This window comes from Nomascus leucogenys, chromosome 10, assembly GCF_006542625.1.
Source record: "Nomascus leucogenys isolate Asia chromosome 10, Asia_NLE_v1, whole genome shotgun sequence".
Taxonomy (NCBI): Eukaryota; Metazoa; Chordata; class Mammalia; order Primates; family Hylobatidae; genus Nomascus; species Nomascus leucogenys.
The window spans coordinates 78,539,880-78,828,237 of NC_044390.1; the positions used below are offsets into that span (position 1 = coordinate 78,539,880).

Consider the following 288,358-nt stretch of genomic DNA (forward strand, 5'->3'; position numbering starts at 1 on the left):
CACGTGGTGGGCGTGCCTTCGCAAGGCCTCGCCTTTTTCCGGACCCGCGCCAGGAGAGCCCTCAGACCCTGGCAGCCTCGGACTAGCGGGATTGGTGGGCGGGGCCAGTCCGGGCTCCGCCCTCATGGCCCGCCCCTCCCTCCGAATCTCCGACTCGCGCGCGGCCTGGGGTGTGGCTCCTGGTGGCCCCGCCCCTGCCCCGCCCCTGTCGCGGCCGCCCTCCCCCGCCCGGCTCCGCTCGCACGGCCGGTTCCTCTTTACATAACGGCGCGGGGCGGCATGGGCCTGGGCCACCGCCTCCGCCCGGCTGCCCGCCCGGACTGTCGCGGCCCGCGGTTGCGACGGCGGCCGCTGCAAAGTTTCCCCGTCGGCGGCGGCCCGGGGGCGCATCCTCCCGCAACTGTCAAGCGCTGGCGGCGGAAATGATGAGGCGCTGGCCATTTTCCGAGCCCGGGTTTCCTGCCTGAGCCCCGCTCGAGCGAGCCGCGAGCGAGGAGCCGGCGGGCGGGAGAGGACGCGCCCAGGGCGGGGGCCCGCCCGCCCCCTCGGGATTTCGGGGGCCCGGGGGCGCGCGACGCCATGGGCCGGCCGGGCCCAGAGCTCCTGTCTCTCAGGTGAGCCCGCGTTTGCCCGCGCTCCCGTCCTCCGGGGCCGGGAGGGCTTTCGTGGGGAAAGGGGAGGCCCCGTGTCCAGTTCTGCCCGGGCTTTGCGCGTCATCCCCAGCCCAAAATACTGCCCTGCAGCTCAGATGGAGGCGTTCCGGGGTGACGGCTCCCAGCGCCTACGACCCCCCACTCAGCCACTACCCCCACCCACACACGTGTTGGGGAGAGCGTTGGGGTAACTGAGGCCGTGGGATGGGGAGAGGGCATCTCTGACGCCCCCAGCCCACCCTACAGCAGCCTCGCCGGTTGGGGGCGGCCCTCCCCTCAACTTGTGCCTGGGGAGGAGCGGTCGGGGTCACCCATTGCTACCCTGAAAGTGAAAGTAGTCAAACTGAGGCTGTGAGCACAGATGAGCCCTTGGGTGTGGGGGCAGCGGGGGAGGATGCGCCGGCCCCTCCCCACTCCCCATTCCCGGCCATGTGGCTAAGAGGGTAGCGCCCTGATTCAGGAAGCCCCTCTCCCCAGTCCCTGCACTGCCGAGGTGGACCGGGCCAGGCCCCCGCATGCTGCTGAATTGGGCGGTTCACCAGGGCTAGGCGCCCCAGAGACAGGTTTCTGGTATTGATCCTCTCACACCTCTGGCCTGGGGTTCCCTGGGAATCCCCTACCAAAAAACGTCTGGAGTGGGTGTTGGTCTTCTAGATCCGCACGATAGGGAGGGTATTTCAGAGGTCTCTGATGCCTGGTGCAGAAATCCCCTTCCCTCCCCTCCCTTCCCTCCCTCCGGTCAGGGGAGCTTTGTTTTGAGGGAGGGGGGACTGCATTTGAGGAACTGGAGAGGAGGGTCTGCCTGCCTGTCCCGCTTCTTTTTTTCTTCAGTTTCCTCATTCTCCTGTTTCTCTTCCCCATTCCCAGCCACAATGATGTAGGTGAGGAGGTCACTGCCTGCAGCTGGGGGCCTCCAGGGAGGGGCACGGCCAGGCTGGGCTGAGTGGGAGGAAGTGAAATCTGGTGGGGGGGTTCAGAGCAGAGGCCTCGGCAAGGCAATGTCGGCAGGGCCAGCTTTGGTGGCAGGAGGGACCGAGATCTGACCCGCAGCCCCTTGCCGGGGAGATGACAGTTCCCTAACACCGGCCAGCAGCCAGGCCTCAGGGCCCCTGCCAGGGCAGTGGGCCCGTGGGTCTCCAGGGATGCAGGTGCAGGTTGTGTCTGGGTTTCCCATCACTGATCTGGCTGCCTGAGTGGAAACAGCTCTGGAGGCTCCTCGCGACCTGCCCTCGTGGAGGGAGAGCCGTCAGAGGCCACCTGGGCAGGCTGGGCTCGGAGGTTGAGAGCCAGGGCCTACTGGGGGAAGTTGGAAGGGTTTTTAGTGCACTTTTCCTGAGCCTTTTCCCACAACCCCCCTCTGGGAGGGAAAATCCTTCTGAGCCAAAGGGTGAGCATTCCTAGAACTTCTGTGAGTCCCTGTGGGCCACAGAGCGGCCAGCTGGGAAGGGGCTGGCTCGGAGCATCAGCAGCTGGGGGTTCAGGGTCTGCAGGGGCTCAGCAGGAAGTGGAGGAGGATAGTGAGGAGGGTCCTGGAGACTGTGCTTTGCTGCTCCTACTGCCTCCGTTCAGCTGAAGGTGTGGGCAAGTGACTGTTGTGAACCTCAGTTTCCCTCTGTGTAAACTGGGGGAATAACAGGTTTGCAGTGGAGATTTAATGAGCCAGTGTGTAATGAGCACCTGCTGCCTGGCAAAGAGCGGTTCAGTTGCAGGTGGTGGTGGTGGTAGTGGTGATTTTATCATTGCCTTCATTGGTGTTACTGTTATTGGCTGTGAGGTGTTCCTTCAGTAGTCTCCCTTGAGCAGCTCTTGCATACATAGCACTGGAATTTCCTGGGTCTTTGGGAGCAGAATTTTGAAGATCTGGGCACTTCCTTAGCTATGAGGCCTTGCTTAACTGCCCCACCTCAGTTTCCTCATCTGTGAAATGGGTGTGCTAATAGTACCTACTTCTTAGGGTCATGGAAACCATGAATGAGTGAATTCACAGTGTCCAGAGTGGCTTGGTCAGGAGGAAGAGGAGAAGTAGCCTTGGGGCTGGAATGATCTTTTTTGTTGTGGGTGTTAGCTCTGCTGGCTTTCTTTCCTCATCCCCCCCACCCCCATGCCTCTCAAACCTGGGCCTGATCCTCCTTCTCCGATAAATAGAACTTTTGAGTACAAATCAGATCCCACAGGACTTCTGGGCCCTTGATTTCTGGGTTCCGCTGTGCCACCCCTGGACATTCTCCATATCCCGGGTGGAGCAGAGCCAGAGGCACTTGGAGGGACCTCCTTGCTGCCAGTCTCAGTGCCCCCTGTCTCTGGTGAGGGGAGACCGGGTGCCCTCCCCAGCCAGGGTGGGGGAGGGTCAGTGAAGGGGTCTCAGGGACATAGTAGGGAGCTGTCCCACAGTCTGGGCCAATACAGCTCCTTTTGCTGAAAACACCTTTGGGACCCAGTTTACATGACCCCACACCCTTCTGAGGGCTGGTGTTCATGAGGGTCTCCCATTGCTGGGAATCCTTGGGTTGGTCACTTAACCTCTCTGAGGCAACTGAGACAACATCTGTGAAAGGCTTTAACAGCTGTGTACTCGCTGTGACACGGCACATAAGGCACTGAGTGCTGAGCCTGGCACTCAATTAACAATAGTAGATATTATTGCTATTAATAAAATGAGAGGCTTTTCCTGCTAAATTCCCACTTCTCCCTGGTAGCAGTATGGACTTTGTAGCCGAATCTGGGCTCTGCCAGCTTCCAGGTGTGAAGTCCTAGGCAGGTTACCTGGCTTCTCTGATCTGGACCTCGCCTGCCCAATGGAAGCCAAGAGTTCCAGCCTCCCCAGGGTGGGTGTGTGAAGTACAGTGTCAGGACGGGAACTGTGTTGGCTGTACTTGCTCTGGCTGTGTGATCTTGGGCTGGTCCCTTAGCCTCTCTGAGCCACAGGTCTTTTTGTCTATGAAATAGGGGGGTTGCCAACTCCCTGTTAGGGTGGTTTTGAGAAGAGGAGGCATGCACAGTGCCCGGCATGCAATTGGCACTCAATAAGTGCAAGCCATTGCTGTTCATGCCCAATAGGGGCTGGCACCTAATTGCCAGGTTTCCTGGGAAAACGGTCCCCAAGGGCCCACAGGCGTTCAGCATCTTTGACGAGGCAGGGCAGGAAGCCGCTGCTGTCTGGCAGACCGGAGACGCCTGCCTCGGCGAGTCCAGAGGTGCAGTGCTAGCCGCTCATTCCCTGCAAGGCCCCATTCCTCACTACCCACCCTTCCTGAGGAAACTGAGGCGGGCAGGCTGCCCAGGGGAAGTGACTCAGCCAGGGTCACTTGCTGAGTCAGGCCTTATTGGACCCAAGAGTCCTGCACCCCAGCTCCCCAGCTTCCCAGGGCTTGAGATCCCTTGGAGACTGAGCAGGTCCTGAGGCCTGGCAGCAGGACCAGGCCACCATTGGACATCTGCTCAATGGGGCCCTGCCGCCGGGGTGACCGGTGTCCCTCTATCAGGGCTCCAGGGTTCTGCTGGCCACCACTAGCCATCCTTCCTCCCAGCAGGGGCAGAGGACACTTCCCCAGGGGAATAGGTCCTCCTGGTACCCCCCTACTCCCCGCCCCAGCCGGAAACCCGGCAGCTGAGCAGTTGGATAGAAGATTTTTCCTCCCACGCCACCCTCTCAGGGGTCGGCCAGCAGGGCCAGGCCACAGGCTTCCTTGTGAGCCAGGCCTGGAGCCCCTGGGGGCCCACCCGGATGTGGCCGCCCCTCGGCTGGCCGGTGGGGAGCCAGCTGCTGCCCAGGACATGTGTCCCCAGGGAGGCCAGGAGGGAGGAAGTCTATGCCCTCCTCACAGGGGCTGACTCACAGGTGCCCAGTGGGGGGCCCCAGCTGGGAGACTGGGAATGTGATCAATCAGGGAGGTGGACACACAAGGGGACCTCTGACATGGGATCTGCCCTTTCAGAGCTCACACACTGGTGTCATCTCAAGGAGGAGAGGCCCAGAGAGGGCAGCGTATGCTGCGAGAGGCGAGGTAATTGCGGGCTTACGCATGTCCCTCCTGATGTCCCCAAATAGCACGTGGGGAGGAGGTTCACCCAGAGGCTGCCCTCCTAGGGTCTCCCCTGTCTGCTCTCAACCCAGAGGCAGTGAAAGGAAGAAGCCACGGCCTTGGGGTGGGGGGCATGCGGGATTCTGACGGTGCTGCCTCTCCGCAGGGAGATGGTTCCTGGCTTTCCCTACCTCCTGAAACCTAGCTGGGGCGGTGGCTGGGATGTCAGGCTGGCGGTGTGGGCACAGGAAGCCAGAGGACATTTCCTGTTCTGGCAGACTGTGCTGGCCTGATAAATGTCCCCGGGGCACAAGGTGACCCCAGCAAGGGTGCATCAGTGCCCCGCCGGCTGCCCCGTGGCCTGGGGTAGAACCCACCTCTCTGCCTCCCCAGGGCCCCTGCCTTCGCCCCCTGCTTCCCGTGGGCATCTCTGCGTCTGGCAACTTGAATGCTGTGAAAGGGCAGCAGGCCGCCTGCTAGGCAGTGTGTGTCAGAATCCCACAACTCTCTGGGCCTCCTTAGGCCATAGGGTCTGGACTCCTGGAACAGTTGGTGCTAGGCATGAGGAAGATAGAAATGTTCCTTGTGGCCTAGATTCAACCATGAGGCCTCCCTGGAGGAAGTGTCCCCTCTGAAGGTGTGAGACTTCCTGCCTATGTTTGTGAGCTGGGGCAGGGGAGAGTGGAGGCTCTGGACTGGCCCAATTTAACTTCATTTACCACACTTTAAGAAATCTTCCCCAGGCTGGGAGCAGTGGTTCACACTTGTAATCCCAGCACTTTGGAAGGTCAAGGTGGGAGGATCACTTGAGCCCAGGAGTTTGAAACCAGCCTGGGCAACATAGTGAGACCCTATCTCTACAAAAAAAAAAAAAAGCTGGGTATGGTGGCACATGGCTGTGGTCCCAGATACTTGGAAGGATTGCTTAAACCCACAAGGTCGTGGTTGCAGTGAGCTGTGATCATGCCACTACACTCCAGCCTGGGTGACAGTCAGACCTGTCTCAAAGAAAAAAAAAAAAAAATCCTCCCCAAGCCTCGGCAGGGGGAATTCCTACCATGGATAAAGGCTTTGTCTGCATGTGGGCCTGATCATTAAAAGGAAAATTTTAGCCTCCCGAATTATACAATTATCCAGGGTGATTAGATAGAGGAGAGGCTGAGAAGCCCTGATCTGGGGGAGCATGGATTAAGGGGACCCCACAGCTCAGCCAGGTTCCCAGCGATTCAAGGTCCTGCGATTTCTCACCGACTTGGTGGCTCCAGGGTGCCTGGGGCTGGCTGTGCTTCTTGGGGAGCACCGGGCACCGCTGCTGCTTCGAGGCCCTCAATAGCCCTCTGGTAGACCCGGTTGTGTTCTGAGCTTGGGGTCCTGAGATGCAGACACCCCCAGCCCCAGCTGGTGGGCGTGCAGCTAGTTGCCTCCATGTATTTGCTGCAGGGAGGGACTTGGGGGTGAGGGACCAGGATGTACCAGGCTGAGATCTTCCTTCTGCACATCATCCTGCCCCTCACCTGCCTGCAGGATTTGGGGAAACTCTGGAGACCCCCATAGCTGGGAGCTTCCTGCCCCAGAAGGAAGCCTGAGTAGGTGAGGAGGGTCTCCTGAGTGCTAGGGCCCCTCTGTGGGGAAGGTGGTTTATTTCTCTGGCTGGCCAGGCTCCCCCGAAGCTCTGCGCTGGGATAGAAGTGTCCCAAAGACACCCTGCCCCCAACTCATACCCTACAGTTGAAGCCTGAGGGCTCCAGGTCCCCCTGGCGTGATCATCATTGCTTCCTGTCCACAGCTTGTCAACCCCTGATCCCAGGGTTGTCACCATCTGATCAATTGCTTTTTCTCTGCGCCTGGCACGTAGTAAGCACTCAATAAACACCACTGCCTGGGCCAAGGCCAGGGAGGGGTCCACCTTCCTGTGGCCTGGCTGCCCTCCTGGCCAAAAAACCTCCCTGGCGCAGTCCCTTCCATAGCTTGGGCTACAGCTGACTGCTCTGGGCTGGCAACTTCCTGCCCGGAGCAGCCTGAGCAGCCGCCTCTCCCCTGAGAAGGTCTTTTGTTCCAGCTCCCCGTGACGCCCTGAGCCCAGCCCATGAGGCAGGCCCCCCTGTGGCTTCCCATGGCAGGCGAGCCTGACTCCGAGGCTGGAGCTCTTTTCTAACAGTGATAGTAGGAAAATAGCAGCCACTTATGAGCCCCGTGCCAAGCACACTGCAGACATCAGTTCTTTTTTTCTTATAGAGATATGGTCTGCTTCTGTCACTCAGGCTGGAGTGCAATGGTATGATCACAGCTCACTGCAGCCTCGACTTCCTGGGCTCAAGCAGTCTTCCCACCTCAGCCTCCTGAGTAGCTGGGACTACAGGCCCAGCCACTATGCCAGGCTAATTTTTTTGTATTTATAGTAGACATAGGGTTTCTTTTTTTTTTTTTTTTTTTTTTTCGAGACGGAGTCTCGCTCTGTCACCCAGGCTGGAGTGCAGTGGCACGATCTCGGCTCACTGCAAGCTCCGCCTCCTGGGTTCACGCCATTCTCCTGCCTCAGCCTCTCCAAGTAGCTGGGACTACAGGCGCCCGCCACCACGCCCGGCTAATTTTTTGTATTTTTAGTAGAGACGAGGTTTCACCCTGGTCTCGATCTCCTGACCTCGTGATCCGCCTGCCTCGGCCTCCCAAAGTGCTAGGATTACAAGCGTGAGCCACCGCGCCCGGCCTTAGTAAACATAGGGTTTCATCATGTTGCCCCGCTTGGTCTCGAACTCCGGGGCTCAAGCAATCCTCCCGCCTTGGCCTCCCAAGGTATTGAGATTATAGGTGTGAGCCACTGAGCCCAGCCTCTCATTTTTGTTTTCTTCCTTTTGCTCTGTGACTGTTTTCCTGATCATTGGTGGGTTTGGGACCTGGACAGAGCTACTGCCGACTCCTGACTCCAGCTGGAGCTGAATGAGACCTTTATATTCTCTCCTCTGGGACTCCCTCATTCATCCAATAAGCATTCATTGGGAAGTGAGCCCTTCTTGTGTGCATTTAGGCACTGATCAGACATTTTGGGGGTCCCTTCTGTGTGGGGGTCGCTATAATCATTAGCTATGGGGCCGCTCTGTTTCAGTTTCCCCACCTGTAAAATGGAAGTACTTGTTGGACCTACCTCCCAGGGCTGTTAGGAACCTTGGGAGAGGTAATATTTTGTAAAAGTAGTTAGAAAAATGCCTGATATGATCTTGGCATGGTGCCATGAGCCTGTAGTTGCAGCTACTCTGGAGGCTGAGGCAGGAGGATCTCTTGAGCCCAGGAGTTCGAGGCAGCAGTGAGCTATGATTGTGCCACTGCACTCCAGCCTGGAAGACAGAGTGAGACCCTGTCTCTAAAAAGAGAAAGAAAAATGTCTGATGTGTAGCAGACGCTCAGTAAATGCCATTGTTCTTACGAGAGGACTGGTGGAAGGGGCCCAATGAGGGGGGTTCCCAGCCGTTGACTGGACAGTGAGGGACCTGGAGTGGGTGCAGCTGTTCTGAGGAAGGCTTCTGCCAGGGTTTGGCCCTGCAGTTGGGCTTCAAGACTCTGACATACAGGACTGTGCGGAAGGTAGGGTGGCCCAGGGGGCGGGGGAGGTTGGTTCACGCTGGTTGCCACGCATCTGCTGGGAGAGCAAGAGTTTGCAAATCCAACTGATCTCTTGCATGTATATGTTCATTCATTCAAGAGGCATTCATTGAGCTCCTGCTGTATGCTAGGAGCTGGAGATGAAGCAGGGAATGACTCATGGAACTCAGTCTGGTGGAGAGATAGTCACTAATAAAAGCATCCTGTCAAGTGATAATGTGTGACCAGTGTGCTGAAGGTCAAATTCAATTGGGAGCTCAGAAGAAGCTTCTCTTATGTGCAACTGGAAGCAGACAGGGCAGAGGGAATGGCTCATGCCAACACCCACAGGCAGCTGGCGTGACTAGAGGCAGATCGTGTAGGTGGGACAGGAGCCTGAGTCTGGAATCATAGCTCTTTGGGCATCCTCCAAGCCACGAGGGCAGTGCCTGTCTCACCTTGTCAAGGCTGGGTCTGGGGAACAGTGGGACTGACCAAGAACAGGTGCCCTCATGCAGGGGTAAGACCTTCCCCCTTCAGGGACAGGAAGAACATGGCAGCCAAGGGCAGATGTGGCCCCTCCCTCTCCCTTCCCATCTGCCTGACAGCTTTTACTGACTACTTACTGTGTGCAAAGTACCTACTGTGTGCGGATCCCAAGGACCCTGTGATGTACAAAACTGTCGACTATAGCAGGGCATGGTGGCTCATCCCTGTAATCCCAGCACTTTGGGAGGCCAAGGTGGGAGGGCTGCTTGAGCCCAGGAGTTTGAGACCAGCCTAGGCAACGTAGTGAGACCCCATCTCTACAAAAAAATACAAAAATTAACCAGGTGTCGTGGTGTGTGCCTGTAGTCTTAGCACTTGGGGAGGCCAAGACGGGACAACTTGAGCCTGGGAGGTCTAGGCTGCGGTGAGCCATGATTATGCCACTGCACTCCAGCCTGGGTGAGAGAACAAGACCCTGTCTCAAAAAAAAAAAAAAAAAAAAACATTGTCGACTCTGCATGGCCCTCTTCCAGCGAGGGCAGAGGCACCTACTTGTGCTTTTTGGGGTCTCTTGTGGAGATTGGCCGTGGGCGTTCCACCATGGCCTCATGTGGCAGGGGCACCCTTTGTTGCCACTGCCCTGCAGACATGCCCAGCGGGACATGGCCACATGCAGAGACGGTGCCTGTGGAGGGGTGTGTGGCAGAGAGAACCCCATTTGCAGGTTCGCATCTCCACCTTGAGTTCCCTTTCTTGGGTTCCCTACAGACACCTTGCAAGGTGGTTGCCATGCTGCTACCTGGTTGGCAGATGAGGAAATCCAGGTTCAGAGAGATTGAGTCAGGCATCAGGAGCCACACAGCCAATACGTGGCCCCCTTTGTAATGTGAGCCCTGGGAGAGCAGTGTTCATCTGTGCTGTTCACCATGGTATCTTGGGGCCTAGCCTGGTGTCTGGCACACAGTAGGCCCTCAGTAATACCTGAAGAGAGGATGAAGGAGGGAGTGATTGGAGGCAGCAATTGTACCCAGGCCCCTGTGGCTCTGTAGCTTGTGTTGTGCAGCCACTACCCTTGCCCAGGGAGGGAGTCACTGGAGTGGCACTGCTGTTCATTCAGGGTGTGCTGATATCAGGGATCTGGGGCCCAGTTTTGTACCCGAGTAGGGAGAGCATTTCTTTTCCATCTTGAAGAGCGACATGGATATGTGGTCCCCAGCAGGGGCCCAGGCCCAGCCAGGGTCAGGAGGAAGGAAGGATGGTGCCCACAGAGGTCCCAACTGTTCTGCACCGTGGACAGCAGAGGGGTGGGGGGTCTCAGTGCCATTCTGGTGATGTTGTGCCTAAGGAAAGGCCCTCTGGCCATGGGAGGAGAAGGATGCCCTAGTTGAGACGGGCAGGCAAAGGTCTGCCAGTCCTGAGGGTCCCCTGTCAGTGCAGGAAATCCCTCTGGACCCCCTGTGACTTTTGTTAATTTATTCCTTTTTATTTTTTGTTTTATATTTTTGTTTTTGTTTTTGTGTGTGTGATTTTTTTTTTTTCCAGGACAGAGTCTTGCTCTGTCGCCCAGGCTGGAATGCAGTGGCATGATCTCAGCTCACTGCAACCTCTGCCTCCCAGGTTCAAGTGATTCTTCTGCCTCAGCCTCCCGAGTAGCTGGGATTATAGGCACACACCACTACACCCAGCTAATTTTTGTATTTTTAGTAGAGATGAGGTTTCACCATGTTGGCCAGGCTGTTTTCGAATTCCTGACCTCAGGTGATCCGTCCACCTCAGCCTCCCAGAGTGCTGGGATTACAGGTATGAGCCGCTGCCCCCGGCCCATTTTATATTTATTTATTTTGAGACGGAATCTCATTCTGTTGCCCAGGCTGGAGTCCAGTGGCGCCATCTCGGCTCATTGCAAGCTCTGCCTCCTGGGTTCATGCCATTCTCCTGCCTCAGCCTCCCGAGTAGCTGGGACTACAGGCGCCTGCCACCATCCCCTGCTAATTTTTTTGTATTTTTCTAGAGACGAGGTTTCACCGTGTTAGCCAGGATAGTCTTGATCTCTTGACCTCATGATCTGCCCGCCTCGGCCTCCCAAAGTGCTGGGATTACAGAGGTGAACCACTGCGCCCGGCCCTATATTTATTTTTTAGACACCAATAATATACTCTCACTGCAACATGGAAATAACAACAATAGCAGCCAGTCTTTATGAAGCATTTTCTACATTCTAGGGCTCTACATCTATCAATTCATGCTCATAATATGCCTATGAAGTAGGTATGATCATGGTTCCCCTCTTACAGATGAGGAAACTGAGGCAGAGAGTAATCATGTGAGTCACCTAAGGTCCCATAACTAATAAGTTGTTGCTGGGTTTGTTTTTTTTTTGAGACGGGGTCTTGCTCTGTCACCCAGGCTGGAGTGCAGTGGCACCATCTCAGCTCACTGCAACCTCCACCTCCTGGATTCAAGCATTTCTCCTGCCCCAGCCTCCTGAGTAGCTGGGGCTACAGGCGCCCGCCACCACAGCTGGCTAATTGTTGTATTTTTAGTAGAGATGGGGTTTCACCACATTGGCCAAGCTGGTCTCTAACTCCTAACCTCAAGTAATCCACCCGCCTCAGCCTCCCAAAGTGCTGGGATTACAGGCATGAGCCACCGCGCGTGGCTGGTGCTGGGATTTGAACCCACATTCCAGAATCTGTGTTCTTAGCCATCCTTGCTAGAGATAAGCAGTAACAGGCTTCTTGGTTACTTCCCCGCCATCCCCACACCCCAATTCTGATTCCTCCCCAGAGGTACCCACTGTTTCAGGATGGGTTTGCTTCTGCCAGACCTTTTTTTTTTTTTTTTTTGAGACGGAGTCTCGCTCTGTCGCCCAGGCTGGAGTGCAGCGCAATCTCGGCTCACTGCAAGCTCCGCCTCCCGGGTTCACGCCATTCTCCTGCCTCAGCCTCTCCCAGTAGGTGGGACTACAGGCGCCCGCCACCACGCCCGGCTAATTTTTTTTTGTATTTTTAGTAGAGACGGGGTTTCACCGTGGTCTCGATCTCCTGACCTCGTGATCCGCCCGCCTCGGCCTCCCAAAGTGCTGGGATTACAAGCGTGAGCCACCGCGCCCGGCCTGCCAGACCTTTCTTGCCCACCATTTACAAAATGTTTGTGTACACATAAACATTAGTAGTTTGGTTTTATGTATGTTCATGTAAATGGGATTGTCTAGGGTATCTTGTTCTGCCGTTTGCTTTTTCGCTTAGTGAATAGCCCTGGAGCTCTCCCAGAGGTGGTGGAGTGGGTCTTCCTCACCCTTTCCCCCGATGCAGAGTCTTCCAGCCTATAGATGGGCCAGATTCTTTCACCAGTCTCCAGCTGGTGGGCATTTAGGTTGTTTCTAGTTTTTCCCCATTATAAACGTTGCAGCAGGAAATATGTAGTAGGGAGCAAGTATTTCTCTTGAATACTTTTTTTTTTTTTTGAGACGGAGTCTCGCTCTGTCACCCAGGCTGGAGTGCAGTGGCGCAATCTCGGCTCACTGCAAGCTCCGCCTCCCGGGTTCACGCCATTCTCCTGCCTCAGCCTCTCCGAGTAGCTGGGACTACAGGCGCCCACCACCACGCCCGGCTAATTTTTTTGTATTTTTAGTAGAGACGGGGTTTCACCGTGGTCTCGATCTCCTGACCTCGTGATCCGCCTGCCTCGGCCTCCCAAAGTGCTGGGATTACAAGCGTGAGCCACCGCGCCTGGCCTTCTCTTGAATACTTAAAAGTGGGATTCCTAGAGCCTAATTGCTCTGGCTAGGACTGTCAGTACGGTGTTAAATAGGAATGACCAGGTGGGCATTCTTTTCTCATCCCTGGCCTTAAAGGAAAAGTTGTCAACTTTTCACCATTAAGTACAATGTTAGCTGTGTGCTTGTCATATAGGGCCTTTATTTTATTTATTTATTTATTTATTTATTTATTTATTTATTTATTTATTTATTTATTTTTTGAGACAGGGTCATTCTGTTGCCTGGGCTGGCGTTCAATGGCTGATCATGGCTTACTGCAGCCTTGACTTCCTCAGGCTCCCAAGTAGTTAGGACTACAGGTGCGCGTACTGCAACGCCGCAACGCCAGCTCTTTTTTTTTTTTTTTTTTTTGAGACGGAGTCTCGCTGTGTCCCCCAGGTTGGAGTGCAGTGGCGCGATCTCAGCTCACTGCAAGCTCCGCCTCCTGGGTTCACGCCATTCTCCTGCCTCAGCCTCCCGAGTAGCTGGGACTACAGGCGCCCGCCAACACGCCCGGCTAATTTTTTGTATGTTTAGTAGAAACGGGGTTTCACCGTGTTAGCCAAGATGGTCTCGATCTCCTGACCTCGTGATCCGCCTGTCTCGGCCTCCCAAAGTGCTGGGATTACAGGCGTGAGCCACCGCGCCTGGCCCCAACTCATTTTTGTGTTTGTTTTTTTGGAGAGATGGGCTTTCACCATGTTGCCCAGGCTGGTCTCAAACTCTTGGGCTCAAGTGATCCTCCTGCCTCAGCCTCCCAAAGTGCTGGGATTACAGGCCTGAGCCTCCGAGCTCAGCCTTTATATGGGACCTTCAGTGTGTTGAGGTACAACATACCATCTATGCTTAATTTGTTTAAAGTTTTTATCATAAAGATATGTTGAATTTTGTCAAATACTCTCTTTGCATCTATCGAGATGATCATACGGTTTTTGTACTTCAAAAGTAGGATTCCAGAGTCTAGAATCAATTCTGCCAAATTGGCCATGCCCCTTACAGAATGCCACTTGGTAGGGGAGTGCGTGTTTCCCTGCATCTTCACCAGCACTGGGTGTTATGGTCGCGTTGGATTTCTGCTGTGGTGCGCGGTGTGTAACGGGGCCTACACCCGCTTGTGCACCTGCTTACTCCTTGTCGCCCCCCGACCCACGTGTCTTTCAGCCCGGCTGCACCACCTGGGTCTCCGCCATGAATGGGCCCGCCCTGCAGCCCCCCTCGGCCTCCTCCGCGCCCTCGGCCTCCCCGGCGGCGGCCCCGCGGGGCTGGAGCGAGTTCTGTGAGTTGCACGCCGTAGCGGCGGCGCGGGAGCTGGCCCGCCAGTACTGGCTGTTCGCCCGAGAGCATCCGCAGCACGCGCCGCTGCGCGCCGAGCTGGTGTCGCTGCAGTTCACCGACCTCTTCCAGCGCTACTTCTGCCGCGAGGTACGCGACGGCCGCGCGCCGGGCCGCGACTACCGGGATACAGGCCGTGGGCCCCCCGCCAAGGCCGAGGCGTCCCCGGAGCCAGGCCCCGGCCCCGCCACCTCTGGCCTGCCCAAGTCCCGCAGCTCTGAGGAGCTGGCCCCGCCGCGGCCGCCCGGGCCCTGCTCCTTCCAGCACTTTCGCCGCAGCCTCCGCCACATCTTCCGCCGCCGCTCGGCCGGGGAGCTGCCAGCGGCCCACACCGTTGCCGCCCCCGGGACCCCAGGAGAGGCTACTGAGACCCCCGCCCGGCCCGGCCTGGCCAAGAAGCTCCTGCCCTGGAGTCTGGCCCGGGAGCCGCCACCCGAGGTGCTGAAGGAGGCGGTACTGCGCTACAGCCTGGCCGACGAGGCCTCCATGGACAGCGGGGCGCGCTGGCAGCGCGGGAGGCTGGCGCTGCGCCGGGCCCCGGGCCCCGATGGCCCCGACCGCGTGCTGGAGCTCTTCGACCCACCCAAGGTAAGTAAGCCCTGCCCGCGGGGTTGCGCACTGCGCTGCGCCCTTCGCCTTCACCCTGGGGAGAGCGCGGGCTGGGGGGAGGTGTGATGGCTTTCCAGCTGGTGGCCACAGAGTGCCCAGAGGGAACTAAGCCCTCTTAAAAAAGAACTTTTAGGCCGAGTGCAATGGCTCATGCCTGTAATGCACGTTGGGAGGCCGAGGCAGGAGGATCACTTGAGCCCAGGACTTCGAGACCAGCTTGGGCAACTTAACGAGACCCTATCTCTATAAAAAATTAGCCAGATGTGGTGGCGCGTGCCTGTGGTCCCAGCTGCTTGGAGACTGAGAAGGGAGGATGACTTGAGCCCAGGAGGTGGAGGCTGCAGTGAGCCTTGATCATGCCACCACACTCCAAGCCTGGGTCACGGAGTAAGACCCTGTCTCTAAATAAATACAATAAAAAAGAGTTATTTATTTTAGAATTTTAGATTTACAGGCCAGGTGCAGTGGGTCACGCCTGTAACCCCAGCACTTTGGGAGGCCAAGGTGGGCAGATCATTTGAGGCCAGGGGTTCAAGACCAGTCTGGCCAACATAGTGAAACCCTGTCTCTACTAAAAATATAAAAAATTAGCTGGGCACAGTGGCGCACGCCTGTAATCCCAGCTACTTGGGAGGCTGAGGCAGGAGAATCACTTGAACCTGGGATGGAAGGTTACGGTGAACCAAGATTGCACCACTGTATTCCAGCCTTGGTGACAGAGTGAGACTCTGTCTTAAAAAAAAAAAAAAAAAAAAAAAAAAAAAGAATTTTAGACTTACAGGAAAGTTGCAAAGATAGTAGTGTTCCTTTACACATGGTACCCAGCGTCACTGAAGGTTCACATCTTACGCTGCTGTGTACATTGGTTGTAGCTAAGGAACCAGCACGGGTACATCACTATTAGCTAAACAGCACTGTTCCTTTGGCTTTGCCAGTTTTCCTCTAGTGTCCCTTTTCTGTTCCAGCTCGCCCCCCAGGATACCACATGAGGTTTAGTCGTTACATCACCTTAGGCGCCTCTTGGCTGTAACAGTTTCCAACCCTCTATTGTTGATAGCCTTGGCAGTTTTGAGGAGTACCAGTCAAGGATTTTGTACAATGTCCAGGGACACCTTTTTGGCTTCACATTTGGGTGTCATGTGGGCTGGTAGCAGGTCACTCCGAGATCCTTGAAAACTATGACTCGGACTGGCATTGACAGATTGGTGTTTTATTTCCAGAGGGCTCAAAACCATCAGAGAATTTCTCTGCACTTCCTGTGCCTTGGTGATGTTTTGCAAGTTAAAAAGAATTTGTCCTTTGGCGAAACCCCATTGCTACAAAAAATACCAAAATTAGCTGGGCATGATGGTGTACGCCTGTGGTCCCAGCTACTCTGGAGGCTATGGTGGGAAGATCGTTTGAGCCCAGGAGGCCAAGGCTGCAGTGAGCCAAGATCGCGTCACAGCACTACAGCCTGGGCGACAGAGCGAGACCCTGTCTCAAAAAAAAAAAAAAAAAAAGTTCTTTTCCTTCACAGCTGGCTTAATTCCTACTGTGCTGTTGAGGCTGAAAGGTCACTGTGTTCTACTCACCTGACAGGCTCCTTCTTTGACTCAGGTATGCATGACAGGACCATATGGCTTTCATCTAATTGCTCTCTCTTTGGGATCCTGTTATGTGGTAGGGCCTTACTCTAGAGCATGAGCAAAACCGATGTGATACTGGCCCTGAGGGGCTCACGATGGGGGTGGAGAAAACCTATGGTTACTGTTTCATTCATTCGACAGATATTTATGGAGCACCTACTGTGTGTTAGGCACATGCTAGGTTCTGGGGGACCAGGCGATCTAGTGGAGGCTGTTGAGGAAATAAACCCACAAATGAGCATGGAATTAAAAATGGTAAATGGTGTTCTAAAACTGGTAAATTGTGTTCTAAAGGAAAAGCAATGGGGTCTTGGGAGGATAACTGAGGGGTCCCGGTTTGGTGGTTTGGGAGAGTCATCCAAGAATCCTTTGAAGTAACCTTTTCAAACTTGACTGTGGCGTAACATGCAGACCTGGAAGTGTGTGAAGTATGAGACACATCTGAAGCTCTGTGTTCCCGTGTGTGTGCAACGCAAGTGACCAGCACCCCAGAGGGTTCCTTTATGCCTCCGCCAGGCCAGTGGCCTGTACCCCCATACATACCACCTCCTACCACCACAGGTTCGATTTCTCTGTTCTTGAATGTCGTGTGAATGGAATCACACAGTAGGTTGCCTTTGTTTCATTTTATTATTTATTTTGAGACAGGGTCTCACTGTGTCGCCTAGGCTGGAGTGCAGTGGTGTGATCATGGCTCATTGTAGCCTCGACCTCCCAGCCTCAGGTTATCTTCGTGCCTCAGCCTCTCCAGTAGGTGGGATCACAGTCACTTGCCACCACTCCCAGCTAATAGGTTGCCTTTTATGTCTGGCTCCTTTTGCCCAGCATAATGTTTTAGAGATTGATCACATTGATCATACATGTCAGTAGTGTTTGTTTTTTTTTTTTTTTTTTTTTTTTGAGACAAGGTCTCGCTCTGTCACCCAGCTGGAGTGCAGTGGCTCGATCTCAGCTTACTGCATCCTCTGCCTCCTGTCCTCCTTGGCTCAAGCAGTCCTCCCACCTCAGCCTCCCGAGTAACTGGGACCACAGGCACGTGCCACCACACCTGGCTAATTTTTGTATTTTTTGTGGAGATGGGATTTCACCATGTTGTCAAGGCTGGTCTTGAACTCCTAGGCTCAAATGATCCCCCCACTTCGGCCTCCCAAAGTGCTGGGATTACTGGCATGAGCCACCGCGCCCAGCTGGGTTTGTTTCTTTTGAGTACTGAATAGATTCCATTGCACACATGTCTCCATGTCCCACAACTGGTTTATCCCATCCTCTGTTGATGAATATTTGGGTTGTTTCTATTTTGATTTATGAATAAGGCTGTTATGAAGTTTGCATCTAGGTCTAAATATGGACACACATCCTTTCATTTCTCTCAGGTGGATTCCTAGAAGTGGCATTGCTCAGTCATAGAGTAGGTGCGTGTTTACTTTAGAGAAATTGCCAGACTTTTCCCAAAGCAGCTGCACCATTTTGTGTCCCACTGGCAGTGGGCAAGAGTTCCGGGTGGTTCCACTTCCCCACCAACACTTGAGCACTTGGTGGGTTTTTTTGTGTTTTGTTTTGTTTTTGTTTTGAGACGGAGTCTCGCTTTGTTGCCCAGGCTGGAGTGCAGTGGCACAATCTCGGCTCACTGCAACCTCTGTCTCCTGAGTTCAAGCTGATTCTCCTGCCTTGGCCTCCCAAGTACCTGGGATTACAGGCACGTGCCACCACACCCAGCTGATTTTTGTATTTTTAGTAGAAATGGGGTTTCACCATGTTAGCCAGGCACTTGGTGTTGAGAGTCACCGGTGGCTGCATTCCCGGATCTCAAGGTGGCTTTACTTTGCATTTCCCTGATGACTCACGGAGGTTAAGCACCTCTTCATATGTTGATTGGCCATCAAATTTCGTTGTTTGTGAAGTACATGTTTTTATTGTCTGTCTAGCCTTTTTAAAATTTATTTATAAAAGTCGTTATGTATTTTGGACAATTTCTTTACATTTTAAACGTCATTCCTACCTTTATGGGCTGGCTTTTTATGAAAAGCAGTTTTTTGTTTTTTTTTCTAGAGACGGCGTCTCACTCTATTGCCCAGGCTGGAGTGCAGTGGCATAATCTCGGCTCACTGCAAGCTCTGCCTCCTGGGTTCGTGATTCTCCTGCCTCAGCCTCCCGAGTAGCTGGGATTACAGGCGCATGCTACCACGCCTGGCTAATTTTTTGTATTTTTAGTAGAGATGGGTTTTCACCACGTTGGCCAGGCTGGTCTTGAACTCCTGACCTCGTGATCCACCCGCCTCGGCCTCCCAAAGTGCTGGGATTACAGGCATGAGCTACCACGTCCGGCCTCAATTTTTGTATTTTTAGTAGAGATGGGGTTTCACCATGTTGGCCAGGCTGGTCTTGAACTCCTGACCTCGTGATCCACCCGCCTCGGCCACCCAAAGTGCTGGGATTACAGGCATGAGCTACCACGTCCGGCCTCAATTTTTGTATTTTTAGTAGAGATGGGGTTTCACCATGTTGGCCAGGCTGGTCTTGAACTCCTGACCTCAGGTGATCTGTCCGCCTTGGCCTCCCAAAGTGCTGGGATTACAGGTGCGAGCCACCACGCCTGGCCAGGAGGTCACTTACTTTCATTCTAAGTAAATCACTGGGCCTTCCAGGCAGAGGGAACAGCATGGGCAGAGAGACCCTGAGTGGGGAATGTGTTTAGCATGTTTTGAAGAAAGGACAACATGAAGAGGCCGGTGTGGTGGGAACAGAGAGAGGGAGATGGGGAGCGGGGAAGTACATGTGGGTGGAGGACACTGGGAATGGGAGGACTTAAGTGTTTTATTCCAAGCACAATCAGAAGCTGTTGGGAAAACGCAAGTACAGATAAAAAACGGTTTTCTCATCATTTGTTAAAAATCTCGAGGCTGTGACACCATGAAAGACAAATAACGGCCCCAATACATGATCTTATCTGTGCGACACTGTGGGGTGTTTTTTTTTTTTTTTTTTTTGAGACAGAGTCTGTGTCACCCAGGCTGGAGTGCAGTGGCGCGGTGTCAGCTCACTGCCAGTTCCGCCTCCCGGGTTCACGCCATTCTCCTGCCTCAGCCTCCCGGGTAGCTGGGACTACAGGTGCCCGCCACCACACCCGGCTAATTTTTTGTATTTTTAGTAGAGACGGGGTTTCACCGTGTTAGCCAGGATGGTTTTGATCTCCTGACCTCGTTATCTGCCCGCCTCGGCCTCCCAAAGTGCTGGGATTACAGGTGTGAGCCACTGCGCCTGGCCGGGGTTCTTAACTTTGAAAAACAACCTCTGTGGCCGGGTGTGGTGGCTCATGCCATTAATCCCAGCACTTAGGGAGACCAAGGCAGATTACCTGAGATCGGGAGTTCGAGACCAGCGTGGCCAACATGGTGGGTCACAGGGTCAGGAGTTCGAGACCAGCCTGACCAACGTGGTGAAACCCTATCTCTACTGAAAATACAAAATTAGCCCGGTGTGGTGGCGCATGCCTGTAATCCCAGCTACTCAGGAGGCTGAGGCGGGAGAATCATTTGAACCCAGGAGGCGGAGGTTGCAGTGAGCTGAGATCGTGCTACTGCACTCTAGCCTCGGTGACAAGAGCGAAATTCCATCTCAAAAAAATAAGTAAATGTATAAAAAATAAAAATAATCTTGGAAGACCAGGTGTCGGGAGCCAGCTGGCCCTGGGTTTGAATAATGAATAAGCTGCTTTCTCAGCTCCGGGGCAAGTGGTATCACCTTTCTGAGACTCAGTTTCCCCCTCTGTACATTCGGGGGTACTCATAGTTCCTACCCCATAGGGCTGTGTGTCTTGGTGGGGAGAGCGCATGTGCCACGTGCCTGGCGCTGGGAGCACTCCATGAGTGCTGTGTTGCCGTTGCCACGGTTGTCGTGGTTTGTTATGGTTTTGACTTCGGGCGGAAAGCCCAGGTTTATTTCCAGTGCTTGCTGGGCCCTCAGGGGAAGGCATCCCCAAGACTCCTGTTCTCTGGGAGCCCTGATGGTAGGGCCCCATCAGATTCCCTAGGGCTTTTCCCAATCCAGGGAACCAGGGAGGTCCCAGAGGGCTTTGCTGTAGCCCTGGCTGGCTGGGGCTCTGTCACAGGCTTGGTGGTTGCTGTGGGGCCTGGGGTGTTGCCTGCAAAGCAAGCAGCCCTGGGGAGCCTTCTCCTAGCCCCTCGGAGCATCGGGTGGAACAGTCTGGGCGGCTCAGGAGCATCCCCTCAGTGAATCCGTGTCCAGGTGATGGGCCGAGGGTGCTCAGACCACAAGTCTTGCATGTGCCTGCCAGGTGGTCAACTGTGACCCCTGACCTCTGACCCAGGGGTTGGCTCCGGGAACAGTTTTAAACAAAAGGAAAAGAAAGTTCTGACCACCAGTGGGTGGTGGCAAAGGGCTTAAGCTTTGGATCTGCACTTGCGGTCTGTCACTTAAAGGGTGCCCCGCAGGAGAGGGAGCAGATGTAATCCCAGTGCCAGCCTGGTGGAGGCCCTGCTGCACAGGGCTGGAAGAGGCTTTGGAGGGTGAGAGCCAAGAGAAGGCAGCTGCCCAGAAGTCTGAGGCCAGGTGGGCCCAGGCCACAGGTGAGCCTCACCTGCAGTTGGGCCCCAGCTCTGCCCCCGACGTGCTGTGTGACCCTGGGCCTGTGGGGCAGGGTGACCGTGCAGCACCACCAGGGGCACTGTGAGGGCTGCTCTGGGAGAGGGCGCTCTGTGACCGGGGGTGTGCAAGGGGAGGCCACAGCCTGCAGGGGGTGGGGGTGCGGGTGGAGGAGATGTCTGTGTTTTCCAAGGTCAGGAGAAGGGGAGAGAAGTCCCAGCTTTCTCTAGTCTCAGTGACCACTGCAGGTGGGCAGCGTGGGCCCTTGGGAGGTGGGAGGGGGCTGCCTTCCCTGGGGTTGGTCAGCAAAGGCCTCTTGGCAGGAGGTGTCGGTCCTGATAGATCTGGGTGAAGGAGTCCCAGGCTAAGGAATGGCAGGTTCACAAGCCCTGCAGTGAGCGTGAACCAGGCAAGTTTGTGGAATAGTCAGGCAGCCTGGGGTTCGAGGGCGCAGGGAGGGGTGAGACTACAAAGGTAGTGGAGCTGGATTGCAGAGGCCCTTGTGGGCCACAGTGGGGACTTTAGGTTTTACATTAAGAGCAGTGGGAACAATTGGAAGATTTAGGCCTAGAGGGCCTGAGACACTTGATCGGGCCGCCTGGGGGTGGGAGTGGGTGCAAGGGACCCTCCAGGCTACCTGTGGTCTCCCAGCTTAGGCCCGCGATGGGAGAGTATGGCATGATTTCTTCTAGAGACCTCCTTCCCCTGGGCACCGCTGAGCCCTAGGCAGGGCGAGGACAGGGGAGCAGTGTGTTTATGTGGGGGAAAGGTGACATGCCTTTCGTCACCCATCATCGGAGTCACGACCGACACTCTTGCAACAAGACAGGTCAGCAAGAGAAAAGCATCACAAAGTTATTGAATCAAAGTTTTATGTGACATGTAGCCTTCAGGAATGAAGACCGAAAGACCCCAGGAGATGGTCTGTCTGGTGTTTAGGTTTGATGGAGCAGGGATAGCTGCATAAAAATGGGATTGGGACGAAAGGGTGTGATCTACTGAGCTAGACGGAGGCGGGGTCCCAGCAAGGCCTGCTTGCTCCCATTCCTCCTGGCCTCTGCATGGTGTTCCTTCCTCCCGGTATAGGGCAGGACCTCTCCGGAACTTACAACCTGCCTCCCTCAGACAAGGTAGGCTGGAGAATTTCTTTGTGGATGGCTCCTACCCAGGAAGGTAGGGGAAGGTTAGAGTTGTATTTCTAGGTTTTATGGCTGGCTTTCAGGGAGAGGGGTTCTAGATTCTATGACCTACCTTGAGGAAGAATTCTGGTTCCGTTTTTCTTTTTTCTTTCTTTCTTTTTTTGTTGAGAGAGATGGGGATTTGCTGTGTTGCTCAGGCTGGCCTCAAACTCCTGGCCTCAAGTGATCCTGCTGCCTCGGCCTCCCAGTGTTGGGATTACAGGCATGAGCCACTGCACCCAGCCGCCTAGTTTCTATGACTCGCTTCAGGGGAGGAGGGTGAGAGAGACAGGAGGGCAAAAGGAGGTGAGAGAGACTTTGCCTCTGAGGGCCCCTTCTGAGCCCTTCTAGTCTTCTTTAGTTCAAGTACTTAACATGCCACAGCACCTTTCTTTGGGTTGTTGTTTTCTGAGCCCCAACATTCATGGCCCTGAATGTGTGCCTCTGTGTGCCAGGCGTTGCCCTAAATTCTTGGACCTTCCCATGGTTCACTGACCCATTTGACAGATGAGGAAACTGAGGCACTGGGAGAAGCAAAGAGACTTGCTTGGGGTCATGAAGTGAAGGGGATCTGAACCCTGAGACGGGAACCCTTGATCCCAAGGGGCCCCTAACCCCAAGTCCCTGGCCACCTGCTGAACTGGTTCAAACCAGAAAGTATATAACCCAGCTCCAGGCTGGGCTGGGCCTGAGGTGTGCGTCTCACCTGGCAGTTACAAGAAAAGGAAATTGCACTGCTTGCCACATTTACAACCTAAAGCGGAGAGATTTCACAGAATCCAGACTTCTGGTTTCTCTTATGGAATCCGGGGATCTGCTGGGCACGGTGGCTCGTACCTGTAATCCCAGGACTTTGGGAGGCCAAGGCAGATGGATCACTTGAGGTCAGGAGTTCAAGACCAGCCTGGCCAACATAGTGAAACCCAGTCTCTACTAAAAATACAAAAATTAGCTGGGCACAGTGGGTGTGCCTGTAATCCCAGCTAATTGGGAGGCCGAGGCAGGAGAATCACTTGAGCCCAGGAGGCGGAAGTTGCAGTGAGCTGAGATTGCACCATTGCACTCCAGCCTGGGCAACAGAGCAAGACACTGTCTCAGAAAAAAAAAAAAATCAGAGGATCTGGCGGTGTCAGGCTGGCATTGGAAGGGGTCCCAGCCTGGCCTGTGCTGCCACTGATTCAGCGGGAGAGCCTGACGGGGAGGCGACAGCAGTGGGGACCCTGGGGAAGGAGAAAGAGTCCAGAAGCAGCTGCTGGGCTGGAGTAGCTGGCCTTGGGCCCCAGACCTTCCCGGGGAGGTGGGGCTCCCATTTCAAATGGAGCATGCCCAGCCTGCCGGGCCTCAGTTTCCACATATGCCCAGGCATGGATTGGCTGAGATGGTCTTGAAGTCCTGCCAGCCCTGGTGGTTCTGGAGGTTGAGCCTCAGTTTCCCTCATCTGTACAGTGGAGGACATGACGGAGTTCTAGCCGTTGATAAATGCCCTTTAAACCACCATTTATTGGGCTTTCCTTATACAGCAGGCACTTTACTGACCTGGCTTCATTTTGTCTTCACAGCAGCCCTGTGAGGGTAGCTGCGCCATTAGGCCCATTTCACAGATGGGGAGACTAGGTCTGAGAGAGCTTAGGTGGCTTTCCCAAGGTCTCACAGCCTCTGTGGCTGAGAGGGGCTTGGAACCTGGGCAGTTGGCTGCCCCTGTGAGCAGTGAGTCCTTAGAAGGACTTACTGTCAGTATTACCGATGGTGCTGTTAACTAGGGCCCTGCATGGGTGGGGGCACCTGTTTTGGGCTCTCGGACTAGGAAAAGCTCCTGTGACCATGTTATCCAATGCCACCATTTTATAGATGCAGACACTGAGACCTGGAGGGGGCTAGCCAGCGCCCCTCACCTGGCATGGAGGACTCTGCCTGGCATATCCCACCCGTGGCCTCTGATGCCCAGCTTGGAGAAGTGGTAGAAGAGGGGCTGGGGGATGCTTCAGGGGGACTTAGCCCTCAGCCCTGAGCCCCCCGCTGCACCACAGGCCTGAGTGCCCAGGAGGCAGTGATCTGGGTAGGAGTGGCTGCGACTTGGGGGCAAATGTGCTTCAGAGCCATCCTCACTCATCCCCTTTCGAGCCAGGTGTCCCTGGTGAGTGACTTGGCCTTGCTGGGCCTCAGTTTTCTCTTCTGTAAAATGGGAAGTGCCATGGGGGGCAGGCTACGGTAAGCACTGATTGGGCAGGTGAGGGGCAGCCTCGGGCCCACCCTTCTGGCAGGAGACATTTGGGGCACCCAGAAGCCCTGGAACAAGGCCACTCTGACCTTGATTTTGGGAGCACAAAGTCCCCCCAAGAGGTAGCACAGGAGCCCAGGTGTCTGATGAGTGACCCATCCCTTGGGGGCCTCGGTTCCTGGGCGTGCCTGGGTCTGCAGCGGAGGCAGAGGCGCAGGTGGGCAGCTCCCTCTGGGTGGGCCGTGACACTGCCTGGGCACAGGAGGGCTGTGCCCGTCCGTCCTTGCCGTGATTCTTCCAGGCGGCACCGCCCTGAACCTCCTTTACAGAGGAGGAAACTGAGACCCGGGGAGGCCACAGGAGTCGGGCTCTGGGCCCAGAGCCTGGGCGGGGATGCAGGAGCCACCCCCATGCCTCCGGGTGTGGGAAAGAGGAAGCAGAAAGAAAGGGACGTCCGCCGGAGGCCTGGCGGTTTCCTCTCGAGGCAGGAGTGCGAGGAGGAGGAGGAGGAGGAAGAGGAGGAGGAGGAGGAAGAGGAGGAGGAGGAGGGCCGGCAGGAAGCCGCCTCAGGCTCTGACAGGATCGGGCCTGGCCTGCCCCTGCCCTTCTGAGCCTGTGACCCACGGGAAGGCACTTTGCCCTCCCTGTGCCTCAGTTTACTCAAGTTAAAATAGCTGAATGATGGCTCCGGCCCCAGGATCAACTGAGTGCTGTCTGGGAAGCACCTAGAGCTGTGCCCAACACAGCCAGTGTTCGCTGGGGCCTGCAAGGCTTCGCTGCTGCAGGCATCACTGGCGTTGTCATTTTTATTTATTACTTATTTATTTATTTAGAGACAGTCTCGCTCTGTCGCCCAGGTTAGAGCAGAGTGGTGTGATTTCAGCTCACTGCAACTGCCGCCTCCAGGGTTCAAGCAATTCTCCTGCCTCAGCCTCCCGAGTAGCTGGGATTACAGGCGCCCACCACCACACTCCGCTAATTTTTTTGTATTATTAGTAGAGACGCGGTTTCGCCATGTTGGCCAGGCTGGTCTCGAACTCCTGGCCTCCCAAAGTGCTAGGATTACAGGCGTGAGCTACCGCGCCCGGCCCATTTTTATTAATTGGTTTTCATGTGACAGGCAATGTGTCCGCCACATCCCATGGAATCCTTATCACAAACCCCAGAGGTAGGGACAGTGATGAAGCCATCTCACAGCCAAGAAAACTAGGCACAGAGAGGTCCAGAAACTTGCCCGAGGCCCCAGAGCTGGGAGGTGGCCAAGGCAGGAAATGAGAGTCCCTGGTGGGTCTGCCAAGGCCTGGGGGCACCAGGGGCATGGGGTTTGTGTTTAGGCCCCAGAACAGGCAGAGAGAAAGCACCCACCCTCCACCGTCAGAATGAGCCCGTATCCCTGCAAGCAGGGCAGACTAAGCCCTGGTCTTGGCAGGCAGGCAGAGCTCAGGTCTTGGTGGGCACACAGGCTTAAGAAGCCTGTTTTTTCCTGGGCCCACGTCTCCCGGGGGACCAGGGGCAGAGGCTCCTGGGGTAGGAATGGAGGTGCCATCCACACTCTGTCCTGGGCTGCCGTGTGACCCAGGTAGGTCCCAGTCCTCTCTGAGCTATGAAGTGGGTGCCTGCAGTGGCCTTCTGGGAGTGATGGGGAAGGCGGAAGGGGTTAGGCAGGGCTCCTGCGGCCCCAGCCACACACACTGCCGCCCCATCTGCCCCCTTATTGGGGTTCCATGCAAAATCGTTTTTGAAAAAGTGCTTTGCCGCTTAGAAGAAACCCCCGACCGCGCTGAAACCACGGGGGCAGATGGTATCAGGGCGCTTCCTTTCAGCTCAAATTCTGCGAATCCACAGCCTAGAAAGTGCCCTGAATCCAACAAGGGGGGGTAATTAAGTTATTATGGTCCATCCCTGCCCCGTCCTGCTCACCAGGGCTGGCTGCTCTTACTGGCTTCTTGGAAGTTGGTGTGGTATTTTTTTGTTTTGTTTGTTTGAGGGGCTGGTGTTGAGATGAGACCATTGTGGGGTCAGGGCTGTGGGCTTGGAGGTTCAGGGTCAGGGTCCGGGGCAAAGGGTGGATGCTGGAGAAGGGCAGATGGACAGGGTCAGGTTCAGATCTTGGCTTTTGTATCCTTGCTGTGTGGCTCTGGGCCAAGAACTTGGCCTCTCTGAGCCTCAGTGGCTCATTACAGAAAATGGGATGCCAGCACTTGCCTTAGTGGGTTGTTTTGAGCCAATTGCAGGCTCAGGGAGGAGCTGGCATGATGTGTTCCTACCCTGAAGGGCGGAAAAAGGGGAAGGAGGCCACCAGATCCCACAGGTGGGTCCCCAGGGTCCCTCCCCGGGATGGGCAGCAGCCTGGCTGCTCCCCACAGCAACCCCTGGCTGGCCCCGCTGGCGCTGCTGGAAATCCCCCACCCAGTTCTTTGTGAATGGAAAAGGAAACTGAATGCGCTAGAAGAGGTCTCCGAATGCTGGGGCGGGGGGGCTTCCTCTCCCAGTGCAGGAGGGGTCACCTCAGCTTCCTTTCTGGGGCCCCATACCCCCTTTTTCCTATCTCCCCTCTGAGTTGAGGAGGAGGCTGTGGCCCCCGCCCACTGTTTGGCCTCTGGAACCACTGGGTGACAGCGTACATAGGGGCGATTAAGGGCCACCTGGCCTCTGGACTTCCCTCGCTGTGGCTGCTGCCTGGGACCCCCCACCCCATGCCTGACTCGAACCCCAACCTCAGCTCTATACACAGGGGTACCACTGTAGGAGGAGAGAGAAACCGCTCTCTAGGGAACCACCTGGAAGGGGGCCCTGCCCTGTCTTCATCTGGGTACCCCATGTAATCTAGGAAACTGTCTCTAACCTGCCGAGGGCCTCCATGTCTAAGTTCCTAATGTTTTTTATTTTGCCTTTTCAATTAATAAAGCTCATGGCAGAAACTATTTAAAGGAAAAAAAAAAAAAAAAAACAGTACCAGAAAAACCTCCCACAATCTTACTACCCAGAGAGAACCAGCATTTCCATTTTGGTAGATGTAATTATTGTCATTTTTTTTTTGAGACTGGGGGACACTGCTCTGTCCCCCAGACTGGAGAGCAGTGGCGCCATGTCAGCTCATTGCATCCTCAATCTCCTGGGCTCAAGGTGATCTTCCCACCTTAGCCTCCCAAGTAGCTGGGACTATTTAATGCTGCTGTTAGCATAGACATTAGCAGAACACCATGCCCTGCTAATTTTTAAGTTTTTTTGTAGAGACAAAGTCTCACTATGTTGCCTAGGCTGGTCTTAAACTCCTAGGCTCAAGCAATCCTCCCACCTAGGTCTCCCAAAGTTCTGGGATTACAGGCGTGAGCCACCACTGCACCCAGCCTCTTCTCTGTCTTTAACTTTGCCTCCGCCTCCAAATTCCAATTCCTTCAGCAATTGCTGGGAAGGGATTACTTTTTGCACAATTCTGTCTGGAGCCCCTTGCAGGCAAGAGCTTGTGGACAAAAACTTCAGCCTTTGCGGGCCTGGCATTCCTCATACTATTTGGTCACCTGCTTTTTTCACTTTGTGTCCTGAACATTTTTCTGTATTTTTTTTTTTTCCCACCTCCTAGGTTCAAGCGATTCTGGTGCCTCAGCCTCCCGAGTAGCCAGGATTACAGGCATGTGCCACCACACCCGGCTAATTTTTGTATTTTTAGTGGAGATGGGGTTTCACCATGTTGGCCAGGCTGGTCTCAAACTCTTGACCTCAGGTGAGCTGCCTGCCTCAGCCTCCCAAAGTGCTGGGATTACAGCCACTGCGCCCAGCCCATTTCTAACTTTTTTGCTGGTATAAGATGATCCTGGGATGAACACCTTAAGTCAGTCTTGGCGCCCACTTCTGATGATTTTCTTCTGCTCAGTTCTTAGAAGGGGAGTACTGGGTCAAGGCTTTTATGAGCACTTCTGATCCATTCTTGCTCTCAAAGCTTTATTGAGATATAATTTACAAACCATTAAATTTGCTTGTGTAAAGCGTATAATTCATTGGTTTTTAGTATATATACAGAGTTGTGCAACCCTCACCATAATCTAATTTTAGAACATTTTCGTCATCAAAAAAGGAAACCTTGTACCCATGAACAGTCACTCCCCGTACTTCCCTCCCCAGCCCCTGGCAACCACTCATCTCCTTTCTGTCTCCAGGGATTTGCCTATTCTGGACATTTCACATATGTGGAATCAGACTATGCAGCCTTTTGTGTCTGGCTTCCCCTTCACTTAGCATCTTGTTTTCGAGGTTCACCGAGGTTATAGCATGTATTTTGTTCCTTTTTATGACTGAAAAATACTCCATTGTATGGACTTGCCACATTTTGCTTATTTGTTTATCACTTAATAGACATCAGGTTATCTCCATTTTCTGGCTGTTATGAATAATGCTGCTATGAACATTTGTGGACAAGTTTTTGTATGGATCTGTGTTTTCATTTCTCTTGGGATACATCTAGGAGTGGAATTGCTGGGGTGTATAGTAATTCTATGTTTAATTACATTGAGCTGGGCACGGTGGCTAACGCCAGTAATCCCAGCACTTTGAGAGGCTAAGGCAGGTGGATCACTTGATGTCAGGAGTTTGAGACCAGCCTGGCCAACATGGTGAAACCCTGTCTCTACTAAAAATACAAAAATTAGCTGGGCCTGTTGGTGGATGCCTTTAATCCCAGTTACTCAGGAGGCTGAGGCAGAAGAATCACTTGAACCCAGGAGGTGGAGGCTGCAGCGAGCCAAGATCGTGCCATTGCACTCCAGCCTGGGAAGCAGAGACTCTGACTCAAAAAAAAAAAAAAATATGACTATATATAAAATAAATATGACTGCCAACCTGTTTTCTGAAGCAACTGTACCATTTTATATTCCCACCATCATTGCGTGAGAGGACTCCAGTTTCTCCACGTCCTTGCCAATATTTGTTATTGTCTGTCTTCTTGAGTGTAGCCATCCCAGCCATCTTAAAGGGTGTGAAGTAGTTTCTCAGTGTGGTGTTTTTTTGTTTGTTTGTTTGTTTTAAACGGGGTCTTGTTCTGTCATCCAGGCTGGAGTGCAGTGGCAGTATCTCAGCTCACTGCAGCCTCAAACTCCTGGGCTCAAGTGATCCTCCCACCTCAGCCTCTTGAGTAGCTAGGATTACAGGCACACACGACCACACTCAGCTAATTTTTGTTTTTCACCACACTACGTGATGTGGTTTTTTGTTTTGTTTTGTTTTTGTTTTTTGAAGAGCTAGGGTTTCACCATATTTCCCAGGCTGGTCTGGAACACCTGGATTCAAGCAGTCCTCCCACCTCAGCCTCCCAAAATGCTGGGATTACAGGTGTGAGCTACCGGGTTTAGCCTCAGTGTGGTTTTGATTTGCATTTCCCCAGTCGAAAATGGTGTTGAGCATCTTTTCATCTGCCTAATAGCCATTTCTTATTCTTTTGATACATTATTTTTGAGTAGCCTTCCAGAAAGGTCATACCCATATCTCTTCTTGTCACCAGTGGTGCCAGCACTGGGTATTATTTTAAAAACCTTTGCCACATTCTGGATGAAAAGTGGTTATCTATCCTAAGTTTGACCATTTCTCTTTGTCAAAAGTTGAGATATGATTCATATACCATAAAATTCACTTGTTTAAATTGTACAATGCATTGGCTTTTAGTATATTTAAACAACTGTGCAATGATCACCACTATCTAATCCAGAACATTTCTATCACCCTAGAAAAAAACCTTGGAGCAGTCAGTCCCAAAACTCCCTACCTCCAGCCCCTGGCAACCACTGATCTTTCTGTCCCCATGGAGTTCGACTGTTTCTCTTTCTGTTCCTTGGTCATACACATTTCTCGTGATTTATCAGGCTATTTACTCAGCATGTTTGTCTCCCGCACTGCTTGCCTTTTTCTTGATTTGTGAACACTACATGGCACGGATATTAGCTCTGTCCCATGTTGCAAATATTTCCCTAGTTTCCGATTTGACTTTTCAATTTTGTTCCTGCATTCTTGACCTATGGGGGTTTGCAAGTTCCAGGCAGTAAAATCCAGTGATCTTTATGGTTTTATTCTTTGCTTTTTTACCTTAGAAAGGCCTTTCCCCACCCAGGATCAGATAAATAATTACTTAGGTTTTATTCTAGTTCTGTCTTGGTTTCCTTTTTCACTTTTAATTATTTAATCCAGCTGGCTTTTGTTATGTGTGGCTGGTGTGATTTCCTGTTGTTTTGTGATGTCAGTGAGAGACTGTCAAGGCCTGTAACATGGTAAACGTTCAGTAAACAGGAGCTAAAATGTTAGTAATGAGAGTCCATGCCGGGTGGAGCTCAGAAGGACATGGGATTCCCGGTGCTGTGCTGTGGCTGGAGGAGGACCTGGCCTGGCTGTGCCAGTTGGCTGGGAGCCCCTCCGCCCCAGAAGCCCTTGCTCTCACCTCTTCTTCTGAATCATCGTTCTTCGAAGGCAGGCAGTAGCTACCGTTGTCTGGGGCTTTGGGGATCTTGGTGGTGACGAGTCCCCTCTCCTCTGGTGCACTCCCCCGACCCGAGATGGGCGACAGAGGTTTTTTGTTGTTTCTTAACCACATCTTTTTCCACCCACACCCGGTGCAGAGCAGATGCTTGGCCGGGGCTTCCCCGAGCTGGTCCTGGCTTTGTGGCAGGGGGTTGGGCTGTCGGTGCCCCATTCAAGCCTGGGGACCTGGCCCCACTGGCGTGTGCTACGGTAGACCCAGCCCTGGGGCCCCAGGATACCCTCCGTGATCATCACAGATGCAGGGCCTGGCTACAGTCCTCACTGGTGTTTTGTTTGTTTTGTTTTTGAGAGGGCGTCTTGAAGTAGCCCAGGCTGGAGTGCAGTCGATCTCGGCTCACTGCAACCTCCGCCTCCCAGGTTTAGGTGATTCTCGTGCCTCAGCCTCCTGAGTAGCTGGGACTACACGTGCACCACCACGCCTGGCTAATTTTTGTATTTTTAGTAGAGGCAGGGTTTCACCATGTTGGCCAGGCTCATCTCGAACTCCTGACCTCAAGTGATCTGCCCATCTTGACCTCCCAAAGTGCTCATTACAGGCGTGAACAACCCCCACCCACTGCAGGGAGCCGGGCTCACCCCCTCCCTGCCAAGGGAGCTGCTTGCTCTCCCTTCTGTCTGGGAGCACAGCCTGGCACTCATGGTTTGGGGCATCCATGGCCTTGTGGTGGCGAGGAGCAGAAGGCGTCACCTGAAAAAGGTGTGGTCAAGGGCAGGGGTGCTGGGCTTAGCCAGGCTGGCCACAGTGGGGGCAGGAAGGATTCCTATGGGGACAGCTGGGAGCAGGATGTGGTCGTGCGAGGCGTGGGCTGATGGCAGCTGGCATGCAGCAGGGGAGGTGCTGGGACCAGGCCTGGAGTGGGGTCTGGTGGCCCTGCCGTGTATGGAGCTGAGCACTGCCCAGAGATGCCATCTTGTCCTCAGAAGTGGCTCAGGCCTGCTGGGGATAGGGCAGGTGGATGGAAGCTGCTTCATGCCCTGTGCCGTGTGCTGGTCCGCTGGCTGTCACTGCAGCGCAGCTCCCAGTGCCTGACAGTTGTTTGTCCTTATTTGGCACTTGAGAGCCCAGCGGTTTGGCCAGGATGGTGCCCTGTGCGGAGGGCACAGCTTGAGTGAAGGCATGGAGGGAAAAGGCCCTGGGGGTGTGGCTCCCCTCCTTCCATCCTGCTCCTTGCAAGGCCCATCCCAGGACATTCCTCCCAGCCAGGTGGGCTGGATGGGGCCTGGACTTCCTGTCTATGTATTGGGATGAGAGCGCTGGGGAAGGTGCCCACTGTGGGGTAGGGAGCGTAGGGCTTTCCAGGCATCGTCCCTCATAAGCCACTGCCCCCAGGCCTTGCGCATAGCCCCACCATGGCTGACCTGAGAGTGGACGTGTCCCACCATCCTCACAGCAGCTGCATGTCTAACTGGCCCCTCCACCCTTGACCACCTGGTGGAGTTGGCACCCATATCTGAGGAGGGGACCATGTCGCTGCTGGGGACTCTGGGCTGGTCTGGAAGCAGGTGTGGTGGGGGCTGTCTTTCCCTGCGTGAAGGTCTTCCTCTGGGTGTCTGTCGCTGTAGGGAGGCCACTCTAGCATCTGAAAGGGGCTCTGTGACCTTGCCACCATGATTCTATGTTGGGGGGGTGATCGCTGTCTCTTTGAGAGGGGTCTTTGTGTCTGTGTCCCTGTGATTCTCTGACATGCAGGAGGACCATGATGGGAACTGAGGGGAATTCACTCTGGGTGGGGTTTTAGACAGGTCCCCAAGTCCTGTCTGTCCCAGCATCTCTGGCTAATCACTTCCCCTGCCCCCTCCCGCCACACACATACACGGGAAAAGCAGGCTGGTGTGTGTCCTGTTGCCCATACCACACTCAGTCACTCAGTGTGAGCTGGGGTGCCACCTGCCTGGAGGGGGGATCTGACTCTGAACAGGGATTCTATATTTGGGGGTGTCACACTCAGCATGTCTGTCTCTGCCTCCACCATCTGACTGGGAGAATTCCTCTCAGGGTTGGGGTGGGCACCAAGCCTTGCTCCCAGTGGGGGCCCAGCCCTGGGTCGGGCCTAGAGGAGGTGCTTGGACGGTTTGCTGGGTGACGGATGGATGAGCACTTGGGTAGGGGCCTGGGACCTCCAAAGCCCTCAAATGTCTGGAAAGCAGGGAGACGTTTCTGGCTGGGGAGGTTTCTGTTTCTGGCACTGGGGGGCTCTTGCCAGGAAAGGGCTTTTCTGGAAGCCATGTGGCTTTTCTGGAAGCTTCTCTCTTCTCTTTCCTCCTCCCCTGTGGGGAAAGGGCACCTGAGGCAGCAGGGTGCAGACCAAGGGGGGATCTGGCCCATAATGAACAGGGTGGTGGGGGTCTAGGAGCCGCTGCCCTGTGGAATGGGCCCACTGGGCGTTCAGGGCAGCAGGCAGGCTCACTTGCACAAGTCCAAGGAGTGGGTTCCATTATCATCCCCATTTTACAGGTGAGGAAACTGAAGCACAGCGGGCCAAAGTGATTTGCTCGGGGCCTGGCATTTGAAGGGTCTGTGAAGGAGGGGCCGGGCTTGGCACTTGAGAGCCTGGGCTTGGGGTCCTGGTGGGGGGCATAGCAGAGAAGCGCCCTGTGGCCTATAGTTCCCACACTGATTCAGTCGCTGGAACTGGCTCATTGCCTTCAGTTTGCCCCCAAGGAGCTGGGGAAAAGGGGGCTGAGATCACCCATCATACCCCATACCTCCTTCTGCTTCCCAGGCACTTGAGAGCTTGGGGGTCTCAGGTACCTACCCAAGTGCTCATCCATCCATCCACCCGGCAAACCCTCCAAGTACCTCCTCTGGGCCTGCCCCAGGGCTGGGCCTCAGCTGGCAGCAAGGTTTGGTGCCCACCCCAACCCCAAGAGGAACTCTCCCAGTCAGATGGTGGAGGCAGCTGCGTCATCAGGAAACAATGGCCGGTCCGATAAGCTCAGTGCTGAGGGAGAGGCACAGGAATTGCACTAATCATGACTTAGTGGTCAGGGAAGGCTCCCTGGAGGAGAGGAGGTTCTCTCTGCTGGGACATGCAGTTTGGGTCAGGCAGGGCATCACAAATACAGGGGCTGGGTGGCAGGAGAAGGTGTGGGTGGGAAGGCGGCTGGAGGGAGACCAGGTGTTGGGGGTGCTGGGGCTGAGGGTGGGCAGATGAGGATTGGAGCCCTGGCTCCACTTGACTCTTCCTCATGGCTGGGGCACTGCGTGATTTTGCCTCCCAGAGTCTGTAGCATGGGGGCTCCTGATGGTGCCCTTGTGGGGAGGTCAGGGGACTGACACACTTGACCCTGCCTTTCAGCCTGCCCTCTTCCCTGGCCAGCTGGAGGGGCCCTGGGAGGCCCACCCCAGCCCTGAGAGCACTGGCTTGTAGCATCCCTATCACTCATGGTCTTCACTGAGGTGGGGGATGGCAGTAGGGGCCATCCTCCCCTATGCCCCCCGTTACCCAGCACAAAGGATGCTTGGCCAGCAAAAGGCTTATGATGAATGTTGAGCACCCACCACCTAGCAGGCACTGGCTCATGGCCAAGGACACCACGTGAGCAAAGCCAAGTCACGGCAGAGACCTGCATCAAGGAATGCACAAGACCAGCTCATAGGACAACAGGCAGGGAAGGAAGTGAAGGGGCTTCTGCGACTCGGGATTTAGATACTGCGGTCAGGGAGGGCCTCCCTGAGGAGATGACACTTTGAGAAGCAGTCGTATTTGTGAAGCTGTCGGGGCAGCTGCCTCTCTGAGGGCACAGGCCCCGAGCGCACCTGGCACACTGAAGAGTGGAGGCCAGTGTGGCTGGATCAGAGTGAGGGAGGGAGGCCCAAGAGGCTGAGGAGGTAACAGGGGTCTCTCAGGTGGGGACCACAGGGGACTTTTTTTTGTTGTTTTTTTTTTTTGAGACAGTCTTGCTCTGTCGCCCAGGCTGCAGTGCAGTGCAGTGGCACAATCTTGGCTCACTGCAACCTCTGCCTCCCGGGTTCAAGTGATTCTCCTGCCTCAGCCTCCCAAGTAGCTGGGACTACAGGCATCTGCCACCATGCCCGACTAGTTTTTGTATTTTTTTTTTTTTTTGGTGAGATGGAGTTTCGCTTTTGTTGCCCAGGCTGGAGTGCAATGGCACGATCTTGGCTCACCACAACCTCTGCCTCCCGGGTTCAAGCGATTCTCCTGCCTCAGCCTCCCGAGCAGCTGGGATTACAGGCATGTGTCACCACACCTGGCTAATTTTGTATTTTTAGTAGAGACAGAGTTTCTCCATGTTGGTGGGTCTGGTCTCTAACTTCTGACCTCAGGTGATCTGCCTGCCTCGGCCTCCCAACGTGCTGGGATTACAGGTGTGAGCCACCGCACCTGGCCTAATTTTTGTATTTTTAATAGAGACAGGGTTTCACCATATTGGCCAGGCTAGTCTTGAGCTCCTGACCTTGTGATCTGCCTGCCTCGACCTCCCAAAGTGCTGGGATTGCAGGTGTGAGCCACTGCGCCCAGCTGGGAGTTTCTTTTGAGATGGGATTTTGCTCTGTTGTCGAGGCCGGAGTGCAGTGGCGCACCATCATAGTTCACGGCAGCCTTGACCTCCCTGCTTCAGCCTCCTGTAGCTGCAGGAGAATTTTGAGCAGAGGAGGGTAGGCTGGAGCAGCGTGGTGGGGGTGGAAGTAGCTAATTCTGGACAGACTTGGGTATACTCTGATGGGACAGATGGCAGTTTTTGATGCTGCCCAACTCCCAGAAGGCCCAGGTGTCACACTTTTCTAGCCTGGCTCCTCTCTCCTCACTGGGGTCTCCTTGAGAATACCCCCTTTTCCCCCAGCAGTTGTCTGGGACTGGAATCCTGGCTGCTCGGCTCCCAGCATCCACCACTTTCTGCCTTTGAGGGATGGGCCGTGCCTCCTCTCCTGCAAGTCTTCTGTGGCTCCCTAGCATCTGGGAGAAGATGGGGGACAGAGGCCTCCCTGCCCAGCTCTCTTGACCTCCCTCAGACCCCAGCCAGCTCAGACGCCGGTGGGTTTCAGATCCACCCAGGGCCCATGTTAAAATGCAGATTGCAAACTCCCTTCCAGATTTCCTGTGCCAGCAGGTCATAGAAGCACCCTGTGCTGTGTTCACTCCCCCTTGGAGGTCTCTTGAGCCTTCTCATCTGTGAAGTGGGTGAAGGCACAGGAGGGCCACGTGAGGCTCACACATACTGCTCCTTGCACGGAGATGGCCCAGGGCAGGGTGGTGAGTCGTCTCCTTCATAAATCTCACTGTCCATGATGCCCAGGGTTGTCCTTTGCTCTGGAACCATGACCTTCCTACTTGGTTTCGTCGTGTCCTTGACGGTGTGATGCTCATTTCTGTGACTTCCTCTTGGAAAACTTTGAAAAATGTTGCCAGCCTGTGAATTCCACAATCTGGAAACCGCTGGTGGGCCACCCAGGCTCCAATGCCTGGCACACAGCAGATGCTCACTAAAGGGTGGTGTGGGGTCTGTGAGCATCATTTCCAGCCACAGTCAAGCCCCTGTTGTCTTCTAGCCTGGGGCTGTGCCTTCTGCCCTCTGGGTGTTGGCTCTTGCTATTCCCTTGACCTCCAGTGCCTTTTTCTCCATCGCCACTTTGGAGAATATTCAGCAAACACTACTGCCCCTTTCTCTGTGCCTGGCCAAGACCCAAAGATGGAAAAGGAAGAGGGAGGCCTTCTTGAGCCTCTGGTGCATGGGAGCAGGGGAGTGACAACTCAGGAGGGCTGCTCAGGGAGGGGCCTTCTTTGCTCTCAAGTCTCTCTTAAGGCTGAGCTCCTAAGGTCCTGTGCTCCTCCCTACCTTACCATTCCCGAGATCCTTCCATACCCCCTGGGAGCTCTTTTGCACACACTATGCTCATATTCTCAGGGGAGGATAGTGGCATTATTATCCCATCTTAGAAAATGCAGACTCTTGCTTGAGCCCAGAAGGTCAAGGCTGCAGTGAGCTAGTATGTGCCACTATACTCTAGCCTGGGCAACAGAGAAGGACTGCCTCAAAAACAAAACACACACACACACACACACACACCCCCCAGAGAGGGACTCTGCCTCAAAAACAAAATACACACACACACATGCGTGGAGACTCATTTTGGGAGGCCAAGGCAGAAGGATCACTTGAGCCAGGAGTTTGAGACCAGCCTGGACAACATAGCGAGATTCTATCTCTATCTCTACAAAAAAATAATCAGCCACATGTGGTGGCATGTGTCTGTAATCTCAGCTACCTGAGAGGCCAAGGCAGGAGGCTCACTTGAGCCCCCAGGAGTTTGAGGCTGCAGTGAGCCAGCCTGGGCCACAGAGCAAGACCCTATCTCTTTAAAAAAACAAAAACAAAAAACATTGGAAACTGAGGCTAGGAGAGGTGAGTCACTTATCCATGGAAGAGAAGACAGAGTTGGGACTCAAGTGCAGGACTGAGTGTCCCAAACCTCAGGGTGGTGGAGTTGCTGCATGGTTCTGCAGCCCTGAGGGATTTCTGGGCAGGATACTGGGTGGCTTTTAGCAACTAGGCTCAGTCTTGATGCTGCCCACCCCAGCGAATGGCTGAGAGGCACCATGTTTAAGGAGAGTGTGCAAGGTGAGGACCTTCCTCACCTCAATCCCGTATTACCTTGGGATGGTAATAAGGTCTGTGAAAGAGGTCAAAGTCTGGGTAATGCATGGGTTCAATAGGTTTCTCTGCTGCAGGACTTCTCAGAGTCTTTAATGGAGCTAAGCAGCAGCATTCTCTGTCCACAAATGACTGTCCTCTCTCGGAGAATCCTTTGCACTGGCTGCCAGGAAGCTCAGAGACAAATCTGTGGCAAGAGGGACTCTTGTCTGTGTTATAGCAGCTGTCTCCCTCCCAGCTTTTTCTGGGTGTCTCTAACCTGACTAAAATCATTTTTGGAAGGAGGCAAGGAATTTTTTTTTTTTTTTTTTTTTAAGACAGGGTCTCACTCTGTCAACCAGTCTAGAGTACAGTGGTGTGATCTTGGCTCACTGCAACCTCTGCCTCCCAGGTTCAAGTGATTCTCCTGCCTCAGCTTCCCAAGTAGGTTAACTTTTTGATACCAGACAATAAGCTTGGATTAAGTATTTTCCATAATAATGCTCATTCATCCATTCATCCATCCTGGCAGCATGAGGGATTCAGCCATCCAGGACAGGATCTGGAATTTGCTGTGCCTTTTCAGACCCCCCTCCCTCTCCTCCTCCAGTAAGAAGGTCAACAGGACCTGCTTACGGGCCCCCTATTACTGAAAACAAACTGAATCTCCAGTTAATGTCCTGCCCAAGGTTTCAAAGGTAGTAAGTGGTAGAGCTAGGGCTCTTCTAACCACCTGCAGAGCTAGGCCCAGGCCGCCAGATGCCTCTTGGAGGGCATAGGTGTGGCAGAGGCATGGCTGGTGCTGGAGGGTTGACGGAGGCCTGTCCCACTGCTGCTGTACACAGATGAATGTGGGCTCAAAGGCCCTGGGGAAGATAAGACCACCAGGGAGCTAGTGTGGCCTGGGGGGTTCCCAGGGGTGGGCGGTCTCTTCCCAAGGCTGGTCTGGGCCAGGCCCTTGCTGCTGGGGTGTGCCAGATGCTGCCCTGTGTCCTGCCCTCCAGCATCCCAGGAGGAGGGGGACAGCCAGCAGGCCTGCTCCTGTTATGAGCTTCCCCACCTTAGAAAAAGCTCAAGCTGATTCCCACAGCCTTGAAGCCCCATGGTGGCTTCTGGGGGCTGCTGTGGCAGGCTCACCTGTGCCTCTTCCTGCTCTCTCACCAGGGGAGGCCATGCCATCAGCCTTGCTCTCATGTAGGTGTGGTCACGCCACCAGGGCTCTGGCCTTTGACTGGTGTGTCCAGCCCCGCCCTGCCCCCACTTGCCTGTCTCAGCCCTTGCTAACGTGGAAGCTCCATGACAGCCTGGCCAGCCAGTCTGCTGGATGCCTCAGGGCAAAGCCAGTAACAGACCCCACTGAAGGTGGTTGTGAGGACCTGGCAGGGTGGGGTGTGGCCCAGTACCTCGGAAGACTCTAGAAGGACCATCCTGGCCCTATAAACGTTTGTGCCAAGGCAGGTCCCCTGTCCCTCAGCACACAGAAGGGGCAGTAGGTAGCAAGAGTTTCCAGGTGACAGCATGAGGGCAAGTGAGGCCTAGAGAGGAAGGGTCTGTTGCCTCCAGCCCGTCACATTCCCTCCAGGCGGGCTGAACAGCCAGGTGGGAGAAGGAGGGATCCTCAGGTAGGCGGGAGGCAGGGAGAGCTGCATGCCCTCACGAGGCTGGTGTTTCATCCCCACTTCTCAGATGAGGGGACTGTGGCTCAGAGACCTTTGCAGGGGGACTGATCACAGCACAGGGCCATTTGAAGGGAGCCTGGGACTGCATTTCCATGTGGGCCCTGGGTAGATCTGGAACCAGGCTGGCTTTCCTGGCTCCCCGGCCCTTTGGCTCCCTTATGTTCTTGGCCTTCTTTTCACAACAAACTCAGAAGCAGCCGAGTAGTTGGTTGTGTTGTCTGCAGTTGCACTGAAGCACGTTTTATTTCGGCTAAGTGACATTCCTTTGTTGTCCTTGTCTTGTAATTATACGTTAGGGTAGTATGTTGGTTATATTACGTGGAATTTATTGCAGGATGGTAAGGGAGCATGTGACAAAATGGGACAATAGTTCTGTAAGGCTGAGAGAAGCTGGGGGTGTACCCAGTGGCTTGGGCCACTCAGAGGGGACTGTCATGCTGTCAGTACTGTAGTGGGACCCAAGCAGGCTTTACTCACCAGCCTGTTAACAACAGCTGTGCGAGTCAGGCCTTTTGCTTGTGTTAGCTCACCTTGTGAAAAAATGAGCTGACTTACAGATGACAGCTAAGGCATGGAGAGCTGAACCCCTTGTCCGGGGTTGTATAGGAAGTGGCAGGGTCAGGACTGAATCTTAAAACCTAGAGGGTAGGGCCCGGCGTAGTGGCTCATGCCTGAAATCCCAGCACTTTGGGAGGCCAAGGCAGGCGGACCACCTGATGTCAGGAGTTCGAGACCAACCTGGCCAACCAACATGGTGAAACCCCATCTCTACTAAAAATACAAAAATTAGCTGGGTGTGGTGGCAGGCACCTGTAATCCCAGCTACTGTGGAGGCTGAGGCAGGAGAATCGCTTGAACTCAGGAGGTGGAGGTTGCAGTGAGCCGAGATCGTGCCACTGCACTCCAGCATGGGCAACAGAGTGAGACTCTGTCTCAAAAAACAAAAAACCCTAGAAGGTAAAAGAACTATAACATCTGGGATAAAGTTAGCTGTTGAAATAAATACAAGTCCTACTGTTGGGGTAGTGTTGGAGCTGGCCTGCATCTTTGACTTTGAGATTCTTTCTTTGCTCTGGCTGCTAGGAGATTATTCCCACTGGAGCCACAGTGGCCATAACAAACAAAAGCCATCTGTTTAGATGCTGGGAATGGAGAAGACTTGCTCCCCAGAAATAGACGCTGCAGGATGTGGTGGGTGACATTCTCCTGTTCAAACCACAAATACCTGAAATGATTTGGCCACTTTGATCACCCAACCACAGTATAGCCTAAGCTGGGTCCAGGGAGCAGCTGTTGTTGGTCTGGCTTGACTTTTGAGGGAGGTGGAATAGCGGGCACGTGAGAGGAAGGAACCTAAAGCCCCCACAGCTGCTGACACAGCCCCCAGGTTTGAGCTTGTCTCTCCCATCACCCATCCCCCCCATATAGCTTAATCAGATGGGCATCTGGTGGTCCTTCCCTGCAGTGGCCACAGCCTGAGCTGTCCAGGCTGAGGTTTCGGCTGCAGCAGGGGTTATCCTGCCCCCATGTGCCCACACGCTGCAACCTGGCTGGAGCCTCTGGCATAGGACACCCACACCACCGGGTAGCTTAGTGGTGGACCCCGGCTCTGATACTTGGCAGGCTTGGGTTGAGATTGTGGCTCTAGGCCTGGGCAGCTCTCACCGGCTGCCGTGGGGAGTCGGGGAAGAACCCCTGGGTTGTGCTCAGCCAGCAGGCAGGTGGCAGCCAGGCTGGCTGTGGGTGAGGAGGGGAATCCTCTTTTCACCACTGCCTGCCTGCTCAGCAGTTCCTCAGCTGCTGGGGGTGGAGCTGGCTTGCAAAGGCCAGAGTCAGAGTGAAACCGGCGGCTCTGCTGGTTAATCTCAGCACTGACACTGGGGACTAGGCCTGGAGCGGAACTGAAAGGGAGACCAGGCCCGTTCCCCTCCAGGCCTGGCCTACATCCTCCCAGTGATCCTTAAGGCCTGCAGCCAGTGGGGAGGGTTGGGGCCAGGCAGGGCCAACTGGAAAAGTAGCAGAAGGAAGTGGCCACTCGCACCTTACCAATCTTGCAGACAGGAAATCAAGGCTCTGCAGGGCTGGCTGGCTGTGAAAATGGGCAAGAGCGCAGAGGCCCCAATCCCTGCACACTGCACTGTGTCCAGTGCCCGTGTGGATGCCATGCGAGGCCTCACTCTGCCTGCCCTGTCCTGGCTGCTGGACCTCTGGGAGTAGGAGGTGAAAATGCCCTGGCTGGTGCTGGTCACTTCAGGCTGGAATTTTCTAGTCACGCAGCTTTCTAGTGAGAGGCCGCAGTAAGCTGTGGCCAGTGTTGGTCGTTCCTGCAGTCATTACTCTCCCCCAGCCTGTTGTGTCCGCCAACCAGAGCAGGCCCGGGAGCTCCCAGGAGACCTGCTGGAAGGGCCCAGGTGGCCATCCTGCTCCTGCCAGGCTGCCCTCTTACCTCACTGTTCACTGACTCTCCTGCACGTGGGGAAGCGGGGATAAAGGAGGTGGCCAGGCCACTGGGTCATGGTCCTTCCAACAGAGGTACCTGGTACCTCTGTGTCTAAAGCAAGGTTAAGCATCTGGTTTTGGGGGTCAATTCAACAGCACTAGCAGCTCTAGTCCAAGGTATGCCCTTTTGGGCTGAGGTGGAGGTCGGATCACCTGAAGCCACGGTTGCTGGACCATCCTTTGGGCCTGCCTCTGCTTTCCATCCCCCTGCTCCCAGTTTGTTAGGGGCTGTAGTATTTTCCAGGAACACCTGAATGGAGGGGGCCCAGTGGGGCCACTTCTGTCCATTCCTTCTCATCTCTTTCTCCCCTTTTCTTCTTTCGGCCATCTTTTCAGTCTTGTCACAAGAGGAAGGGGAGGGGCAAACCCCCTCCTGAGCAGATTCCCAACCGGAAGCAGCTGGCTCCTTGGCTGCAGAGTGCCCTAGCACAGGAAGCATCTGCAGGGTCAGTTGAGACCTGGGAGCAGAGTTCCTGCCAGCAAAGGAACAGTGGCTAACTCCTATCCACCCTGTAGCCCTATGTGCCGGGTGTCCTGGGAAGGTCCAGGGCCAAGATTTTGTGGTTTTACAGTGGCTTTAACTTGGGCTAGCCATGCTAGGCTCTGCCCCTTTGGGCTTGGTGTGATGAGACGGTCAGCAGCTGCTATCGCCTGGCTGGGCCGGGAGCTCTTTGCTCACCAGTGGGAAGAGAAACGATGTCAGACACATGGCAGAGTGGGAATGTCCCCAGGACCAGGTCCAATGGGCTGGGAGGGCTGGCCTTCTGCCAGCACATGCTTCTTGGGATCTCAGTGTGAATGGTGTTCAGGAGGCTAGGGGAAGGCACTGTGGACCTCACTACAGGCTCAGAGCCTGCACAGCAACACCATGGATACTCTCTCTAAAAGGGGGACTCCTGGGGAGACTATAGACAAACTCAGGCCTGGCTGGAAGAAAGAGCATCAGGAACAAGCCTTGAGTATCCCATCTTGGTCTCATAGAGTTCAAGGCCCAAGCTACAAGCAGCTTGCTCCAGCATCCAGGAGGTCCGGCGGTGCACACGCCTTGAGATGCCTGACAACTTTTACACCTTTGTGCTGAAGGTGAGTGACAAGGCTTTTCACACCCTGGGGCAATAAGAATACATATACATCAGACCCAACCCTGTTGCCTTCCTCCCTGCCAGGTGAAGGACCGGACAGACATCATCTTTGAGGTGGGAGACGAGCAGCAGCTGAATTCATGGATGGCTGAGCTCTCGGAGTGCACAGGCCGAGGGTGAGGTCCTGGGCCCTCGTCCCTGGCACGACCTTTGCTGCTACCACCCCTGACCTGCCCAGATCCTTAACCTCAGCCTCTTCTCCAGCAGGCTGGAGAGTACAGAAGCAGAGATGCATATTCCCTCAGCCCTAGAGCCTAGCACGTCCAGCTCCCCAAGGGGCAGCACAGATTCCCTTAACCAAGGTGAGTAAACCAATGGCTAGGCCATTGTCTTCTGGGTATGCTGGAACCCAGACTCAGCCCAGGACATAAGGTAGCCCCCTGCAACCACCATCACCCATCTTATCTAACAGGTGCTTCTCCTGGGGGGCTGCTGGACCCGGCCTGTCAGAAGACGGACCATTTCCTGTCCTGCTACCCCTGGTTCCACGGCCCCATCTCCAGAGTGAAAGCAGCTCAGCTGGTTCAGCTGCAGGGCCCTGATGCTCATGGAGTGTTCCTGGTGCGGCAGAGTGAGACGCGGCGTGGGGAATACGTGCTCACTTTCAACTTTCAGGGGATAGCCAAGGTATGGGGTGGGGCCGGGCAGGCAGGACCGTGCCACCCCTCTCCACTGGAGTTCAGGGTCCTAGAGGGACAGCCCGAGCCCACCATCCTCTCCTCCCACAGCACCTGCGCCTGTCGCTGACTGAGCGGGGCCAGTGCCGTGTGCAGCACCTCCACTTTCCCTCGGTCGTGGACATGCTCCACCACTTCCAGCGCTCGCCCATCCCACTCGAGTGCGGCGCCGCCTGTGATGTCCGGCTCTCCAGCTACGTGGTAGTCGTCTCTCAACCACCAGGTCTGACTCTACTGCCCTTTGCTGAAGGGGGTGGCTGGCACTGGGTAGAGGCTTGCTGCAGACCCAGGGGTACAGGTATCTTGTTCTGTGTCCTGTCAGCACTTGCCTCAAGACTGATGGTGTGGTCTCTCTTGGTCACTTGTCCTAGGTTCCTGCAACACGGTCCTGTTCCCTTTCTCCCTTCCTCACTGGGATTCAGAGTTGGGCCTTCCCCACCTTAGCTCTTCTGGCTGTCCCCGGGGGCTCAGCCCAGAGGGTCTCCCAGGGCGATCCTCACCCCCTGAGCAGATCTTCCACCTGGTGCCTTCGCCCGAAGAACTGGCCAACAGCCTGCGGCACCTGGAGCATGAGCCTGTGAATCGAGCCCGGGACTCGGACTACGAAATGGACGCATCCTCCCGGAGCCACCTGCGGGCCATAGACAATCAATACACACCTCTCTGACCAGTGAGGAATTCCAGGCCTCAACAGCTGCCCTTGAGGAGCACAGGCAGAAGTGTGAACTTGTGAATGTAATTGATCTTTCCTTCCTTCCAGAGAGAGATTTAAGGGACACTGTTAACTGCTCGTGCCAGTTTGGACGTGACCCTTCTATTAGGCCTGTTGAAGGGCCCTCCTGTAAGTTTCATCTATCACCTGGCTTTTTCCTTATTGTTTACAGATGTAGTTCTTGTTAGAGGATGCCGCTAGCTCCTGCCCGGGGTCCCTATGCCCAGTCCCCGTTACTCTTAGAGAAAGGAGTTGGGGTGAGGGCCAGAGCTGGCAGTGGAAACTTGTTCTCTTTTTCACTGACACTGTCACAGCAGATGACAGACTTTCTACGGGTGGGGGGGGGTCATCAGGAAGCCCAGAACACTAACAAGCGGTTCTCTCATCTACCGTCAGTCCACGTGGCAGGTCTGCTGTGTCCACACCACAGATGACCACATCTAATCCTGCTTCTGCTCTCAGCTTTAGGACAAAAGCTCTGTCAGAGGCACAAGCTGAAGGTCAAAAATGATATAAAACATTTTACCTCAGACTAATTTCTTTAAAGGATTCAGGTTCAAAACTAAACCATTGCTTTATTTCAGTGCACTGTTTCAACTAACACCCATGCTATTTTTGTAGTCAGAAACAGCTATGCAAACCCTACCTGACTAATTCACAGTCTGGGCCAGCATGCTGGCTTGTCTACTGCATCCTCGGGATGGTCACCTGCCACTGAGTGGCCACTGTCCTTCCTAAATGTCAAGAAGTGAAGTGTGTCACCCTTTCAGGGAAATTCAGGCAATTACTGAAATAGGAGGGTGGCAAGGAACAGTTCTATCCTGGTGCCTTATGAATAAAAAACTGGATTCTGGTTTACAGCAGCTTTACAGTGATAGTTAAATTAACTGGGGCTGGGGGAAGAATAAGCAAAAAGGGAAGAAGGACTCCTAGGCCCTTTCTAGTAAATCCTTCAGCAACAAGGCTGGCTCAGTGCCCTCCAAGCATCTAATGGCTTATTAAATTTATCCCACAAGTGGGTTTTAGGCTCCTTTTTTTGAGCCAAAATGGAAGCTGGGAATCTGGTGCCGTAACTAATGAGAAACTCCTTTAATAGCCCACAATCAGTGTTCTGTTCTAGCTGGCTACTGCTTCATTGGATTGAGAATATATCTCCATGCACACATGGGCACACACAATCTCCACCATCCAGGGAGGTCCTGAAGTCAGATCTCTATCTACCTATACAAGTGATACAATTCATAGGGGGCTGGCTCCTCCCAGAACCTGTCTGGAGGCTCAGAAACAAGGGGGCAGTGACAGTGGAGTCAGCTGCTGTTAGGTGCCAGCAGAGCCATTCAGTACAACCCCCAGGCTCACAGCAGTGGCTTCTAGGAAACTGGGAGTTTAGATCAGCTTTACAGATAACATCAATCAGAGGCTAAAATGAAACCTCCGCCTAAAACTCACAGGACTGACTGCCTGGGAGGAGGGTTAGGTCTGTTCCTTCCACTTACTTATACTTAGTCTCTGTATTCCAAGAGGTCAAATTTTTGCTTCTAGAATTTTCTTGGGGTCTTTCAGAGGGTGGGGGAACAAACCCCTCCGCACTTTGTTTTGAGACGGAGTTTCACTCTTGTCAACCGGGCTGGAGTACAGTGGTGCGATCTTGGCTCACTGCAACCTCCACCTTCCTGGTTCAAGTGATTCTGCCTCGACCTCTCAAGTAGCTGGGATTACAAGCACCAGCCACCACGCCTGGCTAATTTTGTATTTTTAGTAGAGACAGGGTTTCACCATGTTGGCCAGGCTGGTCTCGAATGCCTGACCTCAGGTGATCCACCCGCCTCGGCCTCCCAAAGTGCTGGGATTACAGGCGTGAACCACCGCGCCCAGCTTACACCACTTTTAGTACCAACACTCATGGGTGATTTCATGGACTCTAAAGCAGACCTGACACTGATCCAGATTTGCAGTCCATTTTTAAGGACACCTGTCTTTATTTCCTCAAAGTCAAGCAGCTTTCTCTGGAAAATGAATGCTAATTAGCGTGAACCAAAAGAGTTAGTTAATAGTCTGAAGTTTTTTAAAGGAGAAAGCTTATTACGGAAAGTCATTGGTCCTCCCCTCCGCACAGGAAAGGTACCCAGTAGATAATGAACCAAATTAAGTTCCCTCCCTCCAGCCAGAAGTTAAACATCTGGGATATGATGTCTTCACGCCAGGGGCACTCATTTCTTAGCAGCCTCTCTACATACATCTCTCAGGTGGTGCCAAGAGGCACACCAGGTAGAGCAAACTTAGCAGCTCTGACAGGCTGCAAAGTGCAAGTTCAGATTCTGTGGCAGAGATGTGGAAGGCACCCACCTCCAGACTGCTTCCCGTCCAAGTTACCAGGACAGCTCGAATACATGCTGACAGAAAACTCTCATGGCTCTAGGAAGAAGTGACACTAAGCCAACGCCTTTCTTTATGTGGGAGCAGACTCAACTGATGAAGGGGTGGGCAGCAGTGTGGGGCAGGCACCCCACTGGCTGCAGCTAGCCCACCATAGGCACAGCACATCCCAACACTCTCCTTCCAGTCCCGAACAGGCCCCAGCCGGCAACTTCTACCGAGAGCCATGGCTCAGCACCAAACTGGACAATAGACATCATGATCCCTCCAGTTAGCTCTAATTACAGACCCCACCAGTACAGCTTGACAGCTCCCGGCACCATCACTTCCTTCATCTGACTTTATTGAACTTTTACAAACTAACAGTCACCAGCACCAAAGAATTAAGTCAACTAACCTGCCTTGAATTTTAGACCAGCAATCCATATGGCTTTATCTGGTATAAATCTTCTGCCTTTGATCATTTCTGGACCGTAGGAAAAAGGAATAGCAATCATTAAAATCTTGGGCCAGAGAACACTATTTTTACATAACAGTTTCTTAACCTAAATTCAAAGCCTGAGACTCTTCCCTGAGGGTTGCCTGAGATTCCTTCATGCTTTCTATTCAGGACTAAGTCCCTTACTGCAAATGTGTTAGCTCTAACATCTCCCACAAGCTAGAGGAACTTGCGAGTATATTAACAAGGACACATCTGACATCCTGTGTTTGGTTAGAATATACAGCACATTGTGATAACATAAAGTGGATTCATCTTGTATCATTATAGGCAGAAGGTATTTGGCAATTTTTTATGTATTTTATGTACTGTACAAGTAACTTATTCTTGAATAATGCAAATTTTGCTATAATGTACAAATTGCTATATGTGAATTAAAAAGTTTTCAGAATCTTAATTTGCTGTCACAATATTTAAAGGCTCTATTAAGACCATGGTCTCTCTACAAAATCCTTGCCCTGCCCAAATACTTGCTCTTCCCTTTGTCCTCCCCGTTGCAATCTGGGAATATTAACAAATGCTTATGAATCCATCCATGTCAATAAGCAGCTTTGTACATCTGTGTATCTTTTCAGCCTTCATGCCCTCTGGATTTCTTTATTGCAATTTTTTTTCTGAGTGTCTCCTGCCCCCTACTGGTAAAACAGAAAAATGCCCGAATTGGGAACTTCCAGCTCACTCATTTTGGTTCAGGAGATACGAAAAAGGAAGCTTACAGAATCGGTGTCAGCCCGAGGATGTGGAATTTCAGTGCTGCCCAACTCTGGCCAACCTTCCTCCTCCTGAAGCAGATCTCTAATCCACCAAAGAGAATAGCTCAGTCTTGTCTTTTTCTAGAGATACCTTGAACCAGAACTAAAGGTGAAGAAGAAAAATCATTTGACAGCTACCTTCCGGGATATTCAAAACGCACCCTTAGCACACCTGCTTTGATATTAAGTATCCTACAAAGAAGTTGCTTATACAGACACACGCTACTAACTTGATCAGTTTTTAAAACTTTTTTTATTTTTTAATTTTTTTTAAGTTTTTATTTTATATTATCTACAAAGTAAAAGTTTTTCCCTTAACTTAAAAGTTGAACCACTGTAGACAGTGATCACCTCATCAAACTTGATTTATAAATAATAATCCGTCAGTTTGACGGTAAGAATTTACTGAACCTTTGTCAAGTTTAGTAAAAGGGCGTTCCAAGTCTTGATTTTTTTTTTTTTTTTTTTTTTTTTTAGCAGTAATAGCAGCAAGAATCACTCTTGTTACTTCTTTTGCTAGCTGATGTGTTCATGACTTTCAAGGGTTATTAAAAAATAAATAACTTCCAGTTTCGGCAAGCAGAGCTGGGGTACCTGCGGGACTCTGAAACAGCGTATGGAATTATGGAATAGCCCCCAAGTTCCTAAATGCCTCTACTCGGTCCAAGTATCTTCCACTGCAAGTGAACTGTTAGCATTCCTATTGGATGTTACAAGAAATCAACATATGTATTTTAAAAACAAAATAAATGAAATTCTAGTTTTCTGTGCTTCCAGTTGGTAGAAGCAGTAGAAGGGAGGAGGGAATTTGGCCTTTCGGTTCCTCCAGGGCAGCCTTACAACTGCTGTTGGTGGTGGGCTTGTACTGTAAAAAGAAAAGCGAACATTGAAACAGAAAACTGGCAACACCACACATCAGCCTAGTGTCTCTGCAGCACATGATTGTAAACTATCCTCGTGCTAGCTGAACAAAACTCAAAATTGAATTCACTTTTCCCCCCTCCCATCTGCACCAAAGTGGGGAGGGTTGGGTGGGTGGGTAGAAACAAACCAGTCAGACGTAAAACCACTTCAGATAAAACTCCCAGAAGACTTGTTCATGGGGTAGAAAAAAAGGCCTTAACAAACCCCCTCCCCAAATACTAGCCAAGCACCAGTATTGCTTTCAGAATAACAGGTCAGACTGTGAAGTATCGCCATGGCAGCCATCAAGTAGTAGAGCACAATCACAGGGCGCTCTCCCCTGGTCAGGGGCTGGGGCTAACGCTACACTCAAAGCCAGTCCATTCACAGCGCTTTCTCAGCAGTATCTTCTCCAGAGCTACAATCAAACTCTGCCATGGTAAATAACCCCCCACATGTCAGACTTTTGGGACTCAGGAAGGAAAACACTGCCCTGTCCAGCCTATCATAACAAGGAAGGCCAACTGAGTCCTAGGCATGCATCAGCTACACAGAATGCTGCTGCTGCTGCTGCTGCTGCTGCTTCTCATCAAGCCAAATCCTGTATACCATCAGAACACACACAGACTCGGCTCCCGGAAGCCTCAGGCCCTGATGCTGAACTGATCGTCACAGTCCCTCCTGTGCACACTCCTGGACAGGTCTTGCTAGTTCTCGAATGCGGGGCTTGAAGCACTGGCCCTGCCTGCCATTCCACCTGTGCGAGCAGAATGCTTTGGGGTGCCCCGGCGGCCCCTGCACACACACGCCTCACCTGAAGGGTGCGTCATATAGGGGAAATGCGCTGTTGTCGAGACTGGAATGGGCTGTAGTGCACTTTGAGCGAGGGCGGCCTGGGGACCGCCGGGTGGCTGTGTCGTCATTAGCATCATTGGCGCATGGGCAGTTGGATGAGAAGGAACCATTCCTGACTGTACATGAGCCTGAAACAGAGAGCTCTTTTACGCATACAGGCAACATCTCCGGCTTCAACAACATGTCAACTGTGTTCCTTTCACTGGGCTGGGACTCTCAGGAAACGGCAACGGTGGGCCTCAAGGCCCAGTTGTGTTCTCTGGGGACAATCTCTAGTAGATTATCTATTGACCTGAAGATGAGCTTCACCTTTGGGCAGATCCTGCAAGGGTCAGGGAGCAGGCACCAAGTGAGCCTGGGTAGAAGTCAGGGCTGTGCTGTCCTAACCCTTGACATTTCTGATCACTGTATTCTACGTATGGGGTAAGATCTTCACAAAGATTAGACCCTGGATCCAAAGGCAGCTTTCTCAACTTAATATCATACAAGATTCAATGATGCTTCAGAATCAGGCTGCCATGTGGGGCCTGAGGTAGTTTTGCAGATAACATCCCTTTCAAATAGGAAAGCAGATTACTACATTAATAAGCAGAGACTGTCACAGTCCAGTATGTGAATTACTTGGACCTCTGTTCATTTGCCTCTCTTCCTCTGCTTCTGGTCTGCTCACCAGGCAGTGAAAAGAGACTCTTAGGCCCCCGTGACTCTCAGAGATATGCTGATGGAGCAGGAGGAGGAGGAGGAGTTGGAGTTTTTAACGGCTCCAGTGAGATGGAAAGGAGTAACCTGAAGTCATCTGGGCCAGCCCAGTGTCTCTGTACCAAGTTCAACCTGGTCTCACTCACTGTCAAGTTGGAAAGGTGATTTTAGTCAGCCCAAACAGCTGGATTCCAGCTCTGCAGGGGGTTGGCAGGGCCAGGAAGAGCCCTTGTTTCCTTTTTCCCACACTGTGCACTGTTCTAGACTACGATAAGCCTTGGATGAAATGCCGTTTTTACTCTCACATATTCAAATGGGCACATGGCATATTTGAGCATCCCTGTGTTAACCTTTTTGCTCTTTCAGCACAAAAACAGAGGTTTTAGGGATCCCTGAGTTACATGTAAGTTCACATGCCTACTTAGCCACCAGCCTCTGCTAGACACGTACAGGACCCCAGCTCTTATGAAGCTGACTCCACCAAACCACGCTGGCCCACACGGACCAAACAGGCTTCCCTCCCCACTATCAAAAAGCAAATCAACTGCAGTGCGCTACACCACAGAACCTAAACTTTGCAGGGTGAGGACGCCCAAACTTCCCAGAGCTGTGGAACTCTACTTACAAGGTAGCCTTCTGAGAGATAGATCCAACTGAGTCGCATCTCTAGCCCACACCTTGCCAGAGCCTCACTGGCGCACTATTTAACAGGAAATGGAATTCATTGTGGCAGGTCTCACTTAGACCCGCCTCAGAGAGTTCTGTTATGAAAGTAGCAGAGACATCTAATACAGCCAATTCACCCGTAACAGCCCCAGGGAGGGCCTCAAGGCCAGCGTTAGAGCCCAACTTCAGTGCAGCTCCTTCTCCTCATTAAGACAATCCCCTGGGCCCTGGAGTGCAGGGACCTTTGTCAGCAGCTGATGCAGACAGCAACCACTGAGATGGCAAGCACACCTTTCACCTGTAGCAGCTTACACTGGAGGTGAGCTCCAAAGTGCTTCCAGGGCTGCTCTTAAAGAAAAATGGGACCACCTGGGTGCTTCCAGCTTCTAGTTACACTGCACCAATGTCCAAGGCCAAGCCCTCTCAAGAGTACAACTTATGGTCAAAGCAGATATATGGATAACCAGGGAAAACAATTGGAGAGATGTGTCTGGAACTCATGTGAGTAACAATCAAGTTGACAGGCCCCGGTAGTCACCTCGGAGAGCTGAGACTCTGTGAAGGCCATCATCCCTGCCTGGCTTCCGAGGTAAGTGTGTAGGGGGGATATATATGTATACATATATATAGTAGTGGGGCTATACAGACGTAGCAAAGCAGACACAGAAAGGAAAGAAGGACTGGGTTGCATTCCATAGTCAAAGATATTTTTAAGGTCTCAGTTGGAAAACTAAAGGACTGACCAGTCAGCACCTTCACTGATACCATGACAAAACCACACAAACATTCCCTTAGGGCCAGATCACGTGTATTTGAGAGGAAAAGGGAGACAGGCAAATGGCATGACACACAGGGTTTCCTAGCTGGGAGAGCCTCTAGCTGCTTACTGATAACCTTCACATTTGACTTGGCCTTCACAGAAAGTTGGCTAAAGCTGGTTTACCTGAGGTACGTGGGCCATGTGGGGTGGGTTGGTATACGCCGGCTGAACGTGAGAAGGATGGATCGTAAAGACGGTCTGTTGTGCTGCTGGGAAACTATTCTGTGGCGACTGCGTGTTGGAGGCAGGTGTCATGGAGGGTGGAGTTGGCGCAAGCCCCGCGTGGTAAATGGCTGACTGCTGCTGTGGACTGGCCAGATGGAGAGCCTGGGCGGCCTGGTGCTGATGGTGCTGCAAAGCGACAGGAAAGAATGGAGAGGAAAACTTCTTTAATGAAAAGCAGCCAAGGGATACTCACAAAGCTAAGCTTTGCACATGTGGGCCTATGATGAGGGGTACAGGGGAATGTACAGGGTGATAAGAGCAAGGCTGGAGGTGCCTCCCATCTGGACACTCCTTTCTGGGGTACAGAAGCCTGATTCTCAGCCTGGCAGTTAGAAACTTCTGAGCATACTAAAGTCAAACAAGACTACTGCCCCAGGGAACTGATAGACATCAAAGACATCTTTAACTGCCTCCATTAGCAAACATAATTCAAGAAGCTCATAGGAAAATAACCTCATCACATAAACCTTAAAAATTAAAATTTAAAAGTCCCAAGCAAATAGGAATTTGCCTTATGAACTTTATGTTAAATTTGATTTTTCATAATGCAAGTTTCCAGAGCTTATCCAATCACCTCATTATCAACATGTATCTTAAATGTGATTCTTTTGTTTTTTAAATTTTTTATTTTTTTGAGACAGTCTCGCTCTGTTGCCCAAGCTAGAGTGCAGTGGCATGATCTCTGCTCACTGCAAGCTCCGCCTCCCGGGTTCATGCCATTCTCCTTCCTCAGCCTCCCGAGTAGCTGGGACTACAGGCGCCCGCCACCACGCCCAGCTAATTTTTTTGTATTTTTATTAGAGATGGAGTTGCAGTGTTCACCAGGATGGTCTCGATCTCCTGACCTCGTGATCTACCCGCCTCGGCCTCCCAAAGTGCTGGGATTACAGGCGTGAGCCACTGCGCCTGGCCTTTAAAGGTGATTCTTAAAACCACCACCCTAGGGGCACAGCTGTATCCATCCTCACGAGGGTGGACATGCCATGTGTTCTAACAACGCGATACCTGGCACCTGAAAAAAGCATTCAGATACTAGGATGAGGAAGCCACTCCATGCAGACCTCTGAGTTGCCCTTACCTGAACAGGACTGGGTGCAGGATGACTTCCACCATGTTGGCTTTGCTGCTGTCCAGTGGGGGTAGCTGAAGGCTGAGGGTGTGGAGTATGTGGGTGCAGGGTAGCGTTAGGGTGCGCATACTGCTGAGCAAGGGAGCCCGTGGAAACTAAAGTGAAAGAAAAAGGAGCATGTACACAACCGATGTGTGACAACCTCCATCACTCCTCTACACTTCATCAACTGAACTTTCTTGATGGTTACAATGCATAACTGACGCCACTACCAATTTCTATAGATGACTCTCTTTAAACCATCCATTGTCTTGAAAAAATAAGTGTAGCTATTGCTTAACAGACTAGCATTTGGTTCATATAATACAGCTCTACATATGATATTAAAATCAAATTAGTTTGCATTTACTCTTAACGGTCACTAGGTTTTCCCAAAAAGGCGACTTGAAGGCATAGGCAGAAACTATTCAAACAAGTGCATTTTAGGCGCACACTCTTTAGTTCAAGGCCATCATCTGGCTAACCTCACCATGCTACTGCCCTGGTGCAATGTCCTGAGGGCACAGACTGTATTGAGTGTGGCGGGGGGTGGGGGTACGGGCACTGTGTATGGTATGTGGCAAGGCCAGGATCTATCATCAGGGCCGAAGGACCACAATCTCTCTCAGCTAATCACAGGAGCCCCTCTGCCACTCAGTTTACTTCCCAGGCCCTAATGGAGGATCTCCCATCTTTGCTTTATAAAATAAATATAGAAAAGTAAACTCCCTTCTGAGTGCCCCAGGCCTTTAGAAAGAAATTTACTAGAGTAACTTCAAAGGACAGCATGATGGGCCAGTTTAAATCAAAGATAAGAACTGAAAGCCAGTTCTTTGTGAATCTCAGCATGGGCCAAACCTTGGTACAAAAACCATTTCTTCATGTCTTTCATTTTTTTTTTTTTTTTTTTTTTTTTGAGATATAAGTCTGACTCACTCTGTTGCCCAGGCTCACTGCAACCTCTGCCTCCCAGGTTCAAGCAATTCTCCTGCCTCAGCCTCCCGAGTAGCTGAGATTACAGGCATGTGCCACCACGCCCAGCTAATTTTTGTATTTTTAGTAGAGATGGGGTTTTGCCACGCTGGCCAGGCTGATCTCAAACTCCTGACCTCAGATGATCCGCCCAATTCAGCCTCCCAAAGTGCTGGGATTACAGACGTGAGCCACCGTGCCCAGCCTGTTCATGTGTTTCAAAAACAGTTAAGTTGACAATCAGAAGCAGAGTAGGATGTGTTCACTGCTTCCAGTGACTATGGACAGCACACTGATGATACAAAACTAACCTCCACGTGGCAATGAGCTGAGAACACAGTGTTCTCAAGACAACTCTAGCAAGGTATAGTTCCCAGCCCTCTCTTGAGAAACGAATCCTAAAATCCCTCAAGATAATAAGCCCATACACAGAAATGATTCCAAAACAGTTCCCCACATTCTTCATATAACGTGTTAGCAAACACAGACATATGCAGGACTGATTGGGGAGAGAAGCAAGCACAGCTTTGGGAACAGGCACCCTAGTTCCAGCAGTCTGGTAGGCAAGGCTTCCGAGTCACCAGCATAGACGACTCTGGGTATATTCCACGTAAATGGTGTGCAGAGGGTTAGGCTAGGCACGTGGAGCAGTTCTATAATGCTAGGTGTTGTAGGGCTAAGGGCCACCAACTCTCCAGCCCAGTTACGTCTCCAGCTACAAAGCTATCTCTTAGCAGAGGAAAGGGCAAAGCAAAGAGCCAGTTCTAGGACTACCTGTGCATCCACTGCCAGTGCCACAGCTGGCATTAATATTCCTTCATATCCAGTTTAGACTGGATACAGCAGCTTTGTTTATACACTGGGAAAATTTTCCAGACTGTAGGAATTAACATATGCCAGAACATTTTAACAAGAAAACTGTGGCAACATATTCTCTGAATGTTTTCAAGAGTAGTGAATGTCTTCTGGGAGCTAGAACAAATGATGTACAAATGATGAAGCCTTCCTGAGCTTCACAGTCCCATGAGTCTATGAAGACAGTCCTTTTTTTCTAACTTGCTGGCTTATTAACAGGCTCTCTATCATCATCATACTCATTAAGTTTACTTCCAGCTCCCCCAAGTTGTATAGGCACTGACTTGGTCTAAAAGATTTGATGTAAATTTCGAACCTGAGTTTGTTGTTCTTGTAAAAATCTTACGTTCATTTTAAAAATGTATTTATTTGTTTAGTTTTTGACAGAGTCTTGCTCTGTTGTCCAGGCTGGAGTGCAGGGGCACCATCTCGGCTCACTGCAACCTCTGCCTCCCAGGTTCAAGCGATTCTCCTGCCTCAGCCTCCCAAGTAGCTGGGACTATAGGCAAGCATCACCATGCCTGGCTGATTTTTGTATTTTTAGTAGAGACGGGTTTTGCCTATTGGCCAGGCTGGTCTCGAACTACTGGCCTCAAGTGATCCATCTGCCTCGGCCTCCCAAAGTGCTGGGATTACAGGCATGAGCCACTGCGCCAAGCCACATTTGTTTATTTTTGAGACCCAGTCTTGCTGTCACCCAGGCTGGAGTGCAGTGGCGCGATCTCGGCTCACTGCCTCCGCCTCCTGGGTTAAAGTGATTCTCCTGCCTCAGCCTCCCAAGTAGCTGGGATTACTTGGCTAATTTTTGTATTTTTAGTAGAGATGGGGTTTCACCATGTTGGCCAGGCTGGTCTCAAACTCCTGGCCTCAAGTGATCCATCCACCTCGGCCTCCCAAAGTGTTGGAATTACAGGCGTGAGCAACTGCACCCGGCCTAAAAATTTATTTTTGAATAATAAAAGAGCCACATATAGCTAAGTAGCTACTACAGTGGACAGTGCAGTTTTGTTGTTGTTTTGAGACGGAGTCTCGCTTTGTTGCCCAGGGTGGAATGCAGTGGCGTGATATCGGCTCACCGCAACCTCTGCCTCCCGGGTTCAAGCGATTCTCCTGTGTCAGCCTCCTGAGTAGCTGGGACTACAGGCGCGCCTGGCTAACTTTTTTGTATTTTTAGGAGAGACGGTTTCACCATGTTGGTCTGGCTGGTCTTGAACTCCTGACCTCAGATGATCCACTCATCTTGGCCTCCCAAAGTGCTGGGATTACAGGCGTGAGCCACCACGCCCAGCCACAAAACGTTCTATTGGATAGAGATGTCTACAGTTGTCCATGGTCCCCTACTGTTAAACCATTAGCACTAACCCCTACTGCCACCCTAGCCTCTTAAAAATGTCATTTGTAACAATCTAAATTTGTCTAAGGAAAAGTAATTCCCAAATCCCAAATTCTGTTCATGGAGGCTCATAAAGATACCGTACAGAATCTCAGAGGTTTTTTTTTTTTTTGTAACTTTATTCAAGAAATTTTGTACTAAAAAGTTTGAAATTTCACTTTTAAATACCTTCTAGGCAAAGTATTAAGAATATTAAAAAGTAACAATAAATATAGAAAATAATTATGCCCATGAAATCTCATAATTAAGTTATTCATCAACTGGAAAAATGTAAAAATCTTGAAATCATTTGAAGAGAAAAGTAAAGATGAAATATTTTTACTATGCATTTTTAAAAGCCATCTCTGCAATTTAAGTTTACCAGTATTTAAAGACTATAATACCGTGTTCTAATCTATAGCTAATTTGCATGCACAGCACAAATACCCAAGCTGAGTGAATGTACATAGGCTTTGTTTAAAAAAACAAAAACAAAATCCTTTCCCTACCTAAATACCAGTGAACTGCAAGGCATTGATTAAAAAAAAAAGACGAAAACCACAAAGGATGTGTAAAATATGTATCATACGTTGCAAACAAAATTTAAAAAGAGTTAATTAGAAATACTTCCCTTTGTTTTTTTTGTTCTAGCTCAAAAGATCTGAAAGGAAGCACCTTAATCAGGAATTCTTTTCCTCCTTTATTTGAAATTGGGAGAAATGGAGCCGGGCACGGTGGCTCACGCTTGTAATCCCAGCATTTTGGGAGGCTGAGGCGGGCGGATCACCTGAGGTTAGGAGTTCAAGACCAGCTTGGCCAACACGGCGAAACCCTGTCTCTACTAAAAATACAAAAATTAGCTGGGCGTGGTGGCAGGCGCCTATAAATCACAGCTACTCAGGAGCGTGGGGAAGGAGAATAGCTTGAACCCAGGAGGTGGAGGTTGCAGTGAACCGATATCACACCACTGCACTCCAGCTTGGGCAACAAGAGCGAAACTCCGTCTCAAAAAATAACAAAATAAAATAAAATAAAATAAAATAAAATAAATAATAATAATAAATTGGGAGAAATGTGAAACTTATACTTTAAATCAATACTAATAACAAAAATACAGTTCGGTTCCTTGATAGGCCAGTTAAGTAAGAGTGATACAAAGTGGGCTAGGAAGAAAATTTAAAAGCCAAGGAAAAAATAGCTTGGAAGACCAGAGAGACAAAAAAGGAACTGGAGGCCAAGGCGGGTGATCACGAGGTCAGGAGTTCAAGACCAGCCTGGCCAAGATGGTGAAACCCTGTCTCTACTAAAAACACAAAAAAAATTAGCTGGGCGTGGCAGCAGGCGCCTATAATCCCAGCTACTCTGGAAGCTGAGGCAGAGAATTGCTTGAATCTAGGAGGCGGAGGCTGCAGTGAGCCGAGATCGCGCCACTGCACTCCATCTTAGACGACAGAGTGAGACTCCATCTCAAAAAATAAAAAATAAAAGGAACCAGGATAAGGTAAACAAGGAAAAAACGCAGGAGAATCAGGGAAAAGGAGAGTGGAGTGGGAAGGGCAGTGGGTTCTGACCCACGCATATTATTTCACTGCTTTTGTTATATATGCTCATTCTGGCTAAAGATCCCAGAGAGGTTAAAAATAAAGTTAATTTTATTTGTAATTCTGATTTATTCATCAGTTAAACTTCTATTTATAAAACATAAGTAGTCTTCCTAAAATCTTTTAAAGATAATCAAAGACATATGCTTCTTTGGTCCAGACCTAGTCCAGAAGTTTCCCACTCAGTGTTCCTTGACATAAATATTTAAGATTCTAAACATATGATCAGTCAAAAATCCTTAATAACACTAACCACATTCCAGAACTAGTCTCCTCAGCTGTGATCTCACAGAAGCAAATTAAGTACATAAAGCTGTGTGTTTAATTTGTAACTAGGTTTTGTCACTTTGACTTTGGATGCACAAGTCATAAGAGATCACCAGCATTGCAAAACTTATAAAACAAAACAAAATATTCCAACTTGTAAATCTGATGTTAAATTCAGAAAAAGGGAAGTGAAGGAAAGTTGAAAACTCTAAAAGGGGAATAAAAGGCAACTTGACCAAACCATCACAAAATGGCTTAGAACAGGGGAAAATGAAGCAGCAGATTAAATTAGCAGCCCAACTGTTAGTTTCTTTTAAAAAGTGCTGATACTCCCTTTTAGGGGAAGTTGTGCTAAGGCAATTAAGGCTTAGGTGTAATGATTAAGGACCTTTTAGCTACTTACCAGGAAAACGACACCAAACTACTAACAGAGACAGTAAGATGGTGAGGATAACTACATTTGAGACCTCAAATTGAGTACATAATAAAATCACCTACTGACACTATCTTTTACACACTACAATCACAGACATAATTTCTCCTTTAATAGTATATACATACAGCAAGACTCCTTTTTAAAGAGCATCTATTAAAGGATTAAATTTAACATTTCCTAGCACCAAATAAATAATATATATATACACATATACATATCTATATACACACATATGTATGTATGTATCAGCTTATTTTTGGATACCAAGTCATGGCATAATTAACAAAGATTTAAGGTCAAATGCATTTTAAATGCTAATATGGCATTTAGTAGAGTCAGACATTGAGTCACCCCAAAATAACTCAAAATGTTGTGCCTAACATAAAATTTGAATCCTTAATATCCTCTAGAACACAACATTTCATACAAGGTGACAATATTAATGGCACAAATTTCTAAAAGATTTCTACAAATATTAGTACTCCTTCCTATTTAAATACCAAAGTCCAAGACTAGCCTTATTTTTATTTTTTATTTTGAGACAGAGTATCTCTCTGTTGCCCAGGCCTGAGTGCAGTGGTGCAATCTCGGCTCACTGCAACCTCCGCCTCCAGGGTTCATGGAAATCTTGTGCCTCAGCCTCCGAAGTAGCTGGCACTACAGGTGCGCACCACCATGCTTTTGGTAGAGATAGGGTTTCACCACGTTGGCGAGGCTATTCTCGAACTCCTGGCCTCAAGCGATCCACCCACCTCGGCCTCCCAAAGTGCTGGGATTACAGGCGTGAGCCACCGTGTCCGGCCCTTATTTTTACAAATTGCCCTACAAATAGGAAAAATGTACCTTACAAGTTCATTTCCGAAAGCAAGCTCCGCCCAGACTTTCTCCATGAAGGAGCAATCATTTCTGTACTTTTTGCCAGGTGGGGAGAGGGGACCTAGGCTGTCCAAGATAATGACCTGAGAGGTCATGATCTCTTGCTTAACCTCAAGATATCCTGAGGGGTCTGCTTCCTGAATATTTTATTTTTTGAGACAGAATCTCACTCTGCCACCCAGGCTGGAGTGGAGTGGCATGACCTCGGCTCACTGCAACCTCTGCCTCCCAAGTTCAAGCAGTTCTCCTGCCTCAGCCTCCCTAGTAGCTGAGATTACAGGCGCATGCCACCATGCATGGCTGATTTTTGTATTTTTTAGTAGAGATGGAGTTTTACCATGTTGGTTAGGCTGGTCTTGAACTGCTGACTTCAGATGATCCACCCACCTCAGCCTCCCAAAGCACTGGGATTACAGGTGTGAGCCACCGTGCCCGGCCCTTCCTGAATATTTTAAACCTTTAGCCATGCACAGGACTGAAAAGTTTTTCCCTTAGTATTTCATCAATCCTATTCAATTAAAAATCCTGGTAGGCATAAATTTTTTCTTATCAGAATATAAACAAACATTTTAAGTTTATACCAAGCTTGTGGCTTGGTGTGTGTGTGTGTGTGCGTGTGTGTGTGTATAAAGCTGTTTAGGAAAAGTTTCTCTGAACAAGGAAAATATTAGGCATTTCCCAGTCACATTTGCTTGGTATGCAAAAATTGATTTCTGAAACAACTCCATTTTTCATTAACTCCAGCCTTCTTAAACTGGATTATTTCCATTTTAAAAACTGAATAATTTATATATATAAATACTTTTAATAATTTGACTGGCACAAGAAAAATATTGTTCAACAAGTCTACTCCCTTAACATGTATCCTTTAAAAAGTGTTTTACTGTACAAGTAAAAATTAGTATAAAAAACCCAACTCACTGGCAAAGTAGAAAGAAGGGCTTGTCTCCTTGTTGTATGGTAATTTGGGACATGCTGAATTTGGGAAATAGAAAGGTAAATTAGCCTTTTGAGGTGTGCATTTTCCGAATTTTCTGGAAAGGTTGACATATTAGTAATTTCTTTTTGTATTCATGCATAATTCATTTTTATAAGAGATGACAAGCACTTTAAACACTGCTACAGAATTTTAAAAGAAAGGACTAAACCGGAAGACACTGTTCTTCTGTACTTAGGTGTCAAGTTGTCATGCTGACTTGCTTAAAAGTGAAAGGAATAAAATCATTATCTAATAAAAAGACCAACATGGCATTCTACTGAACAATCTTGATATAAATCATGTACCAAAATAAAACAATATTTTACAAGTTTAATTCAATAGACACACAATTTTGCAAAACATTACTAATGGAAATGTCATTATCCTGAAGGATTATCTAGTAATGGATCCAAAAATTTAGGATCATAGCAAGAATATAAACATGAATATTATTTCTTATAAAAACATGTCTACATAAAGGGGTAGGGTATTTGAGTATATTTAAATACACCTGGAAGGATACACATCAAAATGTTAAAAGGCAGTTGTCAGGTGGAGGGATTATGGATGCTTTTCATTTTTTTTTTTTTTTTTTTTAACTTACTGTATTTTCTTACTTATCTGCATTGAACTACTAAAAACAAACCAAAAAAGGATTCTGGATCTAATCCTTCCTAATGGCTCTAGTTAGTCGGAAAAGTTGTATTACTACTGCTTCTGAAAGGTAAAAGCATCGCCATAAAACAAAATTAGATGGATCAGAAGAGTAGATGTGAGGCTGGGCGCAGTGGCTCACATCTGTAATTCCAGCACTTTGGGAGGCCTAGGCAGACAAATCACAAGGTCAGAAGTTCGAGACCAGCCTGGCCAAGACGGTGAAACCCCGTCTCTACTAAAAATACAAAAATTGGCCGGTCGTGGTGGCGCACACCTGTAGTCCCACCTACTCGGGAGGCTGAGGCAGAAAAATCGCTTGAACCTGGGAGGCAGAGATGGCAGTGAGCTGAGATCGCACCGCTGCACTTCAGAATGGGCGACGACAGAGTGAGACTGCCTCAAAAAAAAAAAAAAAAGTAGATGTGAGAGGAAAAAAAATTAAAGTAACTTCTTAGAAGGGATGGGGTAGAGGCAATGATGTAAGTTAGATTAAGAGACATCAAAGAGGCCGGGCGCAGTGGCTCACGCCTGTAATCCCAGCACTTTGGGAGGCTGAGGTGGGTGGATCACCTGAGGTCAGGAGTTCAAGACCAGCCTGACCAACATGGTGAAACCCTGTCTCTACTAAAAATACAAAAATTAAGCCAGGTGTGGTGGTGGGCACCTGTAGTCCCAGCTACTAAGGAGGCTGAGGCAGGAGAACTGCTTGAACCCAGGAGGCGGAGGTTGGGGGGAGCCGAGATCGCGCCATTGCACTCCAGCCTGGGCAACAGAGGGAGACTCTGTCTCAAAAATTAAAAAAAAAATTAAAAAAAAAAAAGAGGCTGGGCACAGTGGCTCACGCCTGTAATCCCAGCACTTTGGGAGGCCGAGGTGGGCGGATCACGAGGTCAGGAGATCGAGACCATCCTGGCTAACACAGTGAAACCCCATCTCTACTAAATAAAATACAAAAAATTACCCGGGCGTGGTGGCGGGTGCCTGTAGTCCCAGCTACTTGGGAGGCTGAGGCAGGAGAATGGCATGAACCCAGGAGGCGGAGCTTGCAGTGAGCCGAGATCACGCCACTGCACTCCAGCCTGGGCGATAGGGAGAGACTCCGTCTCAAAAAAAGAGACATCAAAGAGATAAGGTTTTTGACAAAAGCCCTTTCTAAGATAGCTAGAAAGGGAACAAGGTCAATACTTTTTTAGAATGTAATAAAATAATTCTCCTATTTTATCAATTTAACTGTTCAGTAATGTTAGCATATTTGTATTAAACATACTAAAAATTTAAAAACAATAATCAGGATTTCATTTTGCAGTCATTAGTGGTCCTATGTTTTCAATGCCTTTGGCTATGGCCGTAACAATTAATGAACGAGAAAAGATGACATAAAATTGTCACCAACATCTGGGTGCATGTTATTCTGTTTGCATTAAATGTTTTAAAAACCTAGACAGGATGTAGCTTAAAAAGAAAAGCACAATTCATACTCAAAGTATTTGGTTCCTCTGAGAAAATGTATGACAATATATTTAATATATTTATAAAATATAAATTGTTCAGGGAAGATGAGTATAAAATTAACACTTCTATGTAAGTTTGCTGTAGTTTATAAGAATGTACTTCAAATTTTGTTTATATTTGATATAATAAGGCTTTGAAAGTCTAATAATTCAAATAAATCACTGAAGATTTAATGAAGAACGTGCTTAAGCAGATTAAATTATGGCTTATGATGGCATAGAACAAAACAATTCTTTCTAATGTTTTCTTTTTTTAAATAGAGACAGGGTCTTGCTCTGTCACCCAGGCTGGATTACAGTGGTGCCATCATAGCTCACTGTAGCCGCAAAGTCCTGGACTCAAGTGATCCTCCCATTTCAGCTTCCTGTGTAGATGGGACTACAGGCACGTGCCACCATGACTGGGCTTTTTTTTTTTTTTTTTTTTTTTGGTAGAGATGGGATCTCGCCATCTTGCCTAGACTGGTCTTGAACACCTGGGCTAAGTGATCCTCCACTTCAGCCTCCCCAAGTGCTTGGATTACAGGTGTGAGCCACCATGCCCAGCTCCTAATGTCCTTTTTAGGGTCTTAAGCACCACAAAGGGAATCTTGATTAACTAGTGACAATCACAAGTCCACAGCCTTGCTCCTAGCCTGCCTCCATACAGACAGCAATTAAACATCACCGGTGTAAACTACAGGAGAGTAGTTCAGATTTGGCTGAGTAACTTTCTCCTGGCATGAAAGAACTGGCTCTAATGACTAGTTCATTCCAGATTTCACTGGACATTAGATCTAGTGCTTTGTTTTGTTTGCAACATTTCCTATTTGTCCACACATAAATGGACTTTGGGGTCTAAGGCCCCACTGCTCTTCAAATGGACATGTTCTAGGAAGTAGTTATGAAAATCATCTGTACCTCAAACACAGTATTTACCCTATAGGCTGTTTCAAAACCAATGAACATTCATCCAAAAGATGAAGCCAGATGTTGGTAGTGAATGAACACAATGAGGAGAAAGATTCTGCTCAACATTACAGTATTATTGCTACAATGTCTCAAAAGCATGGGTACACAAATAACTACTCTCCAAATGCAATGGAAATTTTAGCTTAAAAGTTTCAGATCTGATTCCAAGGGGAGTATGCCAGAAAATGGAAGGAAAGAGATGTTCTTTCCACTTGTTAAATCATGATGTATTCACCAGAAATGTATAAACAATCATAATGAACTTTTAACCTCAGCCTTTAGCAAACTGGAAAATTGTTAAAATATATACAAGTTGCATAAAAGCCAGCGTGATAAATCAATCGTGCCTTTGCAAGCATATTCAGTCCCAGTTAAGACAACTAAAGACAAGTCAAATGACAGGGGGTCATAACCAAAATAATAAACCAAGTCAGTTTGTCAGTATCTTTTACAATTAAATTACGGATGGGCTTCTTGAAAAAAATGTTTTCCAAAATGTAGCAATCACACAATTTTTTATTTAAAATGCATAATCCACAATACAAAATTGAAAGTGATAATGTGGAAAATTAAGACTGTACTTAAGTGTTTTATAAAACTAAACACCTTTGATCATATACAAATTCCTATCAGCAGTGAGCCTTTGTGGCAGACAAGAACCTCCAGGGAGAAAGCATAAGCTGTGGGTTACAGGTGACAGGAAGGATGATGGCTGCTGCCCAAGTCCTATTCTCATTAACCTACGGAATGTTAAAACTTTTATTCTTCAAAAAGGACAGAGGTGGTATGAAAAGTAGTAATGTCTCAAGAAGAGGGTTTGCTAGAAATCTGTAAATTCTTTTTTTTATTTTTTGAGATGGAGTCTCACTCTGTCGCTCAGGCTAGAGTGCAGCGGCGCGATCTCGGCTCATTGCAACCTCTGCCTCCCGGGTTCAAGCAATTCTGCTGCCTCAGCCTCCCAAGTAGCCGGGACTACAGGCACGTGCCACCACACCCGGCCAATTTTTGGGATTTTCAGTAGAGATAGGATTTCACCATGTTGGCCAGGCTGGTCTCGATCTCCTGACCTCATGATCCGCTGGCCTTGGCCTCCCAAAGTGCTGGGATTACAGGCGTGAGCCACTGCGCCCAGCCTGTAAATTCTTAAATAACTCAATTTTGCCTAGACATACTTGTTCAGGACATCTAAACTTAAAAAATAAAAATTTTATATTATTAGTATTTCAAAAAGTTTGAAGAGGTTTTAAAAATGAAATGTCCATGTAGTCACATGTAACCATAATCTCATTCTCATAGCAGTACACTTTTCAACTGTATGAATAAACCAAAATTACTGCCTACTCCAAACAACCAAAAATGCAAATAGGAAAACTAAACGACACTACAGGAGTTCTCAGAAATATTCAGAACAAAACATCTTAATGAAATCAGTACTATTTAAAAGCATATTCTGAAAAACATTTGAAGCAATCCATTAATTCTGTATCATAAGATATACAAATGGACATTTTATTTTAAATTATCAACAGTGAAAAATCTATTATTTTGGTACTTTAGACAGCTGCTAAGTTGATCTACACAAATTTCTCTGTTTAGTCACAAAACGAAGATGGGTTTTTTTTGCTTATTATTCTCATATAAATACTGCTTAGTTTTACATAAAATACTTCTCATTTTCATTTCAGCATTCTGTTCACATTGGTTGTATTTAAAGTGTGACTCATGTCTAAAATATATCTAATATTACATAATATTCAACCACTTAAAATACAGCATGATGTAGAAACATAGTATTATCATTATAACAAATAGCAAAAAAAATATGTCATGCCAGTGACCCTCAGATGAAGTAGTGAAGCAAAATGTTTTCATGCTGGAGAACACCTTTATGCTTTTATTATTATAAAATTCTCTTGCATGTCATAGGCAGGATATACCAAAGCATAATACTGATGAGGAAGAGAAGAAAGGTACCTTTCTCCACAAAGATGCTTTGCCATTATATACATCAGTACATTTTAGTTAAAGCAGGAGAGACATCTGAAGACCAGGTACAGAAGTACAAACTACTTGCCAAAAGTTATAAAGCAAGTCAAGCAAAGAAATGGGTTCATCTTTTCCTTCAGATTCTTGACCCTCAATGTCATAAAAGGTCAGGTTATTCTTAGAGTGTTTTCAGAAACTTAAATTAAGAAGAGTCACACACACTGGAAGAGACAAACAAAGTGCTTCCTACCATACATCGCATGCGTCTGCTCATGAGCCCCGTACTGAGTTGCTGAAGAAGATACTAAACCAGGCTGGGCATGTGTTGGTGGTGCCATCATTCTAGCATTACCCTGTATTACAGGACTATAGACATGAGGATGCTGTGTTCAAACAAAAAATAAAGAAAGAACATTAACACTGCAAATAGAGCCAAGCAGACTTTAGTTAAGATTTTTAACTCCATCGTTTCCAGATTTCCAGAAACAGCTGTAAACTCTCAAATCTTTCTTGGCTGTTTCCTCTGAACCTCTTACAATGATCAGTAACCTTCGAATATATATTAAAAAGGGTCCCTAAGTCCTTAGCTATCTACCCTACCATCACACAAAAGCAAACATTATAAAGGAAAATCCCTTTACCATATTAAAAGTTTTTTTATATGGTACAAAAATTAAGATTTAGGCCCTACCAGCCTTACCTGAGACTGATAATGTGGCACATGCTGAACAAGGGGCTGATTTGGGAACTGCTGAGGACTGTAGGCAACATATTGCGTGGAGTAAGCTGGTGGGGTGGCTGCAATTGGTGGGCCCGCTGCTGACGCTGGGTGCATCATGGCACTCTGATGATGCTGGTCTTGCCGCTGTTGGGGCATATTTGGTACTGCAGAAAAAAAAGCAGACTGCCTATTAAACAGTATCTCCACAGCATAATACATGCATTCACATGGTCTAGGAGGCTCTGAATGATTTGACCCTGCATCTGTGTCTCTGATGCCATCTCATACCACTCTCACTTCTGCGACTCTGGGTTGTTTTCCTATCATGCATGCTAGTCCTCAGCCTCAAACACCAGTTCCCAAATCCCAGCTGGGATAATTCTGCCTAGTCCTTCAGGTGTCAGCTTGAAAGCAACTTCCTCAGAGGGACTTTCTCTCATGGCCCTCAGACTTGATCAAGTCCCTGTAACAGACTCTCACAGCATTATGAAATCGCTTCTCATATGGTATTTTCTGGGATGGGCACTGCATTCATTTTGAGAAAAACAAAAGCATGACCAAAGAGCCAAAACAGATCCAACACTAACTTTCTATCTTCCTTAATTTCCAACCACTGAATCCTTGTAACACTTCCCATTCTTTCTCAAACCCAGTATAACACAGCACCATGTAGCATATACCAGGTTTCTAAATAATAGTTCTTTTAAAAGATGACTTTATGTCTTATCTTAATCCACACAGGTGGTCTGCATGTAAGGGCCTCTCCCTGTTACAACTCTAGTTAAGAATTCAGCTCAATTGTCATCTCCCATGTGAGGTTTTTTTCCAGTTCCTCCAGCACGAGCTAGCTACTTCCCATGTGCCTCTTTCCTCACACATTTCTTACAGCACTATTGTCTGTGACCTGTTTCTGGTGTGGCATTAACCAAGCCACTTCAGGAAAATAATTGTGGAATGACTGCTTACAACTAGGTATAAGGCACAAAGAATATAGAACTTGTTCATAAAATCCTAAGAACTGATTATATAATTAACTGCAAATTTGTGGCTAAACATTCACTGACTGTTGCTGAAATTTGGGAGAGCTAGTTACATATTATTTTATCTATGTAGAAAAGCAAACCTTAAAATTTTTTTACATTTTATCTTGGATGCACGTATTTAAAAAGCACCTCCTCTTGGTAGACAAAAAAGCCACTGAAAACTAATTATCACTTTTATCAAATGAAAGTTTGTCCGATTATGCTGAGCTTAAAACTATTCACTATTATTACTTTGTTACTTATTACCTTCCTGTATATTTAAAAAATAATTAAAAAGCTAGTCAAGTATACTATGGTGCTATTATTTAGATATCATATGTTTGTCTCCACCAATTCTCATGTTAAAACATGATCTCCAGGCCAGGTGCAGTGGCTCACGCTTATAATCCCTGCACTTTAGGAGGCCAGGGCGAGCGGACTGCTTGAGCTCATGAGTTTGGGACCACCCTGGGCAACATGGGGAGATCCTGTCTCCACAAAAAAATACAAAAATATTAGCCAGCCGTGGTGCTGTGCATCTACGGTCCCAGCTACTCAGGAGGCTGAGGTGGGAGGAACGTTGCAGCCAGGGAGGTAGATGCCGCAGTGAGCCATAATTGCACCACTGCACTCCAGCCTGGGCGAAGAAGTGAGACCCTGTCTCAAAAAAGGGGAGGGTAGGGGACAGGAGGGGAAGAAAAGAAACCAAGCCCTTGACCCCTTGACTCTGCCTGTCATTTGAAAAATGTTAAAAATATTTTTATCCAACACCTCAAAGGATTGGAATTTAGTAAGGGTAAAAGTTTAGCAGGGTAAAAACTAACATATAGACAGCAATAGCCTTCATATATGGTACTTCATAAGTAATGACTTAGAAGATGCAATGGAAGAGAAGTCCCTGGGTTACACTAACATTAAAAAAGAACCTACCTAAGGCATACACTGAAAAAAATGTACAAAACCTTAAAGATAAACTTTACTTTTATTTATTTATTTTCTTTGAGACAGAGTCTCGCTTGGTCGCCCAAGCTGGAGTGCAGTGGTGCAATCTTGACTCACTGCACTCTGCCTCCCGGGTTCAAGCGATTCTCCTACCTCAGCCTCCAGAGTAGCTGGGACTACAGGTGCGCACCACACCCAGTTAATACTTTTTTTTTTTTTGTATTTTTAGTAGAGATGGGGTTTCACCATGTTGGCCAGGCTGGTCTTGAACTCCTGACCTCAGGTGATCTGCCCACCTCCGCCTCCCAAAGAGTTGGGATTATAGGCGTCAGCCACTGCATCCAGCCAAGGATAAACTTTAATATGCTACTGAAGGTATACTTTGTTCTTGAATAGGAAGGCTCAACATCATGAAGACATCAATCATTTCTTCTCAAGTTAATTTATAAGTTTACTGTGATTCTGGCCTGCCATGGTGGCTCATGCTGTAGTCCCACCACTTTGTGAGGCTGACACAGGCAGACTGCTTGAGCTCAGGAGTTCAACACCAGCTTGGGCAACATGGTGAAATCCTGTCTCTACAAAATATACAAAAATTAAGCCAGGCACGGTGGTGCTTGCCTGTAGTCCCAGCTACTTGGGAGGCTGAGGTGGGGGGATTGCCTTAGCTAGGGAAGTTGAGGCTGCAGTATGCCCAGATCATCCCACTGCACTCCAGCCTAGGTAACAGAGCCAGACCTTGTCTCCAAAAAATAAAAAATAAAAAATAAATCTATAAGTTTATACTGATAATAAGAATCAACAACAAAAAAACCACCTCATTGGTTACCTTTGGAGGATAATAGAAAACCAACTCATTATTTTGAAGACTGCCTTAAAAAGGGAAATGATTAACATTTTAAATTACTTTTCCTAAGAAAGCTATACCTCAGGGTAACCAAACAGCTGGATATGGGAAAGTTTTTCTTTATAAAAATATTCCAGGTAATAATTGAAGAAGGGATGAAAGGAAAAGAATGTCACCATTTTGCAACCCCTAAGGAAGTAATTGATCTTGGGCTAGACAATTATCATCAATGGCTGCTAAAAAACACACTAAAAAAATTAAGGCACTAAAGGGAAATATTATCTCCTGGATAGATAAAACATCTAGGAACTCACTGACTACTCCTATCAGGAAAAAGACTGATTGCATTACATGACTCCTCACTGAAAGTACATACATCTGTGAAACATTGGGAAAAAAAAACAAAACCCAATCTTATCAAGCCTTCATTATCTACTATCAGTTTACAAAGATTACAGGGGACAGAAATCTACTTTAAATATCAACACAGGGATACAGTCAGCAAAATTCAGATCGTGGGAAAAAAAATACAAGACAAGCTGGATATGAAGAAGACAAAAACAAAGGGAAAAACCGTCATTAAAACTATGAGGGTTGAGTGCAGTGGCTCATGCTTGTAATCCTGGCACCTTGGGAGCCAAGGCGGGCAGACTGCTTGAGCTCAGGAATTCAGAACCCTGTCTCTACAAAAAAATACAAAAATTAGCCAGGTATGGTGGCGTACACCTTTAGTCCCAGCTACTTGGGAGGTTGAGGTGGGAGGATCACCTCTAAGCCCAATTGGTAGAGACTGCACTGAGCTGAAATCATGCCACTGCACTCCAGCTTGGGTGACAGAGTTAGACTCTGTCTCAAAAAACAAACAAGCAAAAAAACCTATGACTTGACTGGGTGCGATGGCTCATCCAGCACCTCCTAAAGTGCTGGCCTGTAATCCCAGCACTTTAGGAGGCTGAGGTAGAAAGATAACTTAAGCCCTGGAGTTTAGGACTAGCCTGGGCAAGACAGCAAGATGGTGAGACTCTGTCTCAAAAAAAAAAAAACAAAAACAAAAAAACAAAGAAGAAAAAGACAAGACAAGAAGAGCTGGCAAGGTGGCATGTGCCTGTAGTCACAGTTACTTGAGAGGCTGAGGAGGGGGGATCCCTTGAGACCAGGAATTCGAAGCAGCAGTGAGCTATGATTGCACTACTGCACTCCAAGCCTGGGCAACAAAGCGAGACCCCATCTCAAAAACAAAAAACAAAACCAAAACCAACTTAAAGATACACACTAAAATGTTTGTGGATAAACTGATGCAATGTCTAGAATTTGCTTCAAAATAATCCAGTGGACTCAAAGCTTAAGAGACAATGGGTAGGGATGAAACATGACTGGCCTAGGTTATTAATGTCTCAATACATTCGTAATAGAAAGTTACCGCAAGGCTGGGAGCAGTGGCTCACACCTGTAATCTCAGTACTTTGGGAGGCCGAGGCGGGTGGATCATTTGAGGTCAGGAGTTCAAGAACAGGCTGGCCAACATGGTGAAACTCCATCTCTATTAAAAATACAAGGCCGGGCGCAGTGGCTCACACCTGTAATCCCAGCACTTTGGGAGGCCGAGGCGGGCGGATCATGAGGTCAGGAGATCGACACCATCCTGGCTAACACGGTGAAACCCTGTCTCTACTAAAAATACAAAAAAATTAGCCGGGTGTGGTGGCAGGCGAATGTAGTCCCAGCTACTCGGGAGGCTGAGGCAGGAGAATGGTTTGAACCTGGGGGGCGGAGCTTGCAGTGAGCCGAGATCACGTCACTGCACTCCAGCCTGGGCGACAGAGTGAGATTCCGTCTCAAAAAAAAAAAAAAAAAAAAAGCTGGGCTACTTGGGAGGCTGAGGCAGGAGAACTGCTTGAACCCCAGAGGGGGAGGTTGCAGTGAGTTGAGATTGTGCCACTGTACTCCAGCCTAGGTGACAGAGCAAGGCTCCATCTCAAAAAAAAAAAAAAGAAGTTACCACAATACGAAACAATTAAAAAAAAAATGACTTCAACATATAAACAAATCCAATTTGCAAGCCTGATTTGGACCCTAATTGGAACACATTATTGTAAAAAGATTTATCTTTTCTATTTCTTTTTTTTTTTTTGAGACGGAGTCTCGCTCTGTAGCCCAGGCTGGAGTGCAGTGGCGCAATCTCGGCTCACTGCAAGAGACGGGGTCTTGCTCTGTCACCCAGGCTGGAGTACAGGCGCGTGATCTCAGCTCAACTACAACTTCCGCCTCCTGGGTTCAAGTAATTCTTCTGCCTCAGTCTCCCAAGTAGCTAGAATTAAAGGTGCCTGCCACTGGGCCCAGCCAAGATGTATTTTAAAGATCAGTTGGTTTTAAAAAGGCAACTAATTTTTTTAGTAGTAAGTTAATTATAGAGTTCACATGGAAAAATAAACAGAAAATTCAAGGTAATCTGAAAAAAAAAAATCAATGTTGGCAGAGAGTGGATGAGAAGGTAGTCCTATTAGATTAGTGAAGCAGAGTGAAAAATCCAGAAACAAATTCAACCACAGATAGACACTTGTTATATGATAAAATGGCATTTCATATCAGTTTGTATGACCATAATGGAATTACATTATTATCTATCTATGCACACACACACACACGCGCACACACACACACTTTAAATACAGAGTCTCCTTCTGTCACCCAGGCTGGAGTACAGTGGTACAATCACAGCTCACTGCAGCTTTAAACTACTGGGCTCAAGCAATCCTCCTTCCTCAGCCTCTCAAGTAGTTAGGACTACAGGTGTGTGCCACCATGCCCAGCAAATTTTTAAATTGTTTTGTAGATATGGGGTTTTCCTACATCACCCAGGTTGGCCTTGAACTCCTGGCCTCAAGTGATCCTCCTGCCTTAGCCTCCCAAAACTCTGAGGTTACAGGTATGAGCCACTGTACCTGGTCAATATGATATACTTAGTAGATGATAAGTATTTGAACATAATCCAACAACCATTCATGATTAAAAAGAAAACAAACCCTCCTCTGCAAATTAGGAACTGAAGTAACACCTAACTCTATACTTAATAGTGAAAGACAATGTCTCACCCCTAAGAATGGGAGCGTGGCAAAATCTCATGCTTTTTTCAGTAATGCACCAGTACAATAAGGACAAAAAAAAAAAAAAAACCACCAACATGGTGATTAGATCATGACTGTATGTTTAAGTCTTAAAGGGCTGCCAGAAACAGTGGGTTTACCAAACACATCAAGATACAAGGTCAATATTCAAAAATCAAGTGCATCTCTATTTACGAATAAACAAACGTTGAAGTTTTTAAAACATAACTCACAACAGCACAAAACAGAGGAAATATTAAGGGATAAATTTAAGAAAGTAGGCACAAAACTGATACAAAGAAAACTAGAAAACACTGGTGAAACTTAAGACTTAAATAAATGGAGCAGTATATGATGACATCAATGAAGATTCCATATTGTTAAGGTATTTCTCCCAGAACTGATATAAAGATTCAGTGCACAATCCCAAGCTGATTCTAAAATTTATTTGGAAATTTAAAGAATGCAGAATAAGAATAATTTTGACGGGAATAAAACTGGGAGACTCATATGAACTTAAAAGGTTGATTACAAAGTAACAGCAATAAAGAGAGAATTGGCATAAGGATATATACAAAGATCAATACAACAAAACAGTTCACAAATAGACACATATACAATACGGTCAACTGAATTCAATAAAGCTACTATGGCTGGGCGCAGTGGCTCATGCCTGTAATCCCAGAACTTTGGGAGGCCGAGATGAGCAGATCACCTGAGGTCAGGAGTTCGAGACTAGCCTGGCCAACATGGTGAGACCCTGTCTCTACTAAAAAAAAAAAAAAAAAAAAAAAAAAAATACAAATTAGCTGGGGGTAGTGGTGGGCATCTGTAATCCCAGCTACTCGGAAGGCTGAGGCAGAATCGCTTGACCCCGGGAAGTAGAGGCTGCAGTGAGCCAAGGTCACACTACTGCACTCCAGCCTGGGTAACAAGATCGAGACTCTTGTTTCAAAAAGAGAAAAAAATTAAAGCCACCAATGGAAAACAGAGTTTGGTGCCAGAGAAACTGAGTAAATATTTATGGCGGAGAAAATGAAGCTCGACCTTTACATCACACCCTACACAAAACCTAACCTGAAATCAACCATACACCTAACCATAAAAACATTCATAACCTAGGGTATGTAAAAGATTTCTTATTATGATACAAAAAAGCATGAACCTTAAGAGAAAAGCTTGATAAATAAGGCTTCATTAAAATTAACAATACTGGCTCTTCCAAAAAAACCGCAGACTGGGAGAAAATATTCACAATACCTATATCTGAGAAAGGACTTGTAACCAGAATATATAAATAACTTAAAATAATTTACTAAAAGTAGTAACTTTACTTTTCACAGTAAGAAAAGAAACATGACTTTTTTGTGTGTGTGTGAGACAGGGTCTGGCTCTATTGCCCAGGCTGGAGTGCAGTGGTGCAATCTCAGCTCACCACAACCTCGATCACCCCTCCATTGCCCTGCAAACCCCCGCAACCTCGCTCAAGCGATTGTCCCACCTCAGCCCCCCAAGTAGCTGGGACCATAGGAATGCGCTTCCGTGCCTGGCTAATTTTTCTTCCTTTTTTTTTTTTTTTTTTTTTTGCAAAGACAGGGTTTTGTCATGTTCCTCAGGCTGGTCTCAAACTCTTGGCTCAAATGATCCATCCAGGTTGGCCTCCCAAAGTGCTGGAATTACAGGCGTGAGCCACTGCACCCAGCCAGAAACATTGAGACAAAAAGAAATTTTAGGACAGGCGCAGTGGCTCACACCTGTAATCTCAGCACTTTGGGAGGCCAAGGCGGGTAGATAACCTGAGGTCAGGAGTTAGAGACCAGTATGACCAACATGGTGAAACCCCACCTACACTAAAAATACAAAATTAGCCAGGCATGGTGGCACATGCCTGTAATCCCAGCTACTTGGGAGGCTGAGGCAGGAGAATTGCTTGAAGCTGGGAGGCGGAGGTTGCAGTGAGCCAAGATGGCACCACTGCACTCCAGCCTGGGCAATAGAGTGAGATTCCATCAAATAAATAAACAAATAAAATGAAAAAAGATTTGAACAATTTACTAAAAAAAGGTTGACAGCTGAAAATAAACACACACATGACGAGGTGCTCCTGGATCAGTCATCATCAGAGAAATGTACGTTTAAGATCACAATGAAATACCATAAGACACCCATTAGACCTGTTGAAATTAAAAAGATAAGACAATACCAAGTGTTGACAAGGCTGCAGAACACTTGGAACCTGCATATGTACCTGATCAGTTGGAATGTAAAATGATACAATCACTTTGGAAGATTGCTAGTTTCTTATTAATTGAAATATGTATTTACCAGGCAGTGTGTGGTGGCTCACATCTGTAATTCCAACACTTTGGGAGGCTGAGGCGGGTGGATCACTTGTGGTCAGGAGTTCGAGACCAGCCTGGCCAATGTGGTGAAACCCTGTCTCTACTAAAAATACAAAAAAATTAGCCAGGCATGGTGGTGCGTGCCTGTAATCCCAGTTACTTGGGAGGTTGAGGCAGGAGAATTGCTTGAACCCGGGAGGGGGAGGTTGCCATGAGCTGAAATCACGCCACTGAACTCCAGCCTGGGCAACAGAGTGAGACTTCATCTCAAAAATAAATAAATAAATAAAAAATAAAAAATAAAATAAATTTTTTTAAAAAACGAAATATGCACTTACCATACCTCAGCAATTCCAATTCTAGGTATTTAACTAAAAGAAATAAAAACACAAACACTTGTACACAAATGCTCACAGCAGCTTCATTCATAATAGCCAAAAGCTGGCAATAACTCAAATGCCCATTGACTAGTAATGGGTAAATTAACTGTGGTATAATCATAAAACGAAATGCTACCCAGCAATAAAAAGGAATAAGCTGGCTGGGCACGGTGACTCACGCCTGTAATCCCAGCACTTTGGGAGGCCAAGGCAGGTGGATCATTTGGGGTCAGGAGTTTGAGACCAGCCTGGCCAACATGGTGAAACCCCGTCTCTGCTAAAAAAAAAAAAAAAAAAAAAAAGACAAAAATTAGCCAGGCGTGGTGGCACGTGCCTGTAATCCCAGCTACTTGGGAGGCTGAGGCAGTGGAATTGCAGACCAATTCTGGGAGACAGAACAAGACTCCATCTCAAAAACAAACAAACAAAAAGGAATAAGCTGATACTAACATGAAACTCAAATTACTACAATGTTTAGGACACACATATGAAATTATATACCAAGCTTGTCCACCTTGTGTCCTGGGATGGCTTTGAATGTGGCCCAACACAAATTCATAAGCTTTCTTAAAACACTGTAAGTTTTGCTTTTTTTTGTTTTGTTTTGTTCATCAGCTATCATTAGTGTTAGTGTATTTTATGTGTGGCCCAACACAATTCTTCTTCCAGTATGACCCAGGGAAGCCAAAAGATTGAACACCCCTGTTATATGCTGTTTGATTCCATTTATTTAAAAAAAAAAAAATCTAGGGGCTGGCTGAGGTGGCTCACATCTGTAATCCTAGCACTCTGGGAGGCTGAGGTGAGCTCAGGAGTTCGAGACCAGCCTGGGCAATATAATGAGATGTCTCCAAAAAAAAATTTTTTTAAGTTAAAAAAAAAAAAAAAGAAAAAGAAATCTAGAGAGGATAAATCTAATCTATAGTAAAAGAAGGCAGATTACTGGTTAACTGGAGCTAGTTGTAATAAAGTATAGCTGGACAGAGAAGAGGAACAGGCACAATGTTTTCCATCTTCACTGATGAAGCAAGTAGTTACATGAGCAAATATATTTGTCAAAACTCATTAAAATGTAAACATAAAAAGATGAGCATTTTCTTGTATGTAAATTATAGACTAATAAAACTGGTTCAAACATTTTGGATACATTTAGAACAAGATAAATTTAATTCACATTTTATACTTTAAGATAAATTCTAAAATTAGCCAGGCATAAATGGTACAGGCTGGTCTCAAACTCCTGAGCTCAAGTGATCCTCCCACCTCAGCCTCTCAGCCTCCCAGGGTGCCAGGAGACAGGCAGATCATGAGGTCAGGAGTTCGAGACCAGCCTGAACCAATGTGGTAAAACCCCGTCTCTACTAAAAATACAAAAAGTAGCCGGGTGTGGTGGTGCACCCCTGTAATTCCAGCTACTCAGGAGGCTGAGACAGGAGAATCGCTTGAATCTGGGAGGCGGAGTTTGCAGTGAGCTAAGATAGCGCCACTGCACTCCAGCCTGGGCAACATAGCGACACTCCATCTCAAAAATAAACAAGCAAACAAACAACTTAAGAGGAAAGAATAGTCTTTCCAACAAATGAGGTGGGGACAATGGATATCCACAAGCAAAAGGAAAAACCTGGATCACTACTCTCATATCATACACAAAAATTAACTCAAAAGAGATCGTAGACCTAAATGTTAAGAGCTAAACTATAAAAATCATAGGAGTTTTATAGGAGTTTCATAGGAGTAAATCTCTGTGGCCTTGAGTTAGGCAATGCTTTGTTTGACATGACATCAGGAGCACAAGCAACAACAACAAAAAAACAGATAAATTGAACTTCATCAAAATTAAAAACTGTGTTACAAAGAACACCATCAAGCAAGTAAAAAGATAACTCACAGTCGGGGCATAGTGGCTCGCGTCTAAAATCTCAGCACTTTGGGAAGGTGAGGCAGGCGGATCATTTGAGGTCAGGAGTTCAAGACCAGCCTGGTCAACATGGTGAAATTCCATCTCTACTAAAAATACAAAAATGGGCCAGGCGCAGTGGTGCATGCCTATAACCCCAGCTACTCTGGAGACTGAGGCAGGGGGATCGCTTGAGCTCAGGAATTCGAGACCAGCCTGGGAAGCATGGAGAAGCTCCATCTCTACAAAAAATACAGAAATTAGCCTGGCGCGGTGGCGTATGCCTGTAGTCCCAGCTACTTGGGAGGGTGAGGCAGGAGAATTGCTTGAACCCAGGAAGCGAAGGCTGCAGTGAGCCAAGATCGTGCCACTGTGCTCCAGCCTGGGCGAGAGTGAGACTCCATCTCAAAACAATACAAAAAAAACCAAAAAAGCCACAATGACACTTCATAACCACTAGAATGAATGACATAACCCAAACCAAAGACAATATCGGTTACTTATGAGGATGTGGAGAAACTGGAACACTTGTACATTACTGGTAGAAATACAAAATGATGCAGCTGCTTTGGAAAAGTTTGGCAGTTCCATCACAGCAATTCTACTTCAGGAGAAATGAAAATCTAAGGCCACATGAAAAAAACTTTTATTTATTTATTTTTTGAGACAGAGTCTCACTCTTTCACTCAGGCTGGGGTGCAGTGGTGTGATCTCAGCTCACTGCAGCCTCCGCCTCCCAGGTTCAAGTGATTCTGATGCCCCTGCCTCAGCCTCCTGAATAGCTGGGATTATAGGTGCACGCTACCATGCCAGTGTAATTTTTGTATTTTTAGTAGAGATGGGATTTCACCATGTTGGCCAGGCTGGTCTCAAACTCCTGACCTCAAGTCATCTGCCCACCTCAGCCTCCCAGACTGCTGGGATTATAGGCATGAGCCACTGCTCCCAGCCTCATATGAAAATTTGTACATGAAAGTCCACAAAAGCATTACTCATTGCCAGAAAAAGGAAATAATCCAAATGCTCAACTGATGATAGGTAAAAGTGGTATATTCAGGCCAGGAGCAGTGGCTCACACCTGTAATCCCAGCACTTTGGGAGGCCGAGGGAGGTGGATCACTTGAGGCCAGGAGTTCAAGACCAGCCCAGCCAACATGGCAAAGCCCTTTCTCTACTTTTTTTTTTTTTGAGACGGAGTCTCGCTCTGTCACCCAGGCTGGAGTGCAGTGGCGCTATCTCGGCTCACTGCCAGCTCTGCCTCCTGGGTTCATGCCATTCTCCTGCCTCAGCCTCCCGAGTAGCTGGGACTACAGGCACCTGCCACCAAGCCCAGCTAATTTTTTGTATTTTTAGTACAGACAGGGTTTCACTGTATTAGCCAGATGGTCTTGATCTCCTGACCTCGTGATCTGCCCATCTCGGCCTCCCAACGTGCTGGGATTACAGGCGTGAGCCACCGTGCCCAGCCTCTGAGTATATCATTTCTATTATAAAGACAGTACCTCCTGAAGTTAGAATGTGACTCTCCCATCAGATAGCCAAATTGTCATGCTTGCTGTTACTACAGTAATCTTTTATATTTTAATGACAACAAAAAGTTCCTATTGCATTGTTTTAAGTAATCATTGAAAACAGCTACACCTGCTGGTGATACATGAACACCTCAACACTACATTAAAATGGCAGTAAAAAAAAAAAAAAACCCACTTTCTTCTCAGAATTTTTAAAGGCCCTCAAAATAAGATTAAACTCTATAATTTGATTACATTATTTCAGGCAGAGTTCTTTCAACAGGTTCATATGTTCCAAGGCTAAAAAAAAAAATAGCATACTGAGAAAACGAAAATTAAGAGTTTTAGTTAACATCTATGAAATCACGATTACGTCAAACATTGAGAAAATTGGGCGCAGGCACTTTGGGAAGCAGAGCCAGGCAGATCGCTTGAGCCCAGGAGTTTGAGACCAGCCTAGGCAACATGGCAAAACCCATCTCTACAAAAAATACAAAAATTAGCTAGGTGTGGTGGTGTGCACCTGTAGTCCCCGCTATCCAGGAGACTGAGAAGGGAGGATCGCTTGAGCCCAGGAGGTCAAGGCTGCATTGAGCCATGATAGCGCCACTGCATTCCAGCCTCAGCAACAAAGCGAGACCCTGTATCAAACACACACACACACACACACACACACCACCCAAAAAACACATTGAGGAAATCTTATTAATTCAGGAAAAATGAAAACTTTATGTCAGAAAGGCAATTATTGGGCACTGAGAAATGTCTTTTCTGTATAAATTATTCTACTTTCTATAGTTTCTCAACTGATAGCAATTAATCACTCTAAATTAACTGGTTGGCAAAAATGAAACCCTTTAGCATTTTCCAACATTAAAAGAACTTTTTTTTTTTTGGATGGAGTCTCGCTCTGTCACCCAGGCATGCACCACCATGCCCAGCTGATTTTTGTATTTTTAGTAGAGATGGGTTTTCACCATGTTGGCCAGGATGGTTTTATACTCCTGACCTCAAGTGATCTGCCCACCTAGGCTTCCCAGAGTGTTGGGCTTACAGGTGTGAGCCACCACAGCTGGCCAAAAGATTTCAAGAAAAATGTGGGATTTTTTTCTACGAAGGCTCTTTAACCACACAAGCACAGAATACTAGTTTATGCAACTACATTATATAACAACTCCCTAATTTTAATACAGAAACATCCATCTTTTTTTCTTTTTGAGGAAGGGTTTCACTTTCACCCAGGCTGGAGCCCAGTGGTGCAGTCACAGTTCCCTGCAGCTTGGACCTTCTGGGTTCAATTGATCCTCCCACCTCAGTCTCCCAAGTAGCTAGGACTATAGGAGCACACCATGATGGCTGGCTAAGATTTCTATTTTTTTTTGTAGAGATGCGTTTTTGCCATGTTGCCCAGGCTGGTCTTAAAACTCCCAGTCATGCGATCTGCCCACCTCAGCCTCTCAAAGTGCTGGAATTACACGTGAGCAACCAAGCCTAGCCGAAACATCCTTCTAACAGGATCTTAATATTGGTTGAAGTTAGTTGCCCCTCTGCTTCAAAAGAAATTCTGGCTTTGGGGAAATAACTGTAGGTATATATAAAGCAAGGTTAGCAATCTAGTAAATTAATCTAGCAAACCCTCTTCTTCAAATTTAAGTTCAGATTTCAGATTAAAAAGCTTTGGAATTACTTTTTTTTTTTTTTTTTGAGATAGGGTCTCACTATATTGCCCATGCTGCTCTCGAACTCATGGGTTCAAGTCATCCTCCAGCTGGGATATCAGGCATGGAACCACTGTGTCCAGCCAATTAGTCTGTTTTTTTGTTTTTAGTTTGTTTGTTTTGAGATGGAGTCTCACTCTGTTGCCCAGGCTGAAGTGCAGTGGCACCATCTTGGCTCACCGCAACCCCTACCTCCCGGGTTCAAGCAATTCTCCTGCCTCAGCCCCACCTAGTAGCTGGGATTACAGGCGGCAGGTGCCACCGAGTCCGGCTAATTTTTGTATTTTAGTAGAGATGGGGTTTCGCCATGTTGGCCAGGCTAGTCTCAAACTCCCGACCTCAGGTGATCCACCCACCTTGGCCACCCAAAGTGCTGGGATTACAGGCATGAGCCACCGTGCCCGGCCAGTATTTATGTTTGAGACAGGGTCTCACTCTGTCACCCAGGCTGGAGGGCAGTGGCATAATCACAGCTCACTGCAGCCTCTGCTTCCTGGGCTCAAGTGATCCTCTCGCCTCAGTCCCCCAAACAGCTGGGGCTACAGGCATATGCCACCATGCCCAGCTAATTTTTTTGAATTTTAGTAGAGACAATGTCTCTGTTGTCCAGGCTGAGCTCAAGCAATCCTCCTGCCTTGGCCTCCCAAAGTGCTAAAATTACAGGTGTGAGCCATCACACCCAGCCTCCAGTTACTCTTTTTGAAGAGGATACTATATAATCACAACTGATGAGCATTTTTCCTCCCCTGTTTTTCTTCATAAAATCCATGTGAATATCTGTGTAATGTTGTTCATCAAAAGCCAATGCATAGCCTCATCAAAAAGTCAGAGCTAAACTACAACTATTTATTCATTATAAACTTAGTTACTCAATTCATGCAGCATGCAAACTACAAGCAAACACAGGCAGGATTATTCTCACCTTTACCTGCTCTATATGTCTTGGCTTGATTCACTGGCATGGGCGTCATAGGTATTGGGTATAAAGGCTTGAGAGAATTAAAAAAAAAATTAACATTAGGCTCCTATGATAATAACAAGGTATTGTCACTCTTAGTTTTATACTGCTAGAGAGCTAGGCATGAGAAGGTTTCTGGATTCTCCATTAGTCATTAAAAAATTAGATCATACCCACAGCTAAAAGGAACAAACCCCAAACTACAGTAAATCTAAACCATCTTTTTCACAGAAAACATTCTCAGATTTAGGTCCTTATACTTAACAACACATTGAATGTCTGCATGCCTGTCTGTTTCAAACGCATATGCATAACCATCACACCTCAAGTCACTGAAAACCTAAAGAGTGTTTGGTTTGTCAGATACAAACAATTGGGGAGGCTAAGTGAACATCAAATTCTATGACTTACTTGCACGCCTGGGCTCACTGGGACTGGATACATCATATTTGGTGCAAAACAAACAGGCTGAGTATAAACTGGAGTTGGCTGTTGATGACCCACCATAGATGGGCTAGGTTGTGCTTGAGGCCGAGGTGAAGTTGGGGTAGTAGAAGGCTTTGGCTACAAAAACAACAATAAATTCAATTATTTCAAGGTAACAGATGAACTATTATTGCAATTTAAAGACTGATTTTCCCAATCTTTCTAATTTTACTTGCTTTAACTATGTCCCTTTTATTGAAAACAAAAACACAGCACATAAATTTTCACATTTCAATAAAAGAAAAAATGTTTCAGTGGGAACTTAAAACTTTGCCAATTAAAAAATATTAAAAACAGTGGCAGCGATTTTTAAGAAACTGACGCAAGTGTTTTTAAAAATTAAAAATAAATATATCTTCTTATGATCTCAGTAGAATAATAACAATAGTACAGTCATCTCTTGGTATCTGTGGGGGATTGGTTACAGTACCCTGTGAAGATACCAAAGTCTTGGAATGCTCAAGTCCCTTACATAAAATCGTGTAGTATTCGCATACAACCTATGCATATCCTCCTATATACTTTACATCATCTCTAGATTACTTATAATACCTAAAACAAGGTAAATGCTTTACTGTATTGTTTTGGAATAACGACAAGGAAACGTCTGCATGTGTTCAGTACAGATTATCCTAACTATATTTTTGATCCATGGTTGGTTGAATCCAATGATGCAAAACCCTCAGGTGCAGAGGACATATCTATAAACCTGACAGCCTAGCTAGCCAACCATCGTCAAATTCTGGGTCAGAGAAATTCAAAGATTTGCCCAAGATCACATCTAATTGATGACAAAACAAAGACCTTTTTTTAATGTCTAAAAAGTATTCATTAATGGCCATGTAAAAAAAAGAAGGTTGTTTTAGCACACTAAAATAAAATTCAGATGGCAGGTATGGAAGAAGGACTATTACTAATAATTTTTCTTTTTTTGGGACTAGATAACCTCAAAGAAAGTAATAAACCTACCTGAGAGAAGGAACGTGGGTTGAACTCCTTTGCATTGGGATTCAATGTTGATTTCCTAACTTGCCTAAAAAAAAAATAAAGGCCAGTGAAATCTACATGGACTTTATGTTGCTCTAAAATCTGGCATACCTGACAATTTAAAAAAAATTGCTCAATATAGATTTAAACTGTTCTCACTAGAAGATCACTAATCGTTTTTATTGAAACATGTACACTTATATTGCCCATTCCTTAATCCCTTAAAGAATACAGCTATAAAAGAACAATTTTTTAAAAATCTGAGTAATATACAACTGCTCCTCTCAAAGGCAATCAAAAAATACTTTTTTTTTTTCCTTCACACAGTCCCACTCTGTTGCTCAGGTTGGAGTGCAGCAGTGCAATCTTGGCTCACTGCAACCTCTGCCTCCCGAGTTTAAGCCATTCTCTTGCCTCAGCCTCCTGATTAGCTAGGATTATGGGAGACTGCCACCATGCCCAGCTAACTTTTTTTTAAATTTTTATTTTTAGTAAAGATGGGGTTTCACCATTTTGGCCAGGCTGACCTTAAGTGATTTGTCTGACTCAGCCTCCCAAAGTGCTGGGATTACAGGTATGAGCCACCACGCCCGGCCAATCAACAAACACTTGAGCTGAAAAGACAGTAGCTACTTATAAAATATCCTTAAAAGCAATTCTTAACATAACAGTATCCTTTTATTTATTTATTTATTTTTGAGACAGAGTCTCGCTCTGTCACCCAGGCTAGAGTGCAGTGGCATGATCTCGGCTCACTGCAGCCTCCACCTCCTGGGTTCAAGCAATTCTCCTGCCTCAGCCTCCCGAGTAGCTGGGATTACCAGCACCTACCCCCATGCCTGGCTAATTTTTGTATTTTTAGTAGAGACAGGGTTTCACCATGTTGGCCAGGCTGGTCTTCAACTCCTAACCTCAAGTAATCTACCTGCTTGGGCCTCCCACAGTGCTGGGATTATAAGCCACCAGTCAACATACCAATATTCTAGCATGCAGTAATTTTTATGTGAGAAGATATTTTACATGACATACCTGGAAAAAGTCATGGCTGTAAAAAAAATTTGCCTCAAATCAAGAATAAGCAGTCCCCAATTTATCAATAAGCTGCATTCCAAAACTTCAGCTTTAACTGGATTGTTTGGTCCCCAGAACACCTAAGTCAATGGTAGTTAAGTTCTGAGGTTAGCCCCTAAAAGTCCATTTAATTAATATACTGAATGTGCAGAATTAAGTCTATCTTAACAAATCTAAACATTAAACTAAAACACAGTTTCTGATGAAAAATATTTTGAATTCCAGGTAGAAGCACCGCATGCTTCTCTCCTTGACAGTGGCAGTTTTTCATCCTAGCAGCACAGTGAGGGTGACTAATGAGTGGAATCCAGTAAAGATAGGTCCCCCGAATTGATAATTTTTCAACTCCTGTTCATTTACAGAAAAACTTTTCTTAATTTATGCCTTGTTTTTCTAGCCCTGGGGTGCAAAAAAAAGGGAAGAACAGAAGAGTAGCACAGGGTGCAATAACCTCATTTACTTAAGATGTCATTTGTTTGGACTAGCTGTTTGTAAACTAAGGGCAATGTATAAAGTAGTCTAAAAGTCCAGATGGATTCTTCACAGTTGGAAGGACCTAAATGCCCTTAAAAAAAAAAAAAAAGTTAATTGAGTAACAGGATGGTCTAAGTTCCAGGTTTACTCACTCAGCTGCGTCTTTCTTCTCTTCCTTATCATCTTTCTCTTGTTTACATGCTGGGCTGGAAGTCTGAACCCCTTGGGAAGTGACCTCAGGTCCCCTCTTGTGCTCCGTGTTACTAAGTATTGAAGGGGAAATGCTGGGGCTATTCGGCTTGCTGCTGCCACTGGTACAGTTGCTGCTGCTATTTTCAATGAAAGAATCCTTAGCACTTGGTTCAATTTTGTCTTTGATCAAATCTCTTGATTTTTCTCCCTCTCTATTTTTGTTTAGTAGTTGATCCATAGATTCAGAAGTAGAACTTGGCTGTAACTAAATAAAGGAAATAATTATACTTAAATATCTTAAATAACTTTAGTAATCCATTTTTGCCATGGGCACAAGCAAAGTAATATTAACTATACACATGAAATGTTTTGAATAAGGCTTTTTTCATACTTTAAGAGTAATGCTTTTACTATAAACTAACAGTAACAGAATACCTATATAGCACAACCACAGTCACCAAAGCACTCGAATGTCCTAGCCTCTAAAGTTCAATATTTACTGAGTGCTTACCACATGTCAGAAATTGTGCCTGCTGGGTGAGAAAAATATGAAATAGTTTCTATCCTCCTATACTTGTCATCTAAATAAGATCAGACGCTTCACAATAAAATGAGTAAATACTAAGAGATTCTATAGAAAAAGCAACCTATAAAAAAGAAAGGTTTCTCAATGGAAGTGTCAGCTAGTCTAAGGTGTGAAAGAAGTTTAGGAAAGGTGTTGGAATGGAGAATAGTCTAAATAAAAGGAAGAGTATGTTTAAAAATCCAAAAAAAGGGAGAAGATGGCTCTATCACATAAAAGAATAGCACCAATGGGGTCCGGGCACGGTGGCTCACGCCTGTAATCCCAGCACTTTGGCAGGCCGAGGCAGGCGGATCACGAGGTCAGGAGATCGAGACCATCTTGGCTCACACGGCGAAACCCCATCTCTATTAAAAATACAAAAATTAGCCAGGTGTGGTGGCAGGTGCCTGTAGTCCCAGCTACTCGGGAGGCTGAGGTAGGAGAATGGTGTGAACTCGTGAGGTGGAGCTTGCAGTGAGCCGAGATCACGCCACTGCACTCCAGCCTGGGCGACAGAGTGAGACTCCATCTCAAAAAAAAAAAAAAAGATAGCACCAATGAGCTGGGCACAGTGGCTCATCACTGTAATTCCAGCACTTTGGGAGGCTGAGGCAGGCAGACTGCTTGAGCTCAGGAGTTCAAGACCAGCCTGGGCAACATAGTGATACCATGTCTCATTTAAAAAATAATAAAATAAAATAAAATAACAAAAATAAAGAAGTAAAGAAAAGCACCAATGGCTGGACCAAGGGTGAGACACACATGTACAAGTGAGTCAGAAAATGATAGACTCGTCAAAAGGAATATGACAATAAAGGAACTTAAAAGCTATATTCAGGGCTGCGTGCAGTGGCTAAGACCTATAATCCTAGCACTTTGGGAAGCCAAGGCGGGTGGATCACTCGAGGTCAGGAGTTTAAGACCAGCCTGGCCAACATGGTGAAACTCCGTCTCTACTAAAGATAAAAAAAAAATTAGCCAGGTGTAATGGCACACACGTGTAAATCCCAGCTACTTGGGAGGCTGACGTATGAGAATCGCTTGAACCCAAGGCAGAGGTTGCAGTGAGCCAAGATCACATCACTGCACTCCAGCCTGGGTGACAGAGCAAGACTCCATCTAAAAATAAAAAAAATTAAAAAAATTAAAAAGCTACATTTAGGACTTTGGCTTTTAATTCTCAGGGCAAATGGGAAGTCAATGAGGAATTTTAAGTAGGGTAGAGTACTGGGCAGATTTATAGTTCAGAAAGGTGAACACAGCAGCTTTGTGTGAAATGAACTGGAGGGAGGCTAATTAGGATGTGGAGGGACCATCACGAAGGCTGGACTAAGCGCTGGGCCTAGTAGGCTTGGAAGGTCCCAAGTAGATGAATTCAGAATGAGACCTGACTGTACATATTGGTCAGTTAGACATTCTAAACCCCTAAGTAAAAAAAGGAGACGGCAGGGGAGAGGAGACAGAGCATGGTGGCCAAACAGAACCTTCCAGTGATCATCTCCAACAAGGAGCACCAAATTGAACAACCATCCACACAAGAAAGCACCTTCATAAGAACCAGCAATTAGGTAAGCGATCACAGTACCTGGTTTTGACATCCTATCAAGGAAAAAGACACTGAAGAAGATAAGGAAGACAGTCTTGAACTGCTCCCCCAACACCCCTGACATTCCCCCACAATGCAGTGTGGGGTGGAGAAAGAATCTGTGTGCTCGGGGGAGAGAGAGAGAAATGACTGTGGGATTTTGTATTGAAACTCAGTGCTGCCCTGTCATAGTGGAAAGCAGCACAGGACAGAATTCAGCCAGCACCCACAGAGGGAGTATTTAGACCAGCCCTAGTCAGAGGGGAATTGTCCATCCCAGTGATTAGAATCTGAATTTCGGGCTGGGCGCTATGGTCTGTAATCCCAGCACTTCGGGAGGCCGAGGTGGACGGATCACCTGAGGTCGGGAGTTCGAGACCAGCCTGACCAACATGGAGAAACCTCATCTCTACTAAAAAACAAAAAAATTAGCTGGAGGTGGTAGCGCATGCCTGTAATCCCAGCTACTCGGGAGGCTGAGGCAGGAGAATTGTTTGAACCCGGCAGGCGGAGGTTGTGGTAAGCTGAGATCACGTCACAACACTCCAGCCTAGGGAATAAGAGTGAAACTCTGCCCAAAAAGACAAAGAATCTGAATTTTGGTAAGCCCCACCACCATGGGTAAAGTGCTCTGGGGTCCTAAATAAACTTGAAAGGCAGTCTAGACCAGAAGGACTGCAATTCCTGGACAAGTCATGGTACTGTGCTGGGCTCATAGCCAGTGACTTGGGGTACACGTGACCCAGTGAGACACCACCTAGGGTGGCCAAGGGAGTGCTTGTGCCAACCTTCCCCCAACTCCAGGTACCACAGCTCACAGCTCTGGGAGGAGAGGGAAGAGTAGGGAGGACTTTGTCTTGCAGTGTGGATACTAGTTCAGCCACAGTAAAATAAAGCACCAAGCATAGTTCTGAAGCCTCGATTCTAGGCCATAGCTCCCAGATGACATTTCTAGACATATTCTGGGCCAAAAGGGAACCCATTGCCTTGAAGGGAAATACCTAGTCCTGGTAGGATTCACCACCAGCTGACTAAAGAGCCCTTATGCCTTGAATAAAAAACAAGGCGCCATGTCATATTGTGCCAGCTTCAGATATGACCCAACACATTCCCAGCTGTGGTGTCCATAGGGAGACCCACCTGCTTGAGGTGAGAGAAGAGTAAAAAGGACTTTATCTTCCAAGTGGGTGGCAGCTCGGCCCCAGTACAATAAAGCAGATTCCTAAAGCTCCCGATCCCAGGCCCTGGCTCCTGAGCAGCATTTCTAGACGCACCCTGGGCCAGAAGGGAACATGCTGCACTGAAAGTAAAGACCCAGTCCTTGCAGAATTCTTCACCTACTGACTAAAGCACCCTTCGGCCTTGAATTAACATCAGTGGTGGCCAGAAAATAGCTGCCACAGGCCTTGGGTGAGACCAAGTACAGTTCCAGTGATGGTGGCCGTGGCAGTGCTTGTGTCACCCTTCCCTAAACTCTAGGCAGCTCAGCAAAAAGAGAGATTCCATTTGTTTGGAGAAATGTAAGAGGACAAGAGACTGCCTGGTAATACAGGGAATTCTCCCAGATCCTCCGTAAGACTACCAAGGTGATACCTCTACAGAGTCACAGCATTACTAGTCTTGGGGTGCCCTCTAATGCATGTATGGCTGCAGTGAGCGAAGACTTAGATGACAACACTTAATTCCCTTTGAATACTTGAAAAACCTTCTCAAGAAGAATGGGGGCTGGATGCAGTGGCTAACGCCTGTAATCCCAGCACTTTGGGAGGCCGAGGAAGGCAGATCACGAGGTTAGGAGTTCAAGACCAGCCTGACCAACATGGTGAAACCCCATCTCTACTAAAAATACAAAAATTAGCCAGGCGTGGTGGCACACGCCTGTAATCACAGCTACTCATGAGGCTGAGGCAGGAGAATCGCTTGAATCCGGGGAGACGGAGGTTGCGGTGAGCAAAGACTATGCCACTGCACTCCAGCCTGGGCGACAGTGAGACTCTGTCTCAAAAAAAGAAAAAAAAAAAAAAAAAGAATGGGTACCAACAAAACCAGACTACAAAGAATAGAATACCCAACTCTTCAATGCCCAGACACTGATGAACATCCACAAGCATCAAGGCCATCCAAGAAAACATGACCTCACTAAATGAACTAAAAATAAAGGACACCAGTGACCAATTCCCAAGTGATAAGAGATATGTGAACTTTCAGACAGAATTCAAACTGAATGCTTTGAGAAAGTTCAATGAAATCTAAGAAAATACAGAGAACAAATTCAGAATCCTATAAATTTAAAAAAGAGACTGCAATAATTATTAGTAAAAAAGAATCAAGCAGAAATCCCAAAGTGGAAAAATTCAATTGACAAACTGAAAAATGCATCAGAGTCTCTCAATAGCAGAAATGTATCAAGCAGCAGAAAACATTAGTGAGCTTGAATTCAGGCTATTTGAAAATAAACAACCAAGTCAGGCACGATGACTCACGCTTATAATCCTAGCACTTTAGGAGGCCAAGGCGGGCGGATCATCCTGAGGTCAGGAGCTCAAGACCAGCCTGGCAAACATGGCAAAACCCCGTCTTTACTAAAAACAAAAGGTAACTGGGCGTGGTGGCACATGCCTGTAATCCCAGCTACTTGGGAGGCCGAGGCAGGAGAACTGCTTGAACCTGGGAGTTGGAGGTTGCAGTGAGCCAAGATGGCACCACTGCACTCCAGGCTGGTAACAGCATGACTCTATCTCAAAAAAAAAAAAAGTTCTTCAATCTGAAAGAAAAAGATGTTTTTTGTTGTTGTTGTTGTTTTTTGTTTTGAGACGGAGTCTCGCTCTCTCACCCAGGCTGGAGTGCAGTGGCGCAATCTCAGCTCGCTGCAAGCTCCGCCTCCTGGGTTCACACCATTTCCTGCCTCAGCCTCTCTGAGTAGCTGGGACTACAGGTGCCCGCCACCACGCCCAGCTAATTTTTTTGTACTTTTAGTAGAGACGGGGTTTCACCGTGGTCTCGATCTCCTGACCTCGTGATCTGCCCGCCTCGGCCTCCCAAAGTGCTGGGTTTACAAGCGTGAGCCACCGTGCCTGGCCAGAAAAGGATGTTAACAAACAATAATAAATCACCTGAAGGTGCAAAAACTCACTGGTAACAAGTACACAGAAAAATACAGAATATTCTAACACTGTAATTGTGGTGTATGAACTACTACTCATATCTTGAGCAGGAAGAATAAAAGATGAACCTTTCAAAAATAAGAACCACAATTTTTTTTTTTTTTTTTTTTTTTTTTGTGAGACAGTCTCGCTCCGTTGCCCAGGCTGGATGGCAGTGGCGCGATCTCAGCTAACTGTAACCTCCGCCTCCCGGGTTCAAGCAAATCTCCTGCCTCAGCCTCCTGAGTAGCTAGGATTACAGGTGAGTGCCACCACGCCTGGCTAATTTTTGGATTTTTAGTAGACACAGGGTTTCACCACGTTGGTCAGGCTGGTCTCGAACTCCTAACCTTGTGATTCGCCCCCGCTTGGCCTTCCAAAGTGCTGGGATTAGGCGTGAGCCACTAGGCCAGGGTTTTGTTTTGTATTGTTTTTTAAGACAGTCTTACTCTGTCGCCCAGACTGGAGTGCAGCGGCCCACTCTCGGCTCACTGCAACCTCTGCCTCCTGGGTTCAAGTGATTCTCCTGTCAGCCTCCGAGTAGCTGGGATTACAAGCACCCACCACCATATCCTGCTAATTTTTCTATTTTTAGTAGAGAGGGGGTTTTGCCACATTGGCCAGGCTGGTCTCGAACTCCTGACCTTAGGTGATCCGCCCACCTCAGCCTCCCAAAGTGCTGGGATTACACACGTGAACCACTGCGTCTGGCCTATAACTACAGTTTTTTAAGACACAGTATAATAAAGATATAAAGATATAAATAAAAACAACAAAAGTTAAAAAGCGGGCAGATGAAGTTGAAGTGTAGAGTTTTTATTAGTTTTCTCTTTGCTTGCTTGTTTTTGCAATCAAAGTTTTAAGTTGTCACTGGTTTAAAATAATGGGTTATAAAATGTTACTTGCAACCCTCATGTGATCTTTTTTTTTTTTTTTTTTGAGACGGAGTCTCGCTCAGTCGCCCAGGCTGGGGTGCAGTGGCACAATCTTGACCCACTGCAACCTCTGCCTCCTGGATTCAAGCAATTCTCCTGCCTCAGCCTCCTGAGTAGCTGGGATTACAGGTGCGTGCCTCCACACCCAGCTAATTTTTGTATTTTTTGTAGAGACGGGGTTTCACCATGTTAGCCAGGCTGGTCTTGATCTCCTGACCTCTTGATCCACCCACCTCGGCCTCCCAAAGTGCTGGGATTACAGGTGTGAACCACCGCACCCGGCTGTCATGGTGATCTTAAATCAAAAACACTTACAACCGATACACAAAAAATATAAAGCAGGAAATTAAAACATACCACCAGAGAAAATCACTTTCAAAACAAGGAAGGGAGGGAGGGAAAAAAGGATCGAAGAGGAAGTAAAAAAGAAGAGGGAAGGGAGGGAGTAGGACTACAAAACCACCAGATAATAAGTAACAAAATGGTAGTAGTTAAGTCCTCACTAATCAGTAACAACACTGAATGTAAATCAACTAAACTCTCCAATCAAAAGATGTAGAGTGGCTAAATGGATTAAAAAAAAAGGCTGGGTGCGGTGGCTCACGCCTGTAATCCCAGGACTTTGGGAGGCCGAGGCAGGCAGATCACCTGAGGTTAGGGGTTCAAGAACAGCCTGGCGAACATAGTGAAACCCCATCTCTACTGAAAATACAAAAAAGTTAGCTGGGTGTGGTGGCAGGTGCCTGTAATCCCAGCTACTTGGGAGGCTGAGGCAGGAGAATCGCTTGAACTCGGGAGGCGGAGGTTGCAGTGATCTGAGATAGCGCCACTGCCCTCCAGCCTGGGCAACAACAGCAAAACTCTGTCTCAAAAAAAAAAAAAAAAAAAAAAAATCCAAAGATCCATTGCCTACAAGAAACACACTTTACCTATAAAATCACACACAGACTAAAACTGAAGAGTTGGAAAACGATATTCCATGCAAATAGAAACCAGAAAAGAGCAGGAGTAGCTATGCTTGGATAAAACAGATTTCAAGACAAAGTCTATAAAAAGAGACAAATGATGATAAAGGGATCAATTCGGCAAGAGGTTATAACAAGTATAAATATAAATGCAACCAATACTGGAGCATCCAGATATATAAAGCAAACATTATTAGAGCAAAAAAGAGAAACAGACCTCAGTAACAGTCAGAAACTTCAACACCCCACTCTCAGCAATGGACAGATTATTCAGAAAGAAAATCAACAAAGAAACATCAGACCTAATTTGCTCTATAGACCAAATAGGCCCAATACATATTTACAGAACATTGTGTCCAACAGCTATAGAATACACATTCTTCTCCTCAACATATGGATCATTCTCAAAGATAGACCATATGTTAAGCCACAAAACAAGTCTAAAGATTTGACCTGGCACAGCGGCTCATGTCTGTAATCCCAGCACCTTGAGAGGCCGAAATAGGTGGATTGCTTGAGCTCAGGAGTTCGAAAAAACCCTGGGACACATCGCAAAGCCCCATCTCTACAAAAAAAAAAAAAAAAAAAAAATCCAAAAATATCAGCCATATGTGGTGGCATGTGCCTGTAGTCCCAGCTACTTGGAAGGCTAAGGTGGGAGGATTGCTTGAGCCAGGAAGGCGGAGGTTGCAGGTGAGCCAAGATCATCACATGTACTCCAGCCTGGGTAATAGAGTGAGACTCTGTTACAAACAAACAAATAAAAAAAAATTCAAAAAAGTTGAAATCATATCAACTATCTTCTCTGATCACAATAAAATAACACTAGAGGCCGGGCATGGTGGCTCATGCCTGTAATTCCAGCACTTTAGGAGGCCAAGGTGGGTGGATCATCTGAGGTCAGGAGTTCGAGATCAGCCTGACCAACATGGTGAAACCCGCTCTCTACTAAAAATACAAAAAAAAAATTAGCCAGGAGTGGTGGTACACGCCTGTAATCCCAGCTACTCAGGAGGCTGAGGCAGGAGAATCACTTGAACTCGGGAGGCAGAAGTTGCAGTAAGCCGAGATCACGCCACTACACTCCAGCCTGGGCGACAAAGCGAGACTCCATCTCAAAAAAACAAAAATAAAAATAAGATAAAATAACACTAGATAACAAGAGGAACTTTGAAAGCATACAAATACATGAAAATTAAACAATATGGTCCTGAATGACCAGTGGGTCCATGAAGAAATTAAGAAGAAAACTGGAAAATTCCTTGAAACAAATGAAAATGGAAACACAGCTTATCAAAACCTATAGGATACAGTAAAAACAACAATAAGAGGAATGTTTATAGCAGTAAGTGCCTACATCAAAAAAGCAGAAAAACTTAATCTACCAATACATCCTAAAGAACTAGAAAAGCAAGGACAAAATCTAAAATCAGTGGAAGAAATAAAAAAAGATTAAAGCAGAAACAAATTAAATTGAAATGAAGAAAATACAAAAGATCAATAAAACAATAAATTGTTTTGAAGAGAGAAACAAAACTGACAAACTTTTAGCCAGACTCAGATAAAAAAGAGAAAACTCAAATAATAAAATGAGAGATGAAAAAGGAGACATTATAACTGTTACCACCGAAATTCAAAGGATCATTAGAGACTACTATGAGCATCTATATGCCAATACATTGGAAAACCTTGAAGAAATGGATAAATTCCTAGACACATACAACCTACCAAGATTGAACCACAAAGAAACCCAAAACCCGAATAGACCAATAACAAGTAACAAATAATAATAATAAATAACAAGTAATGAATAGACCAATAACAAGTAACAAAGACAAGAAATAGTCTCCCAGCAAAGAAAAGCCATGGACCTGATGGCTTCACTGCTGAATTCTACTAAACCGTTAAAGAAGAACTAATACCAATCCTACTCAAACTATTCCAACACAATGCAGGAAGAGGGAATACTTCTAAACTCATTCTACGAGGCCGCTATTACCCTATACAAAACCAAAGGACACAACAAAAAAAGAAAACTAGAAGCCAGTGTCTCTGAAGAACATTATGCAAAAATCCTCAATATAATACTAGCAAACCGAATTCAGTAACACATTAAAAAGATCATTCATCATGACTAAGTGGGATTCATCCCAGGGATGCAAGGATGGTTCAACATATGCAAATCAATAAACTTGGTACATCTTAACAGAATAAAAGACAAAGACCCAAATATATATATATATTTATTATTTATATCATGTATGATATAAATATAAATATATATCACATGATATAAATATATCATTTACATCACATAAAATGCAACATCCCCTTATGATTAAAACCCTTGGCCGGGTGTGGTGGCTCACGCCTGTAATCCGAGCACTTTGGGAGGCTGAGACGGGCAGATCACGAGTCAGGAGATCGAGACCATCCTGGCTAACATGGTGAAACCCCATCTCTACTAAAAATACAAAAAATTAGCCAGGTGTGTTGGCGGACACCTGTAGTCCCAGCTACTCGGGAGGCTGAGGCAGGAGAACGGCATGAACCTAGGAGGCGGAGCTTGCAGTGAGCCAACATTGCGCCACTGCACTCCAGCCTGGGTGACAGAGGGAGACTCCGTCTCAAAAAACAAAAACAAACAAAAAAACAGAAACAAAAAACCCAAAGAACTGGGTATAGAAGGAATATACCTCAACAAAATAAAAGCCATATATGACAGACCCATAACTAGTACCATACTGAACAGGGAAAAACTGAAAGGCTTTCCTCTAAGATCTGGAACAAGACAAGGATGCCCACTTTCACCATTGTTATTCAACATAATACTGGGAAGTCCTAACTGGAGCAATCAGACAAGAGAAAGAAATAAAAAGCATCCACATTGGAATGGAAGAAGTCAAATTATCCTTGTTTGCAGATAATATGATATTACATTTGGAAAAACCTAGACTCCGAAAATAAAAACCTATTAGAACTGACAAACAAATTCAGTAAAATTGCAGGATACAAAAAATCAACATACAAAAATCAGGAGCATTTTTATATTTAACAGCAAACAATCTGAAAAAATTTTTAAAAGCAATCCCATTTACAATAGCTACAAATATAATAAAATACTTAGGAATAAACTTAACCAAATGAGTAAAAGATTTCTATAATGACAACTTTAAAACACTGAAATTGATGATAGAGAAAAAACATGAAAGATTACATGTTTATGGATTAGAAGAATATTGCTAAAATGTTCATAATACTCAAAGCAATCTAGAGATTCAGTGCAATCCCTATCAAAATACCAAAGACATTCCTCACAGAAGTAGAAAAAAATAATTCTAAAATTTGTAGGGAACCACAAAAGGCCCAAAAGAGCAAAAGCCATACTGAGCAAAATGAACAAAACAGGAGGAATCATTATCTGACTTCAAATTATTGTAACCAAAATGGCATGGTACTGGCATAAAAAAAGATACATAGATCAATGGAACAGAACAGAGAACTCAGAAATGAATCCATACGTCTAAGTGAACTCGTTTTCCACAAAGACGCCATGAACATACACTGGGGAAAGGACAGTCTCTTCAATAAATGGTGCTCGGAAAACTGGATATCCACATGCAGAAGAATGAAACCAGACCCCTGTGTCCCACCATATTAAAAAAAAATCAAATCAAAATGGATTAAAGATTTAAATCTAAGACCTCAAACTATGAAACTACTAAAAGACAACATTAAACTCCCAGGGACATTGCTCTGGGCAAAGATTTCTTGAATAATACCCAAAAGTACAGGCAACCAAAGCAAAGACGGACAAATGGGATCACATCAAGTTAAAAAGCTTCTGCACAGCAAAGGAAACCATCAACAAAGTCAAGAGACAGCCCACAGAAAGGGAGAAAATATTTGCAAACTATTCATCTGACAAGGGATCAATAACCAGAATATAAAAGGCGCTCAGGCAACTCGATAGGGAAAATTTTAATAACTCAATTAAAAATGGGCAAAAGATCCGAATAGACATTTCTCAAAAGAAGCCATACAAGCTGGGCGCAGCGGCTCACGCCTGTAATCCCAGCACTTTGGGAGGCTGAGGCAGGTAAATCACCTGAGGTTAGGAGTTTGAGACCAGCCTGGCCAACAAGGAGAAATCCCATCTCTACTAAAAATACAAAAATGAGGCAGGCATGGTGGCAGGAGACAGGAGAATTGCTTGAACCCGGGAGGTGGAGGGCACAGTGAGCCAAGATCACACCATTGCGCTCCAGCCTGGGCAACAAAGGGCAACAAAGTGAGACTCTGTCTCAAAAACAAAACAAAACAAAAAAAAAAAGGAAGACATACAAGGCCAGGTGCAGTGGCTCACACCTATAATTTCAGCATTTTGGGAGGCCAAGGTGGGAGGACTGCTTGAGCCCAGGAGTTCGAGACCAGCCGGCCAAATAGCAAGACCTGATCATTATTTATGAATGGCAAACGGGTATATGAAAGGTATTCAATACTACTGATCACCAGAAAAATGGAAATTAAAACTACAACAAGATATCGTCTCACCCCAGTTAAAATGGCTTTTATCCAAAAGACAGGCAATAATAAATGCTGGTCAGGATGTGGATGAAGGGGAACCTCCACACACTGTTGGTGGACATGTAAATTGGTACAACCACTATGGAGAACAGTATGGAAATTCCTCAAAAAACTAAAAATAAAGCTACCATATGATCCAGCAATTGCACTGCTAGGTATATACTCAGAAAGGAAATCAGTTTATTGAAGGAATATCTGCACTACCATGTTTACTACAGCACTATATACACAACAGCCAAGATTTGGAATCAACCTACGTGTCCACTGACAGACAAATGGAGAAAGAAAATGTGGTATATATACACAACAGATTACCATTCAGCCATAAAAAAGAATGAGATCCTGTCATTTGCAACAATGTAGATGGCACTGGAGAACATTATGTTAAGTAAAATAAGCCAGGGACAGAAAGATAAACTTTGCATATTCTTACTCATTTGTGGGCACTAAAAATTAAAACAATTGAACACATGGAGATAGTAGAATGACCTCAGCTGATCCATCCACCTCAGCCTCCCAAAGTGCTGGGATTACTAGAAGTTGGGAACGGTAATGGGGAGAAGGAGGGAAATGAGGTGATTAGTGGGTACAAAGAAAATTTAGAAAGAATGAGCAAGAACTCTGCAGGACTGGAGGTAGAAATGAAAAAGATATTAAAATGATTTAAAATAATTTTAAAGGCCGGGCGCAGTGGCTCATGCCTGCAACCCCAGCACTTTGGGAGGCTGTGGCAGCCGGATCACAAGGTCAAGAGATCAAGACCATCCCAGCCAACATAGTGAAACCATGTCTCTACTAAAAATACAAAAATTAGCTGGGCGTGGTGACACGTGCCTATAGTCCCAGCTACTCAGGAGGCTGAGGCAGGAGAATCACTTGAACCCTGGAGGCGGAGGTTGCAGTGAGCTGAGACTGCGCCACTGCACTCTAGCCTGGCGACGGAGTGAGACTCCGTCTAAAAATAAATAAATAAATAAAATAATTTTAAAATTTAAAAAGTTAAATAAAGAATGAATAAGATCTAGTATTTGAAAACAAAGCAGGGTGACTACAGTCAGCATTAATTTGTTGTACTTTTTAGAATAACTGAGGGAGTACAACTGCAATGTTCATTACACAAAGAAATGATGAATGATGATGGTGATGGATACCCCATTTACCCTAATGTGATTATTAACACATTATATGCCTTTATCAAAATATCTCACAGACTCCATGAATAATACTTCTACTATGTACCCATAAAAAAATAAAAACCTTTAAAGTACACTGCAAAACCAAGGACCATCAAAAAGAACAGAAGACAAAGATATTAGTGAAACAAGTGATGAGGTTTTTAAGTTTGCAGACCAGAAAAAATAAATGCTACCACTGGCTGAAGATGATTTAAGATGGCATCCTCTACAAAAGAAAGAAAACAGGAATGGCTGAAGAAAAGGGGGAGCAAGTACAAGCAACAAAAACAGAACCTAAGCCACAGGTTAGGACAAAGGACCTAAGCCACAGCCCCAGGTGGTGAGAAACAAGCTAAAGAGAAACCTACACAGCCAAAAAGGTTGCCTTAAAATTAGAGAGCCAAGATACCTCTTCGGCCTCAGTACAGGCAAACCAATTTCAATGGTTTCATTACAAAGGCTCTTGGTGTCATGGCAAACAGCATTATGCAACTCTGGCACATCTCAAGCTTTACTGCATTACCAATATAGCTAAAGAGTCAAGTGGCTGAGGGCAAATGTTGACAGGATATTTATGTGGGCACACTGGCAATTTAAGTCACGATGTAAGAACTTACTGCTTAAACTTTCATTTGCTCACAAAAATCTTTAGTAGAGGCTATCCACATAACAGACCAACTATATATATTGCCGAGGACTTCGGAGTTTAATTATCATAAGGGTCCTTGAGTGAAGGCAAAAATTAGACTTTTGGTGTTGCTTTTTCTTACAATGTCAAACACATCTGCAGTTCTTACTATGAGTTGGATTTTTTTTTTTTCCAGACAGGGTCTGACTCCATTGCCCAGACTGGAGTGCAGTGGTGCAAGCTCACCTCACTGCAACGTCCATCTCCCAGGCTCAAGTGATTCTCCCACCTCAGCCTCCCGAGTAGCTGGTACTATTGGCATGTGCCACCACACCTGGCTAATGTGTGTACTTTTTTGTAGAAACAGGGTTTTACCATGTTACCCAGGTTGGTTTTTAATGCCTGAGCTCAAGCTATCCACCTGTCTCAGCCTCCCAAAGTGCTAAGATTCAGGCATGAGCCACTGCACCTGTCCAGACACTGTTCTTAACTATTTATAGACTTATTCATTTAGTCTTCACAACGGCCCTATTTGATGTAGATACTATTATTGCCATCTTACAAATAGTAAGTCCACTACTTGGTATCTGAATATAGCACTCTGCTATATTGGAATATATTGTTATAATGCTACATTGCCATACATGGAATATAGCACTCTGCTGTATTTCCTCTGTGCGCTATACTAAATCTAATGAAAAACTGAAGTTCTTTTTTTTGGAGACAGAGTTTCGCTCTTATTGCCCAGGCTGGAGTGCAGTGGCACGATCTTAACCCATGGCAACCTCCGCCTCTCAGGTTCAAGCATTTCTCCTGCCTCAGCCTTGCGAGTAGCTGGGATTACAGGCGCCTGCCACCATGCCTGGCTAATTTTTTGTATTTTTAGTAGAGATGGGGTTTCATCATGTCGGCCAGGCTGGGTTCGAACTCCTGACCTCAGCTGATCCATCCACCTCAGCCTCCCAAAGTGCTGGGATTACACGAGTGAGCCATCATGCCCAGCAGAAAACTGAAATTCTCATGTGACTCAGAGAATGTACAATGGTGTACAATACTGGGTCATCTATATTTTGCTAGTAAGAATGAACATGTATTGAATACATACCATGTGCTAGGCACTATGCTAAACACTTTATAGGCAATATCTCATTGAGCTCTCACAGAAACACTATGAAGCAGGTTCTAAAACTAACCCATTTTGGCTTGGGGGAAGTAGATAGCATGCCACAATGTTACGCACATGATGTATAGAGGCCAACATTCAAACTTAGGTCCATTTACCTCTAAAACCCACACTATTAACCCCAAACAGATCAAATTACTAGCAATTCTTACACAAATAAAGCTATCAGCACTCTGCATATGGCTCAAAAGGGAAGGAACAACACACAAGGTATTCCTATTTCTGCCTAAATGAAGGACTACAGATATTTGTGAACAAATGCAGTTTGGGGCTATGAGCATGTCATGAAGTTAGCTCTAATGAATCACTGACTGACAATGCGGCATGCACTATGCATTAGTTACTATTCAAAGCACTGCTAGAAGCTTAAACACCAGATGGCCAGGCCTGTTATTTACTAGCCATGTGAGTTTGGGCAAATTACTTAACTTCTCTTTGCCCAAGCTGCCTAATATACATAGTGCAGATACAAACAGAACTTGCTTGACAGAGACATTGGACAAGATTTAACATACAAGCATGAAAAACAGCGTCTGGTACACAGAAAATACGCAATAAAACATAAGAGAATAACATTATATTATCTGAAGAGAACAATTAGAAAGTTCACTCTTTTATTTTTTTTTAATTAAAATTTAAGTTCTGGGATACATATTTTTTTTTTCCACTCTTTTTTCTTTGAGACAGATTCTCGCTCTGTTGCCCACTGATGCAATCTTGGATCACTGCAACCTCCACCTCCCGGATTCAAGTGATTCTCCTGCCTCAGTCTCCTGAGTAGTTGGGATTACAGACATGTGCCACCATGCCCGGCTAATTTTTTTATTTTTAATAGAGATAGTGTTTCGCCATGTTATCCAGGCTGGTCTCAAACTCCTGACCTCAAGTGATCCACCCGCCTCGGCCTCCCAAAATGTTGGGATTATAGGTATCAGCCACTGTGCCCGGCCCACTCTCATTTTTTAAAAACCATTTCTTTTCTTCCTGGTATGCCCCTATGGATCAAGGAGTTATTAGTAAGAGGCTAAATAATACATTTGGTTATTCAGGCACCTAAAAGTAGTAAGACTAAAATTCCTAAAGAGATAGACTTTTTATGTTGCTCCTTCTTGGAATTTAAATCAAGCATTAATGAAGGTTTACAGAAAGTTGTGATGATAGCTAAAATGGTTTCTGCTAACTGAAAAAGTATAGCCTTTTAAAATACAGTAACTCTAATCAAGACAGTATGGTACTGCTATAAGGATAAGACATAGAGATTCAGTGGAGGACAATTCAGAGTCCAGTAATAAACTTTCACATTTGTAGTCAACAGACTTCCAACAAGCATGTGAAGATAATTCAATGGAGGAAAGAATAGTCTTTTTTTTGAGATGCAGTCTCACTCTGTCGCCCAGGCTGGAGTGCATGATCTCAGCTCACTGCAACCTCTACCTCCTGGGTTCAAGCGAATCTCCTGCCTCAGCCACTAGAGTAGTGGGACTACAGGTGTGCGCCACCACACCCAGGTAATTTTTGTATTTTTAGTAGAGATGCGGTTTCACCATGTTGGTCAGACTGGTTTCGAACTCCTGACCTCATGTGATCTGCCTGCTTGGGACTCCCAAAGTGCTGGGATTACAGGCATTGAGAGCCACCGTGCCTGGCCAAAAATAGTCTTTTTAACAGATGGTGCTGGGACAACTAATATCTACATACAGAAGAATGAATCTGAACTTACAGAGTAAAAATGGTTATAAGTGTATCGTTATGTGTCAATTAGAAATAAAAAATTAATATAAAGAATGAATTTGAACCCCACCTTATACTATATTAAGTAACTGCTCAAAATGGGCTGAGCACGAAGTCATTCTCCTATGATCTTTTTTAAAAAATTTTTTAATAACAATTTGTTTCACTTAAAAAAAATCAAATGTTATTCTCATAATATTGTTACAGGAAAGGGGTCCCAATCCAGACCCCAAGAGAGGACTCTTGGATCTTGCACAAGAAAGAATTCAGGGCGAGTCCGCAGTGGAAAGTGAAAGCAATTTTTCACTTTGGGAGGCTGAGGTGGGCGGGTCACTTGAGTCCAAGTGTTTGAGACCAGCCTGGGCAACATGGCGAAATTCTGTCTCTACAAAAAAATACAAAAGTTATTAAGAGCGAGGTGTGGTGGTGCACACCTGTAGTACCAGCTACTCGCTTGAGCCCAGGAGGCTGAGGCTGCTGTGAGCCAAGACTGCACCACTGCCCTCCAGCCTAAGCAAAAGAGCGAGACTCTGTGTCAAAAGAAAAAAAAAGTTGCTCCAAATAGATCACACCTCTAAATGTAATTCTTAAAAAAACCCAGAAGATGGCCGGGGGCGGTGGCTCACGCTTGTAATCCCAGCACTTTGGGAGGCTGAAGCGGGCGAATCACGAGGTCAGGAGATCGAGACCACGGTGAAACTCCGTCTCTACTAAAAAAATACAAAAAATTAGCCGGGCGTGGTGGCGGGCGCGTGTAGTCCCAGCTACCCGGAGAGGCTGAGGCAGGAGAATGGCGTGAACCCAGGGAGCGGAGCTTACAGTGAGCCGAGATCGCGCCACTGCACTCCACCCTGGGCAGCAAAGCAAGACTCCGTCTCAAAAAAAAAAAAAAAAAAAAAAAAACCCAGAAGAGTAATAAACCTTAATGATTGACAAAACAGTATTTTCTTAGATATGACACCAAAAGCTAAAGTAACAACAAATCAGATAAATTGGACTTTATCAAAATTAAAAATTTTTGTGCTTCAAGGGATGAAAAAGTAAAAAGACAACCAACAGAACAGGAGAAAACATTTGCAAACCATGTATCTAACAGGGACTTGTACACACAATATATAAAGAACTCCCACAGCCCAATAATAAAAAGACAACTCAATTTTTAAAATGGGTAAAGATTTGAACAGACATCAATCCAAAGAAGATATATAAATGGCCAATAAACACAACAGATGTTCAACATCACTAGCCATGAAAGAACTGCACATTAAAGCCACAATGAGGTTAACACTTTACACCCACAAGGATGACTATAATCAAAAAAGACAAGACAATAAGTGTTAGCAAGGATGTGGAGAAACAGAAACCCTCATACCCTGCTGGTGGGAATGTAAAATAGTGTAGATATCTTGGCAAATAGTTTGGTAGTTCCTCAAAAGGTTAAACACAGTTGCCATATGACCCAGCAATTCAACTCCTAGGTAGGTACACGAAAGAAATGAAAACATAGGACGAGAAAAAAACTGCACACTCATGTTTGTGGCAGTGTTATTCAGAATAGTCAAATAGTGAGAACACCACAAATAGCTACAAACTGATGAATGGATAAACAAAATGTGGTATTATCCACATCAAGGAATATTAATAGTCAGTCACAAAAAAGAAATGAAGTACTGAAACATGCTCCAACATGGATGAACCTTTATAACACTACCCTAAGTGAAAGAAGCCAGTCATAAAAGCCACATATTTTATTATTCCATTTGTATGAAATGGAATTTGCCCCAAATAAGCCCATCCATAGAGACAGAAAGTAGATTAATGGTTGCTTAGCGTTGGGAGTAGGGGAAAGAGAAGGGCTGGAGGCAAATGTGGAACAACTGCTAAACTGGGCATGGGGTTTCTTTTGGGGGTGAAGAGTATGTTTTAAAATCAACTGAGGAGATGGTTGTACAACACTGTGAATATTTTAAAAATCACTGATTTATACACTTTAAAAGGCTGATTTATATACGTAAATTATATCTCATTAAAAACCACTGATGTATACACTTTAAACAGTTGATTTATATATGTAAATTATATCTCAATAAAGCTGTTACAAAAACTTGCTAATTCACATGCTTCAAAGTAAAAATGTCGGCTGGGTGCGGTGGCTCACGCTTGTAATCCCAGCACTTTGGGAGGCAGAGGCGGGCGGATCACGAGGTCAGGAGATCCAGACCACGGTGAAACCCCGTCTCTACTAAAAATATAAAAAAAATCAGCCGGGCGTGGTGGCGGGCGCCTGTAGTCCCAGCTACTCGGAGAGGCTGAGGCAGGAGAATGGCGTGAACCCGGGAGGCGGAGCTTGCAGTGAGCCGAGATCGCGCCACTGCACTCCATCCTGGGCGGCAGAGCGAGACTCCGCCTCAAAAAAAAAAAAAAAAAAAAAAAAAACAAACAAACAAAAAAACAAAGTAAAAATGTTTTTTCTTCATGAGATATTAAATTCAATCCAAGTGTAGTATAAGAGGAGACTGAATGATGTTAAAAAAAATAATGCTAATGCTGAGGAAAAAATTCAAATGGGGAAGAATACCTACAGCAAGACATCATTTATAGCAAATTTAAGATTATGCAAAATATCATCTATTGCTCACAGATATATTCATATGCAGTATAAATATAAAGAACTGCACAGAAAAGAAACCCTTCCTTTTGGAAGGGAAGAGGGGGAAGCAGCTGAGGAGGGGCAAATACATAAGAGGAGTTTAACTGTGTTAGAATGCTTTATTTACTAAGCTGGGTAGTGGGCACATGATCATATTCAATATTCTTTGTATCATTTGTACGTGTTAAGTATGGTTTAACAAATTGAAAAACTTTTTTTTTTTGAAATGCAGTCTTGCTCTGTCGCCCAGGATGGAGTAGAGTGGCGTGATCTCGGCTCACTGCAACCTCTGTCTCCTGGGTTCAAGCGATTCTCCTGCCTCAGCCTCCCGAGTAGCTGAGATTACAGGCACGTGCCACCATGCCTAGCTAATTTTTCTATTTTTGGTCAAGACAGGGTTTCACCATGTTGACCAGGCTGGTCTCGAACTCCTGACCTTAGGTGATCTGCCCACCTCGGCCTCGCAAAGTGCTAGGATTACAGGCGTGAGCCACCGTGCCCGTCAACAAATTAAAACTTAACAACTGTTAATAGCATTAAAACTGAATAGATACATGTGCTGAAGTATGAAATAATAAGTAGTATTTTGAATGTTACCAATAAGTCAAGAATGAAGCTATTGTTAACACTTAGAAAGCTAAAACACAGGCTGAGGAAAGGCTACCTTTGCCTTTGATTCACTCATCCTTTAATTCAGCTACTTTTTTTAAAAGGCTGGTATTTAGATTTTCCTTTCTAAGAAGCTAAGTTTCAAGAAGATTTCTTGGTTGGTCTCAAAATCTACCTTGATATCTATAGTAAATAACGTGCAAAAGAATGAAATGACAATCAAGGAGAGATGTTAAGCAAAGTCTGTGCTAAGATAGAGAAATAATGTTACAGAAAGATTCTGACCACAATATATTTGTGTACAAAGTATAAATCTCCAACTACCTCAGAACACCAGAGTCCAGTACATCTTCCATTTGCCGCACTAGATTATTAATGACTTGGCCTTGCTCTACTAATATCTAGCTTCATTGAACAAAGTAATCAAATGACCATCAAATGAGTAAGCTGTGCTATGGTGGTTTCAAATGTCAGGGCTATACTCTCATTTGATACCTACATATTGTTGTTACCAAATCTCATGATTTTAGTTATCCCACTTAAAGGATGGGCAAAGACCACTTTAAAAATGTTCTGCTTTCTACATATATGGTTTGATGTTTCTGACTGTATACATAACACATTTTTATAAACAGATAAATCTTCAGTAATGTTTATTTTTTAAAACTCAAGTTCATCAGTTAGTACAATACTTACCCTAAAATCATTCTTAAATTTCTTTAAATCATCAATCTGTTTTCTATGTTCAGAAACAATTGGTGATATACCTGTAAAATTAAGAACTGTTAGACACAGGTTTATTTTTAAACTTTAACATCACATTCTTTTTAGTATGAGATGATAGAAATTAGAATAAGATATAAGATCAAAAAATAATTTCAAATATTAAATTTGGATTTTGGAATTTGTCAAGCAATACATTTATCTATCACAATAGTAAGAAGAAATGTTGAACAAAAATATTCTGTATGGGCATGAAAGTAGACATACTTCTTCCTATCCTACAGTTAAGTCCTAATGACTCTTTAAACTCTAACCTTTGTTTTCAGCTTTTGAGAAGCTAGGTGATGTTTCATTGGGCTTAATATTTTCTTTATTCCCTGCAGGAGAGTTCTGCCTCTGATCTTGAAGCCTGGAATCTTTAGCTAGAAAACAATTTTTTTAAAAAAATTCAGAGAAGTTAGAAAAGCAAAACAAGAAAACACTGAACAATAATTTTGATTTCCTATGTTTTTGGAAAATAATGCTCTCATTTAAATAGAGGCTTTTTTCCTTTGCAGATGTCATATGAAACACCAATAATTTTATTTACGTAGGTATCTGTCACCCAGGAATATTAACCTTTGTAACACAGACATTATATTAAATTAGTAGTATTAAACAACATCAAAATTTACATAAACTTTTAAATGTGCACTAAAAATACTTGTCTATGAATAAAAATAACCTAGAATTTTTCATATAATGTTACCCTCTAGCATTCAATTTCACAGCTGAGATTATGGATCCAGAAGCCCTTTGTTACGTACCCTCACTAGAAGGGGTAACAGCTCTGTTCGATGCAGGACTAGCAGGCGTAGGAGATGCGGCTGGAATAGGCATGGCAACAGCTTCAGTTGGAATAATACCAGCTTGGGGAGAAGCAAGAACTGGCCCACTGGGGGTATTTCCAATACTGTTCTGTCTGGGAGACCTGGGTCTATGAGTTTTAGGGGATAATCTTGGAACTAGAAGAAAGGGAAAATTTATTTATTACATTCTCAGTTCAAATGTTACTTCCTAAAAGAGGCTTCAGGCTTCTCTGAAGATCTAGGTAAAACAGTCCTCTCCAGCCCTTACCCTTTATCCCATTACTGTTTTCTTTTCCAAAATGTTAGGAATTTGCTGGCAATCAAAACCACAAGTATATGAAGAACAGCAGCAATTACTAACACATAAGTATGATTTTCTCTCCTAACTAAATGTATGAAGTGATTCTCCTGCCTCAGCTTCTGGAGTAGCTGGAATTAAAGGCACCTGCCACCACACCCAGCTAATTTTTTTGTATTTTTAGTAGAGACGGGGTTTCACCATGCTGGCCAGGCTGGTCTCAAACTCCTGACCTCAGGTGATCTGCCTACCTTGGCCTCCCAAAGTGCTGGGATTACAGGCATGAGCCACCATGCCCAGCCTTATACATTCTTTATAGCAACATCAAGGTCCACTGTGCAGTAATTAAGGAAACTTGAGACCCAAGTTAGTCAAAAGGGGAAGATAAAAGCAGGGTTTGCCTACATCTATCTAAAAATGAAAAAGTACACTGAAAATATTACATAAAACATAAAATACAGTACACCTGTATAGGGCACTTACCATAAACGGCACTCATAGGACTGGCAGTTGCCCTGGGTGAATCAGTGAATGAGTGGTGAGTGAATGTGAAGGCCTAGGACATTATTGTGCGCTACTGTAGACTTATAAACACTGTATACTTATACTACAGTAAATTTAAAAGATTTTTTTAATAATAAGTTAACCTCAACTTACTGTAACATTTTTACTTTATAAACTTTTAAATTCTTTTTTAACTTTTTCACTCTGGTAACAACACTTAGCTTAAAACAAACACATTGTACAGTTATACAAATATGTTTTATTTCTCCATATACTTATTCTATATGTTTTTCTCTAATTTAAATGTATTTTTCCTTTTTTTTTTTTTTATTATACTTTAGGTTTTAGGGTACATGTGCACAATGTGCAGGTTTGTTACATATGTATCCATGTGCCATGTTGATTTCCTGCACCCATGAACTCGTCATTTAGCATTGGTAGACAAATAATTTATCATGTTACAGTTGCCTACAATATTCATTATAGTAACATGTTGTACAGTTTTATAGCCTGTATTTATCAGATTGACATACACACTATTAAAATTGTGATTAGTTACACCGACATGGTTTGGTTCTGTGTCTCCACCCAAATCTCATCTTGAATTGTAATCCTCAAAATGCCCAATCTTAGAGGGAGGAACCTGGTGGGAGGTGATTTGATCACGGGTGCGGTTTCCCCCATGCTATTCTTGTGATAGTCAGTTCTCACAAGATCTGATGGTTTCATGAGTTTGACAGTTCCTCCTTCAAACACTCTCTCTCTCTCTCTCTCCCCCCCTCCTGCAACCATGTAAGATGTGCCTACTTCCCCTTCTGCCATGATTGTACGTTTCCTGAGGCCTCCCCAGCCATGCAAAACTGTGTCAATTAAACGTCTTTCCTTTATTAAAAAAAAAAAAAAAAAAAAAGCAGGGTTTGTATCCCATATGACTTCCAAGTATGTATCTAATAGGTTTCATATACCATTATAAACCTATCTGCAGAGCTCAGATTCAAAGGTTTAGAGAAAATGGTTCGATTATTTCATTTCAGTGTTTGTTTTTTTTTTTTTTAAGTCACAAGGGTCATGGAAGAAAACTATTATTCAGCAACTGCCATTTTTCCAATTAGTAAAAACAGCAAATCTATAATGCTATTCTGAGTGTATCTCCAAAACTATGCTTATACTCTCTCACTTCTAATCATGTTATTCTCAAAATTTATTTCCAGACCATCTAAGTAATGTCAAAAGATTAACAGAATAGCTGAAGCAGATTTTTTTTTTTTGAATGGAGTCTCGCTCTGTAGCCCAGGCTGGAGTGCAGTGGCACGGTCTCTGCTCACTGCAACCTACATCTCCCGGGTCCCGGTTCAAGCAATTCTCCTGCCTCAGCCTCCCGAGCAGCTGGGATTACAAAAACGTGCCACAATACCCAGCTAATTTTTGTATTTTTAGTAGAGACAGCGTTTCACCCTGTTAGCCAGGCTGGTGTTGAACTCCTGACCTCGTGATCCGCCCGCCTCAGCCTCCCAAAGTGCTGGGATTACAGGCGTGAGCCACTGCGCCTGACCGGCTGAAGATTTTTAAAATTTTTGTTTTCTTGGTAGTCTTAAGATAATTGAAGACCAAGGAAGAAAATAAAAAGTACAAAGGAATTTATGGTACAATTACATGAATGTGCATCACATGAAGCTGAGCAGAAATGTAATGCAACTAAAAACAGATTTAACACAGCTGGGTTTTGTTTTTGTTTCCTTAAGCTTGAAGATCTTGTTTCTTTTTTCTTTTTTTTGAGATAGAGTTTCGCTCTTGTCACCCAGACTGGAGTGCAATGGTGCGATCTTGGCTCACTGCAACCTTCACCTCCTGGGTTCAAACGATTCTCCTGCCTCAGCCTCTCAAATAGCCACCACACTCAGCTAATTTTGTATTTTTAGTAGAGATGGGGTTTCACCATGTTGGTCAGGCCGGTCTTGAACTCCTGACCTCAAGTGATTCACCCACCTCGGCCTCCCAAAGTGCTGAGATTACAGGCATGAGCCACGGCAACTGGCCAATCTTGTTTCTTTTAAAGGTTCTATGGACTGATTAAAATAGACTAAGTTTTTTTTTGTTTGTTTTGTTTGGTTTTTTTTTAAGTATTCTTTGTAAGCTCTTGCTCACCACAGTTATGGGAACAAAGCACTAAGGACTGATTGGCAAAGTAGCAAAAGCAGTCAGCCTTATTGTAAAATCGTGTCAACGTCTAATTTTTATACTTTTTTTTTTTTTTTTTTTGAGACAGAGTCTTGCTCTGTTGCCCAGGCTGGAGTGCAATGGCGTGATCTCAGCTAACTGCAAGCTCTGCTTCCCGAGTTCACGCCATTCTCCTGCCTCAGTAAGTAGCTGGGACTACAGGCACCCGCCACCATGCCTGGCTAGTTTTTTTTGTACTTTTAGTAGGGACACGGTTTCACCGTGTTAGCCAGGATGGTCTCGATCTCCTGACCTCGTGATCCACCCACCTCGGCCTCCCAAAGTGCTGGGATTACAGGCGTGAGCCACCACACCCAGCCTAATTTTTATACTTTTATAGCTGCTGTCAGCATATTCCTTATGCTAATCACAGATAAAACTTGGACCCTTCATTTGTATTTGATATTCCTTATTATGGAAATATAGTTGGGAATTAGTGCCATATACAGATGTTATAGAAACACACTACAATGTAAGCCAAAAATAAATGTTTATAGAATGTACTGATAAACAAAGCTGCTAAAAAGATAAGGAAATACGGTCCCTCCAAATAGTGTTACATACTGTGTTTGCCTCATATTAGAGAGGTACTTTACAAAACTTTGTGGTTTTATAACATATCTGTATTTATGAACCTTATAGGAATCTCATCACAATCCCATAATGTAGACTAGGCAAGAATTATTAACACTTTACTCACTGAGATATCTCAACTTCAGAATGAGTGTTTGACTTGCTTTAATATATGATGAATAAGTGGTAGAGCCCAGAATAAAAATATGGGTTTCCCAATTCCTGGTGATTCTACTATTTTTAACATATACATACTTACACTTCCTCAAACAGAGTTGTAGCTCAGCCCTCTTTACATCTAGTGTAATGACAAAATGAGTACCGTCATTATGCCCAAGTGTTACCTACCCCCACTGACCACTGATGACCACGTTCCCCCCGAGGGACTGGTCCTTGCTACTGGAGGAGTAGCTGCTTCACTGGGTGGGTTGTGGGATACAAATTCTAGGCCACTGGATATGGAACCCCTCCCAGCAGAAACTCTGTGATTTCGAGGATGTCGCTGGGCCTTTGGGGACATCCTTGGAGGCCCTAAGGAAGAAACAAGTGAACATCACATAAATGCCATGATGTTCATCAGTACTACTTTTCTGCTAAATACACCCATCCACACACACACGCACACACACTCACTCACTCTACAGTTTCTCCTTGGTTAAAAATAGAAAAAAAAAAAAAAAAAAAAAAAAACACCATACGTATTTTTTTGGCCATACTAATTCTTTCAGAATTATTTTGTGGAATGCCACAAAGTTTTATAAATAAATTGTATTATTTCCCTTTATACTATGTCTTATTTGTAAAGAAATATGTTACTAGAAATTATGACATGATAAAATATTTTTAACTTTCCATATATTTTACCTTTCCCTGCCCCAAATTTTCTGCATTACTTCTAAAATTAGAAAAAAAAAATTTAAACAGAAGACTATTAATCCCTATACACCCCGATACTACTAAAATATATGTACATGCCCTTCTTAAATTTCTCTAAAATTTTAGTTTATTTATCTCTTCTATCATGATCATCAATTTTAAAACTCGGCTTAAACCAGTAAGCAGTAACCTGTAAGCAGTTTCTTAGGCTTAGCAGGCTGTGAACTGAAAATTCTATTAAAGGGATGACTTGTATTAGTCTATTAATAGATGACCAAAATAACTGACATTTGGGGGAGAAATCAGCACTACGTGAATTGTCAAAATTCTACATTATTGATTCTGCCATGCCACTAGTGACTACTCTTTCTAAATCAGTCTACTGTGCATTAGACCAATCTATTAGGTAAGAAGAGTGGACAGAATGGCCCTCATCAGAGAAGCCTACTGGTGTTAACACCAAGCAAAAACTTTCCTAATGTCAAAGCCAAATCTCCTCACTCTCTCACCCTGCTGCCAAACTCTTTAGAACTTCAAATTAATGTGTGTTGCCAATAGATTTATTATTTTATTTTTATTTTTTTAAGACAGAGTCTCTCTCTGTCGCCCAGGCTGGAGTGCAGTGGTACGATCTCAACTCACTGCAACCTCTGCCTCCAGGTTCAAGTGATTCTTCTGCCTCAGCCTCCCAAGTAGCTGGGTATTTTTAGTAGAGACGAGGTTTCACCATGTTGGCCAGGCTGGTCTCAAACTCCTGACCTCAAGTGATCCGCCTGCCTCAGCCTCCCAAAGTGCTGAGATTACAGAGGCGTTAGCCACCATGCCTGGCTTCCAACAGGAATTTAAACATGAACATGATCTTTAGAAGAATGCTAATGTTATACACTATAATTTTCAAATGGAAATATTCAACATCTCTGAATGATGCAGAAGGTGTATTTCTGTGTGGTTAGTCCATGAGCAGTCCTTAAATTTTAATGTAATAAAGATGTTCATAGTCATTAATGATCATGTTTTATTTAATATATTCTCATTAAATAAACATCATTTATTCAAATGATGGACTGCAAGAGAAATATCAACAGAACTTTGCATTTAGTGACCACTATTAAGGCCCTTTCGAGCAAAGAAGTCACCTTGAAAATCAGTGGAACTTGCTCTTCAAGGTTAGATGCTTCAGTCAAAGTCATATGATCTGCCTGCTTAGATGGTAACAATTTATTTAAAAGTAGCCAATATGCAGGAGAAACATATTTTGTGCAGAAAACTTTATTAGTCCCAACATAAGCAATATTAACTAATTTTAATGAACAAATCAGATTAAAATTTTAACACAAATATTCAGAACTAGTATCAAAAGGACATTATGATTCAGAAAACAGGTTTTCAATATATGGGTGGCATTTAAATTAGAATGCTACCTTTCTACAACATATCCATGTATTTGATATGTGGCAATGATGGATTTAGCGCCAAATACTGAATAAGAATTACAAGATTTTATTCTTATTTTTGACGAGGAAAAAAACAGCTAAATATTCAAATTCATGTCATTTTTATCAATAATTTTATCTCAGATCAACGACTTCTCCCAGATTAAAGCAGCCTTTCACTATGTAAGATTGCAAAGCTAATTTTAAAAAAAATTACTCAGTTAAATTTAGAATTCTTCTGGCATTCTAAAAATCAAACTACTTTAATCTAAGGGCAGACACACAAAGTCAGCTATATGGGCTGTCACTCTCAAAAAGGACCCGGAAAACACTATCCCTGCCTATGGCCAACAGGAAGGTTCACTAGGACCTTGGCCAAAGAGCTATAAAATGAACCTAAGTTCAAGACGGGCTGAAGAAAGTTCATTTGTTTAACTACCATATACAGTGTGAATAAGGAGGGGGAAGGCTGTGGGGCAGACCCTTCTAGGGCTGTAAAGAAGCATAATTATCAGGCAGAGATAAACCCCCTTTTTAACAACAATTCAAGAGAGTTTATAGCTTCACACAACATTTATCAAATTTCTCTCTAATGAACAAAAGGTTAATAGAAATAGTTTTAATAAACTAAAGTTAAAACACAGAAATTATAGGTTATTAAATAATGAAGAGGAAACTATTTTGTAATTATAAACTCACATAGGAGTTAAACAAAGACAAACAAAAACATGAACAAATTGTGGTATTGTACCTTCTGAAGACATGCGTTTAGGCATAGTAGAGACAGGAGCTGGAGAACCATGAGCAGAGGGGTGAGACGGGGGTCTGGATGGCCGCGAGGGGGGCCTGGAGGGCGGCCGTGTAGGGGTGGCTGCCCGAGGTGGAAGAGAGTTGGGACCTGACTGGTAGCGAGAAGGTGGGCGAGAGGAAGGAGATGGGCAAGGCGATGGCCAGGGAACACCTGACAGAACAAATGATATGAAGGAAAGTATAAAAACTAAAGAAAAAAATGAGGGAAAAAAGTAAACAGAAAAAAAGTAAAATGACAAAAATGATTTCTTGTACATTTTAACCCTTTGAGGACAGTCATTTGATTTGTGATAAGTTTTAGCATAACTTAACTGACATAAATTCACATTTTACTTTAACCTCCTTAAGATTAAGTCTGTTTAAATGAATACACGTTCCCAAAGGGTTAATTAGGATCTACACACACTATTGAAGAAGACAGTTAAGACTTTGCCTATTAATCCTGCTTCTATAACTGTTTCTTAGTAACTGGTTGTTTAAAGGAGTATAACATACACTAGATAATTTCACATAATAAATCACAATAATTCCTACTCAGGAATAAGATTATATACTATATTAGTTTTAACTCTGAGGCATAACGAAAATAAGCAGTAGCTATTATATCCAGTTAGAAATGCTGGTTCCTTACAATTATCTATGATTTTCATCAGGTTTACACTTGAACCTAAAACTGAGTTTGAAATCTTATTAAGCAAGTCCCATTTAAGTAGAAATAAAACATTACTCTTCTGGAGTCACAGGAGTATCAAATGATAATATTCATTGCTCTTTCAAAAAAAAAAGTCTTGACCTCATTAAACTAGAAAAAGGGAGACCTTCTAAATAATTTATACAGTTAAACACTTATCTAAGCGACTGCTTAATAAATACTGCAACTACAAAGCAGTCATCACCAAATAAATTTATACTGATAGATATGCCTAGGTAAAGATACAGCTAGTATTTAACATTACATATCACTTACCTTAATCTTATCAAACAGTCCAGGTCTCCTCTCCATAGGGTTCCACACACTTGAGTACCATACATTTCTCAGCCCCCTTCAGGTTTTTTAACTTTAGAATTCTGTTTATAAACAGCTAAAATCTTTCCTCAGTGAGCAAAGAAATTTCACCCCCAATATTAAGTACTGAAAATACTCAAGAGTGTCCATTTGGAGAGGAATTCTGGAGAAAAGACTCAATGAAAACAAATGAAATTGGAAACTTAGTGTTCTCTATTTTCATCTTTCTAACTTTCCAAATTTAAATAGCTAAAATTGAATGTCCACTTTTTTCCCACAAAGTTAGTAACATACTATTGCTATTACTATTTCCATACCATCCATAGAACTGTTGTTCAGTATCCCTGATTTACGGAAAAGATCCACAACCTACAAGATATATTCAACCTAGATTTAGAGGTAGAGTAAAAAATGTCTTCCTACTAAAGATTCAGGTTTCTTTTACTTAAGTTGCTAAACTGTAACATCCACCCTTAGACTAAGGGTTGTTTTTGTTGTTTTTTAAGCACATTTCTCTAGTCACTTTCTTCACATGACTCTTGATCATGTCTTGTATTATAAGTTACCTCAGATCCTTTCTTGAAGTAAGCATAATATAGAAACAAATAATGAAAATTGATCTATATTAACCACAGTGTTGCACATAGGTTAGAATTTTCCATATAAATTATGTCTAAATAATTTTATTATCCAGTGTTTTTAAAACTGAGAACCTACCCAAAGTTTCCAATTTCTTTATATGTGGAGTGTTTTTGGCCAAGTGATTGTCTTGGGTTAAATGCAGCACTTTATCTCAGTACATCATGAATATTTCATCATGCTAAATAATATATATGCCAATAACGTATACAATGTTTTACTAATTTGATATCCACAAAAGCCAATTTTAAGTAATGCTGAAGTGAAAGCTACTCCCCAAATCATTAAAGTGCACATTCATATCAGTTATGTAAATTATTTTAAGTATTTAGAAAACTATTTTATCAATGATACTGACAAGTCTGGTCAAAATACTTGCCTCCATTAACTACTCTTTGGTCTGAACCAGAATTCGGGTTGAAATCTGAAGTGTGAGAAGTGGATCTTGATGGCATGGAGCCCGATCCAGGCTGGCCCATACGCGGTGAATTCTGTCTCCCACTTCCCCAGGATATGACTTCTCTATTTCTTTGTCCAGGAGGAATATATTTATTTTCCCTGAAAATGAGAGATCCTCTAAATCATTTTATTCTAGAAGGTACCAAGCCAATGAAACATATCTAGAAGTCATCTAGACAGAAGGGAATGCTTGTTACAAAAAGGTTCTACACTAAACCAAACTGCCTCACTACCAGATGCCCCTGTTCTTCCATCTTACCCTGAGTTCTAACCTCTGGACTGTCCCTTCCCTTAGATTCTGCTCCTAAGCACAAAGTTTAACAGATGTGTGCTCATTCTCATCCCACTTGACCTCTCTATGGCTGATTCTATCAATCTTGGTCTATCTTCAACATTTTTTGTCCTTCACTTTCTCAATTTTATTTTCTCTGAGATCTCTTCTCTCACTGGCTGTTCTTTGGTTTTTCATGGCTCCAATATCAGCAATGCTGATGAAACCTCAAACTGAACCGCCAGTCTCACAGTGTCAACATCTATCAGTGGACATGTCAATTCAAATCACCAGACTCTAAGCTGACTACCTTTAAGAGAGGATGCATCTCTTACTTTACTAGATAGGTAGCAGGTATTTCTCAACACGTTTATGGATAAATGAAAGACCCACAAGCCCCACATATGCAATTAGCTGCACAAATGGAGTCACTGTTTTTCCCCCTCAAACTTGCTCCATGTTTCCTATCTCTCTTACCAGCATATCCATTAAGTCACTTAGTTATCAAATAAACCTCAGGCTCATCCCTGAACTAGGTGGTTACCAAATTCTCACAGTTGAACTATTTCAATGCACTAACTGTTCTGGGCGTCTCAGCCAGTCCTCAATGCCCCAGGGTTTATTCACCCCATCTCCTTCCAACAGGGTGCTTTTTAGCATGACATGCCAAGTCCTTTAATGACCTCAGTTCCTACTATCAACTGCCACTGCTGCACCCAACACAGATCCTGTGTTCCAGACACATGCAACAACCAGCCCTTTCCTGAGCTGGCCAAATTTTCTCACATAGCCATGCTTGTACATGGCTTTTTATCAGGTGATAAATTCTTCTCCCAACTCTTCTCTGAGTGTCAAAGACCCTATTATCTTATCACAAAATGTCACCTCCTCGGTGAGGTTTTCTCTGACTCTACAGGTTATGCTAGCTTCTCCTCATTCTGTATGTTCCTAGTACTTTGAACATGCCTTTAACCAAGCAAATCATATTGTACTGCTGTGATTGTTACACGTGTCCCCCACCAGATCACTATTTTAACGAGCTCTTCAAGATCTTGGATTGCTCACCGTGATATACCAACACTTGGCTCCACAGAGCTTACTCTCAAAAGCATATTTTCCAAGATCACCGTAACCTTTTCTCTAACAGATCTTAAACCAATTCTACTTGCATTCTCTACCTAAGCTATATTAAAGGAAGAGGAAATATAATAACAATACACCGTCTCACACAGACCTTGAGTTGTGTATCCAAAATACTGCATCATGATTTCCTTTAAATACCTAGTGTTTATGCTGTGCCCCTCACGTTCACTGGAATTTCTCTGAACTGCTGTGTATTTTTCTTCCTCACTCCTATCATCATTTTCCAGGGCCACTCGAGCTTTGTACTGGGCACTTGACTCAATTTCTTCTGCTAACTGGTTTGCCCTTGCTTCCCGTTTTAAAAATTCTTCTGAGTTATCTCTTTCTAAGGGCACCCTGAAACATGAGGAAAAGAAAAGCAAAATGAGTACTTTAAAGCCACAGTTTATATATCTGTCATAATCAACTACTAAGAAAGTTTAGAGTTTAGAATACTGGTAAAAACAAAAACAAAAACTAAAACTAAAAGTTATAGTGATCTGTGTATTTATAAATCAAAATTCTAACTTTTTTTTCTGTTACCTTTTCTCCAGAGGAACATATTTCAAAAACTGGTTAAACTGTTCACCATAATCTCTGCCCTTGCAAATTTAGATATTTTTTAACAACTTAAAAGACAAAACCAGCCAGGCATGGTGGCTCACACCTGTAATCCCAGCACTTTGGGAGGCCGAGGCAGGTGGATCATGAGGTCAAGAGATTGAGACCATCCTGGCCAACATGGTGAAACCCCATCTCTACTAAAAATAAAGAAACTAGATGGGCATGGTGGCACGCGCCTACAGTCCCAGCTACTCAGGAGGCTGAGGCAGGAGAATCGCTTGAACCTGGGATGCAGAGGTTGCAGTGAGCCGAGATTGCGCCACTGCACTCCAGCCTGGCGACAAAGCGAGATTCCGTCTCAAAAGAAAAAAAAAAAAGACAAAACCAAAATTTGTTTAGAGCATAAAAATAGGGTATAGGCAAACTACATTTATTCCCTTTTTTTAATGGAAATTTATCACACTTGGTAATAAGGGAAAATTATTTCATGTAATTGTTTAACTTAAAAACTAACAAACATTTGTTCATCATAAATTAAGCTGATGAAAATCAAAGACAAATGCACTAAAATAAAAACAAACTTTTTAAACTTACGTATATGAAGATAAACTGCTATCATACGTAGACACTACACCATAATTTTCTTCATTATATCGAAACATATCATTGGGATCCCATCCATTAGACTAGAAGAAAATGAAGCTTGTTTTTCAAAATGACAAAGTATTTGTTCCCTTTCATTCAGTTATAACCAACATCTATATTAACAATATCTAACAAACTACTTGAGCAAAATTAGCGAATTAGAAAACAGGAAAAAATTTCCTTAAAAATGTTTTAGAAAAATACTTATCAGCCCCTCCAGTTGATAAATAACTATACAACACACTTATTTGAGCAGTTATTTTTAAAGTTTAGAACATTTTAATTACTTCATAAAATAGCCTTCAGATCAGGTTTCTCTAACCTGTAAAAGCTACCTTTCAGTAGAGACATCTACATTTACCTGTAACCTTCTTGAGATCACTGGTCCTCAGGTCTGTGGAGGACAGGAGGTACATATTTTACTTCTTTTAAACAAGGGATTCCACATGGAACAAGGGGTGCTTTTTAACAGCCAAAAATATTTCCAATGTTTGGGAGAAAGAAGGGAGAAGCCAATGTTTTCCCCCATATTCAACGATTCCAAGGTGGGACCATGGTACTACGTCCCTGGCAACCTCCCCTTCCTCCTGGGAATGCTCAAACGGGAAGGCAGCATGAAACGGTGAATAGGCAATCACTGGACAAAGTCACAAGAACTGGGCTTTAGAACTGGTTTTACCATTAGCAGTTGTGAGACCTCAGAAGTGGCAACTCTGGATCTCAATACCCTAACCTATAACCTCAGCATAGGTAACTCCACAATTCTACGAGGAAACTATAGGAAATTACCATTCGCAAAAGGGAGGCTGCCTTCTTTTTTTGGTGGGGGGGGAGCCAGGGGCAAGCAAGTTTATTAAGAAAGTAAATAAAAGAATCCTACTCCATAGGCAGAGCAGCTGAGGCTGCATTCTTTAACGTAAAAGAATCAACCAACTGGGCCACAGGCTGGAAGACTATTTACCAGTGAATATTACTGTCTGGATAATTACTTCTCTAATGTTTCAACTCCTTTTTTAAAGCCTTACTGGTGAAAAGTATAAAGTCCAGTAAAGGTTGTAATCCATCCCAGAAGAATGAACACATCAACCAAGCAATGCTGATGGCAACCTCAACGCTAAGGCTTGCCTTGAAGTTCACCTATTAACCTTGGGTCCTCCTGTGCTACTCCAGGTAAGACTATAATGTACGTCTACCACCACTGCAATTCCTTTTGCCAAACACATGGGCAGGAAATCACACTTACTTACGGAGGCTTTAAAATTACTTAAGTAATGTATGCCCTACGTAAAAAAAAAAAAAAGCACACAATATGGAAAGACATCCAGTAAAAAGTAAACGTCTTCCAATCCCAGTGTGCATAAATAACTACTATTAAGAGTTTTGGCCGGGCGCGGTGGCTCATGCCTGGTATCCCAGCACTTTGGGAGGCCAAGGCAGGAGGATCACGAAGTCAGGAGATGGAGACCATCCTGGCTTACATGGTGAAACCCCGTCTCTACTAAAAATACAAAAAATTAGCCAGGTGTGGTGGCGGGCGCCTGTAGTCCCAGCTACTTGGGAGGCTGAGGCAGGAGAATGGCGTGAACCCAGGAGGCGGAGCTTGCAGTGAGCTGAGATTGCATCACTGCACTCAAGTCTGGGCGACAGAGCAAGACTCCATCTCAAAAGAAAAAAAAAAAAGAGTTTCAGCCAGGCGCAGTGACTCATGCCTGTAATCCCAGCACTTTGGGAGGCCAAGGCGGGCGGATCACCTGAGATTAGGAGTTCGGGACCAGCCTGGCCAACATAATGAAACCCCGTCTCTACTAAAAATACAAAAAATTAGCCAGATGTGGTGGCGGGTGCTTGTAGTCCCAGCTACTCAGGAGGCTGAAGCAGGAGAATCGCTTGAATCCGGGAGACAGAGGTTGCAGTGAGCCGAGATCACACCATTGCACTCCAGCCTGGGCAACAGAGCAAGACTCCGTCTCAAAAAGAGTTTCTTGGGTGTAATTTCAGACATCTTCTAGGCAATAAGAATATGAACAGCTTTTTAAAGAAAAAAAAAAAATTCATGTCCGGGTGCGGTGGCTCATGCCAGTAATTGCAGCACTTTGGGAGGCCGAGGCAGGTGGATCACAAGTTCAGGAGTTCAAGACCAGCCTGACAAACATGGTGAAACCCTGTCTCTACTAAAAACACAAAAATTAGCCGGGCATGGTGGCAGCTACTCAGGAGGCTGAGGCAGGAGAATCGCTTGAACTAGGGAGGCGGAGGTTGCAGTGTGACAGAGCAAGACTCTGTCTCAAAAAAAAAAAAAAAAAAAAAAAAAAAAATCAAATAGGATCCCAGTGTTCTGCAATGTGCTTTTTCTGTTAATAAATCTTAGTTATCTTTCCATATTGGAACACCATTCTTTTTGGTAGATATGTAGTGTTTCAATTGAATGGTGACATCATAAATCTAACTCATACTATATTGACAAACACTTAGAATGTTTCCAGTTTTTCACTATTAGAAATAATGCTATGGCCAGGCATGGTGGTTCACGCCTATAATCTCAGCACTTTGGGAGGCCAGGACAGGCAGATCACCTGAGGTCAGGAGTTCAAGACCAGCCTGGCCAACATATAGTGAAACCCATCTCTACTAAAAATACAAAAATTAGCTGGGTGTGGTGGCGCACACCTATAGTCCCAGCTACTTGGAAAGCTGAGGCAGTAGAATTACTTGAACCCAGGAGGTGGAGGTTACAGGGAGCCGAGATCCCACCACTGCACTCCAGTCTGGGTGACAGAGTGAGACTCCATCTCTCAAAACAACAACAACAACAACAACAACAACAACAACAACAAAAGAAATAATGCTCGGAAAAAAAAAAATCCTGGTCGGGCATGATGGCTCACACCTGTAATCCCAGCACTTTGGGAGGCTGAGGTGGGTGGATTACCTGAGCTCAGGAGTTCCAGATCACCCTGGGCAACACGGTAAAACCCTGTCTCTGCAGAAAAAGAAAAAAAAATCCTCACATATAATTATTTGCATGTCTTATGAATATAAGAGGGCAAAAATAAATTACTAGAGGTAGAATTCCTGGAACAAAGTGTATGTGCATTTTAAATTTTGATTAGCATTGCCAGATTCTCTCCAGAAAGCCTCTATCAATTTATCCACCTCACCAATAGTGTAAAAGAAGTCTCCGTTTCCTCATATTTTTCATACAGGTGACGTGATGTACAGACTTGAGAACCATTATATTAGGTTATATATGATTCATTAAAGTTTGAGAATTAATGACATGTTGCCTGTGTATGTCCAGTTTTATTACCAGACTTGAGGTCAAAGTAGGACATTTCAGGCTTCCTGTCTGAGGAAGAGTGTCATTATTGAGCTGTTATGCCTTAAACATCAAACACAGATACGTTACAAATTCTCTTTCTACTGAATGGAAGATTCTACTCAAATACTGCTACCGTAACACTCATTTTTGGCAAGAGACTTTGCTTTGTATCTCTATGCTCTCTATCCTAAAGACAGAGTCTTTATTAAGCATTTGTTTTTATTTTTATTTCTTAGAGAAGGGGCCTCATTATGTCGTTCAGGCTAGACTCCAACTCCTGGGCTCAAGCAATCCTCCTGCTTCAGCCTCCCAAGTAGCTGGGACTGCAGGCATGTGCCAGCATACCCAGCTAAGCACTTCAAGTACAGATAATGCATTAAAAAGAGAAGCAAAACTAGTATGTGACAAGAGACATTTTAGAAATAAAATAATTTTGTGGAGAATAATCCCAATTTAAGACCAAGAAATTTATGTAATGCTTTAATTCCAACGTAACCTAATTATTTATCTTAATAATGACAACCTTTTCTTCAGACAAGAAGCTTAAAATGTCCTACTTCAACCTCATCTCTAGGTGAAGTCAACAATTAAGACACCACTTTCCTTAGGCTACCTTATTTGGCTGGATGTTAAAGCAAAACACACCGGCATTTCCCATGGTTTCTAATTTTAAGTTGCTTATTATTATTTATTTTAATCACAAAGAAGTAATTCATGAGCATCCACAAGAACAGACAGTACTCCTGCTTAACCCCTACAAGTAAAATAACAAACATTTTTCTTTATATATTGCTTGGGAGAAAGTCTCTAGTTACACAACAAACCTGCTGCTCTAAATACACTCACTACAATAACAACAACAAAAACACACTTAAATTACAACCAAGTGACAGGATGTCATATGTATACCACACTGACCACAGAGTCTAGCACTAATTACAAAGATGTTACTTACTACGTCATTTTCCAAAGCCTCAAGTTCCTCATTGGCTGTGAGTTCACCTGCATCCCAGGGCTCCAGGTCCTTCTCTTTGTGTTCGCCATTCACTTTAGCACTGATAGCAGAGTCAGTAAAAGCATCTGCAAAGAATGGTTTTGGTTGAAAGTTTATATATCTGGCAATCAGCTACACTCACACACGTGAATTACCAACAAAGACATATGTTAAAAAACAATTACGAAAAATGAATTTCACATAATTGTTTAACTTAAAATCTAACAGAAACATTTATTGAACATAATTTAGGTTGATGAAAACAAAAGACAAATGCACTATAATAAAGGTAAACTTAAAACTTCTGTATGTGAAGATAAACTGCTATCTAAACTGATAAGGAATATATAGTATTCAGTAAAAGTATGCTTTCACATTTAATTTGGCAAATGGAATCACAGATGACTATCAGTAAAGGTATTTTCTTCTCATATAATTTTAAGCCACATGAAGCATTTTTGTTTGTTTGTTTTTTGAGACAGAGTCTCGTTCTGTTGCCCAAGCTGGAATGCAGTGGCGTGATCTCGGCTCACTGCAACCTCCGCCTCCCGGGTTCAAGCGATTCTCCTGCCTCGGCCTCCCAAGTAGCTGGGACTACAGGTGCGTACCACAACGCCCAGATAATTTTTTGTTATTTTTAGTAGACGAGGTTTCACCGTGTTAGCCAGGCTGGTCTTGGTCTCCTGACTTTGTGATACCCCCACCTGGACCTCCCAAAGTGCTGGGATTACAGGTGTGAGCCACCGTGCCCAGCCCACATGAAGCATATTTTAATGTATTGACATAATTCATTAAATTATATTACAGGTAATTACTCTGTGTGTCTCAGAAGTGACCAAGAAAATTTCTGGCCAGATGTGGTGGCTCATGCCTGTAATACCAGCACTTTGGGAGGCCCGGGTGGGCGGATCACGAGGTTAAGAGATCGATACCATCCTGGCCAACATGGTGAAACCCTGTCTCTACTAAAAATACAAAAATTAGCTGGGCATGGTGGCACATGCCTGTAGTCCCAGCTACTCGGGAGGCTGAGGAAGGAGAATCGTTTGAACCCGGGAGGTGGAGGTTGCAATGAGTGGAGATCACGCCACTGTGCTCCGGCCTGGCGACAGAGTGAGACCCCGTCTCAAAAAAGAAAAAGAAAAAGAAAATTTCTATCAATCCATCAAAAATATCTTTTTTTTTTTCTTTTTTGAGATGGAGTCTTGCTCTTTCACCCAGACTGGAGTCCAGTGGCACCATCTCAGCTCCCTGCAACCTCCGCCTTCCAGGTTCAAGGGAATCTCCTGCCTCACCCTCCCGAGTAGCTAAGATTACAGGCGCCCACCAACATGCCTAGCAAATTTTTTTTTTTTTTTTTTTTTTTTTTTTTTTGAGATGGAGTCTCACTCTGTCGCCCAGGCTGGAGTGCAGTGGCGCCATCTCCGCTCACTGCAAGCTCCACCTCCCGGGTTCATGCCATTCTCCTGCCTCAGCCTCCTGAGTAGCTGGGACTACAGGCGCCCGCCACCATGCCCAGCTAATTTTTTTTGTATTTTTAGTAGAGACGGGGTTTCACTGTGTTAGCCAGGATGGTCTCGATCTCCTGACCTCGTGATCCGCCCGCCTCAGCCTCCCAAAGTGCTGGGATTACAGGTGTGAGCCACCGCGCCCAGCCCCAGCTAATTTTTGTATTTTTAGCAGAGACAGGGTTTCACCATGTTGGCCAGGCTGGTCTCGAACTCCTGACCTCAGGTGATCCACCCACCTCGGTCTCCCAAAGTGCTAGGATTACAGGTGTGAGCCACCATGCCCGGCCTAAAATATCTCTTTTGTTTAATGGATGCACTAATTAGATATACCTTCAGAGTACTTGCAGCCAAATATATGTGGATTTTGTTTTTAACTTTCCATATTCATGTCTATGTGCAGTGGTCAATATCCCAGCAAACTCTTGCCATTAGTAAGTGAAGCCATTCCAAGTGGCTTAACCCCTCCCAGAACCCACTTCTTCATATATAACCACTCTGCTATAACATTCAGGCCCTACAGTATTACCTGTCTCAGAAAGTTCAGGTAGCAGGCATACCTGGACTTCCTATTAACACACTCTCACTTTGTGTTATTGAAGAGTACTGACTTATGACAGCAAATGTAGCATCCACATGTTAGCTGACCATACTGCTGTCTGGCACAGGAAATTTTCTCTAGTTGGGAGTTAGACTCAGCTAAATAAAGGCCCACTGGGCAATGATGGCACTAGGAAACACTCTGTAGATATAGGCTTGCATTTAAATGACTGGACCCATAGGGTACCACCTACTACGAACTAAGGAGTAATACTTCTGCTGATCTGGGTCTGCTGAGGAATATAAGCTCCCAGCCACTGTTCCTTCCCAGTACTGCAAGTTGTCACTAAGAGGAGGAAGCGACGAATCAACAACTAAACACACAATACTCCTAAAAAAGAGGTTATTCCAGATGGATTTTTTATTTGGCAATGCTTCTGTTAACTGTCATTGTCTCCCTAATGGGCAAAGTGATGCCAAAATAAGAAATCTGAGCCAGCAAATTAAAGCATGGAACTTCAAGCCTAGCTAATTCTAACCTCTTCTTATCCCAAACTGGGTGTGGGTAGGTATGAGTGTGTGTACCTTTACATCAGGGAATAAAAGCATTAATCTACCTCTGGGCTTAGCTGCCAGCTCCACCAGCAGCACTACTCCCATTGCTAGCAATTCTAAGAGCCAAGAGTGTGCTGAGGGAGTTCCCCAGAGCAGCAGGTCTCAGCTGGGGGTGGAATGGAGCATTCACTAGAAATGGCTGAATTTTGGAAAATCTCTCTAAGAGATTCTAAGAGACTAATGCTATCTTACCAACACCTCATCTTTGCTGAAAGCTACTGATGGCACTAGAAATCTGACCTTATTTGATACTAACCTGAATCAAGTCCTTCTCTACATTATCTTAAAGTTATGTGGATTGCTGGCAAAAATTAATTTAACCATGTGTATTTTCAAGAATGTGAAATGTTCCAAGAAAACATCAAATGATAACCTACCTTAAGATCCTGAAATCCCTTTAATTCTCACAACACTAGACAAAAAACTACACTATAGGAAAATTCCAAACCAGCCATATTATCTTCTGGAAGAAGCAACAGGACTGTTCCTTTACGTGTAAGATCCTGTTAATGTCTTAATCATACCAGTTTTTGAAAAGCACACATTTAAGTAAATAAAATATTTATTTAGATAGAAGCTCAGCATTAAAGACAATACTCTTTTGATTCAAGAAATTAGAGCTCAAAGCAGCCAGAGATTTTTATAGAACCATATAAACGGATTTTTTTTCTCCCTACAGGGTATGTGTGTGTGTGAAAATATTTAGAAAATCTTGAGTCAAGCCGCCTTCAAATCAAAAGATCCCAAATGTACACACAAAGTAGCTTAAATATGTTTTTACGGTATTATTCTAAACAAATTTCTAAAAGGATCCCCAAGTAAGAGCCAATGTGGAAAAGCAAGCAAGCACCTAAAACTTTAGCAACCCAGGCTTTATTCCACTGACCAGAATTTAGGTTAAGAGAACATTATTAATAAATCTGTTTTTCTCAATGCTACATTTTAATCTTAAATCTTCTGTTTACAATACCAAACTTTTTTTAAAAAAAAGTATTCACAGGTTATGTAGCAGTCTGGTCTGCTTTTGAGGCAGAAATGGGGAAGGGGAAAACACAGAAGTGTGATTCTATAAAGAATGATATTCCTTGATTTTAAAATTTCACCAAAAGTAGCTCTTTCTAAAGATGAGTAAAGGACTTAGGGGAAGATGTGCAGAAGTGGAGAGTTAGCACAAAATGAGGCTATAGCATCAGGATGCTGAGAAAAACCCTGGCTATAAGTAATGCATTTCAGGCCAACATTGCATCATTAGCTAGAAAGGAAGCAAGATCTGGGTATCCATTCTGCACTATTAACAATATCCACTATCGTAAATTCTGATTTGTTTTAAAATGGTTACAAGTTTGGATTTTTGTTTCTGGTTTTTTTTTTTTTTTTTTGAGACGGAGTCTCGCTGTCTCCCAGGCTGGAGTTCAGTGGTACAATCTTGGCTCACTGCAAGCTCCACCTCCCGGGTTCTCGCCATTCTCCTGCCTCAGCCTCCCCAGTAGCTGGGACTACAGGCGCCCGCCACCACGCCCGGCTAATTTTTTGTATTTTCAGTGGAGACAGGGTTTCACCATATTAGCCAGGATGGTCTCAAATCTCTTGACCTCATGATCCGCCCACCTCGGCCTCCCAAAGTGCTGGGATTACAGGTATGAGCCACCGCGCCCAGCCTTTTGTTTCTATTTCTTTAAAAAAAAGTTGTTTTTTTTTTGTTGTTTTTTTTTTTTTTTTTTTTTTTTTTTAGAGATGGGGTCTTGCTCTGTCACTCATGCTGGAGTGCAGTGCTGCAATCACTGCAGCCCTGGGCTCAAGCAATCCTCCCGCCTCAGCCTCCCAAGTCACTGAGATTACAAGCATGAGCCACCATGCCCGGCAAGTCTGGATTTAAAAAAAAAACACTGTTGGTAGTAAATAGTACAATGTTGTAACCAGGATTCCTGCAAAGTAGAGAAAAAACTGGCTCTAATCTACAGGCAACTGTGGGAATTTGCATGCAGATTTTACCAATGCCATAAGTCAAAGTATATTAATTTTCCATCATCCCCTATGGTGAGAAACAAAAGCATTGTAAGAACAAGATGCAAGAATACAAAGTGACTATTAGAAAAGTGTTACCTGTTTCTGAAGGAACTACAGGCATAGAGAGAAAAAAGGAAAAACATAAAAACCATCAGATGAGATGATAAAGAATTAGTTTTTCAATTTATAAAAGCCTCTAGACTAGCAGGCGATGTTGGAGGAAGGAACAAAATTGTATCACCTCCAGCCCCTGTATCCCACCTCCATGCTACCCCCACAGCAGTGGGCTCTCAACACCTTCCCTTCTGATTCTGGGCAGAAACCTAGTCATTTTGGGCCGGTGATGCCACCTGGTGGTGGTCATAAAGAAATGTCTCAACCAATGTGTGAACCTCATCTGGGTATCCCCAGCCCCATACCCAGGAAACAAGAGTACGTATTCAGCTTCTCAATCTTTCCTCGTTTACCTCTGAGCCAATAATGCCTCTGAAAAATCATTCAATCTTGTCTGCGCATTTTTTAAAGGGCCAGAATAATGGTCAAATAACTAAAATGCTAGTGTTAAACATTAGAAATAAATATAAACTTAAATGTATAAAAACTATAAAATGACATAAAACTGGATAAAATAATCATTAACATCAGATTTAACATCAGAAACCCTCAAATGTGCTTCCAGAGAAGTCATCAAAATCCTCAGCTACCCATTTCTTCTCAACTAAATCAGCCTTTTCTCAAACATCAAAATTCTATGTAAACCTAAAAAATCATATTGTTTTGATCTATTCCTATTCCTGCGGCATTTTCAACAACTTTTTAAGACAGTTTCTCATTATGTGTCATCTTTATATGTGGACCAATCTATACACTATATAAAGTATCAGTATATAGATTGGTATCCGTGGGACTATTTAATCATTTTTAGCACTTACTGAGTACCTACAATGCACTCATAAGTCTGGAGGAGGCAGGGATTCCCATTTGACTGACAACAATTCCCAGCATTTCCTGTAGGAGCTAGGAGCTCCTCGGTGTAAGAGACTAGTTACAGAAATGAAGCACATCTTTTAGAATCGAATACAATGAGTGCTACAATACAATTAAGAACAAAGTTCTAAGGAACAAAAGGCTCTGGCTTTCTAAAGTGACAGTGACAGCCTATCAGCAACAGCTGATCTAGGCCTTCAAGAACACAAGAAGAAAATAAGAAAGGGGAAGTAAAATGGTTCCAACATAGACTGGAGTGGCATTAAAAATACGTGTATAGCTGGGAGTGGTGGCTCACGCCTGTAATCCCAGCACTTTGGGAGTCAGGCAGATCACGAGGTCAGGAGATCAAGACTATCCTAGCTAACACGGTGAAACCCCATCTCTACTAAAAAATACAAAAAATTAGCCGGGCGTAGTGGCCAGCGCCTGTAATCCCAGCTACTCGGGAGGCTGAGGCAGGAGAATGGCGTGAACCAGGGAGGCGGAGCTTGCAGCGAGCGGAGATCGCGCCACTGCATTCCAGCCTGGACGATAGAGCCAGACTCCGTCTCAAAAAAACAAAAAGAAAAAAATGTGTATAGGCGGGGCGCAGTGGCTTAGGCCTGTAATCCCATCACTTTGGGAGGCCGAGGTGGGCGGATCACCTGAGGTCAGGAGTTCGAGACCAGCCTGACCAACATGGAGAAACTCCCATCTCTACTAAATATAGCCGGGTATGGTGGTGCATGCCCGTAATCCCAGCTACTCGGGAGGCTGAAGCAGGAGAATCACTTGAACCCGGGAGACGGAGGTTGCAGTGAGCCAAAATCACGCCACTGCACTCCAACCTGGGTAACAAGAGTGAAACTCCGTTTAAAAATTAAATCAACAGGCCGGGTGCAGTGGCTCACATCTGTAATCCCAGCACTTCGGGAGGCTGAGGCAGGTGGATCATGAGGTCAAGAGATCGAGACCATCCTGGCCAACATGGTGAAACCCTGTCTCTAAGAAAAATACAAAAATTAGGCAGGCATGGTGGTGCACGCCTATAGTCCTAGCTACTCGGGAGGCTGAGGCAGGAGAATTGCTTAAACCTTGAATTGTTTGAACTACTAGGGAGGCGGAGGTTGTAGTGAGCTAAGGTTGTGCCACTGCACTCCAACCTGGCGACAGGGTGAGATTCCATCTCAAAAATTAAATATATAAAAAATATGTGTATAAACATTTTCTGAATTGTACACAAGACCACAGGCTTCCCCAGGGAAGGGGGACTGGGGGTTAGAGGGGAGATTATCTTTTCACTGTATGCTCATCTGTTCTAACTGAGTTGTATACTACGAGCATATACTACACCATGTATTATACAGATTAAAGACTATAATACTGAAGAATAACATAAAGAAACAAGTTGGGGATAAGAAACAGAGTAAGGGTGCAGGATGTATGGATTGGAACAACAAAACCAAGGGCACAGGTGGAGCCGCGCTCCTCAGGCTAGAATGGGGTAGGGGTATGATGACAAAAGAGAACTGTGGGGAGCCTCTAGATTAGGGATTCTTAGCCTTTTTCTTAATCCATGGGCCCCTTCGATATTTTAGGGAAGCCTATGAAACCGTATTCAGAATGTACTTAAATTCGTAAAATACACAGGAAATCAAATGAGAACAATTAACAATGAAATGCAGTTATCAAAAACTAAAAAAATCTGTTGGCATAGTAACATACATGCTTCTTAATTAAAGCATTAAATATTAAGATGCAGTAACAGGTTTAATAACTATTATAAATTTAAAGAGGTGATGAACATACACAATAATTTGAAGCCTGGTGCAGTGGCACATGCCTATAATCCCAGCTACTCAGGAGGCTGAGGTGGGAGGATTGCCTGAGCCCGCAAGTTCAAGGCCAGAGTGGATAACACAGCAAGATTCTGTTTCTAAAAATAATTTGAGGCTGGGTGTGGTGGCTCACACCTGTAATCCCAGCACTTTGGAAGCCAAGGCAGGCGGATCACTTGAGGTCAGGAGTTGGTGACCAGCCTGGCCAACATGGTGAAACCCCTTCTCTACTGAAAATACAAACATTAGCTAGGCATGGTGGTGTGCGCCTGTAATACCAGCTACTCAGGAGGCTGAGGCAGGAGAATCGTTTGAACCCAGGAGGCAGAGGTTGCAATGGGCTGAGACTGCACCACTGCACTCCAGCCTGAGAGACAGAGCGAGACTCCATCTCAAAAATACATATATATATATATATATATATATATATATATATATATAAAATAATAATTTGAGATATCCATAACATCAAGCAATATGAAATTAACTGAGTTCTATAGGTGCTTAAGTCATAAATACTGCTAATACTAGTTGTTTGTTGCCTATATTTTTAAATGGCAAAAAATGCTTTCACTTGAAGGTTAGTGTAAATAAAGATGTAAATTTCTCTTCATCCAAGATCATCAATGCCCTGAATTGTCTCCACAAATTCTTTGAGAATCCACAGATCCAGGTTAAGAATCCTGCCTCTTTGTACTGACAAGCAGGAAGAAAGAGCCTCTGCCAAGAATAAAGCAAACAGGTAAGGGACTGGAAGGAGTGGTCATCAAGGCTGAGCTCTTCTGAGACTCCAACAAGAGCTGGAAACCCTACATTCCTAACTAATCACCCCCCAGTGGGACTTTCTCCAGCCACACCCAGCAGGCTGGATTAGGTGTAGACAGAGTTTAAGATCTTAGAGGAACAAAGAACGCTGTGAGGGGCAAGAAGAGAATATAAGTGTAAAGTTTATAGCTGTGGTCAGAGTAGATCTTGAAAAGCATTCTGGAAGAGCAGTTCCTTCCGAGTGATGACACAGTCATGAAAGCAGGATGCTACAACGCTGCGGAGATGAAAGGGATGGATGGAACAGAACTTAGGAGGCTATGTTTCCTGAAGAATAGTGTTCTCCAAATGATCGATTTGAAAATAAATTATTCCAACACACACTACAGTTGTCCTTCAGTATCTATGGGGGATTGGTTCTAATACCCACTAGGGATACCAAAATCCATGGATGCTTAAGTCCCTGATACAAAGTGGTGTAGTATTTGCATACTCTTGCATACTTTAAATCTCTAGGTTACCTATAATACCTAATACAAAGTAAATGCTATGGAAATAGGTGTTGTACTGCATTGTTTAAGGAATAATGACAAGAAAAAAAGTCTGTACATGTTCAGTATAGACGCTTTTTATTTCCCATATAATATTTTTTCTTTTTTTTTTTTCTTTTTTCTTTTCAGACAGAGTCTCACACTCTGTTGCCCAGGCTGGAGTGCAGTGGCACAATCTCAGCTCATGGAAACCTCTACTTCTCAGGTTCAAGCAAATTGCTTATCTCAACCTCTCGAGTAGGGGGGATTACACATGTGCACTACCGTGCCCAGCTAATTTTTTGTACTTACAGTAGAGCTAGGGTTTTGCCATGTTGGCCAGGCTGGTCTTGAACTCCTGACCTCAGGTGATCCATCTGCCTCAGCCTCCCCAAGTGCCGGAATTACAGGTGTGACCCACAGTCCCAGCATATTTCCCATATATTTTGGATCCATGGTTGGTTGAATTCACAGTTGTGTAACCCATGGATAGAGAGGGCTGACTGTATTTGCAAACTAACATTTGAAGACATCAGTGTCCCAGCCACAAAACTAAGAAATGAATGGTAATTACAATTTTAATCACTGTCTATGGTACCATGCTTATGTAAGAGAAAAAAAAAGTTATTCCCTAGTTTAGGAGTATAAAATTGGGTCTAGTGAGTATAAAAATATGTTTTAAAATATAAAAACATAAAAATATAATAAATATAAATAAATTAAGTTTAAAAATATAAGTATTTCAGTGGTGGCTCACACTTGGGAGGCCAAGGTGGGTGGATTGCCTGAGCTCAGGAGTTTGAAACCAACTTGGACAACATGGCAAAATCCTATCTCTACCAAAAATATAAAAAATTAGCCAGGTATGGTGATGCACACCTGTGGTCCCAGTTACTCGGGAGGCTGAGGTGGGAGAATCACTTGAGCCTGGGAGGAGGAGGCTGCGGTGAGCCAAGATCTGCATCACCACACTCCAACCTCAGTGATAGAGTGAGACGCCGTATCTAAAAAATATATATATGTAAACTTTTCAAAAATCAATCAAAGGAATATATATATGTTGAACACCTGTTATCTGTAAGTCACTGTATATATACTAGACACCACGGTTGGGGGGTATGCACTTCCTGAATTCTATAAATCTGTTTTCTGAACTCCAGAAAAGTTTAATGCATTGGAACAGAGAAAATACACCAGTAAAAAAATACTACACAGTGCTTCGTGAAGATGAGTGTTTGATATATGATGGAGACCACTGGTTCTCCAACTGTACTTCATGACACCCTATGATGTCTTCAGGACACCCCAGAAGGCAAGGAAAAGCTGAGTAGGTAGGGAGCTAGGACACCACTAGCTCTTCTTCCAACCGAAGGCTTGTTTTAACTAAGAGTCAGCATGGGATCTCATCAGAGGGAAAAAAACTGACCTATTCTATACTAAAAAGAAAATGTTAAAGTCTGGGCATGGTGACTCACACCTGTAATCCCAGCACTTGGGGAGGCTGAGATGGGAGGATCACGTGAGCCCAGGAGTTCAAGATCAGCCTGTGCAACACAGTGAGACATCTGTCTCTACAAAAACTAAACTAAAAAAACAAACAAAAAAATTAGCCAGGTAGGGTGGTGCATGGGGAGGCTGAAATGGGAGAACAGCTTGAGCCCAGGAAGCAGTAAGCCATGATGGCGCCACTGCATTCTAGTAGGGGTGACAGAGAGAGACCCTTTCTCAACAAATAAATACATACAAACATAAATTAATTTAAAATGTAAAGTTTAACAGCCACTGTTATAGGCAATAAAAACAAACCACAATGAGCAGGGAAGGTAAGAAAAGACTCTAAAAAGGACAGATGTGGGCTTGGTTTTGAAAAAGTATCTAAAACTCTAGTTAGTAAGGTAAATTCTTCACGTTGGGATTAAATCCAGGAGTAAAAGAAGAAGGCACAGGCTGGCCGCGGTGGCTCACGCCTGTAATCCCAGCAATTTGGGAGCCCAAGGCAAGTGGATCACAAGGTCAAGAGTTCGAGACCAGCCTGGGAAACACAGTGAAACCTGTCTCTACCAAAAATACAAAAGTTAGCAGGGCATGGTGGCGCGCGCCTGTTGTCCCAGCTTCTCGGGAGGCTCAGGCAGGAGAATCACTTGAACCCGGGAGGCGGAGGTTGTGGTGAGCCAATATCGCACCACTGCACTCCAGCCTGGGCAACAGAGTGAGACTCCATCTCAAAAACAAAAAAAGAAGGCACAAAGTTGGTGATGTCTAACACACAGAACATACCAGCATAGTAGGTCAATGAGTGGATTAACACTGGGAAATAATGAGAGATAAGGTTGAAAAAGAGAAGTTCCACTGGGAAGGGCCCTGTATAGCATCCCAACCTTATTCTGTAAACGATAGTGGCCACTGAAGATTCTGAGCAAGGAATGAGATGATCTAATAAAAGCAATGTCTAAGAATTTCTTTACGTCAATGCCCAAGATTGACTGAAAATGAGAAATCTGGAAGACCAGTTGTTTAGGAGATTATAACAATATTTGCCTTGGTGGAAGAAAACAAGGACCACCCTTATTTTCTATTTTCACTGTTAAATCTTTTGGTATGCACTTTTTGAACTTTTTACCATGTGTGCATATATAATTTTTAAAGTAAAGTTGTAAACAGAAAAAAAAAAATCTACAGTGAGATACTACTTCTTACTGTCCCACTAGGATGGCTATAATCAAAGAGACAGACAATAACAAATGCTGGTGAGGATGTGAAAAACATAAGAAACCTCAGACACTGCTAGTAGGATTGTAAAATGATACAGCTACACTGGAAACAGCTATGTAGGATTGTAAAATGATACAGCCACTACGCCCAGGAGACCAGCCTGTGCAACAGTAAGACCCCACCTCTATTTTCAAAAAATAACAAAAAGAAAACAAAACAGCCCAACAGTTATGTAAAAGGTTCAACATAGATTTAGCATATGAGCCAGCAATTATCTTGCAGGTATGTGTATGTATGCATGAGTATGCATACACACACACCGCCATGGGAACTGAAAACCTATGTCCACACGCAATTTTTTTTTTTTTTTTTTTTTTGAGAGTCTCACTCTGTCACCCAGGCTGGAGTGCAGTGGCGTGATCTCAGCTCACTGTAGCCTCGGCCTCCCAGCTTCAAGTGATTCTCTGCCTGAGCCTCCCTAGTAGCTGAGATTACAGGTGCACGCCACCACACCCAGCTAATTTTTGTATTTTTAGTAGAGACGGGGTTTCGCCATGTTGGGCAGGCTGGTCTCGAACTCCTGGCCTCAAGTGATCTGCCAGCCCCAGCCTCCCAAAGTGCTGGGATTACAGAGGCATGAGCCACCACACCTGGCCCACAAAACTTTAAAAGTCAATGTTCATAGCAGGATTATTCATAAGTCAAAAGGTGAAAACAATGAAAATGTCCACCAACTGATGAATAAACAAAATGTAGTGTACCTGTGTACCTGTATAATGAAATATTTGGCCATGAAAAAGAAAGAAGTACTAATACATGCTATAGCATGGAAGAAACATACTAAGTGAAACAAGCCTATCATAATACATATGGCCGGGTGCGGTGGCTCATGGCTGCAATCCCAGCACTTTGGGAAGCCGAGGCGGGCAGATCACTTGAGGTCAGGAATTCGAGACCAGCCTGGCCAACATGGTACAACCCCGTCTTTACTAAAAATACAAAATTAGTAGGTGTGGTGGCAGGCGCCTATAGTCCCAGCTACTCAAGAGGCTGAGGCAGAAGAATCGCTTCAACCTGGGAGGCAGAGGTTGCAGTGACCCGCGATCATGCCACTGCACTCCAGCCTGGGGGACACAGTGAGACTGTTTCAAAAAAAAAAAAAAAAAAGAAAAAGAAAGGCTATATATTATATGATTCCATTAATACGCAATGTCCAGAATGGGCAAACCTATGAAGAAATAGATCAATAGTTGCCTGGAGCTGGGGAAAGTTGAAACAAACAGAGAGGAACTGCTAAGGGGTTCAGAGTTTCTTTTCAGGGTGATGAAAATGTAAATTGATTGTAGTGATGGTTGCACAATGCTGTGAATATATTAAAAAAAAATGGGCTGGGAGCAGTGGTTCACGCCTGTAATCCCAGCACTTTGGGAGGCTGGGGCAGGAGGATCATTTGAGGCCCAGAGTTTGAGAACAGCCTGGGCAACATAATGAGACCTCATCAAACAAAAAATAACAACAAAAATTAGCCAGGAGTGGTGATACATGTCTGCAGTCCCAGCTTAATCAGGAGGCTAAGGTGACTCACCTGAACCCATGAGTTTGAGGTTATGGTGAGCTACGATGGCGCCACTGCACTCCAGCCTGGACAACAAAATGAGACCCTGTCTCAAAATAGAAGAAAAAAAAAAACCTGATTTTCTCCCTATCTCAAATGAATGATTAAATTTTCTAGCACTGAGATAAAGTGAGATAAAATAGAAAAAAAAATCCCTAAGAGAAAAATATATCCTATTTAAGTAATAAAAAGCAGTATTTATTTTCCTTACTTACTATTTGTGAGAGGTACAAATTGGATTCTTCAGTTAAAATCCAAGGGAAAACATTTATAAGATAAAATACATCATTTTAGTTTGACAAAGCCCACTAAATAAGATAAAAGGCACTGCAATTAGTAACTTTTTATTTTTTTTTCCTGAAACCAGGGTCTCACTTGGCTCACTGCAGCCTCAATCTCCCTGCGCTCATGTGATCCTCGCACCTCTGCCACCCGAATAGCTGGAACTACAGGTACACACCACCGTGTCTGGCTACTTTTTGTATTTTTTGTAGAAACGGGGTTTCACCATATTGCCCAGGCTAGTCTTGAACTACTGGGCTCAAGCAATTCATCTGCCTTGGCCTCCCAAAGTGCTGAGATTACAGGAATGAGCCACTGTACCCAGCCAGTAATTTTATGTTTTTAAAACAATTTTCTTAAGCTGTAAATTAGCTAACTTAAAATTTGAACTGAAAATTGTTTAGAAATGGTATCACTTAAAATGGTGCTGTATTTTACTTCAAAATCAACTAAAAAATAATAAAAAACTCAAACTTACTAATCAGATTCCTCTGAAAGCTGAGTGAAGATCAACAGCCCACGCTCTACAGAATCAAATATATATCAAATTCTACAGCAAAGCCTGAGTGGTGCAAAACTAACAAGAACAAGAAAAAATACGGAAATTCACTTCATGAGGTTTGCTGTATTTAAAAAAACAAGGTGATAGACTCCACGTACGTAATACTAGATTGCTGATTCCCACACTATCTCCTAAAAAGATCAAAACAAGTTTTAGAAAAGATTCCAATACAAAGATACTGTTTATGGGTGAACATTCTGTTTTCATTTTCTCCATTAGGCTTCTGGATCAGGATCTATTTTAAGTGGGGAGGAGGAGGAAAAGCTAGCTACTTGAAAGAAATTTGTGCCATCTCAAAATATGAAATTAGCCTAGGCCTGGTGTGATAGCTTAAGCCTGTAATCTGAGCACTTTGGGAGGCTGAGGCAAGAGGATTACTTGGTCTCAAGAGTTCAAGACAGCCTGGGCAACATAGTGGGACCTCGTCCCTATTTAAAAAAGAAAAATTCTAAAAAGAGAGAGAGTGAAAGAGACAGAGAGAAAGAGAGAAATAAGGAGAAATCAGTCCAATCATTGTTTGAGCACTTCTTTATAAAAGGTACTATTTTCAGCTCAAAAGTTAAAGAGAAAGAAAAACAGAAGGCCGGGCACGGTGGCTCACGCCTGTAATCCCAGCACTTTGAAAGGCCGAGATGGGCGGATCATGAGGTCAGGAGATTGAGACCATCCTGGCTAACACCGTGAAACCCCATCTCTACTAAAAATACAAAAAATTAGCTGGGCTTAGTGGCAGACGCCTGTAGTCCCAGCTACTTGGGAGGCTGAGGCAGGAGAAATGGCATGAACCCGGGAGGCGGAGCTTGCAGTGAGCCGAGATCAGATCGTGCCACTGCACTCCAGCCTGGGTGACAGAGCAAGACTCTGTCTCAAAAATAAAAAAAATAAAAAAAAAAAACGAAGAAAATGATCTGTAGAAGAGCTAAGACAAAAAAGGTAAATTCAGAAATGTTCAAGAATCAAAAAACAGAATTTAGGAACTGAAATGCCAATACTATCAGCGAAGAATAGTAGTCTTTTTATAACAACTTATTCTCAAACCTATGGCAAAAGTGTTTAGAATTAGGTTAAGGAAAAGTCAGTAAAATGAAATGAATTCCAATTCTTACAGCTGTACAAATATCTTTTCTGTTTCCCTGGCAAATATGTAAAACATTTTACAGATTCGGATTCTTTTCTAATAAAAAACAGAACAACTGTTTAATTACACATGTCCACTTAATATTCTTTCCCAGGAGTATGAAACAGAAATAGAACAAAGTAGAAATTAAACTGAGATAATTTATCCACATTCCTTCTCTTGCTTTATTAATAGTTTTAATATATCTGCATGCATAAGACTCCATTGAGGCCGGGCGCGGTGGCTCACGCTTGTAATCCCAGCACTTTGGGAGGCCGAGGCGGGCGGATCACGAGGTCAGGAGATCGAGACCACGGTGAAACCCCGTCTCTACTAAAAATACAAAAAAATTAGCCGGGCGTGGTGGCGGGCGCCTGTAGTCCCAGCTACTCGGAGAGGCTGAGGCAGGAGAATGGCGTGAACCCGGGAGGCGGAGCTTGCAGTGAGCCGAGATTGCGCCACTGCACTCCAGCCTGGGCGACAGAGCGAGACTCCGTCTCAATAAAAAAAAAAAAAAAAAAAAAAAAAAAGACTCCATTGAAACCATCCAAGGCAAGAGAAAAAAATAATACTAAAACCAGATAGTAAGTATATTAGCATTACACAACCCTATCAGTAAACAGTCTTACTGAAAATGTCCTGGAAACATATGAATTACTTACCTATTCTTTACCTAATAAAGAGTTTAAGAATGATACTTGTTTTACTTAAACCATCCCACTAGCAGAGTGTTAAGTGTTTTGCAACTCCCTCAGTACCACTAAGTAGTAGTAATCTTTCTCACATTTACCATTCAGCACAAGCTGATAGACAATCATATTCCACTGCTTTAAAACTGAATTTCTTAAAAAAATAAAAATAAAAATAAACTGCATTTCTTAAATCATTACAAGTGAGGAGGGCCACCTTTTCTTGCATTCACTGGTCATTTTTAAAACTTTTTTTCTACTTTTCCCAGTTTGTAGCATGTCCTTTTAAATGTATGGTACTTTTGGACACATCTTTTTTTTTTTTTTTTTTTGAGATGGAGTCGCTCTGTTGCCCAAGCTGGAGTGATGTGGCACAATCTCAGCTCACTGAAACCTCCGCTTCCCGAATTCAAGCAATTCTCCTGCCTTAGCCTCCTGCGTAGCTGGGATTACAGGAATGTTCTACCATGCCTGACTAATTTTTTTGTATTTTTAGTAAAGATGGGGTTTCACCAGGTTGACCAGGTTGGTCTCAAACTCCTGACCTCAAGTGATCCACCCACCTTGGCCTCCCAAAGTGCTGGGATTACAAGCGTGAGCACCCGGCCTAAATCTTTAATTTTTTTATAATCAAATATATCGATCTCTTACTTCATGACTTTTTTGCTGTGGGAATCATGCTTATAAAGTCCTTCTCCACTCAAAATTATACAAATTCACAGATTTGCTCCAGTGTAGTCTGGGTGTTGTTTTGTTTAATCACAGTTTTCTCATTAATCTATTTGATTTTATTTATCAGTGTGAAATAGGAATCTAATTTGTCCCCAATGTCCCAGAATCATTTACTGAATAACCCACCTTTCCTCCAGAATTAAAGTGCTATGTTTACCGTATATTAACAAAATACCCACATAAATTCAGTTTTGGATTCTCCATACGTATAGCCACTGTGACAGTTATGTTTTCTTTTTTTTTTTTTTTTTTTTTTTTTTTTTAAACAGAGTTTCACTCTTGTTGCCCAGGCTGGAGTGCAATGGCGCGATCTCGGCTCACTGCAACCTCTGCCTCCCAAGTTCGAGCAATTCGCCTGCCTCAGCCTCTCGAGTAGCTGGGACTACAGGTATGTGTCACCATGACCTGCTAATTTTGTATTTTTAGTAGAGACGGGGTTTCTCCATGTTGGTCAGGCTGGTCGTGATCTGCCCGCCTCGGCCTCCCAAAGTGCTGGAATTATAGGCGTGAGCCACCGCACCCAGCTGACAAGTTATGTTTTAATTCTGACATATTTTAATAATTTGTAGGGCAAGTCCTCCTTCATGACTCTTGTGGAAAAAAACTTCCAAAGTTCTTCTGTTAATACACATAATCTAATAAACTTTAGAATCATTCTGTCAATTTCTACAAAAACAGATATATATATAAAATTTTCTTTTCTTTCTTTTTTTTTTTTGAGATGGAGTCACCCAGCTGGAGTGCAATGGTGCAATCTCAGCCCACTGCAACCTCCACCTACGGGGTTCGAGTAATTCTCCTGCCTCAGCTTACCAAGTAGCTGGTACCCGCCACCATGTCCAGCTGATTTTTGTATTTTTAGTAGAGACAGGGTTTCACCATGTTGGCCAGGCTGGTCTCAAACTCCTGTCCTCAAGTGATCAGCCCACCTCGGCCTTCCAAAGTGCTGGGATTACAGGTGTGAGCCAACATGCCTGGCCAAAACTGAATATATTATCTTTAGAGATTTCTTTGAGGAAAATTGACAACGTTGTAGTATTAATTCCATTCAAAGTATGGCATGTTTCTCCATTTAGCCAAATCTAGTTTTATGTCTCCTTCAGCAGTGTCTTCATAAATCTTCAATTTATCCCCATGTCCTATGCTTGTTTGTTTTTGTTTTTGAGACAGAGTCTGGCCCTGTCACCCAGGCTGGAGTGCAGCACCACCATCTCGGCTCATTGCAACCTCCATCTCCTGGATTCAAGCGACTCTCCTGCCTCAGCCTCCTAAGTAGCTGGGATTACAGGTGCCCGTCACCCTGCCCAGCTAATTTTTGTATTTTTAGTAGAGCCATGTCGGCCAGGCTGGTCTCCAACTCCTTACCTCAGGTGATCCGCCACGCCTGGCTGGTTTGAGACAAGGTCTTGCTTGTCACCCAGGCTGGAGTGCCATGGCACAACCACAGCTCACCGCAGCCTTGACTTACTGGCTGCAAGTGATCCTCTCACCTCAGCCTACCAAGTATCTGGGTTTACAGGCGTACACCACCACACCCAGCTAATTTTTGTACTTTTTGTAGAGATGGGGTTTTGCCAAGTTGCCAAGGCGGGTCTTGAACTCCTGAACTCATCCTCCCGCCTCAGCCTCCAAAAGTGTTGAAATTACAGACATGAGCCACTGCACCTGGCCTACTTCTACACTTTGGATTCTGCTCCCATGTATCTTGAATCAACCTTACTCTTACTAGTACCACACAGTATTTATTGTTTGTCCAGATAAAATTCTATTTTATGCTAGAGGTTTTTATTTTATATTTAATAAATGAAGTTATTGTTCTGACTTTGGCAAACGTGATAGGACAGAGAATTTCTATATACTCTAAAAATTATAAAACATATAACTTTAATAAGTGGAAGATGACCATATCTTAATAAACATGTAATGCTTTTCTACTGTGTACCACGAACTATTCTGTTTAGCTTTCCATTACATAGATCCATTCCACCTATTTTTCTTTCAATCTCAATAATCTCTGTACTGCCTCCATACTGGCCTCAATAAATGCCACTCTCCATCTACTGCTTGGCCCCAGAATGAACACATATCTGTGTCTTAATAAACCGCAGCAAAGTTGAGGCTGTAAATAGCTTTTCTAACCACGCCCTTCAGAAGAGATCCCTGTTTGTTACTCCTACTCTGTTACTGATACACTACCAGACCAAAAAGACAACCATATGAGAACACAACAGCACAACACCAGAATAAAACAATCTGTAGAATTTTCTCACTGTTCTCTAATTACACATTAACACTCCAACTTCTTCCAACTACTAAAATCTACACAATTCTTTTATTTTTTATTTTTATTTTTGAGACGGAGTATCGCTCTGTCGCTCAAGCTGGAGTGCAGTGGTACGATCTCAGCTCATTGCAACCTCAACCTTCTGGGTTCAAATGATTCTCCTGTCTCAGCCTCTCGAGTAGCTGGGATTAGAGGCGCACGCCAGCACACCAGGCTAATTTTTTTTGTAAAATCTACACAATTATTTGCATCGCTGACTCCATTTGATATTCAATGTCATGCAGTAGAACATTCCATTTTTCTTGAATTCACTCACGTGCTTTGCTATCTCTAACTCTAAAAATGCTTAGAATAGAGTACATGGCATATGTGAACTCCCTGAAGAAACTGTGAACACCATGAAATTACATTAGTGTTGGCATGGTGGCTTGCACCTATAATCCCCTCACTTTTGAAGGCCAAGGTAGAGGATTGCCTGAACCCAGGAGGTAAAGGCCAGCCTGGGAAACATAGTGAGAACCAGTGTCTACAAAATATTAAAAAAAAATTAGCCGGGCATAGTGGCGCGCACCTGTAGTCCCAGCTACTTGGGAGGCTGAGGTGGGAGAGTTGCTTGAGCCAGGAGGTCGAGGCTACAGTAAGCCATGATCACACCACTGCATTCCAGCCTGAGTGACAGAGCATGACCTTGTTTCTTAAAAAAAAAAAATTAATTTTTAAAAGAATTACATGTAAAATCTACATGTGTGTAAATTTTTCTAGGGTGAGGGTATACAGTTTCACTAGGTATACAGTTTCACTAGGTTCTCAAAAGGGACCCAAAATAGATTCTTATATTTCTCTGTACTGTCCATAGCAACAAGCACAGCAAGGAACACATCCCAGAGCTCTCTAAGTATCTGCTGAATGACTATATATGTAAGACCACTAACGGCTTTTTCATTCTTTCCATAAAATAATGCTTCTACAAAAGTGTATTAAGGCACTGAATTTCATTTATTCAAACACACTTATATTGAGCCTGTACTATGCGCCAAAGCACTATACTAGACCATGAGAATAAATAATAAAGACAGTATCACTGTCTTTACTTTGAGCACAAGGAGCTCAAAGTATAACAGGGGAGACAAGCATATAATTTTAATACAACATGGTGTAAGGACAATGATACACACATGACAGGAGGGAACTTGTGTGTGGTAGCTGGCAGTGTGTGAGTGTCATGTGGCAAGAGCAGCAGGCAAAGAAACAAACACTGGGGACACACATCTAAGGGGTGTGTGACGGAAAAGAAGCCCAGGAATGAGGCAGGGAAGGAATGATCAATAAACATAAAAAATACAGAAGAGCAAATTCTGAAGGAGGGTGAAACCAACATTCAAGTGCAGCAATACAGACAGAAAAAGATTTCAAAGGACCTGGCAGTTAGAGGTTAATGGTAGCCTTAGGCAGGATAATGGCTAGAAGAATTCAGGATTAAAAAGAATCCTTTTGGGCCGGGCGCGGTGGCTCATGCCTGTAATCCCAGCACTTTGGGAGGCCAAGGCAGGCGGATCACAAGGTCAGGAGATCGAGACCATCCTGGCTAACACAGTGAAACCCCATCTCTACTAAAAATACTAAAAATTAGCCAGGCGTGGTGGCAGGTGCCTGTAGTCCCAGCTACTGGGGAGGCTGAGGCAGGAGAATGGCGTGAACCCGGGAGGCGGAGCTTGCAGTGAGCCAAGATAGTGCCACTGCACTCCAGCCTGGGCAACAGAGCGAGACTCCGTCTCAAAAACAAAAACAAAACAAAAAAAAGAATCCTTTTTAGGATGAGCAGGAAGTGAATAGGTTTTCATGCTAAAGGGAAAGATTAACTAGAAAGGCAGATGTTGAAGAGTCCAGAAACAGAAAAGTGGTATAAAAGAGCAAGGAGAAAAAAAAGATGGCCGGGCCTGGTGGCTCACACCTGTAATCCCAGCACTTTGGGAGGCCGAGGCAGGTGATCACTTGAGGTCAGGAGTTCGAGACCAGCCTGGCCAACATGGTGAAACCCCGTATCTACTAAAAACACAAAAATTAGCTGGGCGTGGCAGCGGGCGCCTATAGCCCCAGCTACTCAGGAGACTGAGACTGCAGTGAGCTGAAATCACGCCACTGCACTTCAGCCTGGGTGACAGACCGAGACTCCATCTAAAAAAAAGAAAAAGAAAAAAGAACAAGGACGTAGGTAGAAGGGAGAGAGTCAAGGGCATGACTGAAGTTGGCTTAAAAATCCTCTCTACTAAAACCAGAGGAAAAATAATAATGAGGCAGAGTGTAGTGACTCATGCCTGTAATCCCAGGACTTTGGGAGGCCAAGGTGGGAAGACTCTCAGGCCCAGCAGTTTGAGACCACCCTGTGCAATATGGGGAAACCCCATCTCTACAAAAAATATAAATATAAAAAATTAGCCAGGCGTAGTGATGTGCACATATAGTCCCAGTTATGTAGGAGGTTGAGGTGAGAGGATCACCTGAGCCTGGGAAGTCGAGGCTGCAGTGAGCTGTGATCGCATCACTGCACTTCAGCCTGGGCAACAGAGCAAGATCATCTCAAAAAAAAAAAAAAAAAAATGGCACAGAGGAAGAAGATAAATTTGTAGATAAGGAAGGGAGTGGTTAGTTGATGGAGATCTTTTCCATTAACCAACCTTCCCCCTATATGATTTTTCACTAAATGTGACAAAGAATCTGTTAAGCAAAAGTAATTCTTCAGACTAAATCCAATTAGAATGGTCATGAATAAGAATCGCAGGATATTATACAGTATTAGAATCAAAGCATGTAATTAGTTGTAAGTTTAAAGGACAGAGCATGTTCTGTGTTACTTCACCAAAGCCAGTATAGCACGTATTTTTTATCAGTCCTAAATAGCCCTAAATGCAGCGGAAAATATGATTTAGGCCAACAGCTGACAAACTTTTCTGTAAAGAGACAGTCAAATTTTCTGGCTTTACAAGTCCTACAGTCAGCTACAACTACTCAACTCTATGGCTACAGCCATCAAAACAGCCATAGACAATGCACAAATGCATGGGCATAGCTATGCTACAATAAAATTTATTTACTGATGAGTAGATTTGCTGATGCCTATCATCTAGGCTGAGAATACTACAAAGAAAATGAAGCAGTAGGAAAAAGTATGAGGAACAATGGAATAAGGAAACAGAAGTAAAGCCATAGTTGAGTTGGAGTAAAGCAAAAAACATGAATAATGGTGCAACAGGAAGAGCAGAAAGAAAATGAAGGAAAAAAATAGAGGAGAAAGGAATACTGGAAATGGATGGAAAATCAAGTAAAAAACAAGCAGAGATAACAGGACAATTCCAAAGGTACACGAATACAGAGGAAAAGCAACTGAAGGCCCTAAGAAGTTTTGGCAAAATGAAGAGAATCTCAGATCTGTCTGCACTGGAATTCAAATAAAGGATAAATACAGGCCGGGCGTAGTGGCTCACGCTTGTAATCCCAGCACTTTGGGAGGCCGAGGCGGGCGGATCACGAGGTCAGGAGATCGAGACCACGGTGAAACCCCGTCTCTACTAAAAATACAAAAAAAAAAAAAAAATTAGCCGGGCGTGGTGGCGGGCGCCTGTAGTCTCAGCTACTCGGAGAAGCTGAGGCAGGAGAATGGCGTGAACCCGGGAGGCGGAGCTTGCAGAGAGCCGAGATCGCGCCACTGCACAGCCTGGGTGACAGAGCGAGACGCCGTCTCAAAAAAAAAAAAGGATAAATACAAACTGATTTTCCAATGATAATCTGATGGTCTCTTCTAATTATGAATGTGCCAAGGTGACTCACAGTTCACATGACGTAAAGGTACTTTCAGTTTGTCAGTAAATCAAACTGGAACATGTATAACATTCAAGAGACCAAAGGAAACTTATTCATTGTACCGTAAGAAGTCACTATTTCAAAGCCTTTATTCATTTGCATATATGCATGAGTATAACTTTTAAACTTTATTGAAATCAATGATGTTAGCACCAAGAACTTAAAAGTCACACTGACCTTACTCGTTAAAAGGTTTCCCCAGCAGCCCAGTGTGGTGGCTCACGCCTATAATCCCAGCACTTTGGGAGGCCAAGGTGGGTGGATCATGAGGTCAGGAGTTTGAGACTAGCCTGGCCAATATGGTGAAACCCCGTCTCTACTAAAAATATAAAAATTAGTTGGGCATGGTGGCAGGTGCCTATAATCCCAGCTACTCGGTAGGCTTAGGCAGAAGAATCGCTTGAACCTAGGAGGCAGAGGTTGCAGTGAGCTGAGATCACGCCACTGCACTCCAGCCTGGGTGACAGAGCAAGACTCTGCCTCAAAATAAAGGTTTCCCTGGCTGGGCACTGTGGCTCACGCTTGTGATCCCAGCACTTTGGGAGGCCTAGGCAGGTGGATCACCTGAGGTCAGGAGTTCAAGACCAGCCTGACCAACGTGGAGAAACCCAGTCTCTACTAAAAATAAAAATTAGCCAGGCATGGTGGCGCATACCTGTAATCCCAGCTACTCGGGAGGCTGAGATAGGAGAATCGCTTGAACCCAGAAGGTGGAGGTTGCGGTGAGCGAAGATTGCGCCATTGCACTCCAGGCTGGGCAACAAGAGCAAAAACTCCGTCCCAAGGAAAAGAAAAAAAAAAAAAGGTCTCCCCCAAAATAAAGCCAAAGATAAAAAACAAACAAACAAAAAAAACCTTGAACAACATAATAGTCTGCATCTTACATTGCTTGAGAATTTTTTTTTTTTTTTTTTTTTTTTTACTTTTTTAGCTTTATTTGTGGAGAAATCCTTTAACAACCACGCAACTTACTGGCCGGGCGCAGTGGTTCATGCCTACAATCCCAGCAATCTGAGAGGCCCAGGTGGGCAGATCACCTAAGGTCAGGAGTTTGAAACCAGCCTGGCCAACATGGTGAAACCCCATCTCTACGAAAAATACAAAAATTACCCGGGTGTGGTGGTACGTGCCTGTAATCCCAGCTACTAGGGAAGCTGAAGCGAGATAACTGCTTGAACCCAGGAGGTGGAGGTTGCAGTGGGCCAAGATCACGCCACTGTACCCAGCCTGGGCGACAGAGCAAGACTCTGTCTCAAAACAAACAAACATTAACTCGACTTATGACAACTGAGATAAACAACAAACCAAACCACGTAACTTATGTCACTGCAGTATAATGTTAAGAACATGAGTTAGAGTGGAAAAGCTAGATTTATGTCCTCACTTTAGCAAGTTTCCTAAATATGCCTCTGTTTCCTCATCTATGACGTGGATAATAGCTGTATCTACTACAGAAACAACTTGTGATGATTATGTGAACAAATGTAGGTAAATCTGTTAGCACAGAGTCTGGCACATAGAATATGCACTCAAATTTTAGTTAATATTATCAACCTTAATAATTTGACAGCACTATTACAGAAGAGAATTATAAGATAAAAGCTCAGAAATGAAATCAATTCATATCTTTTAGGAAACTACAATGTCATATTAGTATACTCTAATCATTCCTCCACTTCTGTTATAAAAAACACTCAATCCATCTATCCATTCAAGATGTGGAAAAGTACTATCAAATGATAACAGCAGAGACTATTTCAGGCAGTTGCCAATTCTGAGACAGAAAGGGGACTGTGAAGCAAGAAAATAAGGCACAAATTCTTTTTTTATTCTGTCGCCCAGGCTGGAGCGCAGTGGCGTGATCTTGTAATCTCTGCCTCCCAGGTTCAAGCGATTCTTCTGCCTCAGCCTCTCCCCTAGTAGCTAGGATTATAGACATGTGCCATCACATCCCGTTAATTTTTTAATTTTTTAGTAAAGACGGGGTTTCAACACGTTGGCCAGGCTGGTCTCGAACTCCTCACCTCAAATGATCTGCCCACCTCCGTCTCCCAAAGTGAGATTACAGGCGTGAGCCACTGCACCTGGCCTAGAAAGCACAAATTCTCAAGGCCACAGAACAGAGCCACTCCTGGGATCTCATCACATGAAACCCATAGCTCACACCCCTGACTGCCCAGAGCCTCATCCAGGCTAATTATAATTAAACTAGGATCCCTAGAAGTGAGAACATTTTTAAAAACTCCCCAGGTGACTAAACGTGAACCCAGCATTAAGAAGCATTGATTTAAACCCTACCTTCCTTTACTTTGGGAGTAATCTGAGTAAGTCTCTAATAAAAAATAAAAAAATCTAGATGCAGGACTAAATGCCTTAATTTTGTTATTATCAAAAACCATGCAGCCTGGCCAACATGGTGAAACCCTGTCTCTGCTAAGAATACAAAAAAAAAAAAAAAAATTAGCAGGGCATGGTGATATATGCCTATAATCCCAGCTACTCGGGAGGCTGAGGCAGGAGAATCGCTTAAACCCAGGAGGCAGAGGTTGCAGTGAGCAGAGATCGCACCACTGCACTCCAGCCTGGGCAATACAGACTCCATCTCGAAATAAAAAAAAAAAAGGAAACCATGTCAATTAATAATTCTAAAATGGTTTTCTCCATACTGATAGTACTTCCTAATTAATACTTTTCTTCTTTTATAGAAGAGGGCAATTTCTGCCTGGATAGTCTTAGCTTAAGAGACCTGACGTCCTAAACACATGACTTAATACTATTTTCAGGATACTACGCACTGGACGCAATTGTGTAATTCACTAAACCACTGTAAGTTTTGAAATAAGATAGCTGGCCAGGCGTGGTGGCTCACGCCTTTAATCTCAGCACTCTGGGAGGCCGAGGCAGGAGGATCATGAGGTCAGGAGTTCAACGTAGTGAACTCCTGGCCAACATAGTGAAACCCCGTCTCTACTAAAAATACAAAAATTAGCCTCAGTAACCAGCTACTCGGGAGGCTGAGGCAGGAGAATTGCTTGAACCCAGGAGGCGGAGGTTGCGATGAGCCGAGATCAGGCCACTGCACTCCAGCCTGGGCAACAGAGCGAAACTCCATCTCCAAAAAAAAAGAGAGAGAGAAGAAAAAATAAGATACCTGAAATTACTCCAATAGTGGATGTCCTCATCAAGAAAACTAATTTTGTAATATATAGCAAAATATACCCATCCCTTTATGAGTATAGTGAGATTTTCATAGTTGTCACTCTGATCTGTATTTTCTTGCCTTTCTATAATGAACTAAAATTATCTGAGAAATGAAGATCTAATAAAGTAATAAAAATTTAATGACATTAATTTTGAAGAGGAGCAAGGAATGGACTATCACAAACATCTCAAATACTCACTCTTTCACATTTGGGAGATATCAATTCATCATAAAAACAAAAAGAGAATGTATACCGTAAATGGCTGTTAAATGACCTGGTACTCAATAGAGTAGGGAACCTTTTTTTTTGTTGTGGCCAATACTCTTTCCAGAGTGCTATGTATTAAATTCAACTAAAATTTTATCTTCCAAAGTCAATTTTTGAATTTATAACAGTGGAATATTTCAATAGTATAAGTATAAATAATTTAGTGCTCCTAGGCATAAACAAAATCAACTCCAAAGGTAGCAGCTAAAAAAAGACTTGTTTCCTTGTATGGGATGCTAAAGGCCTCTTAAGACAAAGAGTTGTGAATCAAAGACAAGGACATTTGAGAAGATTCAAAAACAGAACACTGTGCTTTCATCAGCATATCAAGACAGTTAAAGAATACCCAGTACTGTTAGCCTCTGAAAAAGCAAGCCAAGAGAAAGACTCCTAAGTCTAAGAGAAAGAATCCTGGTATATTATTATTTCCAAGTAACAGTGCAGAAGAATCAGCCCAACAATAAAAACAGCTTTTGGTATAGATTTGAATAGTGAAAATCAAATTGCACTGAATTACGATTTACAACAGAATTACATATTTCACTACAGAATTTGGCATATACAAATAAATAAAAGAATTTTAGAACCGGCTGGGTGCAGTGGCTCATGCCTGTAATTCCAGCACTTTGGGAGGCCGAGGCGGGCAGATCACGAGGTCAAGCAATCGAGACCATCCTGGCCAACATGGTGAAACCGTTTCTACAAAAAATACAAAAATTAGCTTGGTGTGGTGGCACACGCCTGTAGTCCCAGCTACTTAGGAGGCTGAGGCAGGAGAATCGCTTGAATCCAGGAGGCAGAGGCTGCACTGAGCCGAGATCGTGCCACTGCACTCCACCCTGGGGACAGAGCAAGATTCCGTCTCAAAAAAAAAAAAAAAAAAGATTTTGAGGACCAAGTTCAGGATTGCCCAGAAGTGCCTTGCAACATGTTACTGAACACTCAATAATGCCTTGCAAATGAGTAACAGGAATTCCCACTTTGTTCATCAATGGACACTTAAAAAGAGACTAAATTTTTAATATAACTACATAATCGCTTTTAAATTCTCAAAACCTTGTCTCATACTCTGAATATTTTTTAAATACACATGGTTCTACTTCTTCACCCTTTTTCATTTTCATTAGACAATTGTTTTCTACCAACTGTTCTCTACCTTTCTTCCTTAGCCCTACACTTTGATTTCTTTCCAGGATTTGGCACATGCCCACTTAGAAACTAAAGCATTATAGGCCAAATGGGACAAGAAATTTTCAGTTGAATATAATCAGTAGCATTCTTGACCACAAAACTGTAGAAAATGTTTTACAAACTAATTTTTTAAGAGATTACAAAAACTCTATTTAATTTTTCCCTGAAGTTCTAATTGTTTTCCAACAAAAATGCATTAAAATTAACATTTTTCTAAAAAATTGCCTTACTTGGGTTATTCTAGAAAGTAGATATTTCTTTTTTCTTTCTTTTTTTTTGAAACGGAGTCTTGCTGTGTCGCCCAGGCTGGAGTGCAGTGGTGCGATACTGCAACCTCTGCCTCCTGGGTTCAAGCAATTCTGTCTCAGCCTCCCTAGTAGCTAGGACTACAGGCGCACGCCACCACATCCAGCTAATTTTTGTATTTTTAGTAAAGACGGGGTTTCGCCATGTTGGCCAGGCTGGTCTCAAACTCCTGACCTCAAGTGATCCACCCGCCTCAGCCTCCCTAAGTGCTAAGATTACAGGAATGAGCCACCATACCCAGCCCAGATATTTCTTTAAAAAAAAGTTTGTAAGACCACTGTGGAAATCTTTGCTTGAATAAATCAAATAAACCATGAGGCATATTTAGGACATCAAAACCCACCTCTTTTTGCATAACTGGAGTCCATATCTTTAAACTGTACCACAACAAAGTCTGAACATTTGAACAAAATACTCTCCATTATTTCTTCACGTTTCGGCCCCGAACTGGATTCTGTACTTTTCTCATGTGCGGCATCAAGTACCAAATCACACTAAAATGAAAAACACAAGTAAATATTCAAAACATTTACAAAATAAAATTTGTTAGGAATTCTTTAGCTCATCAAGGTACCAGTTCTTATATGCCTTTGACAAAAATAATCTCAAGAGAACCTGATAATCATACCCTTTTTCCCAGGCATATGATCTATTATCCATTCCATCATTTAAAAATCCTCACATCTAAATGTTTTTTGTTGCTATGGTTTGTCTTAAGTACATTAATAATAATTTTTTAAGAGGAAAAAATAAACCACCACATCCCTCTATTAGTTCACAATGCTTAAAAATGGTTGAAATATTTTAATAAGCACACACATCAAGTCTTTCTGATTACACAAACCAGTCTGTAAAATAATCAGTATTTGGAACTGAGAAGTAAAATCATTCAAAGTGGCTTTAAAAACTAGGTAAAACACTGACTATGAAAATGTTCTTTTACTTTGTAAGAAAAAGAAAAAAAGTAAAAATTACCTTCGGACTGTAAGTTTTAAAAACTCCTTCATATATACCTCCATTTTTCACTTGTACTTCACATTTGGAGCCCTAAAAACATATAATTAATTTATCAAAGAAACAGTATACTACCCGGTCACCAGGGATATTTATTTTCATTTTACTTTTTATACCTCATCAGGCTTCATTCAATATTAGGTATTCACTAACAAAACAATAAAAAAATTTCAAAACATTAACAATACACTGAACTCTCGAAATTCTTCAGGAGGCTCTACCCAGAGTTTGCAGTACAAATTTTAATACTGAAGTCAAACATTTCTGACCCCAGCTATTTTAAGTGACATAATAATGTACAAATGACAATCAACTACTAACATTATTTTACACACACAGCAGGGTTAACATCAAGCATTTCTGACCCCAGCTATTTTAAGTGACAAAATAATGTACAAAAGACAATCAACTACTAACGTTATTTTACACACACAGCAGGGTTAACAAGAATACAGCTGTCTGTTGTTATTGGTAGGGGATTGGTTCCAGGACCTCCTTCAGATACTGAATTACATAATACTTAAATCACTTACATAAAATGTAATAGTATTTCCATATAACTAAGCACGTTCTCCCAAATACTTTAAACTATCCCTAAATTACTTAAAGTACCTAATATAATGTAAATGCTTTGTAAATTGTCATACTGTATTGTTTTGGGAAAAATGACAAGAAAAACGTCCGTACATCTTTGGTTCAGATGCAACCATGCATCTTTTTACTAAAAAAAAAAAAAAAAAAAAAAATTTTGTTTTTGTTTTTGTTTTTGAGAAGGGGTCTGGCAATGTTGACCAGGCTGAGTGCAGGGGCATGATCTCAGCTCAGTGAAACCTCCACCTCCCAGGCTCAAACAATCCTCCCACGTCACCCTCCCAAGTCACTGGGACTACAGGCACATACCACCATGCTTGGCTAGTTTTTTTACTTTTTGTAGAGACGGAGTTCTGCCATGTTGCCCAGGCGGGTCTTAAACTCGTGAGCTCAAGCCATCTGCCCACCTCAAACTCCCAAAGTGCTGGGATTACAGGCGTGAGTCACTGTGCCTGGCCTTTTTATCAAATATTTTTGATCCAAGGTTGGCTGAATCCATGAATATGGAACCCTCAGATGCAGAGGACCAACTGTACTTTTACAATGAATTACATTAGACTGGATAAAGGGAGTTCTAATCTATTTCTCTAAATCATCCTGACTAAACATGAACTAAGCAGTGTTACTTTGACAATCATTTATCCACATTTTAACTTCATGGAATTACTTTATTCTACCCCCAAGGCAGTTTATCCCCAATAATCTAATAACTTACAACAACTGATGTAAGTATATGAACCATCCTCATATTTGCATAGATTCCGTCAAAAGAAATCTGGAATATTAAAAAAAAAAACTATTAGAAATTAGTACAAATTGAATCTCCCTTATCTAAAATGCTTGGGAGCAGAAGTATTTCAGACTGCGGATTTTTTCGGATTTGGGGATATTTGCATTATACTTAGTGCTTGAACATCCCTAATTCAAAATATGAAATTTTGGAGCATTTCCGATTAGGGATGCTCAGTCTGTATTTACATTTGCATATAAAGCTAACGTTTATTTTGTTGCAAAATGTTTAGTTAGGTTTATGATATCCTACATGTATTAAAGGAAGATTTTGTTTATTTAATATTTTGCTTCCGTAGAGAACAGAAGGAACAGAAGGTCAGGTTTTCAAGTGTTATCAGTCATACCAACTAATGATATTTTGACTAAACGTGACATAAAAAAGCAAAAGTAAACTTCCATAGAGGAGGAAGGACACAAACCATAAGGATGGAAGACAAATCAATGGTTGGAGAGAGGAAGGTTCACTAAAAAGTGATTTGAGGGATTTTGGTGGGCAATGAAACTGTTCTATTATCTTGATTGTGGTGGTAGTTACACTGATTGTATGCAATTGTTAAAACTCACAGAAATGTACCCTAAGAAGGGTGAAGGATAAATAAATGGGGTAGGAAGCCAGGTCATACCTTCATAGAAGAACCCTGACTGGGTTCTCCCAGCACATCCGCATCAATGACAGTGCTTAAGTCTGATCAACCACACTATTCCATATTACTACTATATACGTGTGTATCTTCCTGATTCTTGTAAAACAATCTAATAAAGGCAAAGTCTCAAAAATTTGTGACAGCTTCTCATTTATTTCTTCCATCATGTGGAACTTATAGTTTCTGCCCTTCATGTCCGGTTCACTTTCATTGATAACATTCCAAAATTTAAGACCAGAAAGCCAAAGGAGAAAAATGAAAGCAGCAGAAAAAAAGCACATTAATTCAAAGTAAAAAGCATAAAGAACTCTGCAGACTCCACTCTTGGTGTTCTATGTATCTTTTGGAGGTTTTTCACTTAGATTTGCACTTAGTCATTTAGAAAAGAACAAATGACTTCTTATTACACATGACAAAAATACTATTTACAAATGATATGGTTTGGTTCTGTGTCCCCACCCAAATCTTATCTTTAATTATAATAATTCTCGTGTGTCATGGGCAAGACCAGGTAGAGACAACTGAATCATGGGGGCAGTTTCCCCTATGCTGCTCTCATGATAGTGAGTTCTCAGGAGATCTGATGGTTTTATAAGGGGCTTTCCCTGCTTTGCTCAGCACTTCTCTCTCCTGTCGCTATGTGAAGAAAGATGTGTTTGCTTCCCCTTCCACCATGATTGTAAGTTTCCTGAGGCCTACCCAGCAATGCAAAGCATGAGTCAATTAAACCTCTTTCCTTTATAAATTACCCAGTCTTAGGTATATCTTTATTAGCAGTGTGAGAATGGACTAATACAACAAGTAATTGTACATTTTATACATAGAGTCATAAAAAAAACCATATAGGCTAATAATAATATACTTAAACAGTCAAGTTATCTGTGACAAAATTCAAAAGAAGGGAATCTTTTGCCTTGGCATTTGGTCTGTGGTTAGAGATCATGTTTTAGCTACTAATTTTCCCCAATAAGTAACATTAAAGTTACTCACCGTAGACTGAGGCAGTCCTTTGTTACTGTTTCGACCTCTGAAAAGATTAAATATTATTTTTATTAAATTCAACAGGCTAAATAAGCTGAAAAATATTTCCAAACTTAAAATATAATTCCATTCAAATAATGGAGAGGCTATCTGTGGAGAGAGCTCACCTAATATTAAGTCTAAAGGCTACCTAAGGATGGCTCTACCTGTGCACTGCTTGCCTGGAGACCCACAACAGGTAGGGGTCATAGAAGGAAGGAAACTAGAAATAATCAAACTTTATCAAAATCAAATAAATAAGGTAAAATAGCCTACTGGAAGAAAAAAACTAATGCTAAACGTAAATTAGTAATAATTATAGCCAGGCATGGTGGCATGCACCTCTAGTACTAGCTACTCAGGAGGCTGAGGCAGGATCACCAGAGTCCAGGAGTTTGAGGCTGCAGTGGGCTACGATCATTCCACTGCAGTCTAGCCTGGGTGACAAAGCAAGACTCTGTCTCTAAATAATAATCTTTACTCCCAAAGTAACCAATCACTGTTATAAAGAGCTACTCGGAAGCAAAATACGGATTATATTCTTGATTTAACCAACACAGATGACTGACACCAAGTCACTTCCCATATTTCTCCCCCATCTATAAAAGAAAAACAGGTCATATGGGCCAGGCACAGTGGCTCATGCCTGTAATCCCAGCACTTTGGGAGGCAGAGGTGGGCAGATCACGAGGTCAGGAGTTCGAGACCATCCTGGCTAACACAGTGAAACCCCATCTCTACTAAGAATAAAAAAACTAGCCAGGTGTGGTGGCATGCGCCTGTAGTCCCAGCTACTAGGGAGGCTGAGGCAGAAGAATCACTTGAACCTGGGAGGCGGAGGTTGCAGTGAGCCAAGACAGCCCCACTGCACTCCAGCCAGGGTGACAGAGCAAGACTCTGTCTCAAAAAAAAAAAAAAAAAGAAAACCAGGTCATATGATTACAACTGCAGAAAAAAAAAATGAAAATAAGCTAAATCATTCAAAGCACTTTCATTTCTAAATAATATGTGTCTATATGTGTGGATCGTTATAACAAGCGCCTTTCTTTGCCAACTCTCTCCCTCAGAAAAGATGCAGTACACAAAATTCGGCTGTCAAGTAAAGATGAACTCTATTTTCAAGTGAATTATAGAATATAATACAACCTAAAGTTTATTCCACTAAAAAAGATTAGGCCCCTTAGAATAATTTAAAAAAATCATTAAAGTGAAATGCTATATTTCTCATAAACATTAGTCATGACAATAGGACTGGAATCTCATTTTAATAAAATAATCACAACACTCAAGCCAAAATTCAAAACATTCAAGGAAAAGCACAATTCAGGTCCAAAAAGTCTAGTAATATGACTGGTCGATCCCTAGAAGAGTACTCTTAACATTCTGAGGCCAGTCCTAGCTTGGTCTCCAACTCTGTCACTTTCCTTACTTTCTTCTCTCATCCAGAAAACAATGACTTGAATCAAATGACATCTAAGATTCCTTTCATTTCTAACATTCTAATTCTGTAACTGTTTGCCTCAAACATGGCACAAAGATAAATTCCTGAAGTCTAAGGAATATGACTAATAATTTATCTTTTATAGATCTTACTACAAAACCAGACACCATACTAAGTACTTCACATGCAACACGTCTAATCTATCACCTCTACTTTACAGGTGAGGAAACTGAATCTCAGCAGTCAAATATCTTGACCAAAATCATCCAGTTCATGAGCAGTAGAGCTGGTATTTTAAACCAGGTGTATCTGATTCCATGTCTAAGTTTTTCATTTCTAGGTTATGCTGCCTCTCTGAAACTGTATCACATGGAATAAACTACCTCGCCTAACAAAAATTCTATAATTTTTTAAACATCATTTGAATTTACGGTTTTGGTAGGGGTGGGGGGGGGTACTTATAGTCTGTATATGAAGGCTAAAATGCCTAAATCTTACTTAGAACAATGATCTGGTATCCTGGTGGTTGCTGAGATGCCAAGTTACAAAACCTTGAACGAATGCCACGAACTGTCCTTAAACTCATACGGCCTCCCTACAAAGCTATGTAAAAGACTTAAAAACATAATTCCCTTTAAACAAGTCACACTGTTCTTTTTAGTGATTATGTGGTTACATCTTTGACTAATAAAAAGTAATTGTTTGACCATGGAGTTTACTCAAAAGAATGAATCATTCAACCAGGAAAATATTATCATATAAAAAACAGTACAGTAGAGTGCAGAAACCACTGATTTCCACTGATCTATGACATGGTTGGACACCCAAGAGGAATGTTAGCATATCGAAGCAGTATTCTCTGAAATCCACTGAAGTCTAAATTCTTGTTTCTTTTTGTATCCATTCAAGTTATGCTTTACTTTTAATCTTTTCATTAGTATCTCAAACCAAATATTTTACTATTTAATATAGTAACAAATACCGAATTGCAATAAACAAAGGCCAAGAGCATATTTTAGACCTAAGTATATTTATGATTAGATAGATCAAGTTTAACAAAACACTAATATCCAGGACTCTATGCTTTCAATAGTTGCCAAATATGAAATTCAAGTGTGACTTAAAATACCAGTCAAGTTAATATAAAGAAATTTACATGCTGAATGTGGTAGCTCATGCTTGTAATCCCAGCACTTTAGGAGGCTGAGGCAGGAGGATCGCTTGAGTTCAGGAGTTTGAGATCAGTCTCGGAAACAAAGCAAAACCCTGTTTCTACAAAAAATAAAAAACTAGCCAGGCGTGGTGGCACACGCCTGTGGTCACCACTACTTGGTAGGGTGAGGTGGGAGGATCACTTGAGCCCAGGAGGTCAAGACAGCAGTGAGCTGTGATTATGCCACTGCACTCCAGCATTGGTGACAGAGCAAAACCCTGTCTCAAAAAATAATTAACTAAATAATAATAATACAGAAGGGAGAAATGAATGGGGTTGTAAATCAAACAAGAATGGTATGAGCTGATAACTATTAAAGCTGGGTGACAGGTGTGCAGGGGTTCACTTCACCATTCTGTCTACTTTCATACAATTTCCCTTAAAAAAAAAAAAGCACCTTCTGCTTCTGATGTGATACAATAGGATAGACCTAATCAAGCTTACAGATCTACCAGTTTACGAGAAACATCAAGATGGAAGAATATATTAACTGATACCATGAGGTTACTCAAAGTTTAAATCCAGAATGTAGTAAATGCAACATAAAAAATGACAGTTTCTTTTTTTTTTTTCGGAGACAGAGTCTCACTCTGTCGCTAGGCTGGAGTGCAGTGGCACGATCTTGGCTCACTGCAACCTCTACCTCCTGGGTAGCTAGAACTACAGGCACGTGTCACCATGCCCAGATAATTTTTGTATTTTTAGTAGAGACGGGGTTTCACCATGTTGGTCAGGATGGTCTTGATCTCTTAACCGTGTGATCCACCCACCTCAGCCTCCCAAAGTGCTGGGATTACAGGCGTGAGCTACCGTGCCCAGCCAAAGATGACGGTTTCTTTAACAAATAAATCACATGGGACAAAAACACCATAGAAGGAGAACTTATAAATTTTAAAATACATATAAAAGCAATGCATAGGCCAGGCATGGTGGCTAAGGCCTGTAATCCCAGCACTTTGGGAGGCCGAGGTGGGTGGATCACGAGCTCAGGAGTTCAAGACCAGCCTGACCAATATGGTGAAACCCCGTTTCTACTAAAAATAGAAAAATTAGCTGGGCGTGGTGGCGCACACCTGTAATCCCAGATACTTGGGGAGGCTGAGACCGGAGAATCACTTGAACTCGGGAAGTGGAGGTTCCAGTGAGCCAAGATCGTGCCACTGCACTCCAGCCTGGGCGACAGAGCAAGACTCTATCTCAAAAAAAAAAAAAAAAAAAAAAAAAAAAAAAAAAAAAAAAAACACTTAATACACTTAAAATTGTTAAAATGGTATATTACATATATTGTACCATAATTTAGGAGAAAAAAACTCACAATCTCTTCCCAAAGAAATTTCATTTGCAACAAGGTATAAAAGAGTTCATGATGCTTTCAAAGGCACTTGGTAGGAAGAGATTGGTAGAATCATTGGAGATAAGTGCTAAATTGTAGTTGTCTAGTTTGGTGGCCAGAACTAGGGAAAGAGAGCTGGGAGGACTCCTCTGTGGATCGGAACAAATTTCAAACACTGATCTCAGAAACTATCCCTTCAAAGAAGCTCAAATTTGATCAGATCAGTCTGTGGAGCAGTTTATGCCCCAAAGCATCACTGAAAACAACACAGGCCCTCCATATCTGCAGATTTCACATCCTCAGATTCAATCACTCGAGATTAAAAACACTTAAAAATAAATACAATAAAAACAATACAAATAAAATATATATAACAACTATTTACCTAGTATTTACACCATATTAGGTATTATAAGTAATCTAGAAATGACAAAGTATACAGGAGGATGTGCACAGGTATATGCAAATACTGTGCCATTTTATGAGGGACTAGAGCATCCATAAATTTTTATATCCAACGGGGGGGTCCTGGGACCAATCCCCCAAGGACACCAAGAAATGACTATATAGCATCACCTAGTAATTAGTGTAGCTTAACAGCTGGGTACAGTCAGGAAAAGAGACAAAGCCATGCCAGAATCACTGTGATTCTAGAGTGATGGTAGGCATACCCAAGGAGGCATCCCAAGAAAAGTAACATCAGACGTGTCACACTGTACAGGGAGGGAAGAAGGACAGAACACTAAAATCATTCAGCCAGTGATCAGACAAATAAGCAAATAACTAACAACCACCACCCCCAACCATAGGCTAATGAGGACCAGTATCCAGTTACTACGTTATTCAAAATGTCCAGTTTTCAACAAAAAAAAACAAGACAAGCTAAGACACAGGAAAGTATAACCCCACCCACCGGAAAAAGAAGTAGGCAATAGAAATTGCTTGTATAACCAGATGTCTGACTTAATAAGAACTTCAAAAGTGGTCACTATAAACAGGTTTTAAGAACGAAAGAAAACCATAATTAATGCAGTAAAAGAAGGTATGACTGGCCAGGCGCCATGACTCACGCCTGTAATCCCCGCACTCTGGGAGGCCAAGGCGGGCTGAAACCCCATCTCTACTAAAAATACAAAAACAAAATTAGCCAGGCGTGGTGGCAGGCACCTGTAGTCCCAGATACTCAGGAGGCTAAGGCGGGACAATGGTGTGAACTTGGGAGGCGGAGCTTGCAATGAGCCGAGATTGTGCCACTGCATTCCAGCCTAGGCAACACAGCAAGACTCCGCCTCAAAAAAAAAAAAAAAAAAAAAAAAAAAAAAAAGAACAGTCTCTGGCTGGGCATGGTGGCTCACGCCTTAATCCCAGCACTTCGGGAGGCCAAGGCAGGTGGATCACCTGAGGTCAGGAGTTCAAGACTAGCCTGGCCAACATGCTCAAACTCCATCACTACTAGAAATAAAAAAAATCGGCTGGGTGCGGTGGCTCATACCTGTAATCCCAGCACTTTGGGAGGCTGAGGCGGGCGGATCACAAGGTCAGGAGATCGAGACCATCCTGGCTAACACAGTGAAACTCTGTCTCTACTAAAAATACAAAAAATTAGCCGGGCAAGGTGGCGGGCACCTGTAGTCCCAGCTACTTGGGAGGCTGAGGCAGAAGAATGGCGTGAACCCCGTGGGGCGGAGCCTGCAGTGAGCTGAAATCACGCCACTGCACTCCAGCCTGAGCAACAGCGAGACTCCGTCTCAAAAAAAAAAAAAAAAAATACAAAAAATTAGCCAGGCATGGTGGCAGGCACCTGTAATCCCAACTATTCAGGAGGAGGAGGCTGAGGCAGGAGAACTGCTTGAATCCAGGAGGTGGAGGTTGCAGTGAGCCGAGATGGGGCCACTGTACTCCAGCCTGGGCAACAAGAGCAAAACTCCATCTCAAAAACAAACAAAAAAAATCGTAAAATTAAAATACTACATTAGCAAATACTCACTTGGCTGGGCGCAGTGGCTCACACCTATAATCCCACCACTTCAAGAGGCCAAGGCAGGTAGATCACCTGAGGTCAGGAGTTCAAGACTAGCCTAGCCAACATGGTGAAATTCCATCTCTACTAAAACTACAAAAATTAGCCACGTGTGGTGGCACATGTCTGTAATCCCAGCTACTTGGGAGGCTGAGGCACAAGAATCTTTTGAACTCAGGAGGCAGAGATCGTGCCACTGCAATGCAGCCTGGGTGACAGAGGGAGACTCCGTCTTTTTTTTTTTTTTTTTTTTTTTTTTTGAGACGGAGTCTCCCTCTGTCGCTCAGGCTGGAGTGCAGTGGCGTGATCTTGACTCACTGCAACCTCCACCTCCCGGGTTGAAGCGATTCTCCTGCCTCAGCCTCCCAAGTAGCTGGGACTACAGGCATGTGCCACCACGCCCAGTTAATTTTTTGTATTTTTAGTAGAGACAGGGTTTCACCATGTTAGCCAGAATGGTCTCGATCTCCTGACCTCTTGATCCACCCACCTCGGCCTTCCAAAGTGCTGGGATTACAGGTGTAAGCCACCGTGCCCGGCCTCGAGACTCCATCTTAAAAAAAAAAAAAAAAGAAAATATTCACTTGCCAGGTACAATGGCTCATGCCTGTAATGCCAGCTAATCTAGAGGCTGAGGCAGAAGGACCACTTGAGACCCGGAGTTCAAGACCATCCTGAGCAACTTCGCAAGACCCCATCTCTAAAATAGTTTTAAAAAACAGTCAGGTGTTATGCAGGTGCCTGTAGTCCCAGCTACAGGTGGGAGGTTCACTTGAGCCCAGGAGTTTGAGGCTGCAGTGAACTATCATCGTGCCATTGTACTCCAGCCTTGGTGACAAAGCAGGACTCTATCTCTTAAAAGAGAAAAAGGAGGCCTGGTGTGGCAGCTCACGCCTGTAATCCTAGCACTTCGGGAGGCTGAGGTGGGTGGATCACCTGAGGTTGGGAGTTGGAGACCAGCCTGACCAACATGGAGAAATCCTGTCTCTACTGAAAATACAAAATTAGCCAGGTGTGGTGGCGCATGCCTGTAATCCCAGCTACTCAGGAGGCTGAAGCAGGAGAATTGCTTGAACCCGAGGGGCAGAGGTTGCAGTGAGCCAAGATCATGCCACTGCACTCCAGCCTGGGCAATAAGAGCGAAACTCCATCTCAAAAAAAAAAATGTAGACAGAATGATGGAAGAAAAGGGCATCACCCCTTGGTAACACCATAGTAAATAACTGTTGCAGGCAAAAGTGTCCATAGACGCTAAATATAGTAAGAGAAAGTAGAAACAGAGTATTTATATAACCATAAAGTAACTCCCCACAAGATACTAATGAAATGACCAAGTGAAAAATAACTCTATAGTGAAGAAACTTAGTAGACACAACCCTAACCAAGTGATCAAAGTTAACAACCCCAGTAGGCCGGGCGCGGTGGCTCACGCCTGTAATCCCAGCACTTTGGGAGGCCGAGGCAGGCAGATCACGAGGTCAGGAGATCGAGACCATCCTGGCTAACATGGTGAGACCCCGTCTCTACTGAAAATACAAAAAATTAGCCAGGCGTGGTGTCACACGCCTGTAGTCCCAGCTACTCGGGAGGCTGAGGCAGGAGAATGGCATGAACCCGGGAGGCGGAGCTTGCAGTGAGCTGAGACCACGCCACTGCACTCCAGCCTGGGCGACAGAGCCAGACTCTGTCTCAAAAAAAAAAAAAAAAAAAAAAAAAAAACAACCCCAGTAATGCGACAAATATATACAATGCACTTTCTGATATCATGCAATGAGAAAAACACACAAATCATTTCTGTTGTATTCCTGCCAAAAATAAATATCTGAATCTAATCATAAGGAAACCTCAGATAAACCCTAATTGAGGGACAGTCTACAAAATAACCTGTAATCTTCAAAAGTGTCAAGTCATAAAAGACAAAGAAACTGCTTTGGATTAAAGGAGACCAAAGACACATGGTAACTGAAGGTAACAATTCTGGACTGGTTCTTGGACAGGGGGAGTAAATACATATATTCTACACGCGCGTGTAGAATACGTGTGTATTCTACACGTGTGTAGAATATATGTAGAATATGTGTGTGTGTATATATATGTATCTATATATACATATATATGTAGAATATATGTATTTACTGGTTCTTGACCAGAAAAATGTTGATTTGTTGATTGTTTTAAAGGACATTAGAAGAAAAGGTCTGTAAACAGAATAACAGTTTGACACAACTATTAATTTCCTTATTTTGACAACTGTACTGTGGTTTTGAAATAGAATGCCCTTGTTATTAATAAATACAAGTTGAAGTATTTAGGGCTAAAGAGGCATCATGTCTCTCGTATGTTTAATAAGAATTTTTATTTTATATTAAATCTTACACATACAATTACCAATACAGAGAAAATGTTAAGGTGAATATGGTAAAACGTTACTTGAAGAATACAGGTGAAATATATAGAATTCTTTGTAATATCTTTGCGATTTTTCTAAAAGTCTAAAATTATGTGGAAGTAAAATGTTTTTAATTGGAGACCATAAGTGATGTGATTTGTTAACTCTATTTAATGCATTGTCCAAGGCATTTTTTAAATAATAATACTTAATCCTACTCAGCCTTGAAACTCAAATGCCATCTTTTCAGGAAGTCTTCCTTCGATTATCTCAATCAAATACACGATGCTGTTTTCAACTCTCCAGTTTAGATCTGTATTATAATTACTAGTGTATCTGTCATTTGCCCATTACTCAGGACCATCACCTGACCATATTATGCTTCTGTGAAAATCAGAAAATGATGCCTCTTCCAGGGGAGTCATAGCCCCACATTAGAGAAAACAGTGTGGTCAGCAAGCAGTGTCTTCGTGAAAATTAAAAGAAAGTACCAGAAGCACATAGATATAGCCCCCAAAGGCACACTGTGTGGCCAAAGAAACACCTTGATTTCGGCCGGGCGCGGTGGCTCACGCTTGTAATCCCAGCACTTTGGGAGGCCGAGGCGGGTGGATCACGAGGTCAGGAGATCGAGACCACGGTGAAACCCCGTCTCTACTAAAAATACAAAAAATTAGCCGGGCGTGGTGGTGGGCGCCTGTAGTCCCAGCTACTCGGAGAGGCTGAGGCAGGAGAATGGCGTGAACCCGGGAGGCGGAGCTTGCAGTGAGCCGAGACTGCGCCACTGCACTCCAGCCTGGGCGACAGAGCAAGACTCCGTCTCAAAAAAAAAAAAAAAAAAAAAAAAAAAAGAAACACCTTGATTTCAACATCCATTCACACTTGGTCAGGAACTCTTAGACAAATAAAAACCTGAACAACCAAGCTTGGCAAAAGTATCTTTCTACCACTACCAAAATTAGCAGAGGAATCATGCCTCATATGATACACACTCAGTAAATACCTAATGAACTAACAGCCCAATCAGAACAAGGGAAAGAAAAAAAAAGAAGAAAGTTAAAAACTTTCCATTTCAAAGCTATCAATCTTTAAATCAAGGGTCAGGAAACTACAGCCCACAACCTGTTTTGGTCTGGCTTCTGGGCTAAGAATGATTTTTAAGTTCCTCAAGAGTTGCTTATGGTAAAAGGAATTTGAGGGGAAATGGAAAAAAAAAAAAAAAGGATTGTTTAAAGAAAAAAGGATATGCAACAGAGAAGTTATATGGCCCTAGAGCCTACAATACTTATTATCTGAGAGTTTACATAAAAAGTTTGCCCATCCTCACCCTGAAGAAAAAAAAAAACATAGCTGCAACAGCAATACAACAATTAAAAATCAAGCAGAGCCAGGTGCAGTAGTGCAGCCTGTAGTCTCAGCTACTCAAAAGGCTCAGATGAGAGGATCACTTGAGCCCAGGAATTAAAGGCCAGTCTGGTCAACATTACAAGACCCTGTCTTTTAAAAAACTGAAAGATAAAGTTGTTTATTATTTTACATGAATCAGTATTTACTAGTTCTGCATAGGGGCATTTCTGGTAAAGACTAGAAAACCTGCTAGACAAATTCTGTAAGAGCTGTAACATTCCAGTACTTCTTTTCTATTTTGTAGAGATGGGGTCGCACTATATTGTCCAAGCTGGTCTCCAGCTCCTGAACTCAAGTGATCCTCCTACCTCAGCCTCCCAAAGTGCTGGGATTACAGGCATGAGACACCATGCCTAGCTTCCAGTACTTCTAAAATAAACTGCTGGATAGCATTAAGTTATTTTCATGGAAGTTTTATGTACATATAAGAAATGTCATGTAAGTCCCCATGTTCTCATTTAAGTAATGCTGTATATTAAAATTTGAGAGGCCGGGCGCGGTGGCTCACGCTTGTAATCCCAGCACTTTGGGAGGCCGAGGCGGGCGGATCATGAGGTCAGGAGATCGAGACCACGGTGAAACCCCGTCTCTACTAAAAATATAAAAAATTAGCTGGGCATGGTGGCCTGTAGTCCCAGCTACTAGGAGAGGCTGAGGCAGGAGAATGGCGTGAACCCAGGAGGCGGAGCTTGCACTGAGCCAAGACGGCGCCACTGCACTCCAGCCTGGGTGACAGAGCGAGACTCCGTCTCAAAAAAAAAAAAAAAAATTTGAGGTTGATCCACCTACTGAAAAAAAAAAGTATTTTACTAGTGTACATGTGATGGCAATACATGCACACCTCATTTTATTCTGCTTTGCTTTATTGAAATTCACAGATGCTGCATTTTTGACAAGCTGACGGTCTGTGGAAACCCTGAGTCGGGCAAGTCCATTAGTGCCGTATTTCCAGTAACATGTGCTCTCTTTGCACCTGTGTCACATTCTCATAAATCTCACAATATTTTCAAACTGTTCCACTATTATTGTATATGTTATAGTAATCTGTAATCTGTACTCAGTAATCAATGACGTTACCCTGATTTGTTTTAAGGCACCACAAACTGTCCATATAAGACAGCAATCTTTTTTTTTTTTTTTTTTTTTTTTTTTGAGACAGAGTCTCGCTCTGTCACCCAGGCTGCAGTGCAATGGCGCGATCTCGGCTCACTGCAAGCTCCGCCTCCCGGGTTCACGCCATTCTCCTGCCTCAGCCTCTCTGAGTAGCTGGGACTACAGGCGCCCGCCACCACGCCCGGCTAATTTTTTGTATTTTTAGTAGAGACGGGGTTTCACCGCGGTCTCGATCTCCTGACCTCGTGATCCGCCCGCCTTGGCCTCCCAAAGTGCTGGGATTACAAGCGTGAGCCACCGCGCCCGGCCTAGCAATCTTAATAAATGTTGTGTGTTATGACTACTCCATGAACCAGCAGTCAGCTTGTCTCTCTTTCTCCTCGTGCCTATTCCCTGAGATACAACAATATTGAAATTAGGCCAATTAGGCCAGGCATAGTGGCTCACACCTATAATCCCAGCACTCTGGGAGGCCAAGGCAGGTGGATCACTTGAAGCCAGGAGTTCGAGCCCAGCCTGGCCAACATCGTGAAACCCCATCTCTACTAAAAATACAAAAATTAGCCAGATGTGGTGGTGGGCGCCTGTAATCCTAGCAACTCAGTAAGCTGAGGCACGAGAATTGCTTGAACCTCAGAGTTGTAGGATGCACTGAGCTGAGATCATGCCACTGCACTCCAGGCTGGGAAACAGAGCAAGATTCTGTCTCAAAAAAAAAAAAAAAAAAAAAAAAATTACTGCTCATTGACAAAAGCTATGATGGAAATGTACAAGGACATAAATGTTTTCCTAACTGCTAACACAAGAATCAGTCCATAGTCCAGGGATCAAGAGATAATTTTGACGTTCAAGCTATATTATTTAAGAAATACGGCCGGGCACGGTGGCTCACGCCTGTAATCTCAACACTTTGGGAGGCTGAGGCAGGCGGATCACCTGAGATCAGGAGTTCGAGACCAGCCTGACCAACATGGAGAAACCCGCCTCTACTAAAAATACAAAATTAGGTGGGCATGGTGGTGCATGCCCGTAATCCCAGCTACTCAGGAGGCTGAGGCAGGAGAATCGCTTGAACCTGGGAGGCGGAGGTTGCGGTGAGCCAAGATAGCGTGCCACTGCACTCCAGCCTTCCAGCCTGGGCGACAAGAGCAAAAAAAAACTCCGTCTCAAAAAAAAAAAAAAAAGAAAGAAAGAAAGAAAAATACATTTTGTAAAGCTACTACTGCCATTCATAGTCATTCTCTGATGGATCTGGGCAAAATAAATTGAAAACTTTCTAAAAAGTATTCACCATTCTAGATGCCATTGAGAATGCCATCCATGAGCATGGGAGGAGGTTAAAACATCAACAGGAGTTTTAGAGGAAATAGCTTTTTTTTTTTTTTATTTTCTTTTAAGATAGAGTTTTGCTCCTGTTGCTCAGGCTGGAGTGCAATGGCACAATCTCAACTCACTGCAACCTCCGCCTCCCAGGTTCAAGCGATTCTCCTGCCTCAGCCTCCCAAGTAGCTGGGATTATAGGCGCCTGCCACCACGCCCCGCTAATTTTTGTATTTTTAGTAGAAACGGGGTTTCACCACGTTTGCCAGACTGGTCTTGAACTCCTGACTTCAGGTGATCCGCCCTCCTTGGCCTCCCAAAGTACTGGGATTACAGGCGTGAGCCACCGTGCCCTGCCAGGAAATTGCTACTAATACTCATGAATGATTTTGAGGGATTCAGGACTTCAGTAGAGCAAGTAACTGCAGATGTGGTAAAAAAGCAAGAGAACTAAAATTAGAAGTGGGGTGAGAAGATGTAACTGAATTGCTACAATCTCATGATAAAACTTGAATAGATGAGGAGTTGCTTCTCATGGATAAGCAAAGAAAGTGGTTTCTTAAGATGGAATCTACACCTGTTGAAGCTGCTGTGAGCACTGTTGAAATGACAACAAAAGATTATGAATATTCCAGAAACGGGCCAGGCGCGGTGGCTCACATTTGTAATCCCAGCACTTTGCAAAGTTGAGGCGGGCAGATCACAAAGCCAAGAGTTCAAGACCAGCCTCACCAATATGGTGAAACCCCGTCTCTACTAAAAATACAAAAATTAGCCTGGCGTGGTGGCACGCACCTGTAGTCTCAGATACTCAGGAGGCTGAGGCAGGAGAATCACATGAACCCAGAAGGCAGAGGTTGCAGTAAGCTGAGATTGCACCACTGCACTCCAGCCTGGGAGACAGAGCGAGACCCCATCTCAAAAAGAAAAAAAAAAAGAATATTCCAAAAATGAAATGGACTGGCGCAGTGGCTCATGCCTGTAGTCCCAGCACTTTGGGAGACCAAGGCGGGCAGATCACCTGAGGTCAGGAATTCGAGACCAGCCTGGCCAATATGGTGAAACCCCATCTCTATTAAAAATACAAAAATTAGCCGGGTATGGTGGCGTGCACCCATGGCCCCAGCTACTCATGAGGCTGACACAAGAGAATTGCTTGAACTCAGGAGGCAGAGGTTGCAGTGGGCCGAGATTGTGCCACTGCACTCCAGCCTGGGCAACAGCCTCTGTCTCAAAAAAATAAAATAAATTGTACATTTTCATGTTTGTCTTATTCACTGTTACTTAATTAACAAGAAAAACAATATACACAAACAATCTAATGCATCCTGATAACTGAAAAACATTAAATAATCTAAGAATAAAATTACCTTCCATTATTGTTTCAACAACTGGGGGAGGCTGGGCGCAGTGGCTCAGCCTGTAATCCCAGCACTTTGGGAGGCTGAGGCAGGTGGATTACCTGAGGTCAGGAACTCAAGACCAGCCTTGCCAACATGGTGAAATCCCCTCTCAAATAAAAATACAAAAATTAGCTGGGTGTGGTGGCACATGGCTGTAATCCCAGCTACTCGGGAGGCTGAGGCAGGAGACTCGCTTGAACCCAAGAGGCGGAGGTTGCAGTAAGCCAATATCACGACAATGCACTCCAGCCTGAGTGACACGGCGAGACTGTCTCAAAAAAAAAATTGGGGGGAAAAAACATGCAATTTCTATTGGTACTGTCACCATACAATATAATTATAGAGCTTCATGCCTTTTTATTTTTCACCATTCTGCTCATCCATCACCATTTTTCAACACTACTCCTCTATATGTCCTTCAGTAGTTTCTAATGCTATTTCAACAAGACCTGGGTAACAGATTTTTTTATATAATCAAAATATTTCATTGATCCAGGTTTCTAGAATCAGACTGGTTGTATAGAAGTAACTAATTTTCTTTGGCATAAGGGTACTACATACCTCTAACCCCCTTCCAGTAAAACTGTAAGAATGCTCTTCCCTCCAGCTATTCACATGGCTGCCCCTTTCTTGTTAGTTACCAACTTAAATGTCACCTCCGAGAGAAGCCTTCTCAAACTACCCCCTCTACAGCAGCTCCCCAACTACTATTATGTCTACCCGTTTTAATACTTAAGTAACTAATATTTAGTACATCAGTTAGACAATTAACTAAAATCTAGAAATCAAGTTCCACCTCTTAAGGTTAACTCACTTAGGTGAGTCATTTTGTTCTTCTCATTTCAGACTTGTTGTTGTTGAAATTATTATTAGAAAGGGAAATCCTATACCACGTATCGAATATTTTCTCCCTAAAAAGTTGAGTCAAATGAGGTGGCAGGAGGGGGTAGGCCATGACAACCCAAACATAGTAAAGCTAGAGTTTGTTTTTTTTTAGAAAACTGAGGTAGGAAGGCAACTCTAAATTCACACACAACAACTGCCAGATTAATCCAGTCATATATATAATCATCTAGGATCATTGTTTCAAAACAATTACCATTCACACAAGAACTAATATCAGCATTAATTGCTTGGGTTCAAATTCCGGCCCTATCACTTCTCAGCTCTGTGGCCTTAATCCTGTGACTTCAGTTCTCTGTGTTTCAATTTCAACATCTATGAAATGAAGATAAAAATAGTACCTTCTCAAAAGAAAAAAAAATAGTATCTTCTCATAAGGTTGTGGAAATTAAGTAATATTCCATACAGATCGCATAGCTTATAACAGTGCCTGGTATGTTATTAAGTGCTTAATAACTGCTAGCTAACATAATTATTTCCTCATATTCCAGCATACACTAGAGTAGCAAAGGAGAAAAAAAAGGCCAGTCGCAGTGGCTCACACCTGCAATCCCAGCACTCTGGGAGGCCAGGGTGAGTCCAGGAATTTGAGGCCAGCCTGGACAACATGGCGAAACCTCATCTCTACAGAAAATTTTAAAAATTAGGCAGGGGTGGTGGCTCGTGCCTACAGTTCCAGTTACTTGGGAGCTAAGGTGGGAGGATCACTTAAGCCCAGGAAGTCGACGCTGCAGTGAGCCAGGATCATGCCACTGGACTCCAGCGGCGTGGTCTGACAGAGTGAGACCCTGTCTTAAACCACCACCACCACCACCACACTCTTCATATGAAGTTTTACCCTTTCAGTGCCTTTACCCCTTGAGTCCCTCTAGAGAAAGGGGTAAGAGGTTTGGTCATGAAGCCATGAACAACTAGATCTGACCTAGACACACCGAAAAATCCAAACAACTCAGGTAGAAAAGGATCTTAGGGCTCTAGTCCCATGCTGTCCAAGAGAACTTTGTACAGTGATGAAAATGTCCTATGTCATGTTGTCCAATATTGCAGCCATTAGGCACATGTGGCAGCTAAGCACTTGAAATATGGTTAGTATGGCTGAGGAACTGAAATATTTAAATTTTAATCAACATAATTTTAAATTTAAAGAACCATGTGTGGAAGTAGCCACAGTACTGTACAGTGCCCATTCCCATCTTCTCGAGTTCTCCAGACAGTAAACCACCCACCTTCCACGGCATTCATATCACCTCTGACTTATGCACCAAGAGTGCTTCCTGACAGGAAACTCAAGTCTCTCCCAATGATCTACCCATTGCTCATAAACTTATCCCTTTCTGGAGGCCACAAAACAATTGTATTCCCCTTCAAAAGACTATCGGTGGAGGAGAGGGGAGTATAGCTGAAACAACGTTGGCCATTTACTGATAACTGCTAAAGCTGAGTGACAGGTACATACGATTCATCCAACTGTTCTCTTTTTAAATACGTTGAAATTTTACATTTTAAAAACCTTATTAGTGTTTACTTTAAGCTCATTTCATTTTCTAACTGAAACATATTCTTCCAAATGTGTTTCCTTACTTTCAGTGAGGACCCCCTCCAATTCTTCTATCACACTGTGAACCAAATTTTTTCTACATACACCATGTGTATAGCATCCCTGTACTTTATTTATTTATTTATTTATTTTGAGATGGAGTCTTGCTCTGTCACCCAGGCTGGAGTGCAGTGGCATGATCTCAGCTCACTGCAAGCTCCGCCTCCCAGATTCACGCCATTCTCCTGTCTCAGCCTCTCCGAGTAGCTGGGACTACAGGTGCCCGCCACCACGCCCGGCTAATTTTTTGTATTTTTAGTAGGGACGGGGTTTCACCGTGGTCTCGATCTCCTGACCTCGTGATCCGCCCGCCTCGGCCTCCCCAAGTGCTGGGATTACAAGCGTGAGCCACCGCGCCCGGCCATCCCTGTACTTTAGCACAAACTCTTCCCGCCTGGAACTTCCTCCTCTCTTCCATGGCCTCACTGAAAACTGCTTATCATCCTTGAAGATCCATCTCAACTCTCATCATTTTGAAGCCCTTTTTCTTCACTGCCCACCCATGGCAGTCCCCTCCCAGTGCTACCAATTTAAACTATCTGCATGCCTGCCTTCTCTACTACACTGGGTAACCTGGAAACAGAGATAATGTTTCATTCATCTTTGTCTCTGTCCTAGCCTGACAGCATCAAATGTGTAATGAATTAATGAATATACAAACTCTGTGAAACGCTAAACTGTATCCATTCATACTGTACTACCCCAAGCCCATCGATACCACTTTTCAACCTTAACTTGCTGGTGTAGTTTCTACTGGTTTCCAAACATGCTAATAAGAACAGCTAAAAGTTACTGAGCACTTATTACTTGCCAGGCATTAAGTGTGTTACATGTTTAATTCATTTAATCCTCTTCCATCCCCTTTTTACAGGGGAAGAAACTTAAGCATAAGTGAAAATAACTTGCCTTATATCACAAAGTATGAAGGAGCAGGGATGCGAATACTAGTTGTGAAGTCCCTGCTCCTGTGTACAATAAGGAAGACAAATCATAATCTCAAATGCAAGCTTCCAATCCCAAAATTCAGATTTGGGAAAGGGGATTAGGATGCCATATAGTAATACTGGCCTGTAAAAAGAAAAAGTAACTTTAGGCATTCTCCATAAAACAGTGTGAGGGAAAATGGTAATCTTTTTATTCTTGTAATTTATAGTAAGATACCACTGAATAAGAAAGCTAACTTGTACTAGACAAGGTTAAGTTCTACAGGAACTTTTTAATTATTAGAATTAGTTTCATGGAAAATTTGGGCTAGATCTTAAAGGGTAAGTATGAGGATCTCGAATGGCAGAACAATGATGGAGGAGCAAGCAAGAGGCAGACACTGGGCACTGGACCTCCACAAGCAGTGAGGAAGGAGACCATCTTGATTTAAATGGAGGTCATATTTTTGAAGAGTTAATGGGAAACATGATCAGAAAGGTAAAATGGAGTTCTATCAAGGGTCAGCAAATGCCCAGGGGCCTATGGCCTATTTTTACATGGCTTAAAGCTCAGAACATTTTTTACATTGTAAAGAGCTTTTAGGTCAGGCACGGTGGCTCACACCTGTAATCCCAGCACTTTGGGAGGCAGAGGTGGGCAGATCACCTGAGATCAGGAGACCAGCCTGGCCAACGTGGCGAAACCCCATCTTTACTAAAAATACAAAAATTAGATGGGTGTGGGCAGCATGCGCCTGTAATCCCAGTTACTCGGGAAGCTGAGACAGCAGAATCGCCTGAACCCAGGAGGCAGAGGTTGCAGTGAGCCAAGATTGCACCACTGCACTCCAGCCTGGGCAACACAGCAAGACTCTGTCTCAAAAAAAAAAAAAAAAAAAGAAAGAGCTTTTAAAATATGTAAAGAAAAACGTGCAAACATACACAAAAAAATGGGACTGCACATGGCCTGCAAAGCCTAAAATATTTACTATCGGGCTGGGCACGGTGGTTCACACCTATAATCCCAGCACTTTGGGAGGCTGTGGCAGATGGATCATCTGAGGTCAGGAGTTCGAGACCAGCCTGACCAAAATGGTGAAACCCCATCTCTACTAAATACAAAAAAATTAGCCGAGTGTCGTGGCACATGTCTATAACCCCAGCTACTTGAGAGGCTGAGGCAGGAGAATCGCTTGAACCCGGGAGGCAGAGGTTGCAGTGAGCCAAGATGGCACCATTGTACTCCAGCCTGAGTGACAAAAGCAAAACTCCATCTCAAAAACAAAACAAAACGAAACAAAACAAAAAGACAAATTTACTATCTGGCCCTTTACAAAGTTTGCCAGGCCTTGGATTAGGTCATAGAAAGCTTAGAAGTTAAAGACTCCCTCGGGCTTGGGAATAGGGTGATTTTTAAGCAGAGGGGTAACCCAACACAAGTAGAGTTGAAGTCTAATAGCAAAAGGTAGGCTAGGTTAAACCCATGGATAAATTAATGTATTGCAGTAATTAAGAATAAAATGTACGACCTCCTGATATTATTGTTTGGCTCAAACAAAACAGCATAGCCAGGAATTTGCCTAAAGCCACAGGGGAAAGGAACTATTTCCTCAACTATTATATTCCTTCCCTCTGGAAGACTAACATGTACTGCTGAAGTCTTGTTCAGTGTCCTTCTAGCCCCAGACTCTGCAGCCTACCAACATGGACTGAGACAGGGAAAGTGAGTTCCATACTCTAATTTTCCTACAGAAGCATCCTAAGTGGTGTATGGGTTCTTAGATCAAGTCGCAAACACACTCACAGCCCATGATATCGTACACTACTTTTTAGTTCAAATTAATTATGAGTAACAACAGACCATCTGCCAAAATAGGGAGCTGCAGAAAACTAACCATTATTTATGATGTTGTTTCCAAATTTCAAAATTAAAAAAAAAAAAAGAATTATAAACAAACTTTTTGATCGAAACTCACTGATAGAGAACTGCCAGGACTAACGCATGGTTGATTGAAGAAATTTTATGGCTGACAATAATGACTGGATTGTTTTCTTCATTATTATTATTTTATTTATTTATTTTTTTTTTTTTTTGAGATGGAGTCTTGCTTTGTTGCCCAGGCTGGCGTGCAATGGAGCGATCTCAGCTCACTGCAACCTCCGCCTCCCAGGTTCAAGCGATTCTCCTTGCCTCAGCCTGCTGAGTAGCTGGGATTACAGGTGCTTGCCACCACGCCTGGCTAACTTTTTTGTATTTTTAGTAGAGACGGAGTTTTGTCATGTTGGCCAGGCTGGTCTCAAATTCCTGACCTCAGGCAATCCACACGCCTCGGCCTCCCAAACTGCTGGGATTACAGGCTTAAGCAACTGCTTCCAGCCTTCTTCACTGATTTTTACTTGTTTTTGTCATATCTCTGTATTAGAGGCAATGGAACACAGTTATTAAAAAGCAAAGACTTTGAAATCTCAGAAGATTAAAAATCTCAGCTTTGTCACTTCCTATCTCTTTGACCTAAGGACAATTTCCTTAATTTCTCCAATCCATCACTTCCTCATCTGTAAAATAGATATGGCACTACCAGCCTGACAGGCTGGGCTGTTGTAAGGCTTAAAAGATATACAAGTAATGCTCTTGGCACAGCTCTCCTGAAACCTAATAGGGACACAATAAACGGTATTTTATGACATAACATTTATTACGTAAATAAAATATTCATCATCTCTTTTCACATCATAGATAGCTAAATGTGTTTTTTTCTTCAGAAAAAATGGCCACTACTACCACTTGGCTCAGAAATGCTAGTCTTTATTTTCTGAAATGTTTTATATAGAAAAAAATTTAATAATAAAGACATTCTTATATATTTCCTTACCCTTTTAGATTGGGTTAAAAAGTATGGAGACTTCTGGCCGGGTGCGGTGATTCAAGCCTGCAATCCCAGCACTTTGGGAGGCTGAGGCGGGCAGATCATGAGGTCAGGAGATCGAGACCTTCGTGGCTAACACAGTGAAACCCCGTCTCTACTAAAAATACAAAAAAATTAGCCGGACGTGGTGGCGGGCGCCTGTAGTCCCAGCTACTCGAGAGGTGGAGCTTGTGGTGAGCCAAGATCGCACCACTGCACTCCAGCCTGGGCGACAGAGCGAGACTCTGTCTCCAAAAAAAATAAAAAAGGTATGGAGACTTCTTATAGCATTTATAGACTATAAATAACTAAATTCCCTAAATTCCATATCTGTCACAAATGTAAATTCCTCATTTTATTTATTTATTTTTTTGGCAGGGGGGGATAGGGTCTCACTCTGTTGCCTGGGATGGTATACAGTGGCGCAATCATAGCTCACTGCAACCTCAAATTCCTGGGTTCAAGTGACCCTCCTGAGTCAGCCTCCCAAGTAGCTGAGACTATAGGCATGCACCACCATGCCCAGCTAATTTATTTTTGTAGAGATGGGGCCTCACTGTGTTGCCTAGGCTGATCTTGAATTCCTGAGCTCAAGTGATCCTCCTCCCTTGGCTTCCCAAAGTGGTAGAATTACAGGTGTTAGCCACTGCACCCAGCCAAAATTCCTCATTTTCTTTTCCATTTTTCATACTGTTGAAGTATAGTCCTTCAGCCAGAGAAGCTAGTGACTCAAGTTCCTGGTTGATTAAAAGAAACTAATATTTTTTAATACCATCACTAGTTTTCTTTCTTTCCAGGACCAAAATACAATGATAATAACTCATCTCTGCCACCTTCTGAGTGAATTTGAATAGGTCACTTAACCTCTCTGGGCCTTCATTTCTTCATGGGTAAAATGCGGACAGGATAACAGATTATCTAACAGGACTATGTGGTAATCACATGAGATTATGTATGCCCTGGGAGAATAAACTCACGGTAGGGTCCAGTTCACTCAACCCTGTTTCCCTCCTTTTTAATTATGACCCTAATCAATTTTTCAAGCTGAGGTCAGTAAGCTTCTCAAACATACTTATTTCTGTGCATAGCCAGTGGTTGTCCTTAAAGCACTAAAAAGAACAAGACCCTTAGCAACATACCAGACTGCTGATAAGAGGGGCTGGAACGCAGTGCTGTGATAATACCTCCTGCAATCTTTAACTCCTGAGCTCAAGCAATCCTCTCGCTTCAGCCTCGTGAGTAGCTGCGACTACAGGTGTGTGCTACCATCCCCCATTAATTAAAAAATATTTTTTGTAGAGATGGGGTCTTGTTATGTTTCTCAGCCTGGTCTTGAACTCCTGGCCCTTCCCATTTCAGCCTCCCCATGAAGTAGGGAGGTCTACAGACATGATCCAGGCCCATTCTTCTGATGGTTTTTTGTTTGTGCATTTGTTTTTCTCCTCATCTAAAAGAACTCCTTTCAAGATTTTATGAGACAGAAGTAAACATCAGCATCTCAAACACCTCAATGCCATAAGGTGGCAGGGGCAATGAGAACTTTCTGCCTAGTCTATACTACCACATAAGCTCCAGAAAGAGAGAGACCTCATCTGGCTTATTCACTACTGTATTCCCAAGCCTCACAAGCAGGAGGTACTCCAAAAATAAAAAAAGGGGAGGGAATTAAACGTGGTATGCCTATAAATGCCATGCTTTCTACATGACAGCTTTTCCTTGACAGGGTCAACTACTACTGCTTAATAATAAAACCAATAGTCAGCCGGGCGCAGTGGCTCACGCCTGTAATCCCAGCAGGTTGGGAGGCCAACGTGGGTGGATCACGAGGTCAGGAGTTCGAGAACAGCCTGACCAAGATGGTGAAACCTTGTCTCTACTAAAAATACAAAAATTAGCCAGGCACGGTGGTGGGCGCCTGTAATCCCAGCTACTTGGGAGGCTAAAGCAGGAGAATCACTTGAACCTGAGAGGCAGAGGTTGCAGTAAGCTGAGATCATGCCACTGCACTCCAGCCTGGGCGACAAGAGACAAACTCCGTCGTAACATAACATAACATAACATAACATAACATAACACAACACAACATAAAACATCAAACCAAACCAAACCAAACAAAAGCAATAGTCTGGTCGGGCGCCATGGCTCACGCCTATAATCCCGCCACTTTGGAAGGTCGAGGTAGGTGGATCACTTGAGAATAGGAGTTTGAGCCCAGGCTGACCAACATGGTGAAACCCCATTTCTACTAAAAATACAAAAATTAGTCAGGCACAGTAGTGCACGCCTGTAGACTCAGCTACTCGGGAGGCTGAATCACCTGAACCCAGGAGGCAGAGGTTGCAGTGAGCTAAGATTGCACCACTGCACACCACTGTACTCCAACCTGGGCAAGAGAGTGAGACTCCATCTCATAAAAATTAAACCAATAGTCACATATTCAACAAATTATTATTTTGAGACATAGTCTCACTCTGTCGCCCAGGCTGAAGTACAGTGGCACAATCTCTGCTCACTGCAACCTCTGCCTCCCGGGTTCTAGAGATTCTCCTGCCTCAGCCTTCTGAGTCACTGAGACTATAGATGTGCCACCACAAATGGCCAATTTGTGTATTTGTAATAAACACGGGGTAGGCCAAGTGTGGTGGCTCACGCCTGTAATCCCAGAACTTTGGGAGGCCAAGGTGGGTGGATCACAAGGTCAGGAGATCGAGACCATCCCAGATAACACGGTGAAACCCCGTCTGTACTAAAAGTAAAAAAGTTAGCTGGGCATGGTGGCAGGCGCCTGTAGTCCCAGCTACTTGGGAGGCTGAGGCAGGAGAATGGCATGAACCTGGGAGTCAAAGGTTGCAGTGAGCCGAGATCACGCCACTGCACTCCAGCCTGGGCGACAGAGCAAGACTCCGTCTCCAAAAAATAAATAAATAAATAAATAAATAAACAAACACAGGGTTTCACCACGTTGGCTATGCTGGTCTTGAGCTCCTGACCTCAGGTGATCTGCCCACCTCGGCCTCCCAAAGTGCTGGGATTACAGTCGTGAGCCACTGTGCCTGGCCACAACAAGTTAATTGATAACTTACTAAGCATACAAAGTTGTACAAGACACTTGCTCCTACTGTCAAGATGCTCTAAATCTAGAAGATAATGCAAATATTTCCAAACAAGTCAGATCCCAAATAAACACATGCACCGCATGTTTCAATTATTTATTTATTTATTTAATTTTTGAGATGGAGTCTCGCTCTGTCGCCCAGGCTAGAGTGCAGTGGCGCGATCTCGGCACACTGCAAGTTCCGCCTCCCAGGTTCACGCCATTCTCCTGCCTCAGCCTCGCGAGTAGCTGGGACTACAGGCACCCGCCACCACGCCCGGCTAATTTTTAGTATTTTTAGTAGCGACGGGGTTTCACCGTGTTAGCCAGAATGGTCTCGATCTCCTGACCTCGTGATCCGCCTGCCTCGGCCTCCCAAAGTGCTGGGATTACAGGCGTGAGCCACCGCGCCCAGCCTGCATGTTTCAATTAACAACAGACCTATATACAATGATCAACCAGTAAATTAAGGTAAATTTACTCTTAAAGAAAGATATTTTTGACCAGGCACGGTGGCTCACACCTGTAATCCCAGCACTTTGGGAGGTCAAGGTTGGCAGATCACTTGAGGTCAGAGGTTACAAGTCTTAACTCCTAACCACACTGAACTTTCTGTCTGCAGAGAAGAGCATCGGTCAAGAGTTCACAAAACGGCTAGGCATGATGGCGTGCACCCATAGTCCCAGCTACTTGGGAAGCTGAGGTGGGAGCACTGCTGGAGCCCAGGAGTTCAACGCCCTGGGCAATACAGCAAGACCTCATCTCTAGCCAGGTGCGGTGGCTCACGTCTGTAATCCCAGCACTTTGGGAGGCCGTGGCAGGTGGATCACCTGAGGTCAGGAGTTCAAGACCAGCCTGGCCAACATGGTGAAACTCCATCTCTACTAGAAATACAAAAATTAGCCAGGTGTGGTGGCGCGCACCTGTAATCCCAGCTATTCAGGAGGCTGAGGCAGGAGAATCACTTGAACCCGGAAGTGATTTTTTGCAGTGAGCCAAAATCATGCCACTACACTCCAGCCTGGGCAATAGAGCGAGACTCCGTCTCAAAAAGCAAAATAAGAAAGACATTTATCAATTCAGTGTATCCTAACTGTTCAGTGTTTGTCTACAGTAGCATACAGTAATGTCCTAGGCCTGCACATTCACACACCACTCATAAATGACTCATCCCAAGCAACTTCCTGTCCTGCAAGCTCCATTCATGGTAAGTGACCTATTCAGATACACCACTTTTATCTTTTACGCTGTATTTTTACTCACCTTTTCTGTGTTTAGATATGTTTAGATTCACAAATACTTAACATTATGTTACAACTGCCAACAGTGTTCAGTACAGCAACATGCTATACAGATTTGTAGCCTAAGAGTAATACTCTGTACCACAGCCTATGTGTCTAGTAGGTATACCATCTAGACTTGTGTAAGTATACTCTATATTTGTACAATGATGAGATCATCGAAAAAATTTCTCAGAACACATCCCCATCATTAAGCAATGCATAAACGTAGTTTCTCATCACCAAAGATGGTATGAATGTCAAATAAACACATGAAAAGATGCTCAATATCACTGGGCATTAGGGAAATGCAAATTAAAACCACAATGAGGCCAGGTACAGGGGCTCATATCTGTAATCTCAGCACTTTGGGAGGCTGAGGTAGACGAATCACTTGAGCCCAGGAGTTCAACACCAGCCAGGGCAACATAGTGAGACCTCTTCTCTATTAAAAATCCAAGCAAATTACCAGGTGTGGTGGTACATGCCTGTGGTCCCAGCCAGGAGGCTGAGGCAGGAGGATCACTTGAGCCCAGGAGGTCAATGTTGCAGTGAGACAATATTGCACCACTGCACTCCACCCTGGGTGACAGAGCAAGACCCTGTCTCAAAAAAAAAATTCATACACTGCTAGGGGAAGAAAATATAGTACAGTCACTTTAGCAAACAGTTTAGCAATTACTTTTAAAATTAAATAAACACTCACAGGATTATATGTACCCTGGAAAAATAAACACTTGCCACAAAACCCAGCAATCTCATTTCTATGCATTCCAACCAAGAGAAATAAAATCATATGTTCACACATAACCTGTAAATAAATATTCATACCAGCTTTATTTTTATTTATTTATTTATTTTTTGAGACGGAGTTTCACTCTTGCTGCCCAGGCTGGAGTGTAATGGTGCAATCTTGGCTCACCGCAACCTCTGCCTCCCGGGTTCAAGCGATTCTCCTGCCTCAGCCTCCTGGCTGGCATTACAGGCATGCGCCACCATGCCCAGCTAATTTTGTATTTTTAGTAGAGATGGGGTTTCTCCATGTTGGTCAGGCTGGTCTCAAACTCCCAACCTTAGGTGATCCGCCTGCCTCGGCCTCCCAAAGTGCTGGGATTACAGGCGTCAGACATTGCACCCGGACTCCAGCTTTATTTTTAATAGCCAAAACCTGCTAACTCAATGTCCACCACTAGATGAACAAACTGGTACATGCATACAATAGACTACTACTCAACAATAAGCAGAAAGAAACTACCAACATGCAATAGTACAGATGACTTTTTTTTTTTTTGAGATAAGAGTCTCACTATGTTACACAGGCTGGAGTGCAGTGGCGTGATCTTGGCTCACTGCAACCTCCGCCTCCCAGGTTCAAGAGATTCTCCTGTCTCAGCCCCCCCCGAGTAGCTGGCATTACAGGAGCGCGCCACCGTGCCTGGTTAATTTTTGTACTTTTAGTAGACACGGGGTCTCACCATGTTGGCCAGGCTGGTCTCGGACTCCTGACCTCAGGTGATCCACCCACCTCAGCCTCCCAAAGTGCTGGGATTACAGGCGTGAGCCACCGGGCCCAGCCAGAGATGAGGTCTTGCTGTGTTGCCCAGGGCCTTGAACTCCTGGGCTCCAGCGATCCTCCCACCTCGGCTCCCCAAGTAGCTGGGACTATGGGTGCACACCATCATGCCTAGCTGTTTTGTGAACTGTTGACCAATGCTCCTCCCTGCAGACAGAAAGTTCGGTGTGGTTAGGAGTTAAATGGGAAGAAAGAGGAGGCTGGGTGCAGTGGATTATGCCTGTAATCCCTCCCAACACTTTGGGAGGCCAAGGGAGGAGGTTTACTTGAGCCCAGGAGTTTGACACCAGCCTGGGCAACAGAGCAAGATCCTGTCTCCGAAAAATAAAAATAAGAAAAGTAATTAGCCGGACATGGTGGTACACACGTGTAGCCCCAGGTACTCAGCAAGCTGAGGTGGGATGACTGCTTGAGCCCAAGAATTCGAGGTTACACAGTTACAGTAAGCTATGATCGTGCCACTACACTCCACCCTGAGCAACAGAGGAAGACTCTGTCTCCAAAATAAATAAATAAATAAATAAACAAATGACAACGGGAGGTGGGTGTAGTCCCAGCTACTAAGGAGGCAGAATCATCTGGTCTCAGGAGTTCAAGGTCAGCCTCAGCAACATAAGGAGACCCTGTCTCTTAGGAACAAAAGGGAAGGGGGAGAGATAAGGTGGGGAGGGGGAGAGAGAAGGGGAGGGAGGAAGAAAGGGAGAGAGAGAGAGGAAGGGTTGGGAGAGACAGAGAAAGAAAAAGAAAGGAAGAAATAAAAAGAGGGAGAGAAAGGAAGGAAAGAAGGGAGGAGGGGAGGAGGCAGCAGGGAGGGGAGAAAAGAAGGAGAGGACGGATGAAGAAAAAGAAAAGAAACGACAGAGAAAGGCCAGGCACGGTGGCTCATGCCTGTAATGCCAGCACTGGGAGGCCGAGGCAGGTGATCACCTGAGGTCATGAGTTCGAGACCAGCCTGGCCAACACGGTGATACCCCATCTCTACTAAAATACAAAACCTGGCCGGCTGTGGTGGCAGGTGCCTGTAGTCCCAGCTACTTGGGATGCTGAGACAGGGGAATAGCTTGAACCCAGGAGGTGGAGGTTGCAATGAGCCGAGATTGCCCCACTGCACTCCAGCCTCGGCAACAGAGCGAGACTCCATCTTAAAAAAAAAAAAGAAAGAAAGAAATGTATTAGAAACAAAAGTACATCAGATTTTAATGCTAGTTATGCAGCCAATGATGAGACACTCTGGTAAATAACCCTCTTGGTCTCAATTTCTTCATCCGTAAATAGAATGTGTACTAAAAAACCACCAGAGCCAGAGAAATCCAAACTACCAGGGAAAGGGAGGGCCCACTGAGAACCATCCCAGTAACCCGACCATAGCTGGTCTTCCCTGGACACCATGAACCACACTGTCCAAACCTCTTCCCTCCTGCCAACATTGGCCATCCCCCTAACTATGAGATGCTCAAGGAGGAGCAAGAGGTGGCTGTGCTGGGGGCACCCCACAACCCTGCTCCCCCGATGTCCACCGTGATCCACACCCACGTCGAGAACTCCGTGCCCAACCATGTTGTCTGGTCCCTGTTCAACACCCACTTCATGAACTCCTGCTGCCTGGGCTTCATAGCATTGGCCTACTCCGTGAAGTCTAGGGACAGGAAGATGGTTGGCGACCTGACCAGGGCCCAGGCCTATGCCTTCACCACCAAGTGCCTGAACATCTGGGCCCTGATTGTGCACATCATCATGACCATTCTGCTCAGCATCATCCCAATGTTATCTTTCAAGTCTATCAATAGATCAGGAGGCATCATCTAGGCCAGGAGCTCTGTCCATGATCTGATGCCCATGTACTCCATCCGCCCTCCATTCCTCGCCCTGCCCCCAGAGCCAAGTCCTGAATCAGCCCTCTATCCTCACACACTTTTCTACAATGGTATTCAATAAAGTGCACGTGTTTCTGGTTCAAAAAAAAAAAAAAAAAAAACACCAGAGCCATTCCAACTCCAAATGCATTTGACTCTACATTGTTGAACATCTACTATGTGCCAAGAACAGAATATAAGAAGAATTTAGGCTGGGTGTGCTAGCTCATGGCCTTAATCCCAACACTTTGGGAGGCCAAGGCAAGAGGACTACTTGAGGGCAGAAGTTCAAAACCAGCCTGGGTAACAGCGAGACTGTCTCTACAAAATTTTTTTTAAATTGTAGGGCGCAGCACTTTGGGAGGACAAGGCAGGCAGATCACTTGAGCTCAGGAGTTTGAGACCAACCTGGGCAACATGGTAAGACCCTGTCTCTACTAAAGATACAAAAAATTAACCAGGCATGATGGCGCACACATGTGGTCCCAAGCTACTCGGGAGGCTGAGGCAAGAGAACTGCCTGAACTCGGGAGGTGGAGGTTGGAGTGAGCAGAAATTGCACCACGCACTCCAGCCTGGGTGACAAAGCGAGACGGTGTCTCAAAAAAAAAAAAAAAATTGCAGGGTGTGATGGTGCATGTGCCTGTGGTCCCAGCTACTCAGGAGGCTGAGGTGGGAGGATCACTTGAACCCAGGAGTTAAAGGCTGCAATAAGCCATGATCACAACAATACTGTACTCCAACCTGGGCAATACAGAAAGATCCCATCTCAAAAAATAAATACATAAAAACAGAAAACATTAAGACTTTAGTATCTCACTTTTTAAAGAAGGTATTTTTTTTTTTTTTTTTTTTTTTTTGAGACAGAGTCTCGCTCTGTCACCCAGGCTGGAGTGCAGTGGCGCAATCTCAGCTCACTGCAACCTCCACCTCCTGGGTTCAAGCGATTCCCCTGCCTCAGCCTCCCGAGTAGCTGGGACTACAGATGCACGCCACCATGCCCAGCTAATTTTTTGTATTTTAGTAGAGATGAGGTTTCACAATGTTGCCCAGGTTGGTCTCGATCTCCTGACTTCGTGATCCACCCGCCTCAGCCTCCCAAAGTGCTGGGATTACAGGCGTGAGCCACTGCGCCCAGCCAAGGAAGATATTCTTTCTCTTTTAATAGGTAAAGAAACTAAGCCTGAGAGTGGCTGAGTAACTTGCCCATTCAAACATGTGACCAAGTAGTAAGTGCCAACCATCCAAGAAATAGGGATACAATCAATAGTGAACAAAACAAAGTTCCTGCTTTCATAGAGCTTAAATTTTAGTTACTAAAGAGTGAACCAGGGCCAGGCGCAGTAGCTCATACCTATAATTCCAGCACGTTGGGAGGCCGAGGTGGGCGGACCACCTGAGGTCAGGAGTTCAAGACCAGCCTGAACAACATGGCGAAAACCCCGTCTCTACTAAAAATATAAAAATTAGCTGGGCATGGTGGTGGGTGCCTGTAATCCCAACTATTCAGGAGGCTGAGGCAGGGGAATCACTTGAACACAGGAGGTGGAGGTTGCAGCGAGCCAAGATCGCACCATTGCACTCCAGCCTGGGCAACACAGCAAAACTCCAACTCAAAAAAAAAAAAAAAAAAAAAGTGAACCATGATTCCAGCTTAGACTGGAGTTGCCAGATAAATTTCAACTTTACATAACTTTCTTCTATGCAATTTAATACACAATCATAATAAAATATTAGTCAATGTTCATCAAAAATTCAAATTTAACTGAGTGTCCCGTATTTCTATTTGCCAAATCTGACAACCCTAGCTTAGATATAACCTCAAAACTCTTCCTCAATCCTTTTACTGCGTTTCTGTGGTTCTAAAGCAGTAACTTTTTTGACTATAATAAGTAATAAAAAATTACTTAAAAAATTTTTTTTGGCTAGGCGCAGTGGCTCATCCCTGTAATCCCAGCATTTTTGGACGCCAAGGTGGGTGGATCATCTGAGCTCCGGAGTTCAAGACCAGCCTGAACAACACGGCAAAACCTCATCTCTTCAAAAAATACAAAAATTAGCCAAGCATGGTAGCGTGCTCCTGTACTCCCAGCTACTCAGTAAGGCTAAGGTGGGAGGATCGCTTGAGCCCAGGAGACAGAGGTTGCAGTGAGCCGAGACTGCACCACTGCATTCTAGCCTTGGTGACAGAGCCCTGTCTCCAAAAAAAAAAAAAAAATTCATTGAACCGTTGTGCTCGTGGCAGAGCAGGACTAGTCCATAGGCAATGTGCCTAGAGTTGGCCAAAAACTACATTTTGAATTACAATGCAGTATATATACATTAACTCAAACCAAAGCTTAAAACAATTCTTGGCAGCTGGGTGCAGTGGCTCACACCTGTAATCCCAGCACTTTGGGAGGCCGAGGTGGGCGGATTACGAGGTCAAGAGATCAAGACTATCCTGGCCAACATGGTGAAACCCCATCTCTACTAAAAATACAAAAGTTAGGCCGGGTGCAGGGGCTCATGCCTGTAATCCCAGCACTTTGGGAGGCCGAGGCAGGCGGATCACCTGAGGTCAGGAGTTCGAGACCAGCCTGACCAACATGGAGAAACCTCGTCTCTACTAAAGATAAATACAAAATTAGCCAGGCGTGGTGGTGCATGTCTGTAATCCCAGCTACTCAGGAGGCTGAGGTAGGAGAATCGCTTGAACCCAGGAGGCAGATCGGGCCATTGCACTCCAGCCTCAGCAACTAAGAGCAAAACTCCATCTCAAAAACCATTATTTCAACAATACGATGCGTCCTAACACTTCTTATTCTTTTTCATTTTTCTAAAAATGCTTGTCATAATCCACTAATGTGATTTCACAATCTACTAAGGGGTCATGACCTGCAGATTGAAAAATACTTCTTTGGGAGATATAAAAAATCATTTAACCTGGTGTTATGAGTCACCATTATGAGCACATTAATTAACTACACTGTGCTATAAAACAGTAATGCCCTTAGGGCCTAAGGTATACAGCTATAAACTTACAGTCAAAACTCCCAGGCGGGGAGTGGTGGCTCACGCCTGTAATCCCAGCACTTTGGGAGGCCTAAGCGGGTGGATCATCTGAGGTCAGGAGCAGGAATTCAAGACCAGCCTGGCCAACATGGCAAAACCCCATCTCTACTAAAAATACAAAAATTAGCCAGGTGTGGTGGCAGGCACCCGTAATCCCAGCTACTCAGGAGGCAGAGGCAGGAAAATCGCTTGAAGCTGGGAGGCAGAGGTTGCAGTGAGCCAAGATTGTACCATTGCACTCCAGCCTGGGCAACAGAGCAAGACTCTATGTCAAAAAAAAAAAAAAGCCAGGTGCGGTAGCTCACGCCTGTGGTCCCGGCACTTTGGGAGGCTGAGGCAGGCGGATCACCTGAGGTCAGGAGTTCGAGACCAGCCTGGCCAATATGGGGAAACCCTGTCTCTACTACAAATACAAAAATTAGCCAGGTGTGGTGACCAACATCTGTAATCTCAGCTACTCAGGAGTCAGGCAGGAGAATTGCTTGAACCCGGGAGGCGGAGCTACAGTGAGCAGAGATGGCGCCACTGCACTCCAGCCTGGGTGACAAGAGCGAAACTCCATCTCAAAAAAAAAAAAAAAAAAAACCTCCCAGAATGGTATACTTGTTGAGCTCTTGTGTCTGTTTTTTAGTAATTCTCCAGTCTCTATTTTGTTTTTTGAGACAAGGTCTCATTTTAACGCCCAGGCTGGAGTGCAGTGGTGCAATCATGGCTCACCTCGACGTCCAGACTTAAGTGAACCACCTGCCTCAGCCTCCCAAGTAGCTGAGACTACAGAAGTGCATGACCATGCCCGGCTAAATTTTTCATATTAATATTTTTTGTTGAGATGGGGTTTCCCTGTGTTGCCCAGGCTGGACTTGAACTCCTGGGCTCAGGTAATCTGTCTTCTTCAGCCTCCCAAAGTGTTGGGATTACAGGCGTGAGCCACCATGCCCAGCCACCAGTCTTCCAAACTTTTTTTTTTTTGAGACAGAGTCTTCCTCTGTGGCCCAGGCTGGGGCACAGTGGCACAATCTGAGCTCACTGCAACCTTCGCCTCCCGGGTTCAAGCGATTCTCTTGCCTCAGCCTCCCAAGTAGCTGGGATTACAGGCGCCCGCCCAGCCCCAAACCTGGTTTTTTTTGGTTTTTTTTTTTTTTGAGACTGAGTCTCCCTCTGTCGTCAGGCTGGAATGCAGTGGCCCGATCTCGGCTCACTGCAACCTCTGCCTCCTGGGTTCAAGCAATTCTCCTGCCTCAGCCTCCCAAGTAGCTGGGACTACAGGCGCACACCACCACGCCCAGCTAATTTTTTTGTATTTTTAGTAGAGATGAGGTTTCACCATGTTGGCCAGACTGGTCTCGAACTCCTGACCTCAAGTGATCCACCCTCCTTGGCCTCCCAAAGTGCTGGGATTACAGGCGTGAGCCACTGCACCCAGCTAAGTCTTTCAACTTTCTATCACGCTACTGTTATTTCTCATTGCTGTTAATATATCTGCCTCTGAAAATATTACTTTTCTACTTGCTACCAATATGTATATCAGAAAAGAAAGCTAGATAGAATCGTGTGTAAAGTAAAAGTAAGTTCTCAAGAGGCCATAAAGAACTCTCCAGACCAGAGGCTGAAGCAGGAGGACAGTTCAAGCCCAGAAGCTGGAGGCCAGCCTGGGCAACATAACAAACCCCCATTTCTACCAAAAAAAAAAAAAAAAAAAAGAACTCCCGTTTCTATAATCTGCTCAAGCTTCAGTGAAAAGACATTTAGTCTTCAATTCCTGATTTCAAAATGTGTTTCAGGAATGAAAATAGTTAACTGCACAAAGTCCACAGCAAATGTTTACAAACCCGAAAAGAAAAATGCAGTACTTGTTTCAAAACCCACCCTTTATAAAAAAACTAAAATTATAATCAAAATTAATTCCACTTAGAAAAATTATTAAGAATATTTTAACATGACTTTAAAAAGCAATATGAAAAATGTCAACGAAAAATATTTGACCTGGCCAGCCACGGTGCCTCACACATGTAATTAAAGCACTTTGGGAAAACTAGGTGGGTGGATCATTTGAATTTGAGAGTTTGAGACCAGCCTGGGCAACATGGCTAAACCCTGTCTCTACAAAATATACAAAAGCCAGGCATGGTGGCATGCACCTGTAGTTCCAGCTACTCGGGAGACTGAGGTAGGAGGACTGCTTGAGCCCAGGATGTTGAGGCTGCAATGAGCCATGACCATACCACTATACTCCAACCTGGCCAACAGGGTAAGACTCAGTCTCAAAAAAAAAGGAAATTAAAAAAAAAAAATTGACCATTGGCAACACTGTTCAATAAAGCCTCTCAAGGCAATGGCTTCAGGAGACCAACATTCTAAAGTTCTGATACAGTTAATACAAATAAACCACTTTCACTTATATTGCCGACAAGCCTCATACCACAACTAATGAGTTTTACAAAGACTTCATTATAAAATGAATTTTATTCCATTCCCAAAATGTAGTTAGCTATTAATCATGGCACGAAACTGATATTTTCGGGCTGGACACAGTGGCTCACGCCTGTAACACCAGAGGCCTAGGTGGGGTGGATCACTCGAGGCCATGAGTTCAAGATCAACATGGCAAAACTCCACATCTACTGAAAATACAAAAAAACTAGGCAGGCACTGTGGGGCGCACCAGTAGTTCCAACTACTTGAGAGGCTGAGGTGGGAGGATGGCTTGAACCTGAGAGACAGGGGTTGCAGTGAGCCATATTTGCAGCACTGCACTCTGGCCTTAGCAACAGAGTCAGATCCTATCACTAAAATAAATAAATAAATAAGTAAATGAAACAAATTGACATTTTATAGTCACTTGACACAACTTCAGGGTTAAATTACAAGCAATCTATGTAAGAATCTTTAAATGTTAATGAGAACTTCAAATTTCCACATGAATGCAAACACAAATAATTACCAGCAAATAAAAAGTTAAGGTTGCCAGGCATGGGAGGCCAAGGCAGGTGGATCACTTGAGGCCAAGGGTTCGAGACCAGCCTGGCCAATATGGTGAAACCCCGTCTCTACTAAAATACAAAAATTAGCCAGGCGAGATGGAGCATGCCTGTAGTCCCAGCTACTCAGGAAGCTGAGGCAGCAAAATCACTTTAACCTGGGAGGCAGAGGTTGCAATGAGCCGAGATCGCGCCACTGCACTCCAGCCTGGGTGACAGAGCGAGACTCCATCTCAGAAAAAAAAAAAAAAAAAAAGTTAAGGTTAACAGCTGTGACAAGTTTTCATAAACAACCCAGACTCATAAAAATACCAAACCAGGCTGGACACGGTGGCTCATGCCTGTAATCCCAGCATTTTGGGAAGCCGAGGCGGGCAGATCACGAGGTCAGGAGATCGAGACCATCCTGGCTAACACAGTGAAATCCCATCTCTACTTAAAATGCACAAAAAAAATTAGCCAGGCATGGTGGCGGGCGCGTGTAGTCCCAGCTACTCGGGAGGCTGAGGCAGGAGAATGGCGTGAACCTGGGAAGTGGAGCTTGCAGTGAGCTGAGATTGTGCCACCACACTCTAGCCTGGGTGACAGAGCGAGATTCCGTCTCAAAAAAAAAACTAAACTAAGCTCGTCACAGTGGCTCACACCTGTAATCCCAGCACTTTGGGAGGACCAGGCGGGTGGATCACCTAAGGTCAGGAGTTCGAGACCAGCCTGGCCAACATGATGAAACCCCATCTCTACCAAAAATACAAAAATTAGCCAGGCGTGGTGGCACACAGCTATAATCCCAGCTACTCGGGAGGCTGAGGCAGGACAATCACTTGAACCTGGGAGGCGGAGGTTGCAGTAAGCCAAGATCACACCACTGCATTCCAGCCTGGGTGACAGGGTAAGATCCTGCAACACACACACACACAAACAATAATAATAATTTAAAAAATCAGCCGGGCATAGTGGTTCACACCTGTAATCCCAGCACCTTGGGAGGCCAAGGAGTGCAAATTGTTTGAGGTCAGGAATTCAAGGCCATCCTGGGCAACAGGTAAAACCTCTGTCCCTACAAAACAAAAACAAACAAACAAAAAAGCTAGGCGCAGTGGCTTATGCCTATAATTCCAGCACTTCGGGAGGCCAAGGTATATGGATCACCTGACATCGGGAGTTCGAGACCAGCCTGGCCAATATGACAAAACCCCATCTCTACCAATAATACAAAAAATTAGCCAGGTGTAGTGGCGCATGCCTATAATCCCAGCTACTCGGGAGGCTGAGGCATGAGAATCGCTTGAACGCAAGAGGCAGAGGTTGCATTGAGCCGAGATCCTGCCACTGCACCCCACCCTGGGCAACAGAGTGAAACAAAAATTTTGCTGGGCATAGTGGCGCATGCCTGTGGTCCCAGCTACTCAGGAGGCTGAGATAGGAGGATCACCTGGGCCTGAGAACTTGAGGTTGCAATGAGCCATGATGGCGCCACTGCACTTCCGCCTGGGCGAGAGCTAGAACCTGTCTCAAAAAAATAAATAAGGCGGGGCACAGTGGCTCATGCTGCAATCCCAAAACTTTGGGAGGCCAAGACGAGCAGATCACCTAAGGTCAGGAGTTCGAGACCAGCCTGGCCAACATGGTGAAACCCCACCTCTACTAAAAAAAAAAAAAATACAAAAATTTGCCAGGTGTAGTGATGCACGCCTGTAATCCTAGCTACTCAGGAGGCTGAGGCAGGAGAATCACTTGAACCTGGGAGGTGGAGGTTACAGTTGAGCCAAGATCATGCCACTGCTTTCCAGCCTGGGTGACAGAGTGAGACTCTATCTCAAAATAAATAAATAACCGAGGATTTAACATTTACGTAGATTTCACACCACTAAGTACAGAACCACATACATTAAAAACAAAGAAAATAGACCTCCTATTTTAGCAAGCCAAAATCAAGGTTACAAAAGGATATCCTGAAGGGCAAGTACTGTCTGTGACTGTATTCCATAAAGCAAGCCTGTTAGGGGGCCGGGCGCAGTGGCTCACGCCTGTAATCCCAGCACTTTGGGAGGCCGAGGTGGGCGGATCACAAGGTCAGGAGATCGAGACCATCCTGGCCAACATGGTGAAACCCTGTCCCTACTAAAAACACAAAAATTAGCTGGGCATCATGGTGTGCGCCTGTAGTACCAACTACATGGGAGGCTAAGGCAGGAGAATCGCTTGAACCCAGGAGGCAGAGGTTGCAGTGAGCTGAGATCGCGCCACTGCACTCCAGCCTGGTGACAAAGCAAGACTCCGTCTAATAAATAAAAAAAAAAAAACAGGCCTGTTAGGAACCAGACTGCACAACAGGAGCTGTGTGAGCATCAGCACCTAAGCCCCACCTGTCAGATCAGGGGCAGCATTAGGTTCTCATAGAAGCACAAACCCTACTAGGAACTGCGCATGGCAAGGGATGTAGGTTGTACGCTCTTTATGAGAACCTAACATGCATAACGATCTGAGGTGGAACAGTTTTTTTGTTTTGTTTTGTTTTGTTTTTTTTTTTTTAGACGGAGTCTCACTTTGTCCCCCAGGCGGGAGTACAGTGGTGTGATCTCAGCTCACTGCAAGCTCCGCCTCCCGGGTTTCATGCCATTCTCTTGCCTCGGCCTCCGGAGTAGCTGGGACTACAGGCGCCCTCCACCACGCCCAGCTAATTTTTGTGTATTTTTAGTAGAGAGGGGTTTCACCATGTTAGCCAGGATGGTCTGATCTCCTGACCTCGTGATCCGCCCGCCTTGGCCTCCCAAAGTGCTGGGATTACAGGCGTGAGCCACCGTGCCCGGCCAGTGGAACAGTTTCATCTCAAAATCATCCCCTGCCCCTGTGGAAAAACCATCTTCCACAAAACGGGTCCCTAATGTTAAAAGGGTTGGGGACTATTGCCTTAAAATACACAGGATGATCTTGTGTATATATTACGTCTCCATTTATTTCAAGGGAGGGGCCCCGGAACTTAAAATTTAAAAATAAAAATAAAAATAAAGGGAGGGGGCTCGGTGCAGTGGCTCACACCTGTAATCTCAGCACTTTGGGAAGCTGAGGCAGGAGGACTGCTTGAGCCCAGGAGTTTGAGACCAATCTGGGCAACATGGCAGGACCCTGTCTCTACAAAAAATTTAAATGTTAGCCAGCTGGTGTACAGCTGTAGTTCCAGCTACTCAGGAGGCTAAGGCAGGAGAAATGCTTGGCCCCAAAGATTGGTGACAGAGGGAGACCTTGACTCTAAAAAAATAAATAAATAAAGGGAGAGGTGTAATAAAATCCTACAAATGTTGCTTTGGGCAAGTCCCCTAATCTCTCAAAGCTTAGAGTTTTTGCCTTCCATTTTTAAGATTTAGGAATTTCTGTTGTTGTTGTTTTTTAAGAGACAGGGTAGGCCGCACACGGTGGCTCACGCCTGTAATCCCAGCACTTTGGGAGGCCAAGGCAGGTGGATCGCTTAAGGTCAGGAGTTCGAGATGAGCCTGACCAACATGGTGAAACCCCGTCTCTACTAAAAATACAAAAATTAGCTGGGTGGGGTAGCAGGCGCCTGTAATCTCAGCTACTCAGAAGGCTGAGGCAGGAGAATCGCTTGAACCCAGGAAACAGAGGTTGCAGTGAGCTGAGATTGCACCACTGCACTCCAGCCTGGGAAAGAGCGAAACTGTCTCCAAAAAAAAAAAAAACACCTTAGCTCATGAGGCTGGGCGGGGGTGGCTCACACCTGTAATCCCAGCACTTTGGGAGGCCGAGGCAGGCGAATCACCTACGGTCAGGAGTTCAAGAGCAGCCTGGACAACATGGTGAAACCCCATATCTACTAAAAATACAAAACTTAGCCAGGCATGGTGGCAGGTGCCTGTAATCCCAGCTACTCGGGAGGGCTAAGGCAGGAGAACTGCTTGAACCCAGGAGGCGGAGGTTGCAGTGAGCCAAGATCACACCACTGCACTCCAGCCTGGGCGACAGAGACTCTGTCTCAAAAACAAACAAACAAACAAAAAACCCTTAGATGGTAACAGTCACATCATAGATCACCCAGATATCCTTTGAAAAAAAAAAAAAAAAAAAAACACAAGTACTTTCATTTAAAAAGATACAGTAGCGGCCAGGCATGGTGGCTCATGCCTGTAATCCCAGCACTTTGGGAGGCCGAGGCAGGTGGATCACCTGAGGTCAGGAGTTTGAGACCATTCTAGCCAACATGGTGAAACCCTGTCTCTACTAAAAATTAGCCAGGCGTGGTGGCATGCACATGTAGTCCCAGCTACTCAGGAGGCTGAGGCAGGAGAATCGCTTGAACCCAGGGGGCAAAAGTTGCAGTAAGCAGAGATCGTGCCACTGCACTCCAGCCTAGGCGACAGAGCAAGACTCCGTCTCAAAAAAAAAAAAAAAAAAAAGATAATAGCAGGTGTGACTGTTAATAAACTGTTTACATCTCCATTGAAGTTGTCACAATCACTTGAAATAGCTAAAAAAAAAAAAAAATTGGGTTTTGTTCATGCTCAACTATTTATACAACATCAAAATACTATCACTAGTCAAAACAGAAAACTGTAATTCTAGAGGACAATCTTCTAAAACCTTAAAATTCCTTTCAAAGTAAAAAACCATACTTTGCTAAGGTGACAGTTCTAACACAGCTGTAGCTATTTAGGACAAAAAAAATGAGATCCTCCTTTGCTTTTTGTTTGTTTGTTTGTTTTGAGACAGAGTCTCGCTCTGTTGCCCAGGCTGGAGTGTAATGGCATGATCTCAGCTCACTGCAACCTCCGCCTCCTGGGATCAAGCAATTCTCTTCCCTCAGCCTCCCAAGAAGCTGGGATTACAGGTGCCCACCACCATGCCCGGCTAATTTTTGTATTTTTAGTAGAGATGGGGGTTTCACCATGTTGGCCAGACTAGTCTCGAACTCCTGACCCCAGGTGATCCACCCGTCTCGGCCTCCTAAAGTGCTGGGATTACAGGTATGAGCCACCGCACCTGGCCTTTGAGATTCTCCTTTAAGTCAAAATACATGGCTATTAAATAGCTACAATATGAGTTAACATCCCTTATGTAAAAGTATAAACCATTGCTAATTAGAGTAACACTGAAAATACAAGTTTACATTTAACCAAAAAAAGGAACACCATGACTGATCCCATGTTTTCACTGTTTCAGAATGTGAAATCTTCAAGCAACTACAGGCTTACATTTTTCTCTTAAAAAAAAAAAAAAGAGAAAGAAAAAGAAAAAGCCAATGCAAGTTTTGGCCCAAACTTAAAAAGTTTATTTTCTCCACATACTTGAAACAAAAACTAAACTAATTAGGTAAAATACATAAGCCCAAAAGAAAAACAAAACATGCCTCTTTGGTTAGTAATAGCCATCTACAATTTACCTCTAATGACCCTCAATGTCAATTAACTTTTTTGGTCTAACTTCAGAGATGGTTAGTATCAATGTGCATATAAAAGAATAACAAAGGATGGTGCCATTTAAACCTTATAAATTACTAATGAAGCCACATGACTAATTAACCTAGATAAAAAGCAAATGGCTAAATACCCGACCTTCAAATCTTTGCTCAAATGTTAGCTCCTCAATGAAGTTCCCCCTAATCCATTTAAAATTGTAACTCATTCCCCTCCCCACACTCCCTATACCTTCTATCAGCTTTCTTCTAATTCCATAGCTCTTATACACTATTATACATAGGCTGGTAATTTAATGTCTCATTGTCTGCCTAGTCACATTAGAATGTAAACTCCAAAAGGACAATATATTTGCTTTATTCACTGATTCACCCCAAAAACCCCGTGTACATAGATGCTTCAATAAAGCTGTATTCAACGTAGGTATTTTAGGCCCTTCTACAAGATATTCAACTGCAAAAGATGAACAGTCTCACTGAAATTTAAATGGAAGCATGATGAACAACTACATTAAATCACAGCACACTTTTTCTTTTTTTTTTTTTTTTTGAGATAGAGTCTCACTCTGTCTCCCAGGCTGGAGCGCAGTGGCGCAATCTCAGCTGACTGCAACCTCCGCCTCCTGGGCTCAAATGATTCTCCTGCCTCAGCCTCCCGAGTAGCTGGGATTACAGGCGCCTGGCTAAACAGCATAATTTTTAAGTTGCAATGCCTCAAGAGAAAGAAGCAGTAAAAATACTAAGCTGAAAATCACTAAAAAAGAAAAATATTTTATTCACACTGAATCCTGTATCCCAAGCAATTCTAATGTCATATTATTTAGGTTTAGGAATAGAGTAACAATTGTAAATCCGTATTTTTATTTTTAATAGGGAAGGGAATGTAGAAGAAGAAGAGTCAACCAGTGAAAATTCCCAATAGTGCCACGAAATTACAAAAAAGTTACCAAAAATAACTCGGTCATAGGCTAACAGCTAATAACACTTTCAGATGAAAAAGAGAGGTTAACAACAACAAAGCTTTAGAACAGTTCCTCAGGAATTTCATTCCTGCACTTTACTCAGCACTATCAGCACAATAGATAAACCAAGTACCCTCATTAATAATAATGGTTACAGGTTTCAAAACATCTTCACATATATTACCTTATTAAATCCTCAGGGGAACCAAATTAAACTCAAATATAAATAATCTGGTAACCAACAAAAGCACTTAATAATGTATGCACTTGACAGTAAAAATGCAATTTTTCCTTTAAAAATTCCCCACAATATTTGACAAACTACAAAGAAACCATTCTATGGAAGAGCAACCTTCTTGGCACTGGAAGTAATAGAAGTCTTCTAAAGAATAATAGAGCACCGCTAGCAAGAGCCATAAAAATCCTGAAGCCCTTTGAACTAGTAAAACCACTCTTGGTAACTTTCTCTAAGGAAATAATTACACTGAAGCAAAAAGCTATTTAAAAATGTTCACTGCACCACTATCTATAACAAAAAAGTGGAAACCCAATTCCCAACAATAGAATGGTTAAAAACCCTAAGGGCCGGGCGCAGTGGCTCACGCCTGCAGCCTGCAATCCCAGCACTTTGGGAGGCCGAGGCGGGCGGATCACCTGAGGTCGGTAGTTGGAGACCAAACTGGCCAACATGGTGAAACCTTGTCTCTACTAAAAATACAAAAATTGGCCAAGCGTGGCGGCACATTCCTGTAGCCCCAGCTACTCAGGAGGCTGAGGTGGGAGAATCGCTTGAACCCAGGAGTCAGAGGCTGCAGTGAGCTGAGATTGTACCACTGCACTTCAAACTGGGCAACAGACTGAGACTCCGTCTCAAAAAAAAAAAAATTACATTTACAATACAACGTTCAGGGGGAAAAAGCTAACTACAAAATAACATACGCAATCACCTCTACTACATAAAAATGAAAAGGTAAAAAGCAAAAATCAGAATTAGACTGATGGTTGGGGGCAGTGGCTCATTCCTGCCTGTAATCCTGGCACTTTGGGAGGCCGAGGCCGGCAAATCACTTGAGGTCAGGAGGAGTTCGAGACCAGCCTGGCCAACATGGTGAAACCCCGTCTCTACTAAAAATACAAAAACTGACCAGGGGCAGTAGCTCACGCCTGTAATCCCAGCACTTTGGGAGGCCAAGGCAGGTGGATCACTTGAGGTCAGGAGATCGAGACCAGCCTGGCCAACATGGCAAAACCCCGTCCTCACTAAAAATACAAAAAAAATTAGCCAGGTGTGGTGGCACGAACCTGTAATCCCAGCTACTCAGGAGGCTGAGGCTGGAAAATCACTTGAATGAACCCAGGAGGCAGAGACTGCAGTAAACTGAGATCAGGCCACTGCACTCCAGCCTGGGCAACAGAGTGAGATTCCGTCTCAAAAAACACACACACACACACACACAAAAATTAGATTGAAGTAAAATTATGTTCTAATATTGTGATTACATTATCTTTCCTAAAACAGCCACCTTCAAAAATATGTATAACAAAGACAAAATAAATCATTTCTGAAAGTCATGAAAAACTATTCACACACACACACACACACAAAAAGTCAAATTATGAAATGTTTCTTAAAGCAGATGTGAATTTCCAGACTTTCAAGAATATTTTGCTATCTCGAAACTTGTCAAACCGAATGCTGCATATTCTTTTTTCACCCTTGCTCTCAGAAACTTATTTTCACTGTTGATACGCACAAACCTAAGTGAGAAGATTCTAGAAGCTGAAACTTATTTACAAGGAACGCAGGAAAGTGATTCAAAGTAATTCTACAAGTACATTAACGATCTGTTCAAGAATAAAATTTCACATTATACAAATCCAACACAGTAAACAAAATTTCACCTATTCATCAAAAAGAATAAGGGCTACCATTTAGGTCTCAAGTAAAAGAACTTAAAGCAAGGAAAAATCTAAATTAACCTTAAATTGTTGTAAAGCCTTAAGGAACAGAAAAAAGACCTTGTGGTACTAAAACATTCCAAATATCTTTGATCACTCAAACTACTCAGGAGCAAATTCTGTTATAATCTAATTTTTAAGCCTAGTAGTCAATGCAACTTAATAACCTTAGTTTTAATGTTTATATATTTGAACATGTTGAATATATCTGCCAAATCTCTTCCTAATACCTAAGAAAGTAAAAACAGAATACATCCTTTTCTATAAAAATTGTATTTTAAATTTTTTCATTCTTCGCTAGATGCCCACGATAAAGGGAAACTGAAGTTACCCTACTGGGGGAAATGATCACTTCATCTGAACTAGTTTGGCTAAGTAGTGTTTGGGATGCTTCAGACTCAGAGAAGGGGAAGGGGGGGCGGGGCGTGTAAAGTCAAATAACCGACTGTTTCTGCCCCCTTTGAAGGCAGCAGAATTCCTTAAAAAACCAGTTGATTCCTCTTGATGGGGAATTTCTGCTGTAAATAAAAATTCTTTGGAAATGGGTTGCTGAAAATGTGTTTTCAAAAAGAAAACTCAGGTGAATGAAAAATCCTCTTATTCCACCTTCCAAAGCCCAAGATGCCTATTTAAGGAGGACGTCGGTCACCCGCCCTGTCAAGCCGGCGGCCTAGGCCTAAAGAAGGCACAGCAGTGCCTGCAACACGGATGGACTTGAGGCACAGGGGAAATGGACTTGCGTGCCCTTGGTAAGCTCTGGCGGCACTCCCGAAGTTAAGGACACCGGCCACAATGGAATGGAGTCTATTGACGTTTGCTTCTCCCTTTGAACACTAAGCATTTTCCTAGTTCGTGAAATACGAACTGACAACCGCCCACCACCCCCAACAGGCCCTCCTGCACAAACACACCCTCGAGTCAAACCCAGTTAGCCGGGACAACACTGAGCCCCCAGACCCTACTACAACCCCAGCTTAGGAGGGAAAAAGACGCCAGTAAACACCTGCCTTTCTGCCTTCAGGAACCCGACCACGTCCCCTGCTGCAATCTCTCCTAGCATTTCCGAAATTGGGGCGGGGGTTGCGATAAGTGCGCAGGGTGCCCGCCCCCTGCCACCAGCACCGCCACCCCGGATCTCCTGGGTCCAGCCCTCACCCACCGATGTTCCACAGGCGCCTTCTCCACCGCGGCCTCGAACAGCAATGCGGATCGGCCACCACCCGCGCGCCGGAGAGGCCTGGCAGGGAAGGAGGAAGGCCGGGACGGGGCCGGGCACTCCCCACCCCTTCCCTTCCCCAGGTAGGGGAGGGTGGAACGCTGCGGGAGGCCACACGGAGCCCCACGATTCCAGGGGAGTTCAGGAGCCCCCGCCGCCGCCTCGGACACGAACGCGGAGGGGTGCGGGGGCCAAGGCCCACCTGTCTCCACCCCGTCCTCCAATCTTTCCCAGGACTGGGAGGGGGCGGGGAGAGCCCCGACAGACCCTGATGATTCCGGAGAAGCCCGGTGCCTACTCCTTTAACCGGCACGGGGGACGCAGCCCTAACTTCTCCCCTCCCGAGATGTCCCCCATGGGGGGGCGGGACATGTTCCGGAAAACACCAAAGCCTCCAGACCCCTCCAACGTTCACACCTAAACCGGGAGTGGGGGAGCTGCCCGAGCAACCCCACGCTGCGGGCGGAGGATCGTACGGAAGGGGGAGCCGGGGCTGACCATCGCCGCTACCCGAGAACCCCTCCCAACACGCGTGGGGAGGGGAGGCCGCCCGCTCCCTCCATCTTGACCGCTGGGGGAGGGGGCGGGGATGCTGCGGGAGGCTGGACAGGCCTGACAATCCCAGAGGACCCCGGCAGCGCCCACCGGCCAAGCCTCGGGGCTCAGGCCCGAGCGAGTCTCCCCCGCGCTGCCGGCCCCCAGCCCACCCCGGGTAGCCCGGCGGGTCACGGGGCGGGGACGGCGGCGCGGGCCGCGGGGGAGGGGACGCCGGGCCGGGAGCGGAGGGGGCTGGGGTGCCGACACCCACCTGCCCAGGCCGGGCCTCCCGCCGCCGGAGGTCGCCGCGGCCACCGAGGAGGGAACCGTGGCCGAGGACGAGGAGACCGAGGACGAGGACGGCGAAGGTGCGGCGGCGGGCGACGCTAGAAGGCCGCTGCCGCCGGGCTTGCGGACATTGGCAGCCGCAGGCGGCGGCGGCTGCTGCTGCTGCTGCTGCTGCTGCTGCTGCTGCTGCTGCTGCTGCTGCTGCTGCTGCTGGGGCTTCAGCGACATGGTGAGAGGCCCATACACCGGCTCGCACGCCGGGCGGGGACAGCCGGGAGCCGGGCGCGCCGAGGAGACGCCGGAGCGCGGCGGGGACGCGCGGGCGCCGAGCGGGGAGGCGCGGGTTGGCGCGGCCGGAGGGGCGCCCGGGCTGGCGAGGGGGAGAAGGAGAACGACGAAGGGGCGGGGAGGCCCGCCGAGACCAAAGAGCCGCCGGGACCCGGGCCGGAGCGCACCACCGCCGTTGCCGTTGCTACCAAAACAGTCTGAGGCGGAGGGAGGCGAGCTCTGCCGGGAGGGAGGGGGGCCGGGGCCGGGCGGGGGAGGGGCGGCGGAGGGATACGGTCCTGGGGCCGCGACACCGCCGCCCCGCCCGCTCCGCCGCCCCGGCCGCTGGAGCGAGCGCCACCCGGGCCACCTGGCTGCGGCGAAGTGGCGAGACTCGGTGGCCACCGCGGGACTCCGAGGAGCTGCGGCCGCTGAGAGCATCAGAGGCTGGGCGCGTCGAGGCGCCGTGTGGGAGCGGAGGTGCGGCTAGGGACTCTTTACCGGAAGTCGGAGGGGTCGGACGGAAGCAGAACGTGAGGTGGCCCCGGGGCCGGGAGGGACACGTGAGGAGCGGGCGCAGCGCTGGGCCGCGTTCGCGGGGGTCGGGTGAGGGCCAGGCGGCGGGCCCTACCCGGATCCGCCCTCCTCGAGGCGGGTCTGCCCTTCGGGGAGGGCGTGTCGGTCTTAGCTTCTTGGGGCCTGCCTGGTGTGGAGGACTGGAGAAAGATTTCTTCTCCCACTGTATTCCTTCAGCGTCCTCACTTCTGCGGGGACCTCGTTTGCCCCCACCTGATGCAACCCGGAAAATGGACTGCGAGTGCCTTGGGGCGGAGAATGTGTCTTGCTACGTGTAAATCACCTAGAACCCTGCCAGACTCAGGGGACACAGCATCCCGCCGTTTTCCTGCCTTCACCCGCCCGCCACGCAGTAGGCGCTCCAGTGGCTCTGGGCATCTCCCAGGCAGGCCGCGCTGTCCTGTCCTGCCCTGCCGGGGCTGGAGTGGAGCAACCCTCCGGGGCCACCCACATCTGGGTAGCTTTTCCCCACTTTTTCCACCCCAGCCGCGCACAGTCACCAGAAAACTCTTTTAGGTATCTGACCTTCATTTGAACCTTTGTTCCCTCACTTGAACTTCTTTTTCCTCATTCATGAGATTCTAAAGGAAATATATGGGATTGGGACTGGTAGAACTACGGATAATGGGATCTCCCTCGGTAGAGACAGAGCCGACCTCACAAGAATGTGCGAACTTTAGACCTTGGACCCTTTAGAAGTTTTAATTTAACTTACCCAGCCAGCACAGTAGACCCTTTTTAAAATGTGTTGCAATTAAACTGGAAGAAAGTAGATAACTTTTTTTTTTTTTTTTGAGCAGTGAATCTATTGTTTTTTAAAGTGAAATGACTTCAGGAAATAATAGGGGAAGAAACACCAAAATTCCCCTCAATGTCCTAGAACTGTCCAGATAAAGGTAAAGACTTAGATAAACGTGGAGAATGATTGAACCAGCAGTTTTCAGTAGCCCAACTGAAATTAACCTCCTAGATAGTCCAGGCAAAAATGATCATCGTACTCTGCCAATGTAGGAAATCAGTTTTATTTCCCATCTAAGGTAAAAAGTAGATCGAGGGACCATTGCAAAACCCTTTAAAAATTAACCTAGCCTAGCCAACATGGTGAAACCCCGTCTCTACTAAAAATATAAAAATTAGCCGGGTGTGGTGGTGGGCGCCTGTGATCCCAGCTACTCGGGAGGCTGAGGCAGGAGAATTGCTTGAATCCAGGAGGTGTAGGTTGCAGTCAGCCAAGATCATGCACTCCAGCCTGGGCGACAGAGCGAGACTCCGTCTCAAAAAATAAATAAATAAATAAAATAAATAAATAAATAAATAAATAAAAGTAACCTAAAGGAAATTGGAACTAAAAAACCAGTTGAGGAAACAAAAAAATACCTGTACCCGGCTGTGGTACAGGCCGGGGCTGCTGTGAGGGGAAGCTCCTGGAGAGGGTGACATGGGGCAGGGACCCAAATGAGCATGGGCATGAGGATCCTGGGGAGAAACGCTCCAGGTGGAGGGCACAGCGAGGGCAAAGGCTCTGAGGGGGGAGTCTGAGGAACAGCAAGGAGGCCTGCAATGGAGCAGGTGGGCAATGGTGTCCCGTTCTATTCTTTCTTTAATAGAAATACAATCACTGGCCTGGCGCGGTGGGTCACACCTGTAATCCCAGCACTTTGGGAGGCCGAGGCGGGTGGATCACCTGAGGTCAGGAGTTCAAGACCAGCCTGGCCAACAGTGTGAAACCCCATCGCTACTAAAAATATAAAAAAATTAGCTGAGCGTGGTGGTGAGCGTCTGTAATCCCAGCTACCCAGGATGCTGAGGCAGGAGAATCGCTTGAACCCGGGAGGCGGAGGTTACAGTGAACAAAGACGGCACCACTGCACTCCAGCCTGGGCGACAAGAGCGAAACTTTATCTAGAAAAAAAAAAAAAGAAATACAATGACTTTTCTCTGATTGGAATCCAGGTCCCAGAATACAATCTTAAGAACAAGTTTCGGCCGGCGCGGTGCCTCACGCCTGTAATCTCAGCACTTTGGGAGGCAGTGGCCGGTGGATCACCTGAGGTCAGGAGTTCGAGACCAGCCTGGCCTATGTGGTGAAATCCCGTCTCTACTAAAAATACAAAAATTAGCCGGGTGTGATGATGCGCGCTGTAGTCCCAGCTACATGGAAGGCTGAGGCAGGAGAATGACGTGAACCCGGGAGGCGGTGCTTGCAGTGAGCGGAGATCACACCACTGCACTCCAGCCTGGGCGACAGAGTGAGACTCCATCTCAAGAAAAAAATAACAAGTTTCAGGTCGATGGAAGGAAAAATGGAAGTTGAATAAGAAGGCCTAGGCTGGTGGCCTATACCTATAATCCCAGCACTTTGGAAGGCCAAGGCAGGCAGATCCTTTGAACCAAGAAGTAGGAGACCAGCCTGGGCAACATAGTGAGACCCTCCTCTCCATAAAAAATTTTTCAGGCGGGGCGTGGTGGCTCACACCTGTAATCCCAGCACTTTGGGAGGCCGAGGCGGGTGGATCATGAGGTCAGGAGATCGAGACCATCCTGGCTAACATGGTGAAACCCCGTCTCTACTAAAAATACAAAAAATTAGCCGGGCGTGGTGGCAGGCGCCTGTAGTCCCAGCTACTCGGGAGGCTGAGGCAGGAGAATGGCATGAACCCGGGAGGCAGAGCTTGCAGTGAGCCAAGATCGTGCCACTGCACTCCAGTCTGGGCGACAGAGCGAGACTCTGTCTCAAAAAAAAAAAAAAATTTTTCAAAATTAAAAAAAAAAGAAGGCCTGAAGCTGATGTAGCTGAGAAAGTTTGTTTTAACTCACTACCATTGAATAAAAACTTAAGTTTTATCAAGATATAATTTACATACTATGAAATTCACCTATTTTGTGTACAATTTAATGATTCTCAGTAAATTTACACAGTAAATTTGCACAACCATTGCCACTAATTTCAGAACATTTTCATTACCCCAGAAAGATCCTTCATGCCGATGGGCAGTTTGGCTCCCATCCTCAGCCCCAGGCAACCGCTCATCTACATTTTTTCTCTATGGATTTGTCCAGATTTTTCACATAAGTAGAATCTTACAGCATGCAGCCTTTTGTGTCTGCCTTCTTTCATTTGTCATAATGTTTTTGAGGTTTATCTAAGGTGTGGCATGTAGCAGTATTTCATTCCTTATTATTGCTACGTCATATTCCATGTATGGACATACCACATTTTGTGTCTACTTTCCAATTGGTGGATGTTTAGATTGTGTCAACTTTTTGAGTATTATGAAAATGCTGCTGGGGCTGAGATTGGTGGCTCACTCCTGTAATCCCAACACTTTAGGAGACTGAGATGGGAGGATCACTTGAATACCCAGGAGTTTGAAACCAGCCTGGGCAACATAGAGAGACCCTGTCTCTATGAAAAAAAAACTTTAAATTTGGCCGGGCGCGGTGGCTCATGCTTGTAATCCCAGCACTTTGGGAGGCCGAGGCGGGCGGATCACGAGGCCAGGAGATCGAGACCACGGTGAAACCCCGTCTCTACTAAAAATACAAAAAATTAGCCGGGCGCGGTGGCAGGCGCCTGTAGTCCCAGCTACTCGGAGAGGCTGAGGCAGGAGAATGGCGTGAACCCGGGAGGCGGAGCTTGCAGTGAGCCGAGATCGCGCCACTGCACTCCAGCCTGGGTGACAGAGCGAGACTCCGTCTCAAAAAATAAATAAATAAATAAATAAATAAATAAAAAATAAAAAATTAGCTGGTTGGCCGGGCGTGGTGGCTCATGCCTCTAATCCCAGCACTTTGGGAGGCCGAGGTGGGTGAATCACCTGAGATCAGGAGTTTGAGACCAGCCTGGCCTACATGGTGAAATCCCATCTCTACTAAAAATACAAAAAATTAGCCAGGCGTGGTGGCGGGCACCTGTAATCTCAGCTACTTGGGAGGCTGAGGCAGGAGAATTGCTTGGAGGCAGGAGAATTGCTTGAACCCAGGAGGTGGAGGTTGCAGTGAGCCGAGATCGCGCCATTGCACTGAAGCCTGGGTGACAGAGCAATACTCTGTCTCAAAAAAAAAAAAAAATTAGCTGGTCATGGTGGCACGCACCTGTAGTCCCAGCTTCTAGGGAAGCTGAAGCAGAAGGACCGCTTGAACCCAGGAGATCGACGTTGCTGTGAGCTACGAATGCGCCACTGCAGTCTAGCCTGGGCAGCAGACCAAGACCCTGTCTCGTTTAGTTAATAGACTTGCTAAAACACTCACACACAAAAAAAAAAAAAGAAGAAGAAGAAAGAAAAATAAGAATGCTGCTATGAACATTTGTGAACATATATCTTCATGTGGATGTATGTTTTCATTTATCTTAGGTACGTTCCTACAAACGAAATTGTTGGGTGATGTGGTAAGTTTATTTATTTTTATTTATTTATTTATGGAAACTACCTTTTCTCTGGACTTCAGAAGGCTTAAGTTTATATGAAAATATCAGAGTAGGCTGGGCACGGTGGCTTACGCCTGTAATCCCAGCACTCTGGGAGACTGAGGTGGGCGGATCACCTGAGGTCAAGAGATCAAGACCATCCTTGCCAATGTGGTGAAACCCTGTCTCTATTAAAAATACAAAAATTAGCTGGGCGCGGTGGCTCACACCTGTAATCCCAGCACTTTGGGAGGCCAAGGCGGGCGGATCATGAGGTCAGGAGATCGAGGCCATCCTGGCTAACACAGTGAAACCCCGTCTCTACTAAAAATACAAAAAAATAGCCAGGCGTGGTGGCGGGCGCCTGTAGTCCTAGCTACTCGGGAGGCTGAGGCAGGAGAATGGCATGAACCCGGGAGGCAGAGCTTGCAGTGAGGTGAGATGGCGCCACTGCACTCCAGCCTGCGCAACAGAGCGAGACTCCGTCTCAAAAAAAAGGAAAATACAAAAATTAGCTGGGCATGGTGGTGCGCGCCTGTAGTCCTAACTACTCGGGAGCCTGAGGCAGGAGAATCGCTTGAACCTGGCAGGCAGAGGTTGCAGTGAGCCAAGATCATGCCACTGCACTCCAGCCTGGTGACAGAGTGACACTCCGTCTCAAAAAAATAAGTAAATATATATATATATATATATTAGATTAATGCACCTTAAAGAAAGTGGTGTGTCAGGCAGCCTCTATGGTGGTCCCAAATGATTCTTGCCTCTTGGTGTTCAGACACTTTGAAATCCTCCCCACCTGAATTTTAAAACAAAACTTTTTTTTTTTTTTTCGAGACAGGGTCTTACTCTGCCAACCAGGCTGGAGTGCAGTTCCACCAATCTGGCTCACTGCAGCATCTGCCTCCCAGGTGGTCCCAAGCAATCCTCCCATCTCAGCCTTCAGAGTATCTGGGACTACAGGCGTGCACCACCACACCCAGCTAATTTTTGTTAGTTTTGGGGGATTTGTTTGTTTGTTTTTAGGCAGAGTCTTGCTATCTTGCCCAGGCTGGAGTGCAGTGGCACAATCTCAGTTCACTGTAACCTCCTGGGTTCAAGTGATCCTCCCCGCTCAGCCTCCCATGTAGCTGGGATTATAGGCATTCACCACCATGTCCAGCTAATTTTTCTATTTTTAGTAGAGATGACATTTTTTCATGTTGGCCAGAACTCCTCACCTCGAGTGATCTGCCTGCCTTGGCCTCCCAAAGTGCTGGGATTACAGGTGTGAGCCACCACACCACCCAACCAACAAGTGAACATTTTGAATGCTCTCCTTTCCCCCAAATGATTTTCAGACACCCCTTTTAAACAAAAGCAGAGAGTCAGAGAGTTGTCTACAAAGACAGTGAACAGTACTCTCCTGAAAGAGTTCTGATATTGAGAAGTGTTGCTAAAATTTAAACTTCAAAAATAGCTGTGGTCATTTCAGCCACTATTTCAGAAACAAAAAAATATCTCAAGTGAGAAACCTTGGAGACAGACCTGCAGACTTGGGAATCTAGTCCAGTAGATTCTATACTTGCTTTCTGATTTTCAGTGACCCTTCAGCAAGCCACAGGGCCCTTTTATTAGCCTGTTCATAATTTTCTTTTCTTTTCTTTTTTGTTTTATTTTTTTGAGACAGATTCTTGCTCTGTTGCCCAGGCTAGAGTGCAGTAGTGTGATCTCAGCTAACTGCAACCTCCACCTCCTCAATTCAAGTGATTCTTCTGCCTCAGCCTCCCAAATAGCGGGGATTACAGGCACCTGCCACTGTGCACGGCTAATTTTTGTATTTTTAGTAGAGGTGGGGTTTCGCCATGTTGGCCAGGGTGGTCTCAAACTCCTGACCTCATGATCTGCCCGCCTCGGCCTTCCAAAGTGCTGGGATTACAGGCATGAGCCACCGCGCCCAGCTTTTTTTTTTTTTTTTTTTTTTTTTTTTGGTGACAGAGTCTTGCTCTATCACCCAGGCTGGAGTGCAGTGGCACAATCTCGGCTCACTGCAACTTCCGCCTCCTGGGTTCAAGCTATTCTCCTGCTCAGCCTCCCGAGTAGCTGGTACGTGGCGCACACCCGGCCAATTTTTTTAGTTCTTTTTTGTTTTTTGAGACAGAGTCTCGCTGTGTCGCCCAGGCTGGAGTGCAGTGGCACAATCTCGGCTCACTGCCAGCTCTGCCTCCTGGGTGCATGCCATTCTCCTGCCTCAGCCTCCCAAGTAGCTAGGACTACAGGCGCCTACCACCAGGCCCGGCTAATTTTTTGTATTTTTAGTAGAGACGGGGTTTCACCGTATTAGCCAGATGGTCTCGATTTCCTGACCTCATGATCCTCCCGCCTCGGCCTCCCAAAGTGCTGGGATTACAGGCGTGAGCCACCGCACCTGGCAATTTTTTTATTTCTAATAGAGACAGCGTTTTGCCATGTTGGCCAGGCTGGTCTCGAACTCCTGACCTCAGGTGATCCACCCACCTCAGCCTCCCAAAATGCTGGGATTACAGGCGTGAGCCACTATGCCTGGCTGAGCCTGTTAATTTTCATCACTTCAATGATTAATCAAGTCTCGGGATTTGGGGGTGACAAACTGATGGAGCTATGTGGAGCAGAACTGTGAAGAGTTATTTGCTTGCACTCACTACAGAAGCACATATCACGTGATCCAGTATTCCTGGCAATTCACATTTCTGCAATCATGCCTTTTCATTTCTCTTCCCTTGATCTTGCTTAATGTATGATGATATATTATTCACTAAATACTCTTGATTTCACTTTCAAAAGCATGAAAATTAATTCAAATCAGAACTAACTTGCATCCCCCCAAATTCATCCTCTTCAAGTTTTTGTATAGACCAATCCTCATTTAAAAAAAAAAAAAAAAAAAAAAAAGCAGATGTAATTTCAAAAATAGGACCATGGCTAATTAAACCAGTGTTTTTTTTCTGACCACAGTTACTCAGAATTTGTAGAGGCTCATCTATTTGTAGACACTCCAGGAATCCCAAAAGAGTAAATGCAATAATAAACATTATTTTTAAAAAAATGAAAAGTGTTTGGGGGAGGGGGCTTCCAGGAAGGCATTATTTATATACCTTGTGTGCAAAGTAACAACTTTCCCATAGCTCTGAAAAAACTGGAGGGTGGGGAGCTACAAAATTGTAGAGAACACAGCAACATTATTTAAAGAGCTTTTAAATGAGCCATTCCCTCCTAACGAGCACACTCCTGGTTGTTAAGTTGCTCGTTTTGTTTTACCTTGTGGGATAGAATAATGATGCAGTAACATTATTCACAAGGCAAAAGCTGGTTGCCAGCTGAAATAGACACAGAAGAAAGAATTCTTTATTTTTCATTGGAAATGCTTGGGCTCTGCAGAGCCAGAAATTTAAAGAAACTCAGCCTTTTGTTTTTCCTCTTTCTCCCTTTTTTGTTTTTATTCACCCTCTTTTTGGGGGTGAGTTTGGTGGGCAGCCTTTTGTTTTAGGGCCACAGATTTATGGAAAGCCGAAGATCTGAAGTATACATGATTTGGAGAATGCAGGAAGGGATTTAAAATGGGTGTGTGCAGACCAGTGACAGCTGAACTGGCCATTAGCATGGGATCTTGTTAGTTTGCTACAGGATACGGTGAGTCCTACAATGGAACTCCAGAAGAGTCAGACTATAATGAATACTGACATTGCTGACCTTTGATCTCAGAATAGGGACTTGGATACTTGTTCCCCAGTAGAATCACATATGGGCTTAACAATACACACCGTTTTGCTTAAGCCCTCATATTATCAAAATATTTATTTTCCACAAGGTAAGGCAGGGCTAGAGAACAATAATGAAAATAATAATTGTAGACCTTTATATGGCATTTACTATGTGCCAACTGTGTTCTAAGTGCTACCTGCACAATAACTTCCTCATTGAATCCTTGCAACAACCTGCTGCTTCTCAATGCCAAGGACAGTTTTGCCCCAGCTCCACCGCCCCCTCAGGAGACATTTGGCAATGTCTAGACACATTTCTGTTTGTTACGATTGGAGGGGAATGCTCCTGGCATCTTGTGAGTAGAGACCAGGTATGCTGTTTGTGATATTGTTAAATATAGGTATTTGGTGTTCGTTCTGGTTTCCTGGCACGCAACTCCTAAAATACTCAAAATCTCCAAAGTGATGGACAGCCTCAGTATGAGGGCTGGACATAGGAAAGACAATAATGACAGGGTTGGGACTCTTCAGCCCCATCCCCCAGCCTCTGGGAAGGGAAGGGAGGCTGAAGGTTAACTTGATCACCAGTGGCCAGTGATTTAATCAATCATGCCAATAGAATGAAGCTTCCATAAAAACCAAGAAGAGCTGGGTTATGAGAGCTTTTATTTATTATTATTTTTTTTTTTTTGAGATGGAGTTTTGCTCTGTCACACAGACTGGGGTGCAGTGGCGTGATCTCGGCCCTGTGCAACCCCTGCCTCCCTGGGTTCAAGCGATTTTCATGCCTCAGCCTCCTGAGTAGCTGGGATTACAGGCATGCGCCACCACGCCTGGCTAATTTTGGTATTTTTAGTAGAGACAGGATTTCACCATGTTGGCCAGGCTGATCTCGAACCCCTGGCCTCAGGTGATCCACCCGCCTCGGCCTCCCAAAGTGCTGGGGTTACGGGCATGAGCCACTGCGCCTGGCCTATTTTTTTTTTTCTTTGAGATGGAGTCTCGCTGTGTCACCCAGGCTGGAGTGCAGTGGCGTGATCTCAGCTCACTGAAAGCTCCGCCTCCTAGGTTCATGCCATTCTCCTGCCTCAGCTTCCCAACTAGCTGGGACTACAGGCGCCTGCCACCGTGCCCTGCTAATTTTTTTTTTTTTTTTTTTTTTTTTGTATTTTTAGTAGAGACGGGTTTTCACCATATTAGCCAGGATGGTCTTGATTTCCTGACCTTGTGATCCGCCTGCTGAGCTAGAGCAATCCTTCTGTCTAAGCTGTCCAAAGTGCTGGGAATACAGGCATGAGCCACTATACCCATCCCTGAGAGCTTCTAGATAACTGAAGAGGTGGAGGTTCGTGGAGTGTGACTTGCCCCTTCCTGCATACCTTGCCCTGCACCTCTCTTCTGTCTGGCTGTATCTTTTGTAATAACAGAAGTGTTTCCCTCAGTTCTGTGACCCACCCTAGCAAAGTAATCAAACCTGAGGAAGGGATCGTGGGAACCCCAATCTCTTGCTGGGGCCCTGATTTACAGCCTATTTTTGTGACTGGCATCTGAAGTCGGGGGTGTGATCCGATGCTATCTCCAGGTAGATAGTGCCGGAATTGAATTGAATTAGAGGTGCCCAGGTGCACACTCCAGAATTGCTTGCTTAATATGTGGTAGGGAAAAGCCCCCACACGTCTGGTGTCAAACATATTTTTTTTTTTTTTTTGAGGCAGAGTCTCGCTCTGTCACCCAGGCTGGAGTGCAGTGGCGCAATCTTGGCTCACTGCAACCTCCGCCTCCTGGGTTCAAGCAGTTCTCCTGCCTCAGCCTCCTGAGTAGCTGGGATTACAGGCATGCACCACCATGCCCAGCTAGTTTTTGTATTTTTTTAGAAAAGACAGAGTTTCACCATGTTGGCCAGGCTGGTCTTGAACTCCTGGCCTCAGGTGATCCGTCTGCCTTGGCCTCCCAAAGTGCTGGGATTACAGGCGTGAGCCACTGTGCCTGGCTGGTGTCAGAAGCCTTTTTTTTTTTTTTTTTTGAGGTGGAGTCTTGTTCTGTTCTGTTGCGCAGTCTAGAGTGCAATGATGTGATCTCGGCTCACTGCAACCTCCGCCTCCTGGGTTCAAGCAATTCTCCAGCCTCAGCTTCCCGAGTAGCTGGGATTACAGGCACCCGCCATCATGCCCAGCTAATTATTGTACTTTTAGTAGAGACGGGATTTCACCATGTTGGCCAGGCTGGTCTTGAACTCCTGACCTCAGGTGATCCACCCACCTCAGCCTCCCAAAGTGCTGGGATTACAGGTGTGAGCCACCGCCCCAGTCCAGAAGCATTCTATGTTGTATTGTGAGAGTATAGGAGAAACCAAATTTGTTTTTTTCTATGTCCTTATACTGTGGAACATCCTACAATGCATAGGACAATCCCCCAGCACGAAGAATTAATCCAGCCCAAAATGACGATGGTGCTGAGGTTAAGAAACCCTGCAGTAACCCTAAGAAGTAGATAGGATTATTATTCCCCTTTTACAGATGGGGAGACTGGGGCATACAGAGTGAGTCACTTTGTCTAAGGGCACATTTATTAAATGGTAGAGGTGCGATTTGAACCCAGAAAGTCTGTTTCCAACATCTGGGCTCTAAACTGCTTTCCTATATGAAATAGTAAAGGCCTGGCTGGGTGTGGTGGCTCACGCCTGTAATCCTAGCACTTTGGGAGTCCGAGGCGGCAGGATTGCCTGAACTCAGGAGTTCGAGACCAGCCTGGGCAACATGGTGAAACCCCATCTCTACTAAAATACAAAAAAAAATTAAATAGCCGAGTATGGCGGCGTGTGCCTATAGTCCCAGCTACTCGGGAGGCTGAGGCAGGAGAATTGCTTGAACCCAGGAGGCGGATGTTGCAGTGAGCCGAGATCGTGCCACTGTGCTCCAGGCTGGTGACAGAGCAAGACTCCATCTCAAAAAAAAAAAAAAAAAAAAAGTAAAGGCCTAAGGTGGCTCTCTTGAAAAAAATCAGCTTCTCTCCTTTGTCTCATCAAATACAGGGCTCTAGTGAACTGGCACCACTGATGACTGCCTGTTTCTTGATTCAAGGAATAAGTGATTATTATAGAAGTCACCACCTGCAGGGGACAAGTTGGCAGTGCCTTAAAAACTGACAGTGCATGCATGTTGGTTCCTATAGGAAAAAAATTAATTAAAAAAAAAAAAAAAAACACTGGGCACAGTGGCTCACGCCTGCAATCCCAGCATTTTGGGAAGCCGAGGCATGTGGATCACCTGAGGTCAGGAGTTTGAGGCCAGCCCAGCCAACATGGTGAAACCCCGTCTCTACTAAAAATACAAAAAAAGTTAGCTGGGCGTGGTGGCCGGTGCTTGTAATCCCAGCTACTTGGGAGGCTGAGGCAGGAGAATTGCTTGAACCTGGGAAGCCAAGGTTGCAGTTAGCCGAGATCGTGCCACTACACTGCAGCCTGGGTGACAGAGTGAGACTCTCTCAAAAATATAATAAAAATAAAAAAATAGGCCAGGTGCAGTGGCCCACGCCTGTAATCCCAGCACTTTGGGAGGCCAAGGCAGGTGGATCACCTGAGGTCAGGAGTTCAAGACCAGCCTGACCAACATGTAGAAACCCTATCTCTACTGAAAATACAAAATTAGCCAGGCTGGTGGCACATGCCTGTAATTCCAGCTATTCGGGAGGCTGAGCAAGGAGAATCGCTTGAACCCAGGAGGTAGAGGTGGAGGTGAGCCAAGGTCATGCGATTGTACTCCAGCCTGGGCAACAAGAGTGAAACTCCATCTAAGAAAAAATGTAAAAATAAAGTAAACAAAAAAGAATTAGCTGGGCGTGGCGGTGCATGCCTGTGGTCCCAGCTACTCAGGAGGCTGAGGTGGGAGGATCACTTGAGCCTGGGAGGTCAAGGCTGCAGTGAGCCATGATTGTGTCACTGCATACTCCAGCCTGAACAACAAAGCGAGACCATGTCTCAAAACAAAAAAAGAGGCTGGGCATCATGGCTCACGCCTGTAATCCCGGCACTTTGGGAGGCCGAGGAGGGCAGATCATTTGAGGTCGGGAGTTTGAGACCAGCCTGGCCAACATGGTGGTGAAACCGTGTCTCTATTAAAAATACAAAAATTAGCCGGGCGCGGTGGCTCATGCTTGTAATCCCAGCACTTTGGGAGGCCGAGGCGGGTGAATCACGAGGTCAGGATATCGAGACCACGGTGAAACCCCGTCTCTACTAAAAATATAAAAAATTAGCCAGGCGTGGTGGCAGGCGCCTGTAGTCCCAGCTACTCGGAGAGGCTGAGGCATGAGAATGGCGTGAACCCGGGAGTCGGAGCTTGCAGTGAGCCGAGATTGCGCCACTGAACTCCAGCCTGAGCAACAGAGCAAGACTCTGTCTCAAAAAAAAAAAAACAAAAAAACAAAAAAACAAAAATTAGAGCCGGGCATGGTGGCTCACACCTGTAATCCCAGCACTTTGGGAGGCCAAGGCGGGCAGATCACAAGGTCAGGAGTTCGAGACCAGCATGGCCAATATGGTGAAACCCCGTCTCTACTAAAAATATAAAAAATTAGCCAAGTGTGGTGGCGCGCGCCTGTAGTCCAAGCTAATTGGGAGGCTGAAGCAGGAGAATCACTTGAACCGAGGAGGCAGAGTTTACAGTGAACCAAGATGATGCCACTGCACTCCAGCCTGGGCGACAGAGTGAGACTCTATTTCAAAAAACAAAAAACAGGCTGGGCGCAGTGGCTCATGCCTGTAATCCCAGCACTTTGGGAGGCTGAGGCAGGTGGATCAAGAGGTCAGGAGATCGAGACCATCCTGGCTAACACGGTGAAACCCCTGTCTCTACTGAAAATAGAAAAAATTAGCCGGGCGTGTTGGCAGGCACCTGTAGTCCCAGCTACTCGGGAGGCTGAGGCAAGAGAATGGCATGAACCCAGGAGGCAGAGCTTGCAGTGAGCCGAGATTGCACCACTGCACTCTAGACTGGGTGACACAGCCAGACTCTGTCTCAAAAAACAAACAAACAAACAAAAATTAGCGGGGCGTGGTGGTGGGTGCCTATAATCCCAGCTACTCGGGAGGCTGAGGCAAGAGAATTGCTTCAACCCAGGAGGCGGAGCTTAGTGAGCTGAGATTGGGCCACTACACTCCAGCCTGGGTGACAGAGAGAGACTTCTAAAAAAATAAAAAGAGCCGGGGGCATGTTGGCTCATGCCTATAATCCCAGCACTTTGGGAGAGTGAGGCAGGCAGATCACAAGGTTGGGAGATCGAGACCACCCTGGCTAACACAGTGAAACCCAGTCTCTACTAAAAATTCAAAAAAAAAATTAGCCAGGTGTGGTGGCCTGCGCCTGCAGTCCCAGCTACTCAGGAGGCTGAGACAGGAGAGACAGGAGAATCACTTGAACCTAGGAGGCAGAGGTTGTAGTGAGCCAAGATCGCACCACTGCACTTCAGCCTGGGTGACAGAGCAAGACTCCATCTCAAAAAAAAAGAAAAGAAAAGAAAAGAAAAAATATCTTATTATCTACACCACTTTACTTTTGTGTTATTCAAACAGAAACTACCATTTTCAAACTCTAGGCAGGAAATCCTAAGTCACACAGAAATAGAAAGGAAAGGCCACTTTCAGGAAGTTTGTTTTGTTTTTGTTTGTTTGTTTGTTTTGAGATGGAGTCTAGCTCTGTCGCCCAGGCTGGAGTGCAATGGCATGAACTCGGCTCACTACAACCTCTGCCTCCTGGGTTCAAGCGATTCTCCTGCCTCAGCCTCCTGAGTAGCTGGGATTACAGGCACGCGCCACCATGCATTTTTAGTAGAGATGGGGTTTCACTGTGTTGGCCAGGCTGGTCTTGAACTCCTGACCTTGTGATCTGCCCACCTCAGCCTCCCAAAGTGCTGGGATTACAAGCGTGAGCCACCATGCCTGGCAGGAAATTTAATCCTGCATGCTTTTCTACCACATTTGGATTTTTTTCTGCTGAAATGTCATATTGGCCAAATATAGGAGCAGCAGAAGCAGGCAGAGCCCTCTGCTCCTGTTGCCACCTACGTGGAGTCAATCTGAGCATAGTAGGTACCTAATAGTTTGATCTGAGACTAATTCTCAATTTTTGCAAGTTTGCTTAATTTGGCCTGCAATGGCACACGCTTCCTATGCATCTGCTAATGGCTACCAGCCATGGGCCAGGACAATGGGGCTAACATCCAACGCTACCCACAAAGACCCAGGCAATTCCAGACAGTTAGGGGACCTTCTTTACCTAAGTGTTTCCATCATATGTGATTTAAGTGGAGAAGTTTCCTTTTTTTTTTTTTTTTTTTTTTTTGAGACAGGGATTAGCTGTCAACCAGGCTTAAGTGCAATGGTTCGATCTCAGCTCACTGTAACTGTCTCCTCCCAATGATCCGCCCACCTCAGCCTCCCAAGCAGATACATGCACACAGGGACAGGGACCACAGTTGCACACCACCATGCCTGGCTAATTTTTGTATTTTTTTGTAAAGACGTGGTCTCACCCTATTGTCCAGGCTGGTCTCAAACTCCTGGGTTGAAGTGATCTATCTGCCTCGGCCTCCCAAAGTGCTGGGATTACAGGTGTGAGCCACTGTGCCTGGGCCAGAATTTTCATTCTCCCACTGGATGAAGCCAATTTTTTTTTTTTTTTTTTGAGATGGAGTCTTGCTCTGTCGCCCAGGCTGGAGTGCAGTGGCGCGATCTTGGCTCACTGCAAGCTCCGCCTCCCGGGCTCACGCCATTCTCCTGCCTCAGCCTCTGGAGTAGCTGGGACTACAGGCGCCCACCACCACGCCCGGAGATTTTTTTTTTTTTTTTTTTTTTTGTATTTTTAGTGGAGACAGGGTTTCACTGTGTTAGCCAGGATGGTCTCAATCTCCTGACCTCCTGATCCACCCGCCTCGGCCTCCTAGAGTGCTGGGATTACAGGCGTGAGCCACCGCGCCCGGCCGAAGCCAATTTTTATTAACAGTTAGTTAATAGCTTGTGATGTCACCTTGCAGGCATTGGGAAAAGCATCATTCTAAGTTCATCAGAAGACACCGGAACCAAGAAACCACAGGAGCCTTCAGGAGATCTACTCTTGGTCATTAGCCTTCTGCGGGCTTGAAAGAGGTTAGAACTGAGGCTCTCTGTGAGTTGGTCTCACTCTTCTTTGATCAGAGTTCTTGTTTCTTTCCATGTACATGTGACTAATCTCTATCCTCAGCGGGTCAACACAGGACAAATCTTGATGCAGCAATAAGCAATTTATAGTCTCCTGGTGTCCTGAAAATGACTCAAGAAATCCCGTTACTGTGATTTCTAATGATCTTGACATGTGAATTTATTTTTCAATTATGTAGCCCTTTTTAAAAACTTCCTGAATATTTGTGTATTCGTTAGCTTCTGCTGTGTAACAAACCACTCACCCCCAACACAGTGGCTGAAAACAACAGATGTTATTTCTTTCTTAAAATTCTAAGAGTTGGCCAGGCACGGTAGCTCACGCCTGTAATCCCAGCACTTTGGGAGGCTGAGGCAGGCGGATCACCTGAGGTCAGGAGTTCAAGACCAGCCTGACCAACATGGAGAAACCCCATCTCTACTAAAAATGCAAAAACATTTGTTCTGTCACCCAGGCTTAAGTGCAATGACAAACCCCATCTCTACTAAAAATACAAAAAAGCCGGCCGGGCTCGGTGGCTCAAGCCTGTAATCCCAGCACTTTGGGAGGCCGAGGCGGGCGGATCACTAGGTCAGGAGATCGAGACCATCCTGGCTAACACGGTGAAACCCCGTCTCTACTAAAAATACAAAAAATTAGCGGGGCATGGTGGTGCATGCCTGTAATCCCAGCTACTCGGGAGGCTGAGGCAGGAGAATGGCGTGAACCCGGGAGGCGGAGCTTGCAGTGAGCCGAGATTACGCCACTGCACTCCAGCCTGGGCGACAGAGCGAGACTCCGTCTCAAAAAAAAAAAAAAAAAAAAAAATACAAAAAAGCCAGGCATGGTGGTGGTGCATACCTGTAATCTCAGCTACTCAGGAGGCTGAGGTGGGAGAATCGCTTGAACCTGAGAGGTGGAGGTTGTGGTGAGCCAAGATCGCCCCATTGCACTCCAGCTTGGGCAACAAGAGCGAAACTCCATCTCAAAAAAATAAAAATTTTCTGAGAGTTGGCTGGACACTTCTCTTCTGAGCTGGTTCAACTGGGGTTGGATGGTCTAGGATGTTCTCACTGACATGTCTGGCAATTGGCTGTGGGTCACCTGTGGATGATAGGGGCAGCATAGCCACAGGTCTGTAGTCATCTAGCAGGCTAGCCTGGACATATTCACATGGCTGTACATACTAGGTTCCCAAGAACAGCAAGAGAAGGCAGGCCCCACTACACAGGCACTTTTTTTTTTTTTTTTTTTTGGAGACGGAGTTTCACTCTTGTCACCCAGACTGGAGTACAATGATGCGACCTCGGCTCACTGCAACCTCCGCCTCCCAGGTTCAAGCAATTCTCCTGCCTCAGCCTCTTCAGTGGCTGGGATTACAGGCATCTGCCACCATGCCCAGCTAATTTTTGTACTTTTAGTAGGGACAGGGTTTCAGCATGTTAGCCAGGCTGGTCTCGAACTCCTGACCTCAGGTGATCCTCCCACCTCAGCCTCCGAAAGTGCTGGGATTACAGGTATGAGCAATTGCACCCAGCCTTTTTTCTGAAACAGGATCTTGCTCTGGCACCCAGGCTAGAGTACAATGGCATGATCACAGTCACTGCAGCCTTCACCCCCTGGGCTCAAGCAATCCTCCTGCCTCAGCCTCCCCAGTAACTGAGACCACAGGCACGTACCACCATGCCTGGCTAATTTTTGTATGTGTTGTAGAGCCAGGGTCTCCCTGTGTTACCCAGGCTGGTCTTGAACTCTGCACAGGCACTTTTCAGGTCTTTTCTTGTTTCACATTTTCTAATGTCACCTTAGCCAAAGCAAGACATGTGGCCAACACAAAATTTGAGGGGTGGGGAAATATACTGCCAAATAACTTTGCAAAGGATGGGCATGTAGGGAGGAACCAATTGGTGGCTTTTTTATGTAACCATCACAATTGGAGGCGAGATATTTGAATATCAATACAAAAACTTTTATTCTTTATTTACTTTTTTTCTTTTTTTTTGAGACGGAGTCTCGCTCTGTTGCCCAGGCTGGAGTGCAGTGGCACGATCTTGGCTCACTGCAAGCTCCACCTCCCAGGTTCACGCCATTCTCCTGCCTCAGCCTCCGGAGTAGCTGGGACTACAGGCGCCCGCCACCGCGCCCGGCTAATTTTTTGTATTTTTAGTAGAGACGGGGTTTCGCCGTGGTCTCGATCTCCTGACCTCGTGATCCACCCGCCTTGGCCTTCCAAAGTGGTGGGATTACAGGCGTGAGCCACCGTGCCCGGCCTCTTTATTTACTTTTTGAGATGGAGTCTCGCTCTGTCACCCAGGCTGGAGTGCAGTGGCGCGATCTCAGCTCACTGCAAGCTCCGCCTCCCGGGTTCATGCCATTCTCCTGCCTCAGCCTCCCAAGTAGCTGAGACTACAGGTACCCGCCACCACGCCCGGCTAATTTTTTTGTATTTTTAGTAGAGGTGGGGTTTCACCATGTTAGCCAGAATGGTCTCGATCTCCTGACCTCATGATCCGCCCGCCTCGGCCTCCCAAAGTGCTGGGATTACAGGCGTAAGCCACCACGCCTGGCCGAAAACTTATTCTTTTAACAAGATGCCTTCTAGAACGCAGAACAAAGCTGAGAAGTCTTCTTTTAACAACCTGATGATTTCCAAACTCTAGATTCTTGGTCATCTCACCCTGGACTATTAGAACCATCCTGATGAAAATAGCACCAGGTATAGTTTCTGCACAGCTGCTTTTCCAGAAATGTGTGACCTTGGGAAGGTCATCCTCATTGTTCTTCATCGAAAACAAGGGGTTATACTAGATCTTCTCAAATTGCAAGGAACCTTTCAGAGGTCATGTTTCAGGAAAATGAAAGAACAGGCCACATGTGGAATGGCCCAATCGCTGCCTGTAGAGATAAGACAGCCAGGGAGGCTGAAATTTTCAGCTTTCATCCGGATTTTGGCATGGGCTGTGAGTCTATGATATTTCAACTTTTCCTTCTCGTAGGCTTGTTTAAACCCTTTGATCTCATTTTATTGTGCAATATTATTACACCACTTTACAAATAGACCATTTATTCCATGCTGACCGTAAAAGTCATTCCTGGCTGGGTGCAGTGGCTCAAGCCTGTAATCCCAGTATTTTGGGAGTTCGAGGCAGGCAGATCACCTGAAGTCAGGAGTTCAACACCAGCCTGACCAACATGTAGAAACCCTGTGTCTACTAAAAATAGGAAAATTAGGACCTGGCACAGTGGCTCACACCAGTAATCCCAGCACTTTCGGAGGCCAAGACGGGCGGATCACCTGAGGTCAGGAGTTCATCACCAGCCTGGCCAACATGGTGAAACCCCGTCTCTACTAAAAATACAAAAATTAGCCGGGCGTGGTGGCTCATGCCTGTAATCCCAGCACTTTGGGAGGCCAAGGCAGGCAGATCATGAGGTCAGGAGATTGAGACCATCTGGCTAACACAGTGAAACCCCATCTCTACTAAAAATACAAAAAAATTAGCCGGGTGTGGTGGCGGGCTCCTGTAGTCCCAGCTACTCGGGAGGCTGAGGCAAGAGAATGGCGTGAACCCGGGAGGCGGAGCTTGCAGTGAGCCGAGATCATGCCACCGCACTCCAGCCTGGGCGACAGAGCAAGACTCCATCTCAAAAATAATAATAATAACAATAATAAAAGTACAAAAATTAGTCAGCGTGGTGGCAGGCGCCTGTAATCTGAGCTACTATGGAGGCTGAGGCAGGAGAATTGCTTGAACTCAGGAGGCCAAGGTTGCAGTGAGCCAAGATGGCACCACCGCACTTCAGTCTGAGCAACAGAGCGAGACTCCATCACAAAAAAAAAAAAATGTTATTTCTGTCCCCTATGGCTTGAAGGGCACTCATACTCATAGTTAGCAGAATCTTCAATAATACTAGAGCTTAAATGGGACAGAGTCATACAGTAGATGCTTGAAAATGTTCAAATAAATGAAGGCCAGGAGGCTGGGTGCAGTGACTCACACCTGTAATCCCAGCACTTTGGGAGGCCAAGGTGGGAGGATCTCTTGAGCCCAAGAGTTTGAGACCAGCCCTGGCAACATAGTGAGACCAAGTCTCTACAAATTTTTTTTTTTTTAAGACAGAGTCTTGCTCTGTTGCTCAGGCTGGAGTGCAGTGGCACGATCTCCGCTCACTGCAACCTCCGCCTTCCGGGCTCAAGCAATTATCTTGCCTCAGCCTCCTGAGTAGCTGGGATTACAGGTGCCTGCCACCGCGCCCAGCTAATTTTTGTATTTTTTTAGTAGAGTCAGGGTTTCACAATGTTGGCCAGGCTGGTCTTGAACTCCTGACCTCAGGTGATCCGCCTGCCTCAGCCTCCGAAAGTGCTGGGATTACAGTCGTGAGCCACCGCACCTGGCCTCAAAAATTTTTTTAAATTAGCCGGGCATGGTGGCACACATCTGTAGTCCCAGCTACTTCAGAGGTTGAGGTGGGAGGATTCCTTGAGCCTGGGAGGTTGAGGTTGCAATGGGCTATGATCGCAGCACTGCACTCCAGCCTGAGCAACAGAGTAAGACCCGGACTCAAAGAAAAAAAAAGACAAGAAAAGAAAGAAGAAAGGCAACTGAATAAAGAGAATCTACTTACAGTGTTTCCCTAAGCATGCCCAACTGGACTTTTTTTTTTTTTTTTTTTTGAGACGGAGTCTTACTCTGTCACCCAGGCTAGAGTGCAGTGGTACAATCTTGGCTCATTGCAACCTCTGCTTCCAGGTTCAGGTGATTCTCCTGCCTCAGCCTCCCAAGTAGCTGGGACTATGGGCTCATGCCGCCATGCCCGGCCAATTTTTGTATTTTTAGTAGAGACAGAGTTTCACCATGTTGGTCAGGCTGGTCTCGAACTCCTGACCTTGTGATCCACCTGCCTCAGCCTCCCAAAGTGCTAGGATTACAGGCGTGAGCCACTGCATCTGGCCCAACTGGATTGCATCCTCCCCCTCCTGGGTTTAAGCAGTTCTCTGCCTCAGTCTCCCGAGTAGCTGGTATTACAAGTGCCCACCACCACACCCAGCTAATTTTTTTTTTTTTTTTTTTTTTTTTTTTTTAGTAGAGACAGGGTTTCACCATCTTGGCCAGGCTGATCTTGAACTCCCGATCTTGTGATCCACTTGCCTTGGCCTCCCAAAGTGCTGGGATTACAGGTGTGAGCCACCACGCCCAGCCTCCATGGATTATTTTTTAAACAATTTTACTCAGGTATAAGTCACACCCTATACAATTCACCCATTTAAAGTATATAGTTCAGTGAGTCTTTAGTGTATTCACACAGCTTTGCAACCATCACCATAGTATAATTTTAGAACATTTTTGCCGGTCATGGTGGCTCACACCTATAATCTCAGTGCTTTGAGAGGCTAAGGTAGGAGGATTGCTTGAGGCCAGGAGTTCAAGATCAGCCTGGGCAATGTAGCGAGACCCTGTCTCCACAAAAAATAATCAGAAAAATTAGTCAGGCATTGGGGTGCATGCCTGTAGTCCCAGCTGCTAAGAAAGCTGAGGCAGGAGGATCACTTGAGGCCAGAAGTTGGAGGGTAGAGTGAGTTAGGATGGTGCCACTGCACGGCAGCCTGGGTGACAGAACAAAACTCTTTTTTTTAAGATGGAGTTTCGCTTTTGTTGCCCAAGCTGGAATGCAATGGCGTGATCTTGGATCACTGCAACCTCTGCCTCCTGTGTTCAAGCAATTCTCCTGCCTCAGCCTCCCGAGTAGCTGGGATTACAGGCACGCACCACCACATTCAGCTAATTTTTTGTATTTTTAGTAGAAACTGGGCTTCACCATGTTAGCCTAGCTGGTCTCGAACTTCTGACCTCAGGTCATCAGCCCCACCTGGCCTCCCAAAGTGCTGTGATTACAGGCGTGAGCAACTGCACCCAGCCTTTTTATTTATTTATTTTTTTTTGTGGGTACCTAGTAGGTGTATATATTTATGGGATACATGAGATGTTTTGTTTTGCTTTGAGACGGAGTCTTGCTGTGTCGCCCAGGCTGGAGTGCAGTGGCACAATCTTACCTCACTGCAACCTCCACCTCCTGGGTTCAAGCAGTTCTCCTGCCTCAGCCTCCCGAGTAGCTGGGATTACAGGTGCGCACCACCACGTCTGGCTAATTTTTGTATTTTTAGTAGAGGCAGGGTTTCACCATGTTGGCCAGGCTAGTCTCGAACTCCTGACCTCAAATGATCCACCCACCTTGGCCTCCCAAAGTGCTGGGATTACAGGCGTGGGCCACCGAGCCCGGACACATGAAATGTTTTGATACGGACATGTCATATGTAATAATAACATCATGGAGGCAAGGAGCTGTTTTGTTTTATTTTGTTTTGTTTGAGACAGGATCTCTTTCTGTCACCCAGGCTGGATTTCAGTGGTGCGATCTTGGCTCACTGCAGCCTCCACCTCCCAGATTCAAGAGATCCTTCCACCTCAGCCTTCCAAGTAGCTGGGACTACAGCCATGTGCCACCACTCCCAGTTAATTAATTAATTAATTAATTAACTTATTATTTGAGACACAGTCTTGCACTGTCACCCAGGCTGTAGTTCAGTGGCGTGATCTTGTCTCACTGCAGACTCTGCCTCCCTTGTCCTTGTTCAAGTGATTTTGGTGCCTCAGCCTCCTGAGTAGCTGGGAGTGCAATGGCGTGATCTTGGATCACTGCAACTTCTGCCTCCCGTGTTCAAGCAATTCTCCTGCCTCACACAAGCATGTGCCACCACACCCAGCTAACTTTTTTTTTTTTTTTTTTGGTATTTTTAGTAGAGACGGGGTTTCGCTATGTTGGCCAGGCTGGTCTCAAACTCCTGAGATCAAGTGATCCACCCGCCTGGGCCTCCCAAATTGCTGGGATTACAAGCGTGAGCCACCATGCCCAGCCTTCCCATTGAGATTTCTTTTTTTATTTTAAATTTAAATATTATTTTTTTAGAGATGGGGACTTGCTATGTTGCCCAGGCTGGACTTGAACTCCTGGCCTCAAGCAATCCTCCATCTCAGCCTCCCAACGTGTCGGGATTACAGGCTTGAACCACCACGCCCAGCCCCCACTAAGATTTCTAATGGACTCCCTGAATTTAGGACATAGTCAGAGCTCCAGTCTCCTCTTCCCAGTTTCCCTATCTCAGGACACTCTACCTCCAGTCTTCCAGTTGCTCTATAAAACAACAACCTAGACCTAGACTTGTCCTTGGCTCCTCTTTTTCTCATTCCCTCTCTTCAATGCATCAGCAAATATGATTGGCTTGGCATTCTGCAATTTCTCCCACTTCTGTCACTAACACCCTTGTCCAACCACCATCATCCTCCCCACTGAGGGTTGCGGAGCCTTCTAACATGTTTCCCTGTTTCCAGTTTTAGCCCCACTAAGTCCATTTTCCAAACAGCAGTCAGAGCAATCCTTTTAAAGTGCCAGTCATAGGACGTGCCTCCCCTGCTAAGAACCTCTGAATGTCTCCCATGTCAGAGTAAATGCCACCTTTTTTTTTTTTTTTTTTTTTTTTTTGAGATAGAGTCTTACTCCATTGCCCAGGCTAGAGTGCAATGGCATGATCTTGGCTCTACTAACCCCTCCTGGATTCAAGTGATTCTCTTGCCTCAGCCTCCCGAGTAGCTGGGATTACAGGCATGCACCACCACACCTGGCTAATTTTTATATTTTTAGTAGAGACGGGGATTTACCATGTTGGCCAGGCTGGTCTTGAACTCCTGACCTCAGGTCATGCGCTTGCCTCAGCTCCCAAAGTGCTGGGATTACAGCTGTGAGCCACCTCGCCCGGCCAATGCCACCTGTCTTTTTTTTTTTTTTTTGAGACTGAGTCTCACTTTGTGGCCCAGGCTGGAGTACGGTGGTGCAATCTCAGCTCACTGCAACCTCCCCCTCCCAGGTTCAAGCGATTCTCCTGCCTCAACCTCCCAGGTAGCTGAGACTACAGGCACATGCCACCACACCTGGCTAATTTGTTGTATTTATAGTAGAGATGGGGTTTCACCGTATTAGCTCAGGATGGTCTTGAACTCCTGAGCCCAAGTGATCTGCCCTCCTCGGCCTCCCAAAGTGCTGGGATTACAGGCATGAGCCATCATGCCCGGCCAATGCCACCTGTCTTAACGTGATTTAGAAGGTCCTAGATATCCAGTCCTTCACTACTTTCTCAGCTTTCACCTTGTTCCACTCTGCAACTTGTGCAGAGCAGGCCCTTTGCACTTGCCGCTCCCTCTGCCCAGAATGCCCTTTCCCCAGGTATTCACATGGCTCAGTCCTTCATTCAGGTCCTTGGCCTTTTTATTGTTGAGACAGGGTCTCCCTCTGTCGCCAGGCTGGAGTGCAGTGGTGCGATCTCGACTCACTGCAACCTCCACCTCCCGAGTTCAAGCAACTCTTGTGCCTCAGCTTCCCGAGTAGCAGGGACTACAGGCGCATGCCACCATGCCCAGCTAACTTTTTTTTTTTTTCAGAGTCTTGCTCTGTCACCCAGGCTGGAGTGCAGTGGCACGATCTTGGCTCACTGCAAGCTCCGCCTCCCAGGTTCACGCCATTCTCCTGCCTCAGCCTCCCAGCCTCCTGGGACTACAGGCGCCCACCACCACGCCGGGCTAATTTTTGTATTTTTAGTAGAGATGGGGTTTCACTGTGTTAGCCAGGATGGTTTCGATATCCTGACCTCGTGATCTGCCCACCTTGGCCTCCCAAAGTGCTGGGATTACAGGTGTGAGCCACTGATCCTGGCCACCCAGCTAATTTTTGTACTTTTAACACATACAGGTTTTCACTATGTTCGCCAGGCTGGTCTGGAACTCCTGACCTCAAGTGATCCACCCTGCTTTGGCCTCCCAAAGTGCTGGGATTACAGGCACGAGTCACCTTGGCCTTATTTTATTTTTTTGAGATGGAGTCTTGCTCTGTCACCCAGGCTGGAGTGCGGTGGTGTGATCTTGGCTCACTGCAACCTCCACCTCCTGGGTTCAAGTGATTCTCGTGCCTCAGCCTTCCCAGTAGCTGTGACTACAGTCACCCGCCACCACGCCCAGCTAATTTTTTATATTTTTAGCAGAGACAAGGTTTCACCATATTGGCCAGGATTGTCTTGAACTCCTGACCTCAAGTGATCTGCCCGCCTTGGCCTCCCAAAGTGCTGACATTACAGGTGTGATCCACTGCGCCCAGCCTCTTTTCTTTCTTTCTTTCTTTTTTTTTTTTTTTTTTTTTTTTTGAGAGAGGGTCTCCTGCTGTCCCCCAGGCTGTACTGCAGTGGCACAATCATGGCTTTCTGCAGACTCGACCTCCCTGGGCTCAGGTGATCCTCCCACCTCAGCCTGCCAAGTAGCCAGGACTATACCTGCACACCACCATGCCCGGCTAATTTTTTTGTTTTTTGTAGAGATGGGGTTTCACCATGTGGCCCAGGCTGGTCTCGAACTCCTGAGCTCAAGCGATCTGCCTGCCTTGGCCTCCCAAAGGGGTGGGATTACAGGAGTGTTTTTTGTTTTGAGATGGCGTCTCTGTCATCCAGGCTGGAGTACAGTGGCAGAATCTTGGCTCCCTGCAGCGTCTGTCTCCCAGGCTCAAGTGATCCTCCCACCTCAGCCTCCAGAGTAGCTGGGACTACATGCGTACACCACAACGCCTGGCTAATTTTCTTTTCTTTCTTTCTTTCTTTTTTTTTTTTTGGTAGAGATGGGGTTTCACCATGTTGCCCAGGCTAGTCTCAAACTCCTAAACTCAAGTAATCCTCCTGCCTTGGCCTTCCAAAGTGCTGGGGTTACAGGCATGAGCCCACCACACATCAGAATTCCCTCTCTGACATCTACCTAATCATACTGCCTTACAAATCTCTCATTTCCCTGTCCCATATGGAATGAAGTTCAAATTTTGTAGTGCAGTTGGCACAGTCTAAATAACCTATTTTCTTTTTTTTTTTTTTTTTTTTTTGAGACGGAGTCTCGCTCTGCCACCCAGGCTAGAGTGCAGTGGCACGATCTCGGCTCACTGCAAGCTTCACATCCCGGGTTCATGCCATTCTCCTGCCTCAGCCTCCTCAGTAGCTGGGACTACAGGCGCCCGCCACCATGCCCAGCTAATTTTTGTATTTTTAGTAGAGACTGGGTTTGACCGTGTTAGCCAGGATCATCTCGATCTCCTGACCTTGTGATCCGCCCGCCTCGGCCTCCCAAAGTGCTGGGATTATAAGCGTGAGCCACCGTGCCTGGCCTTAATAACCTATTTTCTTCCCATAACTACCCTACTACCTGTTTAGTCTCCTATGCTGTTATAACACCTTGCCACAAACTTAGTGGATTAAAAGCACACAAATGTATTATCTTACAGTAATTGAGGCCAAAAGTCCAAACTGAGTATGTGCGGTTGTTTTTTTAGAGACGGGGTCTTGCTCTGTCACCCAGACTGGAGTGCAGTGGCATGATTATAACTCACTGCAGCCTCAAACTCCTGCACTCAAGCGCTTCTACCCTCCTCAGCCTCCAGAGTAGCTGGGACTACAAGTGCATGCCACCTCTAGCTAATTGAACATTTTTAGTAGAGATGAGATCTCGCTCTGTCGCCCAGGCTGGAGTGCAGTGGTGTGATCGCGGCTCACTGCAGCCTTGATTTCCCAGGCTCACGTAATCTTCCCTCTTCAGCCTTACCAATAGCTGGGACAACAGGTGCGGGCTACCGCATCCAGCTAATTTTTGTGTTTTTTGTAGAGACAGGGTTTTGCTATGATGCCTAGGCTGGCCTTGAACTCCTGGACTCAAGCAATTTGCCCTTCTCGGCCTCTCAAAGTGCTGGGATTACAGGTATGAGCCACTGCGCCCGGGTAATTTTTAAAAAATTTTTAGTAGAGACGAGGTCTTGCTGTGTCATCCAGGCTGATCTCGAACTCCTGGGCTCAAAGCATCTTCCCACCTGGGATTTCACAGGTGTCAGTCACCCTGCCCGGCCCGAAATGAGTTTTAGGAAGTTAAATTCAAGGTGTTGGCCTGGCTGGTGTCTTCTAGGAGGTGCAGGGGAGAAGCTGATCCTTGCCTTCCCCAGCTTCTAGAGGCTGCCTGCAATCCTTGGCCAGTGATCCACATCACGTCACCTTTTCTCCCTCTACTTGCTTAGTCACATCACCTTCCACTGAATCTGTCCTCCCACCTCCCTCTTAGGAGGACATGTGATTGCATTTAGGGCCCATGTGGATAATGCAGGGTAACCTCCCCATCCTAAGATCATTAGTTTCATCACACCTGCAGAGTCTCTTCTGCTATATGAGGTATTACTCACAGGCTCCAGGGTGACGACATGGATATCTTTGGGGGGCCATTACTGTATCCAACTACATGACACCCACACTCCAGCCAATTCCTTCGCACTCTTAGGATCCATGGCACTTCCCTATGTGCCTTTGCTTCTGCTGAGTGACCCTATCCCACGCCTTTCTACCCGCCAGTCTCTTTACTTCAAAGATTGGCTCCAGGGCACTTAACTTTTGTAGCTTTCCTTCACCCTCAGCCAGGAAGAATTAAGTGCACCTGGCCAGGCACAGTGGCTCACGCCTGTAATCCCAGCACTTTGGGAGGCCGAGGCAGGCGAATCACCTGAGATCAGAAGTTCGAGACCAGCCTGGCCAACACGGCAAAACTCTGTCTCTAATAAAAATACAAAAATTAGCCAGTGTGGTGGCAGGCACCTGTAATCCCAGCTACTCAGGAGGCTGGCTGAGGCAGGAGAATCACTTGAACCTGGGAGGTGGAGGTTGCAGTGAGCCGAGATCGAGCCCCTGCACTCTAGCCTGGGCAACGAGTGAGACTCTGTCTCAAAAAAAAAGAATTAAGTACACCCTTTCTTGTGTTCCCACAGCATGGCATTTTATGATAGTGAATCATAGTAGCCAGTTTGCATGTCTGATCACTTGTTCAATTGTGAAGTCATTGGAAGGAGAGGACTATCATCCTATATCCTTGATCATCCTTTTTGGTTTTTTTAGTTGTTGTTGTTGTGTTGTTTTGAGACAGAGTCTCACTCTGTCGCCCAGGCTGGAGTGCAATGGCGCCATCTTGGCTCACTGCAACCTCTACCTTCTGGGTTCAAGCGATTCTCCTGCCTCAGCCTCCCTAGTTGCTTTTTTTTTTTTTGAGACAAAGCCTCGCTCATGTCTCCCAGGCTGGAGTGCGATGGCGCAATCTCGGCTCACTGCAACCTCTGCCTCCCCGGTTCAAGGGATTCTCCTGACTCAGCCTCCTGAGTAGCTGGAGTTACAGGTGCCTGCCACCGCGCCCAGCTAATTTTTGTATTTTTAGTAGAGATGGGGTTTCACCATGTTGGCCAGGCTGGTCACGAACTCCTGACCTCAGGTGATCCACCTACCTCGGCCTCCCAAAGTGCTGGGATTACAGGCGTAAGCCACCACACCCGGCCGTTTTTTTTGTTTGTTTTTTTGAGACAGAATCTCTCTCTGTTGCCCAGGCTGGAATGAGTGCAGTGGTGCGATCTCAGCTCAATGCAACCTCTGCCTCCCAAGTTCAAGCAATTCTCCTGCCTCAGCCTCCTGAGTAGCTGGGACTACAGTTGCCCACCATCATGCCTGGGTAATTTTTTTAGTATTTTTGGTAGAGATGGGGTTCCACCATGTTGGCCAGGCTGGTCTCAAACTCCTGACCTTGAGTTTGAGAGCCACCGCGTCTGGCCTGATCATCGTTTTTGTTGTTGTTGATTAAAGACAGGGTCTCACTCTGTTGCCCAGGCTGGACTGTAATGGTGTGATCACAGTTCACTGTGGCCTCCAACTCCTGGACTCAAGCGATCCTCCCACCTCAGCCTCCCAAGTAACTGGAACTTCATTGTCCTTTTGGATGCATTTTGCAAGTGTGAAAGCACTGTCCAGTCCAGCTGATGTAATAGGTGCTGGCATTGTTGAGGTGAAAATGCCCAATTGCTGCCCCCAATTAGGCAACGTCTTCTTGGTTTTACTCTGCCTGCCCTTTGTTTCTTCATCCATTCCTTCATTTATTCCAGTAGCCCTTTGTTAAGGGGCTTCTCTGAGTGAGGCCTTGCGTAAATGGAGGAAAGTTGTCCCCACTTTCAAAATGCACACCATCTAGCAGGGGGAGAATGATGAGCTCAGGGGCCACGAGGGAACAGCATGGGGGCCACTAACACTGCCTGCAGGAGAGCAGGGGTGGGAAGGCTCCAACACGGAGACACCAACAGTGCTCACTGAGCTATGCTAAGCACTACCTCATTTAATCCTGTCTAGGTGGGGCAGATACTCTTATTATTGGCCTCATTTTATAGGCTGAAATCAGAAATGTTTAGAAATGTCAAGTAACTGTCCCTAGATCACAGAGCCGGGCAGTAGCAGGGCTGGGATTTGAACCCAAGAAGGCCAACTCCAGGACCATGCAGATAACCTCTGCACCACACTGTCCTGCCTTGACAGCACACCTGGTCTCTGGAGGTAGTGACACCATGCTGCTCATCTGTGACCCCCCCCCAGGGTACCTTGTACTTACTAGGCCCTAGATGCTTATTTAAGAAAATAGTTTATTTCCTGGCCAGGCGCGGTGGCTCCCGCCTGTAATCCCAGCCCTTTGGGAGGCTGAGGCGGACAGATCACCTGAGATCAGGAGTTCAAGATCAGCCCGGCCAACATGGTGAAACCTCTTCTCTACTAAAAAATACAAAAATTAGCCGGTGTGATGGTGCATACCTGTAGTCCCAGCTACTTGGGAGGCTGAGGTGGGAGAATCGTGTAAACCTGGGAGGTGGAGGTTGCAGTGAGCCAAGATCGTGCCACTGCACTCCAGCCTGGGTGACAGAGTGAGACTCCGTCTCACCAAAAAAAAAAAAAAAAAAATTGTCCAGTCGTGATGGCACACACCCGTAATTCCAGCCACTCAGGAGGCTGAGACATGAGAATCACCTCAACCTGGGAGGCAGAGGTTGCAGTGAGCCAAAATTGCCCCACTGCACTCCAGCCTGGGCAACAGAGCAAGACCCTGTCTCAAAAAATAAAGCATTATTTCCTTAGTATTAATATTGATTTGAGAGCTCCTCTCCTGTTTCTGTGTGCCTAACACTCATTGAACCCTGCGCCAAGAATTTCACAGGCATTAGGTCATTTGAGCTTCATATCAGCCCTACTGAGTGAGTATTATTACCCCCCTGCTTTTTTTTTTTTTTTTTTTTTTTTTTTGAGACTGGGTTTCACTCTGTCACCTAGGCACAATCATAGCTCACTGTAACCTTGAACTCCTGAGATCCTCCCAGCTCAATCTCCTGAGTAGCTGAAACTACAGGTAAGGGCCACCCCCCTGGCTTCTTCTTCTTATTATTTTTATAGAGATGGAGTCTCACTATGTTGCTGGTCTAGAACTCCTGACCTCCAGTGATCCTCCTGACTTGGACTCCCAAAGTGTTAGGATTACAGACGTGAACCACCACACCTGGCCAACCTACATTTTACAGAGCGAGAAACTAAAGCACAACAAGAGTAAGGAATTGGTTGCAGTTCACACAACTAGAAAAGGGAGAAAAAAGCTGGGATTTGAACCTAGGTAGCACATGCACTTAATTACTTGTTTGTAATGACTATGCAAAACAGCTTGTTTAGAGGCTTATTTCATAGTGGAGAGATGCTTTTGTAGAGAGAGAATATGGAAGGACATATAAATTAGGAGGTAGGGCTGGGTGCAGTGGCTCATGCCTATAATCCCAGCACTTTGGGAGGCCAAGGCAGGCAGATCACTTGAGTTAAGGAGTTCAAGACCAGCCTGACCAACATGGTGAAACCCTGTCTCTACTAAAAATACAAAAATTAGCCAGGTTTGGTGGCACATGCCTGTAGTTCCAGCTACTTGAGAGGCTGAGGGAGGAAAATCACTGGAACCTGGGAGGTGGAGGTTGTAGTGAGCCGAGATTGCACCACTGCACTCCAGCCTAGGTGACAGAGCAAGAATCCATCTAAAAAAAAAGAAAAAAGAAATTAGGAGGTAGGAGATCTGGGGTATGACCCTAGCTCTGTAGTGTGACCAGGTAAACTCAACCTTTGCTCTGTCATTTGGTCCACAAACACTGGGGATACAGTGAGGAAAGAGGCGTAAACCCTGGCTTCTGAGAGTTTATAGTTTAGTGCAAGGAGGGAGGAAAAATACATGCATATGGATAAACAGAACTGTTGCCGTGAAGGAAACAGTGTTGTGGCAAAGCGTAATAGCAAATGGCTGATTCAAGGATGCTTCAGGGAACACTCATTTATTTAGTGCGAGAAGGGAGATTTGGGGAAAGCCTCTCTTAAGAGAAAACATATAAGTTGAGACCTGATGTAAGAGAAGGCCTCAGTCATTCAAAGGGTTCAGGAGGGCATTCCTGCAAGAACAGTACATGCAAAGGTCCTGAGGTTGGAAAGAGCTTAAAAAGTGAAAGCTGGCCGGGCGCAGTGGCTCACGTCTGTAATCCCAGCACTTTGGGAGGCCCAGGCGGGCAGATCATGAGGTCAAGAGATTGAGACCATCCTGGCCAACATGGTAAAACCCCATCTCTACTAAAAATACAAAAACTAGCTTGGTGTGGTGGCGCATGCCTGTAATCCCAGCTACTCGGGAGGCTGAGACAGGAGAATCACTTGTACCCAGGAGGCGGAGGTTGCAGTGAGCCAAGATTGCGCCACTGCACTCCAGCCTGGTGATAGAGTGAGACTCGGTCTCGAAAAAAAAAAAAAAAAGGCCAAGCCATGTGTAATGGGTTGAATTGCATCTTCCCCAAACTCATATGCTGCAGTCCTAACCCACAGTACCTCACAATGTGACCTTATTTGAAGACAGGGTTTTTCTTGTTTTGTTTAGTTTTTTTTTTTGGAGACTGAGTTTCGCTCTTGTTGCCCAGGCTGGAGTGCAATGGCCCGATCTCGGCTCACCGCAACCTCTGCCTCCTGGGTTCAAGTGATTCGCCTGCCTCAGCCTTCTGAGTAGCTGGGATTACAGGCGCCCACCACCACACCCAGCTAATTTTGTATTTTTAGTAGGGATGGGTTTTCTCCATGTTGGCCAGGCTGGTCTCGAACTCCCGACCTCAGGTGATATGCCCACCTCGGCCTCCCAAAGTGTTGAGATTACAGGCGTGAGCCACAGTGCCCGGCTGGAGATAGGGTTTTTAACAGAAGTAACCAAGTTAAAATAAGGTCATTAGGATGTATCCTGACCCAATATTACTGGTGTCTTAAAAGAAGGAATAGACACATGCACACGGGGAATGCCATGTGAACATCAAGGCAGAGATCTTTGCTGGGTACTTTTCATGAATTTGGCTGGGATAACTGGGCTTGCTTGGCTCGCATCCATGTGGTCTCTCATCCACCAGCAGACTAACCTGGGCTTGTTTTCTTAGAGGTTGGGCAGGGTTTTGAGACAGAATAGAATTTTAAAAGGCCTCTTGAAGCTCAAAATTATCACAGTATTGCCAGGTGCAGTGGCTCACTCTGGTAATCCCAGCACACTGGGAGGCTGAGGCAGTCAGAGTACTTGAGGCCAGGGGTTCAAGACCAGCCTGGGCAACATGGTGAAACCCTGTCTCTACTAAAAATACAAAAATTAGCTGGGTATGGTAGCACATGCCTGTATTGCCATGAGGCTGAGGCAGGAGAATCGTTTGAACCTGGGAGGCAGAGGCTGCAGTAAGCTGAGATTGTGCCACTGCACTCCAGCCTGGGCAACAGGACGAGATTCCATCTCGAAAAAAAAAAAAAAAAAAAGCAAAGCAAAGATAAAAGAACTGACCTGGTGCGGTGGCCCGTGCCTGTAATCCCAGAACTTTGAGAGGCCAAGGCGTGCAGATCACCTGAGGTCAGGAGTTCGAGACCAGCCTGACGAACATGGTAAAACCCTGTCTCTACTAAAAATACAAAAAAATTAGCCGGGCATAGTGGTGTGTGCCTGTATTCCCAGCTACTTGGGAGGCTGAGGGAAGAGAATCGAGGCAGAGGTAGCAGTGAGCTCAGATCACGCCACTGCACTCCAGCCTGGGCGACAGAGTAGGACTCCATCTCAAAAAAAAAAAAAACAAAAACGAAAAACTGTCACAGTATCACTTTTGCTAAAGCAAAAGTTGTGGTCTAAAGCAAGTCACAATACTAGCCCAGATTCAATGGGGTGGAGATGCTGCAGAATCACATTGTGGGGGGAATAGTGAGCCATTTTTTGCACACAGTCTACTGTCGTGGCCTTCCCTGACTATCCTACCTAACACAGCCCTCCCCTCCATCCCAATTACACTGTTTTACCTTTTTTCCTGGCATTTACCATTATCTGAAATTTTATATATTGATAATTTTGTTTGTTTTCAGGATGGCAGTGCCTGAACTCTTGGCATTCATTGTCATATCCCCAGAACCTAGGCAGTGTCTAGCACTTATTAGGCCCTGATGGAATTTTTGAAAGAACAAAGAAATCATGTAAAAAGAATATGCATGCTCAGCACAGTGGCTCACACCTGTAATCCCAGCACTTTGGGAGGCCAATGCGGGCAGACCATCTGAGGTCAGGAGTTTGAGACCAATGTGGCCAACATAGTGAAACCCGGTCTCTACTAAAACTACAAAAGTTAGCTGTGTGTGGTGGCAGGTGCCTGTCATCCCAGCTACTCAGGAGGCTGAGGCAGGAGAATCACTTGAACCTGGGAGACAGAGGTTGCAGTGAGCTGAGATTATGCCACTGCACTCCAACTTGGGTGACAGAGCGAGACTCTATCTCAAAAAAAAAAAAAAAGAATATGCATAGAAAATACCAGATGATTAGCTGGGCGTGGTGGTGTGTGCCTGTAGTCTCAGCTACTTGGGAGGCTAAGGTGAAATAATTGCTTGATCTTGGAAGGTTGAGGCTGCAGTAAGCTGTGATCGCGCCACTGCACTCCAGCCTGAGTGACAGAGCAAAACCCTGTCTCAAAACAAACAAACAAAAATACCAGAAGAAACATACTCTAAAGTGTTAATAACTTCCTCTGTTGAGATAACCATTTAATTTTCTTCTTTATGTTTTTCTGTTTAAAAAATATAACATTGTATTTTTTAACAGGGGAGATAGAAATATTCTACACATCTTGATTTGGGTAGTGATTACATGAGTATATACAATTCTCAAAACTTTGAACTGACCACTTAAGATCTGCATTCTATTGTATGTTTATTATTATTATTATTATTTGAGACAGAGTTTTGCTCTTGTTGCCCAGGCTGGAGTGAAATGGCACCATCTTGGCTCACTGCAACCTCCACCTCCCAGGTTCAAGCAATTCTCCTGCCTCAGCCTCCCAAGTAGCTGGGATTACAGGTGCGCACCACCACGCCTGACTAATTTTTTTGTATTTTTAGTAGAGATGGGATTTTGCCATTTTGGCCAGGCTGGTCTTGAACTCCTGACTTCAGGTGATCCGCCTGCCTTAGCCTCCCAAACTGCTGGGATTACAGGTGTGGGCCACTGCGTGGGGCCTATTGTATGTTAATTATATCTCAATAAAAAATAAACACACGAGCAATATACTTTTGTACTTCCTATTGTCTAATAGCATTTAGAATACATAAGTAGGGGCTGGGTCCGGTGGCTTGCGCCTGTAATCCCAGCACTTTGGGAGGCTGAGGCCAGCAGATCACGAGGTCAGGAGATTGAGACCATCCTGGCTAACATAGTGAAACCCTGTGTCTACTAAAAATACAAAAAATTAGCCGGGTGTGGTGGAGGGCGCCTGTAGTCCCAGCTACTCGGGAGGCTGAAGCAGGAGAATGGCGTGAACCTGGGAGGCGGAGCTTGCAGTTAGCCGAGATCACACCACTGCACTCCAGGCTGGGCGACAGAGCGAGACTCCATCTCAAAAAAAAAAAAAAATATATATATATATATATATATATGTAAGTAGGATAAGTGGAAGTAAGTGAAAATGTAAGTTCAGTAGCACAAATATAGCTATTAAGTCAGATCATAGGCCGGGTGTGGTGACTCACGCCTGTAATCCCAGAATTTTGGGATAATGAGGTGGGTGGATCATCTGAGGTCAGGAGTTCGAGACCAGCCTGGCCAACATGATGAAACCCACCTCTGCTAAAAATACAAAAATTAGGCCAGGCACGGTGGCTCATGCCTGTAATCCCAGCACTTTGGGAGGCCAAGGCAGGTGGATCACCAGGTCAGGAGATCAAGACCAGCCTGGCCAACATGGTGAAGCCCCGTCTGTACTAAAAATACAAAAATTAGCTGGGCATGGTGGCACATGCTTGTAATCCCAGCTACTTGGGAGGCTGAGGCAGGAGAATCACTTGAACCCAGGAGGCAGAGGTTGCAGTGAGCTGAGATTGAGCTACTGCACTCCAGCCTGGCAACAGAGCGAGATTCCATCTCAAAAAAAAAAAAAAAAATTATCCAGGTGTGGTGGCAGGCACCTGTAGTCCCACCTACTTGGGAGGCTGAGACAGGAGAATTGCTTAAACCCAGGAGGTGGAGGTTGCAGTGAGCCGAGATCACGCCACTGCGCTCCAGCCTGGACAACAGAGCAAGACTGTCTCAAAAAAGGAAAAAACAAAACAGCAGATCATAAATTGAGCTTGGAATTTTTTTTTTATTAGACAGAGTCTCGCTGTGTCGCCAGGCTGGAGTGCAGTGGCGCAAGCTCCGACTCCCGGGTTCAAGTGATTCTCCTGCCTCAGCCTCCCGAGTAGCTGGGACTACTTGTCCACGCCACCATGCCCAGATGATTTTTGTATTTTTGGTAGAGATGGGGTTTCACCATGTTGGCCAGGATGGTCTCAATCTCCTGACCTTGTGATCTGCCCACCTCGGCCTCCCAAAGTGCTGGAATTACAGGTGTGAGCCACTGTACCTGGCTTAAACTTGTTATTATATAATTTTTTTTAAAAGGCCGGGTACAGTGGCTCATGCCTGTAATTGCAGCACTTTGGGTGGCCGAGGCAGGTAGATCACTTGAGGCCAAGAGTTTGAGACCAGCCTGGCCAACATGGTGAAACTCCATCTCTACTAAAAATACAAAAAATTAGCCAGGTGTGGTGCCGCAAGCCTGTAATCGCAGCTACTTGGGAGGCTGGGGCAGGAGAATCGCTTGAACCTGGGAGGCAGACGTGCAGTGAGCCAAGATCACACCACTGCTCTCTAGCCTAGGAGACTCCATCTCAAAAAAAAACAAAGAAAAAGCTCTTGGACACATTTGCACAGAGACATACACACAGCACCAATTTACATCTGCCAAATTAATACTGCTTTATAATATCCTCTAGTAGTTTATAGGATTTTTGTTCTAGGCTTTCTCTCTCCCCTATGTATTCTGTAATAAATTGAAGCTGCAAATTAAGCCGATCCCTCCAGAATCTCCAGTTTCCACTTAGCCTGTTTATGCCCTTTTGACTGTGCCTCTGGGGGCACTAGCAGAGTCTGCACTCTTACAGAGAGAACACCTTAGAGCCTGGATAGTCTTGTTCCAGAAGCAACTTTTCCAATGGAGCAAATGTCCACGAGCCTCTGGATAAAGGAACTGAGATGTCAGTGTAAATGGCTGCTGTGGACTGGGCCCCAAGCTCCCTAGGGTGAAGGGGCCAGCACAGTCCATTGAAATGAATTCCCAAGGCCAGCCCTTGGGTATAGTGGGGGGGAAACCCTGTGGCTTTCTTCTTCTTTTCTCTTTATCAGCTCTGGCGCCTCATTGAAGTGGGAGAGGAGAGAGGGAGAAGTTACAAAACTCCATGAGAAGAGGCCAAGGTTGGTGACTCACGCCTGTAATCCCAGCAATTTGGGAGGCCGAGGCGGGCAGATCACCTGAGGTCAGGAGGTCCAGACCAGCCTGGCCGAGAGAGTGAAACCCCATCTCTACTAAAAATACAAAAACTAGCTGGGCATGGTGGCAGGTGCCTGTTAATCCCAGCTTCTCAGGAGGCTGAGGCATGAGAATTGCTTGAACCCTGGAGGTGGAGGTTGCAGTTAGCTGAGATAGTGCCACTGTGCTCTAGCCTGGACAACAGAGCTAGAGACCCCTTCTCAAAAAAAAAAAAAAAAAAAAAAAGGGAAGGCTGGCAGAGGGTGGATGTTCAGGACCCTGGACTTAAACAAAAGTGGCCTCAACTCAGTACTCTCCTTTCCCAAAACAACAAAATTGGAACTAGGAGCTGTGTCTTTTACATTCCCAAGTCCCAAAGTTAGGGGAGGTAGTAGAGCAGAGTGGTGATGAGCCTAGGTTTTGGGGTTAGATGATGTCAAGATTGAGAATTGGCTGAGTGTGGTGGACTGCAACTGTCATCCCAGTGCTTTGGGAGGCGGAGGTGGGAGGATCACTTGGAATTCAAGGTCAGCCTGGGCAACATAGCAAGATCCCATGTCTAAAAAAAAAAAAAAATTAGCTGGGCATGGTGATGTACCTGTAGTCCCAGCTACTCAGGAGGCTGAGGCAGGAGGATCACTTGAGCCCAGGAGTTTGAGGCTGCAGTGAGCTATGATTGCGTCACTGCAGTCCAGCCTGGGCGAGACCCTGTTTAAAAAAAAAGTAAAGAAAAGAAAAGAAAAGAAAAAGGACTGGGCACAATGGCTTACGTGTATAATCTCAGCATTTTGGGAGGCTGAGGCGGGAGGACCACTTGAGCCCAGGAGTTCCAGATCAGCCTGGGCAATATAGGAGACCCCCCAAAATAAAAAAAAAGTTAGCTGGGCATAGTGGCACCCTCCTGTGGTCCCAGCTACTCAGGAGGCTGAGGTGGGAGGATCGCTTAAGTCCAGGGAGGTTGAGGCTGCCATGAGCCATGATCACACCACTGCACTCCAGCCTGGGCAAGAGTGAGACCCTGGCACATGACTGGGCCCTCGGGGAACTCTTTTTCTATGTCTCTCCTACTCTTAAACTCCTCAATTCACAGAGGATTGGAGAGCTGGCACCATGAGCTTCCAGTTCCTACGGGTGAGAAAAGAGGTGTCTGGGTGGAGGGCAGATGCGACCCTGGGGGCTGGCAGAGAGGAGAGGCTGCGGGAGGACTCGCTGCGAAGGGCGAGGGGTGGCGCTGGGTGGGACGGGCGCCTGGGGGCGTGCAGGGTGGCTCCTGGGTGCTGCCCGGGCTGCCTGCCGCCCAGTACTGGCGGAGGAGGACGGGTCCGCGCGGCGTCTGGCAACAGTGGCCTGCTCCACGCCTGGCGGCGACCAAGTTGTGGATTAAAGCCGCTGGACTTAGCTGGCCTGGAAGTGTGTGGTGACCCAGGACACGGAGCAGAGAAGGCCTCGGGGGACACGAGGCTCCCGCCTTAGTCCTCGGGCCTGCGCTCCGAGCGGTTAGGGTGCGTACGGATGGGCTCCAGGATGTTAGTGGAGAGGTGACAGGAGTCTACCATCCCGCGGCCAAGGGTGTGAGGCCTCCGGCGGGCGGGGGTCCCCCGGGGCAGGGCAGGGGGAGAGTCAGGCATGTCTCTAACGGGCTCCCTAGAACCGCTAGGAAGGTGGCCTTCAACCCTAGGCACCTTTGCGGCTTTCAGGTAGTTGGGCAACTAAAAATTCACTTTTGCCTGCTGTGAAATGGGACAGGTGGTTGTCAGGTTAGAGAATGTGCCCACGAAGTCTCATTTGGCGGGCCGGGACTGACGTGGACCCGGGCCCTCCTTGGAAGCTTGGGAACCTGTGAGCCCCTCAGCTCCTCGCCTCACTTTGCCTGTTTGAAAAAAGGAGTTGTTTGCGAGGAAGAGGTAAGGCTCAAAAGGTTCTAAACGAAGAGCACGCGGCCTGACGCGGAGCGCAAAGAAGCGAGCAGTGAACTGAGTCTGGTGGGACTGAGACCAGAGGCGTCTATGCGGCGGCCGCTTCGCGCCCTATTAAAGCAATCTGTTATTTACGACTAAAAAAAAAAAAAAAAAAAAAAAAAGAGTGAGACCCTGTCTCTTAAAAAAAAAAAAAAAAAAGAGAGAGTGAGAGGGCTGGGCACAATGGCTCACACCTGTAATCCCAGCACTTTGGGAGGCAAAGGCAGGTGGATCACCTGAGGTCAGGAGTTCAAGACCAGCCTGACCAACATGGATGGAAAAACCCTGCCTCTACTAAAAAATAAAATAATTAGCCGGGCCTGGTGACAGGTGCCTGTAATTCCAGCTACTCGGGAGCCTGAGGCAGGAGAATCGCATGAACCCAGGAGGCGGAGGTTGTGGTGAGCTGAGATCCCGCCATTGCACTCCAGCCTGAGTGACAAGAGCAAAACTCTGTTGCAAAAAAAAAAAAAAAAGAGAGAGAGAGAATGGCCTTTATCACTTATCAGCTATGTGACCTCAGTCAGTGCTGGCCGAGTCCCATCCTGTCTCCACTGCGCCCTAGTTTCTTGCTGTGTAAAATGGGTTCACCGTAGGACCTGACAGGATTGTGGTGAGGACTGGATGAAACGTACAAGGCAAGTGCTCAGCACGATGACTGTGGGCAGTAGGTTGTGTGAGCTAGCAGTGTAATCAAACACATCAAAACCGCAGGACAGGACTTATTTCCACTTTTCATTCTCAGCAAGTGCAAAGGGGCTATCTCGGCTCTGCGTCCTACTAAAATCCAACACAGGTTTGGGGTCTCTAGATTACCGCTCTGGCTTGCCTGATTAGGACCACCAGTGCTGGAAAAGAGGCCCCTCATAGGGATATCCTGCTGGGATTTTCCTACTCCACTTGGGTTCACACACGCTAACGGTAATCCAGTGAGGCTCATTAGCATCCCGTACCTCCCTTCCCACAAGAATGTTATGTCAGAAGGTGAAAAGGAAACTTTTTAAAGAGTTAACCAAAAAGGCAGCCCTCTCCTGCGGGCCATAACAGAGCTAACCGAGGAGGAAGGGATGGTGTGGGTGATTTTTGGGGGGGACTGTTCTGTTTTTGAAAGCGGTGGAGCATTCTGATTGACAATGGTGAGGGGCAGAGGGGTCGCAGCGAGAGGAAGAAAAGGACAGGAGTGAGCTGTAGCATTACTCTAGCCAAACAGAGCCAGGAATCTCGCCAACGAGAAAGTGCAGGATTGGCAGCAACTGAGAGATCCTGCATGGACTTTTAGGAAAGATTCTAGGCCACAGCACGGGGCCTCCTCCGTCTCAGCCAGGATAATTCTGGCATCAGCCCCCGGCCCAGGCGTGTTCCCACATAATTGAAGTCGAATGTGCTGGGGGAGAGGCCTCCGCATTCTTCCTGGCTGCGGAATCCTCAGTGCCCTGCAGTTGGCCCTGTTTGGGATCAAAGCCAGTTCGTGTTGATTTTCCGCAGCATGGAAACAAATGCGACGAAGCTGTTTTCCTGAGGCAGGCATTTTGAAAAGAGGATCTTAATTTTTTTCCCCAAGGACAGGTGGGGTGGGGAGGTGGGGAGTGCCACGTGGCTCCTCTCTTGCTGTCCCTTTTGCAAACAGTTGGGCTCATAGAGTCTGCATGAGCAGAAACTGGTCAGTTAGAATATGAGTGAATACAGCTACAGCTAAGGTTGCTTCTATCACGAAAGATAATTCCTAAAAAATGCTCTGGCTGCATGTGATAAGTCACAATTTGGTTGCTCTCTGTTGGAGTGTTTCCAAGATAGCAGCTCTCCTTATTCCTCCTAAAATTTTCCGCTTACATGTCTTTACTTCTAGGTCTTTCTCTGTAATCTGTTGTGCCTTTAAAATTAATTCCTGTCACTTCTTTTCAGTTAGCACTGAAGCCTTTTAGTGCTAAGCATTATGCTAATGATGTAAACTGATACAGGCGAGTTTCTTAAGTTGTGGAAACATCTTTATTTATTTATTTTAGACAGAGTCTCACTCAGCGGCCCAGCCTGGAGTGCAGTGGCGTGATCTCGGCTCACTGCAACCACCGTCTCCCTGGTTCAAGCGATTCTCCCGTCTCAGCCTCCTGAGCAGCTGGGATTACAGGCACCCGACATCATGCCCGGCTAATTTTTGTATTTTAGTAGAGACAGGGTTTCACCGTGTTGGCTAGGCTGGTCTCAAACTCCTGACCTCAGGTGATCCGCCCGCCTCGGCCTCCCAAAGTGCTGGGATTACAGGCGTGAGCCACCGCACCCGGCCGGAAACATCTCATTCTTTTACAGGGGACTTGAGTTCTCCCAGTTCTCTAGGGAAAACCTGAACTTTTGCCTATTGGGCCATAACCAAGGGATTGAGAATTAGAATCAGGAGTTGATATAGCTGGGCGAGCAGTGGTGCGATCATAGCTCACTGCAAACTCGAACTCCTGGGCGCCAGAGATCCTCCTGCCTTAGCCTCCTGAGTAACTGGGACTACAGGCATGCGCCACCCCTGGCTAATTGTTTTTAATTTTTAGTAGAGACAAGGTCTATGTTGCCCAGGCTGGTGTCGAACTCCCAGTCTCAAGCGATCCTCCTATCTCGGCCTCCCAGAGTGTTGGGATGACAGGTGTGAGCCACAGCACCTAGCCTGGGCTCTTCCTTTTTAAATTAGGAAACACATGTACAAGGAAATCTGGTCTGGAACCTGCTGCTTCTTCTGGGCAAAAAAATGGCAGAAGACATCTTCACAGAGGCCAAGTTGGAACTGTTTTTCCTATTTGGCATTTATGCTTAGTGCTGTAGGTTTACTTTTATCTTTTTTTTTTTTTTTTTTTTGAGATGGAGTTTCGCTCTTGTTGCCCAGGCTGGAGTGTAATGGCGCGATCTCTGGCTCACCACAACCTCTGCCTCCTGGGTTCAAGTGATTCTCCTGCCTCAGCCTCACGAGTAGCTGGGATTACAGGCATGTGCTACCATGCCCGGCTAATTTTGTATTTTTAGTAGAGATGGGGTTTCTCCATGTTGGTCAGGCTGGTCTCAAACTCCCAACCTCAGGTGATCCTCCTGCCTCAGTCTCCCAAAGTGCTGGGATTACAGGCGTGAGCCACCATGCCTGGCCTGCCTTTATCTTTTGAAAATACAACACCCAGGCTGGGTGTGGTGGCTCACGCCTGTAATCCCAGCACTTTGGGAGGCCGAGGTGGGTGGATCACTTGAGGTCAGGAGTTCGAGACCAGCCTGGCCAACATAATGAAACCCTGTCTCTACTAAAAACACAAAAATTAGCTAGGTGTGATGGTGGGGACCTGTAATCCCAGCTACTTGGGAGGCTGAGGCAGGACAATCGCTTGAACCCAGGAGGCAGAGGTTGCAATGATGCCGAGATCCAGCCACTGCACTGCACTCCAGCCTGGATGACAGGGCAAGACTTGGTCTCAAAAAAAAAAAAAAAAAAAAAAAACCACCATCCAGATTTATCCTGAGTGCTGTACATGTTCATGTTCTGGGATCTTGCATGTAATTTCACTGTTGGACTTCCCCTCCTGGACAAACCTCTCTGCATTTGTTTCAAGGCAATCTTGAGCTGGATTGGAAAGGAGTCTTGGGTCAGGGGATTTAGAACAAGGTCTGAAAAGAAACAAAGCTGCTTCAGTTCACTTAGTAAGTGTGGTAATTAGCCTTGGAGTAACAAATGTTATCTGCACCAGTGCAGCTCCATGCCAAGTACCAAAACCACATTTTCCAGATGATTCCAGTGAGTTTTTCACTCAAAGTAATTCAATATTAGGCCCCAAAGACTGCAATCATCTTGTAAAAAACAACAGATTTTTCATCTCTTCCTTTCATGCAGCAAGAATGCAAAATCCAGATTAAGAACCAACTGCAGAACCCCTTTCTTTCATGTCCTCCTAAGCTTCCAGAATTACAGGGAGAGACTACTCAATGTTCATGAAAAGCATACTAGCTACAATAATTCTGAAATTGTTTTGGCTTCTGGAAGTACAAGTTTCCAAATTAATGTCTGATAGACCCTATGGTTGTAAATGTCTGTGAACATGTCAGTTTCAGGAATACAAGGTAAAGAAAGGTTATCATTAAAACATGAAAAGATGGCCAGGCGTGGTGGCTCACGCCTGTAATCCCAGCACTTTGGGAGGCCGAAGCAGGAAGATCACTTGAGGTCAAGAGTTTGAGAACAGCCTGGCCAACAGGGCAAAACCCCATCTCTACTAAAAATACAAAAATTAGCCGGGCATGTAGTGTGCGCCTATAATCTCAGCTACTCAGGAGGCTGAGACACGACAATCACTTGAACCCAGGAGGCAGAGGTTGCAGTGAGCTGAGATGGCGCCACTGCACTCCAGGCTGGGGGACAGAGCGCGACTCCATCTCAAAAAAAAGAAAGAAAGAAGTTGTTGATTATGGCATTAATCAGGATAAAGAGGCCAGCCCCCACTCCAGTAAAAATTAAAAGCCTTATGTAACTTCCCTGAAGTCCACTAATACACAAATGCAAATATACTTTTCATTTGCTCCAGGGAGACTATAGAACAGGGTTTGGGGGAGGCCAGTGGGTGAGGGTGGGAGGTGCAAAATCACCTTGCAGAGGAGAAGCAGACACTTGGCCTTGGCTCTAGGATAAAACTTGGGGTTCCTAAAGGACAGGCTTTTCTCCCTATTACTGCTTCACTCTTTACTGTCAAAGCTCTATCTGGGCCAGGCGCAGTAGCTCACACCTGTAATCCCAGCACTTTGGGAGGCTGAGGCATGCAGATCACTTGAGGCCAAGAGTTTGAAACCAGCCTGGCCAACATAGCAAAAGCCCATCTCTACCAAAATACAAAATACAAAAAATGGCTGGGCACAGTGGCTCATGCCTATAATCCCAGCACTTTGGGAGGCTGAGTAGGTGGATCACTTGAGGTCAGGAGTTCGAGACCAGCCTGGCCAACACGGCAAAACCCCGTCTCTACAAAAAATACAAAAATTAGCCAGGAATGGTGGTGTGTGCCTGTAATCCCAGCTACTTGGGATGCTGAGGCATGAGAATTGCTTGAACCCAGGAGGCGGAGGTTGCAGTGAGCTGAGATCACGCCACTGCACTCCAGCCTGGGCAATAGAGTGAGGCTCTGTCTCAAAAAAAAAAAAAAAAAAAAAAAAAGCTGCATCTGTTGGTGTAACCATTTTATAGGTATTCTGGGTCTCTATTTCAAGAATTTTCACAGGGAAACATGAAAAGGACTGGCCAGCAGAAAAGGTCTGCCACAGAATACTTGGTGGCTTCCTAAACTCGATTAAGGTGACAGCCTGGTCTCTGGGTAGTTTAAAGGACCCCCAGCACTGTTAAGGTGCAGGAGCTGATTCTTAAGAGACTTAATTTCCCTTCTGCTGCCAAGAGAAGTGATGCAGCAGAGTCACTATGCAGCAGTTAATTCAGCTTTATCCTGGAGAAAACAAGAGTGACTTTTTCCTTTTTTAGATAAGCCCATGGCGTCGCACAAGGCAAAATATGCCACCAGCCCAAGCAATGTGGCATCATGCATGGCAGCCAAATCTCATGGATGGTTATTTGTAGCTTGTGGAGCCTGACTGTACTAGGAGAGGGGTTTCTAAACGATGACAGAAGGTTGTTCATTCGTGATTTGCCAAGTTCTCCACACTTCACTAGCTGGCTGTGGAAATCAGTTTCTCAGCCCTTTTGAGGAGGACAACTTTGCCATGCAAGCAGAGAGTGGGTAGTTGCTTCAGTGTTTATATATTGATCAATGTATCCTAACAAGTCACATTTATGACAGTTTCCCACCAAGAACAACAACCCCCTCCCCCCCGCCCCAAAACAATCTCAGCTTAGTGTAGGGCATGGGAAATAGTCTCAGGTGTAAAAATTGCTTTTAGTGGCTGGGTGCGGTAACTCACAACTGTAGTCCCAGCACTTTGGGAGGCTAAGACGGGTGAATCACTTGAGGTCAAGAGTTGGAGACCAGCCTCGCCAACATGGCAAAACCCTGTCTCTACTAAAAATACAAAAAAATTAGCTGGGTGTGGTGGCATGCGCTATAAGCGCAGCTACTCGGGAGGCTGCGGCAGGAGAATCGCTTGAACCCAGCGGGGTGGAGGTTGCAGTGAGCCGAGGTGGAGCCACTGCACTCCAGCCTGGGAGACAGAACAAGACTGTCTCAAAAAAAATAAAATAAAAAAATGTGCTTTTAGTTTGCAAGAGTTGTGTGCCTAGGACTTCCCTTGCCCAGTTCAGCTACTTTTCACTAGTTTGGGAACCTGGAAGAAGGGAGTGGAAAGATGAATAATCTAGATGCTCACTATATTGTTGAGGGTTTTTTTTTTTTTTGAGACAGGGTCTGTTGCCCAGGCTAGAGTGCAGTGGTTCAATCACACCTCATTGCAGTCTCGAACTCCTGGGTTCAAGCGATCCTCCCATCTCAGCCTCCCAAACAGCTGGGACTACAGGTGTACAAGACCACGCCTGGCTAATTAAAAACTTTTTTTTTGGTAGAGATTGGGTCTGGCCATGTTGCCCAGGCTGGTCTTGAACTCCTGACCTCAAGCATTCCTTCCACCTCAGCCTCCCAAAGTGATGGGATTACAGATGTGAGCCACCGCACCCAACCAAGGGGTTGATTTTTATGTTGCTTTTTAAATCAAGTCCACTTTTTTTTTTTTGTTTTTTTTTGAGACGGAGTCTTGCTCTGTCACCCAGGCTGGAGTGCAGTGGTGCAATCTCGGCTCACTGCAAGCTCTGCCTCCCGGGTTCACGCCATTCTCCTGCCTCAGCCTCCTGAATAGCTGGAACTACAGGCGCCCGCCACCACACCCAGCTAATTTTTTTTTGTATTTTTAGTGGAGACGGGGTTTCACTGTGTTAGCCAGGATGGTCTCGATCTCCTGACCTCATGATCCACCCATCTCAGCCTCCCAAAGTGCTGGGATTACAGGCGTGAGCCACCGTGCCCAGCCCACTTTTTTTTTTTTTTGAGATGGAGGCTCGTTCTGTCGCCCAGGCTAGAATGCAATGGCGTGATCTCGGCTCACTGCAACCTCCACCTCCTGGGTTCAAGCGGTTCTCCCACCTCAGCCTCCCCAGTAGCTGGGATTACAGGAACCCACCATCATGCCTGGCTAATTTTTGTATTTTTGTAGAGGCGGGGTTTCACCATGTTGGCCAGGCTGGTCTTGAACTCCTGACCTCAGGTGATCTGCCCACCTCAGCCTCCCAAAGTGCTGGGATTACAGGCGTTGAGCCACCGTGCCCGGCCGACACGTTCTTAGATTATTAGAGACATGCTCCCAAGCAAACGTCAGTCAGAGACACACATTTCACACAGGGCAGAATAATTTCAAAGTTTGGCTATTTTAATTCAATTTCATTGTTCAAGGTAGTATGGGTATATTAAGTGGTTCATTTCCCTCCTGAAGAAAACAACTTCTGTCTGATGTGATTTTGTGAAATTCAAACATGACTCTGACTGTTTAAAAAAAAAACAAACCATTTTCTTTACATATCTTGGTAAGATTTTTTTTTTCTGGGACATATTTTTTTTAAACCTTCAAGTAGTTTGGAAACATTTGCCTATTTGCTCATTCCTCTGGGCACAGCCTTTCAGAGCATTTATCCCACCTGTGCTGAAAAATATGTTTTCCCAGGTGGTGGTGGGGCCACTATGGATAGATGGGATTACAGAGAAATGAGGAGTGAGCGAGCTTTGTAAACTACTTCTAATTCTCTTCATTAGTATGCTATGATCCACCCCAGCTTCTGCAAGGTCAGACATGCAAGACAAGTACTTGGCCAAAACAGCAGGATTCTAACTAGTGTAAAAATAGATTTTAAATAAAATAGAATCTCTATAGGAAAGAGAATTAGGTTATGCTTTACATTCCCACTCTTAAGATATCTGTATATATAAGTCCAAGAGAGACTCAAACAGTTGGTCTGCCCTAAGTAAAAATTAAGAATGTCTGAGTACATTCATTTTGCAACATTACAGGTAAAGTTTTTTGGGAAATGCTGCAGTACATCTCACAAAAACGGATGGTGATTAGTGATACAGTTGATGTGCTAACAAGTAACATGTAAGACATTTAGGTCAAAGGGGATGAGGCCTAATTACAGGCTAAAAATCTATTCTGAAATGTGATCATTTGAAAACCTGCGGCTAATTATAAAGCAAAAACCAAAACCTCTTGTTTAACAATACATCTTACTAACCTATCCCTCTACCTCTTCAAGAAACTAAATTCCAACATAGGTCTTATTTTAAGTTTGCTCAATTACTGCAGGTTATGAATTATTTGACATTTATGGTTCCAGAGAGAGTACACAGCCCCTCTGTTGGCCCACACAAGCGTTATATGACTGTTCTAAAGGGGGCTCTGTTGAAATTCTAATTTTAGGATTTAGAAACAGCCTTTGGTTATATCTTGAAAGCATAATTGAAAATCTGCCCAAGCTCCCTCTAGCTGCAACCTGAACATGCAGCCCAATATTTTGTAAACATTTAGAAAATACTAAACCCAACAAAATACACAATTAGCTAGTCAGAGGCCTCATTCTACATTTTCACATGGATGAGAAATCTCCCCACTTAGTCTTGCTAGATGCTAGGATATCCACTCTGAGATTTGAGTTTGGGAACAGCCATTAAGCCTCCTCCTTAATTGCGGTTCATAATGACGTATGAAGTCACCAAAAATAAACAGTGGAGCTGCCCCCATTTTTCCTACACTGAGTCTACCCAGTGTGCCCCGGGTTGTTTGTTTTTCCTGGCTAGCCCCAGAGCAAGAAGAGATGACTGCTGGTAAAGAACCAGGGCCTGGTTTACTACCAGGCCTCTTTTCAGATAACATTCAAGCAATTCTTCCGCTCCCCAGAGGAAGGGGGAGATGATAATGATATGACACTATTGCTAGGGAATTTTCATAACTCCTTAGTAGCCAATGGAAACCTCTCTTTAAAGCAGCTGTTATGACCTCGGAGAGGTTTGGTGCTTTAGTGCTAGATAACCTTACCTTTGAGGTTACAAGAAATAACTTAACATCTTAAACCTACCCCAGAACTGAATGTCAAATACACCAACTCCATAAATACAACGGAAAAATGCACAGCAGAGTTGGGGCTTCCACCAAGCAGGAAGGCAAAATGGTCATTAGAATGTCTGAGGTTAGTGAACTCTTAAGACCTTTTCAAACGCAGAGCCTTTCTATCAGCTCTCCAGTCAGCACCCTCTACATTCACTATATCACACACTAGCAAATGAAAGAGCCAAACAACTGTGGCTTGATCCTCACTTGTAGTTATTAGGGCCCAGCCTCACATTTAGCTGAAGGTCCAGCACACCCTCACAGTGTCAGGGAGAACAGTCTCAGGGACGTCTGTTGCCCTGAAGGTCACTTGCCCCTCTTGCTGCGGCCCTTCCTGGAGGGCAACTTCCCACTGCCCCCCGAAGAGGCAGGGCTTGAGGCTGAGGCCATGGCGATGTTGATCTGTCCCTCCTGGATTTCCTGCCGGGTCTCGGCAGGCAGATGGTTGATCTTCTGCTGTGTCTCCAGGTAGAACATGACATCACGCAGCTGCTCCTGGATCTCGGTGATCTGCAGATCTTTTTGGTCACAGGTCTCTTTCAACACCCTCTCCTCCTCTTTTAGTTTGTTCTGAAGGAGGACTTGGTTGGCTCGCAAACACTTGTTCATTTCCTGCTCCTCTTTGAGCTCGTTGGTGAGTTTGGCCACTTTTGTGTTTAGCTGAGTGCACCTTTTGAAAAACAAAGGAAGACAAAAGCACATTTTTCATTTGCTGACACAGTCCCCTTTCTGCTCTGGGATTGAACAGAGAAACCATGACCTCAGAATCCCTTTAGGACAGACCCCTTTCTCCCATGGTGAGGGAGTCTGGTTTGCTGCCATCGCAGTCAGCTACGCAAAGCAAGAATTTTGCTCTACTTAACACAAGTGTATTTTTTTTTTTTTTTTTGAGATGGAGTTTTGCTCTTGTTGTCCAGGCTGGAATGCAATGGCATGATCTCAGCTCACTGCAACCTCCACCTGCTGGGTTCAAGCGATTCTCCTGCCTCAGCCTCCCAAGTAGCTGGGATTACAGGCACCTGCCACGATGCCTGGCTAATTTTTGTATTTTTAGTAGATACTGGGGTTTGGCATGTTGGCCAGGCTGGTCTTGAACTCCCAACCTCAGGTGATCCACCCACTTCAGCCTTCCAAAGTACTGGGATTACAGGCATGAGGCACTGCGCCAGTCCACAAGTGTATTATTTATTTATTTATTTTTTGAGATGGAGTCTCACTCTGTTGCCCAGGCTGGAGTGCAGTGGTGTGATCTTGGCTTACTGCAACCTCTGCTGCTTGGGTTTAAGCGATTCTCCTGCCTCAGCCTCCCAAGTAGCTGGGGTTACAGGCGCCTGCCACTGTGCCCGGCTAATTTTTGTATTTTTAGTAGAGACGGGGTTCCACCATCTTGGCCAGGCTGGTCTTGAACTCCTGACCTTGTGATCCACCCACCTTGGCCTCCCAAAGTGCTGGGATTACAGATGTGAGCCACCGCGTCTAGCCCACAAATGTACTTTTAAGATACTTTTTTTTTTTTTTTTTTTTTTTGAGACGGAATCTCGCTCTGTCGCCCAGGCTGGAGTGCAGTGGTGCAATCTCGGCTCACTGCAAGCTCCGCCTCCCAGGTTCACGCCATTCTCCTGCCTCAGCCTCTCCGAGTAGCTGGGACTACAGGTGCCCGCCACCACGCCCGGCTAATTTTTTTGTATTTTTAGTAGAGACGGGGTTTCACCGTGGTCTCGATCTCCTGACCTCGTGATCCGCCCACCTCGGCCTCCCAAAGTGCTGGGATTACAAGCGTGAGCCACCGTGCCAGGCCTAAGACACTTTTTTTTAAGCATCAGAAAGTTTTCAGTAGCAGAAACTATTCTGTGACTGATAGTAAAAATTCTACTGCTTCTTTGTTTTGCAGTCAGTGGTTAAATAGGTGACTTCAAGATGATAGCTGTGATAAGGAAGTTATGAGGAAAAGTGGCATTCTTGGAGAGTCAAGTACTCTGACTTCATTGCATTTGCTGACGGGGAAAAAAAGGGCACTTATTCTAACCAAAGGGCTTTAGACTTGGGAGTGTCCTATTCTTGATGTCCAGTCTTACTCATAAAAATTGCAAATGAAACCACCATTTGAGGCCAGGTGCGTTGGCTCATGCATGGAATCCCAGCACTCTGGGAGGCTGAGGCGAGAGGATTGCTTCAGCAAATGAAAGAGGAAATGAGTTCGAGACCAGCCTGAGCAATAAAGTAAGACCCTGTCTCTACAGAAAATCAAAAAAATTAGCCAGATGCGGTGGCGTGCACCCGTGGTCCCAGATTTACAGGAGACTGAAGCTGGGGGATTGCTTGATCCCAGCAGGTCAAGGCTGCAGTGAGCTATGTTCATGCTACTGCACTCCAGCCTGGGTGACAGAAAGAGGCCTTGTCTCAAACAAACAACCCATACTATCTGAGACCCAGTAGAGTGGCTCATGTCTGTAATCCCAGCACTGTGGGAGGCTAAAGTGGGAGGGTCACTTTGAAACCAGCCTGGTCAACATATCGAGACACCGTCTCTACAAAAGAAAAATTAAAAAAATTAGCTGGGTGTGGTGATGTGCACTTGTAGACCCAGCTACTTGGGAGGCTGAGGCAGAAGACTGCTTGAGCCCAGGAATTTGAGCCTGCAGTGGGCTGTGATTGCATCACTGCACTCCAGCCGGTCTGACAGAGTAAGACCCTGTCTCAAAAAAACAACAAAAAACAAAAACACTCACACACAAAAACCACGAACAAAAAAACCCCATTTGAGATACTATTTTTATGCATCAGAACACCCAAGAGCTGAGACATGAGAAAAGAGGCACTTACACACTAGCACTGCAGCATGAACTGGTATAAACTCTTTCGAAGACAACTTGGCAATATCTATAAAAACAAAAAATTGGGGCCAGGCACGGTGGCTCACGGCTGTTATCCCAGAACTTTGAGAGGCCAAGGAGGGTGGATCATGAGATCAGGGGTTCAACATCAGCCTGGCCAACATGGTGAAACTCCGTTTCTACTAAAAATACAAAAATTAGCCGGGTGTGGTAGCGTGTGCCTGTAATCCCAGCTACTCGGGAGGCTGAGGCAGGAGAACTGCTTGAACCCGAGAGGCGGAGGTTGCAGTGAGCTGAGATCGTGCCACTGCACTCCAGCCTGTGTGACAGAGCAAGATTCCGTCTCAAAATAAGTAAATAAATAAATAAATAAATAAACAAAAAATTTGCATGCCCTTTGACACAGCTATTTTACTTCTAGGAATTTATACCATAGAATAGATATACTCAGGATTGGGCAAAAAGAGACATGGAGAAAGATGCTCATTACAGTATTGCTTATAGTAGTGTGAGATTTGACACAACTTGACACAATCAATAGGGACCTGGTCAAAATTATTATGGCAGGCCAGGTGCAGGGCTCATGCCTATAATCCCAGCATTTTCGGAGGCCAAGACAGGAGGATCACTTGAGGCCAAGAGTTCAAAACCAGCCTGGGCAATATGGCAAGATCCCGTCTCTACAAAAAAATTTTAAATTGGGCAGGCATGGTGGCACACACCTGTAGTCCTAGCTACTCAGGAAGCTCAGACTAGGAGGACCACTTGACCCCAGAAACTGGAGGTTGCAGTGAGCTATGATTCTGCCACTGTACTCTGGCCTAGGCAACACAGCAAGACCTTATTTCAACAACAACCACAACAACAAAAATCATTATGGTACATCCATACAATTAAATAGCATGCAGATGTTACAAAGATCAGGATAGATTTAGATGTGCTAGTATGAAAAAAATCCAAAAACATATTTAATCAAAGAGAATACCTAGATTCTATTTTTGCAGAGAAAAGATCATGCATGTGAGACATTTATGTTGGCAGAGCTAAACATCTAGAAGAATAAATATTCACTGGTGCTGGTTAATAATGGTTAACACTAGATAGCAGCAGAATCTAGGAGGTGAAAAAGAACTTCCAGTTTTGCAGGGTGTCGTGGCCCACGCCTGTAATGGTAAAACAGTCTCTACAAAAAAATTAGCCAGAGGCCAGGCGCAGTGGCTCACGCCTGTAATCCCAGCACTTTGGCAGGCGGATCACCTGAGGTCCAGAGTTTGAGACCAGCCTGACCAACATGGAGAAACCCTGTTTCTACTAAAAATACAAAATTAGCCAGGCATGGTGGCGCATGCCTGTAATTCCAGCTACTCGGGAGGCTGAGGCGGGAGAATCACTTGAACTCTGGAGGCAGAGGTTGCAGTGAGCCGAGATCACACCATTGCAGCCTGGGCAACAAGAGCGAAACTCCGTCTCAAAAAAAAAAAAAAAGAAAAAAAGAAAAAAAAAAATTAGCTAGGGGTGGTGGTGCACAGCTGTAGTCCAGCTACTTGGGAGGCTGAGGCAGGAGGATCACCTGAGCCTAGGGAGGTGGAAGATGTAGTGAGCTGGCCAAACACAGTGGCTCACGCCTGTAATCCCAGCACTTTGGGAGGCTGAGGTGGGCGGATCATGAGGTCAAGAGATTGAGACCACCCTGGCCAACATGGTGAAACCCCATCTCTACTAAAAATACAAAAATTAGCTGGGTGTGGTGGCGTGCTCCTGTAGTCCTAGCTACTCGGGAGGCTGAGGCAGGAGAGTCACTTGAATCTGGGAGGTGGAGGTTGCAGTGAGCTGAGATCGTGCCACTGTACTCCAGCCTATTGCGCCACTGCACTCGAGCCTGGCGACAGAGCAAGACTCCATTTAAAAAAAAAAAGATGGGCCGGGCACGGTGGCTCACGCCTATAATCCAAGCACTTTGGGAGGCCGAAGCAGGTGGATCATGAGGTCAGGAGATCAAGACCATCTGGCTAACACGGTGAAACCCCATTTCTACTAAAAATACAAAAAAATTAGCCGGGCGTGGTGGTGGGTGCCTGTAGTCCCAGCTATTGGGAGGCTGAGGCAGGAGAATGGTGTGAACCTGGGAGGCGGAGCTTGCAGTGAGCCGAGATCGCGCCACTGCACTCCAGCCTGGGCGACAGAGCAAGACTCCGTTTCAAGGAAAAAAAAAAAAAGACGTAGTGAGCTAAGGTTGTGCCACTGTACTCCAGGGAAAGACCCTGTCTCCAAAAAAAAAAACAAACAAACAAACAAAAAAAAACCCATCCAGTTTTTACTTTGTATTCTTTAACACAGTTGTTCAATTTGTTAGGGTGCTGAAAGTATGGGGTAATTTTTAATTTTTACTTCTATTAATTTTGTAGTGTTGTTTTTACAATAGCTTAACAAAATTTTATTTTTGTTGAGACAGGGTCTCGCTGTTGCCCAGGCTGCAGTGCAGTGGTGAGATGTTGGCTCACTGCAGCTTCTGCTTCCCAGACTCATGTGATCCTCCTACCTCAGCCTCCTGAGTAGCAGGGACTACAGGTATGCGCCACCATACCCAGCTCATTTTTGTATTTTTAGTGGAGATGGGGTTTTACCATGTTGTCCAGGCTGGTCTTGAATTCCTGGGCTCAAGCAACCTGCCTGCCTCAGCCTCCCAAAGTGCTGGGATTACAGGCGTAAGCCACCATGCCTGGCTGGTAATTTCAATCAGTAGCAACTATCTTCCCAAATAACAGTAAATAAGGAATGTTATCGCCATGCTGTTCATGAGTTTTTTGCTCCATATTCAACATCTCTTGCCTTTAACTCCTGCCCAAGGCCACAGCATAGAACATCTCCAGCTTAGACACAGTCTCCTTCCTAACTGCCAGTTCTCAGCCACAATGGCTCAAAGAAGCCAAAGGCTCTGGATGGAAGAAAATTGCTTTTCACAGGCAAAAATGGAAGATATCTGTACACACTGCAAGTGCACAGACATCAGAAGAGAGCACTGCATTCCACATGGCATCCATCTGGTATGAAACCCCGCATTTTTTAATAAACGAGAAGCCTGTTCCATATATAGGGAGACTCCTGAAAACCTGGTGATACATATATTTGAAAATGAGGGTGTTTCCATAGGAATGAAAGAAACTGTCTGTTTATAGAGCCTGTTACAACAGAATAGACCGATTATACCTACTTTCTTTCCACAGACTGCTTTTCTTTTAGGAGATCATTTAGTTTGTGCTCTAGATTATCACACTTCTCAATTGTTTCTTTAAACTTGGTCTTCATGTTGTTAATCTGAAAGAGCAAAGAGAAATCAGATTCATTTCACAAAGGTAATGTGGTGTGCTCTTTGGGACTATCATCATATTTTTCCCCCCAATCATCTGTATATAACTTTGACAAACCAAAATTAGAAAAGGTAAGATATGGCAGTTTCCAGGCAGGGAAAAAAAATAAAGAAAAGGTGAGGTAATCATTTGAAAGAATTTCCATAATAGGATTAAAAATGCCGGGAAATCTTTTTTTTTCTTTTTTTTGAGCCGGAGTCTTGCTCTGTCATCCAGGCTGGAGTGCAGTGGGATGATCTTGGCTCACTGCAACCTCCGCCTCTTGGGTTCAAGCAATTCTCCTGCCTCAGCCTCCCAAATAGCTGGGACTACAGGCACTTGCCACCACGCCTGGCTAATTTTTGTATTTTTAGTAGAGACAGGGTTTCCCCATGTTGGCCAGGCTGGTCTCGAACTCCTGACCTCAGGTGATCCACCTGCCTCGGCCTCCCAAAATGCTGGGATTATAGGCGTGAGCCACTGCGCCCGGCCTAATTTTTGTATTTTTTAGTAGAGATGCCATGTTGGCCAGGCTGGTCTCAAACTCCTAACCTCAAGTGATTGGCTCGCCTCGGCCTCCCAAAGTGCTGGGATTACAGGCATGAGCCACTGCGCCTGACCTAATTTTTGTATTTTTTGTAGAGACAAACATTGGTAATCTAAGAAACTTGTGACAGTTGATTCTAGTCGTTTATTTTTTCCTATTCACAATATTTTTTTCATGTATCATGAAGCCACATGGAATACAGGCAGTCCATGTTCTTTTGAGTCTATTTATAAAAACAATATACATAGACTAATTCATATTATACAGCCTTAAAAACATAAGAGAATTAAAAAATTCTGATGTATAATATATCAGATGGCAGCCATCCTAGCGCAGAGTACGTTGGAGTCTGACTAGGTAGATCCTGGATCCACTCCTGTATGAAGATCTGCGAACTTGGGAATTTCCTCAACTCCACTGGTCTAAGGACACTAGCAAAAGATTTGGTGGGAAGGCAAAGTCGGGAGGCTGGGTGAACCACAAGGCAATATAACAGGAACTGAAAGTGGCTGAGAATTTAAGTCATACAGCCCAGGGATCAGCTAGACCTTTCTTTTTAATCATTTTCCATACAGCCTGCCTAGCAAGTCTCTAATAGCACTAGCTTTAATAATAATAATAATAATAGTAATAGGCTGGGCACGGTAGCTCACGCCTGTAATCCCGGCACTTTGGGAGGCCGAGATGGGTGGATCACGAGGTCAGGAGTTCGAGACCAGCCTGGCCAAGATGGTGAAAGCCCGTCTCTACTAAAAATACAAACATTAGTCAGGCACAGTGGCAGGCGCCTGTAATCCCAGCTACTCGTGAGGCTGAGGCAGGGAGCGGCTTGAACCAGGGAGGTGGAGATTGCAGTGAGCCAAGATCACACCACTGCACTCTAGCCTGGGAGACAGAGCAAGACTCTGTCACAAAAAAATATAATACAATACAATAAAAATAAATGTTTTGTTCAAATTAACTTTATAGCCAACCTCCATTGGAAGAATATGGAAGAGAGATTTCTTTCTTTTTTTTTTTTTTTTTTTTTTTTTGAGACAGAGTCTTGTTTTGTCACCCAGGCTGGAGTGCAGTGGCACTATCTTGGCTCACTGCAACCTCCAACTCCCGGGTTCAAGCGATTCTCCTGCCTCAGCCTCCTGGCACTACAGGTGCATGCCACCACGCCCAGCTAATTTTTGTATTTTTAGTAGAGACAGGGTTTCACCATATTGGCCAGGCTGGTCTTGAACTTCTGACTTCATGATCTGCCCACCTCGGCCTCCCAAAGTGCTAGGATTACAGGCATGAGCCAACACGCCCAGCTGGAAGAGAGATTTCTAAATGTTCTTCTATGTCATAAAAATCAAAATAGCTTTAAAATCGCTCAAATTCTAGTTAGGTATTAAGTTTCTCTTCAATATTATTTTAAAATAACAGAGCACTAGATCCTTTTGAAATTTTCTTCTAAACTGACTCCTGTCAGTTTAAGGAAGTTGAAAAGGACAGAAATTACTATCATAAGGAACCAAACTGTACATGTCTTGGACAGTAAAGATACTTAAGCCAAACACATTTAAATCAAGATGAAAATATAAAGGTAACCCTAAAAAGGTTTGTTTGTTTGTTTTTTGAGACGGAGTCTTGCTCTGTCGCCCAGGCTGGAGTGCAGTGGCGCAATCTCGGCTCACTGCAAACTCCGCCTCCTGGGTTCATGCCATTCTCCTGCCTCAGCCACCTGGAGGAGTAGCTGGGACTATGGGCACCCGCCACCATGTCCAGCTAATTTTTTGTATTTTTAGTACAGACGGGGTTTCACCATGTTAGCCAGGATGGTCTCGATCTCCTCACCTTGTGATATGCCTGCCTCGGCCTCCCAAAGTGTTGGTGTTACAGGCATGAGCCACTGTGCCTGGCCAAAAAGGTTTTTAATATTGCTACAGACAAATGTTAACAACGATTTAAATTAGTGCTTATTAAAACATTTCTGGTCCAGTGCCATGGCTAGCGCCTGTAATCCCAGCCCTTTGGGAGGGCTGTGGCAGAAGGTTTGTTTGAGCCCAGGAGTTGGAGATCAGCCTGGGCAACATAATAAGATTCCCCCATCTCTCTCTTTTTTTTTTTTGAGATGGCGTCTCGCTCTGTTGCCCAGGCTGGAATGCAGTGGCGTGATCTCAGCTCACTGCAACTTCCGCCTCCCTGTTCAAGTGATTCTCTTGCCTCAGCCTCCTAAGTAGCTGGGACTACAGGCACGTGCCACCATGCCTGGCTAATTTTTTGTATTTTTAGTAGAGATGGGATTTCACCGTGTTAGCCAGGATGGTCTCGATTTCTTGACCTCGTGATCCGCCCGCCTCGGCCTCCCAAAGTGCTGGGAATTATAGGCGTGATCCACTGTGCCCGGCCGACCCCCTGATCTGAATAAAATTTTTTTTTAAAATCAGCCAGGCACAGTGGCACCCTCCTGTGGTCCCAGCTACTAGAGAGACTGAGGTGGGAGGATCGCTTGAGCATGACGGGCTGAGCCTGAGGCTGCAGTGAGCTGTAACGGTGCCACTACATTCTAGCCTGGGCAACACAGTGAGATCTTATCTCAAAAAACAAATGAAAAATTCTGACCATTAGCCCACAGTAAGAAACACCCATGACACACACACAAGTGAAATGAGTTTCACAAAACAATATTAATTGTACTACACTCTAATATTTCCATCTACACTATTTTATCTAATAAAAATGCTAGTTGTGGTCCACCAAACTCATTTTACAATCCACAGCTGGAAAAATACTGATTAAAATGGAGCTAGACATCCACAAGAAAAGATATACTTTCAGAGGAGTTCACCTTACGACTGCCTCTGCCTACCATGTGTTCTTCATACATGGCCATGAAAACTAAGAGCCTTTGAGTGTCTGCGAGCTTCATCCTCTAGAATAGGCTCTGCTCACATGCTATAATAACGGCACTACCTAAGGCACTGGGGGAAAGAAACAGTGTTTATAACTGAAGCCCACAATGAATTTCAAACTTGATCCACACCCCTCCTCCACATCAACAGGAGGCCCACAAACAATCTCTGTCAGTGAGACCCAGGGTCCAGGTTACTGTTTCTCCCTGAACATGTTCTACTGCTGGGGGTGCTAACGGACAAGGGACTGGTCAAAAGGAGGACCGTGGCGGAACAAAAGGCTTGCATCATCCATTAACTTATGGATAAACGACATTTGTTACCAGAAAACAAAAGCATCCTTTTAAGCACCCCAAGCATTTTATTTAGAGCTGCTCTGGCTTCCATTTTACCCTGACCCAAAAGCAAACGTGAGTTTCAGTGTTTCGTTCTCCTGCCCCTTGACTTGCTTTTCATTGGCATGTTTTAGGGAATGCAGTTAATCCTAAAGAATCCTAGAGAGCAGAGAGAATTCTGAGCTTAGCTCTCAAGGATCTGGATGAAGCACTTGAGATAGTCACACTGGTATATCCCGTGGAAAAACCCATGAGTGCAGCTGCAGCGGAGCTGCCAATGCACTTCCCATGAGCCAACTTCACAGTACGCGGCAGCGACCTGCGCTCTGCTCCATCGAGAGCATTGGGAGGCAGTCCTCCCTGCACATACTCTAATCAAGCCCTATTCAGAACTGGTAAAGTCAAGTGACCTTGAGTGCCTCTGGAAGGGCACGTGCATTGACTAGAAGGCTCTTGTAAGAATTTCATCAATAACTTTTAACTGCAGATCATTTTAAAACTGACTTTTTTTTTTTTTTTTGAGACAGAGTCTCGGTCTGTTGCTCAGGCTGGAGTGCAGTGGTGCAATCTTGGCTCACTGCAACCTCTGCCTCCTGGGCTCCAGCAATTCTCCTGCCTCAGCCTCCTGAGTAGCTGGGATTACAGGCGCCTGCCACCACGCCCGACCAATTTCTGTATTTTCAGTAGAGATTGGGTTTCGTCATGTTGGCCAGGCTGGCCTCAGACTCCTGACCTCAAGTGATCTGCCTCCCTCGGCCTCCCAAAGTGCTGGGATTACAGGTGTGAGCCACCACACCTGGCCTAAAGCTGATGGTAAGCATTAATTTTTACAAACCCTGATTTTGCCCACTTACGGCATATCCAGAAACTGGGGCCCATGGCCCTGCCTGCTAAGCTCCAGGATCTTCCTAGCCACCTCAGAGGTGGGCCCCAAACCCAGCTCTGTACTGCCTATCTGAAGGCCCAAGGATAGGTGGGGACTCACAAAGTTACTAAAGTAATCATTGAGAAATTCTACAAGATTTTATTTCATACTAAGGGAATCACTGAATTACAAACACTGTCCCTAGGTCCAAAGAAAGGTTCTTAGAGCCATAATTATATACAATTATACGCAGGTGCTTACTAGTTTTCAGACTACCTTCTTTGGAAGTCACAGGGTTCCTTGCACATACTGGAGACAGAGCTCTGGGCTTTCCATCTGAGTTTCCACCAAGGTCACACCACTTTTTAATTTTGCTAAAGTAGTGAATGGCATCTTTTTTTAAGGACTATTTTGTTAAAATTTGAAAACTGCTGCCCTAGACCTTCAGGGTGAATAATGAAGTGCCAATATCTCTGCCCAATTTTATTTCCTTCCATTTAGAAAGGCTCTGCGCCATTTCATTGCCTTAGAAGTTCATGTTTAGCTCCCAAAGGCAGCAGTTCCCAAGTGCCTGACTCAAATGACAAACCCTCATGTAGATACTTGTATGTTTTTAGTGGAACTTCACAAGGCACTAGAAAACCACATTGAGGTGAAAAAAAAAAAAAAAAAGCAAACAAAACCCCCTAAGACCCCAAAATATCAAAACAGTCAAGCCTTTAAATCCAAAGATTCTTTTTAGTGGCAAAACAGTTCTCCACTTATTACCCGCCTGAGAAGGGAAGATGGTAAGATTCCTCTTCCCCTGTACTCTGCCTTCCACATCCCCCATCAGAGTGCCCTGCCATGTGTCATTTCAGCAGTCACCAAACCAAACAGACTTACTTCCTCTGCTGTGTCCTTCTCTATCCGAACTATCTTGTTTTCCCAGTAGATTCGCTGAGATTCCAGCTGGCTTGTTAGTAAATATGAATACTGGAAACATAAAGAATAAAGACCAAAATATAAGTCATTGTTGTCAGTCTCTGAAATCCAATTTAAAAATCTGATCTTTAATGATCCACAGAAAACTAAAACTAACCAACAGAATGTATATTTACACCCTGATTCTACTCTACTCAATATATACTGGACCAGGGGACACAAATGACATTATGCTTCTGTCCTCCTGGGGCTTACAATCTAGTCAGAATAAATGTACTTATAAAAAATTTTATTCTGGTCAAGCTGACTTTAAGAAGAACCACAGTGGTTTTAAATCTATGTGTAACTCAAATAAACTTACCTGTCTCCCTGACCCCATGAAGCAGTCCTGTCCCATCCTGTCCCACCCAGCACTAGAGTCAGGCACCCCCTCTCAGCTCCCTTAGCACTGTGCTTATCAGTAACAGCACTCAGGATAGCAGCACTTCATCACCAGTTTACCTGCCTGTCTCCCTGACTGGACTGTGAACTCTTTGAAAGTGAGGGTTATATCTCTACTGCTGTATCCCAGTGCCTGGCACATGGTGGATGTCAAGAACTGTTTGCTGCATGACTGCATGAATGAATGAACAGTGCTGTGTAACCACAGGGAAGGGACAGATGGCGTAGGACAGTAAGATCTGAGAGAAGGCGAGATTTGAGAGGGTGCTGACAGATAGGAGGAGAACAGATAAAGACAGAGATCCGAGTCCAGAGAACTACTTGACCAAGACAGAGCTGTGGACATTAGAATCTCTTCAGAAATGAATCAGTAACATAAATGAGGTACTGGTGTGCTGGGTTAGGAGATATGGCGCCAGTGGAAGGCTTTGGGGTATTATAATATTGACAAATATGGGCAATGGGGAACCCAAGGCCAAGGAGTGGCAAGGTCACATCTCCATTTTGGAAAAACCATTCTAGAAGACTAGAAGAGATATAAACATGTCTGCAGGCTACAGAGAGGGCAAGGAGAAGAACATCTATGCTACTGAACCCTAAGCTCCACGAGAGCAGGGACTTTGTTCAATGCTGCGTTTGCAGCACTAGCACCAGTGGCTGACAGCAAACATTTTTCTTTTTTCTTTTTTTTTTTTTGTTTAAAACTGGGTCTTACTCTGTTGCCAAGGTTGGAATGCAGTGGTGCAATCATGACTCACTGCAACCTCAACCTCTTGGGCTCAAGGGATCCTCCTGCCTCAGCCTCCCGAGTAGCTGGGACTACAGGTGCGTGCCACCACACCTGGATAATTTTTTTTTTAATTTATTTTTAGTAGAGACAAGGCCTTGTTATGTTGCCGAGGCTGGTTTTGAACTCCTGAACTCAAGCGATCAAGCCTTGGCCTCCTGAAGTGGTGGGATTACAGGCATAAGCCACCACGCCTGGCCAATAAATATTTCTTTCTTTTTGGAGACGGAGTTTCGCTCTTGTCGCCCAGGCTGGAGTGCAATGGCGCCATCTGGGCTTACTGCAACCTCCGCCTCCCAGATTCAAGTGATTCTCCTGCCTCAGCCTTCCAAGTATCTGGGATTACAGGTGCCCACCACCACACCCAACTAATTTTTGTATTTTTAGTAGAAGTGGGGTTTCACCACATTGGCCAGGCTGGTCTCAAACTCCTGACCTCAGGTGATCCACCCACCTCGGCCTCCCAAAGTGCTAGGATTACAAGGTGTGAGCCACTGTGCCCGGCCAGTATTTCTTGTATGAATAGAATGCATGTACATACTTAATGTGGAGGATTTACTAATTCTAAATACTTAAAAGTGTTTGATCTTTTTTTATTAATACAATGATTTATTAATAACAATATAAACCTCATTTTAGGCCATTTTACTATCAGACGTCTTGAAATGAGCAAGTTTTCAAATGTCCACTTCCTCCTAAGGTTAAGGTATGTTTCTAAAACAACCTTTTTTGAAATTTATATAAAACATGACTCGTGGCTGGGTACGGTGGCTCATGCCATATGTATCCCAGCACTTTGGGAGGCTGACACAGGTAGACCCCAAGGTCAGGAGATCAAGACCATCCTGGTTAACACAGTGAAACCTTGTCTCTACTAAAAATACAAAAAATTAGCCGGACGTGGTGGCACATGCCTGTAGTCCCAGCTACTCGGAAGGCTGAGGCAGGAGAATTGCTTGAACCCGGGAGGCAGAGGTTACAGTGAGCCGAGATTGCACCACTGTACTCTAGCCTGTAGCTACGGGAAGACAATCTTGACACTGAACTTGAGACAACTACAGACATCACAATGAAAGTAATAAGGCACAGTGAAACTTAGCCTTTTTTTTTTTTTTTTTTTTTTTGTGAGACAGGGTCTTGCTCTGTCGCCCAGGCTAGAATGCAGTGGCACAATCTGAGCTCACTGCAACCCCTGCCTCCCGGGGTCAAGAAATTCTGGTGCCTCAGCCTCCCAAGTAGCTGGGATTACAGGCATGAACCACCACGCCCAGCTAATTTTAATAGGGACAGGGTTTCACCATGTTGGCCGGGCTGGTCTCGAACTCCTGATCTCAGGTGATTCACCTGCCTCAGCCTCCCAAAGTGCTGGGATTACAGGGGTGTGAGCCACTGCACCCAGCTGACATTTAGACTTTCAAAGAAGAAAAACAGAATAAAAATATTTTAATAACACCTCACAGCAATGACTGAACTTTTTTTTTTTTTTTTTTTGAGATGGAGTTTCGCTCTTGTTGCCCAAGCTGGAGTGCAATGGCGCGATCTCGGCTCACTGCTTCCAGGTTCAAGTGATTGAACTGCTCTGCTTCCCAGGTTCAAGTGATTCTCCGCTTCCCGGGTTCAAGCGATTCTCCTACCTCAGCCTCCCCCAAGGAGCTGGGATTACAGGCGTGTGCCACCATGCCCAGCTAATTTTTTGCATTTTTAGTGGAAACGGGGTTTCACCACGTTAGCCAGGCTGGTCTTGAACTCCTGAACTCAGGTGATCCACCTGCCTCAGCCTCCCAAAGTGTTGGGATTACAGGCATAAGCCACCATGCCCGGCCATGACCAAACTTTAAAAAAAAATGTACATCCAGGTAAATGACAAATATTTCAAATTAGAATAGTAAACAGCAGTAGAAACAGATATTGAGTGATAACTCATTAATTCTCTTACCTCTAACTGTAAGGCATCTATTTTCTCTTCCTGGCAAGTATCCCCCTCACATTCATACTGTACTATTTTTCCATCTGTTTTACTTGCAACCAGTCGATGAACATAGTTATCTAAAGAAAGAGTCAACAAAAGTGTGTTTCTTTAGAATGAAAAGGGTCTCTGTACACTTTTAACTCTGACAAAATTTTTTTTTCAGATCTAATTTAAATGCCTTATAATATTTCTTTAGAAGTGTCAAATCATTTGAATTTTAGAGGGGAGGGAGAAAGCAAGAATGGAAGTATTAACTCCCTTTATAATGTGTGATTCAAGACATTCTAGAAAAATAGTGCCCCAGGGAAACTGAGAATTTGGGTTTGCAACAGCTGTCAGAAGATGACATTTCAAGCTGCGAGGGAAAGTGAAGAGGTTGTGAAGGCAAAGTTTCCACACAGAATGAGTCCAAATTAGAAAAGAGAGTGGTGTTCACCTCCAGCATAGTCCCAGACTCGATGGTTGGTAAGCTGCATGGCATACGTGTGCTGCGTTTCCTCAAAGTGCTTATAAGCATGTCGACTGACATACCGTCCACATCCTATGTGGCCGCATATTAAACAAATCCAAAGATTCTGCCGGAAGAGGTAAGATCTTAATTAGTTAAATAAAAATAAATGATCTGGCCTGGCGCGATGGCTCGGAGGCCGAGGCAGATGGATCACCTGAGGTCAGGAGTTCGAGACCAGCCTGGCCAACATGATGAAACCCCATCTCTACTAAAAATATAAATATTAGCTGGGCGTGGTGGCAGCTGCCTGTAATCCCAGCTACTCAGGAGGCTGAGGCATGAGAATCGCTTGAACCCAGGAGGTGGAGGTTGCAGTGACCCGAAATCGTGCCACTGCACTCCAGCCTGGGCGATAGGAACAAGACTCTGTCTTCAAACAAACAAACAAACAATCGATCCAGCTCACTCAGAGCGGGAAGAAACCTGAGACACAAGAAGACAGAATTGTTGGTTGGGCACAGTGGCTCAAACCTGTAATCCCAGCATTTTGGGAGGCCGAGGCAGGAGTATCGCTTGAGCCTAGGAGTTTAAGACCAGCTTGGGCAACATAGCAAGACCCCAACTCTACGAAAAAAACAAAAAACAAAAACAAAACCAAAAAAACCTACTAGGCCATGGTGGCACACACCTGTGGTCCCAGCTGCTTGGGAAGATGAGATGGGAGGAAGGCTTGAGCCCAGGTATTTGAGGTTACAGTGAACTATGATCATGCCACTGCACTCCAGCCTGGGTAACAGAATGACACCCTGTCTCGAAAAAAAGAAAAAACTGTTTCTACAGGAGCCTGATTGATTAAATGTGTGTTGAAAACCCAACAATCAAGGATGCTTTTATGGGTCATTTTTTTTTTTGCTGATTTCTAAGGAGCACTATGTGAATAGCAAGAAAAAAATTCACAATTCATCAGTAAAAGTCTAAGCCTTTCAAAAGCGCAAAGAAAAAGGAATAAATTTAGCTCAGGAGTAACATAATTTGTGTATTCATATGTCTTGCCCGACCCTAGACAAAAAGAAAAAAAATTTTAAAGAATTCAGGCTGGGTGCAGTGGCTCACACTTGCAATCCCAGCACTGTGGGTGGCTGAGGTGGGAGGACTGCTTGAGGCCAGGAGTTCGAGACCAGCCTGGGCAACACAGTAAGCCCTGTCTCTTAAAATAAAAAATAAAAAATAAATTAAAAATAAAGAACTTAAGTCATACCAGGCAGAAGAAAACTCATGACAATTAAAGCTGCATTCTTTGTTCTTTTCCATCACCCATTACTTACTTCCTGAACACCACACTCAAAACACTTATTTTCTTCTACTGGCTCGGGCGTTTGACAGTACCGGCAAACAGGACACCTATCCAGGACACCAAAAGATAATGGTGCAGGTTAAATATAAAAGACAGCTGTTACAGAACCCAAAAGTCAAAGACTGGATTTTATATCCTCCTCCTCTTATATGCTATTTTTATCATAACTAAGGATATCACTTAAAATAAAATATACAAAATAAAAATATACAAAATCTTGATAAAACAGAGAACAGAGAAATTGGGATCTGCCTCATGTCCTTTTCCGCTCTTCTGTCTAAAGCTTAGATGATCAAAGAGCTAAGTATTTACAGGTTACAATAAGGACACTTCATTTCATGTCTGATTATTTATAATTTTTTTTTTTTTTTTTTTTTTGAGACAGAGTCTTGCTCTGTTGCCTGGGCTGGAGTGCAGTGGCGCGATCTCAATTCACTGCAACCTCTGCCTCCCAGGTTCAAGCGATTCTCCTGCCTCAGCCTCTGGAGTAGCTGGGACTACAGGCATGCACCACCACACCCAGCTAATTATTGTATTTTTGGTAGAGACGGGGCTTCACCATGTTGGCCAGGATGGTCTCGATCTCTTGACTTCATGATCCACTGGCCTCGGCCTCCCAAAGTGCTTGGATTACAGGTGTGAGCCACCGCTCCCAGCTTGTTTGTTTTGTTTTGTTTGAGACAGAGTTTCGCTTTTGTTGCCCAGGCTGGAGTGCAACGGCATAGTATCAGCTCACCGCAACCTCAGTCTCCTAGGTTCAAGCAATTCTCCTGCCTCAGCCTCCTGAGTAGCTGGGACTACAGGCATGCGCCACCATGCCCGGCTAATTTTGTATTTTTAGTAGAGACGGGGTTTCTCCATGTTGGTCAGGCTTGTCTCAAACTCCCAACCTCAGGTCATCTGCCTGCCTTGACCTCCCAAAGTGCTGGGATTACAGGCGTGAGCCACCATGCTTGGCCTATAATGTATTTTTACCCCAAACAACCTGCCTTATCCCCATTTCCCAAAGATTTAAATCATTCAAAAAGTACCCTTTCTTCTCCAGGTTGCTCCTAAGAATTGGATTTAAAATCTGTAGTAAAAAAACAAAGGTTTTTTTTTTTTTTTTTTTTTTTTTTTTTTTTTTTTTTTTTTTAGACAGAGTCTTGCTCTGTCACTCAGGCTAGAGTGCAGTGGCGCAATCTCAGCTCACTGCAGCCTCTGCCACCCAGGTTCAAACGATTCTCCTGCCTCAGCCTCCCAAGTAGCTGGGATTGTAGGCGTGCACCTCCATGCCCAGCTAATTTTTGTATTTTCAGTGGGCATGGGGTTTCACCATATTGGCCATGCTGGCCTCCGAAAGTACTGGGATAACAGGCATGAGCCACCGCACCTGGCTAAACACAAAGGTGTTAATGTACTTATTGAAATGCACATATCTCACTGCACCATGAACATCATGTGGAAGATACCAGTGCTCTATCAGGCATTCATGTCTCAATTTACAAAAAGCCAATACAAACAATGTTGAAAAAATCCATTAACTGTTTTCTATTATACTCCACACAAAATAATACTAAATACTAGTCATCAGTATTTTTGTTAGATGGGCAACTAGGACAGAAAGTGGGTTATAGCTGAGGCTGACTGAACTGGCACCAGGAAGAAACAATGCTCAAGATATAACTAGTGGCCAGGCGTGGTGGCTCACACCTGTAATCCCAGCACTTTGGGAGGCCTAGGCGGGCGGATTACCTAAGGTCAGGAGTTTGAGACCAGCCTGACCAATATGGAGAAACCCTGTCTCTACTAAAAATACAAAATTAGCGGGGCATGGTGGCACATGCCTGTAATCCTAGCTACTTGGGAGGCTGAGGCAGGAGAATCGCTTGAACCCAGGAAGCAGAGGTTGCGGTGAGCTGAGATTGCGCCATTGCACTCCAGCCTGGGCAACAAGAGCGAAACTCCGTCTAAAAAAAAAAGGATGTAACTAGTAACAGTTACCCAACTAAGTAAATAAAACCAAGAAAATGGAATAAACAGGAAGAACACTAAGTGTGTCACAGATGACGCAGCTCTATCTGTGTAAGAGAAAGGAAAGGATCTAGTACACTTCTTCCTTTAGCATCAAAAGAGAAGACAGAAGACAAACTCAAAGAAAGAACAGAAATGGTAACCAGAAATCAGAATGCAGTCTTACTAGAGGTAGAAATTGGCTTTGTCTCATCCCTTTGGTCTGTGTGGTGGCTGTGAAAGTGGTTGAATAAGAAAACAGGCCAGGTGCAGTGGCTCACATCTGTAATCCCAGCACTTTGGGAGGCCGAGGTAGGAGGATGGCTTGAAGCCAAGTCTACCCTGGCCAATGTAGCAAAAGCCCTTCTAAAAAAAAAAAAAAAAAAAAAAGAACAGAATTAGATTTCAGAACCAGTTCTGAAATCTAATTCTCTACATTGTGCCCAAATGATCAAAACGATCTTTCTGAAATGTAAATTTCATCTTGAAAAGAAAAAAAATTATAAAAATAAACTTATAAACAATTAGCATTCTATGATATACTACCTCATCTGTCTACTAAAAAATAACCAACAGTTTATCGGCCAGGCACAGTGGCTGACACCTGTAATCCCAGCACTCTGGGAGGCTGAGGTGAGTGGATCACCTGAGGTCAGCAGTTTGAGACCAGCCGGGCCAACATGGCAAAACCCCATCTCTACTAAAAATGTAAAATTAGCCAGGTGTGGTGGTGCATGCCTGTAGGTAGTCCCAGCTACTCGGGAGGCTGAGGCACGAGGACTGCTTGAACCCAGGAGGTGGAAGTTGCAGTGAGCCGAGATCACGCTACTGCACTCCAGCCTGGGTGACAGAGTGAGACTCCATCTCAAAAAAAAATAATAATAATTAACAGTTTATTAAATTCTTCCTGCCTTTCTCTGCAAAAAATTATTTTATCCTATTTTCCTGATGAGATCTTTGGGAGCTCTTCACCGAATGGCCTTCTCTGACATCTCTCTGTATCAAAAAGACCAACACTGCCTCCTACTGCAGCCCTTCCTGAGTACCCCTGTTGGGGGATGCCATCATTCTCTCTTCCAATCTCCACCCTGAACCACATGCATTTATGTACAAGTGTAAACTCTCTTAGACCAAACCACCCCAAAGAGGACTTGAATTTGCTTCCTCTGTCTCAGCATCTCTCACAGTTCTATGCATGTACCAAGGCTCAAAACTCACTAAATGAACTACATGATTTTGAGGGCAAATGGCATGTCTTACATCCCATATGACAGGTTGAATTCTAGTTCCAGTTCTGGCATTCTCTGGCCATTGCACTTTGAGCTTGCAAATTCTTATCTCTGGGCCTGTGTCCTCCTCCTGTATAAAATGAGGTTGTTGGAAAAAAGGGTCCCTGAGGAAACTTCCAACTTTAAAATGCTATGGTTCTATAACAGTTAATTTATATCAAAAGGAATACTGGGGATGGGTATCGTGGCTCATGCCTATAATCCCAGCACTTTGCGAGGCCAAGGCAGGAACACTGCTTGAGCTCAGGAGTTCAAGACCAGCCTAGACAACATAGTGAGACCCCATCTCTACAAAACAAACAAAAAAACAATTAGCTGGGTGTGATGATGCACGCCTGTAGTCCCAACTACTTGGGAAGCTGAGGCAGGAGGATCACTTGAGCCCAGGAGTTTGAGGCAGCAGTGAGCTGTGATCATACCACCGCACTCCAACATGGGTGACAGAGCAAGACCCTGTCTCAAAAAAAAAGTAAAACTGGAGTGGCGGGGAACAAAGAAGTGCCTAGAACTTAACTGGTATACCAGATGGACTGAAGATACAGATAAACACTTTTAAGGAATGCACATATCTCAGTATGGCTTTGTTCAAGGCAACTGGACAATTCCTTGAAAAACTCCCAAATGATACCCAAGAATTGACTGAGGACTCCACGGAATTGGAGCAAGACTCCTGTCCAGCTAAATAAGTAGGGCAGGGATAAGCTGCAGAGACCCAGTTTATTTATGTACTCCTCAGTGTCTACCAAGCTCCTCCTGTGTGCCACGTCCCCCATCAGGTGTGAGAGACACAGCAGTGAGCAAGCCAGGCATGGCCTCCGCTCTATGAAGCTGACATTCTTCTTCCAGCCACCAGGCCACTTGTGGGTGGACAGAGATCCCTGTAGACTTTCACCCCTCCTCACTTCTGTGCTTGGTTATATGATCTTCCCCTTCCCCCACTGCCTTCTCTGGGTTCTGCTCTTTACCCGGCTTAACTCCCAATTATCCTCCTGGAGATGCCACTTCTCAGGTGGTCCTGGCTTCATTAGGGCCCCAGTTCTCGGTCCCAATGCTGCACACTGCTTTTCTGTAACACTAGTTATAGCTGTGATTTATTTACTTGTGTGATTTCATTCTGGGTTCCCCTCTGTACTGGGAAATCCAGAAAGCCAGCATCTGATACACCTTTCTGGTTAAGTCCCACAGTGCAGTCTGCAAAGGGAGCAACCATCCTGGATTTAGGGGGTAAAAAAAAGGTACAGGCCTCACCTGTTCTTTGTCTGTAGCAACATCACCTATGACTATGATCTAGTATGCTGGGAATCAGGAGGCTGTAGAGTAGATCTCATACTTGGTAACTGCTATTTCTACTGGCCACCAAGCCATCAACAGCCCAGCAAAGCTAAAATATTAGGCTGCTGTAGCCCAGTTGATAAGAAGCCCAGAGTGAATGGCAGACACCAAATGCAGCTGATACATGAGATTCCAGACCTAGATTTCATTGCACCATGAGAGCCTCAAACTAAGCTTTGCTTTTTTTTTTTCACTCTCTGGCTCTTGGAAGGAAAGAACAACTCATGCTGCTTTGGGGAATTCCACAAGGGTTCAGAATCAGCATACTAAAAAAGGACTTGGTCTCAGAATGCCGATTCCCTGAACTTAGGAAAGGGAAGGAGAAAAAGGACCTCTTGACTAAAGTCAAATACTTGGAATGGTTCATTTCTGCAGGTGGCTCTTTTTAATTCTGGAAGGGTTACAATGGGCTTGTACATAGAGGGGTTCGGCCCCTGCACTCACGTGGTGTCGTCCCAGCGCTGCAGACACTGGCTGTGGAAGCTGTGGTTACATAACGTTGTGAGGATGCCATTCACAGACTCGTCCATGCGCTCCAGACACACCGTGCACTTGGGGAGCTCAGTCAGGTCCATCACTGGGAGGCTGGCGCCCTATAGGAAACACCTCATATAAGCCTCACTCTTCATCTACCAGCAATACTTTATTTTTCCTTCTTTTTTCTGAGACAGGGTCTCACTCTGTCACCCACGCTGGAGCCCAGTGGCGCAGTCACGGCTCATTACAGCCTTGACCTCCCAGGCTCAAGTGATCTGCCCACCTCAGGCTCCCCAGCAGCTGGGACTACAGGCATGAGCCACTGTGCCAGGCCTTTCTTCTTTTAATAATAGTTTTCTAGTTCCTTTTTTGACTCCTGGCAGGATATTCTCAATATCATTACTCTAAGCAAGTAATTTAAATTGGTAATATTTTCATTCATTTATTCATTCATTCAATTCAAGAAACACGGATGGAGTACCTCCTGTGTTCCTGCACCGTGCCAGGTACTGGGAATACAGCGGTGAACAAAACAAAGATCTCTGCCCTCACAGAACTGACATTCCAGGAAGGGAGACTGCTGCCAAAACCTTAACATATAAATCTCAAATGTGACCAGACTCCTAGCTCAAGCTCTAAATGTCTACGACTATAATAGAATACAAAGGAACAAAAGAATAGCTGGACCTGAAGGATTTTTCCATAGAGTAAGTTATAACCTAATACTTTCTATTCAGTGATAACAGCACCAACAACACTGATTCCTCATTTTACAGGTAGAGATTGAGCCCCTGCTATGTGCAGCAGACAGACACTGTTCTAGGTGCGGAACAGTAGTGAGTAAAAACACATTCGTTAAGTCCAAAAAACAGTCAGCTCCTGCCCCCACAGAGCTTAGAATCTAGTGGAGGGAGAGACAAAAATCAAATTAAAAAGCAAACAGTAAGCTGGGCGCGGTGGCTTATGCCGGTAATCTCAGCATTTTGGGAGGCCGAGGCGGGCGGATCACGAGGTCAGGAGATCGAGACCACGGTGAAACCCCGTCTCTACTAAAAATACAAAAAATTAGCCGGGCGCGGTGGCAGGCGTCTGTAGTCCCAGCTACTCAGGAGGCTGAGGCAGGAGAATGGCATGAACCCGGGAAGCGGGGCTTGCAGTGAGCTGAGATCGCGCCACTGCACTCCAGCCTGGGCAACAGAGCGAGACTCCATCTCAAAAAAAAAAAAAAAAAGCAAATAGTACAGGAAGCCACAACAGGGTGTGAATTAGGGGGCATGACAGTCTAGATGGTCAGGAAAGGCATTCCTAAGACAGTGCTTGACTTGACGCTTCGAGCCAGAAGAGGAGAAGGAATTACTTAGGCAAAGGTCAGGGAGCACACACTTACGGACAGAGAAAAAGGACATTAACCTATAGTCCCTGAAGAGTAGATACTTACAGGAAATCTCTCAAGAAGCCACGTTCATTTAAGAAAGGAATCTCTAAAACTGAGGCCTTGTGCAGCATCCAGCACAAAGGATGCCCAATTTTATCACGTCAATTTTTTTTTGAGTTTGACAAATTTATCGGTATTTTAGTAAAGACATTCATCTCAGTTGTTTCTCTCTCCCAGCTTGACCTTAGGTTAATATTTCATTTGGGTCAAGAAAAGAGTATCTAGGAGAGGTATGTTAACAAACAGGAAAATGGACAAAAATTGATAGTTTGCCTACATTAAAGTAAGTTAAATTCATGTATTTTGATATAATTAAATCATGTAAGAACTAAGAGTTCTATATACATTTCCATTGTTTCACTTGGGGCTCATTCTAAACTTAAATGCTAGTGAACAAGTGTTAGGAATATACACAGGATGCTTCTCTGGAGTTATTACCAACTAAAAGAGCTCAGCAAGCAGTTACCACCAATAAAGCAGTCTGAAGCTGCCTCCAAATATAATATTGTAGTTTTCAAGGAAATTTTTATACTGTATGCTTCTTTTGTCTGTGACTATGCTTTTAAAGATGTGTTTAACTGTCACATTAAAAAAGATGCCGGGTGGGGTGGCTCACGCCTGTAAGTCCAGAACTTTGGGAGGCCGAGGTGGGTGGATCACAAGGTCAGGAGTTCAAGATCAGCCTGGCCAAGAGGGTGAAACCCTGTCTCCACTAAAAATACAAAAAATTAGCCGGGTGTGGTCGAGGGTGCCTGTAATCGCAGTTACTTGGGAGGATAAGGCAGAGAATTGCTTGAACCCGGGAGGTGGAGGATGCAGTGAGCTGAGATTGCACCACTGCACTCCAGCCTGGGTGACAGAGTGAAACTCCATCTCAAAAAAAAAAAAAAAAAAAGCTCATATACAATATAAAAATAAAAAAAAAACACCCTACAATACACAAATCTCACAAAGTATATGTGGTGGGATTCCAAAAAAATGTTTGAAGATGCATTTTCTTTCCTTCTACTCTAGTATCTAAAATGTGCTTTTTGAGAGGCCACTGGTCAACATGTATACATTTAAAATCAACCATGTAATTTTACTAGTAAGAAAGCTGGGGCTGGCACGGTGGTTCACACCCAGCACTTTGGGAGGCCAAGGCGGGCGGATCATGAGGTGAAGAGTTTGAGACCAGCCTGGCCAACGTGGTGAAACCCTGTCTCTACTAAGAATACAAAAATTAGCTGGGCATGGTGGTGTGTGCCTGTAATCCCAGCTACTTAAGAGGCTGAGGCAAGAGAATCGCTTGAACCTGGGAGGCATAGGCTGCAGTGAGCCGAGACTGCTCCAATACACTTCAGCCTGGGCGACAGAGCAAGACTCCGTCTGGGTCGGGGCTGGGTGGGGGAAGCCAGTATTTAAGTTCAATTTAAACTGGATTCACAAGTTAGTAATTTAAATCCTTAGACAAAGTTACAGAAAGTACATCTTCTTGTTTTCCATCTTCATACAATGTTAAATTTTTTTTTTTTTTTTGAGACGGAGTCTCACTCTGTCGCCCAGGCTGGAGCGCAGTGGCGCGATCTCTGCTCACTGCAAGCTCCGCCTCCCAGGTTCACGCCAATCTCCTGCCTCAGCCTCCCAAGTAGCTGGGACTACAGGTGCCCGCCACCACACCCGGCTAATTTTTTTTTTGTATTTTTAGTAGAGACGGGGTTTCACCGTGTTAGCCAGGATGGTCTTGATCTCCTGACCTCGTGATCCGCCTGCCTCAGCCTCCCAAAGTGCTGGGATTACAGGCGTGAGCCACTGCGCCCGGCTGGTGTTTATACTTTTTAAAAAATAAAAATAGTCAAATGCTTAATATGTACATTTAATTTTTTGGTGGTGGTTTGTATTTTAAAATAAACAGCTTCCTTATGATTTGCCTCAAGTTCTGGTGGAAATGCTTACAGCAACCAGCTAATAAACAAAAAACAAGAGAAGCACATTCGAAATACTGATTTACTTTGGTAGCAAATGGTTTTTCTTTGAAGATTAATGAAGATACACAAGACCCATTAAGGTGAAGTGGGCTATTTCAAATATTCAACAGTTTATATTAAAAAAAAAAATCTTTATTTTTTTTTTAATTTGTTTTTTTTTGATGGAGTCTCGCTCTGTTGCCCAGGCTGGAGTGCAGTGGCGTAATCTCGGCTCACTGCAAGCTCCGCCTCCCAGATTCACGCCATTCTCCTGCCTCAGTCTCCCGAGTAGCTGGGACTACAGGCGCCCACCACAACGCCCAGCTAATTTTTTGTATTTTTAGTAGAGATGGGTTTTCACCATGTTAGCCAGGATGGTCTCGATCTCCTGACCTTGTGATCCACCCTCAGTCTCCCAAAGTGCTGGGAATACAGGCATGAGCCACTGCGTCCGGCCGAAAAAAATTCTTTTAAGAGCTAAGCATCTGTATCCACTGATAGCAATGCAATACCTACTTTATGATGACTTGAAACAAACAAATGCCTATAAGGAAAAAAGCTGTATTTTAATTTTATCTAAATTTACTTTCAGTCAATAGTTCAGTAACGTTTTCCTCCCAATATTCCCTGTCTCTATAAGGCTGTTCCTGGGAGCCAGACAAGTTTAGGTAATAAGGGAGTGAAGAGAGTAACTGCTTACAGTTTTAAACAGAGAATAACTATTTGCTTCCCTCTTTTTATTTTTTATTTTTTTTTAGACGGAGTTTCGCTCTTGTTGCTCAGGCTGGAGTGCAATGGCGTGATCTTGGCTCACCGCAACCTCTGCCTCCTGGGTTCAAGTGATTCTCCTGAGTAGCTAGGATTACAGTCATGAGCCACCATGCCTGGCTAATTTTGTGTTTTTAGTGGAGACGGGGTTTCTCCATGTTGGTCAGGTTGGTCTTGAACTCCCGACGACCTCAGGTGATCCGCCTGCCTTCGCCTCCCGAAGTGCTGGGATTACAGGTATGAGCCACCATGCCCGGCTTTGCTCCCCTCTTAATGTGTTAATAGTTGTCTCTAAAAAAATATGCAATTCTTTAAAAGGTACCATTTCTGATTTATTATCTGTAACCTTTGGAAACTAATCACATGAAACTACAAAATTAGCAAATGTCTTGAAATCTGTATATAAAACATAAATTACCTCTAATTTTGAACCCTAATTTATTAGTGTACAACTCAATATTTTAAAAAAAAATGAAAGAGAAAAAAAAAGTGGCTCCAAAAATAGTCTTATATCATTCTTTAAAAAAGGAAACTGTTCCTTTTAACTTTACACCCACCCCACACCCCAATTTCAAAACATTGTTTAATTGTCTTGGTCACTGACATTTCCAAGATAAGATTTTATATTTCGCTCCCATAGCTTCTGGTTATCAGAAAACCCATGCTTTCTTTTATTGAAGGAGTTTGGTCCAGCTGATGTTGGTGTATCCCTTCCAATATTCTTCATCTTCATCTTTGCTTCTGGAGACATTTCCTCTGGTTCACTATTTTCATCTTCATTAAAAGCTGCTGCTCCTGAAAGAGTCTTTGGAGCAAGAGTTGGAACAGTTTCTTTTGGCTTATTTGATCCAAGTTTGATGGATATTGTTGATGCTTTCTTTGTCATTCACCTAAGGCAAATCCAAACTTGGAGATCATTGTAGGCTTTGTTGGGAGGTCTGCAGCTTCTTCTTCAGCTGACCGTTTCTCAATGCTGCGACTGGAACTTTCCCCTCCATTACTGGAAGAAACAGTTTTAGTTTTCACAAGTTTTTCTGCCCTTCAGGTCCTCTGGCGGCTCCAGCTCACTGAGACTTTTCAGCCACCTTCTCTCTCATCCACCATCTTCCCCCATCTCCCACTTATCAAATTTTGATTTCACCTAATCAAATGCTAAAACAATCTACTCAGAACTAACTTCCATCAAGCAGATCTCAAAGTAAAAAGACTTTCAGGTCTACTTAACTTTTTAATTTTTATTTTATTTTTTAGATGGGAGTCTTGTTCTGTTGCCCAGGCTAGAGTGCAGTGGCGCGATCTCAGCTCACTGCAAGCTCGGCCTCCGGGGTTTAAGCAATTCTGCCTCAGCCTACCGAGTAGCTGAGACTACAGGCATCTGCCACCACACCAGGCTAATTTTTGTATATTTAGTAGAGATGAGTTTCTCATGTTGGCTAGGCTGGTCTCAAACTCCTGACCTCAAGTTATCCGCCCGCCTTGGCCTTCTAAAGTGCTAGGATTACAAGCATGAGACATCGCGTCTGGCCCAGGTCTAATTTAAAATAAAAGAAATCCGGCCGGGTGCAGTGGCTCATGCCTGTAATCCTAACACTTTGGGAGGCCAAAGTGGGCAGATCACCTGAGATCAGAAGTTCGAGACCAGCCTGGCCAATATGGCGAAACCCCATCTCTACTAAAAATACAAAAAGTAGCCGGGAATGATGGCACATGCCTATAGTCCTAGCCACTTGGGATTCTGAGGCACGAGAATTGCCTGAACCTGGGAGGTGGAGGTTATAGTGAGCTGAGATCACGCCACTATACTCCAGCCTGGATGACAGAGTGAAACTCATGTCTCCAAAAAAAAAAAAGAAAGGAAAAGAAATCTTAATCTTAAAATAAAGAGCTGTATTGCTACTTTATAAAATGATTCTGATTCCAGTGAGCACATAATATAGGAAAGGTTCCCATGGGAGTGAAAGATCAGAGCCATTACAAATTGCTATCAAAACAGAATCAAGGCCATGCACGGTGGCTCATGCTTGTAATCCCAGCACTTTGGGAGGCCATGGTGGGAAGAATGCTTGAGCTGAGGAGTTCAAGAACAGTCTGGGTAACAGGGAGACTTTTTTTTTTTTGAGACAGGGTCTCACTGTTGCCCAGGCTAGAGTGCAGTGGCAAGATCACGGCTCACTATAGCCTGGACCTCCCCCGACTCAGGTGATCTTCCTGCTTCAGGGCCCCGAGTAGCTGGGACCAAAGGTGCTCAGCATCACACCCAGCTAATTTTTGTATTTTTTGTAGAGACAGGGTTTCGTCATGTTGCCCAGCCTGGTCTTGAACTCCTATGCTCAGGCAATCCATCACCTTGGCCTCCCAACTCCTGTGCTCAAGCGATCCGTCATCTCAGCCTCCCAAAGAGCTGGGATCATAGGCATGAACCACTGTGACCGGCCAGGCTGATCTTGTCTCTAAAACAAATTTAAAAAATTAGCCAGGCATGGTGGTACACGCTTGTATTCCCAGCTACTCAGGAGGCTGAGGCTAGCAGATGCTTGAACCGGAGAGACAGAGGCTGCAGTGAGCCAAGGTCACACCACTGCGCTCCAGCCTAGGTGACACAGCCAAGACCCTGTCTCAAAAATAAAAGGCAGAAACAACAATTAGGAAGACAATTAAGGGTTAATATTGAAAACAAAAACATTTATTTTCAGCTACAGGCTTCGTTGATCTAGAATTGATAAACACTCAATTTCAACAATGCAGCATCTTTTTTCTTTTTTTTTACGTTTTTTGAAATTTTAGAAAATGAGATAAAATTCAATAAAATTCTCTATTTTAAAGTATACAGTTTATTGGCTTGTAGTATATTCACAAGGTTGTGCAACTGTCATCACTATCTAATTCTAGAACACTCCCATCACTTCCAGAAGAAAGCCTGTATCCTGTTAGCAGGCACTCCCCATTCGTCTCTTCCTGCAGCCCTGACAACCACCAGTCTACCTTCTGTGTCTATGGACTGGCCTATTCTGGGTATTTCACAGATACCTTAGCATTCAATTTTACACCAATCTGATATATTTTAATTAAATATAGGAACAATTCACACTTACATCTTCAGATTTGAGCACTTCAGCTCTTTCCACATACACTAGCTGGCAAACGTCATCTTCTATTGAGTTGAACTGGCGGCCATTGCATGCCATATAAAAACTATCCGCATCAGCCTATGTACACCAATGGGGAAAAGGAAAAAAATTAAGACAGATACCCTGAAAATCTGCTTTATATTCAATATGCATGGCTTTATTCATTCTCATCAGCTTTTAAAATTTATACTTAGGAGAGAAAGCGACCACCAAAAGTCACATCTACTGAAGCTGATCGGTAGGCTAATCGTACTTTGTAAATCAACATTCCATGTTTACAGTATTTCCTGGGCTACAACAGAGTTTTTACTTGAACTGGCAGAAGGTACTAAAGTGCAACAAGCTGAAAGCTGGTACAATTTTAATATTCAACCAGCAACAGTCAACATTTCCCTTAATAGCAGTTTTTTTTCCCTCTAGTCATCACTTGTGCAGCTGAAAGTAAACACTCATTTCTGCAAAGCCTGGAACCAAATAATAACTGACGCTTGTTATGAAAGAACTCTTTAAGGAAATGTCAGCATTGGGCTGGGCATGGTGGCTCACACCTGTAATCCCAGCTCTCCGGGAGGCTGAGGCGGGCGGATCACCTAAGGTGAGGATTTTGAGACCAGCCTGACCAACATGGAGAAACCCCGTCTCTACTGAAAATACAAAATTAGCCGGGCTTGGTGGCCCATGCCTATAATCCCAGCTACTCGGGAGGCTGAGGCAGGAGAATCGCTTGAACCCAGGATGCAGAGGTTGTGATGAGCTGAGATCGGGTCATTGCACTCCAGCCTGGGCAACAAGAGCGAAACTTCATCTCAAAAAGAAAAAAAAAAAAAGAAAGAAAATGTCAGCACTTATGTTAGAAAAAAATAAAAGACCAGGGGAACTGGTATGAGATGAAAAACCAACTACTCTTTAATAAACCAAATAATAATAATAATATTACTACATGATAGTTAGATCCCATCTAATGGATCCCATCAGGAGGTCTTAAACCGCCACCTAGTGTCCAATACCAAAAGCAAAGCTCTTGGGTCAAGGTCAAGGGGCCCAAGATGAACCAGCCTTTAAAATACTAACAGTCTCATTCCCTAGCGTTAGAAAATGGGTGAAGTGTGGAGAAACAGTCCCCTTGAGGCAAAGCTGCAAAGGCACATGTGCATCTCTGAAATGGACACAGGTAAACAAAACCTTCTAGTCTAGCCTTAGTAGCAAGCAATGGTGATGATTCCAGTTTTTAAACTCAGCCAATTTTTTGGGGCAAGCAGGGAAGCCAAGGCTTGTCTGGATTTTATTCCCACACGGGCATTATCCCAAACAGAGAAAGTTATGTGCTTTGGCCCTACCAACATTGACAGGCTGCTTCTGGGAATTCTGCAAAAGGAAATGCAGCATCGTCAACCTTAAGGAAGAGATTCAGGGCTGCACCAGGCAAAAATAGTCCTGCCTGTCTACCCTCACAAGGTTCTGAATCTCACAGACACTGTAAGCTTCTCGGTAGCTTTTAATTCCCCTCCAATGAGGTAATTGTGAATTCTTGATTACTTATGCTTCCTCCCACCTTTTTTTTTTTTTGAGATGGTGTCTCGCTCTGTCACCCAGGCTGGAGAGCAATGGCACGACGTCAGCTCACTGCAACCTCTGCCTCCCAGGTTCAAGCAATTCTCCCGTCTCAGCCTCCTGTGTAACTGGGATTATAGGCATACACCACCACACCCAGCTAATTTTTTGTATTTTAGTAGAGACAGGGTTTCACCAAGTTGCCCAGGCTAGTCTCAAACTCCTGAGCTCTGGCAATCCACCCACCTCGGTCTCCCAAAGTGTTAGGATTACAGGCATGAGCCACCGCGCCTGGCTACTTATGCTTTCTTAACATGACCAAGTGAGCTAAGCAGCTGAGGAAGGATGATCAATTCTGAATATACTTTTATTTTGGAGGTGCACAGTGGCAGCAGGTTGGGGTGGAGAGGCTTTACTTAAGAAAACAATCTGTGTATTGAGCATAGTGCATTATAATTTGAAAATGTTTAAAGCCAGCTGTTGGACAAGAAGCCTCTTTAATACTAAGAGGTTACAACCTAATATGGCTTCCCCCATTCTTCAGGAGCAACGGTTTCTTGAAATGCTTTTGGTTGAGTAAGCAGCAAAGTCAGCACATGGATTCACCAGGAGAAAACGGACTGCCTGAAAGTCAGGGCCTTCTCTCATCTCTTCAGAGCCTCAGGCACCACCAGGGGCTGGCAGAGCCCTCTTGGGGTCTGGAGCTCTGCAAATGCTCACTAAACAACCAGGCCTCCTCAGAGGAAAGGACAAGGCATGTGACCAAAACCATTCAACGAATTATTCCTTTCTGCTACCTGAGCCAGTTTGAGACCAGCCTGGGCAACGTGGTGAAACCCCATCTCTACGAAAAATACAAAAATTAGCCGGGCATGGGGGTGGAAGCCTGTAGTCCCAGCTATTTGAGAGGCTGAGGTGGGAGGATAGCTTGAGCCCAGGAGGTGAAAGTTCCAGTGAGCCGAGATTGTGCCACTGCAGTCCAGCCTGTGCAGCAGAGCGAGACCTTGTCTCCAAAAAAATAAAATAAAATAAAAAAGGAGAAGAGGCATGCAGGTGTCGTCATGGTGGCCTAAACTAGGATGATTGTGGCAGAAATGAAAAAGGTAAAAAAAAAAAAGTATTTTTTTATAACAACAACATCACTAAACAGCTGAGATTTCCCAGTTAACATATTGATCTCTTCTTTAAAATCTTGGTATTAGAAATGCACCTTCGCCTGTTCACGTATTTTCTGAGCATCTAGTATGTGCCAGGCCCTGTGCTATGTACTAGGTAGAGAGCAGGGAACAAAATACACAAAATTCAACTCACCATCTAAATGAACTAAACAAAAGCCTGAAGCTAACTGCAAAGAACATTGCAGAAACAGCTTCTATTGAAAATGTTTGCATTGTATGGACCCAAAACTTTAAATAAACCTGGCTTTTGTTTCCTTCTAGTCCTTTGGTTTTATTGTTCTCTTCTGAGGATTAACTCAGAAAAAGACAAATCCATTATGATCAAGGTCCTTCACTGTCACAGGAATCAACTACAGCGTTGAGAACATAACTCTACTTCTCCAAAGAGGCGTCTGCTAAGGCTGTGGTAACTAAGCACGCAGGTGAAAAAAAGCCAACATACTCTTTTAAGTGGCCATCTGTACTTTTCTGCCCCCAAGAACAACAAAATTGAACTTCCTTCTGCTTTTCCTATGTCCTGAAGAACTGTAAATTCTCTACCCAAAGACCAAGTTTCCTAAGGGTCACACTACAAATTTGTAAGCACAACCCCCCCACCTTTTTTTTTGATCTTTTAAAAAAAATTTTTAAGAGACAGGATCTTGCCATGTTGCCCAGGCTGGTCTTGAACCCCTGGCCTTAAGCAATACTCCTGTCTTGGCCTCCCAAGGTGTTGGGATTACAGACATGAGCCACCACACCTGGCCTCACAACTCTTTCAGTTAAAGCTAAGGCCAACAGAAATTCAAAAATTACCAAAGATAAAGGGAAGGCCTATGAGTCCTTATTTAAAAATCTGTGGTGAGGAAAAGAATAAAAATGTAGTTAGGTGCCTAGGCTATGGAGTCAGGCTGCCTAGGTTTGAATCCTAACTCTGTCACCTACTAGCTATTTAGCTGCGGGCAAGTGCCATATCTGTGCCTGTTTCCTCAACTGTAAAATACATGGCATATTTTTTTTTTTTTTTTTTTTTTTTTTTTTGAGACAGAGTCTTGCTCTGTTGCCCAGGCTGGAGTGCAGTGGTGTGATCTTGACTCACTGCAACCTCCACACCCCAGGTTCAATCGTTTCTCTTGCCTCAGCCTCCCAAGTGGCTGGGATTACAGGCGTGCGCCACTACATCCAGCTAAGTTTTGTATTTTTAGTAGACATGGGCTTTTGCCATGTTGGCCAGGCTGGTCTCAAACCACTGCCCTCAAGTGTTCCGCCCATCTCGGCCTCCCAAAGTGCTGGGATTAAAGCCATGAGCCACTGCACCTGGCCAACATGGCATCATTGACAGGATTCAAGGAGACAATGCATGGAAAGCACTTGGCACAGGGTCCGGTCTCTAGTAAGTGCTTCATAGTTGGTAGCTACTGAGCCTATTATTCTCACTACAGCCAATATTAGTTTAACTTCCAGTCTTACACCAAGAGGGTATTATTAGGTCTTAGAAAATCCCTGATAGGATGATAGGGATCAGCCCCTAAGACCCAGAGTTAGCAATAAATAATACAACTCATGATACCAAGATAAAGGGTTCTAGCCCCATGGGGAAGAACATGCAGCAACCTGCTTCACAGTCTCAGAAAAACATGTCAACTTGAGCAACCCTCACTTGATCAAAAGACACAAGGGGAAAGATAGTGCAGATGTACAAGGAAAATTCATTCACAGTAAATATCCACAATATTACCTGCACATTACAAAGGGAAGTACTTGTTATAGGGAATTGTGTGGGTTTATTAAACAGGTGAGTGTGGTGGGTTTATAAGACTTCAGACTATTTTAAAAGCCTAAGTGTTCTTAAACATTTTTTCCCAATCTATTTCTGGGTCTTTTCCTTTGTTACTTGCTTATTGCCCTAGTTGTTAAGTAGAAACTATAACAATACTGCTGTCATAGAATGTCTCACAAACAACCGCCTCCCTTCCCCACACCTTCATCCCACTCCTACTAGGAGAGGAGTGTGTCCCTGGAATTGAAAGTGAGGATGCCACTCTTGCTTGTCATTTATGTCTAGCTATGTAACCCTGGGCAAACCACTTATCTCCCTCTGCAGTCACCCTCCTCATCTGTAAAACAAAGATAACAACACAGTTTCCGCAAGGGATTGTAGTGAGGATTAAATGAGACAAAGCGTATTGAACACTTGGCACAGTGATACAGAAGCCATCAATAAACGTTGGATATTATCATCGTTATCCTTATTATTACATGTGCTACCAGACTGAAATGGCTTAAGGCACGATTTTCCCATGGTTTGCAAAACTCCTTGGTACCCTTGGAAGGCTCTCTGATGGACAGTGAAAGGAGCTATTCAAGTGCTTTTCTGTTCTTAATGTCAACTTGTAAACTTTAAATCCAAAGGCTAATTGAAACATTTTAAATGTTTCCCTAAATGATGGGGTACTTTGTAAACATAAAACATAGTAACTGTGTACTCTCTTGTAGACAGAACTCCACACTAAAGCTTCTCTCTGCGGCTCACAGAACAGGTACACTCTTCCACCATTAAAAAGAGAATGAGGCCAGGTGCAGTGGCTCATGCCTGTAATCCCAGCACTTTGGGAGGCCGGGGCGGGCAGATCACCTGAGGTCCAGAGTTCGAGACCAGCCTGACCAACATGGAGAAACCCCGCCTCTACTGAAAATACAAAATTAGCCGGGCATGGTGGTGCAAGCCTATAATCCCAGCTACTCCGGAGGCTGAGGCAGAATGGCTTGAACCTGGGAGGCGGAGGTTGCTGTGAGCTGAGATTGCGCCATTGCACTCCAGCCTGGGCAACAAGAGTGAAACTCCATCTCAAAAAAAAAAGAAAGAATGAAAGAAGTGGGGGTAATGGAAAAATAATAAGATGGTGTTAACTTCAAAAAGTTTGGGAACTACTGCTTTTCTGGAATAGTTACTGCTTGTTTAAAAAAACAAACAAGCCGGGCATGATGGCTCACGCCTGTAATCCCAGCACTTTGGGAGGCTGAGGCAGGTGGATCACAAGGTCAGGAGTTCGAGACCAGACTGGCCAACATGGTGAAACTCCATCTGCACTAAAAATACAAAAATTAGCCAGGCATGGTGGTGCATGCCTGTAGTCCCAGCTACTCAGGAGGCTGAGGCAGGAAAATCGCTTGAACCCGGGAGGTGGAGGTTGCAGTGAGCCGATACCACACCACTGCACTCCAGCCTGGGTGACAGAGTGAGAATCCGTCTCAAAAAAAAAAGAAACTAGTTTCTTTTTTTTTTTTTTTGGAGACAGATTCTCACTCTTGTCACCCAGGCTGGAGTGCAGTGGTGTGATGTCAGCTTTCTGCAACCTCTACCTCCTTGCAAAACCCTAAACTTCATACCCAATCTGATCTATAAAAATCACGGGCATGAGGCCAGGTGCAGTGGCTCAGAGCATCTGTAATCCCAGCACTTTGGGAGGCCAAGGCAGGAGGATTGCTTGAGGCCAAGAGTAGCCTGGAAAACACAGCAAGATCTCATCTCTACTGAAAAAAAAAAATGTGTGTATGTTATAATTGTATTTCTGCTAATGAATTTAGAAATACATCTAGAATTACAATTATATCTTAGAAGACATATCAAGAATCTTAAGTGCAAAATGTTGTAAATCACATACAGCTACTATCACACAGTTTCAATAACAGTTTTTGTGGCAAAGAGATTTTTAATAACTTTAATAACTTTTACCTGTGCGCTAAACTTTATCAGCACCATATATTGGTTAGGAGTAGAATCTCTGATGATTTTCATTTGTTCAATTACTTCGTTAAATGGGGCAACAAACTTCATAAGGTCATGACTGGTCATTGCAGCAGGGACTGTGAGAATACACAGCATGGCACTGCGCTGCACATCTTCTTTTAAGGAGGTCATCTTACTAACAAAACAATAATTAGAGTGTCTTGAATAGATGAGGTATGGTTAGTTTAAACAATATTAGACAACTTTTATGTCCAAGAAAACAGGAAAAAATAAAAATTGTAATATTTCATTAATGAATTGTTCTATATTATACCCCCCATTAGACTTTTTAATCTTCCGTTCAACATTTATTACGGTTATAAATCTGCATTCGGCAAATTTGCAGTGTTTTACTCTCATCAATGTTTGAATAATAATCTGTCACTGGTGGCCAGGCGCAGTAGCTCATGCTTGTAATCTCAGCACTTTGGGAGGCTGAGGCGGGCAGATCATGAGGTCAGGAGATCGAGACCATCCTGGCTAACACGGTGAAACCCCATCTCTACTAAAAATACAAAAGAAATTAGCCGGGCATGGTGGCAGGTGCTTGTAGTCCCAGCTACTTGGGAGGCTGAGGCAGGAGAATGGTGTGAACCCAGGAGGCAGAGCTTGCAGTGAGCCAAGATCGCGCCATTGCACTCCAGCCTGGGCCACAGAGCAAGACTCCATCTCAAAAAAATAAATAAATAAATAAAAAATTGTCACTGGTTAACTTAAAAGCACAACTCTGGCTATGGACCTCTCTTAAAAGGCCTAAAAAAACAGCTCTAAATATCAGAGACTTCTCTCTCTCTTTTTTTCTTTCAGACAGTCTTGCTGCACGGTCTCGGCTCACTGCAACCTCTGCCTCCTGGGTTCAAGCAATTCTCCTGCCTCAGCCTCCTAAGTAGCTGGGATTACGGGCGCGCACCACCACGCCAGGCTACTTTTTGTATTTTTAGTAGAGATGGGGTTTCACCATGTTGGCCAGGCTGGTTTCGAACTCCTGACCTCGTGATCCCCCTGCCTCGGCCTCCCAAAGTGCTGGGATTACAGGCGTGAGCCACCACGCCCGGCAAGAGAGAATTCTAAACCATGAGGATGTAACTGAGGATTACAGGAAGTGTTACCAAGTTGAGATGGCTGGAATAGAGAGGAAAGAAAATCCTCCCACAATGCAATTTGTTTTTTGAAATGCTGCAAACTCACTTGACAGTTGTGATCCAGAATGGCTACCTGTGCCAGGTGCAGTGACTCACATCTGTAATCCCAGCACTTTGGGAGGCTGAGGTGGGCTGATCACTTGAGGTCAGGAGTTCGAGACCAGCCTGGCCAACATGATGAAACCCCATCTCTACCAAAAAAAAAAAAAAATTTAACTGGGCGTGGTGGTGTGCACCTGTGGTCCCAGCTACTCTGAGGTAGGAGAATTGCTTGAACCCGGGAGGGGAGGTTGCAGTGAGTGAGGATTGCACCACTGCACTCCAGCCTGTGATGGAGTGAGACCCTGTCTCAAAACAAAACAAAACAAAAAACAAAATGGCTACCTGAATAGTCACTGTTTTCCCAGTAGGGATCTGGCAAATGAGTTAGCACAAGAACGGCCTTAAGGTATCAGCTACCATTACCCAAGAAGGTAGTGGCTGGGCTTGTGGATTAGCTAGCCAAATGCTTCCTTTCCCTGGGGCTCCAGCAAGCTTTGTTTGAACCACAGAAAATGGTAAAAAAGAGGTAATAAAATTGTAATGAGTTAACTGACTTCTTAGCAGCCTCTTCAGTAAAGATTTGGTGGGGACACGAGACTACAAAGATGCTGTGGATCATTTTCTTTGTTCTTTCAATTCCCCATCACCTTCCATGCCTATCTGCTAAGAAAACATTTTCCTGGCAGGGCGCAGTGGCTCACGCCTGTAATCCCAGCACTTTGGGAGGCTGAGGTGGGCAGATAACCTGAGGTCGGAGTTCAAGACCAGCCTGGCCAACATGGTGAAACCCCATCTCCACTAAAAATGCAAAAAATTAGCTAGGTGTGGTGGCGGGAGCCTGTAATCCCAGCTACTTGGGAGGCTGAGGAAGGAGAATCACTTGAACCCGGGAGGCAGAGGATGCAGTGATCTGAGATTGCACCATTGCACTCCAGCCTGGGCAATGAGAGCGAAACTCCGCTTCAAAAAAAAAAAAACAAAAAAAAAACAAACAAACAAAAAAAATTTTTCCCATATATTCTCTTAAGTGTATTTACAGGCATTTCTTTTATAAGGAAAAGCTTTGACCCAATCCACAAGATTAATCAAATGTAAAACATCTGAGAATTCTCTAACATACAACAGACAAAAGTATTATTATTTTGAAGTTTAAAATACCCACTTTCCTTCAGGGCAAGAGACTACGCTAAAGGAAAGCAAAAAAAAAAAAAAAAAAAAAAAAAAGAAAATTGACTAACCCCCAAGAAAAGATGGTTTTCTTACTTTGTCTTATATAGGTGCATAATACCATGAACTATTTCAACTGATGGATTTCCACTGAAGAATGAAATCTGGTCTGGAAGCTGTTTGGATGGAGAATCTGGGGCAGCGTTTATGCATTCCTTACTGTGATCTTTACTTCTTTGCGCAGTGGGGGAGGCTTCTGAAGACTTCCTTTCTTCCACTGTAGTTTTTAGGTCATCTTTCACCAATTAAAAAATAGCAGATTATAAATGGATAGGACATATGCTGAAGGATTCGAACTAGATTAAAATTTCAAGTCAGAGGAATAAACTTTCATAGAGTAATTATAATGTAATGCATCAACAGCTATTATTTGTAGAACAGCTGAGTTTATGAGAGCATCATACTTTAAAGCTCTCTTTGCTCCATAAAAATCTCATTAACATCCTCAGAAACTTAAGGATGGCTATTACATTTGGCAATACCATAATGCAAGCAGGTATCTTCTATCACGAAATCCTAACTGGGACAAACATTCAGGGCTACAAAGTTTGAAATCCAAACCTACCAGTTCTGACCACCTCCATGTTGGAGATGTAGTACTATCTACACATCCACTTCCGCAGATGAAATGAGCTGGCTGGCAGGGTGCAGTGGCTCATGCCTGTAATCCCAGCACTTTGGGAGGTCAAGAGGCTGAGACCATCCTGGCTCACATGGTGAAACCCTGTCTCTACTAAAAATACAAAAATTAGCTGGGTGTGGTAGCGTGCACCTGTAGTCCCAGCTACTTGGGAGGCTGACAGAGGAAGGAGAATTGCTTGAAACTGGGTGGTGGAGGTTGCAGTAAGACGAGATCGCGCCACTGCACTCCCACCTGGTGACAAAGTGAGACTCTGTCTCAAAAAAAAAAAGAAAGAAAGAAATGAGCAATGAGCTGGCAGAGCAGGGGAAGGCACAACATGTTTATTTAGACACATTAATGATCTGCCACTGAACTAGGTGGTAAGAAATTCTCCCTGGCAGCTGGGTGTGGTGGCTCACACCTGTAATTCCAGCACTTTGGGAGGCCGAGGCAGGTGGATCACTTGAGACCAGGAGTACGAGACCAGCCTGGCTAACATGGAGAAACCTTGTCTCTACTAAAAAAACAAAAATTACCCAGGCGTGGTAGAGGGCATCTGTAATCCCAGCTACTTGGGAGGCTGAGGCGGGAAGACTGCTTCAGCCCAGGAGGCCGAGGCTGTAATGACCCGACATTGCACCACTGCACTCTAGCCTGGGCAACAGAGACCCTGCCTCAAAAAAAACAAGTCCCCCCTGCCACTGAACTGAATTGTCAACCCCAACTGTTAAGATTAATTTGGAAGAAATATTTGGAAACACTAACATGTGGCTTAACAGTGTCATATAAAGCACACAGGCAGTGAAAGATAAAAGTATGCTAGATGTTGAAATCGTAGGCTCATCAAACACCGTGTATAAAACAAGCAACCAGGGTTCACATTACAAAAGAGAGTCCAGGGTTTTAGAAAGCATACCTGGGTTAGACTTCATGGTCTCAATGATCACATCTGTCATTTCTCGACGGCCGAGATGCTGATGGATAATCGCTACTTTCTCTCCTGGTGACTTCCCTTCTAAACAGGCTACAGCTGAAGCTAGTGTCGTCTTTTTTATCTCCTCATCAGACATTTCCCCGGCTAAAGAACACATGAATAATTAATACAAGGTAATAAAACAAGCTCCTCTCTGTTCTCTATTCCTCCACCATTAGGTTTTCCTTTTCTTTCTCCTGCCTTCTGCCAAGATGATAAGAAGCCTTTGTAGTATCCATCTCACTCACCTCTGGGACCACTGCAGTACCCAGCAAAGAGTCAATAAGCAGCCAGGACAATATACTCAGAAATGCAGGGCTGTTCTACTGAAATCATGCACTTTATTTTTATTTTTTGAGACAGAGTCTCACTCTGTCACCCAGGCTGGAGTGCAGTGGTGTGATCTTGGCTCACTGCAACCTCCACCACCCTGGTTCAAGTGATTCTCCTGCCCCAGCCTCCGAGTAGCTGGGATTACAGGCACACGCCACCACGCCCAGCTAATTTTTGTACTTTCAGTAGAGATGGGGCTTCACCATGTTGGACAGGCTGGTCTCAAACTCCTGGCCTCAAAGTGATCTACCCGCCTTGACCTCCCAAAGTGCTGGAATTATAGGTGTGAGCCACTGCGCCTAGCCCGAAATCATGCACTTTAAAGCAAATCGCCAAATGGGGAGCCTTACAGAAGGTTCAACAGTGATCATGCCCAGATGAGCTAACATTTTAGTGACACCTGATAAAATGAAATTGTGTTCAGTCCAAAATGAAGATATCAAGTCCATTAAAAAAACAAAATTTCAAACACCTGTAGGGGTAGTCTTAAACATCCTGGCTTATGCTCATGCCATGAACCAAGCCATGAACATCTGTGATTACTGTCTTAAATCAATGAAACACATGAAAAGGAAAACAGAATTTGGAGACTTAACTGAAATATCCCTAATATATGCTCTGTCGGGGCAGGGACAAGGCCTGTTTTGCCCACCACTGTATTCCCAGCACTTATACCACAGTGCCGAGCACATAGAGGAAGCTCTCTAAATGTTTGATGAATAAATGACTACATGACTGACCCATGCAGATGTCTATATGCGGCTAATATCAATTTAGCTGACTTTCAGAACTCAGAAGCCACTTTTAGCCTTTGGAAAGGTGCTCATAAGCTATAAAATCATATTCAATCTTGCAGCTCCAAAGGTCACATCCTCAGGAAGTTTCCAATGACACCATCCCTACCTACCCCCATCCCTCTCTCCAAACCCAACACATCTTCTTGTAATAGTTTCCCAAATTGTTTCTCCTTTCCTTCACAGCACTTACCACAGTTGTAATTCTACACATATTCTGCACTTATTTAATTCATCTGTTTCCTCCACAAAACTGCTGGTGCCATTAAAGCAGAGACTCTGTCTGATTCAGCACACAAGGAAAGCTCCAGCAGATATGAGCATAAGTTTTTTTTTTTGAAATGGACTTTATCTCTTGTCGCCCAGGCTGGAGTGCAGTGCCACAATCTTGGCTCACCACAACCTCCACCTCCCAGGTTCAAGCGATTCTCCTGCCTCAGCCTCCCCAGTAGCTGGGATTACAGGCACCTGTCACCACGCCCAGCTAATTTTTGTATTTTTAGTACAGACAGGGTTTCACCATGTTGGCCAGGCTGGTCTCGAACTCCCAACCTCAGGCGATCCGCCCGCCTCAGCCTCCCAAAGTGTTAGGATTACAGGGGTGAGCCACCGCGCCCGGCCAAGTATTTCTTGAATGAATGTTATTATTAGTTAATTATCTGAGGACCAAGGAACAGAGCCAGAGCTGCATTCCCCACTAAAGAGCATCCTTACTTGTGTTACTGGTGTAAAAAGCTCAGACTCAAGTCCAGCTCACTGAGTTAGAATCCCAGTTTCACCCATTACAGATAACCTTAGGCAAATCAATTAATCACTAAGCTTCAGTTTCCCAATGTGTAAGAGGCACATGCCACACCCATCTGCCTCTTAGGGCTGTTGCAAAGATAATTAAAGAATACAATACACAAAAGGCGTTTAGTACAGTGCTGGGATATAGGAATTGTCCAAATTTTAGTTATGACTATGGTTAGGGGGCACCTCAATGGATATCCTTCCAAAAGGGAACAATTTAATTAACCCAGGGACCGTCCAGCGTTGCTGGGGACCCAGTCCTTGCCTTTACGAAGCCCATAGGAAAGCAAGTGAGACAAACACACCACTCGACTCTCTCTCTCGAGAGACGCGCCAGGTATAAACTGAATGCCCTCGGACCGCACAGGGAGGGAAGTTCGGGGCAGGGCTTCCCTGAGATAACATACGGGAAGGCCTCTCAAGGGTGGATGGGAAGCAGAGGGATCCCGATCACCTCTCCGTGTCTTCCTGAGGCAAGAGCCCTCGCCGCGGGCTTTTCCCGGACCAGTGCTTTGGGAGGGGGAGCCCTCCGGGCCCAGACCCGGCTACAGGGAATGCGGCGAGGCCGCGGGACTCACCCGCGGCGCTGAAGCCGAAGCCGGCGGGGACAGGCGAGTGTTCCGCGAGCTCCAATCGGATGACAACGAGTGACACACTCATAGGGCAGGCGCTGGCCGGCGCGGGCCCCGGCGGGCTCAGGCGAGGCTGGAAGGCGAGCCGAGAGGCCGAGCGGCCCGGGGCCGGCAGCGCCGCCACCGCCTCAACTCAGTCGCCGCCGCCTCGGCAGCAACAGCTCCTCAAACAGTCCTCGGAGCCACAACAACCTCCACTTCCGCCTCCCGGCCGCCGTCGCTGACCCGCGGTTTACGCATGCGCGCACGACCGCGCACAGCGATTGGGCGGCGTGGCATGGGGTCAGCCACTGCCCTTCCGGACGCGATTTCGAGGAGGTCGGAGCGGAAGGACGTCGTGGCGATTGCTAGCGCTGGGATCCCACACTTAGGCTGAACTGCAGGTTTTCGCACAGCCGCGAGTTAACCTCTGCCTTCCCCAGAGGCCTTGTCCTAATCCACCTCGGCTGACGGCGCGGGATCCCTGGCACCGCGAGGTCTCCGAATTGTCCGAGCTATCTGCTATGCAGAACTTTGCCCCTTTTGTTGTGTTTTACTCCTGTCTCTAACCCTAGTATGGATGGTTTTGTTTCTGTCCCACTTTACAGATAGGTACAGCGAGGCTCAGAGAGGTGAAGTTGCTTCTAAGGGGCCGTAGAGAGTGGAGACTCGATCGCTGTTCGGATAGCAATATGGTTGGGCGCAGTGGCTCACGCCTGTAATCCCAGCCCAGAGGCTTAGGCGGGCGAATCACCTCAGGTCAGGAGTTCGAGACCAATTTGGCCAACATGGTGAAACCTCGTCTCTACTAAACACAAAAAATTAGCCAGGCTTGGTGGCGAGCGTCTGTAGTCCAAGCTACTTAGGAGGCTGAGACAGGAGAATCGCTTGAACCCGGGAGGCGGAGGTTGCAGTGAGCCGAGATAGTGCTACTGTACTCCCGCCTGGGCAACAAGAGCGAAACTCCGTCTCAAAAAAAAAAAAAAAAAAAAAAAAGAAAAGAAAAGAAAAGATGGTGATCTGCTGGTTACGAACACAGTGCTGCAGTTAGACCTGGGTCCTCCTCCCCACCCTGTCACTTCACAAATGTTTCTGAGAGTCTAGACACCCTTTGGATGCTTGAGATACGTTGGCATATAAGATAAACACAGTTCTTGTCCTTACTATGAGGTCGACCTACATCAGCAGTTGTGCAGTCTTGAACTAGTATAGTCATTGCATAAAGTTGGCATGATATCATATCCTCATGCAGTAGTGAGGATGAAATGGAATTATGTATATGTAGATAACATTAGCTTTTCTGAGGCTCAGCATTCTTTCCAGTATGTGAGACTGGCTTTTGTATGTAGATACTGACACAATCAATGCATATGGGACACATACATGAC

The 288,358-nt window shown here is 45.4% G+C and overlaps 4 protein-coding genes, 1 non-coding gene and 2 pseudogenes across 23 annotated transcripts in view; 3 read left to right on the forward strand and 4 right to left on the reverse strand.

The window, feature by feature from the left end:
- The first annotated feature begins 259 nt into the window (after positions 1–259).
- Positions 260–47,164, forward strand: SH2B3 (SH2B adaptor protein 3). Of its 3 annotated transcripts, XM_030821409.1 has the most exons (8): positions 260–614; positions 13,662–14,420; positions 42,343–42,444; positions 42,528–42,619; positions 42,711–42,805; positions 42,916–43,130; positions 43,232–43,403; positions 43,552–47,164. In XM_030821409.1, the coding sequence occupies exons 2-8, from the start codon at positions 13,689–13,691 to the stop codon at positions 43,845–43,847; spliced, it is 1,704 nt and encodes a 567-aa protein (XP_030677269.1). In that variant the 5' UTR covers positions 260–614; positions 13,662–13,688; the 3' UTR covers positions 43,848–47,164. The 3 variants fall into 3 exon arrangements, with proteins under 3 accessions (XP_030677269.1, XP_030677268.1, XP_012365516.1); XM_030821408.1 differs by lacking the exon at positions 260–614 and having other exon boundaries at positions 13,343–14,420; XM_012510062.2 differs by lacking the exons at positions 260–614; positions 13,662–14,420 and adding an exon at positions 29,593–30,517.
- A 589-nt stretch (positions 47,165–47,753) lies between these two features.
- On the reverse strand, positions 47,754–197,670 carry ATXN2 (ataxin 2). Of its 16 annotated transcripts, none has more exons than XM_030821407.1 (26): positions 196,789–197,594; positions 152,589–152,625; positions 150,878–150,937; positions 149,533–149,604; positions 148,901–149,051; positions 120,929–121,053; positions 116,604–116,695; positions 115,605–115,802; positions 113,973–114,151; positions 111,890–112,099; positions 109,178–109,360; positions 105,196–105,393; positions 104,704–104,811; positions 104,363–104,433; positions 83,871–84,175; positions 82,156–82,219; positions 81,112–81,264; positions 80,671–80,731; positions 65,959–66,143; positions 65,509–65,641; positions 60,096–60,149; positions 52,766–52,911; positions 51,586–51,813; positions 50,602–50,676; positions 49,237–49,405; positions 47,754–48,384 (listed from the first exon to the last, which is right to left on the reverse strand). In XM_030821407.1, exons 1-26 carry the CDS (start codon positions 197,511–197,513, stop codon positions 48,356–48,358), a joined length of 4,011 nt encoding a protein of 1,336 aa, XP_030677267.1. In that variant the 5' UTR covers positions 197,514–197,594; the 3' UTR covers positions 47,754–48,355. The 16 variants fall into 16 exon arrangements, with proteins under 16 accessions (XP_030677267.1, XP_030677256.1, XP_030677254.1 ...); XM_030821396.1 differs by lacking the exon at positions 50,602–50,676 and adding an exon at positions 74,575–74,607 and having other exon boundaries at positions 80,665–80,731; positions 196,789–197,593; XM_030821394.1 differs by lacking the exon at positions 50,602–50,676 and adding an exon at positions 74,575–74,607 and having other exon boundaries at positions 111,890–112,135; positions 196,789–197,593.
- Positions 162,579–162,641, reverse strand: LOC115837117. The gene has a single exon (XR_004032151.1). It is a non-coding gene; the product is annotated as a U7 small nuclear RNA (small nuclear RNA).
- LOC101176116 lies at positions 179,683–180,487 on the forward strand (annotated as a pseudogene).
- Positions 197,671–243,078: 45,408 nt separating the features above from the next.
- On the reverse strand, positions 243,079–287,180 carry BRAP (BRCA1 associated protein). Of its 2 annotated transcripts, XM_030821411.1 has the most exons (12): positions 286,938–287,127; positions 284,384–284,545; positions 282,882–283,080; positions 280,381–280,570; positions 273,901–274,014; positions 266,627–266,775; positions 261,541–261,616; positions 260,201–260,339; positions 259,732–259,841; positions 256,529–256,618; positions 250,873–250,976; positions 243,079–245,497 (listed from the first exon to the last, which is right to left on the reverse strand). In XM_030821411.1, exons 1-12 carry the CDS (start codon positions 287,017–287,019, stop codon positions 245,134–245,136), a joined length of 1,779 nt encoding a protein of 592 aa, XP_030677271.1. In that variant the 5' UTR covers positions 287,020–287,127; the 3' UTR covers positions 243,079–245,133. The 2 variants fall into 2 exon arrangements, with proteins under 2 accessions (XP_030677271.1, XP_030677270.1); XM_030821410.1 differs by lacking the exon at positions 284,384–284,545 and having other exon boundaries at positions 286,938–287,180.
- Positions 271,021–271,905, reverse strand: LOC115836928 (annotated as a pseudogene).
- Positions 287,181–287,264: 84 nt separating the features above from the next.
- ACAD10 (acyl-CoA dehydrogenase family member 10) overlaps positions 287,265–288,358 on the forward strand; it is an 84,525-nt gene continuing 83,431 nt past the window's right edge. Inside the window, 1 exon segment of the mRNA XM_030821787.1 lies at positions 287,265–287,467. The gene's annotated coding sequence lies outside the window, so the exon portion shown is untranslated.

What these genes read in the sequence shown, in the direction of transcription:
- SH2B3 (XM_030821408.1), top strand. Translation starts at nt 13,557, where the DNA reads ATGGTCGCGTTGGATTTCTGCTGTGGTGCGCGGTGTGTAACGGGGCCT. An exon ending in ACTTTCAGGGGATAGCCAAG is followed by an intron (nt 43,131 to 43,231) that starts GTATGGGGTGGG and finishes CTCCTCCCACAG; the next exon opens with CACCTGCGCCTGTCGCTGAC. An exon ending in AGTCGTCTCTCAACCACCAG is followed by an intron (nt 43,404 to 43,551) that starts GTCTGACTCTAC and finishes CACTTGTCCTAG; the next exon opens with GTTCCTGCAACACGGTCCTG.
- ATXN2 (XM_030821407.1), bottom strand. Translation starts at nt 197,513, where the DNA reads ATGCTCTCAGCGGCCGCAGCTCCTCGGAGTCCCGCGGTGGCCACCGAG. An exon ending in CTCAAAAGCTGAAAACAAAG is followed by an intron (nt 104,434 to 104,703) that starts GTTAGAGTTTAA and finishes TTAATTTTACAG; the next exon opens with GTATATCACCAATTGTTTCT. An exon ending in AGCCAAGACATATAGAGCAG is followed by an intron (nt 66,144 to 80,670) that starts GTAAAGGTGAGA and finishes TTTTTTCTGCAG; the next exon opens with TACCAAATATGCCCCAACAG.
- BRAP (XM_030821411.1), bottom strand. Translation starts at nt 287,019, where the DNA reads ATGAGTGTGTCACTCGTTGTCATCCGATTGGAGCTCGCGGAACACTCG. An exon ending in AAGTGCTCAAATCTGAAGAT is followed by an intron (nt 266,776 to 273,900) that starts GTAAGTGTGAAT and finishes TGTTTCCTATAG; the next exon opens with GGCGCCAGCCTCCCAGTGAT. An exon ending in AGTCTGGGACTATGCTGGAG is followed by an intron (nt 259,842 to 260,200) that starts GTGAACACCACT and finishes CTCTTTCTTTAG; the next exon opens with ATAACTATGTTCATCGACTG.